Source organism: Ochlerotatus camptorhynchus, unplaced genomic scaffold (genome assembly GCF_037179485.1).
Source record: "Ochlerotatus camptorhynchus isolate MF236.1 unplaced genomic scaffold, CSIRO-AGI_Acam_v1.1 ptg000216l, whole genome shotgun sequence".
In the NCBI taxonomy this organism is placed as follows: Eukaryota; Metazoa; Arthropoda; class Insecta; order Diptera; family Culicidae; genus Ochlerotatus; species Ochlerotatus camptorhynchus.
Genome location: NW_027040706.1, coordinates 1484742 through 1708727, shown reverse-complemented (window position 1 = coordinate 1708727; position 223986 = coordinate 1484742). Strand labels below are relative to the sequence as shown.

The window sequence follows — 223986 nt, the reverse complement described above, 5'->3', positions numbered from 1 at the left end:
TCAGATTTTCGGCCAGATTTAAAAATAGGTACTAAAAATGAGCTTTTCCATATTTTAGGGAAGGTTCCGGATTCCAGTGACATATTAAAAAGCCAAAACAATGGAGCAGTGAGTTCCATTGCTAGACTTTTTAAAAATACTGGAGGAATTCCGTCAGGTCCAGGACCTTTTGAGGCGTCTAAATTCTTTAAAGCCTGCAAAATATCCTGCACTTGAAGTTGATTGACGCCAATGTCCCTTGAAAATTCTGGATGAAATGCAAAATAATCGCGGTCGCGATCTTCATCGGAAAATGTCGTATAGATTTCTTGAAAAAAAATTCCAAAAAGCTTACAATTTTTTTCCGAGGTATCCCCGACACGTTCGTCAAGATGCATTATTGATGGAAAATTGTCAGATTTTAATTTGGTTTTTACGTAATTAAAGAAGTTCTTTGGGCAGGACTTTATTTCAAGTTCAGTTTTTGAATTAAATTCTTCAAATGCATTACTGATGGCTAAATCTAGTTGATCGCATAAGTCCAGATAGATAGCCAAATTTTCACTATTATTGTGTTTTTTGTAATGTTTATGTGCTTTCTGTTTTCGATTTTTTAAGTTTTTTATTTGTCTGTTATACCAGACTGGATTTTTTGTGCTTCTGTAGCGTCTTTTTTTCTTCAAAGGTATTTCTTCCAAAATTATTCCTGATAAAATTTGGTAGAAGATGTCTACAGCAGTTTCGACATTTCCTTCATTCCTTAGAATTATTTGCCAATTGACGCTGTTTAATTTATGTTTGATTTTTTCGTAGTCTGCTAATTTGTATTCAAAGACTTCCTCGTATTCGCAGTCGTTGGGTCTTTGGTATTCGTGTACAAATAAAGAATATTCAATTGCTGTGTGAAACGCTTCGTTTTTCCACAATGGGTTTAATGATTCGGTCACACAGAAATCTTCATAAATATTCGTTAGTAAAAAGTCCAAATAGCAATTTTGTTGATTTTTGATGTGGTTAATTTGGTTCAGTCCTAAATTAGCAGTTTTGTCAAAAATGAACTGCAATGTTTCATTATCCCCAACGACTGGGAGTAAGATACATTCATTTTCAGAGTCCAGAATGAAGTCAGCATGGCGTTGATTAAAGTCTCCATAGATGTGAACTTTAACCTCAGGAGGAAGCTCAGATAGAATTTGTTCAGCACTTTGGAAGAAGGCTTCATAAGTGCTTTTATGAGCATGGTCTGGTGGAAAATACACTGAGGCGAACACGTGCGTTTCACCGGCAATGTGTGATTTCACCCAAATATGCTCAAATTCTGTAAATTTTGGTGTAAAGATAATTTCTGAGTTAAAATTGGCCGAAAGAGCTATAAGGACTCCACCGCCTGACTTCTTCTGAGTTGCATGAAAATTTCTGTCGTCTCTGAATACATTAAAAGCATTTCCAAAGATTTCTTCACTTTTCACGCTTTCGTCCCAGCTTGTTTCAGTTGCCAGAATGACCGAGAAGGATGAGCATAATAAATTTTGATAGATTTCCTTCATTTTAGCTGGGCTTTTCATGCGATTGAAATTTTGACAGTAAATCAAAATTTCAGTCGCATTCTGTTTATGTGAAGAGATTTTTGGAAGTACGTCGGTTGATAAAATATTTTCATTGGTATTATTATTTACCTCTTTCTCGTCGAAAGGAGTCATTGCTTCCGAAAATTCGGGTTGTGAAATTTGTCGGCGCTTTCCCTTATACGCTGCAGGTGTTGGATCCTCTGGTTGTTAAGATGACGCCGATAGGATTCCAAATCGTCAGATGCCGCCTGTTTTGGTACACCATGTTCTTCATGCACCTCGAAAAAGATTTTCCTAAGTTCCTCCGCTGAGGTCGGTAGTCCTTCGGATGCCAAATTAATTTTGATGCTAGTAGTGGTCATTCCTTCATGGCAAAACGATGGCTCCTTGTCATGCATATATGCCAAATAAAGGCGAACGATGTACATTATTTTTGTGTCCCGTAGTCGTGCTTTCAGGAAACGCCCGTCCCCATCAGCTGATTGCTGCGTCAAGCTTACGATGGGTGGGCGCATAGGGTCGAGTGACCATCCAGATGTTTGATTTGATGTATTTGTATTTGATTGCAATGATGACGGCGTTTCAGTCTTGTTGTTGTGTTGTACCTGCTTTTCTGTCCGGTATTGGTTGATGGTTTCACCCTTCCTGAAGTTGATGAATTTTGGGACCGAGAGGGCTGCAATTGGGTGGTCGGTGGTCAATGGCGGACCAGCAAATTGTACTTTCGCTGTGGCCAGTAGTTGCTTGTCCGATCCCTTGGCGCGGCTGTATTCATTTCCTTGGATGATGTTTTTGGTACTGCTGGTGTGGATTTGTTGTTGTTTTCGTCGTTTTCTGCTGCGTTTGGATTTTTCAGCAGCTTTTTCCTGCAACCTGCGAGTCCGTTGTTTTGCGTCAAATTTAGACCAGTCCTGCTTCCAGTGCCATTTGTTGCCTAAAAACCGCCATCCAGGAGATGAATGGTCAGTTTTTGGAGATATTGTATTTTTGTGTACTGGAGGACTTTCAGCTAACTCTTCCTCCAAGGTCTTCTGATGAGGTTCTGCAGCATTTATCTGAAGACTAGAAACAACCCCAGATACAAATTTCACTTCCTCAAGAATTTCCAGAAGTTTCGGCTCTGGATGATGATGATGAGGTGATGATTCGGCCCCTTTTATTGAAAGTGCCATGTCATTAGATAAGCTTGATAGCCGTTCGTCAAGTAATTTTGTAATTTTTTGTGACATCAACGAATTTGATTCGTTGATGCCGGTTATTGTCGCGTGCGCTTGTGAATCACACGTTTTCATATGCTGGCCGACCGCGCTGCACATGTTATTATTGTTTTTATTTATTACTGCCAACGTTTCTTTTACGTCATTTAGCAGGTGCTCAATGCTGTCGAATAATTCTGATACTAAGCAGAATTTTTTTAGGTCAGCAGCAATGCGGTGGTTCGCGTCCGTTTGAGAGTGGATTGCTTCCACAAGTTGCTCCTGTTGATGAAGCAGCTTCCTCACGTCGGCTTCCTTCCGTAAAATGTGCTGGCAGTCAGCACACATAGGCACCATGAATGCCGTGATGAAATGCTCCCGTTGTCGCTGTACTCCGACACAGGCAGCATGGTATTTTTTTTATATATGCAGGGTTAAGGTGGGTATTCGTTACCGTCTAATGTATCATTTAATAGAATAGTTATCGTATTATCATTAAAAAATATAAGATTTGCACACTCCGTACACTGATTTGAGCGATGTTTGTAATTCCGCTCATTGAGGCACCTAATTCTGCGCAGTTTTATTCATCTGAACTCAAACCCTATGCTGGTTTTAAACCCACTTGTGTAACAGTCCCTCTTATTGCGGACTACACTGTTGTAACTACATCTGACAGCATGTGGCAGTGCCATCTTTCAACCACTAGATAAAGTGCGGCGTGCACGAAACCATTGTTCTTTATGGCTCCACTCAATTAAAATTCTCTCACTTACGCAGACACAGGTAGCAAACCGGATGTTAGGAGTATGAGTGCCAGCGTAGTGAGATGGCTCACACTCAGAGATATGGATCTCAAATAATTGATTTTCACTTGTAGTTCACTGGAATTGATAATTATTGTAAATGGGGATTAAACCCACCCAGTGATCCACGTACCGTAACTGCCACTCATCCGTCGAGCGAATCGACCGCTAGTCAACCCTATGTGAAATCGAGCGCAATTTGACCCATTGATCGAATCCGAATCTTGCTGACTCCCACCAAGCCCAGTGTGGTTGAGCGTCGGCTTCTCATGGCGATTGCTCTGCAACTTTTCCTCGTCGTACGACATCGCCTTTGTCGCACCGAGCAACGTCGCAACATTCTTCGTTCAGCGGAACGGCGCCTACCGTGCTGTAGTAAGGATAGAAGAGAGTAGCATCGGAACCGTAAGTCTAGCATAGTAAGCTTCATCCTAAATACTTTAATATTAAGAGTTTGTTCTTTCCTTTTCGCATATTTTGTTTCCCGTTTGGGTCAGCTAGGCAATTCGTTGTGTTTGAGCCACTTAAACTCGACCGAGTCTCATAGCCGGACCGGAAAACGCGTCAGCAGTCTCTCTAGTTATAGAGTGGCGCTTAAGCTGCTGTGCGTTGTGTGCACAACACAAACGTTACACTTGAAAGTCTTGTAACACTTCAAGGATACTATTTTCCATTTTAATGTTTTATATAGATGATACATAACTTTAGGCGTTATCCGAAGACAACAAATCAAGAAGACTGGCAACTCTTCCATTTTCTCATATGAACGCTATGAGACAGGTACGATCGCGTCATCTGCCGCTCAAAGGTAAATGCTTCGAACAAATTTTATAGCAAAGATTACATCCTCAGACGAAGGGTTCATTTTTCTATGCGTTGCTTCCACCTTCACTCAATCGCGGCGCTACTGTTTCTGTCGCTTGAATTTTGGCAAAGTTGCCAGTCTTCTTGATTTGTTGTCTCCGCGTTATCCCAATGTAAAATTATCCATGATGGTATGCAGAGCCCCCGTAAAGCTTAGTGCATATTAGTTCATCATTTTTAATACGGGCATAATTCTTATGCAAGTGAGCGGAATTATGAACACCAACATAACTGCTGCTCCTTTTTCCGCAAGTAACTATTTCTGGAAGTAAAAGATGATTTCAAAACTTTTTGTTGATTTATGACATGAACATGGCAGAGAACAATCGTATTTAGCTGTTGAAAACCTGTTATAGAATTATTTTTTAATTGATTTACATTAATATAGTAACTCCTCCATATATGCGGTGGGTGGTACCACCCAGCGCATACATGGACTGGTTACTATATTCATGTAAATCGATGAAAAAACTTCACAAAAAAAATTTAAATAAGTTTAATCAGACCAAATTATGGCGCAGAAGATATGAAACCCACTAATCTGACCACCGTTCCACAACAACACAACTAAAACTAAATTAACTAAAACTAATTTAACTAAAGCACCACGTGCCATCAATCGGTTCTTCTCCTCACACAGCACCGAAAAAACTGTTTAATTGATAGTAGCAACAATAAATACGTAACTAACGATTTTAAATTGGCTCACTACTTGACTAGCCTATTGGTCCCAAGCAAACGATTAACGTACCCCATTCTTGTCGAAATTCTACTACTACACAATGTTTGTTTTGATTCGCTATGAAAGTTTGACAGATAAAATGAGGGGTTAGTGGATTTTCCTATGTTTCGAGGGGTGAATCGATTAGCTTGGGACCGAAGAGAGTACCAGAGCTGAGCCAAAAAGTTGAGCATGTTATTTCGGGACCTTCTAGCCTTAGAGTTACCTTTATGATAGTAGGGTATGATTAACTTTTCTTCCATATCATTTTCAAATTTCTTTTGCTGACACAATGATCATTCACTCCATACAACCCAGAGCCAAACCCAAACACTGCATGACCGAACTTGTATGCTTTATCTATTATTTCAAGAACACACCACACTCGCGTGAAAAAGCTCGACTCATCACACCACCACCGAGCAATCCGTAAAGTTTAAGGGCTCAACTAGCCACAAACCAAATTTCAGTTGTCACCGTCGGCCGCTTCGAAAGTTAACCCGTTAAAACCCGAAACACTCTTTTTATTTTCAAAAATGTTTATCTCAGAGATGCCATGGCCGATTAAATTGATTTTTTTAACAAAATTCCGGTAAGTGATTCTTAGTCGTTCTGTTGGGGGGTACTCCCCCTGACCCCTCCTCTTATATATTCTAGAATGTGTTGGCACGGGGGTGTTTTTTCAATCTGTATCATATATCTTACATGGCTTGTACATAATCTAATCACTGTAGAAACGGCTCTGGATTTTCCGGATTTTTGTACCATAGGATCGAAATGATTGCCTCTCGTGGTTATGGCAAGTGAAATATCAATCACTGGTGGTGTAGTAGTAAGAGTGATTACCTCTCACCCCAGCAGGTCTGGGTTCAATCCCAGTCGACGCCGCTGGGATGTTCTGAGGCATAACATCCCTGATCACGCCTTCCTTCGGAAGGGAAGTAAAGCCGTTGGTCCCCGGTTCATGAGTTGATGAGTCGATAGGTAGGGTCCAGGTGTGGGAGCTGCCTCCCTGATATCGTTAGCATTGGTGCTCAGCACGGAAAATAAGATCGACGGAAAACAAATCAAGGAAAAAGAAAAAAAAAATTACTTAACATCCACCACAGCCCCAATGATGTAACCTAAACTAAAAAAAAAAGAATCAAACCTCCGGCGAAGCAGCTAACGAGTCAGGTCAAAGTCAAACAGTGTGGAGACCATATTGAAGAGTCTCTGTAAACCACCGCCGAATATGCTATAATTAGTTCGCTGTATGAGCAGGCGCAGCATTGAATTATTCCGTAGGGCTCTGAGTTGAACAGAACCGTAAACACAGCTAGAAGTTGAAGCGGTTTCAGACAAAGGAGAGGCTGAATCGTCAATATACTTGCCAGTAATAGCTGGACCCCCGACCTACATCTACACTCAGGGCCGTGACGACTATGCTGAGCGCTGGCTGGAGTAAGCGCGACTGAGGCAGAGAAATCGGGAGCTTCCACAATACTATCCACGATGCGTCTCGGTGGTGATGGTGGTAGTCCAGAATCAGTAGAGGTAGCGTTTCAAAAGAACGATGTCCAGGCTGGTCACTGGCGGGAAGGGGTCGAATGCTTAGAGTAGAAAAGGGGCTTCCTCAAGGCGAGCGACAAGAGTGCGTCCCGGTATCCGGTTAGCAAAGGAGGCTCTGGGAAATCAACTGGCAGATTTAGTTTCTTTGGCACTGAAATTTGGATCAACATCAGGCTCCGAAAGCTCATAATTACAGTAGTACTTGCCTGACGTAGCAAGCTGGGAGAGCCGCAGCCCACATCTAGGCTCATGGTCAGGATGACTTGAATGAACGTAGGCAGCAATAGGCGTGACTGAGCTAGAGGAGCTCTCAAAATGCTTTTCGGTGCGTCCTGGGCAACGTTATTCTTGGAGATCGTGGAAACATCTACAGTGTGTTCCGGATGAGCAGATGGACCATTCGAGGATAACGAAGACGTATAGTTTAGTCTCGAGAGATTCGGAAGTACCTGGATGCGGGAAAACTCATCACACAACGGCGAACACGAGAAACTTGCCTGAGCAAGCGTGGTGGACTCCCTTTCCACCGCCAACCTCAAGGCCGAGACGACTATGATGAACGACGGTGGCAGTACGTAGGACTGAATTGGGGTAATTGGGAGCTTCCATGACATTCAGTGTTCGTGAATCTTCGAATTCACGAAACCGGATACTCTCCGGCCAAGAACGGCAGGAAAGTGCCGAATTACGTAGATTCTCCTTTACACCAATCTTGAACGACACGAAATTCAACGTGGATGGATCTCTCGCTCTTAGTACCAGCTTAGTCACCATTACAGCATCACTGGGATTCAATGCCAAACAGTCGCGAATGAGTGTTGCAATTTCATCGTTCGTAGTGCTGGGGTGAAATGTCGAAAGATATACCCACACTTTGTCCGAATTCTGGTCAACAGTTTTGATCGTTTCGCTAAACTAAGAAACTAAGCGATCGTTTCATCCTCTAGGTGTGTGTGTGTGTGTGTGTGTCATCCTCTATCCCTCACCCAGCCGGGAGCGTTGGACAAGTAGAACTGCGAATAATTTGATCAAATCTCATGCTCCGTAATGGTGCCCTTTATGTTGTGAAGACTAGTACCACAAACGAAGTGACAGAAACTTTGGTGACTAACCTTCTATTGCAATTTTTCAGTGTACCACATGGCAACACCACTACTACTGGATTGTACCACATGGCAACACTACTATTGGATTGAACTAGCATTTTCACCAAATGTACTAGAATATTTTGGTTCTATCATAGAGGTAACTCTAAGACCACTGGGTCCCGAAGAAAATCATTATTATTTTTGGCTCACTCAGTACCAGAACAACGGTCCCAAGCAGTCCCAAGCTATTTCACTCACCCCTGCATGTTCTGCATGAATCCACACACCCCTGATGTTATCTGTCAAACTTTCATAGCGAATCAAAACAAACATAGTGTAGTAATAGAATTTCAACTAGAATAGGATACGTTAATCGTTTGCTTGGGACCAATAGGCTACTAAAGTGGTGAGCCAATTTAAAATCGTTAGTTTCGTATTGATTGTTGGTTCTATCTCTTTCACTCTACTCAAAACTGAAATGCATAAAAAAAAATGACAAAATGATACGCACTCTTTGCACACTGTCAAAGAATCATTGTACACAACTCTGATCAACTTTGTTCAAATCAAAACAAAAAAAAAACTAACCCATCTGGTGGATGATGGCACAAGTTTCCAAGAAAATTCTATTACAGTGAACCACATTATTTAAATGGATTTCTTCGCCAGTAAGTCGTCTGTCACTTCGTTTGTGCTAGTACTTCAAAAAGGGTAACTTTTGAGGCAAGACAGGGTGTCCTCAACAAGTTAAGGGAACAGGATGCACTAGATGTCCACAACAGGTACAGCAAAACATCACATAGACGCCCTTATTCACACTAACTACTCAGGGGATAGAAGGTCAAGAAGAGCCACCACCGCCAACTAAAGCTTGAACCGGGTACCTGGGACTCCCACGATATACCCGCGGCAATGGTCAGCAGACGATGCCCTGTGCGTATTTAGTATGTAATATGTTTTATTTGGATACACAAAATGTTTGAAGCCATGCGTCATCTAAACCATAATTTGCATCACCACAAATACACTTGTCAACAATCTTCAACTGGAACGTACTCATCAAATCACTTCACCCGGGAGCGCATTCCCGATGCTTCCACGCATATTTTTCTCTCCACTCCAACCACACAACAACCAAATATCACTTTTCTTCACTTTTCTTTTTCAAGACACTCCGTGCACAAAAGCAATGCACATCGGAAAACCCTAACAATAGATCAGCGCCGTGCTCATCACCGCGTAAATAAACAGAAAAAAAAATTTTCACTCGCGATGCCACAAATTTTTGGTCCGGGAGAAACAATCAAACCACGCAGATAGCGCCAAATCTTCTGATGCTTGCAATTTTGCAAACATGAATCATGTTTTCTTTCTCGATTCTAAAACTTCTCGGAAAGCGAGAAAACCACCACTCACACACGTATAATCGTCCGGGAGGCAGAGTGCCAGCGTTAATTCGGCAAATGCAGCCGAAAACTATGAAAGAGAATGCACGCACAAAACAGAGAGCAAATTTAGATACAACCGTATCCAAAGGCGTTCAAAACTCGACTCCGCGATCGTTTCATCCTCTAGGGAGCCCTAAAAAGCGTGATGAGAGCTGTTGCCATGAAGCATAGGAAGAGGAACATATTTTCACCTTTCCTGATTGATTTATCCATCGCAGGTGCTTGAAATTGTCATACACGTGGAATATTTTGATTTCTGAATCGATTTTGCAGTGATCCAGCTGATGCTTCCACATATTTTTGATGAGAAAATTGTACCAGCGGTTATGATCCTCCAGATTAATGGTTATTTGAGCTGTACCTATATCAGTTCAGATACGTAGATAATCGAAAAATTATACCACTCCCGATAGAAATTTGCAAGTTGTGCAAGTTTTGAAAATCGTCATTGTGATGCAAGCAAACGGTTTGGATGACATTTCCTCTCAAAATCCCCTAGTGCACTGTACATTGGTGGTGCATCGAAACAGCCTATAGGCTTGTCGTTCGCACGCTTTGGAGAATTTCGAACGGAGTTAGGTGGTGGCCAGGGTAGACGCGATTCGCGACGCGTCACAACCAATTCAAGAGAATCTTATCATTTATTGTTTATTGCGTGAGTCGCATCGCGTTGTGTCTACCCTGGCCACGGCCTTAAGCCGATCGGATCGGGGTCAAGACAATGTCGAACTAGATGACAGCTTCGAATCAACTTAGGCTGCAAGGGCGAACACTGCCGAGTTCAATTTTTCAATATCCGCCTTCATTGAGTCGACAGCTTCAGGTGTCATCGAGCCCTGCTCATTGTCACGACTCATGATGTTGCGAAAATGCCCGTGAGTGAACCACTCAGCCCGTAACGTGGTTAGATCACCTTTTCGTGGTACGTTACGGGATGTAAGATCTACCACCGATTCCTAGTCCTGACTACTTCAAACTAGGGGAACAGGATTTTTCAGTAATCAAAGGAACACATCTAAGTCCTTGTTACTTTTTGTGCCTTGTTGATAGTGACAAGACTCAGTTTTGTCTACCGAGGATGATCTTGAAATAAGGAAAGAAAATGAGTTAGTTGTCTTCATCTATGTGACTCCTAATCTTCTATTCATTGTTCCCTAGTTTGAAGTGGTTAAGACTAGGGTTATGAATCATGGTAATTATCGGTGTCATACCTTAATTTTCTTGCTAAGGAATCCAATTTTGACTGCCAAAGGAGCGCGCCTTTGGAAGATGTTTCAACACAACATACAATTAGAGTCGGATCCTTCCCGAGTAGCACACTTTCAACACAATAAGTTGCAGCAACTTGTTTATGACTGAAATAAGTCGTATATAAGTTTCTACAATTGATTTGTGACAAGCGTGCTACTAGGGTTGCGATAAATGCAAGAGTGGCAACTGTAAAAAAAATCTAATACTTCATCATTCCTCAATAGTGATGGAGTAATACGACATGGACTAAACTAAGGACACGGGATATACTACAATAGATCAATTTACTGGTCGCAGTAGTGTTAGGTCCCAAACAGAGGAAAAAAAACCGCTCAGCACAGTGATCGCACATCAAAAAACGTTTTTCTCATGCATTCCTAGCTGGTCGAGAAGATTCAACTCAACCTTGGCGCAGATGATGTGTAAAATTTCACCACAGAAACCACGGCAAAAAATGCGCTTCGAATCGGAAACGATTTTCTGGCACTCTTTGCAAAACATATTAAAAAAATTGTGGCCGGTGGTGTAAATGCCACAGTTGTTGTAATGCGCCAAACGGTAGGCAAAGATAGATGCAAAAAGCTTGGTATCAGCGGAAGGTAGGGCTATTAATCTGTAGATAGCGTTTCGATCAAAACAAAATGAGCGTGCGGGTGTGGTAGTGTGTAAGGACAGACAAACAGACAGATCACTCGCAAGTTGTTCATCGAACAACATTTAACGGTCAATTTAAAAGTATCGTAGATGGTACTACCGCCACCTGTGGCGCGCATAGTTAATTCCCTTGCGTTTGACGTTTACGCAGTACCGCCATCTGTTCAGTGTACTCAACAGATGGCGGTAATGTTTTAGCGACGATGTTTTACAATGAGAAATATTCAATGAGTTATGTCTGTTTGTCTGTAGTGTAAGGTTGATCGGATACGGCACGACACAAATAGTTTTCGGGATAACAATCCTTCGTGATAATAGCACTAGGTATCACACAAAAGGCACAACTTTCACAATAATACAGTCACAGAACAAGTGAGCTCGTGGCTTCTGAACAACTTAAGCACACCGAAAACCACGAAAAAAAAACTACTGAAGACTGAAAAAACACCCCCGTGCCAACACATTCTAGAATATATAAGAAAGAGGGTGGGGGCTAGTTGTGGAGTACCACCCAGATGTAAGAACCACTCATCGGAATGATGTTAAAAAAACCAATTTAATCGGCCATGGCATCTCTGATATAATTTTGTTTTTTTAATAAAAAGTGTGTCCCGGGCTTTTAAGGACTAACAATATAAACAACCTGAGACCCCACGTTTCGTATTAACAAATGTTAGTCATGTGTGCACCAATTCTGACAATTTCAGCGCCAAATTAAAGATAGACACATTAGTAATATTCAATTAACCTAAGTATAAAATTTGAACATCACTTGAATAATTTGTACCGAGAACAATGAATTATAAAGATTAAAGCCTCGTTAATAAAGATAATAATAATAATTATTTTAATAATTCCAAAAACTTCAGCATTCATCTGCTATTTATAAAGCGCATGTCTGAACATTGTCATCAATGACGTTTGAAGATAGGCGCTACTGGCAGAGAGAAGAATTTGAATGCATAGTTAGAAGTGTCCATATATTATAACTAAACTACTCAATTTTGTAATTTCATGCAATTTATTGTACTCCATAATATAAATCAGATTATTTATTATATACAAGCGCAAAGGCAATGATATATGTAAATATTATACTGTCAAAGTTTTTTATCTTCACTAGCTTGTCTGTGAACGGATCAATATTTCTTATCAAACATGCGCAGAAATGCCTCGTCTAAAGCTTTCCAATAAAGTGAGCAGACTATAGTAGGTCACATTCGGTGCTATCATTCTAAAGTCGTTCCAACGTGATTCTGTGAGTTTCTATGTAAAATACATTTTGTGAATGAAAACCAGCTCAAACGGTATTTTTGGAAGTCTTCAAAGTGGTTTTTGATTGAAATTATCCATTGACGGTTGGAAATTGCGATCGGAAAATCATAATTTCAGCCGAATAGAAACGTTGATTTTCCCAGCTAGTGAACTTTTTCCATCCATTGATGGACTTTTCGGCCTTCGCGTATTTCGTGTACGTCGTGTGTGTGACTGTCCGTGTCCGAGGATAGACGATTGAGAAGGATTTTCATTCTAGTTGAATTCGGTATCGGTAGAAGTGCTGTGAAATCCTCCCCATTTTTTCGCTGTGGATAAGAAGTGAATTTTTGAAAAGATTTTCTATTGAAATCTGAAGGTTATTTGCGGTTCATAAAGGATTACATCCAACTAAGGTAGGAATTGTTGAATTTTTGACGATAACCGCATAAAATAAACGAAATTTAGTGAAACAAGATCTTTGCTTAGCGCAAGGAAAAGATTGACTTGCTCATGTGATGTGAAAATTCTTTCAGCCAAATGGTTGAGATTGTGTAACTCCCACAGATCGTGGAAATTTCATAGTTTATGTTAATTACAATATTGTATGGTATATTGTATTCCTTAAATGCAGCACACGTTTCAATTTCCAACCGTGTTAGTTGTGAATTTTCATTGAAAAAACTTTCCTCACGGCATTTTCCTCTGCCTCAGTAGCTTTTTAAATGGGTGGTCACGGGCGCCGCATACAGTTGTTCCAAAGCCTCACGGTATATATATATAGAAATGTACGTATGTATGTATGTACCGGAGTGAGGACGGTGACTCCTGTTTCTTCGTTGATTTTCCACCGTGTCTGGACTATGCTTCTCAAGTGTTTCCTTACTTTTCATTTCCGTCCAGCCAGCAAGGCTCCAATGGGCGGGTGTTTACAATGAAAAAGCTATCGCAACATTGGTATAGCTAGTGAAAAAGTGCTGTTAATATTCTTTGCTTTGCTTTGCATTACACTTTACAGCGGATTGGTGGTTTGCGTGTCTGGATTTGTACCCAACCGCGACGGTAATCCACCTAATTACGGTTTTCATAGGTTTCAAAGAAATTTTAACTCTGACTGCATTTATCGAACAGTTTCGCGGCATAGCTGCACTAATGCTAACCGTAGTATATGGTCGGGTGCTCGTCCAGACGACTCATGTGCCGCAAGGCACACCAAATCATAAGTGTATCGATTTTTCATCAATCTGATTATCCTTCTTTTTTTATTTTCGGGTTTAATGATGGCTCAACTTGTGCCAATCAGTAAGACCTGTACGGAAAGCTTCCCAATGTCTTTCGTATGAGGTATCATTAGAAGCATTGCTACATATTATTTACTAATCGTTTGTTCGTGTCGTGTCTTCTACGGATGACACACTCAACCTTGTTAGTGGATTCTATTCGGATTCCTAGCACGGCTATTTTAATGAGAATATTTCTTCTGAAGCTATAGAATGCTTTGAATGCTCGCCGTATCTATTATCCTGTTTCAGTAGGCTCAAACCCTATGATCTATATTCGGAACTGCTATGACAATAACGATATTTGAATTGATAAAAAAATGTTTTTCAAACGAAAATCAATGTAATGGTACATGTACCAGTCATGGCTTCATGTCCCTATTATAGCATATGAGAAATCCATATGAAGTACACTCAATTCTTTTTATCGGCATTATTTTCGCCTCTATTTTTGATCGTGTGATCTAAATTTACAACCAATTTAATGCAAATTGTTTCCAAAAATCATTAAAAAAATCTGATGAGGGCAAATTCTAAAAAAAATGCATAAAAGCAGAATTGAGTGTAATTGGAAAACACCATAATAGGAACTTATATTCATCACTATATTCATAATCTACCCTTGTATCATTGTTATTAAATATTGAGCTTCTTAAAGTTTTCTAGAGCTCGAATTCATTAGTGTAGCTTGCCAGTACTGCTTTCAAATAAGTTTTTGTTTTGCCTGTGCGAAAATATTACGCACAGGAGTCTACACCGGTGCAAAAAGCACACAAAAAATCTCATCTATTTTTCGTCAATATTAAAAATTTCGCATTGAAATAGAATATTCTTATCTATTGCAGTTAAGAAATCAGAAAACTTTTCTTTGACGAATCTACATATTTTTTTTCCAAAATCAAAGTTACCGGGGAATATTTATTTGTTTTCATTAAATATTTTAAAAAAATCGAGAAGAAATAATAACATTGACAAACTATAGATATTGAAATTAGTTTTTATGAGGACTCGGTCGTTCAACATCCTAAGAAACATGGTAAGTTTTATCAAAGTCAAATTGTGGTCTACAAGACTATGATAATACCAAAATTGTTACTTGGAATGATTACTTATCAGATTTGGTGTTTTGTTTATTTTTGGGACATTTTTGAAATCTCAAATTTGAAAACTTCGATATCGAGTGGAATTCATCAACCGTTGCGAAATTTTTGGCTGCTGACATCCAGGAATTGTTTTGCAGAATGTCAGCATACAAAGGTCAATTTTTGCTGAGATTTCCGTAAAACATTTCCGAACGGCTCGGCGGGGCCGCAATTACAAATATTCGGCATACACAACTAAGCGTGTGGTTCCCTGAATTCGAATCACATGCTACAATTCCTGTGCAGAATGTATTTCCGGGAAAACTGCTAGAAAAGTTTTCTTAAGACACCTGAATGCACTTGCAGTGCAATTGCTTTTTAAATCACTAGAAATTTCACGTGTTTTTTTTTATTTTTATTTCTTGATGTTGGAAAATTTTTACCGTCATTAAATAAATAATTTGGATTCAAAGACAGTAAATTTGGTCTAAAATTTTACTTTCAAGCTATTAACTTCTTCTACTTCTAGGTTTTTCACGCTTTTGTAGCGAACGTTTTGCCGGCTTTCAACTTTATGTTCTAGATGCACTTCCACAGTGATTAATTTGGAGCTTTCTATGAAAACCATGAAGTTGTATATTGTGTGGCAAACACAATGATACTCTATGTCCAGGGAAGTCGAGAAAATTTCCAAACCGTAAAATTTCCTCGTCCTGACTGAGAATCGAACCCACCTCCTCAAAGCCGGTAATACCGTGCCTTTACTGACTAGGGTATTTGAGGCCCATTTTAATAAATTATAAATCCATGTAGTAGAACATATTGCTTGCTACGAGAAACTCATCAAGACAAGCATTGGTGGAGTCTCATGGGGAACGAACTTGGTATAATGGTTAGCATCCATGCGTTTCACGCAATAAATATAAATATAAATATGATGCACGATGCAATTAGATGCGAGAAATGAAAGAAGATTTTTCGTAGATCGACTCGCTAGTATGAGATTTTTCGAGCATCTAGAATTGCGATTTAGACGTGACGCCTTTTGGTCCCACCGCCGGAGGCTATCTAACAGCCAATATATTGGAAACTCTCGACTTGTTCCACTACTTGCCCAGCTACCGTAAATTTGGGAGTGGTTGACCGGGTTGGCATCCATCGAGATTTGGTCGTGTTGAGAACTACCACAGAGAAACGTTCAACTAGGTTTTTAAGCTAAAGCTATCAGTACACTGTTTGTAAAAATGACAAATATTTGATGATCAGTGTTTGACCAAATGTTGCTGTTTGTCTAATCATTAGACTGACCACACGTAATCAAATATTTGGCAAAGTTTAATTTGTCGAGTATAGCTTTGATTGATGTTGTTTGCTTATTTGGAAAATGACCACAAAGGGTCAGTCAGTACATTATTTGTCGTATGCTCATTTTGATTTACCCACTTTTGAGTAAAACTGAATGTGCACAGTACAAAATATTCTTGACGAAGTTCTTGACGAAATAGTCAAGAGTTTAAACTTCAAACTTCTTAAGGAAGATCATAATATATCTATAGGACGTGCATAGGGTTTCGATGTAGTCTACAGGACTATGGAGAAGTGCATTGGTCTTCTCGCATAAGGTCATAGGATATCTAGTAAAAGTGCTAAAGATTTCTAGGAAATTATATAGCACTTATTGAGGACGTTCATAGTACTTCTTGAGGATTTCTAATGCACCTATCGGGGATACCCTTATGACTCCTCGAAGAAATTCACAGGACTTCTTGGACATGTCTAAAGGACTAATCGTAGAAGTCCATGCGCCTAAAGGACTTCTTGTGTAAATATATAGTGTACATATATAGTGTACATATAGGAATTCTCCTTTAAATTCTCGCCTTAGTCCTCAGGACATCTATCTGCAAATGACATCGGGAAATTTCTTAGGACTTCTGGAAGTAGTCTATAGGACTTATTTAGCAATTTTGTTTAGAAAATCTTCAATATCTTTTGATAGTCGAGGGATACAGATTTTATTTCTTGAGCAAAGTTGTGTATTTTGACGAATTTTAAAAGTTCTTTGAGAACAGTTTTTACGAAAAATTTGAAATAAAAAAGTTAGAGCTGGAAAACTGATTTTTATGGGTGCACCCTAACGCAGTTCAGAAACAACTTCTTCCAACAATGTGTGTCTTTATTTTTTTAAATACGAAAGTTAGTTTTTGGATTTCATGGATGGAACCCTAATGTTTGAAGGCACCAAAAGAATGATAATTTTAAGAAGAATAACTTCACTGAAAACACCAAACGCCTAAATCCTAAAACAAAAGTTCTTTGGACTTTTGTCTTGTGTCCAATCCTGGACCACTGTGCAGTGTCGTGATCGTGTGTGAACGTTTTTGATAGAGTTTATTGTGGCTTGGTGCCGGTAAATTTTGAGAAGCGTGGAGGGTGTTAGAGTTGGTCGTTTTTATTTTTTCGGTTTCTGGACCAAAATAGTGCAAATAGTGTGAATTGAATTCGTGGTGTGTGTTTCCACATAATAAGACATCTGCCATGGATTGATTTGGTGAGCTCGTTCCAGTTTGGGGAATATTCTAATACATTTATTAACATCAATGAACATCGCGTAAAAGTAGAATTTAATGAAGGCCTAAGTGCATTTTCGGAACTTTATGTCTCGGGGTTTGAAGGATCGTCGGTTGCAGTGGCTTATTTTAATGTAGGGGGCACCAATATCATAAGTGGTGTTGTTAAATGAGGGACTCGGCTGCCTTAGACCTTGTACAGACATGCAAAGTACACCGTTGTAATACCGTTGTACCATAGAGGTAAATTCAAGACCAGAAGGTCCCGAAGAAACGTGCTCAACTTTTTGGCTCAGCTCTGGTACTATCTTCGGTCCCAAGCTAATTGATGCACCCCTCGAAACATAGGAAAATCCACGAACCCCTCATTTTATCTGTCAAACTTTCATAGCTAATCAAAACAAACATAGTGGAGTACTAGAATTTCGACTAGAATGGGGTACTATAATCGATTTGCTTGGGACTAATAGGCTAGTCAAGTAGTGAGCCAATTTAAAATCATTAGTTTCCACCGGCTGGTGTTAAGGGCAGCGGTGTGATTTGAACCCACAATTCCCATTCAGTACACGGATGCATTGCCAATGATACAACGTTGAACCTATGATCTACGGAGGTATTTGGCTAATGACATTTGAGTTTCGAATCCGTTTTCCTCCCTAGTCTTTTTGCACAAGCGTTCTCTAATACACAGATAGTTAAAGGATGGATGAATTTGTTAGCTATTGTATAAAGCTCCTACAATTGAAAAATAAAATCGTTAGAACGGCAGCCTACTTAATATGTGGACTAACAATGGATTTCTAAATTCTTAAATATAGGGAACTGCCCGTCAAAGGCCCCTATCGACACCTTTAAAACCTACATATATCATAAGCATATCATCTAGTTCGAAAAGGCAATGATAATTGCAAATCAAGCTAAATTTCCAGATCCATGTTTGAAATTGCAGATCGTATATAAAACACATACTTAACAGCGTTAATGCCTAGCATCCATTATGCCTAATGTATTTATGCCTAACGTGCCTATGCCTAATGTCTGTATGCCAAACATGTTTATGCTTAATGGGGTACACTTCAGACTTTGTGTTCCTTCATACCTAATAACAGCACGGACAAAATTGCAGAAGAATGAATCACCGTTGACTTATAGGGAAATACCCGATTCGAAAGACATAATTCACAAATAGCAGAAATCTGAAGAACTCTTTTGCTATTGATTTGATAGCTATAACCCGAGTAGAAGAAAATAACATATTAATACCAAATTCAGGTTTGAACAGCATAACTGGCAACCTTACCCGAGCAGGAACGAAAATCTCGATTCCTCAAATTGGTATAGATGAGCATGACATAAGAGGTAAAATACCAAAAATACCCAATTATGCAATTGCAATACCAAAACAATACCACGCAGGTATTCTTTTGGTATCCAAATATCAATTTTTGTTTTTTTTTAACAAAAAAAATGTTATTTACAAAGTATTTTGTATACAATTTTTGGTTATTTTACCTCTTATGTCATGCTGATCAATTCCAAGTTTTGGTATTAGATCAGAATTAGTTATTCATTAGTTATTTTCTCCTGCTCGGGTAAAAGTGGTATTGACGAGCCTGACATAACCCGATCAGGAAAAAATAACTTATTAATACCAAATTCGCATCATCGTTCCATGATTGCTCTGTCAATTTTCGCTGCAAAGTTTGGCCAAATTGATTCCGCAAGATCGTTCTTCACAGATGGATCACTAATAGAGGCGTCCGCTGGTTTTGGTATTTATAACGAATTTCATAGCGCCTCTCGAATGCTTCATGCTCCTTGTTCCGTATATGTTGCGGAACTGGCGGCAATACATTATACGCTAAAGGGTGATACGGTCAAAATTTGGTCAATATCAACTTGACGTATTTCTTTCAATTTTGCATTTAAAAAACCTGAACACCCCTCATTTTGAAGGTGTGTGTGTGTAGAATGTTGCTCCTATTTTGATTTTGAAATTCACTCTTCAGTTGTCAAAATGCCGTCCAAGCAAGAAGAGCAGTGCATCAAAATTTTGCTCGCGCATCGCGAAAATCCGAGCTACTCGCACGCAAAGTTGGCAAAATCGCTAAAAGTTGCCAAATCAACCGTTACAAATGTAATTAAAGTGTTTGGGGAACGTTTGTCGACAGCCAGGAAGTCTGGATCGGGGGGAAATCGAAAACCGGAAGCCGCTGAGACGACAAAGAGAGTTGCCGGTAGTTTCAAGCGAAACCCTAACCTCTCTCTCCGAGATGCCGCAAATAAGCTGGGTGTATCGTCTACAACCGTGCATCGAGCCAAAAAACGAGCCGGACTATCGACTTACAAGAAGGTAGTGACTCCAAATCGCGATGATAAACAAAATACGACGGCCAAAGCGCGATCCCGGAGGCTGTACACGACGATGCTGACGAAGTTTGACTGCGTGGTAATGGACGACGAAACCTACGTCAAAGCCGACTACAAGCAGCTTCCGGGACAAGAGTTTTATACGGCAAAAGGAAGGGGAAAGGTAGCAGATGTTTTCAAGCACATGAAACTGTCAAAGTTCGCAAAGAAATATCTGGTTTGGCAAGCCATCTGTACCTGTGGCTTGAAAAGCAGCATTTTCATAGCTTCCGGGACTGTCAACCAAGAAATTTACGTGAAAGAGTGTTTGAATAAACGTCTGCTGCCTTTCCTGAAGAAACACGGTTGTTCCGTACTGTTTTGGCCGGATTTGGCATCTTGCCATTACAGTAAAAAGGCCATGGAGTGGTACGCCACCAACAACGTGCAGGTGGTTCCCAAGGACAAGAACCCTCCCAACACGCCAGAGCTCCGCCCAATTGAGAAATACTGGGCTATTGTCAAGCGGAACCTAAAGAAGACCAAAAAAACTGCTAAGGGCGAGCAGCAGTTCAAGGCAAACTGGCTTTCTGCGGCGAAGAAGGTGGACAAGGTGGCTGTACAAAATCTGATGGCAGGGGTCAAGCGTAAGGCCCGGCAATTCGGATTTGGAAAAGCGGAAGCCTAACTGAATATTTTTCCTGAATTTTATACTAATTGAACTTGAAAAAGAAATTTAATTTGATTTTTTAAATAAACGATTTCACCGATTTACACGCGTTTTCCCTTGACCAAATTTTGACCGTATCACCCTTTAGAAACGATCGCCTCACTTGCACCAGATCATTATTTTATTTTTACGGATAGTCTCAGTTCTGTCGAGGCTATTCGCTCCATGAGGCCTGTAAAGCACTCCTCGTATTTCTCATGAAAATACGAGAGCTTCTAAGTGCTTTATCTTTAAGATCTTTTGTCATCACCTTTGCATGGGTCCCATCTCATTGCTCGATTCCGGGCAATGAGAAGGCGGACTCGCTTGCAAAGGTGGGCGCTATGGAAGGCGATATTTACGATCGACAAATCGCCTACGACGAATTTTTCTTCATTTATCGTCAACAGTCCCTCGCCAGCTGGCAAAATAAATGGAGTGAAGGGAGTTTGGGACGATGGTTATATTCAATCATCCCTAAGGTGTCGAAGTGTCCTTGGTTCAAGGGGTTGGATGTGGGTCGAGACTTCATTCGTATGATGTCTCGCCTCATGTCCAATCACTACTCGTTAAACGCTCACTTGTTCCGTGTTGAGCTGAGGGACAGTAATCTCTGTGAATGTGGACAAGGTTACCAGGACGCAGATCACATTATTTGGTCATGTGCTGAGCACCGTGGAGTCAGATCCGAGTTGTACGATTCCCTTCGGGCTCGAGGTAGACAACCTAATGTTCCAGTTCGGGATATTTTGGCTAGACGCGATCTGGAGTTTATGCAACTCATATATGTTTTCTTGAAGAATATTAACCATAGATTGTAAGTTTGATTAACCTTGTGTTTAGTTTGTGTTTTGTATGTGTGTGTGTATTTTTTTTTTGTAGATTTGTTTCTGTAATAATTGTATAATTACAGAGTTGATATAACGTCGATAGGATTAAGTATATGTTTTAGAAATAGTGAAATTTTTTAATCATAAATCATATTCCAAATCTCCTTTTCCCTCTCCCAATCCAAACAATTGTCATCCACTAACCTCGAGAAGACCGCGAGTAATCGGTTCCAATCCTTTAATTTTAGATTTAAGACATTTATAATGTATAAAGAAAATGATAACTTGGCTCTGTAAAGTTTATTCGATTGAGCCTGTACAAATAAAGTAATTAACAAAAAAAAAATACCAAATTCTGGTATGAAAATAGCTTAAATGACAACCTAAACATGGTATTAGTGAGGCTGACATAAGAGGTAAAATACCAAAAATAATACCTCCAAATGTATTATTTTTTGGTATTTTACCTTTTATGTCAGGCTCATCCATACCAATTTGAGGTATCGAGATATTCAGCTTAGTATTTTGGTATCAGATCAGAATAAGGTATTCATTAGTTCTTTTCTCTTGCTTTGATTACGTTTTGTTACTTTGATATTTATTTGATATTTTACAAAATATTTCGGTAGCTGTATAATACTAAAACACGGTTTTATACCACAAGCATACCAAAATAAGATATCATACCAGATTAAGAAATTCATATGTTATCGGTGAGTTTTCGGTTCTTGCTCGGGTTATTGGCTTTGTGGTCGTGGTTCGATTTCCGCTCCAGCCGGTGGAACTTATCGCAACCAGGGAATTTCCCTACTGGTTTACGTTGTTTATGTTGAGTGTTGTCCGTTGTCTAGTGTTGAATGTTTAGTTTTTGCAACCTCTGGTTGAAGACGGTGTCAATTGTATTTTTATGTCGATACCATATTTAGGTTTCCTGTTATGCTGTTATCAACCTGAATTTGGTATTCATAAGTTATTTTCTCCTGCTCCAGTGTTTATGCTGCTAGTTTTTGTGAATTCTATTAAGCAAGCGAATCAAGATTCAGCTTATCTCGGAAGAGGTTCCGGATAGAGCATTGATAATTGTAAATCAATTATAATGCCCAGAAAATGGTCCGAACCAAGGACAGTAGCGTTAGTGGGAATAGCAATACATCAACGCTGTTTTATTATGACTGCTACACCAAACCACAATATATTTATAAAACTAACAGATGTCCCCAAAACACTAAGAATATGGCATTAAACGTACAGCAATCTTATTTCGCGTAAATCAGTCACAGGTTTGGGGACCAATTACTACAAAACAACTTGAGAACACAATAAACAGGAAAGATCAACTCATAACATGTAGAATATCCTGGCTGCTACCTCCACATATTGTGCAATCGGTGAAATTATGGGACACTTGACAATCATCCATCATTCTGTTTTAATTTGTATGAAACGTGGACATTTGCCAACCCCCTCTGCAGCCACTAAAGTACCCACGTGGTATATGGACACTTTAGGGGGAGGAGGGAGGTTGGCAAATGTCCATGAATCATACAAATTAAAAAAACATATATATATATACTTGTCACACAGGGGGAGGGGAGTCTAATACCTCTCCAAACTGTCCCCAATTATATTCCAGACAATAACTCAAAGGATCATAAGAAAGTCAAATACATATAGCCAAATTGTTCTACCCAAGAAACTCGTGTTGTATAGTGTAATAGCTCTTTCATCCTGCTGTGTTTGGCATGTGTGCTTACAAGGAAATCCTTTTTTCTTTATTATACTTGAATTGTTTAGGTATCACAATCTAGGTTGCTCACCAGGATTTTGCCCTAGAGCATTTAAAGGTTAATAAGCAAACGACCTAGCTCGACCCTCTCCGATTTGGACGAAACTTTTCACATGTCTTCAGTATGGGAGATAATGTATTTTCACAGGACAAGATACTATTTTGAATCAAGTCTTATCTTTTTAAAGGGCGTGTGCATTTTATTTTAAATATATTTTTCAAAAAATCATAACCTAAATATCGTAGATATTTTGAAATTGTGTCTAAGAGAATTAAATGAGCTTCGTAGAAAAAATATGTGTGGAACATTCAGAAGCAAAACATAACTTCAATAGGGTCTCCGCACTATTTGACTTTGACCTGACTCGCCAGGTGCTTCCCCGGAGGTTTAGTTCGTTTTTTTCTAGATCAGTTTAGTTTGTCTAATAATGTTCCTTTTATTACGAGACAACATAAATAAGTTATGTTTAGATTTAGTACTTTTCATGTTTATTTAAGGTTACATCATTGGGGTCAATGACGCCTGTTGATGTTTAGTCAAAAATAAATAAATAACTGTCAAATAAGTTCAGTTTTTTATTGGAATTGCGTGTATTTAAATTTTTTTTTTGCTGAAAAGGCATTCTAGATTCCTGAACTTTGTCTCAAGCGTCATTTAAATTAGAAGAGCCATTTTCGTTGAGATTTATTAATAAATACAGAATGCGGCTTTTTTAAATTAGTCATAAAAATATGCGAAAAAAAATAACCGAATTCCAGCACAAATTTGATGTTATTCATAGCGAACAAATATGCAATGTTTCATGTAATTCTGAGCGGTAAAACATAAAATTCTTTTAATTTTCGGAATTATGTGGATTTTCTCAGTTCTCTTAATAACCAACAGTGGAAGTGTTCAAAAAAATAAAAGTTGAGAGTAGGCGTTAAGTTCCAGTTAGAACGATTGCTAAAGAAAAATAATCTGGATTTCTGAAAAATTTTGCCTGCTCTAAACTCGGTGTTCACAGCTCCGATAAAACTACATAGTGCCAGTTCAGTTCCTGATTGCAGCCAAATAAGCACCAATTTAGGGAAGATGATTGCATGATTCCTAGAAAAGTCTATTGGAGAATACGCCGCAGGCTTTTGGAAGTGACTAGAATTAGTCAAAATATACTATGTCACTCAATTGTAACAATTAATTAGTATTACAGTACCATATAACTGATTTGTTTTATCCTTTTCTCTTTTCAGATTGCTGTCTCACTAACAGAACGTTGTGGAATAAACTCTGATTTATCAAAAGAAAAGGATAATAGTGTGGCTGTGTCAGGGCTAGTGAAAGTGCTAATTTTGATTTCCACGAAGCGGAAACAAGTGCTAAGTGTGGTGTGGCTACAATACCAATAATTCGTTCCATAATTGGTGCACTAATCAGATCGAACCAAGCAACAGAACAGAAAGCATAAGAACCGTTCTGGCGTTGTTACGTGCGTGAAAACCGACCTTCTATTCAAGGGTGAATTAGTTGTAGAAATTACCTAGATTTCAAGGTTTTAGTTAACATTGTTCGTCTTTCTTTTTCCGTTTCACATGTTCATCTCATTTCCTGGAAAACTTTGACTAGTCAGATTCAGATTGGCTCAATACCGAACGCATACAACCCTTTTTGTGTTGCTAAATAGTCACCTTCATTCTATGCCCTCATCACTATCTCTTCCTTGAGATCGATAGTAACCGGAAGTAGAAAAATACACACAAAAATACATCAGCTACATCAGCAACAACTACGACAAAAAGCTAGTTGAAGCACACGAAATATCGGTTAGATTAAAAGTAAAGAGAACGAGTAGCGAAACCTCAGTAAAAAGGCAACTGCTCATCCAGAGCGTGGTGAAGTTGATTTCAAACTTTTCTTCTCGTTCAATATTAGCGCCATATCTGACGCTGGGTGCGGGCGAATCTGCGCCCCGCCAAAGGTAATTTTCCACATTACATGCACATCTCTTCTTGATTCTACTGTTATGCGTTTTCTACATTTTCTGTTACATCATTTACATATTCACTATCTAGAGTTTTCTTCTCTTTATGCCTTCAAGCTACAAGCTATTATCATTAAGGATACTCCGGTGTCGCAACCTTTGTGCTCTTAATTGCTCTATTCTTTTATTCTCAATATAAGAAGTACCCTTTTTATAAAGTATCACCCACACAGCACATAACCTCATGAGCAAAAATGGCACAGAGCGTAACACAATAAGACACAATAAAAATCATTTGTCTCATGATTCGCTTTCAAAGCCTGTAGCATGGTTTTCATAGCTTAAAGAAAAAAATAATGGAAAAGCAACAATGAAAATGGAAATCTGCTCCACATTGCATGTGTCCTTTAATCTGATTGGTAGCAAGCTGGGTTAAAATTTAAATGCATTCTCGCGGTTAATCTGATCCAACATATTTATTTCTTTTCATTCTCGTGTTTTTTGCTTAAATACTATTTTAATTTTAATTTAATGCTATGTTTGACTAACGCAACGACATTTCTTTACTTTTGAAAATAAAATTAGCACTTACCTTAGATAGAGGAAACACCTAGCACAATAGAGCTTTTTGACGTTAAATCGTCTTTTTCTATCTAGCACACGAAGATGAATGGACTCATTGTTTTCCCACTAATCTATTTCCCTCTAGCTCGCACTACATAGGGAAAATTTTGGCTTCGGCAATACCTTAACCTATTATCGTCAGGGGGTAAACAAAGTTCTAGAGTACTCAAATTTGGCCAATAGCCCAATTACCACCTGACGATGATAGGTTAAGGTATTGCCGAAGTCAACATTTCCCCTACTTCGATTTAGATGGTTCAGTAGTGTGTGCCAAAATCTAGTAGACTGGCCTACAAAAATAAAAGTTCTAATTTTCCTCTAGATTTGTGTCTTTAGGCGAGAAAACCATTTTCTGAATAAATAAATAAATTAATTAATTAATTAATTAATTAATTAATTAATTAATTAATGAATTAATTAATTAATTAATTAATACATAAATAAAAAGAAAAAAAAACATAAATTAAAATATATAAACTTTAAACAAAAATCACCAGCCCGAAACATTCGAGAACAGTTATCTCACCTAATGACACGTGTCTGGAAAATATGAACTTCTATTTTTTAGTGGTAATCTAGTTGATACGTTGCATAAGCTGCCTATATTTTGTTGCAATATTCAAACAAAATGTACATACATATAAGTAAGATAATTAATATCTCCATAATACTAACATGAATCGTGATGCTGTCTTGAGTCAAAGTTGCTCTTTATAGTTTAAGCTACGTGTGCTGAAATTCTGAGCTTAATCGCGTTTGCTGAACTAGTTCTATGCATGAAAGAGTGAAGGAATATTATTTCTCTATACATTTCAACCAATATCCCCATATAAATTTTAAATCAAAGCAGTTGAAATTTTCACGGAGTGATTTTCTCACCTAATGGCACAAATATGGGGATTGGGCTGTTGAAAAAATTATTAAAAAATCTCCCATATAAATTTAGGCCAGTCTAACTCTATAGTCTCAAAGTTGTATTTAGGAAGACAGCAATATTTGTGCTTAAACCTTTCTTTTTAGGTAATTGGTGTCTTCGTGAAAGTTTTTCCATTTTTTCAGCCAGTATTTTGAAATTGACAATAGGGTGGTCCTTGTTATTGGTGAGTTCCAAAGCCAAAGAATTAATATTGAAGAGGAAAACAAAATTTAACCCTTTTACAAACGTCTTTTGCTTTACGCTTTATCGTAACTAGAACTAGAATTTGGTCCACGTGCAATTTTTTTGACTTATGACCATTTCGATTGAAATCGAATGGCTTATCACGAAAACTAACAAGAAACGTCTAAACTATAGGGGAGAGTGGACAAACTTAATCCCCTGTTTTGATTCTGGATATATATTTGCGAAAAAATTATGAATGCCTTCCCAGAACTGCGTTTTTTTTCTGAGAGATGTCTAAAAACGCATTTTGAAAAATTTGAAGAGACTTCATTCCACTTTGATGACTTGCAGTATTTGTAAGATGTGGGACTCAGGGACATTTCATAGGATTATTTCAAAATTCTCTCGAGCCTCTGACATGACCAAAAGTACGTTTTTCTTAAATAAGCCAGAAAAAGCAGTTTTGAGAGCAAGGGCGCGTTAATACCCTTTTTATGATTTTTATTTGATTAATAATTTTTACACACATTCCGTGATCAAATGTGTGATAATTGTGAGGTTTCAGGTATCCTCAAACAGAATTTTATTTTTCCACCAACCCAAGAAGTTATTATGAATTTTCAAGGTGGTAAAAATAAAGTCTAATGGAGAGCATTTCCAGCTCAAATCGTTAAAAAAAAATGTCAATTTTGTCTCGACCCCTTCTGATTTGAATGAAACATTGCTCACGTGTTCGCTGCTACTAATGGTTGCATTTTTCATTTAAATATGATTTTTTCCTCCAGAGTAACTTTTGAAAAGGGCGTATAAAAAAATGGATTAATTTTTTGCAAAAAACCATAACTTGAAAACAATTGATCTGATGAAAATGGCATATGAGAAAAAGTTTTAGGTAATTAAATTATCTTTGCGGAAAAATTACATTGAAAGAAAAAACTTCGTAAATTAGTATTTAAAAAACGTAAAACGATGATTATCTCAAAACATCCCCCCTTCGATCTTTATAATTTTTTTTTCAAGAAAATTGATGGAATACCCTTAAATTTCGTGAAAAGTGTATGCTGGTAACTTTCTTAAAAAGAAATCTATAATTTTTTAAACTTTTGTTGATTTTTACAAGTTGATGAAAATGCATATTTTTTAGTAAAATAATAATTTATTTGGATTTTACGCATAATTTTCGATAACTTTGCATATAGAAACTTTTTTCCTAAGTCCAGCCGTTCTCAAGTTAATGCGAATTAAAAAAATATAATTATAACAATTTGCAAAATTTAAGGCCATTTTCAAATGTTCGTCGAGATGTCCAGCAACGAGATTTTTTTTCATGATTGTATATTAAAAAACAAACAATTCATTCTCAGATATGGTAGCTGTCAGACTTACCGTTTCTATCTAGAGGCAGCGGAAGAGAAGCACGTTGATGTGGTCAAATGAAAGATTTGTTGAGATAAGAAACAGTATATATTTATTATTTTATTTTACAACTCATATTATTTGAATACATTGAATAATTTGGGTGTATCGTTTGAATTAGAGAATATTTTTACTGCAATTTGGTTGTTTGAAACTGGAATATAGCAATGATATTTTCGAGTTCCAGGAATTGGTTTCACTTTCTTAAAAATTGGATCAAATTCCGTGTCAGCCTTTTTGTATTCTTCCGTACAAACATAACAAAATGACATTTTTGTTTGAAGTATATCTGTTGACACCGAATTCATCCATGATTCTTTGTACAGGCCAAGATTTCGGTAATACGGATAATACTTGTGTCTTTTCTTCTCGAGTGCATTCCGGATCTGCGTATTTTTCCTTTAGTTGGCTCATCATTTCATCGTAATCCTTAGCCTTGGCGTTGAGGATTCCTTGGTCATCATCTTCCGAAAGATCGAATATGTGTCGCTTAACCCCATCCATGATTTCTTTGATTTTCTGTTGAGGATAACACGCGCTTCTCAGCCTCTTTGTCGTAATCGGTGATACATGGATACCCATGATGCCTTGGTTGAATGTCTCAATATTATGGGACAAACTGATTCTATTAACAACAGAATCTGCTGAAGTCGATGAAGCCTGAGACGTAACCGATGGGATGATATTCACAATGGGTTCACTCTCTATATCTATGGGTGCTGTTGAGCGTACACCACTGGTAGAAGGTTGTTCCAGATCTTGCTGCATTCCGTCATTCGAAGGCGTTTTCTTTGATGGCAAACGGTAAACTTGAAGACGACATCTACTACAAATTTTCAAAGGACTATCCAGAGGTATTTTACAGCCAAAACATTTTAATTTTTCTATTACTCCATCTGACAAGTTTCTTGTATCTGAACAACACTTTTTTGATTTAGGTAGAGGTTTACAACACTTGAAATTGTTATCCATCGTAAAAAACTACTTGCTTTTTAACTTGAAACGCTAAGAGAGATGAACTGAATGGAACAGGTGAAGAACGTTCCAATATATATATATATATATATATATATATATATATATATATATATATATATATATATATATTATACCTATATTATACCTATCTTCATTAGGTAGGGGAATTTACGTATTCTCTGCAACCTAAGCAGCGACCGTCTTTCTATAGCCTTTTTCTCTAAGGAACGCACACATATGCAGTATTGGTTTATTTACAATCCTTTGCTGCCAGCTGCTCTAACAATTTCAGTCGAAAGAATTATCAAAAACTGTTTTGAAACGCTTTTACAATGCTCCAATCTTCTCTAGTGAGAGCGACTATTGTGGGCAACCTCTTTTTATTCGGCAACCTTTCTATTTGAGCTGCGTGTTAAACAGCTGTGTTTTCATCGGCAACTCGAAATCAGCAGCATTTTGTAGTGCGTGTGTTTCATTTCAAGAAAACCTTGCTAGATTGCTTTTTCTCAGTGGTAAACATATAATCAAATTGAAGCTGAAAGCCTAATGAATAGTTTTAATGCATTCAGCGAAGTGTTTTCTTAAGAAAATCCAGTGAAATTACCGTGTCAATTTGGGTTGCAATATATTCCTGAAAATCACTGGAATTTTTGGCTCGGCATTTTCATCGAACTAGTATCATCAGCGAACATGGATATCTTTGAATCTGTTTGCTTGTTTGCATAAAATAAAGAAAAAATCAATTATGGTTTCAAGCATAAGCCTTAGAACAATTTTTTGGGACAAACATTCGAAAGGGGCACAATTTCGTTTTGAGGTTTACGACGGTCGTGCAAAATAAAACTCATTGTTTTGGCACTTGTTTGGAAGGTCTTTTAGAGCCAGACTCTCCCTCAAAAAAATCACAAAAATTGGGCAACACATATTTTCGAAAAATTGTAGGCAAAGGTTTGTTTCGGGTTTGATATATTATAACATTTGTAACAACTTTGGGGCCGAATAAAGAGAAAAATTCAATAGTGAAGGGGTTTTTATTTCTGGGCATGATTTCGTTTATCCTGAAGATGATTTTAGGAGTATCAGACTCTTGATATGTCATCAAAGCTGGCAAAAGTTAAAGTAGTGTCCCATACGCATGTAATCATTCACAAATGTCAAAAACGCATTTATTTACTCTAAACAATCATAAATGGAGCCGAATATGACGGACGTATCGGTCAAATTTTGAACCTCTTGCATTTATTGTGGAAAACCAATATATTCTGGTAATATCTAGGTACAAACATGTGGTTTTTTATGTTCTTCACACCATTATGGGGTATTTAAAGATTTGTTTTAAAAAATGGCATATTCTGAAAGAAACGAAAAAATACTATCAAGTGATTATTAGACAGATGTAAAATTTTAAATTTTCGTTCCACGGTTCCAAATTGGGTTCTGATTAGGCTCCCAAAATTTGAACTCTTTTAGTGAGAAACTGACTTGGCACAAACCATTTCAAGTTTATATGGGAATTACTATGGGAAAACTTATGTATTTGTTGATATCTATCTAAATTCGCCAGATCACTCTGCTTTAAAAAATGATAACTGTGCTTGTAGTTAATTTTCTCAGCTACAACTGTGTTCAAAACCGCTTTTCAGTCAAATGTAAGGAACAAAAGTTATAATTGATTCAAGTCACAGATGCAACTGATTGATGATTATGCAACTGTTCAGCAGACAACATATTGGTGTTTCTGGCGCATAGAATAAGAGCACAAAAATTATGGCTACTATGTCACTCTGCAGAATACAGTGTTGTCCACACAACAGCTGCTTGATCATGCCATAAGATTATCAATCTCTCAAACAATTAATGATTACTTAATTTGACATTTGGCTGAAAAACGATATTCCGCAAAGTTGTAGCTTAGAAAATTTTCCATAACATTTCAACAGTGCAATATGGAAAATGGTTAGAAGACAATAAACAAAAAGTTAAGTTTTCCCATAGTAATTCCCATATGAACTTCAAATGGTTTGTGCCAAGTCAGTTTCTTACCAAATGAGTTTAAATTTTAGGAGGCTAATCAGGACCGTTTGAGCAATGTGAAGCAAAAATTTCAAATTTTGTATGAATCTAGTGATTATTGATTGTTTTTTTAAATTATATTCTAAATTATTTTTACATCAATGAATGTTTTTCCAATTTCATTTTTTTAAACAAGTACTGAGGATCCAAGAGTCAATTCGTTAGTAATATGTTTAACGGAAATTAAAGCATTTGCACTATTTTTTAGTTTTGTGACCGAACTTCAGTTTTTTTTTTATTTAGGGTTACTTTGATAATGCTCGATGAATGTAGAAAAAATGGGTGAAACTTAAACAATTTAGTTCTTTAAATATGAAACTTTGAATGAGTATATAATCAGAAAACATCATAAGCAATAAGAATACAACATTGAATTTGTGATGGCTATATCGGAAATACTTTTTCTAAGTGATGGTTTGAGTGTTTTTTTCAATCAGGCGAAAAACACATAAATTGATTTTTAATATGTTTGTAAAATATTTAACACATACTATATAAAAACTATATACGATATCAACGGAAATACCCAAAGCTGCAATATGGATCCAATGTTTCTAATTTGGAAAAAAGCGCAGCGAGTAAATTTAATCTTTACATTATACTATCAAAGTTACCCGCTTTATCAAAGATACCCCAATTTACGGTACTAATCAGGGCTGGAAAACACCTCAGAGCGTTAGCAAAGCAACTTTATGCATGCATCTCACAACACTCGACAAAGAGTGTGTGGTTCTCTCATTTACAGCATAACAGTCTTTTTGCTGGGTTTCCCATTTGCAACCCTACGGCAAGATGGATTACTGGATTTATTTGTAATCTCATTGTTTCAATTAATAATAATACAGTAAATATTTAAATCAGTAAACGAGAAGTTTTTTTTTAAATGTTTGATTTTTTTTTTAAATAATTGAATTTTGTTTGAATCGGAGTCGGAGTCGGAGTCGGAGTCGGAGTCAGATGAGTTGGAGTCGCTCGATTTTCATCGGACCCCTGGCTCTAAGTATTACCTTTTTAATTACAGGCTGATTCGGAATAACTATCACTTTTAAAAATTGTCATAACGATTGATAGCTTGCATGATTTTTTGATATCAATATATTCCAATACTATATATATAACCTTCAACTTAGCATGCTTTATTTCAAATCCCTCATATTTGTAAAATCGGTTACAGTTATTCTGAAACACCCTGTATTTGATAAAGATCGGCACAATGCCTGATGGTATACAGGTTTTTAAAAAGTAGATTAGGATTACCCCCAATACTATGTTCAGACCATAGCTGATATTAGGTAATATAGACTGCATTGCAATGCGCACTCATAACACACATTTTCTCTGCAAATCATAATGACGTTCGATACTAGCTGTCATTGACCGTAGTATTTTTCCAACAAGCGTTTTCCGTTTATTTACTTTTTACACATAAATTTCTAACAAATAAAATGTCTTATGCTCTCCTGAAACTTTTTACGATTTTTTAAAAACTTGTAAATAATATTGTTTGTGTAAAATTGAACGATTTTCGTTACAAAATTCACATCTCACTCGACGAAAAAATGTGCTTCATTTTGAAAAAAAAAAACAAAAAAGTGATTAATTTCTCATATGCCACCCTCCAGTTCGATTCAAAACCTCAAAATGGGAGATTTCGGTGAATTAGTATAAGAAATTATCGATTTTCACTTACATTGGTTGCAGTTGTTCAAATGTTAAAAAAAAACGTGATTGTCATGACAATGATCAACGAGTCTGTGTTTGCTGTGATGATATAAGCGTTGTTGTTAAATTTATAATATTATGCCAATTATGCAAAGGGAGGATCAGGTGAAAATATCATATGCAAAATGGTCACCGCCTTTGCATAATTGGCGGTGAACATTTTTCACATGATATTTTCACCTTTCACCGAGGGGGGGGGGGCCTTTGAATAATCGGAGGTGTCTATTTTTCATATGATATTTTCACCTTGGTCCCCCTTTGCATAAATGGAGGTGACACTTTGGCATTTGATATTTTTACCATGGTCCTCCCTTTGCATAATTGGAGATGACAATTTGTCATATGATATTTTCACCTTAGTTCTCCCTCCGCAGAATAGGAGGTGCAAATGTTTCATATGATAGTTTCACTTTGGTCCTCCCTTTGCATAATTGGAGGTGAAAGGTGACGTAACTTACTTAATGTATGTGTTTCCATTTCCTCACCGTGTTTGGCTTCCCAAAAATCAAGAAACAGCTAATGCTTCATCTTGGAAATTCATGGGAATCGGAAAATATTTGTGTCTTTTATGTCACCAAAAAGCTCCATCAGAATGTTATTTCTTAACTTTCTGAAGTTTATTTAATCTTTCCTTAGAAGTTTCTTAAAGCTTTCCCCTAGAATTTTCTTCTACCTTTGCCCGTAAGTCATTTCCCAATTCCTCCTGGTAAGTTATTTCGATTTTCCTCGGGAGCCTCTTCTGGCTTTGCTCGAAAGGTTCATCTGTCTCCCGCCATTTTTTTTTCAACTTCCCCTGGAATATTGTGCTAACTTTCCCTTGAAATGGTTTTCATGAAGGATTAATATAAAAGGTTGGATGTATTATAAGAAAATTTTTAATATCAATTTGGAAAATTTCAGTCATTTGTTTTTGTTATTTAATACTTTAATTTTATAATGGCAGGGAAATTATATTTACAATGCTTATCTTTAGTTGAAATAAGCTTAAATCATTCATAAAAAAAATCAAATTACAGTAGGTATCAAAAGCAACGATTGGGCGCAATGTTACAGCATCTCTAAATAGCATTGTTTTTTGTCTCATTTTTCTGTGTGTATCTTCTTCTTCTAACTTCTCGTACATAATCCTGAAACTTTAAAGTGGAAACCCTCCAGGCAATGACTTTCTCCTTTTTTCTCTTTCTACCTTTCTCCTTTAGCAGGATCCACAAGCCGGCACACTGTCTTTCGCAAGCTTCAAAAGTAGCTTCACCAGCAATGTTAATTTCCTGAAGCGACGGTAAGTGTCTGTAAGTCCTTCCTTGTCTTCGTCCTGCATAAATTCTCCTTAGACTAAGACTACACGCATTCAACCCTCCCCCCTTTAATTAACCCTTCCCCCATCCGTTGATCTCCCACGATTCACAAATTACACGTCATACCATCGGCATGCAGTTTAAGTTATCGTTTCAGTTTTCTACGAGCTTTGACATCTCAAATTTCCAACACCACTCTTGCATTTCCTTATCCGAGAAGAAGTGCCTCACGTAAGGGCTGGTCAATTTGATTTTAGAATTGTAAATACAAAATTTGGCTTGAAAAAGATAATATAAAATTGATACAATACAGGGCACAGCTCTTCCAAGCACGACTTCGACTGTTACTATCAAGTATGGTTTTGGTTTTGCTTAAAGCGATTGAATCAATCGCATACGTACTAATTTTCAAATGCATTTTCTATATTTTCATGTATTGCTCAAATTTTAAACCCCAACATGATCGATGTGATGTGAAACGTGTAATCTGATAATATTGATCCACCATTTTCTATCCAACCCTTCTATTCCGTTTGCACTATGTTATTCTATAGTGAATTTTTACCTGGTAGATTCAGCTCGGGAGACTTGTCTTCTGAGTGTGATGATGTCGATCCCAAAGATTTACCACCAGCAGCACGACCACAACCTCCTTTACAACAGCAACCGATGCCCGGTGGTCCGCCCAATATTCCTCCTCCACCGGCACCGGGAGCGTCTGTCTCACCAGGACCGGTTCCTGGATCGGCTCCCCCAACCGGGGGGCCTGAACTGTCACTGAGTTTCGGAAAAGGACCCACCCAACGTGGAACTAGCGCACCATCTAGTCCAGCAAAATCGCGAGAAAGCCTGTTACAACGTGTTCAAAGCTTGACCGGCGCAGCACGTGATCAGGGTGCTTCCATTATTGGTAAGTGTGAATTTAGTAAACGATAAGATCATTAAACGCATGCACTTTTCCGAGTAAGAAATGGGTAGGAACGTTCCAATATTTCCGATCTTTTTCTTTCGATATTCGATAGTTTGATATCGATATATTAGTTACAATATTATTGTAAAAATTTAAATCCGATATCTCAAAATATTGAATGCATATTACATTTTTTTTCAATCCACTACCCAAGTTTAGTTCTGCAAGATTATGGGGATTATGGGGATAAAAACGTAAAAATGTATCAAAATTCAACAACTCCTGTTCGCGCAGAAGCAACTTGATCAAATATATTGGCTCTAATCGCATATCAGTCAGTGAAAGGAGGACATTTGATTTGAGGTTTGGAGATAAAGGAGGACAATGTTCCCTTTTCTTAACATTAAAGGATGACAATGAGTTTTTATCAAACGTGCGCTATCACAAAACAAATGATTTCCAAAGGTTCAATTGAGATTGTTAATAGGTAGTAGTCGTTATCAATTCAATTCATCTTCTCGTTATACTTTTAAAATATGCTTCAAACTAGCCTTCATTGTTGATACTTGGAAATGTCTAGTTTATCTGTTTTGCATGTAAACTACAGCCTCAAAACCATCCCAAATTTTATCATGTACAGAAATCAGGATACATCAGGATTGAAACCAATATGAAAAAGGAACTTATAAGCTACTTATTAATTTTACCATTGATTCAGCATAGCATTTTAAACCGAAACCTAAAATCCCATAGAACCAGAATGTCGAAATCAAACACATGTTGGATTCAATCTAAAGTGTTCCATTTGGTGAATTTCCACTTACATTTTAAAGATTGTAAATTTTCAAATAAACCTGGTCTTGCACCAAAATTATTTCTGACCGACAAGTAATCCATTTGGACAAACACCTTCTCGAAAATTGATCCATCAATTAGTATAAGATATTTTCGAAATGTCAACATTAGTGAAAATTCCCCAATCGATTTACAGTCTAAGGCTGTGTTCCATTTGGAAAATTTTCACTTGAATTTGACTCTTCGTAAATAAATTATAATGTTCAAAAATCCTTCTGTTGTTGATCGTCCGATTTTTGAGAAATAGTTTGTAAAAAATGATTCATAGTATGTCAGAAATAAGTCTGGTAGAATGGAAGGTTTATTTGAAAATTTTCCATCTGAAAAAAATTTAAGTGATAATTCACCAAATATGCCAGAGACTAAATGTAGGGCTGTTGGCAGTTGTAGTATAAGTATACTACAAGCAGTACTGCTGGTCCCACTATCGAATGGCATTTGCTAGATAAGATGAGGTTGCGACATAATTAAACAAACAAGCCCTACAACAATATGTTACTGGAAAAAATTCAAGGACTAAAACGGACGACATTTTCGGGCAAAAGGAGGATGTAGAAAAAATATTGAAAAAGGAGGACATGTTCGCCTTTAGGATACCATATGGTAACCCTAGTCCCATATGGATTTTCGTTATTTTTGAGATAACAACGCTATCCACTGTCAATTGGCATCTACTTTCATATTATGCGATAAAACTATCGATTTTTATAATTAAAAATTTGAAAACAACATGAAGTCAGTTTGTCCCATCAAGCAAAGTAGTTGCATATCAGTCCCATCCTGAAATTAAATCGTCCAGAGGCTACGTTACAGTTTTACTTTTTAAATCGCCATATTTTTCGCTGATATCCCAGCTGCATTGCTACTGATTTTAACTTGACATTTATCGATTAATTTACTATGATTTTTTTTAATATTTACATGGAAATTGCACTTCTTAACTTCAAATGCCATTTTCTCAATACCTACTTTTTCCATATGGGACTGATATGGGATTATAGGCAGTATAGTCGTTCTAACAGAAAAAAAGTTTCCGAAACCAAATAGAACTGGTTTCATCTTGGGCAGGATAGTGCAATAACTATTTTTTAAATCGTCATACCTAATACGTATTTTTACTAGAAATTTCTGAAATTTTCCCCGAGAATTCTTTTATTTTATGATATTCTCTCATTGAAAAAATACTTTGAATTTATATTTTTTTATAATATTGAAATTGAGATACAACAGATCAAATTGCCAGTTAGCATATATCGGCACAAGCTTTTTATAAGTTGACTATAACAATCTACAAAACAAAAATAAAATATCAAAGACTATCCGCAACGTCTAATGCCATTGGACACTTCATCGCCGAGAAAACGCTGACTGAACAGCTGTTTATCCTGAACGATGGATCGCACACTCGGATTGACTCAGCAGTCGATTCATCATCAGCCATAGACCTCTCGATCAGTTCAGAAATGTTAGCTCCCAAATTTATTTGGCGAACTTTCTCGGAAACACATCCCAAGTAACCAAAAGTTCCGCATTCAATTATTGAAATCACTTCCAAGTTCCATAAAGTTCAAATAATGTTCCGAGCAAACCTGCAAGTTCCATAAAGTTCAAATAAAATTCCGACAGGACTTTCAATTTCTATAAAGTTTGAATAAAGTCTTGATTGAACTTTCAAGTTCCATAAAGTTCAAATAAAGTTCCAACAGAACTTTCAAGTTCCATAAAGTGAATAAAAATCTGACAGAACTTTCAAGTTCCATAAAGTTCAAATAAAGTTCCGACAGAACTTTCAAGCCACATGAAGTAATCCGCACAAGTCTTTATTAGTAACAAAATTTAATGTACGTAAATATGAAATGATCAGTGGACCGAATAAATCATAATTCTTATATTTTTTTGTATTCGGTATGCGATCTACGATTGCTAACCACTGCACCACAAGTGTGTTGGAATACACCTTTTTAAAATTCATCAAGGTGTTGTGTTTCGTATTCAAGTCAGTCAGCGGGCACTGAAAACTCTAACAGTAGGCGGGACAACAGCTCACTTTAATATATGTCAGATGACGTAATGGTTCGTGCTGGGGCTCTCAAGTAGACGGACTGGGTTTAATTCTTCAAACAGCTCCAATTCTACTTCTAATGCTGATAAATCAATACACATTAATACCTGCCTTTAGAAATAACTTTCATAAAAGTGCGGACTAAATATAGAATTTGGCGTAGAGGACAAAAACTTTTTTTAATTTATTTTCTAAAAGTTCCGTTCAAGTTCCGCCAGAAGCTGCTTAGAATGCTCTTCAATTATGGTACCGGAACATTCAAATTCTTATAACGACTTAAAAATGAGGCTGCTTAGAATTCTATAGACTACCTTCAACCAAGCTGCTTAAGCCACAAATCTCGCGTCACTTTTCAAATAGACCAATGTAACAAATGTAAACAAATCGAGTTAAGCGATACAAACTATTGCTCTTCTGTCATTGTATGTGATACAAAAACATCCATCCAAATTTACTTTCATTTATTTAAGATAATCATTGATCAAAAATTGTCCAATGTACAGTTTGAAATGATGGATACATGATTGTTACTTCGGTCATTCGGACTGCCAACATGATTGGTGCTCATTTTCCAAAGGCGGGGCCAATCTAAAGTTAGGTACTATACTCTGAAATCTGAGAAAGGGAATCTAGTATAATGTAGACAAAACGTCCAATGTAACACTCATTGATTATGTCATTGAGAAAAATCGTCCAATGTAACATGTCCGATGTACAACTCGACTTGTCAAACCGTCCTATGTGGTTTTTTCTATGTTGTAGCATGAAATTCAAAGTAAAATTGTGATTTTACCGTTTCTTCTGAATTTTCAACGTTATTATACACTGACTACATTAAAAATAGTATTGCAAAATGTATTGTTTTTAAACAGTTAAAATAATAATCTGTCGAACTTCAACTTCGATTTTCTCAAAATGGTGGATATGTTACATTGGTCTATTTGAAAAGTGACGCGAGAAATAGCCTTTTATAATGGTCCTTTATGTTCTACTTGTTGCACTACCAGGAAAAAAGCACTTCAAAGGATTCAGAACAAAGTTCTGAAGATGATTTTGAAGTTGCCTCCCTGGTACAGTACTACCGAAGTACATATAATTTCGAATGTTGAGACTTTAGAACAAATGTCCGACAAAATAATTATTAATTTCAGGCAAAAATCGTTGCAATCTTCATTTGCAACGATTAATTCCCTTTATACTTAGATAAGATTTAGTTTTAGTTTTTAGTTTTAAGATATCAATTGCTATACTGACATGCAGGTTTAAAAATCCTGTTTAAAATACTAAAATGCCAAGGCAGGAACAATGTTAAAATACTTAGATATATATCATAACAATTAAGGCTGGTAAGTTACTGTAGTAACTGGAGAACCTAGGTTTGTTTTTCCTCTGTTCGGGACAAAACACCACTGCGACCAGTAATTTGATCTATTGTAGTATATCCCGTGTCCTTACTTTAGTGCATATCGTATTACTCCATCACTATTGAGAAATGATGAAGTATTCGGTTTTGATACAGTTGTCATTCTTGCCTTCATCGGAAGGAATCGATTCTAATTGAAAGGTCCCGCTATTTTTTACCCTTCGGAGTGTTGGAAACCCTCCAAAGGCGCGCCCCTTTGTCAGTCAAAATTATATTCCTTAGCAACAAAAATAAGCTATGACACCGATAATGACCATGCATCAAACCCTAGTCTTAACCACCTCAAACTAGGGAACAACGAATAGAAGATTAGGAATCACATAGATAAAGACTAACTAACTCATTTTTTCCTTGTTTCAAGATCATCCTCGGTGGACAAAGCCGAGTCTTGTCACTATCAACAAGGCATAAAAAGTAACAAGGACTAAGGTCTGTTCCTTTGATTACTGAAAAATCCTGTTCCCCTAGTTTGAAGTAGTCAAGACTATCGGTGGTAGATCTAACATCCCGTAACGTACCACGAAAAGGTGATCTACCCACGTTACGGGGCAGCACCAAGGTTAAAATGAAATGTAATTTATTTTGAATTTAGAACAAATAAAGAGTTAAAAACAAACAAAAAGAAATAAAAAGCGAATGATGCCAAGTGTCAATCACGGGTAGAATTCGTAGGAAAAATATCTCAAAGCCCCACTCGGCATAGGACGTAGTGTCTCTACATGTCCCGCCTCTATAGGGTATCCGATGCTCCGATAACTTCATCTATCCGTCAAGACTGCGCCACTGGAGCTGCTCAACAGAGTATGGCGTAATGGTATTTTTCCTAGCAGCTGGTGAACTATAATACAGTCGGAATTTTCTGGTTTGGCCACCACCTTAGCCCAACTAACGGATGCATTTCGATGATTTGATGTGTTTGTGATGATTTCACAAAAAAAAAACATATTCAATTACAAGCAGAAAAAGCATAACATATGTATTACGTACTAAATTTTTGTTTTTCTTTCTTCGAGAATTTCAAATGAAGCTCAAATGTTTCGAACAAATCAAGCTGAACATTCCATTAGGTCCTAAGTAACATTAAAAAACGGGGCCGGTGGTATTGTGGTAAGCAGGCCTGGGTTCAATCCCAGTCGGCGCCGCCGGGATATTCTGAGGCATAATATCTCTGATCATGCCTTCCTTCGGAAGGGAAGTAAAGCCTTTGGTCTCCGGTTCATGAGTTGATGGGTCGATAGGTAGGGTCCAGGTGTAAGAGCTGCCTCCCTGGCGTCGGTAGCATTGGTGCTCAGCACGGAAAATAAGATCGTCGGAAAACTAATCAAGGAAAAAAAAAAAGTAACATTGACAGATTCTCTTCATCGACTTTTTTTGTATCCCCACGACCATGTAAAGATATTCCCAGGGATTTTCAGTGCAAAGATCGATAGAAGAAGCTTTTATCTGGCATCTAATATGAAAAACACACCAAGAAACGGTTATGTGCTCAAGTTATCAACGAAAGAGAAAGCCGACGAGGAGAATCGATTAATATTACTTTGGACCTAATTCAATGTTCAGCTTGAAATACCAAATGTTTACATTCCTTACATATAATGCGCAGTCAAAAATGCGTTTGCTCATCCTTTGATAAAGTTTATGTTTGACTATCAGATTAAATTTGACATGAAATTTTGACATCCAGTTGCTTTTTAATTGGGTCATGGCCCAACCAGCAGAGGCCCCACTAAAAAGCAGCCCAAATATTAAAAGCCCAACCCGCGAATTTCGACTGCAGTGCCAATTCCGAAGCCAAATTCTCCAAAGTCCCATCCAGGGGTTAACTGTTGACGTTTTTTACTACACTCGTTTCGTTGTCGTGCGTGACAGTCTGTTTGTATTCGTACTCTCATGCTTTATGGGGTGTTTACATCTGTGCGGATTTACTCGATTTACTCGTGCTAGTGTACTCGCCAACTAGCACGAATTTCAATTGCTCCTGAAATTCCATGCTGGTAGACGCTGATGCCATGTTTATATTGTGCTAGTGAGCTTTTTTGCTAACAGTTAGCTCATTAGCGCTAGTGAAATAGCATAAGTTTAAACACCCCATTACCGTCGTCTCTCTCATACAACGCAAACATTCACGCAAAAAGAAAATTAACAAATAACTGTGTGATTTCGTTCTAATTCGTCAACTTGGTGAAAATTAAACCATTTATGATCAGAAATGTTATTACTAGGACATCGTTGCTTGCTATTTTCAGAATTCACACAAGCACAACATCAGCAGTTTATTATGAGAAAAACTAAAATACATCCATTCGTGACGGTCTTCAGCGACAGTGTCGTATGACAGAGCCTGTCATATGACATCTTAAATTGGTACTGTAATTTGATAGCTTGTTTTGAAAGTGTCAGAAGTAAAGGCAGTCGATTATCACAGAAAATGTGACGACTACGGTGACCGCTTATAAGACTGGTTCCATCATACATCCTGGAGAAAACGAAAATGATGAAGAAAGAAGATGATGAAAAGATAGAAGAATTAAAGGTGGAATGGATAGAGAAGAAGAAGTGAAAACAAAAGATGTAATGCAATAAGCAAGCAAACGACGAACCAGAAGCATGGCATTCGTGTCGGATTTCTTTTATCTGTAACCGATCTGTTTGAAGATGTAATGTCATTAATAAAATATTTAAAAAAAAAAACAGTTTTACCTAAATATTTGTCTACGGCAAAGTTGAAGTGATTAAAAACGTAATTTTAAACTACTCGAATGATGTGACCCATTGTTTCAATAATTTAAATCTTCCATTCAATGGCTCTTAATAAAAGCTACAACATCTCATGATTATTTTTTTTTTAATTTAGCGTCCCGCTATTTGAAATGTCAAAGAATAAGAGAAGCATATAAAACTTGACGAAATTGCTAAAAATGTTGGGAAAAAAAATTTCGCTATCGTACGTCGTGTTTTCTTATATTTCGTTAACAACAATAACCTTATTTGACGCACTATAAATATTCAAATAAACTCAATCAATAATGATGGATTGTTGAAGATTTCATTGCCGAGCACGTACTCCAGCTGCATTATAATCCTTAATTAATGAGTTTGGCCTTTCCGGAACAGCCATAGCCATGAAAGAACTATTTAATCAAATCAGTTCTTAGTTGATTCTTCAAAATAGTAATGTATTGTAAAGAAAGATGAATCAGTACACGTCTAGAGATTTCGATGTGGGGGCATAGGGTCATCACCGATTTAGTTTCTATTTGACCTTTCAGTAAATGGGATAGGCTTGCCCGACTGTCCGAAGAAATAAAATATCTTTTAGGAATTGTAACATGATAAACAACGGTTCCCATACAGCTAATGCAATTTCTAATCGAATTCCTGTTATTTTTTCCTTCCTTTCGGCTTCTTCGTTTTGGACAAAAAATAATTGGGAACACTATGAGCCTAATTTGACACAAACATCATATAACCTTGCAAAATCATGATAAAATTACATTAATAGTACCGGAACACCGTTGAAGCTTATGTTGTTCGAGTTAAAGACAATTTACTATTAATAATTGATTTTAACACGAAACCCGATAAAATCTGATAAACCAACTTTAAGCTTCTTTGTTATAACAGACGAATGTTGACTTTTTTTTTTCCTCTGTTCGGGACATAACACCACTGTGAACAGTAATTTGATCTATTGTAGTATATCCCGTGTCCTTAGTTTAGTGCATGTCGTTTTACTCCATCACTATTAAGAAATGATGAAGTATTCGGTTTTGATACAGTTGTCAATCTTGCCTTCATCGCATGGAATCGATTCTAACTGAAAGGTTCCGCTATTTATACCCTTCGGAGTGTTGAAACACCCTCCAAAGGCGCGCCCCTTTGTCAGTCAAAATTGGATTCCTTAACAACAAAAACAAGCTCTGAAACCAATAATGACCATGCATCAGAACCCTAGTCTTAACCACTTCAAACTAGGGAACAACGAATAGAAGATTAGGAATCACATACATAGATGAATACTAACTCATTTTTTCCTTGTTTCAATATCATGCTCGGTCCAGGCAACCCGAGGACTTATCACTATCAACAAGGCATAAAAAGTAACAAGGACTAAGATGTGTTCCTTTGATTACTGAAAAAAAAACTTGTTCCCCTAGTTTGAAGAAGTCAGGACTAGGAATCGGTGGTAGATCTTACATCCCGTAACGTACCACGAAAAGGTGATCTACCCACGTTACGGGGAAATGTTGACTTAGACGCTTGACAGATTTTTCGCTCATATATTGGCAAAACAAAAAGCTATCCACAAACAGTTTTTCGTAACGAATGTAAAGGTTGAGTGTTAATAAAATACTAGTGGTTGATCTTTCGTGAAATACTTATCTGAGTGCGGGTTCAATACAAAAGTCCGTCAAGTTTGGACCTACGTGAAATATGGTACCTCCACGGTACATGCTAAATGTATCGGGGGTAGCACAACGCTTCCCATCGATACTGAGGAAAATAGTGCAAGTGAAATTTAAGGGTGGGAGCTTGAAAAAGGAAAGGTGTTGATTTTTGAAGAGCAAAACGCCTACCGTGGAAGCACCATACTTGACGCAGTTAAGACAATTTCAAATTCAAACATGTTCTAAAAAATGAGAGTCTTACCAATTCAATCAATATTTTACACAGTAATAGTTCAGTAAATACAGAATGTAGGAAAAATAAATAAAACGTAAATATCTGTTAATTTCTTGATGTTATAATTAATTTCTGTTTGGTACTTTGGGTTCCTAACTTGACGCATAGAATCTGTAATGTGCCTTATTTGACGCAAGGTGTTCTTTATTTGACGCACTTAAAAAAATAGCTTAATTTCAACAAAAAACAAGTGTTTATTGAATGGTTGATGAAATATGGTAAATATACAAATCATTAAAGATCAAACAATCAATTTCATCTTCTTTGGAGCAGATTTAGGTTTATTTTCAAGACGTTTTGCTGCGGCCAATTTCTTCGCTTCTCTGGCTGCCTTTTTCTCCGCTCGAATTTGTTCTTCCTTCTGTTTGTCTGCTTCCATCCTTTCAAACCACGCTCTATACTCGTCGCTTGTAGCGACAGCAATAGGATTAGCTCGTCTACGTGAATTTGGTTTGGGCTCCATGTTTCACATAGAAAATAATAAGGGCCACTGTGAGCCTAAATTGACGCAAAACATTTTCGTTAAATAATGTGCTCTAAACATACTATATATTGCTGAATCAGCTGTTAAACGTAAAAAATACTTACAGTTTAATAGTTAGTAACGTATTATTACACAAAAACTGATTTTCTACGTGAAAACTAACAATAAACATTAAACTTGCTCCTTAGCGTTGTTGCTACGATGAGAAAAAAATGACGCATTTGACAGATGGCTTTTTCGTTTTGATTTTGATTGCTCTTATTAGCAATAAACAAAGTATGTTTTTTGTTATGAATGGGTGGCATGAGTGTAAACAAAGGACAGAAAATTACAATTTCGGTGCAATTCAAACCGAAACAGGAGTTATGATCGAATTGATTGGAAAGTGCGTCAAGTTTGGACCCGCGTCAAATATGGTGCTTCCACGGTACTTTCATAATCTAAACCGCATTTCTTGTTGTCTTCATTATGCTTCGCAGGAGCGGCCGTTTCCACCGCAGCCCGTGTTCAACCATTCAACAAAGACAAATGCTTCACACTGTTAGTGCTAGATGATCAAAATACCGACTGGTCAAAGTATTTCCGTGGCAAGCGCCTTCACGGAGACTACGATATACGGGTAGAGCAAGCGGAATTCCGAGAAATTTCTCTAACGGCCAACGCTGACGCCGGTCCTCTGGTGGCATTCAATCGCGGCAGCTCTAAACAGCCAAAATCCTATCGCCCGGATTTTATCCTCGTTCGCCAGGCACCTCGGGATGGAGCTAAGGACTATCGATCAACGCTGCTTGGATTGAAATACGGCGGTGTACCCAGTATTAATTCACTGCATTCGTTATACCAATTCCAGGTGAGCAACGATTGGTATAAATTTTAGAATCCATTTATTTTCCTGCATCACACAGACATGGTTATTAGGAAGCAACCCGAAATTAGTTTAAAAGTCTAAAGCAACCGAACAATTGTCCAAGTGCTATGAATGTTTGGCTTTTGCTTGGTAGCCTCAGGATTTTAAATTACCGCAGCGCACGCTCCGCTTCACATCTCCAATAAACGTACCCAGCACATCCCCATTCGATAACGATATACAAAACAATATTAGAAAAGCTTTGCTAAATGAACAAAACCAAAATACAAGAAGCTTTGTGCTACGATAATAAACAACCGACTGAACTGTAAATCTTGTTGGACTATTTTTCCTTTTGAGCATAATTTAGCATTGCAAATCATCACCTCAGCAAATTAATTTATCCCTTTTACAACTTCCACATGCACACAGGACAAACCATGGGTATTTGCACACCTGCTACAGCTCCAGCGTCGCCTCGGAAAGGATACATTCCCGCTGGTAGAGCAGACCTTCTTCCCGAACCCTCGTGATATGGTGAGTATTATTTGGTATATTTTTTGTTTAGGTTGGGCATCGGATATCCTTGAAGAAATTGGTATTTTGCTTGACAGATCTATTTTATTTATTACTTCAATTGTTTTTTTTTCCTTCAAAAATTATGCAACTCTTAAACACTAACGTTATTTGTACTAAAACATCATAGTTTCTGAAAGTACACAGGAGCTTCATACATTACTTTTCATATAAAAAATAATAAATATGCACATGAGGTTTGGGAAATAAATCATTAGCCGTTTACATTTTTAAAATAAATAGTATATGCTTCTTGACAATAAATATTATTAATGTTTATAAAATAGTAATTTTACAAAACAGCGATTCGATACCCATAATAGTCTTTATGGCTGGTAGAGGAGTGAATACAAATAGCATGAAAATAATTACAGCACAGAATAACTGACACCCTAGTCGTTGCTAGTCGTTCGTTCATTCTCGAGTGTTTGCTTTACACTTTCGATACATCGGTGATGGGCGCCAGTGACATTTGGCTGGAGCTCCGTCGATCAGATGTCCCCGGGTTGGAACGCACGATCCATAATCAGACTCACAGGTAGCCCATGGGTCCCAATTACATGCACCGATCGATACATTACAACTGCCAGTATGACAATGCTTGATCTTGCACGGGCAACCCTTGCGGTAGATGCCAGCCAAACCACGCTTTTCTACAATCTTCAGATCCGAGTATTTGCGCACAAAGCTGCACAGCCCAACGTGAATATCTCGCGCGGCGATCGCATACAGTTGGTTGACTTCAAGCTGCAGTCCACACATGGAATCCGTCGGTGGCGTTATGAGCTTTCCTTGCTTGAGTAGCTTTTGGGCTCGCAGAGACATCTGTGGAGGAAAGAGAAAAATATATTGAAAGCTTTTATCGTAAGCGCTATGCGCACCATCTATTGGGGTAATGTTCCTCATTATGTACCTTATACTCCTTTTTTATGGCGATCTTGTAAACGTTATTACCGTCATGCTTTCGGTTAGACTTTCTAAGAACCTGCGCCACAATGACTGAAACAAAAAAAAAAAGACGATTGTTGAAATATAACAAACTTATAAGCAAGTAATTTATGACTTAGTCAATAAATTTAACTTAAATTTACACCTGTTGCGACTAGGTGTTCCAGTAATGGTGCAATCCTAAAATGTAAATCCCATAAATAGCAATAGAAACACAACACAATAGAAACAGATTGACGTAGGTAGAGCACATACCCTACGCAAAAAAAATGAATTGTTGCTTAAATGTACACCTTGTATTTTGAGCTACAAATGGCAAAAAACGAGCTTGTTAACCCTTTCCTTCCTCACAGGTGATCCACAACTTTTCGTCAAATACAGCCTAAAATAGTTCAATTGATTTAAGCTTGTATGTGTAATCATTATTTTCATCCAAATCTATTCTTGTTGTTTCAGCATTTCAACTATTGAAAAAAAAAATTAAATTATCAAGTTAAATTTGTTCTAGCACTTTTTTTAAAATGCATTTTTCATTTAAAAATAACGCAACATCTTCTGAACGGGATACTTGTAATACAATATTGCCAAGTTTTGCGGTTCCGCATAAAAAATAATCAAAAGAAGAGCCTAACCACCTATTCGGGGAATCAGCCGTCGTTATGTGATATGGTGATGTGAACACGACGTAAATTATTCTACGAGTAATCTAGAAAGAGTTTACAAGAAACCCTCGACAAACACACACCCCGCGCCCACCCCACCGGTATGAAAGTGCGAGTAAGTTTCTGGATTTGTATGGAATCTATTTTGTCGCCGTTATCGATCGCTCCTGTGACAAAACTGATGATGTCAGCATCGTAGTAAGCATCCACACACACATCCTGTCCATGAAATTCCTGTTAGAATTCAAATCACGTGTGTCCAAGGTGATAATCAAAGGTTCCGCAGAAGGAAGAAGTGTTAGTTTGTTTACTAAAATGAACTAAGACGAATGTGTTTTGCTATAATTAACACTCCTGTTTATTCGCGAAATTCCCATCACTTGCGTAGGAAATCGATTAGGCAAGGCATTTGTGACCAGAATATATAGGTACCTTCCATCCGTAAACTTTTTTTTTGGCAATATTAACGGCTAATACTAGCGGACCGTGAGTTCCATCCCACCTGTGATTATCCGCCATGACGTGTGTGCATTTTCCGCTTTATAGGCACCGTTAAAGGTTGATTATCCTCGTTCATCACGAGAACCATGTCCATAAGCGATTAACTTGTACAGCTTTTCACTAAAATTTAGCGATATATTTAATGTACTTTGTTTTACACAAGCAAAACAAAGTACATCACATTTAATGTACTTTGTTTTGCTCGCCTGGATCATATGTTGATCTATGCTTTGAAGTTAGATGCAAGGGGACGCGGAAGTATTTTTTTTTTTTCTAAAAAATCGGAGGTAATTGTCATGTGACATAGCAAGTACATCTATATTTAACGAAAGAGGACCTTACTCGTTCTTTGGAAACTTTACATCCAGAGGTGGCAGACTCAGCGCTGCGAACCAAAGTGTGACTCTGAAGCATATTGAAAAAAAGCCCTGATTCATCAGCGTTAGAGATTTGATCAGCAGATTAATTCTCTCCTTCGAAACACATCTTTTTGAATGCTTCTACACTTCTTAAGTCACTCGTCAGCTTCTCTCCAAAATTCGTTAAATTTCTAATACCATACATTTTCTTAATATAACGAACCCATATTTTGAACTGATCCTGGAGAAATTGTCAGCAATTTCTAATTCAATAGTGAATGTACGAGCTTTCCCCCACAAGAAGACTTATGATGACAATGTCTTGTCGTGTCCGGATCACTATCAAGTCAATCATAAACAGTAAAGCATATAAATAGTAGACAATAAGTAGAATATGAATTTATATCATTAAAAATATAAACATTGTAACGTGAATAACGTGTTTTAACCATACTAATAACTTAGAATTTTGTCTTTGTGCGTATTACTCATCATTATCGGATACAAATTTATAGTCAACTCACCCTTACTCCATTTATCTCTGTCTTTCTCTCTCTCTCTTCATAACGCGATATTCTCCCAACCAGGAACAGTTTTTGTTCTCTTGATTTTCTGTACTGCCTAACTCGACAGGTTATTTACTATCGAACGAAAGACATACGAAATAAAAAGATATCTCAGTGATAATTTATGTTCTGTTGGAAACAAAACGCGCCTAAACTCATTGCAGATATCGTTCCCATAAGAATTTGGGTAGGTATTGGAGTCCGTTTGTTCCGGGATTCGACGCAAAATAGATCCAATGGACATATCACTCTCAGTAACGTTAAACCACATTTTGATGTTTAAGGCGTTTTAAATTTGATTTTTAAACAAAAATACGAACAACAGCGAAAATACTGGATGAACCCTAGTTGGGATTGTTCATTAGAACGAAAAAAAGAAGCAATCGAAAATGCCAGACAATTGGGTTCTTTAATTTTGAAAATATATCGTTTTGAATCGTTTCTAGTACATTTGGTGAAAATGCTAGTTCAATCCAGTAGTAGTACAAACGCAATGAGCTGGATTACCGAGGTGAAGCAATCACTCACACAACCACTGTACGATACACGCAAGTACACGCAAGTAGTGACGTCACTACTTGCGTTTACGTTGATTTTTTGGTTTACTAATACAACCCTATTTCACGATCTGCGCCACCTCTCTCTGTATCTCATTGGTACAAACGAAGTGACAGCACATCCCTGGCAAGACTAGTACTCCCTTTTTATGGCACAGACCTGTTGGTCCATATTAGAAGACTAGTACTCGCTGAAGCCACCACCGATGGTTGTGGTGTTAGTGTTGACAACACGTTTTTAAGCTACATTCATGTATACCGCATGGATATATCGCGTTAAAAGTTTTGAATGAAAAATAAACATTATTATAAGATAAATTAATACATTGATACATTGATACACTTTTAGGCAACTTAAACAGGGCTTATGACACAACAAAGATTTAAAAAAAATTCTTCCCGCCACTCGCGACAAACTTTCCTAACAATGAACGCATGAACAGAGCTTGCTTGCGAATATTTGCAGCAGCTGTCAAATGTTGACGTAAAATCGAACCAGAGAACCAGAATTTTTCGGCTTCACACAAAGTATATGGGAATGACATTTGTGTCATAGATGTGAGTGACAGACGGAGCGGCTCGAAAACTTTGGTGACTAACCTGCTATTTCAATTTTTCAGTGAACGGCGCCGGTGGTGTAGTGGTAAGCGTGATTACCTCTCACCCCAGCAGGCCTGGGTTCAATCCCAGTCGGCGCCGCCGGGATGTTCTGAGGCATAACATCTCTGATCACGCCTTCCTTCGGATGGGAAGTAAAGCCGTTGGTCCCCGGTTCATGAGTTGTTGGGTCGATAGGTAGGGTCCAGGTGTGGGAGCTGCCTTCCTGGCACGTCGGTAGCATTGGTGCTCAGCACGGAAAACAAGATCGACGGAAAAAACAAACCAAAGGAAAAAAAAAAAAAAAAAAAAATCAGTGTACCACATGGCAACACTACTACTGGATTGTACTAGCATTTTCACCAAATGTATTAGAATGTTTTGGTTCTATCTCTTTCACTCTACTCAAAACTGAATTGCATAAAAAAATGACACACTGTCAAAGAATCATTGTACACAAAATCAACTTTGTTCAAATCAAAACAAAAAAAAACTAACCCATCTGGTGGATGATGGCACAAGCTTCCAAGAAAATTCTATTACAGTGAACCACATTATTTTAATGGATTTCTTCGCCAGTTAGTCGTCTGTCACTTCGTTTGTGGTAGTAGTGTACATGTGGTACAATCCAGTAGTAGTGGTGTTGCCATGTGGTACACTGAAAAATTGCAATAGCAGGTTAGTCACCAAAGTTTTCGAGCCGCTCCGTCTGTCACTTCGTTTGTGCTTTCATCTCGATTTTGTAATCAAGATTTAAAGCAAAATAATAACTTCACTGTTTGACACTAAACTAACAAACTGACAGCTCGCTCCCATACAAAGTGACACAGAGGGGCGCTAATACACAGCAAAAAAAAACGTAATATCGATCAACGTAATTCAACAAGATGTATGAAATAATGATGTAATAGCAAAAAGCAGATACAATATTACATCAATGGACGTAATTTTGTTCGCAAAATCGATGTACATCGTCCAACGTAATATTACACGTCGGAATGATCTCTGTGCAGCTGTTTGGATGCAATATTCAACAACTTTTTTTTTTCTGTGTAAGGCGATTTTTGCAAATGTAATCGTGCTTATTTAAAATAGTTCCAGTGTACCAAAATTGATGAAATTTTGGGTTTGGGTTCCATTTTTAATGCAGATTATGATTATGCATTTTCCTCAATACGCTTAAAGAACCTAATTGCGAGGAAATTTGCATACAATAGAATCCTCATACTTTGGTACAAAGAGAACCTCGATATAACGTATGTAACTTTTGCTTTATTATAACGAACGTTTGGATAACCTAAAAACTAAAACTAAATATTTGCTAGGAAACTGGTTAGATCGTAAAAATATGTAAAAACTGTATATGGAAATATTCTGATTGAAATTTACTATTCTTCAAGAAAATAGAGGCAAGAAGTATTTCAGCCTACACTTCAGCCTAAGCGCCTATTTATGGCCTACCGAGCAGAAAAAAAACAGCCTACTTCCTCATAACTCGATATTGGAGAGACCATCGAGTTATAGAATAATTGACTTAAAGAATAAAAATATGTCCTTAAGTAATTTAAGAATAGGTATAATAGGGGTCTGACCTTATTAACTCATATGAATTCAAATAATGGTTCAAAATCCATTAGCGGGAGTTCTGTGTACATAAGTCTGAATAGGTACAGACTTAGATTTTTTGCCGACATTGGCACCACCGGGCTCGGTATTTATTTTTACTAAGATCTCAGCAAAATGTATGTGTGTTAGCCGATATCTCGGCAAAATTTCCGTTTGTTAACTGAATCTCGGCAAATTTTTCACTGAGATCCAGCGAAATAGGTTACCGAGCTGCTCGGTGGTTCCCTCGACAAAAAAAAATCTAGGTGTGTACCAAGGGGTAGGTCACTCCACACACCAATCTTGGGTCATATTTTTTTTTTCAGTGTGCCGATTGTACCCGTCATGGAGCAAGCTCGGTATTTCTGAAACCTTAAATGTTTTGGTTTGAAATCGCAAGGATGAATCAGTCTAGCGGCACTTCGGTTTTAAATCTATAACTGAACCGAGAAGTGAACTGCTGGTCTGAGTTCCTCTGGTATATTTAATTAGAGGATGTTCCTGAGTATACAGCCAAAAAGCACGTAATGTTGTGAACTTCAGTGACCAGCAGTGATTCCATTTTATTTACAACATTCAAATGCCTACGAGAGTGTGCCGAGGGGGGGGGGGAAAGAATGTGTCCAAGCTGTGCCGAATAGAATTGCGACACAATGTGCTGAGTGACTTACCCCTTGATGTGTACCCTATCCGAATACAGTCAATATTAATACGCAATACAATCAACCGGCAGCACTCATATTTTTATCACTGCACTGGTTTCTTTCAAATTGGCTCATTATAAATGGTAGTGCCCTTATATTTCACACTGTCGTTGTATGTCAAAATGACGTTTCACATTCTCTAAACGGTAAGAAAAAAGTATCCAAATGTTAGCTATTTTCACTCATCACGGCATTATATTGCAGGAACCCAAAAGTAGATAAAGCGCGTCAAAGTAGTTTTCATTTGCTTGTGTGCAATTCGTACGGAATTTTCCACTAGCTTTCTACCCAAAAGTAAGTTAGTTGTACCCAAAAGTAGGTAAATATAATTATACTCAACGTTGCACTGATAAAATTCCACACATTTTTATTGACGAATTTCCATGTCAAATTTCACATGAATTTCATATGACCACACATAAACAGAATCCACTTAGAAGCACACCTGAAATTTATGAGTCAAATGAGTAATATGTGTGGTTACACATGGCTTTTATGTGTACACATATTAAGTATGTGTCAGACACATACACGCAGAAAAATTGATTTTTGTTTCAGGGCCTAATGTATTTTGTTATTGATTCAAAAATATTGTATCACTATTTCAACAAAACATATTTTTGAATCAACAAAATAGTTTTTAGAATCAACAAGCAGATTATTGACTCTACAACCGGTTTGTTGATTCAAAAATATTTTTCGTTGAATTAACCGAATAACATATTTGAAACAATATCACAAATATATTAGGCCCTGAGTCAAAAATATATCCATTTGAATTTAAAAACCATTTCTCTGCGTGTAGATATCATTTGTTGTTCACATTGCAAAAATTCATGTGTGGGACACATAAAAACAATCTTTGAAATTTTATTAGTGTGGGTTCCCACACTACTACCCCTGTTGGGTGGTTTTGCTCCTCCGTTTTTGACAACATTAGAAGGAGAAAAGGAGATAAACTACCGTGTAGTGATGTCCGATTTTTATTCGAACAATCTTTTTTTTTTTTCTTTTTTTTCATATTTTATTAGCGAGATTTTTAGCTCGTTGGTTAGTTCATCTCGTCATACGATTATTCGTTTATATCATGCCAAGTAATCAACTGATTGGCCGTAATTAACATCAATCACCGTTTCGAACATGTCTTGCACACTCAGTGGTGGAAAAGTTATAGTATAGCAAACAAATCGAAAGTTATGAATCGAACAATTATAAAAATCGGACATATTCTGGAACATTTATTCATGTGGGACAATCCATAAATGAAGCAGCATGTTTAGGAACAATTTTAAACAACCCCCACCCCGCTTCCCCCTTGTAGAGTATTTTACTGTACCTAATACATGCCCGGTCACAACTTCTGAACCACCAATTTTAGGTCCCCTTCGTAGTGTTCCTATACCTATACCTTATATTGACGCTACGAGGCAGATCTAAAATTAATGAATATATTCTGCATTATTTACGCATGGTCCCAAACGAGGTCCCAAAGTATTGCATCATACGAGCATCGACTTTAAAGTGCTTACCATATTCCGCATCACAGTAGGCTGACTGTGCGTGCTCTGGCAGACAACTGCACGCTTCTGTCGTGCTTAGCTGTAGAATCACACCCAGCGTCACCAGCAGCGCAACTGTTATCATGTGGTAGAGATTCATTCTCTTGAGGACCATGCCGGACGGACACCTATGGGGAGTAGAGAAAGAAAAAAATGCAACATGTTAATCAATGTCTACTGCGGTGGTCATTTGCTGTTGTATATTACGAAACTTAATGGCAGAAAACATTCATCATCATCGTCATCTTTTTCACCACCGTATGTAAATGGTAACCCAAGGCTACAAAGATTGATTTGGCTTTTCTGAATGATCGTATTGGCATTTTGAAAATCAGGACTGATAATTAAAATACAACAGCCAGATTTGTAACTCAGTTATAGTTAATGAGACCAATTCCAAGTGATTTTTTTTTCCTTGATTTGTTTTCCGTCGATCTTGTTTTCCGTGCTGAGCACCAATGCTACCGACGCCAGGGAGGCAACTCCCACACCTGGACCCTACCTATCGACCTACCAACTCATGAACCGGGGACCAACCTCTTCCAAGTGATGTGACATGCAAATTTTCAGCCCGTGATTACTCTTTTAATTTAAAACTTATAATGGAAAATGCATAAATGATGTAGCATTTTAAGGTAATCAACCATGTAGAAAAATACGCTACAATGAGGAGGGGTCCAAAGTTGGTGCTTCATCAAACGTACACACTAAGATTATTTCACCGAAATCTCGACAGCTGAACGTTCGGTAAACAGTTCGGTGATTTTTCACAGATTTCCTGTAATTTTTCACCGAATATCTGTGAAAAATTATAGGAAATCTGTGAAAAATCACCGAACTGTTAACCGAACGTTCAGCTGTCGAGATTTCGGTAAAATTTCACAGATTTCGGTAAAATAAGCTAAGTTTTTAGACAAACGTTTAACGTTTGTTTACGTTTTATGAAGCACCAGCTTTGGTCCCCCTTGCGCTTGTAGCGTATTTTTGTACATTGCTGGTCACCCTAAAGTGCTACGTCATTTATGCATCTTCCCTAATAAACTTTATAATATGTGCACAAATAGAAAGTAGTTATGGATACAGTCACTAATAAATGCTACTACTGTGTTACCTGGTTTATAACGAATATACGTTGTATACGAGTACTCCGAATACCAAACTCGTCTAATTTTGCATAGCATTTACAATGTAAAATTAGACGAATTATACGTTGTATTTGGGGTACTCGTATACAACGTATATTCGTTATAAGTCAGGCAACACAGTAGAGTGCGCACATTATAAGTGCGATCATAGGTGCGGAAATGCTTATAATAGTGCGCTTTTACATTAAATTATGTCGGTGTCTTCGGCGCACTTATTCCTTGGTTCATAAGGAATCGCAGAAGACACCAAAACGATTCAACGTAAAAGCGCACTTTTATTAGCGATTCTGCACTTTTGAAGAGAATACAATAGAATACAATTGTGTACTAAATACAATAATATGTACACAAACATTAAATGCCTCTTCGTTGAACCCATGACCACGGCATCCCAAGTAACCAACAAGCCCGCTAATTCGCTTTTTTGCAATATAAGGCTAATATGCATCTAATATAAAGCTTAGCATGTCCTATGTTAAAAATGTGTGTACGGAAATATTGGTTCACAAAATTGTTGCATGCTATACGAAAAATTCAGCTGGTATCGTTAATTTGCAGGAGTGAGCAGTTTCACCCTAATGAAATGTTGGCACTGATATATTCTTAAAATTCTGGGATAGCATCAGCGCATCATTGAAGTTGCTGCCAGAGTCTGGGAGAAAATGTGTTGATTAAAATTAACATTGTATGATGATCACTTAATGATTTTAAGTCCTTTTTCATCAAAATATTAAGCGTACATGTCTTTCAATCGATGCGTCTTCTACCCCCTCAATTATTTACATTTACAGAATTTCGATAATTTCACCGCCAGTTTCTCTACTGTCTTTTAAGACATATTAGGGGCCATCGAGTTATAGAATTATCGAGTAGAAGAACAGTCCTATAGGAAATCTCCGTCATAGTAGCCATAAAATCAATTATTAACTATGGTCCTATCGAATTAGTACACATTGAGTTGTGGAGATTTGACTGTAGTTACATTTCGACGCATTAATTCAGCGATTTTCATATGAATTCGTGCATCTTGCTTCATAACACTTATCAAATGATCGGTGTTAAGTAAGACCGGACTAGATGAAAAAAAATTGTTTTGGAGGAAAACGAATTAAAAGTTTGCCTAGTAGCATTGTTTCTTAAGTAATGGGACAATCCGTTTGGCTGTTTCTCTTGACGTGTGCAACAGTTACCAAATCTTACAAAAGTGAAATGTAGCTGAGGATATTCTTGACCCGTTTTCATTTTTTTTTTTATTATTTTGCTACTAAGTCCCCTCTGACTCAACGCCGATATCAGGCGTCTAGTTTCCTGAGTGTAAAAATATTTTTAACCAGGCCAGCAGTAACATTCGCGTTTGTTCTGTTTTTATTTTGAATTCCAATTGCATTTCTTCTTCCACCCAACGAGAATGGCCTGTACTTTTAGATGCAGAAAAATGCACAGCATTGAGTATACACCAGCAACAAGTGTGCCAGCTGTTCAAACCTGTTGGGAAGTTTTTGCTCAAAGAGTCTTTTGTTATTTATACTGCAGCTCAGAAATTCAGGAATTACATCAAATTTTGATTTTTTTTTTGCAGAAAGGACGTTTTGTAATTCCGCAATTGTGAATTAATAATTCTAATGTGATTATCAATAAATAACTAGTAATTTATTAGTTATACCGTAGCACTACGTATCAGCTTAACAAAGTGAACATTGATTGGATTTAAATAAAATAGTAATCAAAATGAGACCATCATCAACAAACAAATATACACTGTAATACATAGTTTCCCATAAAAATATGAATCAAACAACTCCTATCAACGCTGTTGGTTAACTCTAGACATTGAGTTGCTTTCTGTTCCGCTCTCTGAAAGGGCAATAAATAGCGCAATTATAATTAATGACGAGCACTGACAGGACTTCAAGAGCAATTGTTGATGATGCAACAATAGCCATCTCTTCAATAAAACTATCAAATCGATTCACTTTTATCGATTTCTTCAAGAAAATAAACATCTCCTATGGGAAATGAGCTATATGGGCTAGTTGCATATTATTCTCTAGGTCAGACTGCACAGACTTGTAACTTGAAATAAAATGTAATGATTAAATGAAATACGGTCGTTGATTAAAACAGTGACCACGTGATACATTGCCTCTTTTACGCTACTATGTTACCCCCAATAGAGTGAGACAATTTGACCCTTCATATACTTGTGGGCAAATTATTTGTGATGTTGTGTGTTGCATTATACTTGAAGTTCAGTAGTTTAATTTTAACAACAAAATAGTTCCACTTCAAATAGGTAAACAGCACGGTACTCTCTGTATGTATTTTTATAAAATCGTTGATGGTATTGAAATTTCATTAGAGAGCGAATTGTTAAAAAACATTATTTATAAATTTTCTCTACAAACAACTAAACCAAAGCACGTGGCCTTCGTATTCGGTTTAAAGGCAAGAATTTAGAATACACACTATTTTGGTTACATAGGCATTTAAATGTTACGCAACACAAAACGATTCATTCACCAATCCATTTCACGAATAGTAGGACAATATTTATTTTCCTAATGAAGAGGCCATTCATTACTTTGGAGGAAAAGATGTAGGCTGTAGGTAAACAATCGTCACCAACGAAATTCTTCCAGCAAATTCCTTTCTAAATAACACATCACCGATTCGCGCTTCCCCCAAGAGGCACACGCTCAGCACTTAATTCCGGGCAATCCGTCCATTCATCAGCCTACCAACCAACTGGGCGCGTTCATTTGTGTGTACGAGCTGCTGAAAACAAAACCACCAGAAATATGACTCAATTAATGTCGTATTTTTATTGCGTCTTCTTGAGAGAACGGCGTGGTTCCATTTGATTTCATCGGTTAAATATAGCATGCGAGATCATACCGTGTTATACACAGCGCTACGCTAGCTGATTGTGAATCTGCTACGGTATGTACATCGCATCAACCACTGTTAAACCGAATGCATCATCATCCTATGACAAAACAAAAAGCGTAGACTATTCGGGAGCAAACTGAACAGATGAACTTGAAATTTGTTTACATTTTAAATTATACGACTCCCACAATATGAACGTAATTTCAAATGAGGATTCCTTTTAGAGTCAAAAATCATGTGTTGCTACCTGATATACCTGATTCAATCTAGGGGTCTTGTTTTTAAAAAAAAATCTAGACTTGTAGCCACATCAATTCCCAGCAGCTAGGGGTGATGCCATAAACGAAACACACATCACACCTCGCAATCATTTTCACCCAAATTTATTTGCATTTCCTGGAAACAATCCCGCTGTGTATAAACACAGTACTAAACGGAACGGTAGAGTGCAACCCTCATGTTAACGGGCCCGTGCAATGTTTGTATTATTGCTAAATTGTTCAAACAATTCGGCTTGCAAAACGTACCTAGTACCAACCAGTACTTATTAGGGAGAATGTGTTCCACATTATATTGAAAGGGCGTGCAGTTTCCTTTCCCGTTCCAGACTGTTGATCGGCGTGCTTCAAAAGTAAAAGTCCACAGAAAAATGCAAATTTAGTGTTGAGTGTATGCACCAGGGCTTGATTACGATGAGAGCAATAATTTATGGATTTTAACGAGCGAGTACCAAGCATCGAATAAAGCGTATAATGGACGCCGTATGGGACAGTGTCCGTAAATAGGTGTTCACGAAAGCTTGGAGCTTCAATTACCAAATTGGGTAAGACGCAATTTCAATGGATCATTGACATTTGGTCTAGTGGGAAAATCACAAACAAATTCCGTAATAAACCATCTGGATTTCCCCTTGTAAACACATTTCATTTGCCTGGGTAACACATATCAATGAACTGAGATTTACGACCTATTCAACACCAAAATCCATTTTATATATTATATAGAGGCTTAGAGACACCTACATTATACTTGAATATATGTTTAAAGTTTTCACATTTTCTATAGTCATTTTGATGAATAACGGAGTTATGATGAGCTCATCAAATTTGATTAAAAAAATATGTAAGGATTTGATACTTACTACCCTACAAAAATGGCGTGGAGTACACAAAAATTGTTGCTTGTTTCTTGGACCATATTTTATGATATTCTACGATCAAATTTTAGGTTAGTTAGTTTTCACACAAAGAATACATTTTTCATAATTTGACATATATCTTATAGAAAAAAGACTAAGCTTACAAATGGCGTACTTAGTTTCTAAATTTGAGCGAGGAAAACTTATAAAAAATATTTGTTTTGGAAAAAAAAAATTAAATGTTGTGGCCTAATTTAATAAAGCCACCAAAAATACTAAACATGCCGAATGAAAGCCCGAACGTATTTTTTTCGAATGGTATGCAAATATTAGGATTTATCGCAAGAATATTTAGAGATTTATTGATTTAAATCATCCAAGAATTACAAAACTTGATCTTTTCTAAAACTAAACTTCTAAAACTGTTTTGAACTTATTTTTAACATATTGAAGAACGATTTTTCTAAGTTCATTGCTAGAGCTATGGAATGAATTGCCTGTCGTAGTAAAATGTCATGCAAAAGATCTATTTAACTACAAATGAGTAAAATGTAGGCTAATTTAATGCATTATACATATTTCAAAAAATATTAATCTTAGAGACAGTTTACTCAAATCATTTAAACTTCTCTGGTCCAGAACCGTAAGATTAAATAAATGTTTGTGCGCATCCTGAAAAGTCATAGCTCATTGCACATTATAGGGCAAGTATGCCAGTTTTGGCACAAGTGCTCCGCTTTTGGTAGACGCTAGGGCCTAGGGAATTTGAAACAAGTTTCCATCATTTTATGTGCTATAACCTCGTAACAGAATCGTAAGGGCCTCACTGCGATGATCGATTCTCTTCATAGATTTTCTTTTTGGATTACTACAATACAGTGAAACGATTTTCCTAAATTATCACAATACAACGTAGTGAAAGGTTGTATTAGCACATGCTGAGGAAAGTTAATCCAGAGGAGTTATTAACAAAAGAGGAAATCGATTAAGATAATCGATCATCTTAGTCAGGCCCTTGTGATTGTGAACGCTAGATATGTTTTATCTTTGTATCAAAATAAATAATGTTGCGAATGCAACATTTACAAATTTAAGATAGGTTCAATTATTATTTTATTGTCACGTTCAAAGGAAAGAAAACATATAAATGTTCAGAATTGATTGGAAATGCTATCTAACATGACTCTTTAGTGTGATAATTTAGCCGCAGACAGTATAGAGTTCTCCAGATGCACAAAAGTGTGCGTGAGACCGCGCGCTACCTTTTTAAGTAGTTGTGATAGCGCGATAATTTTTGGTTGTTCTTCTTCTTCATTTTCATATATAGATATTGGATTTTAGTGTTCGTGAAATTGCGCTTGGAGATCTCTATATGAGCAAGTCAAACGCGCACTTTTTTGCCTGTGGGCCTGAATGTATTGGTGCAATACGTTCTCACTCGGCTTTCATTCCGCTTCGCACGATTCGTTTCTTTCGTTCACGCAATCACCCTTGTAGTGACGTCATAACGTTTGTTTCGATCGGCCCTTGCATAGGAAATTTAATATGGATTATAGAATTCATATAGGGCTTCGGCATGACAGACTATTTTCGGCAACCCAAATTGAAACGCTAATTTCACTGGATTTTCTTACGAAAACACTTTGCTGAATGCATTCGAACGATTCTTTAGGCTTTAAGGTCAATTTGATTATATTTTTCCCACTTAGAAAAAGCAATGCAGAGTTTTCTTGAAAAAAAACACGCACTACAAAATGCTGCCGATTTCGAGTTGCCGATGAAAGCACAGCTGTTTAACACGCAGCTCAAATAGAAAGTTCGCCGAATAAAAAGATGTTGCCCGCTCTCACTAGGTAAGATTGGAGCTTTGTTAAAGCGTTTCAAAACAGTTTTTGACAATTATTTCGACTGAAATTGATAGAGCAACTGGCAGCAAAAGATTTTAAACAAACCAATACTGCATATGTGTGCGTTCCTTAGAGAAAAAGGATATACAAAGATGGTCGCTGCTTAGGTTGCCGAGAATACGTAAATTCCCCTATGTTTCCAAAATTCATTGATGGCCACAATTCATTAATCTGCCACTAAATGTTGAGATAATTTATTGATTATTTAATTAACACACTGTATGCCATGAAGAAGCAACCTGTTTGTGAATTTTGCCAGTTTTCAAGTAAAGAGTTACCATAAAAAAAAAACAAATCGTCAACTGATATTTCCGGCAACTTAACAAAAGAATACAATCAAGCAAAATCATCATGCAAAAATAGCTAGGATTTCCAGTGAAAACTAGATGTATGAGCGGTCATTGCAAGACAGTCTATATTACATTATATAAGCCATAGTATGTACGGGGTATTAGATAGCATTTCCAAACAACTCTGAAAATCTTAAACTTCACGTATGAAGTAACATAGAAACACTTTGAATATAAATGTTGTCAAGTTAACCTCTGCAAGTTGTCATTACAAAAGCCCAAAACGTAAGTGATAACCAGAGCACCGATCATCCGCATGTTAATTGAATGACATGTATTTCTCAATTGAAGATCATCCATGCTTAACCATAATTTTCAGTAGACAGAAGAAGCAGATCATCCCACTGCGTCCTAGCAAGAAGTACGGTCGACTTGTTTCGCGCTCCGTTGTTTTGGAAGTTTTTTCGGTATTCGCTTGATATAATTTATCAGTTTTTTTCTCACTAAGTGACTCCTGGCATAGTTCCCGGTAAATTGATCGAAAAGTGAGTTTTTTTTAGTAGAAAGTGTCATTTTCGGAAAGATTAATCCGTGCTATTGGAAATTCGCAAACAAATTTGGGCATCATCGTTGCGTGGTCACGCATACGCGCTTACGAATACCCGCTCACGTATCATCATCATCGAGTGTGAGCACCCGTTTCTACATCTACATCGTTCATCAATCATCGTGCGCCTGTGTGCGCTGAGTACCGAGCCTCGATCAAGTGCACCACAACGAAGGTCATCCACGCAGCGCGTCTCTTCCAGCCATCTGTGTAAACGCCTACACATATAACGCTCGGTGGTAGTAGTATAGGATTATCAGATAAGTTTTTGTTTTTTCTTGTTTCTTTTCCTCCCCCATTAGTTAAATTTTCATTTTGTATTTCTGTGTTTGTAGTGTTTTCTGTGTATTGTGTCTGTGCGTTCAGTGGGAGAGCGTTTTGCGCTCCCACTAGTTGAACAAAATGGATGTTTTGTCAGAAGACGACATGGATGACCATTCATCTAAGAAAAATGATGATGTCATCCCTGGTTCGTCGTCTCAGTCTGTCAATGGGCAGGATGAGAAAAGCACCAGATTGCGGGCCTACCCGAATGACTCGACTGGCCCATGGGTTGTCTATTTTCAGCCCAAAAACAAACCCTTGAATGTTGTTCAGATATCTGATGATCTGACAAAGCGATTCTCTGCCGTGACCGAAATAACGAAGGTTAGGCACAACAAACTTCGTGTGACCGTCGCTAACCTGAAACAGGCCAATGAAATTGCTGTTTCCCAGTTTTTCACACTGGAATATAGGGTGTACATTCCAGCCTCTGATGTGGAGATCGAAGGCGTGGTCACTGAGGCGAGCCTGAACCCCGAGATACTGGAGAAGCAAGCGGTTGGCCGATTCAAGAACCCCTTGCTTCCTCCGGTAAAGATACTGGCCGTTCATAGAATGAAGTCAGTATCGCTCAGCGAGGGTAAAAGGAGTTTTACCCCCACAGACTCGTTTCGGGTGACCTTTTCTGGATCTGCCCTTCCTCAATACATCGAGCTGGGAAAACTTCGTCTTCCTGTGCGGTTGTTTGTACCTCGGGTCATGAACTGCCAGAATTGTAAGCGGTTGGGACATACGGCCTTCCACTGCGGCAACAAGGCACGCTGCTCCACATGCGGGGAGAAGCATGAGGATGGCGCCTGCGCAGCTACTGCACCAAAATGCGTGTACTGCAACGGAACTCCTCCTCATGCTCTCTCGTCGTGCCCGGCGTACAAACAGCTCGGGGACAAAATGAAACGCTCCCTTAAGGAACGTTCCAGGCGGTCTTTTGCAGAAATGCTTAAGACAGCCACGCCATCGACCAATGACAAAAATCCCTTTTCTCTTTTGTCAGATGACGAGACTGACTCTGACTTGGCTGAGGAGGGAACTTCTTTCAGTTTTCCGGAAGGTTCTGCACGGAAACGAAAGCGCATCCGTTCGCGGATTGTTGCAAATAAAGAACCCCAAATCAGCTTGCCTAAATCAAGGAGTGGTGGAAAAAAGGAGACTTCTACTCCTCCTGGATTCCGCAGAACTGACTATACCCAGGATTTTCCACCACTTCCGGGGACATCCAAAACCCCTGATGCCCCAATTTTAAGAACAGAAACCCCTTCTTCATCTGGGTTGTTCTCATTTGATGACATTGTGGACGGTATTCTCAAATACCTCAACATTTCTGATCCTCTGAGAAGCATTGTCCTCACATTGCTTCCCACTGTGAAATCCTTCTTGAAGCAATTGACTTCAAAATGGCCCCTTCTTGCAGCTATCATCTCCTTCGATGGATAATTTTCCAAACGAGGTCGGGGATTTGATCACTGTTCTACAGTGGAATTGTCGAAGTCTTATTCCGAAATTAGATTCGTTCAAGTATTTAGTCCATAACAATAATTGCGATGCATTTGCCCTCTGTGAAACATGGCTCTCTTCAGAAATTGATCTCCCTTTTTACGATTTTAACATTATTCGATTGGATCGTGAGGATTCACGTGGAGGAGGGGTACTTTTGGGGATCAAAAAGTGCCATTCCTTCTATAGAGTGAATCTTCCCGAATTCCCCGGTATTGAAGTTGTCGCATGTCAGGCTACCATTAAAGGTAAGAGCCTTTGTATTGCTTCTGTATATATTGCTCCTAGAGTCTCTGTTAATCGCAAACAACTTTTCGACATATGTGCGGTACTTCCCGCTCCATGGTTGATCATGGGAGATTTTAACTCCCACGGTACAGGCTGGGGGGAGCTGTACGATGATAACCGTTCTACTTTGATTTATGATCTCTGCGACAACTTCAACATGACAATCCTTAACAATGGAGAAGTAACACGTTTGGCTGGTCCATCCTCGAATGGTAGCAGATTAGACCTCACCTTTTGCTCCAATTCACTATCGTTGGATTGCACTTGGCATGTAATCCAGGATCCGCACGGTAGTGATCATCTGCCGATCAAAATTTCGATTGCCAGTGGGTTCAACTCGTCAGAATCCGTTAACGTCGCGTATGATCTAACCCGTAACATCGATTGGACTAAGTTCCAATCCGCGATAGACGATACAGCATCGTCAGTGGAAGAGCTTCCGCCGTTGGAGGAATATAATTTCCTCTCTAATCTCATCGTCGACAGCGCACTTCAAGCTCAAACACGACCGGTGCCGCGATCGTCTATTCGTAAGAAAACACCATCGCTCTGGTGGGATCAACAATGCACGGAGGTTTACCGTAAAAAGTCCGACGCGTTTAAACTTTTTCGGAAACGCGGAACACGCGAGCATTTCGACGCATACACATCTCTTGAACGCGAACTCAAGAGCCTCATCAAGGCCAAAAAACGGGGTTACTGGCGGCAGTTTGTAGACGGATTGTCGCGCGAAACGTCTATGAATACGCTTTGGAGTACGGCGCGAAGAATGCGTAACCGGTCTACTAACAACGAAATGCTCGGATCAATGGATTCTTAAATTCGCGCGAAAAGTGTGTCCAGATTCCGTGCCGTCGCAGTTGATTCCTCACGAAACCGCGAATTCGGTAGACGAAATCAGTCAGCCTTTTTCAATGGTCGAACTTTCACTCGCTCTCCTTTCGTGTGGCAATTCTGCCCCGGGATCTGATAGAATCAAGTTCAACTTGCTGAAAAACCTCCCAGACGTCGCTAAGAGGCGTATGTTGAACTTGTACAATCAGTTCTTGGAGCTCAATATTGTTCCCGACGATTGGAGACGAGTGAGGGTGATAGCCATTAAAAAGCCTGATAAACCCGCGTCGGATCACAATTCGTATCGGCCCATCGCGATGTTGTCGTGTATTCGGAAATTGATGGAGAAAATGATCCTTTTTCGCCTCGACAAATGGGTTGAGACGAACCACCTTCTTTCAGATACTCAATTTGGTTTCCGTAGGGGTAAGGGAACGAACGACTGTCTCGCGTTGCTTTCCTCGGAAATTCAGTTGGCTTTTGCTAAGAAAGAGCAAATGGCTTCTGTGTTCTTGGATATCAAGGGGGCTTTTGATTCAGTATCCGTTGAAGTTCTTTCAGAGAAACTCCACGCTTGTGGATTGTCTCCATTAATGAATAATTTTTTGTACAATTTGCTGTCAGAAAAACATATGAGCTTTTCTCATGGAAACTCTACAGCTTTTCGATTTAGCTACATGGGTCTCCCCCAAGGCTCATGTTTAAGCCCCCTTTTGTACAATTTCTACGTTAGAGAAATTGATGCCTGTCTTAGTGACAATTGCACGTTGAGACAACTTGCAGATGATGGCGTAGTGTCTATCACAGGGCCAAAAGAGGTTGACCTGCAAGGACCCTTACAGGATACCTTGGACAATTTGTCTACTTGGGCTATTCAGCTAGGTATCGAATTCTCCACGGAGAAAACTGAGTTGGTCGTTTTTTCTAGGAAGCATAGCCCAGCACAACCGAAGCTTCAACTTTTGGGTAAGCCGATCACTCATTCCATGTCTTTTAAATATCTCGGGGTCTGGTTCGATTCCAAATGCACCTGGAGATCCCACATTGAGTATCTGAGAAGAAAATGCCAACTAAGGATCAATTTCCTTCGATCAATTACCGGAACGTGGTGGGGAGCCCATCCACAAGATCTTCTGACGTTGTACCGGACAACGATTTTATCGGTTTTAGAGTACGGTAGTTTTTGCTTCCAGTCGGCAGCTAAAACGCACATCATCAAGCTGGAACGGATCCAGTATCGTTGTCTTCGTATCGCGTTAGGATGCATGCACTCGACTCATACTATGAGTCTCGAAGTGCTGGCGGGCATGTTGCCACTATCCGTCCGTTTTTCAGAGTTATCTCTGAGGCTCCTCACCCGTTGCGAAATAATGAACCCACTGGTGATTGCAAATTTTGAGAAGCTTCTGGAGCTAAATCCTCAAACATGTTTTATGACTTTGTACTACCTATATTTAACACAGGATGTCAGCCCTTCAAGAAATATTCCCAATCGTGTAGTCTTCTCCGATTTCGGCAATTCAGTGAATTTTGATTTATCTATGACGCAGGAAATCCGCGGAATTCCAGAGCATCATCGTACTATGATTGCTCCGTCATTATACGCTGCAAAGTTTGGCCATGTTGATTCTGCAAGAACGTTTTTCACAGATGGATCTCTAATAGAGGAGTCCGCTGGTTTTGGTGTATTTAATGAATTTCATAGCGCCTCTCGAAAACTTGAAGCTCCTTGTTCTGTGTATGTGGCTGAACTGGCAGCAATTCACTACACTTTGGAAACTATTGCTTCACTTCTTCCACACCACTACTTTATTTTTACGGATAGTCTCAGTTCTGTCGAGGCTATCCGTTCCATTAGGCCGGTAAAGCACTTCTCGTATTTTCTCTTGAAAATACGAGAACTGCTTAGTACTTTATCCGTGCGCTCTTTCATCATCACCTTCGCGTGGGTCCCTTCGCATTGCTCAATTTTGGGCAATGAGAAGGCGGATTCACTTGCGAAGGTGGGCGCTATGGAAGGCGACATTTATGATCGACAGATCGCCTATAGTGAATTTTTCTCTATTTATCGTCAGCAGTCGCTCGTTAGCTGGCAACATCAATGGAGTGAAGGGAGCTTGGGACGATGGCTACATTCAATTATCCCTAAGGTGTCGAAGTTTGCATGGTTCAAAGGGTTGGACTTGAGTCGAGACTTCATACGCGTGATGTCTCGTCTCATGTCCAATCACTATTGTCTAAACGCTCACTTGTTCCGTGTGGGGTTGGGAGACAGCAATCTCTGTGAATGTGGACAAGGTTACCAGGACGCTGATCACATCCTTTGGTCTTGTGTGGAGTATCGTGGAGTCAGATCACATTTTTATGATTCCCTTCGGGCTCGAGGTAGACAACCTAATGTTCCAGTTCGGGATATTTTGGCTAGACGCGATCTGGAGTTTATGAAACTCATATATGTTTACTTTAAGGATATTAACCTTAGATTGTAAGTTTGATTAACCTTGTGTTTAGTTTGTGTTTTGTACGTCTGGGGGGTTTTTTTTTCAATGTTTGTTTTCAAGATGAATAGAAATAATTTCATGCTTTAGGATTAATTAAATAGTTATATCGTAAACCACATTTAAAACCTCCTTCTTCCCTTTTCCCATCCAAAAAATTGTAAATCTCCACTAACCTCGAGACGACCGCGAGTACTCGGTCCAGTTCCTTTAACTTTAAATATAAGACAGTAACAATGTATAACGCAAAGGATAACTCGGCTCTGTAAAGTTTATTCGATTGAGCCTGTACAAATAAAGTAATTACAAAAAAAAAAAAAAAAAAAGAAGAAGCAGATCAAACTAATTCCTCAAACGAATTTAGTTCCATCGTTTTGGGGTGACCCGAAGTCTAGGATCCTCGAACTCGTCGACCGGCTTCCCAAGTTCGTCACCAACAATATACGGCAAGACCGCGGCCAAAGCCGCACGAAACCATCAAACGGCAGCAGAAATGAATAGAAATTGATGCAGTCACATGTAACAAATGATATAGGGGAGTATCACAGAGGGTGTTGCGTTATACGGTCTGGACGCTAGAAGAGTACCTCCTTCACTAAACTGTGTAGCAAAAAAAGCACGAAATCTGTTTGTGTAACCGTGGTTATCAAAAGAAAGCCGATCAAAGGAGATAGGACTTTTTGAAGAATTCATCTAGAGTTGATCATTACTTTTTCCATTCCTGACATTTTTCTTTTTTCCAATGAATTTGAAAATTAGCAGCACATTTCAATTCAAATTAAGTTTATGTTTGAGCGTAATACATACCACAAACTAAGTAAAATCCGAGCATAATCCAGTTGAAAACAAAAAAGGGTAGATCCTGACACCTTTGTAAAACGGCGTAGAAATACAGCACGAATAAAACCATTAGATTGATGATGAGGTTTTAGACCAAACATTTCCAAAATCAATCAGATTTACAGCATTGAATTTGAATGGTGCATCAATATGATTAATGTGTGCTATCAAAAACATCATTAGGCAAATGATTGCTTGCATCATGGATTTTGTAAGATTGCCATAGATTGTCAAAACATCAATACCGTCAAAAGGGTACGGTTCACATGTTTTCAAGCAGTAGAAAAATAATGATAAATGGGGCTCAATCAAACAGGTTCCCTGACGAGTGATCTCATACACCACACAGACACACCGCAGAATTTACATAAGCAAAAACCGCAAAAGCCTTTATCTGGCTGGTGGGTCAAAATTAAAGAGCAAACAAAAACCACTAAAAAATCGATACACATCGATGTCGTCCAAAAGTGCCAAACATACTGAGCAAACATTACCATGAAAATAGTGAAGCTGCATGAAGTTTCAGAGCGGAAGATATTTCTTACTTTATTGTCGTTACAGCTGAAAACTGGAAAAACCCACTAGCGAAATCGATTTTCTCAGGTTCTATACGTTATACATATTGTCGAAAGTAGTGAGCATTATAGCGCATCATTGTACGATTAAAGCGCACTACTTTGTATATGTATAACGTTTAGAAAGAGAGTAAGATCCATTTTCGCTAGTGGGTTTTTCCAGTTTTCAGCTGTAACAACAATGCTAAAACGACAAATCAGGACAAATCAGTTGACAATTCAAGATATTGTAAGCGTAATTTTCTTCATAAAAATATTCAACTAACCAATATATCTAGATTATCTAACAGTGTTATACAGAAGATATGCAATAGCTGCACCGTACACGAAACGAAAATTAATTATTTTATTCATGTGTTTTCTTTATACATTTTTGCCAAAACATCAGCCTTATACATTCCAGCCAGACAAACCACATAGGTCCTATAAGAATGCATAAACGGTATGTGTGACATACATTTATACATTTCATTTGATACATGATCTTCATTAACTTTTTTTACAAGGCATCTGCTTATTAGTTGACTTATACATTTTATGAATAATCAGCACTAGAAATTTGCCAAAATGTATAAGGGGATTTCTATCCGTGTACGCAAGCTCTATTATGCAGTAATCGAAATACATTTACGACTACATAAATCATAACTTTAATGGCACGGTAATTTTTACCTACAACAGCTTAACTGATAAAAATTCTAGTAATTCTTCATCAGTGCTTTTAAAATTAAAATAAGTAAACAGTTTTTGAAATGTGGGTCAAAGTTTTACCGAAGTCGAAATAATTACCGAAGTCGGTAATCATTGCTAAGTGTGTAGTCTTCTCAATCCCAAGAAGAAGCTGACTCTTTTTGGCTTACGATATTTACGATACTTACAATATTTGTTGAATTTGAATAATACAACTTAGATTAAAGTATTCCGTCAGAAGAGTTCTACATACTACTTGTGAAATATTTTCAAGCGTTTCCCAACAGACACATTTTCTGCCCCAAGGTTGGCCCAAATTAGAACTCGGGAGGCAATACGTATTCAAGTGGGTCCACTTTTGACCAGCTGACTAGTTGATGTTGATGCAGCAAATATGTGTATAAATATGATGGTATAAGTTTTGTTCAAGTCATACAAGGTCCATGTTTAGGTGGTACAACTTTTTTTTTTCTATGACGAAAAGTTTTACTGGCTGCTATACCGTTCAAGTGGGCAAGGGTACCACTTTCGAGTTTTGCGTTTCTTTCGCTCAATTGGATAGTAGGCGTTGAAGTTTATAATTACACTCTGCTTACAGCGACGCCTGCAGCTACCTGCTGCGCCATTTTCGATGTTTTGTGATGTATTTCGACACAGATTTTAAAATACATCCATCTTTCAAACTAAACAAGTCAGTCTGATAGGATGGTATGATTATCTGGTATAGATTATTGCTTTCACTTTACATTGAAAAGAAAAATGTTTGGTATATCGTTATTTCTTTAACTTGTAACTGATCCACGCTGATGCATTCAGTTATTCGCAATAATTTGCATGTTCGATAGAGAAGCTTTTAAGTGAATAGATTCTATAAATAATCATTTCTTTATTTTTATAACAGCAAAGCCTACGATTCTCAATCCACCGTCGCTGTCGTGTCTATTGGTTGTTCTATCCAATCAACAAGTATGAATAATGAATAATAATAATAATAATAATAAACCACTGGTGCACTGGCATTTGTATAATTTGCGAGGTTGGGTAATTAAAGGCCCATTCAATTAATATCGCTTTAACAGTAAACATTCATGACTAGACGGGGTGCTATCGGGCTGTTATTACCTTGAATATTCTTTTCACTTACAAGTCACGAAAGGCATGCAAAACGCCTGATATTCTGTGCCAGGAGATGTTAAGTTAGTAATTATGGTCAGCTAACATTAGTTTTTGTCACCTATGGATGAGTAAAAGTGGAATTTCCTGTAAATGATACCGCACGGCAGAATATGTCGGATTTGGGTAATAAAAATATAAAAATATGTGGTTGCATGGTTATGCATTGATAGGCATTATGTTCTATGAGAACATTGTGTTTAGAGCTGGTAAAAGCTCGTGTAAGAGTGGCGATGCCAGGAAAAGGGAAGAAGATGAAGAAAATGCATTCAATTATTGTACGGTTTCTTTCTTGAGTTAACTTTGCAAATTTTTGGTTCCTTTATTTACTGGTACCAAAACTGATATAACCCATGCTCTTTCCGTGGCGTGGGCAAACCTCTAGAACCATTACAAAAACAAAATTCTGTCAGGGGTTTAAATGAGAACATGCCGTTTGGACTAAAATTTCGAAAAATGTGCCCCCAAAATGTGGATATTAGACATAGTTTCATTCATATTGCATATTAGCTATTTTGATTTTTCAATCCGCAGTATACTTACCAAGTGCTGCTGGTTTTGGTAACTTGTCTTGGGTGGCATAATAGCCGTTTACAATAACCTCCAAAAGGTTAATTAATTCAGATGATTTATCCATATAATCCATGTTTGATAATTCATATTCAGAATTTCTTCACATACAGATTTCAGCAATGTTCTCAAAAAATTGAAATCATCTCTATTCCATGGGAGTGCCAAATAAAATATAAAATTTTGCTTTGTTTCAGACAATCACTCTTTTGCTGTTTGTAAATGGCTCACCCTTACTCGATATTCTCTGACTAAATATTCTCGATGAAAATCCAGAATACTTACACCATTTTTGTACACAAATTTCTTAAATTTACCTTCGTAGCCCGATAGGGAACTCATTGCTCCCGTGTGTAGTAGACCCCGAGTAGACGAGAATATCAAATCAATAGAAAGTATTACTATTAAAATTAAGGAAACAGAATATCAAAACTTGCTATCAGTTTGTATGAAGTAAGTAAGAAGCAAAATATATAAATATTATTTAAACATCTATGGGACTCAGTCAGATGTTGCCATATCTAAAGAATAGCAAAAATCATAGCAAATTAATTTCAAAATTTGCTATTATATCTCGTCAAGCTATTGGTATGTTGTTTGAATTAATCAATTTAATGACATATTAATAGCTTATTCTGCTTTCAGATCAAAATAAGCCCTTGAGTTCATGATAACCCTGCGAAGTCATAGAATATAAGTCCACATGTTAATATGTAGTCGACGATTTGATTGATTGACGAATAAATAAATAAATAAATCAAAATATCATAACAATAGCAAATTTTGTTTTGATAGCAGAATAAGCTTTTCACTTGTTATATCGCACAACTTACAAATAATCACTGTAAGATATTTAATTTGATATTATTTTGCTCTGATTTTACTAATACCCTCTACCCGGATTGAGTTTTCTAAGCCAAGTAACAAAAAGAGCTGAGAACAATAATTTATAAAAATATGTCTATGGTCTATGCTAAAGCTCACGTTTCATATGAATTCCATAGAATGATCAATATGAGATAATGGAAATATGAGTCCCAAATATTACTGTTGTAGATATAAATTGAAACTCATAAATTGATCAGGATTTATCCATCAAGCCTTGAGACAAATATAAAATTGTGCTTTTATATCAAATGTGAGTGAACATTTATACTTTATGGAATTCAGAGTGTAAATCAATGGATCATATCATTCGAGCAGTATAAAATGACGTTTCCTACCACTAGAACTTTATCAAGGAGCTATGAGATTATAAGATTGTTTCTTCTAGAACTCCAATAGTTTGTTACAAAATACTCGATTCGAGGTCGGTGGGATTTTTCTGAGGCATAAAAATCTCTGGTCACGTCTTCCTTCGGAAGGGGAAGTAAAGCCGTTGGTCCCGGCCCATGTGTATGTGTTTTGAATGGGTGCGATATCCTACGCAGGTGTGGAAGCTGCCTTCCTGCACATTCGATTGCTGTCAATGGATGGCAATCGATATCCGTCGGTGATTGGCACTAGATTGCGGAACAGAGACCGACGCTAAATAAAGGAAAAATACTCGATTATGAACTTTTATTAAATATTGATGAAGTATTAAATAAATTAAACAAATTAATTTAAATATTTTTATTTACCCCTGATGACGTTTTTGGATTCTACCCAGAAGTTTTATTCAGACTTCACTTTATTTTTCAATTTATTCAAGAAGTTTCATCCTACTCCTCCAGGAAGTGTTAACCGACTTCGCCAGAATTTTTTTCCAATTTGTAGCCAGCCCGGGCGATCCGTCTCTAAAAACGTGTGGCTTAAGCGCCACTCCACAAGGGAGACCACACGCCCAATGTAAATTTGCCCGGTTGAGACTCTCCTAAGGGCGAGTCCATTAAATTTCCTAGAAAGGATTTACGGATCAGGCAAGCCGGCTTTCAACTAAACGTCCAAAACGGGAAAACCCTATTATCTCCATGAAACCACAAACACGATAGTCACTCAGAGAGTCGGTGAGAGTTTACCCATACCTAAAAACCTCTACAAAAGAGAATTTATCATCATCGGCAGTCTCGTCACTTGCCACTAGACGTCACCCCGATCTGGAAGTGGACTACTCTCCCGAACATTCAAACTCTCAACATGAGGACGGGACACGAAAACTACAACGGAGAACGCGAAGTGATGTCGAATACAGTCAATTAATTAAAGTTAAGGAGATGATCATTTTACGAAAATTGATAGATTGGTTCAGTTTATCAGAATGTTTCTTTACGACTTCCTCTGACTTGCTCTAGAAGAATCTCCTGGAGGCTCATGCTGGATTTTTTTCTGAAGTGAATATGGCTTTAACCTGTAGTTTCTACGGCGTACTCTGAAAGTTTCTTCTGTATAACATCTGATGATTCTCACTATTCCCGGAAGCTACTTATGAGCTCCCCCAGAAGTTCTACCGACTTGCCCCGGAAGTGTTTGCCAACTTCCTTTGTAAGTTTCTCTAAACTTTCTCTGAAAATTTCTTCCATCTTGCCCCGGAAATTTCTTCCAACTTTTCCTGAATGTTTATATCTCGACAAAGTCGGTAAGCTTCCACGTCTTCTCAAAAAAAATTTCGACCTCTCTGGAAGTTATTTCTAATCTCTACAAAAAGATTACAACAACTTCCTCTGCTAATGTCCCTTAAGTAGTTCAACACAGAGTAGATTTCCCTGGAATGGTTTCCTGGTTGGGATAGGCAATTTTTAGTGAAAATGTATGCTTTTTATTAGCTCTTTCTCAGAAAATCGAGCCAACCTTCCTGAAATTGGAAACGTACTAATGGTGGAATTAGCGGAGATTTAATCCCAAGATGACACAAAAAAAAATCACGGTGTTTTCCCTAATCCCTTCCGAGACAGAAATCTTGGCTGCGCCACTGCTATTTCTCAGCTATGCTCAAACCAACTGAGCTGAGTTTTTGTAACCAACAATTTTGTAGTTTACTACGCTAATCACATAAAAAAATAGTTGGTTGTCAGCCGAGAAATTGCGATGGGAGGATTTCACCACCGACCGCGTTCTTCGGGGGATTGCTTTAATATCGCCAAATAATGATCCAGTTTTATTTTCAGCCCTTTCTCTTATAAGTATTGAACCTTTTATTGTGTCAGTAGTTTGCTAACAAAGGCATTTTCTTAGTCTCGTGTTTTTGTGTGATTACCAAAAGTTTTCTGCTATGTTTCTTCATTTGTAGGAGACTTAAGCCACTGCGACCAGTAACGTATGTAACTACATGTGTTATTGTATTTTTACTATTTTGAGAATTTTAATTATATTAAAAATTTAATAATACTGCAATCAAAAATATTATGAAAATATTTTTCAAACTTTGTGTTTGACCAAAAACGTAGCGTTGTCATCTATTGTTGTAAGTAAGTGAGAGTGATTATACTCATGAGTTTTCCCAACACTGCTGATTGGCACTGAAAAAAACCAAGGAACACAAACAAACAAATATTGACACTCGAATCAACACAACGAGATTGAAAACAACGAACAAAATCATCATGCAAAAATCTTGCAGATTTAGTGATTAGGCCGCTGTTGGCGAACGTGAGAAAACCGATGTTCATAATATCAGGACAGATTGACAGTGTACATACGATTAATTGACGTTCAAACAGGGCTACTGACTGCTACCGCTGTCAGCCGTGCACCGTTGGCATATTTGATTGTTTTTTCATGTTCTGCTTTCGTGGAATTAATTCAAGGCATTCTAGAAGGAATGCTTGAATCAACTGATGGCAGGGAATAAACCGTATGACGCTTGCAACAACTTACGTATCCATAGTAAGTCCATAGACATCTCTAACGGTATGATTCGATTTTAAAACTCGATGTTTTCATGCTGATTGTAAGAACGGCTTTTCATCAGCAGAAGGTGCAGGAGATAGATCGATGTTTGCCGCCGTAAGAGACCGATCCCATGCACAGCTAATATTATTAGATAATTCCCATCTAACTCGATTACCCATTGTTTCAAATACGGATCGATTGCAGATAAATTATAGTCTAATAAACCGTCGACAGGGAATGACGTGTGCCTCTAGGCAACATGTTGATCCTCAACAACTCTCTACTACATTGCACACACTAGAAATAAAACCAAACTCGTGCCACTTTTATCTATGCATACAATCTTTAAGCTTTCCATGTGTAAACTTTGCCGATGTCATGCTTATTTCCAACTGGGAAGGTAGTAAAACTTTGACACATGCTTCTAAAATCAGTTCATATTAATGATCCCCTAGCGATTGTAAATATACATCGACTGGGGAGACGGCTGGATATAGTGCCAAGTTCATCGCAGAGGAGGACAACATATCAAAAGGGCGAAACTACTTTTGTAAACAATGGCTTCAGTCTCCGATTTCTCGCGAATAAAAGCTCACATATGCAAAATAACAATACCATTCAAGTAGAGGAATGTTTTCTCTACAAGCATGTATGGTTATTTTGCAGGAGTGAGCTTTTATGTGTGAGAAATCGGCAGTTGAAGTCAGCTTCACCATAATGAAATGTAGGCATCGAATTGTATTTTAAAAGTGCTTGTGTTGTTGTCTAATTTATGCTAATTGTTGGTAGAAAATAAAATGCATACTATCACAGGCAATGATTCCCGACAACCTACCCATATCGCTATGATAATCATGGGAAACACGGCGCGCTAGGTTGTTTGTTTAAGCGCGCTCAAACAATTGTGCCTATTAAGGAGATTACCGCTTGTGCAATGATCTCATATCATCAGGGTGGAGCTCTTCAGGTGAAATGATATAAGGCGCCTGCTGAGATCATTCTGAATTGTCTACTAATTAGTCACGAGATTGTTCCACTTTTTAAAGACAATTTGTTGACTATTCAAACAACCATATTTGCCTTCAAGCAGTACATCGATCAACGATTAACAATTCATGACGATGTACATCAGTGTGAATGTCAGGCTGTAGGATTTACTACCGGTTAAAAGAGAACATCACCCCCGCGGAGGACGATCGTGACTACCTTGCGGTGTACTGTTGGAAACTCCTCTAAACGGATAAAACGTACCATGTCCAACTGCGCTGGCGGTCAGCTGACCTTTAAGATACATCAATTGCACGTACACTTGATGCTTGATTGGCAAATAAAAACTCAACAAACCGATCATGCGAAATTTCCAAGAAATGTATCCAAAGTCAGCAAATTAGTAATCATCTATAAATTTATTGTTGCTCTCTCGTGTTACCGGAAATACGATTCAAATCAAAGTTACATGGTCGAGTGCAGTATTACATTCCATCGTTTAGGTTATTTCTGTCGATCGATAATGATCTTGAATCACGTTCGTTACCCGTGAAAAATGGTATATGAAGACGGTCTTACAATGGAAATTTGCCACTACTAATCTTCGTATGTGGGATCTGTTGTATCTCCCTCTATGCATATTCAGATCAAAACATACAAGATAGTTATTTATTGCACTCCTTCTTGAAGACCGCAACACACGAAGTAGCAGCCACAGACGATCTAGCCATTCAATTGAGTTCTCCAATGCCTGGAATCGTGACAATAATCGTTCTGCTAATACATTTCTTCTTATGTAGGTATGTATAACGCTAAAAGCAGTGACGATGAACAATCTTTCTTGCAGAACGAGAGACGGACTGCCACTGCTCTTATCCGTCGTGTGCAGTTTTCAGTTTCCATGTGATTGGCCGGGATTGGCTTATCTAAAGTGGTTTTTCTAGATAACAACTATTTAAGCGTGAATGTACAGTACAGAAATATCTGTTTGAATGAAGTTTGAAGAATGTTTTTTATATGCAATAGGTCTGTCCGTGATGATGTTCCTTCTGAGCTTTCGCTTTTAAAGGAACGTTGAATGTGTGTTAGAAATAGTTTGTTCAAACTGTAACATAATACATGGAAAACAAGCATATGAAATCATTCAAGATGTTATAATGATGATAAGTACTTGTAGGTTACAATAAGAGGTTGTAAAGTATGTGTTCGACTCATAAAACCTGTAAATTTCGCTTTCTGATAATCACAATCAGCGATTATCAATTTTCACTCGCTCATTCAGCGATCACATAATCGCTGATTGTGACTCTTACAAAGCAAAATGGTACAGGTTTTAAGTTTCAAACACATACTTTGCAATATCTTTTTGTGTCTTACAAGTAAAACATGTGATCATAACATCTTTTGTTTTAATTATTCCGAAAACCGTGTTTTATGTGGCATGAGCATTTGCAACCTTGAATAAAATAACTGATAGGGTAAACACTGCTATAAAGGGTGATACGGTCAAAATTTGGTCAAGGGAAAACGCGTGTAAATCGGTGAAATCGTTTATTTAAAAAATCAAGTTAAATTTCTTTTTCAAGTTCAATTAGTATAAAATTCAGGAAAAATATTCAGTTAGGCTTCCGCTTTTCCAAATCCGAATTGCCGGGCCTTACGCTTGACCCCTGTTATCAGATTTTGTACAGCCACCTTGTCCACCTTCTTCGCCGCAGAAAGCCAGTTTGCCTTGAACTGCTGCTCGCCCTTAGCAGTTTTTTTGGTCTTCTTTAGGTTCCGCTTGACAATAGCCCAGTATTTCTCAATTGGGCGGAGCTCTGGCGTGTTGGGAGGGTTCTTGTCCTTGGGAACCACCTGCACGTTGTTGGCGGCGTACCACTCCATGGCCTTTTTACCGTAATGGCAAGATGCCAAATCCGGCCAAAACAGTACGGAACAACCGTGTTTCTTCAGGAAAGGCAGCAGACGTTTATTCAAACACTCTTTCACGTAAATTTCTTGGTTGACAGTCCCGGAAGCTATGAAAATGCTGCTTTTCAAGCCACAGGTACAGATGGCTTGCCAAACCAGATATTTCTTTGCGAACTTTGACAGTTTCATGTGCTTGAAAACATCTGCTACCTTTCCCCTTCCTTTTGCCGTAAAAAACTCCTGTCCCGGAAGCTGCTTGTAGTCGGCTTTGACGTAGGTTTCGTCGTCCATTACCACGCAGTCAAACTTCGTCAGCATCGTCGTGTACAGCCTCCGGGATCGCGCTTTGGCCGTCGTATTTTGTTTATCATCGCGATTTGGAGTCACTACCTTCTTGTAAGTCGATAGTCCGGCTCGTTTTTTGGCTCGATGCACGGTTGTAGACGATACACCCAGCTTATTTGCGGCATCTCGGAGAGAGAGGTTAGGGTTTCGCTTGAAACTACCGGCAACTCTCTTTGTCGTCTCAGCGGCTTCCGGTTTTCGATTTTCCCCCGATCCAGACTTCCTGGCTGTCGACAAACGTTCCCCAAACACTTTAATTACATTTGTAACGGTTGATTTGGCAACTTTTAGCGATTTTGCCAACTTTGCGTGCGAGTAGCTCGGATTTTCGCGATGCGCGAGCAAAATTTTGATACGCTGCTCTTCTTGCTTCGACGGCATTTTGACAACTGAAGAGTGAATTCCAAAATCAAAATAGGAGCAACATTCTACACACACACACCTTCAAAATGAGGGGTGTTCAGGTTTTTTAAATGCAAAATTGAAAGAAATACGTCAAGTTGATATTGACCAAATTTTGACCGTATCACCCTTTAGTTGCGGTACCTTAGAAGCGTTAGTTACTTATAGTTGTGTATGAAGACTCCATACACAGCTATAGGAACCTAAGGCCGGGCGCCCACTGGTGTGGCGGTGATGTGGCGTCATATAACATGTCACTACACTTGTATGACCAACTATTAGCATGAGCATTATTTGTATGATAAATTATGAGCACATCCATGGTCACACTTGTATGGTTTATGGATTTGCTCATAATTTATTAAACAAATAATGCTCATGTTCATAGATTTCCATGCAACTGTATCCGTGGCATAATGTCGTGTGGCGTGGGGCGAACGTCAACATGATGTTTTGACGTGCTTGCAGGTGCCGCACCTCCGTCCCAACAGTGGGATCCTGGCCTAAAGCTTCTAACGTACCGCAACTATACACTTGTAAGCAATGATGTTTGCAAAGATGGGCTTTTGTATACAGCTTTTCATGAAATGGTTCGATTTATAATGTAAACTTATATGATATGTGCCACTCTATTTATGTGCATCATATTGAACAGAAATTTACATTACTTTTTTAGAACTGTGTAGGAGCATAAGTCGTAAGTACAATATACACAAAAAGTTACGTTTAATCATCTAACAGAATCACTGAATGTTCTTAATGCTGAAAAATTTAATTCTAAGACGCATTAAGCCAGTCGGTAAAGGCGCAGTTACAAATCAATACCATGCTATAGCTGGCTGGGTTCGATTCCCGGTCCGGTCTAGGAATTTTTCGGGTTGGAAATTTTCTAGACTTCCCTGGGCATAGAGTATGATTGTACTTGCCACACAAGCCACATCGAAAGCTCTCATTTAATAACTTTCGAAGTGCATCTGGATCTAGAACACTTAATTGAGAGCACGCATGAGATAAGAAATAAACTTGAAATGTGAGGAATAAGAAGTAATGCATAAGCCATATTTTGAGGGTGTGCAATAATTAGATACAAAGTGTGCAATAATAGAATGTAAAAGCAAATTGAGCACTGAGGCACATTCAAATTTGTTATTACACGGAATGTATTTACGAATATAAATTGCTGGTGAGCTCTAGAAATGTTTCATAAATAACATTCAAAGGTATCTGAGGAATTCTTACTTCAAAAACGTTTTCAACCTCTTAATAACGCAGAATAACAAAAAGCACGTTCTTAGGTTACAGCAATTTGCACATAACGCTATTCAACCTTCGCTGAGATCGCTGAATTCTGTGATGAATACAAATTTTGGATATTCAAAAATATAAGTAAAACGATTGAAGCTTTATTAAATCATTAATCATGACCGTAAATTTATAAAAAATAAATACATCAAGACAACACTTGGATCTTTTAAAAAAATAGATTTGGAGCCATGACTGGCAAATGTCATTTTCAATTAAAGATCTCACACGATATTTACAGAGATACTTCTGTCGCTATCATCGGATGAGAAAACGATGATAGACATTTTCTTCAAAATCTCATCGATTTTTTTGTCATGACGCTCAAAGCGGAGCGTTCGATTCTTGGTTCGATTTTTGCATTTTTCGTAAGTGACGAAGACGTAAACTACCCTATATAAATATAAATGAAAACTAGATGACACATGAAATCAATATGACAAATATTTGCGATAAACATAGCAAAGATTGTACACAGTGACACTAAAGCAACCCTCGCAACACTACATGGTAGTATGACGTACATCAAAAGCAGTTCTGTGCTATCAACGCTTTTTTTTTTTTGTATCACACATATCGGTTAGCCTTACCGCCATCGGGAAGAAACTCATATTGCTAAATGCAAACCGTTCGACATACCCCTTCAACCCTTATATCCAATAACGACTTTGCGAGCTGAGAATCGCCTTGTCAGTCGGTTTAAAAGACGACTAGATGAATCTATCGTCCATAGGTAGACAGACGCATATAATAAATACCTACCAGTCTTTAAAAGCGCTTCCGTTGCATCCTTGAGCTGCGCGTAGGAAGAAACATTCCAACCTTGAATAAAGCGAACCCGCTTATGAACGTCGCGTTGTTTTGAATTACATTCGTTCCAACAGGAAGTTTTTTTGTTAGTAACGTCACCAAGCGAGAGGTGACATTGGCTAGGCGACAGATATACTCGGTAAACAATGTTATCACATTTTGCATTGTAACGTTTTTGGGTTATCATTCGAACGGTTTGCACTTTTGCTTGTTGAAAACACATATGAATGCATGGAATGTGAGATTTGTCTGAGGGTTTTCATCAATAACCGTCTTTGTCAAACCAAGAATTTTTTGAATGGATGTTAAATATATATTAATATAGAGCATTGCCAGGCTAAATGACATATTAAAATCGAATTTTAGACTCGATCAGACTCGACGTGTTGCGAAAATATCATGCTTGAAATGATTCACCTACAAGTATTGTTGGTTGCAACTAAAACTGGACTGTTCTAAAAATGCAAAAAGTGAGTTAAAAGTGCACGTTTGCATCAAATCGTTTTGTTGTCTTCGGAGCACTTATTTCTTGCTTCATAAGCGTTCATTTGACGTAAACGTGTACTTTTATCACACTTTTTCATAAATGAAAACGCGCTAATTTGTCCAGTTTTGTGAGAAATGCGCAATATTGTCATTAAAAATATAACTGCGCAATAATCATAAATGAGATTAAATTTTGTGGTAAAAAAGCATTGCTTTAAATTTTTGCAATATTCATTGCTCTTAGTATTTATTTTTCTATTATGCGATAGAAAACTACTTAAACATGCTATCAATTGGCGTTTGACTGGTTTACAAGAGTATAATGTCACAGGAGCTCAAAGAAATGATTTTTTCCAACATCTTTACATGGCAACAAACCATTACAAACAACAATTGTTCAAACTCGATGACATTAAGATTTTTAAATGGAATCGATTTGATGAATTCCCTAATAAAATTTGTATGGTTATTTTGCTTAACGACGTGTTCAGGGTATCATCAAAACCATTTGTGGAATAGTTCTATCATTTGAGTTATCGAGTTATAGCACGAAAATGGCACTTCTGATCGAAATGACGTCTGAGACAAAGATGTTTAGAAAAGTAAATTCTTTCTGGGAAAGATATACAAGGTAATCTTGTTTAGTAATTTTGAGTAAAAATTCAAAAAAAGTTTTAAAAAATGAATAGGGAAAATGGATGTAATGTCGGCCTAAATGCCCCTAATTTGGGCCCATACATAAATTCAGCAATCGACTAAATTTTCAATAGCGACCAAAAATAGCCATTAGTACCGTCCCAATGACGCGTTCATCTAGATAAAAATGATAAATAGCAGATTTTTAGCGATGGGCCTAATCTTAGATCCATAGACCAACATTAGAGCCATTTCCCCTATCTCAAAAAGTATATCTTCAATATTTATAATTTATTTTTTAAATAAAGCTCATGAACAATTCAAACTTTAAGAATATTTAAAACTATGGACACTTGTAAATTGATAGAACTAACTAAACTAACTGTTCGAGCACCACACTAACACTCGAGCACCAAGTCGACAATTTTCAAAATATAATTTATCCATGTTTCTAAAGCGTTGGAAAAGTTCCTTCTTCCATTTTTCGATAACCTGTTGAGCACGCTACCTGTCATAGCACCATAAATTCAGGATTGATATTAGTTTAACACAATTTTCCGTAGGTCAATACTTTTTCAATAGTAATATTAAAAAGTGGACCATGGGACATTCTATTCGATATTTTTATAAGCATTCAGCTTAAAATATGAAAGGAGAAACCGATCAATCTTAACATGCTAAAATGTATAAGCCGAAAATTGAATTACCCATTGAACCCGTCACTGTTTGAGAATATCAATCAAACTAGGACTACAACGAAGATAAGTTGTAAACAAAATCCGTAAAAAAGATATGATTTAATAAAAAAAAGGGTAATCTATCATGTGTGTCATGTCCTTCTTTCAAACTTAACAAAGTAAAACAAACTAAAACATATCCTTTAAAGGACTGGTATCATGTTAGATTTAGTTAATCTTATGACGTTTTGAACAATGCATTTTTGGGTTTTTTTAACGCATCGGTACAGTACATATTTGACTATTTCAAGGTTTTAGACCTTTTAATATCCTTTTGAAGATACTATTTACAATTGCCATTCAGCATAAGCAATCGGCATTCAATAGGTTGTAGTTGCGAACAAGTTTAATTGGGTAGCACTCGGCGAAAATCAAAATTTTTCATTTTATCCATTTTTCAGAAAAAATGAAGTACAGAATTGACTGCAAATTAGGCCAAAACAATTGGAAATTGTTGTGTTTTCTTCACAACCTTTTCCATGGATGCTAAAGCTACTAGGGTCATGCAACAAGTTTTAAAAATATTGTACGATGTGTACAAAAAGTGCTTAAAACCTGTTTTGTCACACTGCCAATAATTTATAAGACGACCAAAATTTATAAGGCGATCAAAATCTTAGATCATAAAAGTACCTAAGAGATTTTAATTTGTATATGTGAAGTTAACTTCTTGAGAAGGACATGAAATACATTATTAAAGAACCTTTTTTAATTATAAAATATTTTTTAATGGATTTGTAAAGAAAAACATTTTTACAACTTATTTTCGATACAGCCCTCATATATGTAAAAGGCAAGTTAATATGCTTTGGAACAAGCTGAAAACATCAAACATCCGTTAAAACTTACGGAAGATATTCCAAAAATAGTAAAAAGGGTGTTTTAGGTTTGATGCTCGAAGAGTTAACAAGTATTTGAGCAACGTAGTCAATAAGTTGTCAGACTGTTGTCACTATGAACACTATTCTGAACGTTATAGAGAGAATATTTCAAATCCAATGAGTAATCTACAACAGGTGCCTTCCCAATACCTAGCAGACAGCTACTAAAATATCTTATTTCCTTTCAACTAACGTCATAGCAAAAATCTACTATAATCGGCAACATTGACTATAATGTATGTATTTTCCTCTCGCTCTATAGTAGATGAAGGAAAATAGAAAACAGACGCTCACTTCCAGTTTACTCAATAATCATTTCTCGTTTGGGATTTCTAGTATTTCGCTTCCTCCTTTCCCCAATCGTATTCCCAGCCATACGTGACATATAGACAGCGGTGGTGCTTGTTGTGGTCTGTTTAAGCCCACTCGACTCACCCGTTGGCGGCATCATCCTCTCATAATAAAATAGAAGCAAAAAGATTGGAAAATAAACAAGCTATAAAACGATGAGCAAATAGTCATGCCACCACCACCAAGAGGGAATGCACAGGAAAAAGAATGTTCACCGCTGGTGAACCTCTTATCGCATTTCGTACCTACTATGTGCTTGCAGTCCGCCCTCAAGTTTATATCACTTGTCAATGATAAGTCACACACATTTTAGGATTTTTAAATTCATCACTTATGCATTTGATAAGACTAGAAAACGCACAGCATGATGCAAATTTTCACCGATAGTTTTATGGCTTAAACGGCTTGTTCCACTTTATAGACAAATATGGGATTAAATCTTCTTCTTCTTGGCTTATATTTACGTCCCAGTGGGAATGTTATGCTGCTCTTTGAGCACTTCCATAATTGTTTCTAAGCATGTACCATTCATACTTCGTATATTGTGTCGCATAATAATATAAACATAATCTATGCCGAGGGAAGTCGAAAAAATTTCCAACCTCAAAATTTCCTCGATCGATCCGGGAATCGAACCCGCCACCACCCGCATGATCTTGCTTTGAAGATGTGCAATTTACTGACTGAGCTAAGCGGAATCCCAACAACGAGATTAAATATTACTTCTAAAAATATCAATGGATCAGAGAATTTTCACCAGAATTTAAATTTATTATGCATTCCCATCGCGGACTACAACACCAACTCGGGCTGAGAAGGTAAACCGGCACAAGTGAGGTAGCGAGATTTCCTCTAGGACCGTGACATAAATCAAAATAGCTTGAAATATCAACTGATGTTTGGTGTTGTTAATGAACCAGATTTTCATTCAATATGTGAAACGAATGCAGACTGTGAAAAACAGGTTGGACATGTGTATCAATAACGGGAGCTTCAGAAACAAAGACATCGATTTATTAATAAAAGAGAACATCGTATAAAAATTGTATATAGGGGAAATGGCTCTACTGTTGGCCTATGGATCTAAGATTGGGCCCATCGCTGAAAATCTGCTATTGATCAATTTTATCTAGATGAACGTGTCATTGGGACGGTTCTAATGGATATTTTTGGACGCTATTGAAAATTTAGTCGATTGCGCCCATAAAGCAAATTGAGGGCATTAAGGCCGACATAACATGCGTTTCCCCTAGGTAGATCGATGCACCAATGTCACACCTGAATTAATGTACCTGGTGAGATCTAACCCTTCGTACTTATATAAATTTTGATAAAAATACTCATATTATGTGCTATGATAGATGAATTCTCATTCAGTGTTCTGTCCGGAGATGAACTAGCGCACACCATAGTAACTGTGCAAAAACCTGGCCAATATTATTTACTGCTGTTTTGAGTGATATGATCAATGGAAACAATGTAAAAAATAGTTATTGATTTTGAGTCAAATTGAAAAAAAAACACAACAACACAAATATTGATGAAGATTTGCCCTAAACTGATGTGAAAATACGGGTTTCAAAAGACTCACAAACGCCAACGCGGAAGAATCCGGATGAGTTCTGACCACTAATGTGTTCATGCCAACTTGAAGATTAATTATTTTATGATTAAATCACGCAGAACAACTTTTTTACAAAGAAAAAGTACAAAAATACTCACATTTTATATTTTTTTATAAAATAAACTAAAACATTAAAATAGTGTGACCATTATCTATCAACTAGTTGACATTGAATACAAGGAACTTATTTTCTAAGAAATATTGACCACTGATCATTTTGTTTACGTCTGTTAAGGAAATGATTAGATTTTGAAAAAATATAGCATAATTTAATGCCAATGTTTAAATACTTCCCAAAACGTTTAAACATCATTTAACGAATTTCAACCGTTGCCCCTTTGTGCATATATTCCAGTATACAACAAAAATAAAACAACTTAGAAAACCTTACAAAAAGTTTCGGAAAAACTCAAAAACTCAAACTTTATGCGTAAGTTTATTCGGATATAATTTCACCGTTGAGTTTGCTTTATATTTTGGCGGTAATCATTGTTATTACTGTTGTTTTTGCATCAGTGAAGGGAAAATTAACACTACATGCATAATAGCGAAGACAACATATCCGGAGTGATTTGAGATTTGGGAGTAATTGCATTTGTAAACAAACACGTCAATCGCCAATTTCTAGCGAATAAACGCTCAATCTTAAAAACTAATAACACTATGAGGTAGAGGATTGATTCGTCTGTCATTTGGTATATTTTGTTTATGAGATTGAGGTTTTATTCAAGAGAAATCGGAAATTAACGTATTTGTTTACAAATGTAATTACGCCCAAATCTCAAATCACTCCGGATATCAAGAAGACTGGCTAAGTTTAAAATAATACACATTGTTAGAATATTGAATACAACACACTAGAAACAATCATGTAAATTTAGGTGCTCTGAGATTGACATATACGAGACTCAATTAATACATAACATTGAGTCATAACAGAAGCAAAATTGAGCTCAATCAAACTTACTTTACGTCGTGTAACGGACTTGTCAGTCTCGGACCATTGAATTTTACATGACATGTTTGTTTCGTCCCATCCTTTAGTCAAAAATGGATTTCATCACATGTAAAATTAGTTATTTCCTTTATCAGCCTATAGGATAAGTGGCCTAATTTTCAACCTAGTATTAATTTCCGACATTTTTGCGCAAGAATATTTTTCATCTGATGTAAGTTTACAACAATGTAGTGATTATTTTAGTTTGTTTGAGAGTAGAAAATTAATACTATTTATTAATTATAAGTGCACAACAATTTTAATAAAATTTGATATGTGTTTGTCATGCTGAGTAATTAACATTTGAAAAGGGTGTATTTATAAAGAAAATTGTGAATATCGCGTGATCTTAAGGAGATATCAATTAATTCGGCAAAAATGAGAATTTAGCAAGTTCTAAAAGTTACATGAAGACTAATTTCACGAGAAATTTGTAACATACGATCTAAAGCTAAAAAAACTACATTTTTCAAGTACACCCTAGTTCATTTCTGCACTATATGTTTCTTTCAAAGTTGCTTGAAATTAACTGAGCTAATTTTTTTTTTTATTTTCAAAAATTATCAAGTTAGTTTTTGAAAATCAATCATTTACAATCACCAAAAGAAGGGACTTTTCAAGCACAAAAACTTTACCAAAGACACTAAACGTCTAAATATTACAGATTAAGCTATAGGACTACTATTTCTGCTAAATTCCAATCCTGGACCACTGTGCATTGGCTGAAAATCTATATAATAAAACAAACTCAATTAACTGTTAATTAGTTGCGTAAAGGTATAATAAACGTCCAACAATATTTGCTGTTTATGCTATTTTTTAATGGGTGAAGCTCAGCGAATTAACATGAAATTAGATAAAACTTTTTCAATATGATTGTCTTAAAATAATGATGATGCTCAGTAATGATGTTGATTAGATTAATGATACATTGAAGATGCACAGGGCAGCTCGTAAATCCATGCACAATCAATTACCAATTTCACGGTCACTGTATGTTTAATTGAATTCTCAGCTTTCCGTTTTGCCGCTTGTCGGATGTGTGGCATGACGCCTTATGCCACCGACCAATACACACGCGCATATGCTCAAAGTGAGGCGCCGCAGGAGAAGGAAAACCCATAAAACGCTCCGATAACAAAACAACATTACGCTCTGGCTCAACATTGAAGCTCTTACCTCCTTCAGTGTGTCTGTTGCTTCGACTTGACTTGGCGCTGAACTCACGTCGTCCTTCGATCTTTTGCGGCACGCTGATAATAAAAAAAGCCGCAAGTAATCCTCGAAAGTCACGTTCACTTGGAATCACTCAACCCTTGGGAACTGCCACTCAGGATCAACTCGTTTATCACTTTAAACACTTTGCACAGATATGACCCTTGTCGGCGTCGGTTACCTCTTCTCAAAGCCTTGTTTCGGTTTACGCCTACTAAATATGTTTTCGCAAATATTTTTTTCACTATGAATAAAATAAATTCACTTTCCTACACCATCGTCCCACTATACTGACTACCAGGCTAAATAAATTGGAAACGAATAATTCACACTGAATGAGCGTTTCTCACGCCCTTCTTTCAACGTTCGCGTACAAAAATTCACAACCAATCGGTACGGCGTTCGAATCTCAACTGGTTCAGTTGAACGAGTTCGCGCAAATATGAGGAGGGAGCACTTTTCAAAATACACCACAAACGCTCTTCACCACGCCAGCGTGCTCACTCACAAGCGTGCACGAGAGCAATTTTTTGATCGTTGCACTCCCGCTACGCTACTACTGCCGCTGCTGTCTGCCAATCAACACCTCTTCCGAATCCCAGTACCAGCAGACTTTGATCAAAAATCCGTGTTCTTCGTTCTACTCCTCCCGGCTTACCGTCAGTTCAGCGCAGCGATCACCAAAGAAATACAAAAAAGGTTATAAAAAAAGTTATAAAATTTTACGTCGCACGGTCTGTGAAAACTGTAGTGAATGTCTCTGATGTTCACCTTCGACTTAAGGGCAGTCTCTTGAGACGGAAAATATGTGAATTGATGTTAAATAAATTTTTTCGTCTTAAATGCGGTTACGATAACTGCACAGCCGACGATGTTCAAGAGGGAAAACTGGTGATCGCGCAATTTAGCCATCATCGCACCACACCCGCCGCAGCAACCACAGTACACACGGAACGAAAATGACACGTAAAAACCATTGATTTTCATATGAAAATGCGTTATTGGATAATGCTAAAATATGTATCTTTTATTTATGAAAATCATTGACCCATTACTTTCGTTAGATTTTTCAAAGCGATATCTTCATATCCAATGAAATCTAAAGTATTTCACCAATGGCGATTACGTGAAGTTTTGATTCTGTGCACATAGCTGAGAAGCGTACGCACGTCGTCAGCTGACATCAATAGTGGCTTATCGGACTAATTTAAACGTTGCGCTTAACCGTTTCGCGACTGACGATACATGTATGTCTCATAATACTTCCGTGCCAAAAATTGGACAATTGGATCTTTACTCATGCCTCCAATTTAGTATTCTTTATACCTACCTCGTTATACAATATGTACAGTATGTATCACATCTCAATATTATGCGACAATCTCGATCGCCAGCCATTATACTCCTAACGGACAGACGGTTAAGACTTGAAACACCAACGAACTTGAACCTTATTTAAAATATGTTTTAGGTTAAATTACGCTCCTCCAGATTCAAGATGAGCTTACTGAAGTACTATAATATGCTCATTTTCACCTTTCATATTGCAGTATCACAATTAAAACTCGTTTATTAATCTAATATTCAAAGCAAGAGAGCTAATATTGGTATTCAACAGAAAGAATTTCTGTAGAAACGACAACCTGCTGAAATGACAGCTTCACGATAAGATGCTTCCTTTCCTACGCTTCCACAAAAGTGTATGCAAAATTAAAAGCTTCAAAAAATGAACACAGCATGATCAAATAATAATCCTTTGCTTAATATTTGCCGTGTGATAAAATTGAAAAATATAAACATTTTCAGCTATTTTGATTTTTTTTTTTTTTGTTTAAGAATAGGGCACAGTAGTCCAGAAGTTGTATTTACGTGGAATAAATTGTTTGGAATGCAGATGGAGGCAAATGAACCGCGAATTGCACCAGCTGCTCTAAGAACCACCCATCTTCCATACCGCAAAAAAACGGGCGTCTATGGTGGACTGGGAACTTCGTAACTGAAGCGTAACTGCAAAATTCATCAGCGTAAAAATCACCGATTAGTTTTCAGATTCAAAAATTAATTGTTTTATATTTTGGAGTTATTCACTGTTATTACTGTTGTTTTGCATCAGCGGATGGGAAACTATTATCACAACCAAGGTTGCAAAGACTCATTTCAGCTAAAACAATGTTTTTCTAAATTATGAAATAATTAGATACCATGATCAAATTTTGAATTGGTAGGATACAAGAAGAGGTTGCAAAGAATGTGTTTGACATATTAAACCTGTTTATTTCACTTCATGAGAGTCACAGTCAGCGATTTTTCACAAACTCACTCACTCACTCAGCGATCAGCAAATCGCTGATTGTGACTCATAGAAAGCAAAATTTACAGGTTTTATGTTTCCAACGCATACTTTGTAACCTCTTCTTGTAAGTTACAAGTAAAACATGCCATCATACCATCTTTTGGTTTTATTATTCCGAAAAACATTATTTTAGCTGAAATGAGTCTTTGCAACCTTGATCACAACATGCATAGCATGCTATCAATTGACGTTTGAGCTGTTTCTATTTATTTCAAGCAGGAATGTTTTTTTTTGGCGTAGTGAGTGTGAGTGCGTGAAAATGCATGAGAATCTCAAGCGTGATATTTGTTAGCCAGATTCGTTCACGAGTTTATTCTCTACCGGAGGCTCAATGAATGCGATTTGAGAATGATTTACCGAACACTGTAATCGTAACAATGTCAGACGACAGCCCGGTGAAAATGGTTCTCGATATCCTAGCAGCACACTTGTCGCTGAAAAATTGCGGTTACTTGTATGTAACTTATTTCAGTCACAATCAAGTTGTAGCAACTTATTATGATGAACGTGCATTTCTTGGGTAATGGACCGACTGGAACAAGACACAAAGGTGCGCAATGGGCAGGTGCATTGACCAGGTGGAAGGTGACTTGTGGAGCCTTCATAGACTACGAGGCTGGCGACGTGCAGCCATGGATCGAGTGAAATGGTGACTTCAACAATCTGCAACCAAATTGTTTGCCCTGTAGTTGAAAGTAAACAGTGTCGTCAGAAATGTTTTTTTTTTATTATTACTTATTGTAGCTATTCTTTACATGTTCAACACCTTAGGGTGGTTCTCACGTTAAATTAATTAAACTGTTCACGAATTTAACTGGTTTAGTACCTCAGGGTGACCCCTGATTACACATTGATTTTTCGTAAATAATTTGTTCAAAGCAAAAAGGGATAGCATCTTGGTCTCTTCGGCAGAAATGTGCGCCACAAAAATATCTACACCCAACCAGGGGATGTAAGATTCGCATGCAATTATGTGGGATTCATCATCGGAGGATGTTAGTGGAGACCGCATTAACGGAGGATGCGATATACCGAGCTACGGTCCAATGCAAGAAAATGGAGAAAGAAAAATGTGGAGTGTATTAGTGAGTGAAATTAATCATAACGAAAAAAAACCGGACTTTGGGGTTCGAACCACGAACGTTGCGATTCAGGATAAGGATAGGCTAAAAAGAAACAAGAAGCTCTTATTTCCTCGCATAGTCGACTTCGTTTGCTTTTTCTGCTGGAAAGAATCGAAGAAAGTGTGTGCGTCGTTCTACCATGTTATACATAAAAATAACGGCAAATGCTTGCTTGTGTATGTAAAAGCATATACAATTATCCAGTTTTTGAATTGTGGAACTGTTCGGTAAAATTTAAAAAATCTGTGAAAAATTCAAAGTTGAGAAAATGTGTCACGAAAATTTACAGACTCCTTTAAATAATGAAAAATAAAAATTTTCGATTTTTTCGAATCTTTACGAATAACGTTCATTTGAATTTTAACCAAGTTTTTCAGCAGTTCAAAAACCCAGTAACAAATATCCTGTAAAAAATCTAAGTGTGTATACAGAACACGGAATTAAAAAAGATCATCGTCTGCAAGGTCAACTTCTAACATTCGCTGCGATGTTCATGAACAGAGGATGATAGGAAATGGAACTAACATTGTTGTAATATTTGTTTGGTCTGCTCGTAAAAGTGCCAAACAATTTATTCCTCCTAAACACCACTGTGTAGTAGGATGGCCCAAAATAATAATTTGTCTGCAAACCTGGAGGCTCACTCCGAAAATTAAATCTAAAGGTGTTACAAAAAACCTTTTGTACGGCGGTAACTCTGAAAATTTGATTTGGAGGTAGCAGCGACTAGATTCGAGACTGGGGCCTAAGCTATTTGAGAAAAATTGGTCAAGCAATATGAGAAAAAAAACCTTTAAAACTTTGCATTTCAGTTTGATTAAATGTGTTGGCCCCAAGGAACGTAATACAGAGCTGCAGATAATGACTGAATATCTTCCGACAGTGATTGCTGCACAAGAGAAAAATCTCACTCGGGTAGAGATTTCGAACAAATGACATCGTGCTAAGCATAAATCGTCTATCCGGCCTGAACCCACTTCTAGCTTCTTTCAGTTCTAGTAAAAAGGAACTGGACTCGCTATCTTTTATTATACAGTATCATAAAAATGTCTATGAATAAACGCAGATTAACAAATAAAAAAATAATAAACCATGCCACATGGCATTCGAACAATTGGAAACAAAATTGTAGCCTCTGGTTAAAAGGATGCAAAAGAAGGAGCGATTATCGAAAACATAACAGCCCAACACAACCTTACCACTCCAAACTCTGGGAAATACAAGCGACTGAATCCTAGAAGTGGTGCTATAACTTCGTAATTGATCTTACGATCGCATCATCTGAGATCGACTTAAAATTGCAGTGGCGCGTGAACGCAAATAACCGTACCAATGATCATTTCCCTGTGGTCGATTGCAGGAGGAGGGTTTATTTGCACTTTTGATCTACAATTAATTTTTAAAAGAATTCTACAGACAGCTATTTTCCATCGAGAAATACAGTAATAGCGGCTTGCACGAAACTCACTGGAAATCGCTTCCGAAGATCGCCTCTATTCACTGTATCGGAATAGAGCTTAGGACGCTTTGTGTCCCAACTTCGAATGGTGAAATATAAAGTCAGAATGGATAAACTCATCACACGATGGTGCAAGCGAATGAGGAAGGGATTGCAAATCAATTAGTATTGTTTTGTTGGATACCAGGACACGTGTAAATGCTGCTTTTAATCACAAAATCTTTGTAGAACATATAAAAAAAACTACAGCCTATTATCATAAACTAAATGTAGAAATTTGTTCATGTTAAAAGTATGCAGCGCTAAATTTATTCTTAAAAGATGTTTTATTTAAAGCAAAAATTGTCAATGTTTCTTGCTGTGTCCATCTTGACCTACTTTCCCCTAACATAAGTAACCATTGTCAAGCATGTGGGAAAGCTGTAGTTTCTAGTTGGATTAGCGACTTTCGATGTCATTAGGGACATTTGAGACATATTAAGACCAGTGATGCCAGCGATAAATGTCGCTTTGATTTTGAGTCGTATACATAAAAGAGCATATGAAGTTCAACGACAGAAATGCGGTATCAGATCAACAATAGGTGATATTTTGAGACTTGATGAAAGAGAAGTGAAGTAACATATTCCTTCGTGGGGTGAATGACCCTCAATTATTTGATAGGTTTCTAGGGCAAAATTAAAATATTTGATTTTTTTTTTATGTACAACAAAATCTGAGTTTCTTATTTCATGTAAATGTTTCATTTAAAAACACTTAAATCAATAGGTAGCGAGAGTAATTCTATTTTGCTGTCGCATGTTATATTTAAAAAAATACTTTCTATGCATTTGACATTTTATCATTTAGTGTTCCTTATGTAAATAGGCTAAGAAACACGATGCAGAAAGAGGCGTTAAAAATATTCAAGCGTAATCTTGACAACATTGCACAAAACGATTTCAGGTTTAGATTTCTTGCCAAATTTTCATTTTTCCGGAGATATAAATAATAGAAAAAAATGCTTTCTTGAAATCTATGAAAAACAGAAAATATTCCTCTGAACCGATGGCACAAAACATATGATTTTTTAAAGTTGGTCTGAAATACGTAGGTATCTCCACCAAATTTGAGCAAAGTACAATTTCATTTTACTTGGACTCTTGGCGCGGATTGATCCATATGTAAAGCATGCTAAAGTATGCCTACACTTAAAATTTTTCCAAAGAAGCTCTCCGCGACGGTACCTAGAACCGTGTGTCACATTCAGGAAGGAAAAACTTTTCAACTTAACAGTTAATCGAGCCAGAATGATGGACATCATTTGCATCGTCTGGGCGAGTCTGCGACGGCCAGCAGCCTCTGGAAATTATTTATAGTGACTACGGCGTGTCCAATGATCGGCATCCTTCATCGTAGCTTCCTGCGTCGAACGCACGTTCAGATTTCACGGGGAATATGAAGAAGGTATTTTCATCGTGAGGAAACCGCGATGAGCATAAATAGTACGAAAGCATGTGCAGGGCATGCAACATAAATCAATTTGCGAGAGTTGAGGTACCATGGCTCTTGACAGGATAGGAACACCACCAGCCAGAGCAAAAGTGTGAGCATATTTTCATTCCGGTAGAAGACCAGAGCATGAATGAATGAATGAACAAGTTCGGTATATATGAAGAAGAGAAACTGTTGATGGCATACGACGAGACGGATTCAGTCAATTATTGTCGTTAGCAGGCGGCGAGGTAGGATGGGTGAGGTGTAGTGTACGTTTTAATTAAAACTGGCACAATCAACAGACGAAATGAGAGGAAAATCAGAAACATAAAAAATTACATGTGTTGACTTGGTCAGTTATGCAGTTCAAAGGTGAATTATGGTAAGATTAACTGCAAATAATCTCCTTATCAGCTCCATTATAAGCTCAGTCGGCAAAGGTGTGGCAAACTATGGTGGACGGTTAGAAGAATTCCTCACTATAAAAGTAGGGTATAGGACATAGTGTAATATACAAAATGGGTTACTTGCCTGTGACCTACACTATCCGATACATGTTCCACTCAATTCCTTAGAAGAGCTTTCGTCTGCTCTCAATTTAGTATTGTTTGAGTGCTATCTATGCCAACCAATTCATGAATGTGTATTAGAGTAATGCAAAACTTTAAATTATTGCTCCACAGTGCAAAAACGGTTTTATATCGATAACTGATCATCCTCTCAAAATTGTATATCATTTAAAGTGACAAACTGACTGTTTTCTTGGCATTTTTGCGCTTCTGTAGCCAGAGTTTTGCAGACTCTGAACAAGTTAGGTATTTTCTTGACATTTCGGGATATAGAGTACCATTGTGTGGCAACAATATACAAATTCATGAAGATTGGTATATAGAGCTCTCAATTAATAGCTGTGGAAGTGCACCTACAAACTTAGATTTTTTTGCCGAGATGGGCACCACCGAGTAGCTCGGCATTTTATTTTGCTGAATCTCAGTGAAAAACTTGCGGAGATACAGCAAAATTTTTGTTTGTTAGCTGAGATGTCTGCACAATTCCGGTTTGTTAGCTGAATCTCGGCAAGGTTTTACCTGAGATCCAGCAAAACAAAATACCGAGCTGCTCGGTGGTGCCCATCACGGCAAAAAAATCTAAGTTTGTAGGTGCACTTCCACAGCTATTAATTGAGAGCTCTATATACCAATCTTCATGAATTTGTATATTGTTGCCACACAATGGTACTCTATATCCCGAAATGTCAAGAAAATACCTAACTCGATAGATTTTCTAGACCGGACCGGAAATCCAGGCTTGAATAGTGTACCGAGGACTTCGCGTGATAAATTTCGTAACGGTTCACTGAAATTAATATTTTATTCGTGAATCCTATGTTAATTGATAAATGTTCAAGAAATAACTTGGTGAAGAAATTATAGTTATTTGCACGAACCATGCTTCATAAAACTGTGGAAAATCATATTGGTTTACGAAAACCGCGGTTAACAAAACCGCGTGGTTCAGCAAGGATTTCTTAAACACGGATTCGGTTAAATGTTTTAATTTCTTCAACGGGGCTTTCTCGAAAAAATCACACATTTATGTGAACCGCGATAAAAACTGTCCGGTGCAGCCTCGGTTCACTACAAAAGTCTGCCCACCAGTGCCAGTGGCAAGAAATAAATGCGATGCTGTTTTTGTCCACTGTGAGTGGCTGCACCCTATCAGATCTCAACAATTAAAATACAAAAACCCAAGTAATCAATCTACCGTCGGCAAGTGCCTTTTTCTTATGCAGTACCGGTTTGCTTTCAAAAACGTCCAAGGAAAAAATATAGGGTTATGTTTCACTAAATTGCAATTCATCAGAAGCAGAGCTGTAAAACCTCGACCTTTGAACTTCAAATGATGCTATGGCATTTGACGGTGACAATGCAGTCAGTGACGAACATTTGCATGTTTTGTTTTCAGTTAAGTTTCAAACAAAATTAAAAAATTAAGATAAATGAATCCATAGAGCCGTCAAAGCTAACATGTATCTATGTTCTCAGCTATAGAAATTACAAAAAAAAACGAGAATGGACAAAATTGGATGAATCTTTCTCACAGACAAAAAATGAATGAAATTTTGTTGAAGGTTTAAGTCAATTCTTCCAGTGACAATGTCAACAAAATTTTTGTCGATATCGCGTCAAATCTGTCAGTGACAATGACAAAACTCAGCACGATTAGAAATATTTTTACAGCGGCACCGGTGGTGTAGTGGTAAGCGTGATTACCTGTCACCCCAGCAGGTCTGGATTCAATCCCAGTCGGCGCCGCCGGGATGTGCATTTTGTTTCAAGTAGCAGTTTAGCAGTAATACAGATTAAAACATTTTGCCTTAAAGGATGATTAATTCAGTTATATTGATGTAAAACTAGTATTACATATGAAATGCTGTTATTCAATACAGATCAAACCAATTTTTCACAATTTAGAAAATTTACAATAGTAGTAGCTTTAACCATGCAAAGTTAATGTACCAAAACCTGGACGGCCACTTCAGCCAACCCAGGGGAGGGCCTGGATGCAACCACCCATGTGAGTCTAAAGTATCGCACAAGCTGACAAGTGCACCGGGAAGGACGGTAGGTGCATAGATCTGGGGTTGGTCCCTAGGTACATCAACTTAGCGTAAAGCACGGGATATGCACTGAACAATTACTGAACAATTACAATTACAATTCAACTGTGTTTTTACAGAATGTTTCCGGTGAATAAAAATGTCTTGATATTACTCTCTTGAAACTTCTTTTATAATCTATTTTTGAGTAATGGCAACACGGAAATTTTTGAGTACAGGTATACCTCGATATAACGTAACTGTCACCTTTGACTTCGACCGTTGATTTGCGGCAAACGATCATTTAATCAAGCAAAGTAACAACACCCTCGGACAGCTAAGACAATCCCCCATCTATTGGTAATGTTGATTTGTATGATTGAATTTATATTTGCGAGATATCGATGATTGAAGTCAAAAATAACAGTTACATTATATCGAAGTATACCTGTAATAGCAACACAGAAAATAAGAAATGTACTTGAAAATTCTCTGTAAAGAACTTCATGGAATAGGTCTTCTGCCAAAAATGGACCAATCAACAGAATATTGAATTTCTATAATAATTACTGTGCCTAAAGCTGCATTCAGAAAAAATATTGACTGCAAGAGTTTTTGCTCGTAGAGCTTACGAAAAATGTATGTATTACATACATTTTTCGTAACCTCTACGGGCTAAAACGCTTGCAGCAGTGTCTGTTTTTATCATTTACGCAAAGAGTAGCGCTTCAACCCAGTGTAGATGAATTGCATTTTTTTTCAATTCTTCGCTGTTACGAGCGAAATTAACAAATGAGCTCACTATACATCAACGAATACGCGTTTGCTGATATTCACCAGTGCTTGATTATCCAACCCAAAATTTGCAAAATCAGAAACGATCCTCAAAACCTAAATAATCAAATTTAGTTTGGACAAAGTGATTGTTTTGAATATTGTCGACCCCAGAGCCTAGAAACTCGATGTTATCATCATTTCAGCTTGAGGTGATAATTTGCCATCGATTTGTGTGTAAAACCCAACACGACACGTTCTTCAGCGCTATATTTGTGTAAAATGAAAATAATCATTTTGCATTTGATCCTCAAAATCATCAAATAATATTGACAAGAACAGAGGCGATAATGAACATCCAGCCAAGAATGAAGAAACACGAATGTTGACTTCGATACTCAGAGGTTGCCTTGATCAAAAGAATGTCAAAATTCAAATTCATGCAGGTAGTTAGTCTATCTGCTAAGATTATTTTCATTTTCAGCTAAATTGAGTGTAGTACAAATGATTTTTATCAGCACTGGTATGTATGATTGACGCAATAAATAAATTCCCGAAAACAAAGCTTGCCCCAGGGAGGAATTCAAAAATATAATCACCTGTGGCCATTTCGAGCGCCAAACGTTCAGACACAAAAATTATCGAACTTTGTTATGTGGAGTTGAGCCATAACAGGAAAACTGATAATTAGGATCCAAAATTGAACTTAATTTCTGATCTACTAAAAATAAATTAGGTTTAAAACTTATGGAATTTGTTATGCCATAGACAAATATTCACCTTGGAGACGGGTCTGGTGTAGTGGTTATCATTCAAACCTTTCACACCTAAGTTACGAGTTCAAATATCATCCCCGGACTAGTCACGAATGACCCAAGAGTGTTAAAGTGACTATAATTAAAAATAAAATATATATTATATAGGGGAAATGACGGCTCCGGCATGCCAGACTATTTTCGGCAACCCAAATTGAAACACTATTTTCACTGGATTTTCTTACGAAAATACTTCGCAGAATGCATGCAAACGATTCTTCATGCTTTCAGCTTCAATTTGACTATATTTTTACCACTGAGAAAATGCAATCTAGCAAGGTTTTCTTGAAATGAAACACACGCACTACAAATTGTAGCTGATTTCGAGTTGCCGATAATAGAACAGCAGATTTACATGCAGTTCAAATGGAACGGTTGCCGAAGAAAAACTGGTTGCCGACAATACTCGCTCTCACTAGAGAAGATTGGAGCTTTGTAAAAGCGTTTTAAAACAGTTTTTGACAATTCTTTCGACTGAAATTGTTAGAGCAGCTGGCAGCAATAGATTGTAAACAAACCAATACTGCATATGTGTGCGTTCCTTAGAGAAAAAGGCTATAGAAAGAAGGTCGCTGCTTAGGTTGCCGAGAATACGTAAATTCCCCTACTCACCTCGACAAATTAACGAATAAGACATCAAATATTACTTCCATTTTCGTTTGAAGACTATTAAGTTGTTGGCTATTATGAGGGAAATAGAAATTGTGATTTTTTTAAGGTGTTCTGTGACTCAATACCTCTTTAAGGTCAATAGTGCTATAACTGATGTAAGAACTCAGCACTCACCAACTACCTACTCGAAGATCAAACATACAGCACCCGGTTCACTCAGGCGACAAGAGCAAGCTCCAGAACACCCAGGGTCGGCTAGCTACCGGGCTATCAGAAGGTTTTGCGATACAAAAACGAAGAACTTTCACTTATCTGTCAATGTATTTATTCGCCTCTTTCTGCACAGATACAAATTCTGAATTTTAACAGTGATGTAAACATTGATTCACGTAAACTTGTATTTCATTTCACGCAACCGAGCAACTTGTAAACAATGGTGTTTACAACAATGGGCTTGTGTATACAATATTTGCTACATTGCATGAAGTGTCTCAGAACTTTTCATGATATATAATGTAAACTTATATGATATGTGACGCTCCATTTATGTGCATCATACTAAACAGAAATTTACACTAATGTTTCGAACTGTGTGTATTATGTGCGTGTTATTCTGTGTTCATAATTTCGTGTAATATGTGTCGTGTAGCCTAATCGCGTTGTTCACTGTACCGGTACATACTGCTGCTGTCGTTGATGGTGAATCGGGATGGCCGACACAGTGACTCCTGTCCTACTGTGCGGCCGGAACTCTCGCCAGATTGGCGAAGTAAGCGGATGCCGAGCCAGCGGGCGTTTCTGGACGGTGGGATGGCAGGCGTCGTCCTTCGTTGGCATGATCGGCCGACCTTGGTCAAGCCGAGAAGAGAAAACTTCTTTGGGATTATGGCCTATGTTTGGCCAGATAATAGTGTTTGGTCCTTGACAATTAGGGTCGGAAACTGTTTCCAATTTCACGAGCCGGCCGTGTGCTGACGGATGACCTTTTTAAGGTCCAACATAAAAGAGGTCCTATCGGACGAATACGTAATAGATTTACGGTTTTTGGTGCAGGGTATTTAGTTACCTGAACGTTAAATTTCCCTAGCGTACACTAGCTGCTGCAGGGGGGTCCTGGTTCTCGTTCAAAAACACCAACCACTGCACTTAGCTAATTAAAATGCGTCTTAGCACACGGACGCCTGATATTAAAAGATGCCAATTTTGGGCAATGGCCGTTCTTTCTCCCAATTTTCCTTCATGCCGTCATCCTAGTTTTATATGGTTGTTTGTAGTTCTATGGTGGACATAACGAAACGGCACAAAATTTTCACAGCGGTACAGAACCCTTTCACTTCTGTAGTATACTGCTGTTCTTGCACAAGAAAAGTGAAGGTTCTGAAAATATAACATAAATGACAAAAACATATGAACTTGTGACCAAACGGTTACAGTGCCTTGAATATCGAGTAAAGAAGAGATTACCAAACATAAGGAATTTATTAATTACTTTTGTAATTTACTATTCAAAAGGAATAAATCGTCTATGAGCATGAACATGCACATGAGCATGAGCATGATTGACCGCCCACGGTTGCTACTCTGTTGTTGCCAGGCCAGCTGTAATTACACAGAGAACCAATAGACGATGCTTGGGACTAGCAATCATCTTCAATGTGTAAAAACTGGTGATCTCAAATTAGGCAATACCTGCGCCAGCCGCGCCTGAACGCAGGTCAAGAATGGAATGGGTAGGAATGTGTTGACGTGACACTCGCTTTGATGGATGCCGAGGAGTCATCTGCACTTCCACGAGGAATCACAGGGATGTTGGGTTTGCAGAAGGGTTCGTTTTGGAAAACGATAAGCTGAATTGATGTCCTAACGATCATATAACGCGAAGGAGCTTGGGATTGATCCCACGATCTTCTGCTCAGTAAGCAAAAACGTTTGCCACTAGGCAAACGAGCTCCTTTTTAATCATCGAGTTGCTGTTATTACCATGTAGTCATGCTAACAAATAAAACGATTGACGAATCTTGAATGTGGATGGGCTTGAGATTAGACTCATGATGTTCTGCTCAGTAAGCAAAAACGGTTGCTCTAAGGCCACTGAGCCCCTCATATCACATTATACCGTTACTCAAGTTGTTATAACTATTCAAACCCGGCACCGACGACAACGAAAAGTTTTACAAAATACACGATAAAAAAGCGATCTTACCATACATTTTTAATATGAAAGGACCTGGGACCGTGTTTTTCTGGTCAGTAAGCCGCAGGATTATCTTCAAATCCTAAAACTAAAAGCTACGAAAGAGTACTTAGGCCTTCATTAAGTTCCACTTTCACGCGACGTTCAATGTTTCGATTTGTTCTTTACGCATGTTTCAGGCAATCATAACAAGCTATGACTGACGTGACGATTCTTTAAGCCCTGGTTAAACAAGCTATTAAAATGAAATTACGTTCTCGAATTTCACTTGGTATGTAATGAACAACAGAAATATGCGATAATTCATATAGTTTTAGCGGCTGATGGTTGATTTTAAATATACTAACGGTACTGTCTACAACGACTACGACGGCGATTACCTCAGTGACTACGACGGCAAATACAACAGCGAATTTGTAACTTACCATTTGTCTAGGATATAAGACCTTTGCCCGGCACCTCCACTTGAGCTTCATGTTTGCTATCTGTCACTGTATGCCACCTTTGTTGTAATACTTCCTTCAACGAAAACAAATTTTCTTGCATTGCCATGGTCATCTGGGAGCAGGTTCGCGTCTAGTGCTTTCCCCAGGAACCGTTCACGGCCACCAGCTACTGCTTGCTCACAATCTCCGACACTGGCGAGATACCAGGAGACGAGCACTTTTGCAAGTCGTAATCTCGCTGATTCACGGCAACATCGAATCACCACCAAAACTTTCGACGGACACATTATCAGCACTTTCCCCGGCTAATTTACCAACCGGACTCTCGATAGAACTACACGCCGAAAGCGTGACATCCAAACACGGTGAACCCTCCCGTGAGGCAAGGAAAATCACAAACACACTTACACACCGCTAATTACAAAAACCACACCCGTACAAAGAAACGGATCCTATAAACGTCACTCTCGCAAAAATTCGAAAAGAACTCGATTAGCAATTTTTTTATACGGAATTTTCACTGAAAATCAACCGGGAATGCACGAATTTACCACACACAACTGAGACACACGTTCAAAAGCACTTTTGGTTCACTTTCGGTATCAATTTCGATCGAAAACACTTATTTTTTACAAAAATAGTTACACCGACCGTGCCGAGCTCTTTAACGCACCTTCTATACAAAAGGAATAAATCGTCTAAAAAAATACATTTTATACGATTTAAGTATCCATCATGTGTTGAAATTCATTTTCATTTTAAATAAATCTATAGTCATTTACGATTAAATGTCTAGGCTTTATTATGATGATAATAGTCACCAGATTTCCGAATCAAGTAAATTTATTTTTCGTATTTAAGCATAACAATAGCTACGATTATTATGAAATAGATAATTTTTCATAATATAACTTATCTAATTTTATTAGCCCAATTGCACCACAGACGACACGTTACACTAATTTAAAATTGTCATTACATAATTTCTTACAGCTCGCCTGGCAACGGTATCCGTGTGTTCTGAAAGCTGGCCACTGTCACGGTGGCAAGGCAACGGCTAAACTTGACAATCCCGGGGCTCTACAGGACGCCGCTGGACTGCTGTACGGTACCGGTCTATCCGATAGCACTTCCTACTGCAGCCTAGAACCGTACATCGATGCCAAGTTCGATGTGCACATTCAAAAGATTGGCACCAGTTACAAGGCATTCATGTAAGCCCATTACACGAATAATGTCCCACCGTATGTAAAAGTTTGAATGTTATGGTTTATTGTACAGGAGAAAATCCATTTCTGGAAATTGGAAAACCAATCAGGGCTCAGCGATGCTCGAACAAATTCCCATGACTGAGAAGTACAAGTCATGGATCGATGAGGTAAGTGCATTTAGTTTGCTATTTTCTGTTGGTTGGACAATATAAATTATTTGGTTGTACTACGGCCTGCTCCATACATAAATAATCCACTCAAAGAAAAGTAATTGAAAATTAATGACATTGGCGGTTTTATACAATCAACCGACGGAAGCCGCTTATGCACATTTAGGTGGCCACATACCTTGAACAGTATGGGCTTGGTAGTTATGAATCTGAGAATTATGGACATGTTTCGTTTTGCGCGTTTACTCAAAAACTGCGGCCATAGGCGTAGCCAGAGGGGGAATGGCGTTCGGTAAAATGGCATTCGGCCAAATTTTCCATAGTATTTTTTTTTGCACACCTCCCTAGCTCAAAACCTGGCTACGCCCTTGACTGCGGCTCTTATCCCAATCATGTACATATGTATCTACTGGCAAAAGCGGATAATGTTTAAGCTTCTTTTGGTGGTACCCGTTTTGCAGGTGCCTAGCTACTCAAAATTTAATTAATTAACGATTTTCCCCATACTGGAAAAACATGACTACCACGGAGGGGGTTGCCATCTGTGAGGAAATATCTAGACTAGCAGCTTTGAAAATGGTTTATTTGAATGTTGGCCCACAAATTGGTTAAACATTCATACCTACATATACCGTAATGAACCGATTATTTTTTTATCTAGTTCGTTTATTTGTAAGGCCCAATCGCGTAAGCTTTACGGAGCCGATAATTCATTGTTCTTTGTTTTTAACTTAATTCTATGTCCAGTAGGAGTTTAGCCGAATACTTGTGGCTTACCCGAGGTTGGAGGGGTACATTTTCGAAGGATAGGAAAAGGGGAGGAGTTTGAGGGTAGGGTTTCGTTGTCTCATCAGAGCGATGTCGCCAGTGTGAACGGTAGTGTGATTCTAGATTCGTCTGGAGTTCGATCGGCTATGGTGACCAGTGGGCGACGATGATACTCATCGAGACGGGGGACAAGACAAACAAAAACTAATAAAGAGATACAAAAGACAAACGAATTAAATTCTTATGCTAGACATTTGCAGAAACATATAAATCGACTGCATATAGTAGAGATCACGGGTACCCAACACGTCTCTGATAGGGATATAGGGTTGTCTTCCTTGGGTCTCGAGGGTATTCAAAAATCGCTCTCTGGCGGCGTCATTATCCGTACATTGCCAAACTGCGTGATCGATGTAATCGTAACCGTTTCCACACCGACAGATGTTGCTGTCCACGATGTTTATTCTATTGAGATGCGCATCTAGCGAGTAGTGGTTGGACATAAGTCTACTCATCACGCGAATGAAGTCACGACTTAAGCCCAAGCCTTTAAACCGCACATTAGGATAGGTGTATTTGGAATAAGGTGTTTCTTAGATCACAGAAACCATTTCTACAATATTTGACGAGAAATCAAAAATCCGCTTCGGGTTGATAACTGTGACTCGCTTGCGTGAATACGCGCTTTAAACACGTACAATGGGAACGGCAAAAATTTCGTAGAGCATGTGAACTTATTGGTTTCAACTGTTGTAAACGAGAATTGGAAGAACACAGCAGATACTGACTTGATTAACTTTTTTGTTGAAATAATCCACAGGCTACCATCTCCAAAGTCTTCCAATCAATATCAAAGATTGTCTCACGCAATGTTGTGTAATCAGCACGATGAAATTCTAAGCTTTGCAGGGACATCCACATCCTCGAATACTGTAGGGAGCAGCAGTTGAACGGTAACCTCAAGGGCAAGATGATTACAATCGGTCGATCAATGGTTTAGCATCATTAGAAACAATACTTTCACGTATGATATTGTCATTAGCTAGCACAAAATCAGGAATACGAGTACATATTTCTATTGCCAGAGGGATTGATTTGCGTTAAGCCATGCAGACTGAATCCATATTATAAAATTGAGCTAGATGCCGAGAGGTACGATTGCTGGACATCATTTCCAATTTCGATAGAATTGCTCCAATAGAGCTAACGTGATCAGGTATAGACATTGGAAACAGCGATAAATCGACAGACTACATATATCAGACATTAATTTTATACCCGTGTTCGTGCCTTAGCTATACATTTTCTGATATCACGGGGAAATTTCAAGGAAACTTCTATGGCCATTCATGTTGATTTGTTGGTGTTGGAACTCGCATCTGAATAAACACGGTGTCTGTTGAGCACGCTATTTTTGAAGAATGCCAAAGGACAACTACTGGGGCAATGCATTAAAAGGAAAACAAACATTCCAAAAGACTTAGAAATCAACTTAGAATTCCAAATTACTCCCACAGATCAATCGCGGAAGTTGTCATCACTTTTACGTGTATAACATTGTGCATTCTGCGTTGGCGTTCATGAGTAAGAGCAGGTAACACAGACGAGTTCGTGGTCAGTCATCGACATTAATTCTTCTACCGGCCGTTTATCAATCACTTTTCACACACGGCAAGCACCAAATAACAGTTTAAACCCGCGAAAACAGCGTAAAACATAAACAATACAGTGGTGATGTTAGGAATCATTCACCACTCCTCATCCCGCAGGCATGTCATCATTGATAGATTATATACGTACGACTGAAAACGCCAGCAAACGCATGTGATCAGAGAATGTATTTAAAGTGAAACAAGACACCATTGGAATATTATTATTATTATTGCGGATCTGGTGGTCTGGCAACGACGAAACAGATGACTCAATCAATGACGCATTATCTGGTTTGCGCCTATTGGAATCAATTTCACTCAAATTAGGAACTTGGCATATTTTTAATAAGGTTTTTCCTATGCTGGTATACATGCACTGAACCATTCGCAGAAATAGTTTCGTACTAGTTATCATGGTGATTTTATTTTCATTACTGTAACAGAGAAAATTTATATCTATGACTGTAACCAGTTAATTTTTGTTTGCTAATCTGGTTAAGATGTTATGTTTAATTATCTTAAAGATAAAGCGTCCAGCTAAAAGCTTTGTAGAGGTGGGACCATCATAATCATCATCAACAATAACACAGAACAAACCACAACATTAGGGACTGGTGTACACGAAAGTACGTAATTGTATTAAAACGATGACGAAGTTTCAGTAAGTGCACTCGAGAACATGAGGCGGAAATTAAAATCAGATATGAAAACAACAAATTCTTAGAATAAAGCTTGACGAAGCTAAGCAACGGATGCATTAGTCCACCCACGAAGATTTATATCACGTGTGGTGGCTAGCTGCTTCCGAACAACTGCAAACAGTTCATTGGACGGTTTATATTAAAGAACGACACAGCTAGCTCGTATATTCCCATCTATCCATTCATATGTCATTGGCTGATCTTTCTCGTGCCCTCTTACATGAGACATGCTTAGCTAAGTGAGACTCTGTGAGACTGTATGGTCATCGGACGAAGTTAATCATTAATCGGTCATTATATGCAACACTATCTCCGATCGACTTCTATAGAAGCTGATCGCAGCAGGAATATAAATAATTTCTTTTTATTGATATTTAAACATGTTTTGATTTTTATTTCGTCAGATGCTATAAACTGCTCCTTTCACACTCTGCATCTCCCGTAGGTCTCGGAATTGTTTGGTGGCATGGAGGTTTGCGGCATTGCGGTGATCGTTTCCAAGGAAGGAAAAGAGTTTATCATAAGCGCATCCGATTCTACCTTCCCTTTGATGGGTGATACTCAAGAGGAGGATCGCCGACACATTGCTGATCTAGTTGTCGGACGAATGCAGGTACTTTGGAATATAAAAGTATGCCGAAAAAGCTTGAAGTGTACTGTAACCGTTTGTGTTTATTACAGAACGTATGCCGCCCGTCGATGATGACAAAAGCCACTTCACGCACTTCTATCTCATCGCGTGGGGGTAGTCCTACTGAGGAAACCCCTCCAGTTCCAATCGGAATAAGACCGGCCCCAGTTGGAGGTGGTCCTCCACCTATCCCTGAGCGCACAACACCGGGCGTTGGCTCAATAGGTCGCCACGGTAGCATCAGTAGCCAATCTGGAGAGCCCCCTGAGCAGCCTTCTGAAAAGGCTCCGGCTTTGAACAGTTTAGGAAGACGAGATTCGCAAGGTATGTATTCGCTCAAATTAAAAAATATATATTATTGATTACTCGACCTTCTCCGATTTGCATGAAACTTTGCATAATTGATAGTTTTGGGCAATCATTTAAATTTGTGGCCATTTTGAACCAAGCATTTTGTGTGCAGTGATCGTCAATTTTAAATAAATCGTAGCACGAAAATCGATATGTCGTCTGGGACAAAGTTGTAGAGAAAAATAAAGTCTTTCTGTAGCTACAATATACACGGTAAATTTTACTTTGCAACTTTGAGAAAAAATCCAAAAAATTTGCATTTTTCATGAGTTTTTTAAAAAAAGTGCAAACATATTGATCAAGGACATATTTTGTTATTTAAATGTTTTACACATTCTTTCCAAAATTACTAAAAAAAAATACCGTGTATATTTTTTCCAAGAAAGAATTTATTTTTTCTTACAACTTTGTCTCAGACGTCCCTCCCGTCGGACATGGGGGTTGACGTTACTAAAGTGAAGGATTATACTGCCCATAAAAGCATAACAGTCCTATATGGATTTTTGTCAGAAATGAGTTATCCATTAGAATTGATTGTAAACTACCGACATTTTACACTGTCTACTAAAAGTCACAATAGTTCAGAAAATATCGTGAAAAGTACCAAACTACCGTTTTTCTTGGTTTGCTGTTTTTTTTTCAGATGTAACTGATATTCTTTTATGAGCAGTATACTGCCTAGAATTACATATCAGTCCCATATGGGGTATAGTCAATTTTGAGATAACAACGCTATCCACAATTCTTCAAATCTACTTTCTTATTATGTGATAAAACTACAAACTGATTCAGTTGAGTATTAGTACAACACACTGAAGAAGTCTGCACATTGTAGACGAAATACGCGTGTCTGTCAGGGAAAAGCAAATAAGGTAGTGGAATTAAATGGAAATTACTAATCCTTCTCTCTCTCTTGAAGCTTCGGTTGTGCTGGGCTATGCTTCCTAGAAAAAACGACCAACTCAGTTTTCGCCGTGGAGAATTCGATACCTAGCTAAATAGCCCAAGTAGACACATTGTCTAAGGTATCCTGTAAGAGTCCTTGCAGGTCGACCCCTTTGGGCCCTGTGATAGACACTACGCCATCATCTGCAATTTGTTGCAACGTACAGTTCGACAGTGAGCATGCATAAGGGCCTATACGCGATGATCGATTCTCTTCGTCGATTTTCTCTTTTGTTAATAACTCGCTAGATTTAACGTTTCTCGGTGCGTTTGCTGTTGCTTTTGATAGCCAATACAACCTGTTACTACTCTGCATTGAACAAATTCTAGAAAATTGTTTCGCTTAGCTGTAGCAATGCAAAGAGAAAATCGATGAAGAGAATCGATCATCGCGTATTCGCCCTTATGCATGCTCACTGTCGAGTTGTTTCTAAGACAATCGTCAATTTCGTTGACGTAAATCAGTCCTTCGCATAATCCCAATCGCGTTGGCTTCTCCGACTTCGGCAATTCTGTTCAATTTGATTTGTCTATTAAGCGGGAGATTCGTGAGATCCCATAGCATCATCTCTCCATGATTGCTCCGTCAATTTACACTGCAAAGTTTGACCAATTTGATTCCGCTAGATCGTTCTTCACAGATGGATCATTAATAGAGGCGTCCGCTGGTTTTCTCATTCCTCGATTACGGGCAATGATATTGCGGACTCACTTGCTAAGGTGGGCGCTATGGAAGGCGATTTTTACGAGCCTACGATGAATTTTTATTCATTTATCGTCAACAGTCGCTCACCAGCTGGTAAAATGAATGGAGTTAATGGAGTTTAGGACGATGGCTATATTCGATCATCCCTATGGTGTCAGAATCCTTGGTTCAAAGGGTTGGAAGTAGACCGAGACTTCTTACGTGTGATGTATCGCCTCATGTCCAATCACTTTTAGGAATAGTGAAATTTTGGTATCATATATCATATTTCAAATCTCTTTCTCCCTCTCCCCATCCATAAAATTGTAAATCCCCAATAACAACGAGAAGGCCGCGGGTATGCAGTTCAATTCCTTTAACATTAGATTTAAGACAACAATAACGTATAACGCAAATGATGACTTGGCTCTGTAAAATTTATTCGATTCAGCCTGTAAAAATAAATTAATTTACAAAAAACAATCTTCCATAGTGGAAAGTATCACTTATATAACACTTCAGTAGCTCCGTAACATGTAGATAAGCTTTTCGTGATACGTTACCAATTGGTTTACCAAATCACTAGATATTGAAAATAAGACGAGAGGTCCGCTTAGGAACATATGCACAACATTAGAATAACGTGATGTTAGAAAGAATGTTTGAGAATTTATTATTTTTGCATACCTGTATCTATTAAATCTTTCAAGGTGGTAAGCTCCAACCGGTATTATCCTCGGATTAATTCCCGATCATGCTGCTTTGATGTCGACAATCAATACGACCCTAAGCAAACATTTTGCAGAGCATCCAAATAGGGACAGTATTAAAAGTTAATCCGAGTTGTAGCTTACCACCATTATAGTTTGAACTAATGCTGTGTACCATCAGTGGGGGTGACATTGAACCAAAAAACATATATCAACATTTTAGCATTCCCTTTTTTATTGAATTTAAAAAATTTGCTGATGGTTCATTTAAAAACAGCTACTTAGCTTTTGAATACATAGTTAAAATGCAATCTTTCTCTAATATGTATGTATAATCGTTTCGAGACAGTTCAAAATTTGAACCGCACAAGATAACAAACGGTGAATTAAACAAGTAAAACTGAAAATGTGTTTCCGAATGCGGGGATACTTAACATTCTAAAACTTTTTTGTCGATATTGGCAAAACGTTGGTACCAGCAAGGCCCTTGTTGAAAAACTCAATATTATGCGTCCTGGAAAAATGTTGCTCACCACTATCCTGAGATGACGCTGAAGTTATTGATGTAGTCGATGATATTTCCTCAAGTCCATGTCGTGATGTAAAGGGTGTACCGTTTAAAATCCGCACAAACAAAATTCATTCTCAAAATTCGAGTTTTTATCCGATTATCACCAAATTTTCAGGGAGTAAAAAGATACAATTAAAGTTAGTTTCGGCATCATCCATTAAATTTATTTCGCCCTTATATGCGAATGCGCGATCCTTGGCCTTAACCCCAGCCATAAGGTTCTGCACGACCCCAGAATCGACAGTTTTTTGCATAGTAACCCTCCTTTCTTCATTTCTTCTACATTCTTCACCACTTTAGGTCGTTTTAGAAGGTGCTTCTTCATAATGGCCTAGTATTTTTCTATTGGGCGCAGTTCCGATGTGTTTGGGGGGTTCAGATCTTTCGGCATGAAATCGACATCATTCGCCTTATACTACTCTAGCACGTCCCTCGTGTAGTGGCATGATGACAAACCGGGTAAAAATACGTCGGACCGTCGTGAGCCTTCAGGAGAGGGAGAAACCGTTTTTAGAAACATTTTTTTCAAATACACCTGTCCATTCATGGTGCTTGCGGTAACGAACGGTGTACTGCGCTTTCCGCAAGTACAAATCGCTTGCCAAATTAAGAACTTCTTGGCGAACTTGGTTCTCGGGAACATCACACTTAACCTTGGCAGTCACATACAGGTTTCCTGGAATCTGGTTGAAGTCCGCCTTCACATACGTCTCGTCATCCATTACGCAGCAGTGTGGTTTCATTAACTTCTGGTCGTACAACTTCCCGGCACGGCTTTTTGCGACCGTATTATGTTTCTCGTCACGGTTTGGGGACTTCTGAACCTAAAAACTACGTAGTCCAGCACGAGTTTTGGTATTCTGCACGAAAGTCTTGCTCACATGCAACTTTTTAGCCATACCTCGAACTGAGGCGTTCGGTTTCCGTTTAAAGGACCCAACCCAAGTAGCATTTCAAGTTTTATCAAGGTTTTAAAGCATTCTATAAGTCTACATAATCCTCATAAAACCAAAATTGTTACTTGGGAACCACGCGTTTGTGTTCGTTCTCGTTGACCTGATGGCATTTTTCCGGATCTTCGCTTCCGATCAACAGTCAGACGTTTTTCTGACCGTTTTATGATACTTGACACCGTGGAATTCACGATTCCCAACTTTTTTTTCCGATGGCACGATGCGGCAGATTCTTATTCTCAAAGTACTCATGCAAAACATTTTCGCGCACGCACTGTTCTTTCATCGCCATTTTGAAAACTTTTTCGCACCTGATGAAATCAATTCACAGAGTGTAAACAATACATATTAAACTTAGTTTACATAAAATTTCAATTATTTTACCCAACGGATCAAAAGTTAGAGCAATTTGAGTGTGTGCGGATTTTAAACGGTACACCCTTTAGTTGGCTGTGGTCCGTGATATGCATGACTGATACAGATGTATCCAAATTATGTTTGCTACTGGCTACAGGACAACTGACGACTTTTTATTCTTCGTCACAGATTCTTCATTCGCTTATGCAGGCCATTTTGAACATTATCCGTGCTAAATCAATACAAAAGTTTTAACTGTAATTTTGTACACATTTTAAACATAAAACCAACTTCAAAATTAACCAAATAGCGACTGGATCAAAAATTGGATCCAAATCTATACCCCAGTTGAAATTTACATACAGTGTACCTGTACATCGTTGAACGTGGGATCTGATCGCATTATATTAACTTTCAATGCATACACAGCAAAAAAATAATTTTGATATCACGTCAAAGTGGATGCACTACAATCATGTCGAAAATATGGTGTAATATTACTTGCTAAAAAGGACAAAATTATCATTAATACAATGCATGAACTGACATTACGCTGCTTTTACTGCATTTGTTTATTTATGTGGTCATAAAAATTACATGAAATTTTCGACATGATTGTAGTGCATCCACTTTGATGTGATATCAAAATTATTTTTTTGCTGTGTACATTATATTAATAAATTTTCATTATTAATCGCAAAACATTTTTCTGTTCAACTCTCATTTCAGCATCGCAATCTAGTTCTGTATCAGGAGTTTCTTCTGCTTCAGCAGTTCGTTCTGCTGCCAGCAAAGGTGCTGCAGTGCCTGGACAGGCATCGGTCGCGGACGAAGCTGAGGATACAATGAAAAATCTCCGTAAAACATTTGCTGGGATATTTGGAGACATGTAGGATTTAGCTAAAAAGAAGAAACCACAACGTGGAGGAGAAAGCACAACTGGCAGTGCTACCGGTAGCGTACTGAGTACCCGTGAAAATTCGATTGATACCGTAATTCATCGTCCAATCGGCACAATCGCATTGGAAAAGGATTCATCGTTGAGCAATGGCACGGCCGGTCAACTGCAGCAAAACATAACATCTGTTAGCAATAGTGTAAATAACAGCAGTAACAACAATAGAGTAGACAGTGTTTCTTCTTTTGATAAAAATTCTACATTGAAAAATCATGCCTCCGCGACCGGATCATCATCTACAACGGACACGTCCAGTGCACAAGAAACGAAACATGTGGCATACGATCCTGCAATCAACGAGCGGATCAATCCATTCGATAAAGATAAGATAGCAGCTAGTCGAGCAGCTACAGCAGCTCCAGCCATTTGTTCTTCATTCTCTTCTAGTACATTTACTACTATAACAACAACATCTGGCACTACAGGCGGATACAGTAGCTACGTCTCCTCGACAACGTTGCCTTCGTCATCTGTAAGTCAGCCACCAACAGAAAAGGCTTCAGCATCTTCTTCCTCTTATTCCAGTACTTCTAACATAACCACTAGCGATAAGGGAGATGATAACGCGAAAGATCGTTACAACATACAGCAAGGTATCAGGGATCAATCACAAGCTGGTCGCATCGGTCCACAAACGAATGCAACTGCGGACGCGGCGAATATACCGACCACCTCATCATACTCCAGTGAAAGCAAGAAACAGGAATTCGGTCGCACAAAGCGATCATCGTCTGATGCGGAACTCATCTTCGGCGATAAAGGACCAGATTTCTACAAGCCTCGCTTCAGCGTGGCTGATATGGGGCGAGACTTGAAACAAAGCAGTGATTCATTGTCAGATGCGGAGGCCATCTTCGGCACTAGCGCAGTTAGTGGTCCCCCGTCAGCGTCATCTACGACTGGGGGAAGTGCGGCTCCAACGGCTTTTAATCGGTATACGTCGTACGGTAGCCGTGACAGTTCAAGCTTCAATAGCAGTGTGTCAGATTCAGACTACATATATGGGAAAAAGGACGAACGCAGTTCATTTACTAAAAGCTTATCAGTTTCTTCAGAAAAAGCAGATGTTGACGTGACTGAACGATTCCGAAGCTTTCCCAGGTCGTACGACCCTCCGAAAAGCGCTTCATCTGTGGCCAGCTCTGCCAGCGGGAAGTGGAATAATAAATTCGAAGAAGATGATTTTGACCTTAAATGAATATTGCAAAACCAGTTACGCTAGTAGGTTAGCAATTAATTTCTACTTAGAATATTTCCATGATACTTGAGTTATGTACTACTAACTGATGCATGTGTTGAAATTATTGCTAACTGACTGTCGTTCTTACTAATTGTGTAACATAATCATAAAAGCGACTATACTTATAATTAATTTGAAATGCAAAATCATGTCCATGCGTTGCAGAAAGGTTCTCAAACATGCAGCTAGTCATAACCACTATACAATTGATTGATTAAATTAGTACATATATGACATGTAAGCAAAAGAACTAAGCAAAGGAAAAAACTAGCCTCTGATGTTTCCTGGTTTCATAGTTATATTCTCAAACTTCAGATTTTTTTCATGGGAGAGTTATTGCTTTTGCAAAAAATTAAACTTAACCGCCAATGTATTATGTATCATGAATCAAAACTCACCCACGCAAAACAACCTTTTATTCAATGGTAAGTAAAAATTTCCATTTCAAAAAGGTGATACAGGTTTGTGCAAGTGAGTTTTGAGCCCTTATTGGAAAAAAAAACCTGAAGAATTATTAAAACTTCGTTTGATGTTTACTCTCAAAATGCATTGGGATTGCTCTGAACAAAAAATACAAGAAAGAACTCGATGTAAGATCGCCAAAGTTCAAATAACATAGAATGAATGTGCATATCATATTTTTGTTCTGCATTTTGCATAAGTTGGACATCGAAAGCTATGCTCTGTTCGAAAACTTTTTATTGTGAGACAAATATCAACAATTAATCGTATTTTTATATTAAAAGTATTACTACTGTTGCTTAACTGTTTAAAACGATATCAAATTATTCACAGCAAAATTAACAAACTATTAATTATAAAATACGAGCTGATTGGAACCGTAAATGCAATAATTCAATAGAAGAAACAAATTAACACCTTCAAGTAAAATGAGCCAAGGGGATATGTATGCTCTATTTTGGCTAAAAATAAGTTTTTTCTATGGTGTTACGCGTGAAGAATTTGTTTGAACTTCGAAAAAAAATTAACTTTTCTGGCAGCAGTTCTGCCTAGCTACCGAACTTCAAGGCCACTGTTGAAAAGGTTCCTTCGTCTCTGTGCTCGTTCCGACTTTTTTAACTTGTGAAAAATGACGGGTGAAACAGCGTAGCGGCGCCGGTGATGTAGTGGTAAGCGTGACTGCCTCTCACTCCAAAAGGCCTGGGTTCAATTCCAGTCGGCGCCGTCGGGATTCTCTGAGGCATAAACATACCTGATCACGAAGGAAGAAAAGCTGTTGGTCCCCGGTCCAAGTGGCAAGCGTATTACCAAAATTTGTAAATCTTTACCTGTTGGTTTCTGTAACAGACAGACAGTAGAAGCTTAACCTAATGCCTCCTATCCGCCGTGATGGAACTGCCAGCTCACGTGTAGCTTCCGGGGATGAGCATTTCTTGTCTTAATCGTTGGATACTTCTCAGACACTGTTTGAGCCGCACCTCCACGATGAACAGACTCTGGGGTTGGTAAAGCATTTCCTCTATCGCTGTACTAGTCCGTATTCGCGTTGCACCTTGTTCTGTTGCTGCTACTGGTCTTTTGTAATCGTATGGCTCGAGGAGGCGTGAGGTAGGGACTTGTGATGCCCAGAGCTTTGTACCGTGCATCTTCTAGATTGTTTGTTCACCATTTGTAGCCGAAATTCGGTAATGGATGAATTCTATTGGGGTGAATCGATCAATGCAAATAGGACCTTTTGACATGTTCCTCTAGATTTGCCCCACTTTGTGGTTTGGCTCTATAGCCTTCTCTGAATGTCCAAGTGGTGGCTCCAAGCATAACTGCAAGAACAATCATATGTACACGGCTTACTGCACTTATGCTAGGAGCGACCCATCATAGTTGGTTGCACTTGGGTATTCAGAAAAGTCTATGGAATCGTGTTAATCGTGTATGTGGCCCTGTACAATTATGAACATTTTGTCTATAGACAGTTTGCGTTAAGATATTATTTCCCCATGTTGTTTAAGCTTTATTTAACGCAAAATTTACAATCTATTTATGTAGACAATATTTTGAAAACCGGAAAAAAATTCGTTCATTTAAAGTCAATAATTCGGACCTAGGTTGTACCTATTCGTACCCAGATGCGAGATTGTACTAAATACGACTCAGCCCAACATGGTTATGTGCTGCGTACAAAAAAAAATTGCACCACACACATAGGTACATTGTCAGCTTCCTTTCAACAGTCAAAGTAATGGTAAAATTATTGAAAGCAGAATAAACTGATTGTACTGATATTCTCACCTCACGTTTAGGAAAGTAGTTAATTGCACGAACTAATTTAGTGATATTACCATAAAAATTAGTATGAAATAGCGAAGGAACAATTCTGTGCTGAACAAATAAATAGCTGCAGCCACATATGGGACATGAGAAGAAGTCGGCTTATATCAAATCAATTAACTGATAAAAATTTGAATAATTATGATACAATATACACTATTATTAACTAAATGTTGTTAGAGTATTATATTACAGTTAACGAGTTTGAATTGATGAGCAGGGAAAATGTTATTCTCAGCATTTATTTATCCAACGCTTCTTTATCCAAATCATCGGCAAAATACATGTTGCAAATCTTAGCCCTTAATTTGTTGGAATTAACTCTTAGCAATGATTTAAACAATTGGAAAGAAACGTAACATAGTGCTATCAATCAATTCAATCTCAATTAAAAGCATTAAAATATCGTATGATGACAATATTACTAAGATAGTTGATATTTACATATTAAACAAATAAGAGTCCTAAGAAAGGCATGTTATTGGAAGTTACTGGAACGTCCTATTTACCCCCTGAGCATTCTGATTATCAGCTAAATATTTGACTGGATACATCTTCATTCTATTTGCAAGAAATAAACACATGCAAATACTCATCCTAGATACACATGTACGGAATGTCACGAATAAATTGTTGTCCACCTACAAATTGTTGTTAACCGTACAAGTGTTATCGTTGTGATGTAAATCTATTTAAACAATCTATTGCTAAAGGTGTTGAGCGTCAAGTATGCACGTGCACAAATTATCACCAACTGTTCATTATCCCTATGTTATCAAACTGTAAGCATCGTAATAGTGACCACCGAGACCCAAAACTATGCTTTATCGAGAAACAGAATTAACAGAAACAACAACGAAATTATGTAAGCAAATGCTGCAATACTATCCCTTATTCGTTTATGTTCGTGCGATTAGCCAATTTACACCATCTTCAGGAAACTCTCCACCACCTACTGATTACATCAATATGTTGGACATATTATCGCTAGTAATATACTTAAATACTGTTGTAAGTGTATGGATAATGAATCATAAACAGACAAATGAAAATAAACAGTAAAATATGTTTGAAAAGATTATTAAATGTGTACAACAACCTATACTAATTAACAATGGGTAACTAAAAATAAAAATTCACCAACAAAATAGCAAGAATTTACCACTACATGGTGCAAGACAAAAGCGAAAAGCATCATGCAAATAAACTATGAGAGATATGCAACTGCGACATACATTAATAAAATGAGTTGAAAATTTCAAATCAAACAAGAGAGTATTAGAATGCAGTGGAATAGAAAAGAATGCACCATGTCTCCATTAACGTTTTGCCGTAGGCTATAGTAGGGTAGAGAACTACTTCGGCCTAATCGCCCATTTTGGGCCTATCGAGCAGAAAACTTCAAATAAATCGATACGATTGGAACGATAAGATTCGATTGGTACGATACTTTAGTTAATAAGCTACGGAACGAAGTCAATGAGAACGCGTGATATGAAGGTTTGCATCCATTATTCCCAAAAACAAAAAAAGGGCTCCGACCGAATCAATTGTTATCTTCATCCCATAGGCCGAAGTGAATTCATTGGCGTTTCAATGCGTTAGGCCGAGTTAAGAATCCGTAGGCCGAGTTTGGCGTCAAGAAGCAGTGTTAGACTTTTGACAATATCTCAACGATTGGTTTCTCTTTATCAAATCTTACGGTACATACGGAAGGGTAAATAAATTTTTAAGCCATCAATAATAATAACATTCCGTTTGATGCTAAACTGCGCTAGATTAAGAAAGACTAAGTACGAGTTGTGATAACAGGCCGGAAATGGGGTAGTTAACACTACCTACTGAGCTGAAATTTGATCCAGTTCAACCCTTTCCCCACATGGTCATGTACACTAAAGTAGACACCTGCGATAAAAATAATCCCTTGGATTTTTAAAAGCACAGGCCAATCAAAATAAAGTTTGATTATTTTGAATGTAATAAATCACTACATATTACAAAAATATCATATCATGAGCCTGAGCGAAAAACAATTCTATGGGATTATTTTCAGCGCAGGAGTCTACGTTGCACAGTGGGGTGCAGGTCGGTCGTAATTCGATTTATTTATGTGACCTATTTTCATGTTTTGCTTCAAATTAGAAAAGTATATTCTCCATGGAATCATTCTCCAAAGTTTCATTACTATCGATTGAATAGTGCGCTGGTAATTTAAAGGTAAATTTGAAATTTTTTGAATTTAAAATCTAATTTTTGGTTGCATCTTAACAACTTTATTGTGTTGCAATTCAGAACCATTTTGCCGCGGATACACTTGCATGGCAATCTATGAACATGAGCATTATTTGTATAATCAAATATGAGCAAATCCAAAAACTATACATGTGTGACCATACATGTGCTCATAATTTAGTATACAAATAATAATGCTCATGCTCATAGTTGGTCATACAAGTGTATCCACGACATTAGTGTTTTAACTTATTTTGTCATAATCATGATGTAATAAAATCAATAATGAGAACCAACCGTGACTATCAACATGTTTAGTTGGACTATACTGCCTATAATTGCATATCAGTGCCATATGGATTTTCGTCAATTTTGAGATAACAACGCTATCCCCTATAAATTGGCATTTACTTTCATATTATATGTGATAAAATTACGGGCTATGATCATGAAACATATGAAAACAACATCAAGTCAAGCAAAATAATCGCATATCAGTACCATCCTGAAATTTAATCGCCCATAGTTCAAGTTAAAGTTCAGCTTTTCGAATTGCCATATTTTTCACTGATATAACAAAACAAGCAAGCCTAATTGCAACTGATTTTAGCTTTTTTAGGATTTTTAAAATTCTTGCTAGGAAATTTCACGGCCATTTTCTCAATACCTACTTTTTTCATATGGGACTGATGCGATTATAGGCAGTATAAAGAATAATATATTTCCTACTACAACCTATTTTGTTTATTTTTTAATGTTGCGATATCCATTTCATAGGTTTAATGTGCTGCAACTTGAACGCGAATCATTGCGTATCAATGAAAACCTATTTATTCTCTTGATAGATTTTTTTCTCATCCTCCATTGGCGTATACTGGCCAATTAGAGTTCTGCATAAATGTGGGCAAGCTTGTTATCTTTTGTGATTTCTGTTGGTATCCCATTATTCTCGAAAAATTCACAGATGTTTCATATATACACTCATATACACAATTTATTATTAAGATAACAGCACATAATTGCCTTTTTAACTTTTATAATATCACTAGCTGAGTGTGCCCGGCCATGCTCGGGATTCAATATTAGCTTGAGTTTATGCGCCAATAAAAAAGCATGATATATTGTAACCCCCACTTATCTAAGGGGCTACCCCCTATGACCTGCACATGCCAAATTTGGTTCCATTTGCTTGATTAGTTCTCGAGTTATGCAGAAATTTCTGTGTCATTTGTATGGGAGCCCCCCTTTACAGAGGGGGAGGGGTCTCGAACCATCATAAGAACCTTTCCCTGCCCCAAAAACCACTGCATACAAATATTCACACCGATCGGTTCAGTAGTTTCCGAGTCTATAAGGGTCAGACAGACAGACAGAAATTCAGATAGATAGATGGATAGATTTACCTAATTAAAAAGGAAATACTAAATACATATAATAGGGGAAATGAATGTAATGTCGGCCTTAATGAAATAAGAACTTTGAAGACAGATTTTGGTTATTTAAACAGAAAATTATTTGACTATTGTAAGTTTTTGGACCAGTCTAATGGAATTATTTTAAGACTATAAATTTTCACTGAATACTTGTTATATGATAGGCCAAACACATTTCAACCCTAATATGTTAGGAAAATAATTCCGACCGACTATGGACATCCTCACTGTGCCTTGGTTTCTCGAAATCCTGAGCAGGTAAATTTCCACAAAGTTTCGTCTAGACGGATGATAATGTTGACATTTGAGTCAGATTGTAGAACGTATATATTATAAAGAGCAATTCGTATATCACTTTTTTTTAGCCAACATGTTTCATTACTTCATTATTATCGACTTCTTAACAACTTTTTGGGTTTTCAACCAAAATGTATTTTCACAGCTCAAATCTGTGAATAAGTTAATTATTGTATTGTTACTGTATTTATTGATTTTTTGTTCAGTTTGATTTTTAGTTTGAAACTCAGTTGCGGGAAGGACCTAACAAGTTTTGTTTACAAAAGTTGAGAGGTGCTTTTCAAATGTTCCACGAGATATATAAGTGTGAAAATAAAAACTCTGTGTTGCTTGACTACCCCAAAAATTTTTCGATCACAAAATGTGTGTAAAGATTAATGTTCAAATAAATATCATAGAAAGGAATTAAGTGTTCCCTAGTTTTTAAAACTGCGTTTCCTGGCTTATTTCAGAAAAGCGTACTTTTAGGAATATCAGAGGCTCGAGAGATCTAGAAAAAAGTCACATGACGCACGTACGCTCAAAATATTACAAAAGATTAAATTGTATGCATTTAATGGTTAATCGAAATGTATACATTGTTACGATTGAAATTTTCGTGATTATCGGAGTGATATTCGGCCAGTGTATACTAAAATTTCGTTTTCCAGTTCGTATTTATTTTGTTGTTGCTATTATTTCGCGTTGGTGTCGTGCGATTAGTGTTTTATATAAATACAATTACAATTATAACTGTTTGGCTATTTCGTAAAGTTTATTCGATTGAGCCTGTACACATAAAGTAATTGACAAAAAAAGGAGCAGAATGTAGGTACATAATTCAGTGCCAACATTTAAAAGGGGCGTAATTGCTTTTGTAAACAATGGCTTTAGCCGCCAATTTCTCGCGAATGAAATCTTACCTCTCCACTCGCCCCTTTGAAATGTTGGCACTGAATTGATTAATATCTCCATAATACTAACTTGAATCGTGATGCTGTCTTCAGCAAAGTTGTTCCTTATAGTTTAAGTAACGTGTGCTGAAATTGTGAGCCTAATCGAGTTTGCTGAACCAGTGAAATATTATTTCTCCATACATTTCAACCAATATCCCCATATAAATTTTAAATCAAAAGCGCCAGCTCGTGTTACATCCGAATGAGCTGTAATTTTCAGAGAGTGGTTTTCTCACCTAATATCACAAATCCAGGGGTTGGCCCGTTTGTAAAAATTAAAGGGTTGTGTCCTAGACACAAACGCATTATGACGTAGAACCACGCAAAATTGATGTTTGTCATGCATTTTTGACTATTTTACTTATTATAATGAATGGGGCAGGGCAGAACGTATCTTTTGTGCAGAATATGGAAAAAAGGATGGACTTTGTATCACAGACAAACAGACATAACACTAGCAAGTTGTTCATCGAACAAGCATTTAACGGACAATATAAAAGTATCGTAATTGGTAGTACCGCCACCTGCGGCGCGCATAGTCAATTCCCTTGCGTATGACGTTTACACACTACCGCCATCTGTTCAGCGTACTACCCAGCACAGTGTGCTCAACAGATGGCGGTAATGTTTTAGCGACCATGTTTTACAGTGAGAATTATTCAATGTGTTATGTCTGTTTGTCTGTGTTTGTATGTTAATCTAATTGCATATATAGAAGTACCAGATATGTTTTACAGTCAGTTGTTGGTAATTTACCAACATAATATCATCGGATGTATGTCTCATCTTAAGCAATTGTTTTAAAAAATTTGGCTTTTGTTTTTACTTACAATTGTAGTTTACTTAAAATTTATTCCCGGAAAAAAGTGATCGGCAAATCCATGTCTTTTTTGAGTTGACGTTATAGACGGTAATATATAGAGGGATATTTTGCATATTCAAGTCTCATTTCTCATTATGTGACAGATGATCACGCCGTGATCCACCTTCATCCGCTGCATGACCAAGTGCCACGCCGTCCGAAGCGGTAATGAGCAGAGGCACGGCAGCAGCGTTGTTTTATTTCTTTTCAGGTTTAAGCAGAACGATGTGCAACCGCACCTGACAGGATTTTCCGCCGTTTTTTTATGAATGGGGTGGGCAGAAAGTTTATTTTGTGCAGAATATGTAAAAAATGGTGGACTTTGGATGTTAATCTCATTGCATATATAGAGGTACCAGATATGTTTTACAGTTAGTTGTTGGTAATTCATCGAATATATGTCTCGTTTTAAGCATTTTTTTTTTAATTTTGTCCTAGTGCCACGTCGTCCGAAGCGGTAATGAGCAGAGGCAGAAAAGCAGCGCTGTTTTATATCTTTTCAGGCTCAAGCAGAATGATGTGCAAGCAAGTGGTACTCGTTTATGATGACTGGGTTTGAGAAAAACGTTTAGTTCATAAAAACAATGATAAAATTATCATTTGCGCATTTTTCAAAAGTTTTTTGAATAAAAATTGGAAAAGCATTTATTTCAACAGATTCTTCAAGTAATATCCTATCGATTGGCGTATATGGATTTTAATTTTATTTATAAATGACAAAGTTACAAGCGTTCAAAGCCTAACACTATTTTACAACACATATTTTTTGATTTGTACCCCAGTATAGTCGACAAAGACGTAGTTCTACGTCAAAATGATAAAAAAGTCCCCCATATAAATGTGGGCCAGTCAAATCTAGACGCGTCGAGCTCAGATGATCCGACAGTTCGAGAAAAGAGTTTCTAAGTGTGTCATTCAGCGAGGAATCATCGCGTATTATCGACGCTTCGGGATCCTACACCGTCGAAAGGAACCCATGTGTTCTAGAGCGGTGGGCCAGAAAACGATGGAACAATCCAAAGGCACTGCATGTATACTCGAGCGGTTGGCTAAGTTCCGCGGGAGCTGTGTAATATCTGCTGCCTCTGTGAGATTGTCTCAATTGTAGACTGTATGAGTACGGATAAAATGTGAGAGTTGTGAGAAAGGACCAGGATTAGAAATAGGAGAATAGGATTACGACAGGTCACGAGAAAAGGAAGGAAGAATAAACGTGTTCATCAGTATTCAGTGAAGAATTTTACTAATTATTTCATAAAGAAAGATTCACTTGTAACAGTATCGGTTTTCAAATCAGTTGATGCACACGTAAGAAAGCGCGGCAAAGACGTGTACAACACGGGCATTTCTGAACGCGTCTGCATTACCACGGTGTTTCCTCTATGATGGTACCGCTGCGGCCATTTGTAGACTCTACAAGGAATCACCTTAAGGTCGGCCAATATTAAGATTTATACACATTTCGGAATGGAGAAACAACAAAGATTTGGTCTAAAATTTGCTAGGTATATTTGCGCTTTTCACTTTTTCAATTAATGACATTCCCAACTTCGTTTTACCCACAATGTCCACTGATGCATAATCCATGGTGACATCCTGTTCCACAAGCACTTTCTCAATGCCGTTCCAAGCTATCATGATGCCATTATCAGTACAGTGTTGTCTTTTAGGTCTAACTGTTTCGAAACCAAAAGTCTTTGCCATGTTAGCAACGGTTTTGAAAATAGTATCGTTACTGGCAACTCCTCCCGAGACTACGAGGAATCTTGCATCATTCGGCTGTACTAGTTGCTCTTTTTCACAAAACCGTATCGCTCGTTGTGTTCGCTGTGAAATATGACGTGCCGCTGCATTCAGGAAACCAGCGCAAAGATCCGGATAGTCAGGTATAACAGCATCTGGTGCAAGATCTGTAAGTAATCTTTTGATTATATTTAAGTCTTATGCCCTTATGCTATGTTTAGACTAAAGAGTTATAACATGCAATATGGCTATTTTGATGATAATTATTACATGCTAGAAAGGCTGCAGTGCGAACAAGCCATTAAACACTGGCCAGACTGGAGAATTATAACATGTTATAAACGCTACTTCAAGTTTTAAGTTACAACCCACATTTATTTATCAGGTAGTGGTACAGCGCTTTTGTTACGTAATACCATAGAGGTAACTCTAAGACTAGAAGGTCCCGAAATAACGTGCTCAACTTTTTGGCTCAGCTCTGGTACTTTTTTCGGTCCCAAGCTAATCGATTCACCCCTTGAAATATAGGAAAAACCGATAACCCCTCATTTTATCTGTCAAAATTTCATAGCGAATCAAAACAAACATAGTGTAGTACTGGAATTTATACAAGAATGGGGTACGTTAATCGATTTGCTTGGGACCAATAGGCTAGTCAAGCAGTGAGCCAATTTAAAATCGTTAGTTTCGTATTGATTGTTGGTAATACAATCTTATTTCGCTCCTACACGGACAGAAAATTGTTTGCATTGAACCAAAAAAAACTTTAGTTGTATTTAAACAAACAATTCCGGTTGAAATTATATTGCATTTTGTTGTTTCAATAATACATATTCATATAAATTCAAAATAGGATTCTGTTTTGTTTTAATAAGCCACTTTTCAACTGCAACTATTGTAAAAATAACAATATTCTATTATTAAGCCAACAATAGTTAATTTTAATTTAGCATTTATTTGCTGTGTCCATTCCCCGGACCATGAATGCAAAAATAACTACCAACCATTCCCTTGTTTTCACCCGGACAAAAATGTAAACAATAACTAAACTTGTGAATTTCGGGAAATAAGTGCAAAATTTCCGAAAATCTTGAGACTTGAGGTAAGTAAGTATGCTGAAGTTCGAGCTGCAGTTGCTAAATATAATCAATTTTCTGTTTTTTCCTTGATTTTTTTTCCGTCGATCGTGTTTTCCGTACTGAGTACCAATGCTCCCGACGCCAGGAAAGCAGCTCCCACACCTGGACCCTACATATCGACCCATCAACTAATTAACCGGGGACCAACGGCTTTACTTCCCTTCCGAAGGATGATCAGTGAAAAAGAAAACAAAACATAAAAAAAATTACCATATTATTTCCGGAGTGATGTGAGATTTGGGCGTAATTGCATTTGTAAACAAACACGTCAATCACCGATTTCTCGCGAATAAAAGCTCAATCTAGAAAATTAATAACACTATGAGGTAGAGGAATGATTCCTCTATCATTTGGTATAGTTTGTTTGTGAGATTGAGCGTTTATTCAAGAGAAATCAGTAATTGACGTGTTTGTTTTCAAAAGCATTACGCCAAAATCTCAAATCACTTCGAATTTTTGAATCAATAAACATATTTTTATTTCTACTCATGATGATTGAATCAACAAGAAATCTCTTTTAAAAACAAACATATTTTTGTTGTTGACAGGGTAGAAGGATCTAAAATCTTTCGAAAACTTTCTATTTTGTTTATGGACAGCTTCTAGAAAAATCTTAACAAACAATAAAAGCTGAATATGAGCTTATTCAGGTAAAAATATAATAAAACAAAGCTTTTAATCCACTCAAATTGTTTGCTGGAATATTTCATAAACAAAGATTTCTTTTATTTTTAAATGCAGACCTATCCGTTAATATGAGCCCATAAAGTTACAATTTTAGACATGATTGTAGGAATAATAACTTGTATACGAAAACTATAGTTTTATGATTAATAAAAATATGAAAAGAATAACTAAAAATGAATATTAAAAATTAGTTTTCGGATTATTAAGTCTAACCATAACCAACATTTTTGAAAAGAGTAATTTTGAGTTCTTCATTATTGATTATGTTGCACTATTACTGAAATTGTTAAACAATTGTTTTTACTACCTACTACGAAATGTTTTCTACTTGAAAATGTAAAATGCAAACTTTCTATTGTTGCAAACATAAATATTTCAAGTTTAAAAATTTCAATGGCGAAATATCTTTGTTGAAACGTGGTTATGACAACTATCTGATCCACCTCCAGAGTATACTTGACCGCCAGACTAAATAGACACGAAAGAGACGAAACCCTGATTAAATAGGTGACCTTTATGAAATCGTATGGGACGAAACTCTTGAAAATGTAGTTACAGAACGAACCTACGAGACTCGTATCTCAAGATACCACAAGTATGATGCGAATCGAATGATTTTAAAACTCTTTTACCTTCCGATTCAACTCCCATCAGCTAAAATGCCCTCTGCCATTATCACACGATCAAGATCCTAACGGCTCAAAAGTATAATTATAACACGAAAGTAATTTCCAGACATGTCATTTGAACTATAAACTTAAACGATCAATGGTCGATAGGTTCCAAAGGCCATGCCTCCTTCTGGGACTGGGTCACACTGGATACGGTGGCGTGCAGTGAATACTGTTAATTGAATTAATGTTAATATCGTATGTTCATAAAAATCCACACAAAATCCCTGACGTTGGAAAAATAAACAACTGAACTATCGCTAGGTATGTTTTACGTATTTCTGAAGTATTTTTAAATATTTTCAGATATCTACAATAGTTATGTCGAGAGAAATGCCTAGATTCGTCAAAGTCAAGAATTAGATGTTCTTGGTAATCGTGTCGTATACCTCTCGTCGTATTCATACCCGTCTTCCAGTCGTTCCGCCTATAGTGAACTATTCCGAATATAGCGACTATAGTTCCACCTCCTCGTTACCGGATCATCGTACCTAATGTCCTAGCGTTGGCTGGAGTAGCAGATTTCGGCGTTAACAAGTAAATTATGTGTTTGGCACGATACTTTAGTTCAAAAACTACCAAACGGTGGTGTTGAGTACTTGGCACTGATGAAGTCTGCAAGTAGTAGACGAAATACGCGTATCTATCAAAAGATAAGCAATTATAACGGAATTTAAAGGAAATAAACCAACCCACTCAAAGCTGTTCATACCAAACGAAGTCAATAAGAACGCGTGATATGAATGTTTGCACCGATTATTCTCAAAAACAAAAGAAGCGCTCCGATCGAATCAATTTTTATCTTCATCCGATAGGCCGAAGTGTATACAGTACTTGATTGCTAACTGGGCGTTCTTTAGCTGAGCTGCTTTTTAACTGGGCGTTCGTTAACTGGGCTGTAGCCCATTAAAAAAGTAGTTATATGGCAAAAATAGAAGTCACATGTAGTTTGACATTCCGTTGTCATAATTAGTGAGGGGAATTCGAATGGAATATAAAGTGTTACCAACCGGTGGAAAGTAACGGCTTTAAATTGGCTCACTACTTGACTAGCCTATTGGTCCCAAGCAAATCGATTAACGTACCCCATTCCAGTCGAAATTCTAGTACTACACTATGTTTGTTTTGATTCGCTATGAAAGGTGGACTGATAAAATGAGGGGCTCGTGGATTTTCCTATGTTTCGAGGGGTGCATCGATTAGCTTGGGACCGAAGATAGTACCAGAGCTGAGTCAAAAAGTTGAGCACGTTTCTTCGGGGCCTTCCTGTCTTAGAGTTACCTCTATGGTGTTACCAGTGTTACCGTGGAGGCACCATATTCGAAGCTATTCCTAAATCGACGCACGCAATAATATTCGACTATTTTCAATTATTATTTTTGAAATGTTATTTCTGCAAATATTATGCCGCGGATACACGTGGATGACAAACTATGAGCATGAGCATTATCTGTATAATAAATTATGAGTGCATCCATGGTAACACTTGTATAGTTTGTGTATAGTAGTTGCTCATAATTATTGTAGAAATAATGTTTATGCTTATAGTAGGTCATACAAGTGTATCTGCGGCATTAGTTCCTGTGTTCTAGGGATGATAGTGTAACAAAGTTTTTTTTTAAATGTCTTGTTAAAATCTAAATGCGATCAAAAATAGACGAATGGCTCATCAATAGTAACGCGTCAAATATGGTGCTGGCACGGTAATAGAAATAAATTTGAAATTATTTTCATTTTGCACTGAAATCAAGACTTGGAAGTGTTTTCAGCCGGAGCCCTAAGCCACTAAACTTTACACTGTTTCAATTCAATGCGCGTGAAAAAAAATTTAGTTAAAAAAGCGATATATTTTAGAAATAAGTAAGAATAGAGAAATACTATATTCTACAAAATTGTGTATTGCTGCTTTTTGCATATCATATAATATGACACACAAAAATTGTATAACAACCACACAAAAATACGATTTAAGTAACTTAAACGAGCACATAGAAAGTTAGCAAACTTTCTAGTAATAATATGTTCTACAACTTCGCTCAAGACACCAATGCATTATATTGTCATTTAAAAAAAAAACATTTCCATCTAACTTGTAGGGGTAATCAAAAACGAATAGCGTCAAAAGTTAAATCTTTCAGTTTCAATCAACTCAAAGACCTTTGAAGAAGACACCACAAAATAAAGTTTTTCCCTCATATCTCAAACGATCCTTTTTTTGTTTTAGACCACTGTGCGCACGAAGCTTCTTCCAGAATGACATAAAGACTATGGGTTGGCGACCGATTCAGCAATTTAACAATCGAACGAACCAAGCATGCATCAACTCGATCTACATTCCTAGTTGAACACTCAGTCGGTTAACAACGTCCCGGTCTCAGTCGCGCGGCATCTAGTTTTTTTCGGTGTTTTTTTCCGCCCGAGCGGTTTTTTCACCCCCCCCCCCCATTGGGTGCCCCAAGTGACCAGTGTGCAACAGAGGAAGTGGAATTCCATGGGCCGAGCCCCTTGGAGTTGCCATCCAGCTTTAGTTCACCCCGGTAATCCATCCGGTCGTCAAGCCATCATCGTGCCGACCCACCAACACCAATCATCACCACCAGCAGCAGCAAACGGACCATCTAGCTGCAACGGCTGATAGGTTGTTTACAACCGGCATAAGTATTAGACAATACATTTTGCAAGTCCATTGCCTCCCTATTGTAGTTAAATTTTGCCTCGTGGCGCGTGACTCTGTCTCTCACCCCTGGTAGGGGAGTATGGGTCATAGTGAGACAACTTTTTGCAAGTAGATATAAGTTTTTTTTTTGTTTCGATTTTTTTTTCTTTTTGATTTGTTCGTACGTCGGGCAAAAAATTTAATTACTAGTAATTAAAATTAATTAATTAGTGAAGGTTTAAATTTTTTTTTTCCTTCTTAAGTGGTTGCGCACCGCTTTTGCGCAACACTTATGGCATCTTCCGATGCCTACGTTACGCGAACCAGATACTATGAACCGTCTTCGAAAGGACCATGGGTTGTCTTTTTTCGGCCCAAAAATAAACCTTTGAAAACTCTCGACATAACGAGAGATTTGCTGCGTAAGTATCCGGGAATCTTGGTACACAAAGAAAGATTCAACAAACTGCGTGTAGAAGCACCGACTTATGATGTGGCAAATAAAATTGCTGAACACGAGCTTTTTAGTGTTGAGTATAACATCTACATCCCTTCTCGAGATGTGGAGATAGAAGGCGTGGTCTCCGACGCGAGTCTGACTGTCGAGGACTTGAAACATGCCTCGGGAACTTTTAAAAACTCGACATTCGCTACCGCGCTAGTGAAGATACTGGATGTAAGGCAACTGCATTCAGCATCTTTGCTAGACGGTAAAAAAGTTTATCAACATTCAGACTCGTTCCGGGTGACTTTCGCAGGTTCAGTTCTCCCAAACTTTGTTAAAATTGATGGTGCTTTTTTTCCGGTGCGGCTGTTTGTACAGAGGGTATATAATTGTACCAACTGCAAAAGGCTGGGACACTCGGCCAGCCATTGCGGCAACAAAACTCGTTGTGGCAAATGTGGTGAAAACCACAAAGAGGATTCTTGCCACAAAGAATCAGTAAAATGCGCTTATTGTGGCGAGAATCCTCACCCCTTGCAGGAGTGCCCGATGTACAAACAGCACTCCGATAAAGTGCAGCGTTCAATCTCTGGACGCTCCAAGCAGACATATGCTCAAATGTTGAAGGCTGCATCAGCCGTCCAAGATGCAAACCAATTTTCGATTTTGTCAGCTGAAGAATCGGACTCTGACTCATCGGATGAAGGTGATTCTACGGTGGTACACGCACCTTCAAAAATGGACGGATCCTCAAAAAGAAAATGCCCCTCCCCGAAAGTGCGCCGTAAGAAAACTAAAGTCACCTCCAGAAGATTGCCAAATTCCCAGGGTAATGGGGATGAAAAAACAAAACCGAAGGCTCCTGCTGATCCAATCCCTGGATGCAGCAAGAATTTTCCGCCATTGCCCAACAAAGATAAAAAAAATAAAAAAGCTGCTCCTCAAACTTCTCAAAAGAAATCCAAGTCCGAACGAAACATGTTCAACATACAAGACCCTCTAAGAAGCTTTTTTTCTGCCTTGCTTCCAACGTTAGAATCATATCTTAAGCAATTGACTGTTTCATGGCCCCTCCTTGCATCAATCATATCTTTCGATGGATAATTCGTCGAACGAGGTTGAAGATATGATCACTGTGCTACAGTGGAACTGCCGTAGTCTAGTGCCTAAACTAGACTCGTTCAAATTTTTACTTCACAATTCTGATTGTGATATATTTGCTCTCTGTGAAACATGGCTTTCTTCCGATAAAGAACTCAACTTCCACGATTTTAACATTATTCGCCTGGATAGAGACGATTCTTATGGAGGAGTACTTTTAGGGATCAAAAAGTGCTACCCTTTCTACAAAATTTCCCTTCCTGCTCTATCAGGCGTCGAAATCGTCGCTTGCCAAATAAATGTGAAGAACAAAGACCTTTGCATAGCTTCAGTTTATGTTCCACCAAGAACCTCCATTAGCCGTAGTCAACTCTGGAATCTAGTTTCGATTCTTCCATCCCCAGTATTAATTCTGGGTGATATGAACTCCCATGGTACTGGGTGGGGCGATCTATATGACGACAATAGAGCGGCTATTTTTTACGATTTATGTGACGATTTCAATTTGACTATTTTGAACACTGGTGAAGCGACACGTATAGCAAAACCTCCGGCTCGAGAAAGCCGACTCGACCTATCTTTGTGTTCAAGATCGCTATCATTGGATTGTCAGTGGAAGGTTATCAATGATCCCCATGGTAGCGATCATTTGCCAATCATCATTTCAATAAAGTGTGGCCCTCACTCTGCAGAACCATCTCGGGTTCCATTTGATCTTACAAGGAACATCGACTGGCAGAAATATGCAACGGCGGTGACAATCGGTGTCGAATCAATAGATGCGCTTCCACCATTGGAAGAATATCGATTCCTAGCCGATTTGATTTACAAAAGCTCACTGGAAGCACAAAAAAGAAAAGTTCCAAGTGCACCCTTTAAAAGGAGACCAGCCACACCTGGTTGGGACGAAGAATGCACAAAATTGTATGTAGAAAAATCTGATGCTTTCAAAGCTTTTCGTAGACACAAAACCTCCACTTACTTCGAGGAATATTCAAAGCTTGAGACAAAGCTGAAACAATTAATCAAAGCAAAAAAACGCGGTTATTGGCGCAATTTCGTCGAGGGACTCTCACGAGAAACCTCAATGAACACCTTGTGGAGGGTGGCTCGCAACATGCGTAACCGCTCATCTTTCAATGAGAGTGAAGAATACTCCAGCCGATGGATATTCGATTTCGCTAAAAAGGTCTGTCCGGACTCAGTTCCAGCAAAAAATATTCTTCGAGAAGCGTCTCCTAGCGGCGGCTCTCTGGACAGACCATTCTCAATGCTGGATTTCTCTATGGCTCTTCTTTCATCGAACAACTCCTCACCGGGAAGCGATATGATTAAATTCAATCTTCTGAAAAATCTCCCAGATATCGCTAAAAGACGCTTGCTAGATTTATTCAATTCCTTGCTAGAAAACAACATTGTACCGCCTGAATGGAGACAGGTCAAAGTAATAGCCATTAAAAAACCTGGCAAATCAGCGTCTGACCATAACTCATACCGTCCGATTGCTATGCTTTCGTGCATTAGGAAATTGTTGGAGAAAATGATCCTTCGGAGACTCGATCACTGGGTCGAATCAAATAACTTGCTATCAAATACACAGTTTGGGTTCCGCAAGAGCAAAGGAACAAACGATTGTCTAGCGCTGCTTTCCACAGATATTCAACTGGCCTTTGCGCACAAGGAGCAATTGGCTTCAGTATTCTTGGACATTAAGGGGGCTTTTGATTCAGTTTCCATTGAAATTCTGTCAGACAATCTGCACAGATGTGGACTTTCTGGAATTTTAAATAATTTCTTGTACAATTTATTGTCAGAAAAGCAAATGAACTTTTCTCTTGGAAAACTGACAACTTCCAGAATTAGTTACATGGGCCTGCCCCAAGGCTCATGTCTCAGCCCTCTTCTTTATAACTTTTATGTCAAAGATATCGACAACTGTTTGGCAGAACAATGCACGCTAAGACAACTTGCAGATGACGGTGTGGTTTCCGTAAGAGGTCCACATGCCGTGGACTTGCAAGGACCATTGCAAAATTCCTTAGATAACTTGTCTTCTTGGGCTAGGAATCTAGGGATCGAATTCTCGCCGCAGAAAACTGAACTGGTAGTGTTTACTCGAAAGCGGTACCCAGCCCAAATTCAGCTTAATCTTTTGGGCAGAAACATTACCCAATCATTGTCTTTCAAGTACCTTGGGGTCTGGTTTGATTCAAAGTGCACTTGGAATGCCCATATTACGTATTTGAAGCAAAAATGTCAGCAGAGGATCAACTTTCTCCGTTCAATTTGCGGCACATGGTGGGGTGCTCAACCGGGAGACCTCATAACGCTTTATAAAACAACAATTCTCTCTGTTCTAGAGTACGGCTCTTTCTGCTTTCTCTCGGCAAGAAAAAGTCACCTAATAAAATTGGAACGAATTCAATATCGTTGTCTGCGTATTGCTCTAGGCTGTATGCACTCAACGCATAACATGAGTCTCGAGGTTCTGGCAGGAGTAACACCCCTCCAGAACCGTTTCTGGGAGCTCTCTCTCAGAATACTAATCAAATGCGGAGTGACGAACACACATATAATTGCTAATTTTGAAGAAATTCTTGGGCTGAACACACAATCTCGATTTATGAGAATCTACCACCACTACATATCATCAGATATGTGTCTTCCTTGTTATACTCCAGACCGTGTTCACTTCACCAATCGCAGTTCCTCAATTGAATATGATCTGACCATGAAACAAGCAACTCATGGGATTCCCGATCAACTTCGACCTATTATTATTCCGCGTATTTTTACTGAAAAGTACCAACAAGTCAATTGCATGAAAAGATATTTTACAGACGGGTCCCGTCTCAATGGATCCACTGGCTTCGGTGTCTTCAATGAAAACTCTAGCGCCTTCCGCAAACTTCAGGAACCTTGTTCCGTTTTTGTTGCTGAGCTGGCAGCAATCAACTTCGCATTGGGGATGATTTCCAACATGCCCGCAGACCATTACTTCATCTTCACGGATAGTCTCAGTTCGATTGAGGCTATTCGGTCGATGAAACAAGGTAGGCACTCATCTTATTTCCTATCAAAGGTAAGGGAGCAGATGTGTGTGCTGGTCGAAAGATCATATATGATTACCTTTGTATGGGTCCCCTCACATTGCTCAATCCCAGGCAATGAGAAGGCGGACTCTCTCGCAAAGGTGGGCGCGCAGGAAGGCGAATTGTATGACAGGCAAATTTCACACGATGAATTTTACCATTTAGTGCGTCAGAGTACCTTTTCGAGTTGGCAAACCGATTGGGACACTGGAAATCTTGGACGGTGGTTACATTCAATTATTCCTAATGTTTCTTCGAGAGCGTGGTTTAAAGGCTTGGGCTTAAGTCGTGACTTCATTCGCGTGATGAGTAGACTTATGTCCAACCACTACTCGCTAGATGCTCATCTCAATAGAATAAACCTCGTGGACAACAACATCTGTCGGTGTGGAAACGGTTACGATGACATCGAACACGCAGTTTGGCAATGTACGGATAATGACGCCGCCAGAGAGCGACTTTTGAATACCCTCGAGGCCCAAGGAAGACAACCCTATGTTCCTATCAGAGACGTGTTGGCAACCCGCGATCTCTGCTATATGCAGTCCGTTTATGTTTTTCTTCAAATGTCTAGTATAAGAATTTAATTCCTTTTGTCTTTTGTCTCTCTTTATTAGTTTTTGTTTGTCTTGTCCCCCCGTCTCGATGAGTCTCATCGTCGCCCACTGGTCACCATAGCCGGTCGAACTCCGGACGAAGCCAGAACAGCACTACCGTTCATACTGGCGACAACGCTCTGATGAGACAACAGAGCGTTGTCCCCAAGCTCCTCCCCTGATCCTATCCTTCGAAAATGTACCCTTCTAAGCTCGAGTAAGCCGAGAGTAATCGGCCCAACTCCTACTAGACATAGAATTAAGTGAATTTTGTTACACACAGTGAACAATGAATTATCGGCTCCGTAAAGCTAACGCGATTGAGCCTTCCAAATAAACGAACTAGATAAAAAAAAAAAAAAACTCGATCTACAATAAAATATAAAGTTCACGGGGTGTAATGATAAAAAAAATCTTTTTTAATAAAATAACAAAAATGTTCAAAGAGGGTCTTTTTTTCTGAGTGTGTATCGAAATTCCCGAATTTGTTACTACTGATTGAATATTCAAGGATTATCTGTACAAATTCGGGCTTGATCGACTGGGTTTGTCGGCAGCTTGAGCAATTTTAGTAAATATCTTCTTTTTTGAAAACCTTTTATCAAACTGCTATATTTTTAAGAACAAAATGAGACAATTTTGTTTACATAAAAATGGCTGTTTGTTGACAATAATATTGCTGTAAAATTCTCATTGCACATTTCTTGTGGCTCAAAAAAAAATAAGGAGTATCGTCAAATGTTATTTCCACCAGTTAAAACAGAGGATGAAAAGATATTACGAGTGAACAGAAAAATATTTATTGTTGATGGCAATATAGTTGCTACTACCTTATAAAGGGTTAAGACAGAAAGTCTTTAATATTCCTACTTCGAATCACATACACCGGTACGCTCCACAATCGATCAGCACTGTCGCCACCAATGGGCTGCTAAGCCAGCATTTTTCGGTTGGCTGCTATTTTTCACTCAAACACTTACAATCTACACAAATAGGTTGGGCCCGAGTTTTCAAGACCTTCGCAAGCATTGACAATACTTCCAAAGCTGTCTTTGTTTCCCTGACGTGGACGTAGTTACCTGGTTCAAGAAGTAGAAGTAAAAGTATCTTCGCTCTTGCCTCCGCTTCGGCTTTACAGAGCATCGACTACAGGAAAGCTTGAACAACTTCCAATTTTCTTGTCCAAAGATGCATTCGATTCCGAGAAGGCTTGAATCGACAATGCAACTTACCAGCTGCGCTTGAGGATTCGGCTGAATTTGAAGTCATCTTTTCGCCTGATTAAATTCTCCATCTTCCTAATATAACGTTCACGTATAGTAACATAACGGTTGCCGATTGAAAAAAACGTTATTGCCAAGAATTTAATATCTTTGAACTCCTAATACGTCTATTTCGAATTTTTTATCCCGTTTGCAATTATATTTAGTTTGTTGTATGATATTTTCTAGTACGTCTTATTGTGTTTTGGACCCAATTGTCAAATTAACGAATATACTTAATCTTATTTACCAAACTGCCTTTTAACTTACCTAATTTTTTTTCCTGCTGCAATATATGTCTGGTGGCCGTATTTTTCAATCCAGCAAAACTAAATTGACAATCTCGATAATGCGACAATGGTAGTGGGAAGTCGTACTTTTTAGTATCATTACTGAACTTGGCAGCTTGTTCAATTGCCCGTCCTCCGGAAAGCCAAGCGTAATCAGGTAAATTTCTTAGTTTCAATCTTCGAGCAATTTTGTCAAACGCTTCACCTGGAGCATCATCCAAGGTTTCACCGAGTAAATAAAACTGACGTGTGCTTTTCACCAAAGTTAACAGAGAATGACCTCCACTTATCAGAATACATATAAACGGAAATGTGACTTTGTTCGTCATTCTGGCCATTAGAGCATGTGCTTCCATATGATGGATTGGTATCATTGGTTTCTGGTACTTTCTAGCCAAATATTTAGCATAACGCAATCCTACTAGTAAGCTCAGAGGTAACCCTATAAAAAATAAGTTTCCCTTATAATTACGTCATTGTTGTAAAAACTGAATTCAATATACCTGGTCTGTTTGTAACTGCAATAGCATCTATTTGTGAGCAGTCCATATTAGCATCTTGAAATGTTTGTTGTACAACATTATCTATATGCATCCGATGGAAATCTTGGGCAACAGGTGGTATAATGCCACCGAATCTAAGTAAAATAAAAAATGAATATCCAAAGTAATACAATGACATAATTGTTCGATTTAAAAAAATAAATTAAAAAGCATGTAGATAGAAGCAGACATATAAAATACAAGCGGCAGTCCCCTACTCGACCTTGCAATGTTCCGAATAAGGCCAGAATCATATCAGAAATGCCTAGCTCGAAACGTAAAAAAGACTGAACGTCAATTTCTGATGAATGTAAACTAAATAAACCGTCTAATAGCGCAGACCTACACAGTTACAGAAATAAGTTATCACTTTAATTAAATTCATTGCAATCTGGGGTACAAAATGCGAGACGGTGGAACAAAATGGCCGCACAGGTCGACAGTGCAATAAAAATCTACAATTGTTCTACTTAACAGTCGTCTTACATCAAACCAATATCGAGATAGAGCTGATTCATTGCGTCCAGATTCTAACTGGATCATGTTTTAAGTAACTGGAAAGCCTATATATAACCTGGGATATATAACCATATGCTTACTTTAGGTGGCTATTCTGTTGTGAGTATATGCACTCGCCTAGAACATGGCCATTGCTGCTCACTATTGCAGCGCCACTATCGTCGCAACTCGTTTCTATACCCAGAATATAAGGTCGAACTGGTGCACTAGTGCATCTTCGTCTGAAAAAAAAAACATAAGGAAAAAGTTTAATGTTAACAGAATACATAATAAGCTACACTGAGGGAAGTGAGACTTGTGGGATAATTTCCCGAGCAAAGTCGGTTAACAAAAGCAAATCGATATTAAAGTTTGCAGTTCATATCATAATGAAAACTCATTTTGGTTTCAACTGTCGCGACATAAGTCTAATTAAATATTATAGTGTTTTCATTATGCTGTCAAGATTTTTTAAATGAAAGCAACTTTACTTGAAGTTCTGCTCCTTGACGTCTTATTTAAAATTAAATTTAAGTTCATCTGTTTTTGAACTAACGATTATTGTTTATTTGTTTTGCTTAATATATTTTAGGTCATTCGTTACTTGCCCTGGGTGAGATTTGAGCCAAGTCTTTAAGCGTGAGAAGCATGGACCGTATTCAGTTAAACATTTTGAAAGCAAAATCAGTAATCAAAGCAGTTTTTTTTTTTTTTTTTTATTATAGTTACTTTAACACTCTTGGGTTATTCGTGACTTGTCCGGGGGTGAGATTTAAACTCGTGACTTTGGCGTGAGAGGTATGGATGTTAACCACTACGCCGGGGTCGCCCCCGATGCAGTGTTATTTTTTCAATAACTTTAAACACTACTTGTTAATAAATCAACTCTTTATTTTAAGTATTTATACAGTTCTTGTCACTTCAAAAAACAAACTTTTCTTCTAGTGCCAAGCGCAGTGACAGCTAACGGAGTATAACCAACAATCAATACGAAACTAACGATTTTAAATTGGCTCACTACTTGACTAGGTAACTCTAAGACTAGAAGGTCCCGAAGAAACGAGCTCAACTTTTTGGCTCAGCTCTGGTACTCTCTTCGGTCCCAAGCTAATCGATTCACCCCTCGAAACATAGGAAAATCCACTAACCCCTAATTTTATCTGTCATACTTTCATAGCGAATCAAAACAAACATTGTGTAGTAGTAGAATTTCGACTAGAATGGGGTACATTAATCGTTTGCTTGGGACCAATAGGCTAGTCAAGTAGTGAGCCAATTTCAAATCGTTAGTTTCGTATTGATTGTTGGTTGTACTACCGTTGTACCAACAATCAATACGAAACTAACGATTTTGGCTCGAAAACTTTGGTGACGCACCTGCTATTGCAATTTTTCAGTGTACCACATGGCAACACCACTACTACTGGATTGTACCACATGGCAACACTACTAATGGATTGTACCACATGGCAACACTAAATATGTACTAGAATGTTTTGGTTCTATTTCTTTCACTCTACTCTAAACTGAAATGCATAAAAAAATGACAAAATGATACACTCTTTGCACACTGTCTAAGATCATATTGCACACAAAATCAACTATGTTCAAATCAAAACAAAAATACTAGCCCATCTGGTGGCTGATGGCACAAGCTTCTAAGAAAATTCTATTACAGCGAACCACATTATTTTAATTGATTTCTTCGCCAGTTAGTCGTCTGTCACTTCGTTTGTGGTTTAATCATGGTTGATTAGATTGTAGATTATCTTTTTTTTAATATTTTTTAATCATTTTTGATTCTATTTTAAAAATTTTTGATTGAATTTTATTCTTTTTTTTTATTATATATCAGTATTGAAAAAGAATAAAATTTAATACTGGAAGGATTATTTCGATTTTAATCATGCATAACTACTGCCGAAGTAATCATGGCTCGGACTCAATAAAGTGAAGCGGGAAACTGCATACTTTTTAACACAAACGAAGTGACAGACGGAGCGGCTCGAAAATTTTGGTGACGCACCTGCTATTGCAATTTTTCAGTGTACCACATGGCAACACCACTACTACTGGATTGTACCACATGGCAACACTACTACTAGATTGAACTAGCATTTTCACCAAATGTACTAGAATGTTTTGGTTCTATCTCTTTCACTCTACTCAAAACTGAAATGCATAAAAAAATGACAAAATGATACGCACTCTTTGCACACTGTCAAAGAATCTTTGTACACAAAATCAACTTTGTTCAAATCAAAACAAAAAAACTAACCCATCTGGTGGATGATGGCATAAGCTTCCAAGAAAATTCTATTACAGTGAACCACATTATTTAAATGGATTTCTTCGCCAGTTAGTCGTCTGTCACTTCGTTTGTGCTTTTTAAGCTTTTTTGATTTAATTTATCTTTGAGTGTTCCTCATTTAATTGGTAAACTATGGTTTACTCTAAAGAGTCTAAATTTATAAAGAGGCGACATGTCAAAATTGGAACAATCGGTTGTCCGTTAAAGTCATTAGAAAAGTCATTCCAATCGAGCAGAAGACCTGTCAAATGGATAAGATGACGTCTCTTTTTAAATTCAGGCTCTTTAGTTTACTCATTAATGGGTAAATGGGAGGTCTGTCAATAAATGTGTGTTTTTACCCATTTTCTTAAATTGCGTTTACCGTAAAATTGGTAAAAGATACCTTTAACGGACAACCGATTGTTCCAATTTTGACATGTCGCCTCTTTATAAATTTAGACTCTTTAGAGTAAACCATAGTTTACCAATTAAATGAGGAACACGCAAAGATAAATAATCGATTAGTAGTTAATCGAGTAATTAAAAGATGGGACATCTCTGATTTTGGTGTGATTGTTTTGATAAAAATGAGCGCAAAATTTCATCTCTACCGAGGGGGCAGCAAAATCACAAAATTACTTTGAATACGGGGGGTATTCATTGGATGAAAGAGACCGTGAAAGAGGACACTAAAATAGAAAGTTTTTCTTCCGACAGTTTCATCTTAGTATTCATCTTTGGATTAATATCAGATGCTTATTTTTTAGAAAGAGAGGATTAATTTTTAATCATTCGATATGATTAAACTGAGTTTAATGTCAAATTGATTAAATTTCAAGCAAAATGGAAATAGTTCAATTTATCAGTGAAGGGCACTTTTAGCGGAAATGGGTATTTTTGTACCCATTAATGGGTTTTCGCGAAAAACCGTGTACGCAAACGTTACACGCTAACTTCTGCTTACTCACCAGGTGAGTCTATCGTACTCACTTTCGTCCGATGTATCGAGTTGTCAAAAATTGAGTAAACGAGAAATGTCAAACTGAGTAAAAGCCACTCAGTCAGCAAAATCCTGGACTTGGAAAAAATGCCAGTCATTTCGGAGGTAACCTCATAGAAAATGTTACTTAAAACCGGCTGAAATGCCTTCAGGTAAGTACGAATTGTTTAGGGAAACGGTGTTGAACCATTTTCTGCTCCGGCAGAATGAATCCGGAGCAGGCAATTTCCATTTCCTTGAATAAAAATCAAAACAAAAACCCTCCCCGCAACTGAAAATACCGGCGGGTGGATTTGACTCAGTCTACGTGAGAACGTCGTTTACTCAAAAGTGAGTCAACATAAGACTACTCAATTTTGAGTAGCCCTACCTGCCGCTGAGATGAGTACATTCGACTCAATTTTGAGTTGACCAGAATAAGCGTTTATACACCATGGATTTTGCTGGCTTTTACTCAGTTTGACATTTCTCGTTTACTCAATTTTTGACAACTCGATACATCGGACGGAAGTGAGTACGATCGACTCACCTGGTGAGTAAGCAGAAGTTAGCGTGTAGACTGTGCGTGAAACAAGACGGCCTATATACTATATCTCTTCATTCCACAGAAAATTTTCCTAAAATACTGTCAATTTTTGCTAGAAAAGACTTTTCAACGGTGCCATCAACACCAATAGGATGAATCAATGGATTCGGCGATTACGTGCAGACATATAACTATCGCGAAAAGATAAAAATTACCTGATTAGTGAAACAGTGGAAATTATTTGCTTTTCTTTCAATACTTTTAACATAATTTTAGTATTAAATAACATGGAACTATTTTGGAATTCACAATAACCAACAACCTATTAACAGTTCTTCACTCAAGTTGCTAGTAGTTTCAATCTTGGTCTTGACGTGATGGCGTTTTTTGTTTACATCTTTTCTACACTCTAATTCTTGATCACTCATTTTAAGCGTGAAAACAACTCTATATGAACATTTTTTTCTTTTTCCTCCCTTTTTATGGCACAGACCTGTTGGTTCATATTAGTACGTCCTTTTTTGTCATCGACTTCTGGGTTCTGCGGAGTCGACCAATTTTATTTTGCAAGCCTGCTTGAAAATTTTCTTAAGTTTAAAATTGATTTGCTCTTTCTCAGTTGATTCCCGCCAAAAGCTCTGAGCCAGGAGTGCTCGAGCCCCCATGACTCTATCAAAGTTTGTTTACATACATGTTTCGCCAAAGTATCCCGCATAAGCGCGAACCATAAATTGACCTTACCGATAATGGTTATAAATTGTGTATAATCCCTGCTAAACTTCAACTGAAATGGTTATGGAACTTTACATGAACGTTTAATGATAAAGTTTTAACCTTAAGTATTATAGTTTTTTGGAAGTGGACCTTACAAATAATGGGTTGTTAAGAACCATTACCATTCAAAATTCTTGTTTTCTCCATACATTTTCGGAAAGAAAACTATACTAAAACCTTTTAACTTATGGTTTGAGAACATTAATGGTAATGGTTATGGTAACCAGTAAGGTCCATGAATGGTTTTGTAACATCGATCAACTTTATGTGGAATATATCGCGAATTGGTTGCCTGTAAATTACTGATTACCAATTCACGATATATTTCACGTAAAGTTGAGTGATAATACAAAACCATTATTGGACCTTACTGACTACCATAACCATAACCATTAATGTTCTCAAACCATAAGTAAAAACGTTCTAATATAGTTCTCTTTCCAAAAATGTATGGAGAAAACAAGAATTTGGAATGGTAATGGTTCTTAACAACCCATGATTTGTAAGGTCCGCTTCCAAAAAACCATAACACATAAGGTTAAAACTTTATCACACAAACGTTCATGTAAAGTTCAATAACCATTTCAGTTGAAGTTTAGCAGGGATTATAAACAATGTATAACCATTATCGGTAAGGTCATGTGATGGTTCGCGTTTATGCGGGATGTTTTACTGTAATTGAAAACTCAGCTGCCTCATAAAAACTATGCTGGTTTTTATACTTTCATCACTAAGCCTGTTGGATTTTATCTTTGAGCTTAAAATTAAGAATGTGTTATGAAAAAGTATAGAACATTTTTATGAGATTACAATGCTTGACGGTAGATAAGAACAGTAACTGCATTTGCTGCTTCTGAATGTTTGGCTCCCGCTTGACAGTTCACACTGGCTCCCAAGTGACAAGCACCTTGAGTGAGAAGGGGGGCGACCCCGGCGTAGTGGTTAGCATCCATACCTCTCACGCTAAAGTCACGAGTTCAAATCTCACCCCCGGACAAGTCACGAATGACCCAAGAGCGTTAAAGTGACTATAATATAAAAAAAAAAAAAAAAACCTTGAGTGAGTCCGCAGCACTCAGATCGACTTTCTCTTCCTGCAAAAATATTTCCTGGATGTGTTTGACGTTTCGGATGCTATACACGCTATTTCAAAACTTCCCAAATTTGGGTAGAATCCACCCAGATCTGTCAAAATTGAACCTACCCAAAAATGGGTAAACTATGTTGTGAGTGACTAGTTGACAAATTAACAACGTCGATCGGATTCATGTCGACCAGACTTAATTCTAGATAAACATTTCAAAAGGTCCTATCTGACATTTGTAAAAAAATCGAGTTTAATCATTAACAACCATTCTTAGTTAAAATCATAATTCCAAACTATAGTTAAGATTGTGTATACACTATTGTTTCATTTCGGCTAGCAGTTAAATTCCATCAAACTTTTGTTCCGTTACATCACAACTGGCGATTCTATATAACATTCCCCAGAATGAGTATGCCATATGTATTAGATTGACTATTTTAGTTTATTATAGTCACTCCTGGAATCTTCTTTCGCGTATATAATAAGAAGAGAAAAGCTTCTTAATGGAACAAGGGGTTTTCCCTTTGAAAATATAAGAAAAGGAAATAATTAATTCTTTAGATATACGATAAAAAAGGGAATATTCCCTTCTTTGAATATATAACAGAGAACATAATTAATTCGTTAAATATATGATAAAGAAGGAAATATTCCCTTCTTTGAAAATATAACAAAAGGAAATATTAATTCTTTAAATATACGATAAAGAAGGGAATATTCACTTCTTTTTATATATAAGGAAAATCTATAATCAATAGTTTTTCGCAAGGGATTCGGGGTAATGCCCATTCGGGATATTAACGTGTGGAATAATGTTATAAATTTGTAATCGGTAGTTCAATGTTCCATGCACAGATTTTTTAATCCATCACGAGAAATTCTTTAACTCAGGTCGAACAATTCTTCGATAAGGTTTAACAGTTTCCGACTGGTTGAATTGGATTGCATAATAGACCCTTTGACTTTTTAAATGATGAACGAAGTGCTCGAAAACTTGAAGGTTGTCATTTTCTAAAGAGCTATAAAATGGTTTGGAATTGATAAATACATAGTTCCATAAAAGTAAACGTACCTAGTGTATCATCAATAGTAAAGTGAAACTAGTCAGAGAGTTTTATCATGAAAAATATATTAAATCAAATGTATAAAATTTATCGAGAAAATTGGTATTCAGAAGATATATTATTCATTGTGCAAGATACTTGCGGACCTGTTTATTTATGGACGCCTGTTCTGTAATATAAAACTGAACTATAATATCAAATGACAAAAAAAGGTGATAAATTACTAATTTCATCATCTTTTCTGGGGAATGGTACATTCTGGGAAGTGCTTTTCTGGGGAAGTGCTTTTCTGGGGAATGTTATAGAATCCAACTGGCATCACTAGTATACATCTATCAATATGTAAAGATACAGACAAGCCCTGGGACCTGGTTGCAGTTAAGCAAGGTTATGCCAATGCCCAGGGTGTTAGCTGTAGACCAAAACTAAGATGGCATCCAAATTCTCCCTAATCAAAACCTTCGACAAAAAAATCTTACAGATTTATTATCCTTTATTGAATAAGCAATACCACTTAGATATCATATGGGAAAATATATTTAAAAGTAGCCAAATCTGGTATTAACATGATCGCATGATTACATTTGTTGTGGGTTGGTGCTGTTATATTTTAACTTGCTCACTCGCTCGGGTGCGAGTTCGTGAACTCAGCGAGCGTGGTTTGTACAAATCATTACTGGAATAACGCTGAGCTTTGATTATGCCATTGTTATTGTTGCCTGGGGACCCCTTCTCCTCGCCAATCGGTTTAACATCCGAAATATCGACAGTGAGGATCGCTAAAAGAAAATGAGAGAAGGGATTAGCATAGAAGTTTGTAAATATAACACAGAAACCCCATACCCGTACTGTTGTTATGCAAGATAGGCCCTTTCGGTTTGGGCAGTCCCAATCTTTTTGTTTTTGATGTACGTATAGACGTCTTAGCATTTTCCTTTGCAAGCTCAACGACACCGGTGGCTGGCTGAGTTGCGGAGTGACCATCTGTAATTACACAAAAATATAAGGCACTAATGAGAATATTGTCCAGTTTGTTTCTAAGCGAAAAAAAAAAACGACGATAGAGCAAAGAGTTCGCGAATCACGATGAGATGGAATCAATGCATTATGCATTGCAGCATAACCCCGAGCAATTAGCTTCCCATTATGCTGATGCAAAGGCAATGAAGAGAAATCTCTCGTGCGGAGCTGGACCTCGTTACGCACACAGTGGTACAGGTACATGAACGTGGAGAATGAGATAACATCCATTTCATTTACTTAACCAGAACAAATGTTTCTTGTGTAAAATATAGTGGCAGCAAAATAAAGCTCTGTACACTTAGAGTTGTGACAGGAGATGGATCGTAGGAGAACAACGACAAGGAATCAAAAGAGAAGATACAAGTACATGAGGAAGGAATGGTATAAACGGATGTGATGACCCCGGAGTCTGAGTATTACATATAGTATGATTGTGCTTGCCACACAATTATACTAATACAGAAAATTTCATTTAATGGTACAGGCATCAAAAGCTCTCCGTAACGTTGATCGATTCTCTTTAGCTTCATCGACTTTCTCTTTAGCTAATAACTTGCTTATCGAAGCGAGTGTGTTTGAAGTATTAGATGCTAGATCATAGTTTCTTTCAACGAACTGTGTGTTGAAAAAGCTGGAAATGTCTTTCAATGGCCGTGGGGATGCAAAGAGAAAATCGACGAAGAGAATCCGTCAATGTAACTTACGACCAAATCAATTGTTCGGTTTGAATTCTTTTGAAATTGTACTCTCAACATTAGATTCCCTTGGTATTTTGCACGAATACGGAAATCCTCTTGACAACCGTCATTGATATTTCCGCAGAGCTACTTAAAAAATATTTGAAACCACACAATTGTTTGTTGTTTAGACTTTATCATTTTAATAAACACAATTGATTTGGAGGATTCTATAACATCCCCCAGAAAACCATTCCCCAGAAAACCATTCCCCAGAAAACCATTCCCCAGAAAAGCATTCCCCAAAATGTGCCATTCCCCAGAAAAAATGATGAAATTAGTAATTTATCACTTTTTTTTTGGTCATTTGATATTATACTTCAGTTTTATATTACAGAACAGGCGTCCATAAATAAACAGGTCCGCAAGTATCTTGCACACTGAATAATACATCTTCTGAATACCAATTTTCTCGATAAATTTTACACATTTGATTTAATATATTTTTCATGAGAGTCGAGTTTCGAACGCCTTTGGATACGGTTGTGTTTTAAGTTTGTTCTCTGTTTTGTGCGTGCATTCGCTTTAATAGTTTTCGGCTGCATTTGCCGGATTAGCGCTGGCACTCTGCCTCCCGGACGGTTATACGTGTGTTAGTGGTGGTTTTCTCGCTTTCCGAGAAGTTTTAGAATCGAGAAAGAAAACATGATTCATAATGTTTGCAAAATTGCAAGCATCAGAAGATTTGGCGCTATCTGCGTGGATTGATTTTTTCTCCCGGACCAGAAATTTGTGGCATCGCGAGTGAAAATTTAAATTTCAGTTTATTTACGCGGTGATGAGAACGGCGCTGTTCTATTGTTAGGGTTTTGAAATGTGCATTGCTTTTGTGCACGGAATGACTTGAAAAAGAAAAGTGATATTTGGTTGTTGTGTGGTTGGAGTCGCTGGAGGAGGAATTGTTTAGGGATGACTAGAGAAAAATATACGTGGAAGCATCGGGAATGCGCTCCCGGGTGAAGTGATTTGGTGAGTACGTTCCAGTTGAAGATTGTTGACAAGTGTATTTGTGGTGATGCAAATTATGGTTTAGATGACGCATGGCTTCAAACATTTTGTGTATCCAAATAAAACATATTACATACTAAATACGCACAGGGCATCGTCTGCTGACCATTGCCGCGGGTATATCGTGGGAGTCCCAGGTACCCGGTTCAAGCTTTAGTTGGCGGCGGTGGCTCTTCTTGACCTTCTACCCCCTGAGTAGTTAGTGTGAATAAGGGCGTATATGTGATGTTTTGCTGTACCTGTTGTGGACATCTAGTGCATCCTGTTCCCTTAACTTGTTGAGGACACCCTGTCTTGCCTCAAAAGTTACCCTTTTTGAAGTACTAGTCTTAACAACATAAAGGACACCATTACGGAGCATGAGATTTGATCAAATTATTCGCAGTTCTACTTGTCCAACGCCCCCGGCTGGGTGAGGGATAGAGGATGACACACACACACACATTTGATTTAATATATTTTTCATGATAAAACTCTCTGATTAGTTTCACTTTACTATTGATGATACACTTTTATATACTTATATACTTTTATGGAACTATGTATTTATCAATTCCAAACCATTTTATAGCTCTTTAGAAAATGACAACCTTCAAGTTTTCGAGCACTTCGTTCATCATTTAAAAAGTCAAAGGGTCTATTATCCAATCCAATTCAACCAGTCGGAAACTGTTAAACCTTATCGAAGAATTGTTCGACCTGAGTTAAAGAATTTCTCGTGATGGATTAAAAAATCGGTGCATGGAACGTTGAACTACCGATTACAAATTTATAACATTATTCCACACGTTATTATCCCGAATGGGCATTACCCCGAATCCCTTGCGAAAAACTATTGATTATAGATTTTTCTTATATATAAAAAGAAAGGAATATTCCCTTCTTTATCGTTTATCCAAAGAATTAATTATTTCCTTTTGTTATATTTTCAAAGAAGGGAATATTCCCTTCTTTATCATATGTTTAACGAATTAATGATGTTCTCTTTTATATATTCAAAGGGAATATTCCCTTTTTTATCGTATATCTAAAGAATTAATTATTTCCTTTTCTTATATTTTCAAAGAAGGGAAAACCCTTTGATCCATTAAGGTTCAATTTACTTTGATGCTTTTTGGAAAATTTCAAACGCAGTTTTTTTTCCGACGCATTGTTTCAAATTGCAAAAAGCTCGCACTATTCGATTATTTTTGATATTTTACACAAAATGAAGCGAGCTTTTTGCAATCTAAAATAATGCGTCGAAAAAAACAGCTTTTGAATTTAAAAAAAAAGCATCAAAGTAAATTGAGCCTTAAGAAGTTATTCTCTTCTTTTTATATACACGAAAGAAGATTCCAGGAGTGACTATAATAAACAAAAATAGTCAATCTAATACATGGCATACTTTTCTGGGGAATGGTGCGTTCTGGGGGATGAGATTCTGGGGAATGGTTTTCTGGGGAATGTTACAGAATCGATTTGGAGTTTTAGTCAAAACTCTGTATGCAAATCATTCACATCTAGTTCTATTTTGATTGGATTGATGTATCATTATAACGCTGATTTTTAAATTATATTCATACATTTGATTTGATTCTGTCAAAATATGTATTGAATGACGATCTTCTTAAAATCATCTGATTATAAGCATGGGGCTTGGGTGAGTCAAAAATAATTCAGTAGGCGGCGGGTGTTTTGGTTCAGTGTAACGCATTGATATTAGATTTTAGGGTCTGACACATATGGCATAATGGATACTTGGCATAACGGAAATTTGGTATAATTGCTTTTATACGACATATTTTTAGAACCAACACGCAGAAAAATTGATTTTTGTTCCAGGGCCTAATGTATTTTATTACCCTGCGCTTCGGTCAGAGAGCGTATAGGGCGTCGTTGTGCCAATTTGGTCGTGGCACATTTCGAGTATGAGAGAGTAATTGCAGTTAGATCAAAAGTGCCTGAGAAAAATGCAAGTACTTTCGCAGATTACCCGAAGTTGCGATAGTGAAGGTATGATCACAGAAAAGCAGACATAACACTCTTAAAACGTTCATCAAAATCGTTTTTAACGGTCAATTTAAATGTTTCTTAGTTGGTAGTACTGCCATTTGTGGTGCACATGATCAATTCCCTAGCGTTTGACGTTTACACACTACAACCAACAATCAATACGAAACTAACGATTTTAAATTGGCTCACTACTTGACTAGCCTATTGGTCCCAAGCAAACGATTAACGTATCCCATTCTAGTCGAAATTCTAGTACTACGCAATGTTTGTTTTGATTCTCTATGAAAGTTTGACAGATAAAATGAGGGGTTATTGGTTTTTCCTATGTTTCGAGGGGTGAATCGATTAGCTTGGGACCGAAGAGAGTACCAGAGCTAAGCCAAAAAGTTGAGCACGTTATTTCGGGACCTTCTAGTCTTAGAGTTACCTCTATGCTACAACCATCTGTTGAGTGTATTGCCCATCAAAGTATATACGTCAGGGGTTTACAATTATAAATTTTCAATGTGTTGTGTCTGCTTGTCTGTGAAATAACATTGAGGTAACGTTAGGATAAATTCAAAACATTGAGAAATATTACGCATCACTTTCAGAAATACTTCACTACGCAACCGATGAACCATTCTGACGGCCATATTAGTACCCAAGTAACCATATAGTCGCAATATAGCTTGTATATTCTTACTTTGCTTGAGTATGGTTAGTTGGGGAATCTGATGAAGCTGTCACTTCTTGAAACTGATCCTTTCGTATTTCTTTCATTGTCCTTTCGCAAACGGAGCGCTCGATGGACCAGTGACTTTGGACGTGAGCCTCGTCCCAGATCACCATGGCAATTCAATAACATATGGTGGACATCAAACCGACCAAAAAAGGCGGAATCATATTAGAACCAACCAACCAAGGACGGTCTACGGAAGGAAATTGCCGGTGAAGCACGGAATGAAATACGAAGCGTTAGAGAAAAAGTCCAAGGGATTCCAAAAGAAGCAAATAACGACGGCGGAAGAGCAAAATATGGTGAGAGCTTTCCATTTATTAAAAAAAAAAAAAATATCAAAATTACACTAAATACATGCCAGGGTTGAAAAGAATATTTTCGAACCTGGAAGTGTGTATGTAAAGGGCGAACACGAAATTATTGCGACACATTCAACAGGGCATAACTTTTTTACCATTGGGTAAAAATCAACCAAATTTTGCACACTTTCTCATTGATGCGTATTGTGTACATGCTGTCAAACTAGAAGTCGTGTTTTTCGATTCAACGAAAATGGAGGTGGACCAACGCGAGTTGAGAGAACAAATTCTTTCCAAACACCTGGAATTTCCTGACCTGTCGCACCGGCAGTTGGGAAAAATGTTGAACATTCAGTCTCCAGAGTGTTGAAGCGGTTCCAGGAGCGGTTGACGTTGGACCACGGCAAAGGAGCTGGAAGAAAACCGGGACCGGAGAACAAAAAGACGGAGGGAAAGGTGAAGCGGATGATTAAAGCAAATCCCAACAAATCCCCAAAGCCGTGATTTGGCTAAAAAGATCGGCATGTCGCAGAGCTACGTCCAGAATGCAAAGAAGAGAGCTGGACTACATACATACAAGATACAGAACTTCCCAAACCGCGATGAGCGGCAACAATCGACGGCTAAAACTCGGGCACGGAAGCTCTACGAGAAGATGCTGACAAAATATGGCTGCTGTGTGATGGACGACGAAACGTATATAAAAGTCGAATTTAAGCAAATTCCGTGGTTGGAGTTTTTCACCGGCAAGAGCAAGTTCGATGTGGACGACAAATTTAAGAAGAAGAAAATGTCGAAGTTCGCCTCCAAATATCTAATTTGGCAGGCCATTTGCTCTTGCGGACTGAGGAGTGAGCCTTTGGTGACAAAGGGCACAGTAAATGGCGAGATCTACAAATCTGAGTGCCTCGAAAAGCGCCTTTTGCCGCTCTTGCAGCAGCACGACGAAGCTCCGCTATTTTGGCCAGATTTGGCATCATGCCACTATTCTAAAAGTGTCCTGGAGTGGTATGAGGCCAATTCTGTCCATTTTGTTCCAAAGGACATGAATCCGCCAAACTGTCCGGAGCTGGGCCCGGTGGAGCAGTACTGGGCAATAATGAAGCGGGAACTTCGGAAGAGCAAGAAGACAGTCAAAGACGAGAAGGACATGTTAAGAAAATGGAAAAAAAAAACTGAGTAACTGGTACCGGATGACACTGTAAAGACTTTGATGGAGGGCATCAAGCGAAAATGCGTTCAATTTTACACTCAAGGCTCCATCGATTAACTTTTCTTTTGATTTTTGAAGTAAATATATGTATAAAACTACCCTAAAATTTTGGTTTGATTCTAAACATTATAAGAAAATTGGCATGACATTTTCGGTGTCGCAATAAATTCGTGTTCGCCCTTTATCACCAATATCCATTTGATAACGGTGATGCATACATGCGGGGTTTATTGTGAGTGAAAGTAACCTCGGAATGGGCGTGACTCTCCAGACATTCTGAAATGGGTTGCTGGATCTGCAATAGAGCTATCACCTTCTAACTCCCGGACTAAAGCTGTCTACAATGACCATAAATGCGACATTGTAGAGAGAGTTCTTCCATAATAACACTGCCGGCCAGTGGGGGTTAGAGGGAATACACAACACACACACACAGGGCCTAATGTATTTTATTATTGATTCAAAAATATTGTATCGCTATTTCAACAAAACATATTTATGAATGGTTTTTAAAATCAACAAACAGATTATTGACTCTACAACCGGTTTGTTGAGTCAAAAATATTTTACTTTGAATCAACCGAATAGTATATTTGATATTTGAAAAATGGACTTTTTTTCCTAAGACCACAACTTTTGAAAAAAATAATTTGAAAAAAAAATCGGAATACGTATTTCTAACCCAAATTTTATTACTAATCAGGATTTTTGTTCGATTTATGTTCCAGGATCACATGGAAAGGAGTATTTTCTCTCGCCGTTTACCAGCTTCCGCGCGAGGACGCCCGCGCGACCTGATGCACCGGCCACGGGGAGACGCCAATCGAGTTCAAAAAAATACAAATTGTAGTTCGAAGGATGACTAATAAATGGGTTATAACATATTTGCCCTCCCTGAGTGTTTTATTGCTTATTATTTATTACCCCCTTAAGTTTAAGTTTCATGTCGGTTTGTCGGTGGTTCCGCTTCCGCTGTCATTGTGCTTGAGCCTTAAGGACAAGGTTGATAGAATCCACAAATGGCCTTTGTCATGGCTGATTTATCGTGTAAAATCAGCCATGATGGTGGCCATTTGTTGATTCCATCAATCTTGTCCTTAAGTGTTAACGTTTCAACTACATAGGGGTAAGAGGGGCATAGTGAATAGGTGGGGCATAGTGAGCATCCCGTGCACCAGCTTGGACTTCCGCCCGTTCGGAACAAATTGGTTGGTGGTAGGATCAATGATGATATTGAACCTACTACCAGTTGATTTGTTTCATGCAGCTAGAGATCCAGGGCTAAACTGCGGGATGCTCACTATGCCCCACCTGTTCACTATGCACCTCCTCCCCCTAGTTGACGTATTAATAAAAAAATGCTAACAATGTTTAAACATGCTTGTCTTGGATAAAATGGAAAACAGAATTTGTTAGATCCGGTTAACTGCCGTTATACGCATAAGAGTCCCACGGTGCATAAGGATTGCATAGAACATGGGACAGTTATGCGTACAACGGCAGTAAAGATCACTTCAAAATTACGTGCAAATCCATTCCAATTATAGTGGAAACCACGGAACATAACGGTATTTTCCAGTAAATATCATTTCTAAATCACGTAAAAATTACATGATAACAGCTTCCAACTTAAGTGGAAATCACGTTATATTTACGTTACTGTTCAAGTTGACCGCTAAATAGGAATATTTTTGGCTACATGGTATTAACGTAAATGTTACGTGAAAAGTAGTAGGGACGAAAGCTACCTATGTTTTCACGTAGATCGGACGTGCATATTTTTTGGAATGTAACGCATCGTAACAAATGTATTATTAATTTGTGCACGGTGAAGTCATTGATATTATAAATGTTTTCTGATCGATAGAACGGAAACTCTACTATCTGTTCTAAAGAATGAAACAAATGTGAAACTTAAGATAGGGTCAATTAGAGGACCACTATGCCCAAAAACCAGTACACCAGTAAAATGTTGCTAGAAACAGCTAATCCCGCCAATTGGCTCTTATGGATGGGACAAGATAGTTTTGGTATTATTTTTTTTATTTTTGGTTGTTTTCTCAAGAAAGTAGGAAACTTTTCGTGTACTATGTAAAGTGTTGGTACTTGACAACCAATTCCAATGTATAACTCAGTATACTGTCCATAAAAGCATAACCGTTCCATATGATTTGTCAGAAATTATTAATTCATTAGAATCGACTGTAAACTACCGGCATTTTACATTGTGCAATAAAAGTTACATGTTTGGTTTAGAAATCATTGTGAAAAATACCAAAACTAGGTAGCCCTATCCATAAGAGCGTGTGTAGAAATAAATTTTCAATAGTGTTTTTTCGACTTGCTGTTTTTCCAGATGGGACAGATATGCTTTTATGGGCAGTATAGGCACTCAATTGTCTTGCATGCATTATTATACTAACCTACCTGTTTTAGACAACGGTTTGGATGAAATGCATTCATCAAAATCGACGTTCGATTCCGAAGTAGTGTCTTCAGGTGATCGCAAATGCTTTCTTCTGATGGATTTTTGATTTGGTTTTCCTTTCTCGATTCCCGTTGTTACATCATGTTTCACGCTGTGGTCACTATCAATTGATATGGCACGCATTTTCAACAGCTTTGAGGATTCAGAATCGACATTGTCAGGATTGCCACTCAGTTTAAATGTCGCTGGCGTTGAGCAGTTCAAAGGCTCCAACACTTCCACCGTCATTGTTTCGTCGTTTTCAATCTCGGGAAATATGTCTCGGGCACTAGTTTCCTTTGGACGAGTTGCTTCTAAATCTAGTGAATATAGCTGATCGTTTGATCGTATGAAATCGTCTGGAACCAAAATGTTATTTGTTCTCTGCTTCAAAAAATTCAGTAGTTTTTCGTTGATGGCATAAACCTGACCATCTTCTGGCAAGTACAACAAGTCCGCTTCCTCATCATAACTGGAATTGAGTTTTGCTTTCTGTCTGACAGGAGACGAAATGATTGGCCCGGAACTGATCCTGTTACCATCGCAGACAAACTCTAGCTCAATACCCTGATCATCTTCACTGGCATTTCCATTTTCAGTTATCAGCCTTTTTGCCAGAACCATTGCTTGCTCTCGCTTTTTCTTTTCATCTCGTTCGATTTGTCTGCGCACTTTCATGAGCTTCCGAGCTTCGTTGAAGTTCGATGCAATCTTTGGTTTTTTCACCTTGTTCTTTGCAACATCCAGTCCCTGCTGGATTTTGTCAAGAGTAGTTTCATCCCCGCACAGTCGTTTTTCGCCAATCAATAATTCCAAATCCATGTTATCTCCGTTGGTTAGCATCTGGTCTACAACTACTGGTTGGGTAGCTAAAGTCACTAAATCATCCGGATTTGCCTGGTGAAAATTGTGAGGAACCGTTGTCAATATGTCATCGTCCATGCTTGATGTTTCTTCTTCCAGTGTATGTTGTTCATTGGCTTTAATGACCTTAGCCAGCTCAGTCGGTTCTAGCACAATAACGCCCTCCTCTAGTTGATCGATTGACTCACTAGTGGACAATGCTTCATCTCTTTTATCTTCCATTTCTGAGCAAGGTAGCGGGACTTCATCATGACACATTTCTCCGTTCTTTCCCAATTTGGAAGGTTTTTCGAAAGAAAATGCAAAAACGTCCATACTGGTGACTGTTTTACGATCAGCTTCTTTAGGAGATTTATGGTTATGCTTTTTAGTTTTTTTCGACACTTTGGAGATTTCTCTAGATTTTGCTTTGTCGGGGGATTTGGCTAAAGCTTTTGTTATTTTCTCCATCTTTTTTGGATCGTCATGCAGTTGTTCCTCATCAAATCCTTCAAAGCTGGAATCCAACGAATCATTCAATTTATCTTGATTATCTTGTGTGCCTCCTCCAGCACGTTTGTCAGAACCTTGTGAATCTTTCACAGAATCATTTACTGATTCTCCAGACCGGACCGTAGAGCCTCCAGTAGGCTTTGCAGTTTTACCGTTCTCAGCTCCATCATTAGAATCTCTGTCGGTGGAGCGTCGCCGTTTCGAAGATTTTTCGTGTGCACTGTAATGGTCATCATCATCCTTTCTCTTTTCATGACTCCTTCGGGAACTTCCATTGTTTGAGTTGCTATTTCCATTTTCGTGTTTGCGATCTCGATGGTCCGATTTACGGCTACTGCTACTGCTGCTATACTTTGAAGAACCGTGTGATCTTCTATCATCCCTCGAAGACGACGAACGCTGACGGTGCGATGAGGAATACTTACGTTCGCACTCACGTTCACGACCACGATGTCGATCTTTTTTCGATTCCTTATCAGTGTTGTGTTGCTGAACAGCAGCCAAACTGACGACTTCCACCTGTGATGCGTCCATTTTATCAACATCCGGAGCCGACTCGGTGCTATGTTCATCGTTTAGAGGCGTTTTCGCAGAATCACAGTTTTCCAACTGATCACTGGCGTTCAGAACTCTTTGTTCCAGTGTAGAATCTTCACAAATTCTTAATGATCGCTCCGAGTGCGACGAATTTTCCTCATATCTAGCTGGTGCTACCGGGGACGTCGTGTATTGACGGTGTTCATCCGAATCATTTAGTGTCATTTCTTTAGCAGTACCTATGCCGTAAAACAAAAGATATGTGTTAACTATATATTTAATCCATTATTCTTCTGAACCTTACCTTCTTCGACACCAGAATGTTGCCTTTCAGGGGACCTCTCTTTGACATACCCTTCCATCTCTACAGCAACATACCTGGTGCGTTCAGTTCCCTTAAAATCGTATGCTTCTTGTCTCAAATCGAAGTTAGATTTTTGCGGTCCTAATTCACAACTCACACCGGCATCGTCATCAATACTATCCACCAGTTCACCCTCTTCTTCGTTTGAATTCTCATGGAAGTTCGGCATTTGAGCCTCTTCCGTAATGTCCAGTCGAGGATCTGTCAGAATGTCTGATTGTTGTTCTTGTTGTTGTTGCTGCTGTTGTTGGGCAACACCCTCCGAACTTGTAATTATAGACAGACGACTGTTGCTAGACACCTGCGACAGCTGGGAATCATTCTGGCCTATTTCCGGACTTGTCTTCATGGGAATACAAACTGCATCCTCTGTATGTGTCGGCTGCTCATCGACACCATTCATTTCATTTTGCTCAACAGGAATAGACCCGCTTGCACCGGTGGGCCCTTCATTTGATTCATTTTCGACCGATTCCTGCGATGTTAGGCCGCTGATGGCCGAAGCATTCGAGTCGTTGCTTTCATGCTTCGTTTGACTGGGTGGGCGCGTTTCCAGTGGTTCAAAAGCTGGCGATTCAAAGTCATCAATATGTTCTTTAGACTCGTTCAGTTCTTCATGTGCATTATGTTCCATTGTAGGATGTAAGTCCGACGAGGTGCTAGAGGATTTCTTGTCAGAATCAGGACTTACGGCTTCCAAATCTTCTGGTAAAAAGTCTGTTTGTACGTCTAATCCACCACTACCATTGACAATTGGTTTGGGTTTTTCAATACCTAAGTAGTTGTACACTATCTCTTCAACTTTCGGATGAAACACTGTCGATATCTTCGGATTTACAACTTGATCTACGATGCGCTCCACACCGGTTTCCAGAAACCCGGATCTGCAATGGATAGTAGGAAAATGATAGACTTTTAAAATAAGTATCTTAACTCTTTCTCTGCATGGGCAAGCGCATAAAATCCACAGCTAACAGCATTTAGCGCTTCCTAGAATCAAGCAGAAAAGTTTACCAACGGGTTCTATAAAAAAGCTGTCCTCTTCTCAATTGTTGCTGCAGATAAGAAGGGAAAGTTCCAGCGTAGCTCTTTGATCTTGAGTTGTGTCAAGATTGTTGATCTAAATCATATGCATCGGAATTCACATAAACATTGCCCATAAAACGCAAGAAGATGGTGATTCAATACACAGTAATCGCAACAAAAAACACTTTTTATGAATATTAAGTACGCATTTTTAAAAGAAAACGGGACTACTCATAAAATGACTAAAATTTTACACAATTATGAGTAATTGCTAGTACAAAAATGAATACAAGTTATGCATTTATGAGTAACAGATATTCATAAAAGGTGTAAACAATACACACAATTTAAGGTGTAGACCCATTTTAGCAGAATATGCATACTTTATATTAAAAATGTAGTCCTTTTTAGTCATTTTTGCGTATTTTGCGGCTTCCGTGTAATTTTTCTGAGGTATGGCAAAAAAAACTGGTACAATTACCCTATACTCTATCTTCAAACATTTTTTTATACCCAACAGGTAGCTATGCACGTAACATTTACTGTTAATTGCTTTGTTTTGAGAATCCCCTACAAAATGGCCAAGAAAAAAAAAGAATACTTACTCTATAATGTTTCTTCTGAGCTTCTCCCGTAGTTGATTCTTATGACGAATATTGTCGATCCATTTCTGCTGCGAGAGGAATTTGCTCACCGAACTTTCCACCCGCTGCCGGAGGTTCTGGTATGCCGGCTTGGTATCGACGTCTGCTAGACACTCCTTTCGGAATTGATCGAAGAGTCCTTGAGATTTTACCTCATGTACGATCGCATCGATGAAGCTGGGATCATCGGCAAGATTTTCCATTTTGATTCTCTACGATTATTTTGCGTATTACAGCTTTTGACACTCCAAAAAGAAAAACGGAAGTGATTTTCAACACTAACTTTAAAAACTTATAAAGTTGATCATTTCACAGATCAGACGCTAATAAAAAACGGGTTTTAGCATTTTTTTTTTCCACAAAATAAGAATTTTTAACAACAGTTTCTTTTTCACCGATTCAATCGAAATTGAAACCGAAACAAATAAAAGCGTATTGATCAGTTCACGAAAATTTGCCGCACTCTTCTCTCACCCGTAAGTTTTGACAGTTTTGGGTGGTTTGTTTTGGCTCCCATTCGTTGCTATCTCTTTTACTCAGAAGCAAAATGATAGGGAGCAAAAAGTGAGGTTAGGGACCGTGCACTGATCTATATGTTTTTGATTCGACTGATTGATGAGGTCCAGCTAGAATTGGGCGATCGCGAATGTTTTCGCAAGAAAATCAAGGATGATTTTTGAAAAGAACGTATACGTATACACGCTAGTTTCAGGCTCCTCATTTTTGAGTCAAAAACGCTCCAGTCCAGCCAAAAGGGAAGTTACTCAAAAATGAGTAAACATGATTATACATAAAATTTGAGTAAACGTGCCAATGGAGGAAACTGGGTAACGGTTACTCAGATGATGGCACTTATCAACTGAGTAGACCTTATCCATTTCGATAGAAACGAATTAATGCCCCATGAATGCTTTATATATAAATTATTTCGTCCAGAAAGAATACAAAACAAAACAAAAACATTGTGAAATGATAATTAAGTATTTATTGATACCAACACCAACTAGCTTTCGCCATCCAAGCAAACTAACGATTTTAGATTGGTTCACACTGGACTAGCCTATATCACATTAACGTACCAGAGCTGAGCCAAAAAGTTTAGCACGTTTTTTGGGACCTTCTGGTCTTAGAGTTACCTTTATGCTATTACGTAGCTGCTTCACTTCTGGAAACTAATTTTAGACTCACTGTGCAAAAATCGCCTGTTCACAACTTCAAAGCGCCATGTATCCAGAATCTGAGTAGATTCCACTCATCGGAGCAAAACCAGTTTACTCATTTTTTTACAACTCCATACAGCATGCAACAATGAGTGCGATCTACACGGTAAGTGTTGGATTTTTTGGGTTCGGACCTCCTCAAAGAAACGCAATGGATTGCGTTGTGCCGTGATTCTTGAAGCTAGATAATATATTTCATTAATTAGAGAAAGTAAAATAGAATTCATCCCACTTACAATTTGGTCTACCTTATATTGGCACAAATCCAACAAATTCTGCTCTGCATGTGCGCGGTTTAGTGTCGATCTAGTAGTTATTTAAATCAAATTTAATTATAGCTATTCGATAAACAATTTACGAACTTACAATCAGATTACAGCAGTGTAACCTATCCGAAAGTGCACTCAACCTTAGTGAAATCCAAGAAGAGTCAAGGACTCAAGATTATTCTAACCCTAAATTACAAATAGGTTAAGTAAATCTTTAACAATTTTAAACTTACGTATACGAATGACCAGATTTATCTAGGTCTAGATTGGTCCCTCCGTGGGTGAAAAATTATCAGTTCGAAATAAACTTAAAAATCTATACTAGAAGTATAACGAAATAACCACATTTCAATCTTCCTTCTTCGGTATGGCTGGATTGTTCCCTTTTTCCTCTACCTTTTGTTCATATTGCTGTTGCTTGACGTTTATGATCACGCTGACGTTTACTGACCGTGGACACAGGCGGACTCCGATTGGGGGCATCGCAAGAGGCCTTAAGGCCTCAACCATTAATGGGTACTTTCAAGTTAGCGTCAATGTCTTCGGTAACACGCTCTCGATGTCAATTATACAAGATCTGGCCCAACCGGCTGATTGGTATAAATGAAATGTGGAAAATGTTTAGTGGGTTCGTATTTCATCGCAATGTTTATATTTTTATACGAAACAGCTGTTTTCTGTGACGACACGTCTGCTATTCGCAGTATGGAATGCTGTGCTGCCGTGACATCGTGATTCGCTTGCGCAGCAATATTTACAACATTTTTGCTTCTAACACCAGCAAGCTGCATGTTGTTCTATACCAATGAGCTGGATTACCGAGGTGGAGCAGTCGGTTAAGTTGTGTGAGTAAAACCCCTGTATGATACATGCAATTAGTGACGTCACTACTTGCGTTTAGGTTGATTTTTTGGATTACTAATCAACCATATTTCACGATCTGCTTCATCTCTCTCTGTACCTCATTGGTTCTATACAAGTTCTATTCTACACACAAAAAATTATCGTTAGTAAAATTGAAAAATCCATTGGTAGAATTAAAAGTTTCCGTTGGTTCTTTTTGGTAGAAAGTCTTTAGCTTTCAAAACAAAAGTCAGCTAACTGTTAATTCGAAAGTAACTCGTTTTTTACTTTTAAAAGTAGAAACTTTCAAATCGAATTGTAGAACTGTCAATATGAAAACCTATTTTTTTTAAATAGACTTATGAAAGGATTTAATTTAAAAGATGGGCAGTTTTATCGCAATGATTTATGTTTTCATTTCAAATATGAATTCTTTTTAATTCAGTTGCTTTTTACTTTGAAAGAAATAAAGCATAGAAATATTTAATTTGATATATTTTAGTTTATTTATATGATGCTGACTGAAAGGGCACGGCATTATGGAACTTCAAAGCATGGGAAGCGTATTACGCAAATATACAGTTGGCTGAACAGCTGGTGATGGTGATGGTGGGAGTAGCCTTCCTTTCCGGCAATTCTGACGAGGCTGCTGAAAATCAAAACACATCAATTAGGAAAATCGGACCCAAGCAAACTCTTCGAAAATTTCATCATCTTACCTCCAAATCCCGCAGCTGGAGGATCCTTCCAATCCTTCCACTTCATAGCGTCACCACGAATGTCTCCATCTTATTATTTGTATCTTACAGAAGAGAAACAAGCGCACCGGTGGATGAAAATGTGGAAAAGTTCAAGAAACTGCTGCTGCTCATGCTAATTCTCACAGCTGTTTTTGTTTTGTTTGTTTGTTTCGCATGTCCAATTTGGCGGGAAACACAGGTCCAGTACTGTCAAACACATCGCAAGGAAGAGATTTTTTGACAATTTTACAACTTTTATTCTAAAAAATAGACTTTTAAAATTACAAGCCGAAAGTGAAAGAAACACTTTTAAATCAAAAAAAATATTTTACATTTGAAAAATTTCATAGTTGAAACTACGAAATTTGGGAAACTTTTAATTTGATCATGCATTATTCTTAAAGCAACAATTTTTGTTTTTTGTGTGATTGACATCGCAATGCAACCAGAAGTGAAAATCTCAACACGGTAACCGCAAAATACCCAATAATAACTACAAAGTAAGCATTTTCGAGGGAGACTGCACTCAGAAAAAAATTTAAACTAACTAGTATAAAAGTCACACTAAAACGCTATTCGCCTGGTTGACCCCAGGCTTCAATTAGTTGCCAACAAAACGAGCCTAGTATAAACTTGAAATATAAGGAGCATAGTATATCTTTTGAATATACATGCGTAGTTTAATGCTGGTTTATCCCAGAAACGATTTCCACGCCCCCAGATTTGTTTTCGATCTGCCAGAAGGATAAATATGGTAATAACACCGACAGATTGAAAATGTAACTTAGTTAAGAGGGCCATTTCTTTGCAAAGGTGGGAAGGGCATTTTTGTACTAGTCACATTTTCAATATGTCGATGTTATTAACTACTGATTAACCAATTAAACAATTATATTTTTTGCATTTATTTTGGTGCAAAACATAACTAAACTTGTTACATTTTATTCTTTCTTTCTCCTGTTCTCCATCTATTTTATGTCGAATCCTAGACAATCCTAGAATATTGTACAATGAAGTGTTGATTATGAAGTAATTAGTTTTTTTTTATGTTTCAACTAAATGGTCTACTAGTGAATCTATCAATAAACAGTGAAATTACTACTAATTTTTAACAAATTTTTTTCTTAGTTGCTATGACTTTATCATATTTGAAATAACTTTTGCTTAAGAAATGTCGCGGGAAGATGATTAAGCCTGTGGAAGTGTTTTAACAGCTTTAGATAGATGTGCGCAAAGATCATTGACTCGCGTTACACGACTGTACTTAAGAATCTTGTAAACAAAAACATCAAAAAAATCAAGCGTTTTCTTCGCTCTACTGGGCACTTTTACATTTAGTACTTTGTAAATCTTCAATAGTAAATCTAACGCTTGGAAAAAGTCTGGTCCGCATGCGATTGTGCTCCTATCTAAAATAACATAGTACATTCCTTCCGCAAAGGCAAGCGTATCACAATAAATGAACGGTGCACTTGAGGTATCGATTTCATCATTAGGTGCTTCCTGCTTCCATCTCACGAACACTGAAGCAAAATCTTCCAAGGGCGGCAGGTTCGTAGGATCTGCTTTTCTGACGTTACCCTGGTGTGTAAGCTCTGCCATAATTTTTAGTAGCGCCTGTATTCCAACTGAAAATAACATAAACTGAAATGAATTAAATAATTATTTTCAATCACAATGAACGCACCACAAGCAATTTCGTCGTAAAAATGGTTCAGCATGAGGCACAAAGGTACGATGGTTGAAAATGGTTGGGTGGCATCTTTATCCGGATACATCAGTTCGAAGTCGCAATGAACCTGAAGAAAAATTGCAGTAATTAAAACAAAACATTTTGAATAATGGCATCATGCAATCAATCTTACATTTCAGGAGTAACCCTTGAAAACGGCACAACAGATTTCGTTAGCAACAGCCCTTTCCACACGAATCAAAGTACGCCCACGCAAAACGATGCCATTATCGGAAAGGGAAGAATTACCCCAACCGGACGATGTTGATGGTTTGTGTTGGCGTGCTTCGGTTCTCGTGTAAAGGGCCTTACAATTTGTGTTTACAAAGTTTTTATGCCGTTTTCAAATGTTACGCCTGATTTGTTTCTATAATTCACGATGCACCTTTCAAAAGGCCCTATAGCTTGATCGATTCTCTTCACTGACTTTCTCTTTTGGTAACCACTCGTACGCAAACAGAATCCATGCTATTTTTGCAACACAGCAGAATGATAGCAGAAGCTATTATCTTCAGCTTAGAACTTTGAACATAACAGGGAATGCTTATTAAGTTGAGTTATTATGGAAAGAGAAAGTCTATGAAGAGAATCGATCAATGCAGATAGGACATTCTAAAATGTTTATTTTGAATTTCAATAGAGCTTGAGAGAAATTATTGAATTATTGAAATATTATTGAATTATTGAATGACCCATATTCTTGTTTACGACAAATGCGATTTCGAATATAAACCCTTATAAAAATAACCAACAAACAATAACACAAATTAAAGAGCTATTCGACATATGTTTTGGTTGAAATCCCGAACACGTTGTTAAGCAAAATAATCATAAAAAATTATTAAGGAATCTGTTGGTATTCTTATTTGTGACAGTTAAATTGAACCGAATTTGTTCTAAAGGTACATTTGAGCGGAGGTAAACAAGAAAACGAGTGAAAATCATGACCAAATGAAGGAATACAAAGATTCTAATGATGCTTTACTACAATTTTAGGTGCTACTATAATAAAGAATATAATTACCGATTGTCCATCATGAAGCAATAAGTGAGGGAACTGATCTAACATCTCTGCATAGCGTATACTCCGTTTACGTAGTCCATCACGGTACTGAAAAGTAGCTCTCATCAGTTGTTCTACGATTGAATACTCAGTATTCTCATCCAGTTCCAAAAGTTCATCAATCGTATCAGCGTTCTCGCGGGTTAAATTTTGCACATTGTTCCGTTTCCTTTTTACAGATGATGGCGCTTGAGCTTGTTTGTTACGAATCCAAAAATGAATGTAGCCTGTATGTTCTCCTGAAGCCTCTCCATTATGCTCCCAGAAAAAGTCAGCCTGAAAAAGCAACATAAATACATATAACTTTACTAAAATTATATATAGTTATATTTAGTTTGGTTTTGGACATTGCAAAGTCAATAGTATCAATTTGAAATAAAATTTATGTGTACTTTTATCACACTTTTAAGGAGTATACGAAAACATTAATTAATTTATCTTTATTAGGGAGGCTTTCAGCCTGGGGCTGGTTCGCCTCCAACGAATACGAAAACATGTGTGACAGTTCTAATTGCTGTGAAATACGTAAAACACAGGATTTTCAAACATTACCTCGACTGGCTTATCCTCAGCGTTACATGTCAGGCAATCAAAAGCTTCAATGATACTCTGTGCAAGTTTTTTCTTCACGGCAGTTGTAATAGATCTAGAAACATATACAGAAATGGATCAATTTGATAATATCACTTTTATTAAAATATTTACCTTCCAGCATTTACTTCCTTCAAAAAGAAATGATCACATAGTGTTCGATTAATTAGAAGTTTCTCCTTTTTCAGCAGTGAAACACCTTCTGCTAATTTTCCACGTAACAGCTTCTGACATTGGGGACTTGATTCGAGTACGTTTATTACCGAATCCTTGTTGATATTTTCATCCAACTGAATTGGATTACTGTTGTTTAATGATGTTTGAATGGTCTTAAAAAACAAATTCAGATTTTCTATTATGATAAGGTATTTAAATTTTGAACAAATTATAAATTTACCTCCGATTTTATTTCAGATTCATGAAAAGTTTGTTGAAGTTTCTGAATCCTGAGCCAAGAGCCAAGTTTCATCTGCAGATTTGACATGACCATTTCCTGCGACAACATCATGAACGTTTCAATTGTAGTTACATCGTTATCTGTAAAAAGAAATTCATTACAATAATTGCTGGTTAATTTATCGAATTAGATAACTAAAAATTATAAGTTTTGTAACGATATTGTGAATGATGAATTACGTACCAATAGATCGTACACTAATTACTTAAATGTTAATGGAAGGAGAGACGGTCAGTGATTTTATTATGCACTATGGAACATTTGTTAGATTCATTCATAAAAATACTACGAAGGGAAGCAAAATATTTAAAAAAAATCACATTATCAGTGATAACCTCAGTTACAATAAAACTCAACAGTTACCATAAAGCATAAAAGTATCGAAAAAAGGAGGATATTGAAAAAAAAATCACTTCTGTAAAGGGCCACCCACATTAGATACGTTTGCGTTGCGTTGATGTAAATTTGACAGTTAAACAATAGATTTAGCTGTCACTTTGCCGCAACGCGTTAAATCTAAATCTAATGTGGGTGGCCCTTAACTGGGAGGTAGAAAATAAATGTGTTGCTGTAACCAGATTTTTGTTAGCTGCAGGGGACGCCACAAAGCGACAGTTGGAGAATGATTACCATGCATTATTTGTACTCATTAGTTTTATATTGTAAGCAAAACATGCATACTGTCATACATCAGCCGGCTCCAAATTACAGAATAATCTAATTTAAATTTCGACTTACCGATAAACTTCCGTTAAACATTTTTGTAGACTTCATTTGATTTCAGCTTTTAAATTTCATTCGACTATGATGGATAATCTGGATGATGGATAATATGGCGCTCTAGTGTTTAGTAATTATTTGAAATCATCATAATATTGTAAAGCAATGTAACAATCTTCTGAACCATAAGGAATCCAAATACTGTATGTTTTCCTTTTGTAGACTCTTTCTTCAGGTAGCAGCAAATCATTCTCAGTATTTTTAACATGATAGCTGTTGAACTTTTCAGAAAACCCAACGGTAATAAGACAATTAACTACGAAATATAATTTTAAGTCCACATAGTAGATGTTGCTTATGACTGCGTACTGTAGTGAATTGTTAATATCGTCATATTTGATGACAGCACGTGACTTAAAATGAATTCCATCAATCATTACGTGTTTAATATTATGAAGGTAGGCTGGAAAATTTTCCAGTGGTACATTATGTGGCACATTGTCTTTGGTCACAATACTGTCCGATATTATATCCACACGTTGGCAGAAGGATCTGGATACTATCGCTGAGAGTTGCTTCATAGAGGTAACTCTAAGACAAGTAGGTCTCGAAGAAACGTGCTCAACTTTTTGGCTCACCTCTGGTACTATCTTCGGTCCCAAGCTTGTCGAATCACCCCTCGAAACATAGGAAAAACCAATAACCCCTCATTTTATCTGTCAAACTTTCATAGCGAATCAAAACAAACATTGCGTAGTACTAGAATTTCGACTAGAATAGGGTACGTTAATCGTTTGCTTGGACCAATAGGCTACTAAAGTGGTGAGCCAATTTAAAATCGTTAGTTTCGTATTGATTGTTGGTTGCTTTAAGTTTAAACGCTTTGTTAAACTTAGAGGAACATTTATGAAGTTTTGAGCATTTTTCATTTGGTTTTTAGGAAGTTTATTTAGGGCTTCAAAACGCATGCAACTATAATCGTTTGGAACCGAAGTAGCTCTAGCGTTATATGCATAATGAGAAATATGATGTAGCTTGTTTATTGGTGCAATTCCTGGAAATAATTCTTTAAATTGTTCTTGCAATGCATTTGTGTTGAACTCCAATCCATCAATCATGTCATGAGTAGCCATGTTTGAAAAACATACGTAACAAACTTTCTGAAGTATTATAATCAGATTCATCTCATTATTCTGTTCAGGTATCAGTCCGTTGACTATGAAAGGGAAAACTCTTAGTAAAACCCATGTTTGAGCCGCTGTTTGCTTAAGCTTGCTTCCTTTTTCTGTTAGTTTTTGAATGGAAAAGTTACCACAAGGTTTATCTTGAGTTTCTACTGGTCCATAATCAAAGTTTTTTAAGCGGTCGTTAAATATATTGCAGTCGAAGTACTTGTTGGTCTTCACAAATGTTCGTAACACAAGTTTGATTACTTGAGGTACGACTCCTTCAAGTAAATCATGCATAGGGTCAAAGTTTTGATTTTTTGTAATTCTAAAGTATTCCAGTTCGTGCAACGCACAATCTCTCACCACGCCGCGTTCGCTTATCGCCTGTATAATAATTATATAAAAATAAATTAATTAATATTGAATGGTGGTACACATTGTAGAGTTATAATAACATGCAAGAAATAACAGGACTTTTACAGAATACCTAAGCCGGGTTTTAATTGAACTATGAGATTTGTTCATTTGCACTAGAAAACCTAGACATACACGAAACGAAACGAAAATTTCGCTTATACATTTTTGCCAAAACATCAGTCGTATACTTTACAAACCACATAGTTCTTATAAGAATGCATAAAAGGTATGTGCGATCATTTATACATTTCATTTGGCATATGATCTTCATTAACTTTTTTGCAAGGCGTCAGTTATTAGTTGACTTATACATTTGATGAATAATCAGCAATAGAAATTTGCCAAAAGGTAAGGGGCTAGGTAAGGGGATTTCTATCCATTTATGTATCAATGTTTGAAAACTAAAATCTAAAACCACTTAGATTGCGTCATTTCAACCATTCACCCATGAAATAAATTGATAATAGATAAAATTGGATTAATTTTAATTATTTTTTACATTGAACTGATTGAGATGTATACGTTAGTATGATATTGTTGAATTGTTGTAAAAACAAAACTAGCGATGTAATTTTAATTCACTAAAGCTAAGAGTTTACCTTAATTTTAGAACGTTGTCTGCCTGTTTGTGCTGCTTCTATTTGCTGGTTTTGAATGTTTTCCAAATCTAGTTGATGTGATGCTTCGGTTCTTTGTTCAAATACTGCTCCAACATTGCCATTTTTCAAATCAGTTTTAGTTATGTAGCATTGTCTACAAAAGTATGACGCGCTTGGACTTAATAAGCCAAATATCTCATGGACTGCTAATGTGTCCCCAGCAAAGGAGCATAGAATCGCTTTCATAACATATTCTGCATTACCAAATTTAAGCCTTAATCCAGATTCCAACGATTTTAAATCATTGATCAGTGTTTTTAAAACTTCGTGGTATCCATGTTTCTTTAGAATTTTAGAATTAATAGATAGCACTAAGTAATTTGTGTTGTAAGTAGAATCTCGACATCGATCAAAGTTTTGGATTTTGATGTAAAAATGTGCGATTTTATGCTTACCTGCTCTAGAACTTAAATTGTTCACGATTTCTATTTCGTCAGCATTCAATGTTAGACGAAGCGCGTTTGGACTGTGATGAAAATAAGGATGATTTTTAAATTCTGTCCCATCCTTGAATGAGCATATGTAGCCTTCAGGTGACACATCTTCTTTTTCCACTAGTTCCATTGCATCTGGGTTTCTCATTATCAATGATAGAAGCTCACAAACAGAGATATATTGATATGTATCTTTTACTGTCTTCACTATTTCTTTTCTAACAACTCCAGTTCTTTTGAGAATTTTTTTATACTGCTTGATTCTTTTTTCCTCAAGAATAATTTCAGTTGGCTCAGGAATTTTACATTTCATTTTCATTGCCATGTATGCAATATGAGTATTCATATCTTTGATATTTGTGAAAACATTTCCCACAGTGAAACTGTTTATTATGTTCACCAAGCATTCCTGATCAATCATATTCCGTGCAGTCTGTATGACATGTTTAATTTTGTTCCACAGATAGCTTTCAATTTTGTTTATAAGATTATTGGTGCATGAAATGACGTTCTGTATAAATTTCTCTGGAATCGATACATTGCAACGCATTTCAGAAATGTAATTACTTGTGAAGTTTAGAATTTCCTCCAGGTTGGTAGTATTCTGGAAAATAACCATGTTGGTTATACCATCTAGATTTTCGAAAAAAACATTTGTCATATTAGGTGGCTCGTGTTGTTCTGGTTCCTTATGAGGTTCTACATTATTATCTGCATCAATAGCACCATAGTAATGAAGTGAGTGATTTTCCAGCAAATGGCTTTGAAAGTTTTTGAACATAAAGAACTGTGCATTGCATCGATGTGTTTCATTTACATTTTCCAAACACGTGAATGGTAAAGCATTTCTTCTAGATAAACGTAACCCATGGACATTTTTCAAATGCTTTTTTAACTCATGTATTCCTCCTTCAACTGTATTGATTCCTGGTGTACAAATGTGACAGGCATACCCTTAAAAAATAGTAAGTTTATGTATGGTTAACTTTGAACCAACTGAAAATCTTATTAATGTATGGTAACAAGGCAAAAGGTTTGAGTAGGTATTTTTTCGTATTTTTGTAACGTCACACATAGAAACAGGGAGAGGGTTTTGGAAAAAGTTATTGCAATACTATACAGCTGATGAATGCATACTAATACATACTAAAACAGGTAAGGGAGCAATCCATTAAGTTCATCACGCTCTTAGAAGGGAGGGGGTGTACAAATGTGTGACAACAATGCATTAGGTAAAGGATAAACGTGACGAAAGAGGGGAGAGTGTTGCTTTTCTTTAAATTTGAATGACGCGAACTGAATTCATGCTCCTCAATGCCAAAAATACACAAAAATAGAAGTCAGAAGTTGTTTTATAAAGACATTCATCCTTCCAGTGACTCATATCGTAATGATTTGAATTCTAACCATTGAAGAACGTTGACTCGAAAACATTCGGAATCTGAATCACGAGTTGTATAAAAGTTGTTGAAAAATTAATAGTGTGAGGCTTATAAAACAAGGCAGCCTACATTGGGCTGGGCATGTTACTCGTATACCGTAAGAGTAACACGTAAAAACAATCAGCAGAGAACCTTAGATACGTCAGCTCCATCAAGGCTACGCACAGGTTGGCTTTTTACTGTTGAGAAGAACTTAAGGACACTCTACGGTCAGGGCGAAAGCTATTATCGATTGATGTTAGAATACGTCCAATGTTCATTTGTCGATCGAAGAATCGATTAACTTGATTCGCTTTCTACCGCGACCTGAGCTGTGTGTTTGCAATATTGATGAATGCAATCAAAAGTTCAAAGCTTGAATTTTTTATTGCAAATCCACCGCTGTAGAAAGCGAATAAACTTAATCGATTCTTTGATCAACAAAACGGACATTGGCCTTATTCTAAAATCAATCAAGTTTAATTCCATGACCGGGTTCAGTGCAGGATTCTCTATTCTGCTTGGTCCAAAACAACGATGCCCCATCAATTAGGCTGGATATTCGATAATCGGCTAAATAAATTTTCACATTCAGGAGAAATAATTTGTAAGAATTATTGTTCATTTGATCATCATAGGGGTTAATGCCAGGTAAGTATGATTATTGTTCATTTGGTGAACATCATAACGAAACTTATAGCGAATTTGTTTATTATCCAGTTCCAACCTGGATCGGGTATCAAGATAGGGTCTGCTTGTTTACTAGCAAACATTACTTTGATCGGGTCGAGGTTCGCACTGACAAAAAGTTTGGGTTCGCACTGGGTTGGAACTGGTTCCAACCTGGGAATAAACAAATTCACTATTAAGTTGCATGACCTCCAATGACATACTTACCCACTAACCTAGCAGCAACCTCCTCGCCAAGCTCTTGGGGTAATCTTTCCATGCTGGAATATTCAAAGATAAATAATCAACAAAGATCGATTTCTTTCCTAATCCTACTTAAATTTGATTAAAAAGTAGACTTACCTTGATACGTCAGCAGACAACTATGTAACCGAAGAGAAATTTCTCCGGAACATACGGGATCGTCCAGGTAAAGGAACCGAGAGAGGGACCGATCGGCTGGCTTAGTTGGAGGCAGATAAACCAGACAAAATCTGGAATCCACTCTTGAGGGTTACCTGTAATAAAAAGACATAAGGTATAATGGAATATTATAAAAAAAATCAATTTACCTACTGTAATTTCAGGTTAAAAATTGTCACCGAGAAACAAAACACTGCTTGCTGGCAAACTGAAATGATCGAAATGACAGCGCGCATGGAGGGGTGCTGATTATGTTTACGACGAATACACTGGAAAAATTTCTCTCGTACAAATCGGGCTTAGTTTAAAGTATATGGTGAAGATAGTATACTTTTTAAACTATGCTGGTTGTAAATCTCGCGAATGACAAAAATGATTAAATTTTAAACTATGTACGACTCGCAGTATTTCTGAGTGTGGGACTGCCGGACTACCCATTAAATGAGTAAAAATATTACCCATTTATGAGTAATTATTCAAAAATGAATACTTACTACTTGTTTTTGTAGTTGTAATTACTCATAAATGGGTAAAATTTTACTCATTTAATGGGTAGTCCCAGTTTCCCTCGAAAATGCTTCCTTTGTAGTCATTATTGGGTATTTTGCGGTTACCGTGAATAGAATATTGTGATAGAGTGACGTTTCACTCAGCAAAGTAACAATATTTTTGCTTCTAATACCAGCAAGTGCCTGTTGGCTCGGACCTTAAATCATTGATATTTATATACCTTCAAAGTTCAAACAACATCCTTTATCACAGTTTTATCTCGTTATTCCGTTGAAGAAGGTAAAGGTGATTTTGGTTATCAGTCAATGTTGTATAAAGGCTATACAGTCGTCTTGTTTTTTATGTGTCGTGCGTGCCTCCGTTCTAAATTTCTGTGATGGGAGTCTTGCAAAAGATTGCTTTGCTATTGACCCTTGGCACTGTAACCTTTGCAATTCGGTAATTTTCCTCGTGCTTTCGCGTTCATTTAGCATAGTTTCATTACAACGGTGTAACAAAAAGATTATAAACACAGATGAACGTTTCTTCTTATTAACTTTTAGGTGGCATTACATCGGTCGACTCTATCGGACCAGAAGAAATTTCGCGAATCGCGAGTTGATTGTTATCACCGGTGCAACTTCGGGCATTGGGTTGGCCGTGGTCAGTGAACTAGTATCACAAGCCTGCCATTTGGTGCTGGGTTGTCGGAACCAAGCAGCCGGCCTTAAACTTCGCGAGGATTTGAAGGATCAATTTGGCAGCGATATTGTTGTGGATATTTTTGACTTGGATCTGAACTGCTTGAAGAGCGTCGCTGCGTTCGTGAAGCAAGTGAATGCCTTGCAAAAACCTATATACGCTCTGGTGAATAACGCCGGAGTATTCTATGCACCACCTGCGTTAACTGTGGATGGGCTTGAACAAACTTTCCAGGTGACTGGTCTTTTTATATTTTTATTTGTAGATGTTAGGTAATTTCATACAATGATTACTATTTTTTTAGGTGAATTTCTTGAGCCACTATCTCATAACGGTTTTGCTATTACCCAGACTGAAACAATTTCCTGGCAACAGTCGGGTCATAAACGTGTCCTCTAAGGCACATCAAGCCGTGGAAAGATTTCCAGATTTGGAGTTACATCGAGACTTTGAAGATCTACCTAGCAATCGGTTCAGAGCGTATCAGTACAGTAAATTTAGCTTGGTGCTTTTTGCGCACAAACTCTCATCGATATTGGCGGATTCAACCGTGTCCATTCACTGTGTAGATCCCGGAAACGTTGAGACGAACATCTACAGGAATTTTCCACCCTTGGCGAATAAGGCATTGTTTTACTTACAAAAGCCACTGAGAATACTGTTGATTAAAACATCTCGCGAAGGAGCTCAAGGAATTCTGTACGCGATACTTTCCGAGGAAGTTCCCAGATTCTACATCACGAAGCATTACTTCAACGCAAACGAGAGCCACGAGGTAAATCCTCGAATCTACAATCCCATTTTAGGAGATACGCTATGGACATTGAGTCGCCAATTGTGCCGCGGACATCTGCTCGAAATGAGCTAGTTCCTAAAGTATGGACAGACGATGTTAGAGGACTGCGCAAAGAATTGATCAATTTTCGTTTCATGTCGATGACTAAGCCTTCCGAACTGGCCCGCTGCCTTGTAAACATTTGCGATATCAGTGATCTTGGAGGAAAGGAATCCAACATACTCACTCAGGATGAAAAAATTTCCGAAAAATGGATTGCCATCGGAAGTGGGCTCACTCCAATTGATTGCTACATTGAACTGTTCCTAATGCAAATGTTACTCAACGAAAAAAGTAAATGCACCATCACCACGGCGAGTGGCCAGCAAATCAGTTGTGTTCTTAAATTATTAAGAATTGAAAATTCCGATCTTTTTTTCACTAAATCCCCTGGAGAAATGCTAGCCCTGGCAAAAAACTACAAAGATAACGGCGTAAAAATGTTCCCCAAATATCCATTGTACGCACATAGATACTTTAACCGTGCCGCTAAATGTCTGCTCTGCTGTGCTCCGCTGGAAGATCTGGACCCCGCACAGGAAGGAGTAGACACTATCAGTGAAATGCAAACATTGCTGGAGGTCCTGTACCTCAACATTTCCGCTTGCCTTCTTAAGCAAAACCGCTACGAAGAAGTGCTCCATATTCTAGAGTATGTTGACCGTCAGGAAAAACCCTCGGAGAAAGCAGTCTACCGGAAAGCACTTGCACAGTTTCACGTGAAGCAGTTTCCGGAAGCAATCAAAACCTTGGAAAAAATTGATTACATCTCTAGCAAGGATTGTGTGGTGTTGCACCAACAGATCAAGAGTAGCTGGCAACAGGAGGATAACAAATACAACTGTATGGTTAAGAAAATGTTCGGTTAACTCATAGAATTGCAAGCATTTGTATCGTAAGAAATAAACAAAATAGGTTAGATACATATAACGTTGTAAAAATCATGTTTCTCTTAGAACTTAGGATACAATAATTAAAACTAACAGTTTCATATATGGCACAGAAGATCGATTAGTGTTACTTCCTTGTCGTTATTACATTTTTGTAAAGTATGACGACAGGTTATTCACCTTTGCCGGTTGGCTTTTATCACTAGTCGAGGGTCGCTTCCGTTTGAGACTGCTGCCTGCACCGGTATTGCTTGCGTTGACGCCGAATGCGTTCAATTTAACTGTTTGCATTTCCAGTTTATTAAGCTCAATTTGCAGTTTTCTTGCGGCATGATAGTCGAGATGTTCCTGCATACTCGCTGTTGGAATTCTTTTGTTGCATTCGGCACATTTTGTAACTGCATCCTCCGTAGAGGTATTCGTCGCAGTAGTTGTAGCAAGAAACTTGTCGATTGATGGAACTTTGGTTTTGGTCACTTGTCGAGAAGCTGGTTGATGTGGTTTGGATTTCACTGCTGCAGCTGCAGGAGAAGAGAACTTAGTTTTTATTTCGGTTCGGAATTCATCCCGTTGTTGCTGGCTCAGCTGAAGGGCAAAGTGGAAGTCAAGATGGGACTGTAGTTCGTTTTCAGGTACATCGTTACCACATTCAGGGCAAGGTTTCTTAATCGGTTCCGGTAGACATAAAGGACGGTTAAACTCGGCATATGTCCGACGGTAATCCAAAACGGATGGCCCACTACTTGAAGATGGTCCTTTCACTACCTGCAACGAAATAGAAGTAATAAGAATTTCCGTTATCCCAAGCTGCGATTGCTTAACATACAAAAAAGGGCACAAATATAGGGTATTTTCGATGAAATCTGAGTTCAGAACCTAAATGTGCATCACAATGTGGGTGCTATCCAGTTGAATATATTTTGCCTACACAGCATCTGAAATCTGTTCGCAGATTGAGTTCGGATGTTACTCAGTTCTGTCCGAAATAAGATCCAACCAAGTTTCGTCTAATGCTCAGGAAGTCGAAAAGTTTCTGCCACGGTAGTTGTTGGAAATACATCCTTCTGAAACTGCCGAAATCATCTTATAAAGACTTTTGACATACGTTTATGGCAAGCGCAGGTAGTACAAACATCGATTCGGAAAATGATGGTAAAAGTGCGCCAAAGACTTTCCGTTGTAAACAACATTTTGGTACTCAAGTATTTTGACGTAGAACTACGTCTTTATCGACTATACTGGGGTGCAAATCAAAACATTCTTCTTCTTCCTCGCATTTTAAGCTTATTGCGTATATGGCATATTAGCTTATTGCGTGCTCTCAACTTAGTGTTCTAGATGCACTTCCACAGTTATTAATTGAGAGCTTTCGATGCCTGTACCATTTTTTGCATTTGTATAATTGTGTGCCAAGTACAATCATACTATATGCCCAGGGAAGTCGAATCTAAGGTAAAATCTGATTGTCTTGGATTTTTGATAATTTTTCCCAATATTTTAAAAAAAATAAAAACGTGCCTGAAAAAAAATATTCTCGGGGCGGTAAACTTCCCCTTAAGTGTACCAAAACGACGCATCTAAATCTCAATCCTAAGATGCCCTTAAAATCTCACGCTAGCGAATCGTCATCAAAAAATCATTGTTCCAAATCACACATCTAAATCGTCTCGCATCGCGTTCCATCTTTTTGCAAGACATCTACAGAATCATCAACCTTTCATCCATCTACGCATCGCGACCGTATCTAACGACGGCAAATCAAAATCATCCCTGTATTTTCGATAGAGTCACCTCCCTCGTATACCATGTACAAGACGCTGCTAAGACCTGTAGTTCTCTAAGGGAACGAGTCGGTGAGGACCTGCAAGCACTGAAAATTTGTGAACGACGCGTGCTTAGAGGAACGCAACGAGCTAGGTGGTTAGACCAAGTGGAGGAAGATCTAGGAAGTATGACATGCTCGAGAAACTAGAGACAAACAACCATGAACCGAGTTAGTTGGCGCAACATTATGCAGCAGGTGAAATCTTGAGGGACGGTGGACCAGTAAAAGTTAGTTAAGTAATGTAAGTATTTCAATCTAGTGGTTTCTAATTAGTGGTATAATTCTAATTTAAAATGGCAAATATAGAGTTTTCCAACATTTAACAAGTTCAAGTTCTTGTGATAAGCACCAAGAAATTTAGCTAGGTACAAAGAACGTCAGCAAAGTTATAGCAAATTTTCAACAATTTCAATAATAAATTTCACGCTTCTTGTACGCACTCATTCTGCAGAGTAATTTTAGTTCTAGCCGAATTGCACACGGAACACACGAAAACAAAATTTCCCGTTTGAAGTTTCACATTGTTTTTCCAAATAGCAACGTTGGATTATGTTCGATCAGGTTATGTATGAGCACACCCATATGTTCACCGAAAGGATTTGTTACCATTTCCCAACTGACGATGCGGCGACGTGTTATGGTTGTTGGTAAATTATGTTTTAGAAGATGGGGTTGGTCTTAATTAACTTAAAAAAAAAAAAAAACTTTAAAAGATTTTATCTATGATGAGCAAAAGGGGATGCATGTAATCAATAGTGACCTACCTCCTGGTTTATGGATTCAACTGATTTCACCTCCAAAGATGTTAATTTGCTTATTTTTTCGCCAGGGTTTTCATCATCTTTAGGACGCTCTAAGATGCTTTCTCCATATTTGAGCGGACTTTGGGGGCACGCATATTTTGCCACTTGGACCTTTTCGATTGGTTGAGTATCATACAGATAAGGTTCGGAAAGATCTTCAACAAGCTTAGCTTCCAGCGCAGCAATTGTTGGGTCATCTTCCGATATGTTGTGCAGCAATACGGAGCTACATTCGTTGACCTTCTCGACAGCGGAGTTGTGATTAGAACTTTTAATAAACATGGTTTGGCTTGGCTTTTTCTTCGGACTACTTTCTACGGAATCGGTCTGAACGCTTTGCTGTTGATTTTCAGTAGCACAAGTGACTTCATTGGGATCACTTGGTCCATCTTGTGCTTCTTCTTTCTTCGCAACAAATAGTTCAATCTTTTCGATCTCTTTGGACGATTCACCTTCCTTGGCTTTGTTGGCAATATTTGAAAACATTTCCTTCCCGATAAACTTGATAGGGTCGTTCTGAACTCTTTGCTGTTGATTCTCAACAGAACAAGTGACTTCTTTGGGCTCACTTGGGCCATCTTTTTCTCTGAAGAAATGCTTTAAGTCCCTCTTCTCTGGCTCTTTCTTCGCTGAAATTGGTTCAACCTTTTCGAACTCTTTGGACGATTCACCTTCCTTGGCTTTGTTGGCAATATTCGAAAACATTTCCTTCAATCCGCTCTTCTTTCCGGTTGCATTATCCTCGAATTTCCCAGAGCTTATTCCGAGAAACTTAATAGGATTGTTTAACGCGCCGGAACTGTCCGGTTTGAGGAACACATCGGTATTTCGTTTGATGGCTTCTAAAGCATCGGCAGCGATCCGGTCAGCATTGTACCCTACCAAGGGAACACTTCTCGTGCTGGACACATCATTCTGGCCAAATTGCTGAGCATAGCTCACTGTCATTTGTTTGGCAATTCGGTTGTTCTCGTCCATGTCCTTCTCCAACCTTTCTTGTATTTCATTGGCCAACTCACCCAGCCAGTGCTTGAGAGTAGCGATACCACTAATTGCATTTTTACCCGGAAATCTCTTGCAGCAGCCAATACTCTTCGAATTGAATTTTGGAGTCACTGCTTCCAGATCGATGCCTTTTGCCATCAGGTACATCCATGATCCTATTCGTTCGTCAAAGTGATTCTGGAGAACCTTTTCTGAAAACTTAGCCAGCTCACTCATGGTTTGAATTTTCAAAATTTCACACACTTGGTCCCCCAGTTTACTACCAAGACCTTTAACTTTCTTTATCGATAGCGTTTCGTACATTTTTGAGATGCACTTTAAAGGTAAAATGGTTTGTTTGTTAGGCTTATGAAAACCGGCGGTTAACTTAGCCAGAATCTTGTTATGGGAAATGCCAGCAGAACATTCGTAGCCGGTTTTTTCCTTTACCGCTGCGCGAATCTCATTCACTATAGAAGCTCCTATTAGCAGCTTAATGTCACTTTTCTTATATGCGACTCTGTCTTCCTCACTGTCTAATTCTTGAGAGCATATTTTACCTTCCAAATCCCCGGAAATTTTCTGCACAAATTCGCCAACACTATCGTATCCAACTGCAAAGGTGTTCGCCAGCTTATCAGGAAGCAGATGGAATTTACCTTCGTTCATATCACGCAACCGAGCCAACACCCGTTCCGTGATGTCCAGGTAGGCTTCGTCCACACTCGCTCGCTCCAGAAGTGGAGTGAATGTCTGTAAAACGGCGGCCACTTCCTTGCCGGCGTCCCGATATTTGGAAATATCTGCTTTGCCACGAACCTGTGGCACCTGCGGTAGCACAATGTCTGGACAATGCTGTTTCGCCTCATCTCCACGCATGTGCCGGGTCACACCTTTAGCACGGGCCGGATAGTTAACGGCGATTATACTGAATAGGAAATATTTTCCGATAATTATGACCAAGTAACATTTTCAAGAGTGTTTGCTTACCCTCCACCTTGCCACGGATTGTATTGTACAACCGCAATGGGTTTCCCACGTATTTCGGGATTTAACTTTTCTTCCACCTGACAGTAGAAACAATCCATATCAACCTGTGGGATAAACAGATTAGGCGTTATCATCGGATAAATATTATACCACTTACCAGAACAACTACGCGGTCATATTTATTGTTGATATTGATAAACTGCTTTGAGGACATTATCTCACATACGAAAGTTAGTTTCAAAGAAATAACGATTCTCGTTACGAATTCCACATTAAAAACAACATGGAGCTGATCATCGACAATTATTTTCTGCCGTTTTTGCGCCTATTCTTTAAAAGTATGTCAAGCTAATGCAAAGTTTAGGTCCTAAGTAACACTGATCGATTTTCTTCGTCGACTTTCTCTTTCGTCAATAACTTATTCACAGAACCGTTTCTTGATGTGTTTGTCGTATTGGATGCTAGATAAAAGCTTCTTTTATCGGTTTATGTGCTTAAAATACCTGAGAATGTCTTTACATGACCGTGGGGATACAAAGAGAAAGTCGACGAAGAGAATCTGTCAATGTTACTTAGGACCTAATGCAATGTTCAGCTTGATGTGTTGGTCGTATATTCCCTCAATTAGATTTCTACAGGTTTGACAGAAGAGGGTATTTGTTGGTATTAGTAACATACTCAGAGGGAGAGATGGGCGGAGAGAATGTTTTAAGCCAAATGAACTGTCAAAATGCCAATCGAACATTCCAATTAGAATTTTTCCGAGGATTTCTTATTCTTACTAGAATAAATTTGAGAGTATTGCAATCGAACAGAAATTCAATCACCTTTATGTTTTGTGTGCTTCTCAAATTCAACTAGATTTTGGAATCAAAAACAATATTCTAACTCTATTGATTAATTGATCTTCGTTGGTTAATGAATGGCACCAAGAAAAGTGCAAAATATTGCGATGCAATCAATTATTATTTTGCACGTAAATCGAATCAAAAATAAAAGTCATTTGAAATGCTAGCTTCTAGCAAGGGTTGCAAGATAATTTAGGAACAAATCCCTGCCGCCGAATAGTATTTTGTTTTCTCCGCCTATCTCTCCCTGTGAGTATTTCTAGGTATTAGTAGCGAAAAAGTGATAATGACGAAAAACTACTGAAAATTCAAGATAAACATTTCAAAAGGGTCAATCTGCATTCATCGAATTCAGTTGCAAACACATTCCTTGATTCGTGTGCCATTCTGGATGCTAGATGAGAACCTCCTTTATCAAACTATGTGGCAGAAAAAGTGCAAAATCTGTTTTTATGAAGCTGTGGCCACAGACAAACAGACATAACACTCGCAAGTTGTTCATCGAACAAGCATTTGACGGTCAATTTAAAAGTATCGTAGTTGGTAGTACCGCCACCTGTGGCGCGCATAGTCAGTTCTCTTGCGTTTGACGTTTACACACTACCGCCATCTGTTCAGTGTACTACCCAACACAGTGTACTCAACAGATGGCGGTAATGTTTTAGCGACGATGTTTTACAATGAGGAATATTCAATGTGTTATGTCTGTTTGTCTGTGCTGTGGCTATCAAAAGAGAAAGCAGATGAAGAGATCAAAGTCACTTACACCCCTTTCCTTCTAACCTCACTTCTAACCCTAAAAAAAATCAGCTTCTACAAATTGTTACTCCTGATTTCCGAGATGTATTTGTGTACTTGTAATAATTAACGCATAACATTTGAAAAGATCCTATCCCCGTTGATCGATACTCTTCATCGACTTTCTCTTTGGTTTACCACGGCAACATAAACGAATTTCTCGCTAAGGTCGCAGCACAGTTCGACAGAAGATAATGGTAGCTTGCGCCTGAAACAACACACTGAATTGAAAATTCATTTTCAGTCGGGTTATTCGCGAAGGAGAAAATCTATGAAGAAAATCGATCAACCACAATCGGGTAGAGGAGAATTTCCCCTACCTGTTCATTATGTTGGTTTGTCTTCGCGGACTTCGGTTCGGGAGAAAATGGCCTTACAAGGTTTGTTTACAAAATGGAGTTAAGGCCATTTCAATTGTTGGTCTTGACTTTCTTCTCTGACGTTTGCGAAATGCTTAAGTCCAGGGGAAACATGTCAGAAGGGTATAACTCGAAACGCAAACAATGACACACCCACAGAATCTGACTACACCAGACTATAGATAGTATAGATTCCATAGATAAGCGTAGCCAAACGAGCATGACGTCAGCGTGGTGTTGTTTGAGGGAGAAGTATTGTAATATTATGAGGACAAAGCGCTTTCCACACTCCACATTCCGATTTATTTCACGGACAACGCAAGAAGAAAAGATAAAGCAAACTATTCCTCGATTCATTGTTGCAAAGATTTGCTTTGCACTTCATTTTGAACTTTTACGCACGAAGCAAAACAAAACTGCACAACGAAGAGCTCTATGATGGCATGAACTTTTTTCACGGATGCCAGTAAGATCATTTATTATTCATGGTAGCCAAAACAACTTTTTGTGTCTCCGCTTATCTATGGAATCTATTGTATCTATATATACACCAGACAAACAGCACAACAAATATTGCTCTGTCAAATGATTTAGTTTGTTTGAGTCAATGAGCTGGATTACCAAGGTGAAGCAATCGGTTAAGTTGTGTGAGTAAAACCCCTGTACGATACAAGCAATTAGTGACGTCACTACTTGCGTTTACGTTGATTTTTTGGTTTACTAATCAACAATATTTCACAATCTGCTTCACCTCTCTCTGTTACTCAGGTATCTCATTGAGTTTGAATGGGTGTGTTACGTGTGTTATCATTCGGAAGAAACCGACGATCCCAGTAATTGTTTACGTTTTAAGTTAGATCCTTCTGACATGTTTCCCCTGAAAATCACTTAGTGTGAGTGCAATAATGGGATTAGCTGCCTGGATACCATCAATGACGTCTATATAAGGTCTGGGCCAAAGGGCTTATTGGTGTTAGTGAAATGTGCAAATGGTTAGTGGTGTTCGTATTATATTGCAATGTTTATTTTTTTACACGAAACAGCTGTTTCTATCTGTTCTCAGTATGTTGGCAGTGACGTACACTGAAGTCTTTTTTTACACGGTTTTTTTTACGCGGTTTTTTTTTACACGGTTTTTTTTACACGGTTTTCCACGATTTACACGGTACGTTTTTAACGATTTCTCGACAACGATACAACCTATCGACTTGATTCCAATCACATTATCCGTTTCAAGCTATTTGTAATCGAATGGCATACTTAAAAAAAAAATCACAATTTTTGGTGTAAATACAGAAATTTTTAAAATATGTCTATATGGACTATATTATGCTTTAATTACAAATGGCATCAAAATCCGATTTTTTAAAAACATTTAAGCATGCGAAAAATCAAAATCTCGTAGGTTTTTTTTACACGGTTTTTTTTACACGGACCGTATCCCCCGTGTAAAAAAAGACCTGAGTGTATATCTATCTGTTCGCAGATGTTCAGCAATGTTTACAACATTTTTGCTTCTAACACCAGCAAGCTGCCTGTTGGCCCAGACCTTATATAAAGTCATTGGGATACCATAACCTCAACCATAACGTATTTTGGCGTATGAGTGCAAGAATGTGGGCAGGTCTTAGACATAATGACGTCATATGGCAAACGTCAGAGAGCACGTGACTGTTAATGTCAAATTAGGTCAAAATCGAAAAAAGCTTTGTTTACAAATTGTAGTGCCTCCATTCTCCATACGCCGCGCTTTGGTTGTGAAGCACTTTCTTCTGTGCGTTAATACCTTCAATTATTTTCGTTTCGATACGTGAATTCCTCCCACAAATGATAAGAGTGCTTAGACAGCTTCAAGTTCTTGCGAGAAAAGCGTTCAGCAAAAAGTATCTCCTGCTAACCAACGTCGGGATCTCTATCAGTTTATCAGGGGTCGGTGACATAATTGAACAGCATTACGAAATCTATACCAACAGTTTGGAATGCTGGGATCGAATTCGAACGAGGCAAATGTCCATCTCCGGCATGACTGTCGGTATTTTTTGCCACAACTGGTACAATTTTATGGACCGAAGGTTTCCCGGCCGAACGCTGGGTATCGTACTGAAGAAGGTACTGATTGATCAAACCGTGGCGTCACCTATAGTGATATTTTTGTTTTTTGCCACGCTGAGTGTACTGCGGAAAGCTTCTCTGGACGAAACGATTCAAGAGATGAAGGATAAATTCATACGGCTGTACACGGCCGAGTGGGTCGTATGGCCACCAGCGCAGTTGTTCAATTTCTATCTCCTACCCACCAAATATCGCGTTCTGTACGATAACACTATATCGCTAGGGTACGATGTTTACACCAGTTATGTTATAAATGAAAAAATTGAACACGGTGAAGCTTGTAGTTGACCAAGGCGCTAGGATCATTCGGATGTTTTAGGGTATTGAAACTAATTCAGCAAAAATGTAGAAAATTATAGGTTTCAAATTATGAAATTCTTATTGTTAATAGACAAATTACACGTTACAATTCAACAGTCGAGCAATACCTTAATGGACAATTTTCTGATAATTTATAAACAGAAGATCACAAGAATACGATGGTTTCAGTTAAGCACATTGCTGTTGTGTTCTGTTGAGTTGTTTTAAACTTCGTTCTGTATGTTCTCAAGAAGTAAAACGAAATGAGAAATAAAACTATAAAGTTCAAATTAATCAATCCGGTGCCGAATTAATGAAAGAAATCCATTTCATTTGAAGGAGTTACATGTCAGTAGTTTATAATTGATTCAGCTAGGTATTAAGATTTTTATGGAGCACAATTTCTTTTGCATACATTGTAAGCTTACTTATAAAAGTTAAGTATTTCAGAGTCTGATATAGATATTTGACGAAAATTAGTTAGCGATTGGCCATACATCTCATGCCAAAGTAACGAGTTCAAATCTTATCCCCGGAAAAGTAATGAATGACCTACGTGACTAATAATATATATAAATATATATATATATGTATCGATTGTAAATTATCTTAGTATTATAATTTGCATTGAAAGCTATTTGTATTGATCAGACAATATCGTAAAAACTACAATACATCGTTGTCCCATGCATAAGAGCCCATGGAGAAATAAATCTTCAATAGTTTTTTTCTAGATGGGACTTATGTGCTATTTTAGCCAGCTGCTTCTTACAAAATAAAATCGCAGTGAATTCGATTTGGTTTTAAATTTTAAATCTAATTAATTTAAATTTCATTTTTTGACTATGTTTGTTTTTCATTTCTTATCTGGCTACCTATTTTTTGCACGGCTACGAACAAAAACCACCTTTACTGTTTTGACGAGAGAAGAAAATTTTACTGCAGCCTTACCTTTGAAAAAGCTTTTCGCTGTGTGCTTAGATATTTCTTACTATTTTGTGGCAATTTATTAGAAAACAATTTTTTCATCCATGATAGATAGGGGAATGTAAGGTAAGATGGGCATATGGAACAAGGGAACATCGTCTATAAACCACATCTTTTGACAATTGAACTAGGGTAAAAATGTATACCCTACCCGTGTCTCCTTGAGATCGTCATTGTGCACGGTCCATACAAATTTAAAAAAATTTGTATGAAAAAAATTGTCTATGCAGGGGAAGGGGGGGGGGGTCAAGAATCCCAAAAAAAAACTGTCTACGTAGTTAATGAACAGCCCCTTAATGGCTCAAGGGGGTTTTCCATCTTTGAAAATATAACAATAGGAAATAATTAATTCTTTGGATATACGATAAAGAAGGGAATATTCCCTTCTTTTAATATATAAAAGAGAAAATAATCAATTCGTTAAATATATGATAAAAAAGGGAATATTCCCTTCTTTGAAAATATAACAAAAGGAAATAATTAATTATTGGATGAACGATAAAGAAGGGAATATTCCTTTCTTTGAATATAGAAAAAGAAAATAATTTATTCTTTGGATGTATGATAAAGAAGGGAAAGGAATATTCCCTTCTTTTAATATATAAGGTCTAGACTCAGGTCGAACAATTCTTTGATAAGGTTTAACAGTTTCCGACTGGTATTGCATATTGAATTGGATTGCATATTAGACCCTTGGACTTTTTAAATGGTAAACGAAGTGCTCGAAAACTTGAAGGTTGTCATTTTCTAAAGAGCTTTAAAATGGTTTGGAATTGATAAATACATAGTTCCATAAAAGTAAACGTAGTGTATCATCAATTTAGTAAAGTGAAACTAATCAGAGAGTTTAATCACAGACAACAGACATAACACTTTGAAAAAGTTTTTCTTGAAAACATAGTATCTCAAAACATAGGACCTCAGTAACGACATCTCTCGGGCTTCTCGCGTAAAATAAGCTTGCTCGCTTGCAAGCTTCAAAATTCCAATAAAAAATTATCATTTGTATTCAGTATAAATTCCAAAACGAAATTTCCTTCTAAAAATGTACCCTTCTTTTGACCCCTTGCTGTTCTTTCATTTGTCTTAATTTCGGGGTAATGGCCATTCGGGGTAGTAGGGCATTCGGGGTAATGGCCATTCGGGGTAGTAGGACATTCGGGGTAGTGGCATTCGGGGTAATGGCGTTCGGGGTTATGGCGTTCGGGGTAGTGTCACAGAATCGTTTCAAACACATCGTCGGTACATGAGCGTGTCGGTGATCATCTCTTTTTGCCAGTGGTGGCGGTGGGAGATATCCTTCACCATCCCTCTCAAACGGGGGAGTTTGGTAAAGAGAGATAATCAAACCGATTTGTACCTTCATTCATAAAAGTTGTCCTAGCTCGCTTTCTACTCTCTATATATATGAGGGGGTTAGAAGGAAAGGGGTGTAAGTGACTTTGATCGATTCTCTTCATCAACTTTCTCTTTCGTTAATAATTAACCTACAAGCACATTCCTTGATTTGTGTGCCATTCTGGATGCTAGATGAGAACCTCCTTTATCAAACTATGTGGCAAAATAGCGCAAAATCTGTTTATAAAGCTGTGCCTATCAAAAGAGAAAGTCTATGAAGAGAATCGATCAAAGCCACTTACACCCCTTTCCTTCTAACCCCTTCAATTGCTACTGCTAAGGGAAGCAATTTTCTGAAATTTGTAAAATAAAGTGCTGTAACAGGTTGTATTGGCCATCAAAAGCAACAACAAACGCACCGAGAAATGTTAATTCAAGCGAGTTATTAACAAAAGAGAAAATCGACAAATAGAATCGATCATCGCGTTTACGCCCTTATGCATGCTCACTGTCGAGTTGTTATATAATTTTCGGCAGAAAGATTATTTATGACTACAATAAATTGATGTTGCCCCATAGGGCTGATCATCTTGCGCAGAAATAATTGTAAGAATATTCAAAGTCTTCATTGAACATTTTTTCGCAGTTTAACAATTTTGTATAATTGTTCTTTGAAGCATATGCTTGAGCATATAGCATTATAGGCCAATCCTTGAATCTTCTGTAAGATTATAGAAAGAATTATTTTCTTATCAAAATAGTGGAATTTTATTCGTGCTTCGTTAGGGTCATCTTGCTCCACTTTCCGATACCTACACTCAAAAAATAAATCACATTTCCAATGGAAAATATCCATTCGAATTTCACATAATTTTCATGTGATCTCTTAATTGAGAATCGCAATACAAGATCACATGAACCTTATGTGTCCAATGAAATTTATGTGATTTATCACATAGAATTCATGTGATCATATGAATTTTATGTGAATTTCAGATAAAAATCATTAATTTTGTTATTGGAAAAATATCATGTCCGTTTCCAATAGAAACTATATGAAAACTTTTTTGGGTGTACGTATATCGACTACAATGTACAATACACAAAAAAGCATAACAGTCCCATTCTTCGTTACAATCGATGTAAATATTTACATTATTTGACAAATCTCAGGTAATCATGACAGCAGTTGGTCTCTTTTCTTCATTCATATTGTTTTCAATAATCAAACGTCATGACTACCTGGGTTTTGTCAAAAAAGGTAAATATTTACGTTTTTTGTACCAAAGAGTATGGATGTTAATGGAAAACTAATAATTAGTTGTACATTCTAATTGATTGTAATGTATACACTAATAAAATTCCACACATTTTTATTGACGAATTTCCATGTGAAATTCCACATGATTTTCATATGACCACACATAAACAGAATCCAACCAGAAGCTCATATGAAATTCATGAGTCAAATGAATTGTATGTGTGGCATGGCTTTTATGTATACACATATTAAGTATGTGTGCGACACATAGATATCATTTGTTGATCACATTGCAAAAATTCATGTGTGGGACACATAAAAACAATTTTTGAAATTTTATCAGTGTACTGAAATTTTACAATATGTACACTGCCGTTATACCCATAAGAGTCCCACGGTACATAAGGATTGCATAGAACATGGGACAGTTATGCGTATAACGGCAGTACATGCTTTGCTCAGCAAATATCGTAAAAAATACCAAATCAATGTTGTCTCGTCCATAAGCTTCCATGGAGTCATGGCTTGCTGTTTTTCCAGATGGGACTGATATGCTTTTATGAGCAGTGTAGTCTTCATGCCAACCAATGCATGAAATTGTATATTGTATGGCAAGCGCAATGACAGTGCATTACACAAATTTTGAGACCTCGAATTTTACAACCTTATTCCTTATATTCTCGAACTTACAAAAAAAAATTGTATTATCGTTCATTACTAAATATTTACGAAAAGGTTTTACGGTTTCTGAACGTTGCGTGCTTCGAACTAACTTTTGTAGGCTACATGAAATAAAACATATACGAAAATATGTATTGAACCACAAGCTGATACAAATTAATGGCGATAATTGGCCCGCTTCCTCCAGTTTTACTACATACTAATAAATGTCCGACACTACCATAAGAATTGCATAAAACAGTGAAATTTTTTTGAAATTTGCCTTGCCCTTAATGTAATGTTACTAATAGTTTGTTCACATGATTATTACGGTATCACTGCACAGTCAGCCCACAATCATGGATGTCGGTCCGGCGTGTTAATCAAATGGAACTGTTGCATAACTGTGAGATGCCTGTATAACGCAATAGAATACAATTATTTACCTAAAACATTCCGTCGTACCGTCCAATGGGGATGAGAACCACGGCAAAGATCAACATGTTCCGCAATGCCAGCTTCCAATCGTTCGGCACAACATAGGGCAAAAGCACCGTGGTGAGACGATGAATTTCGTGTGACACACAGACGAATATGAACGAAGTTATCAGTACATTCAATGTTGGAAATCCCGGAAGAAGCACAAGCACACCATTACGATCCGCAGCTAGCCAGATATGATATTGACAGATAAACAGCTCCAATGAAATTCGCCCGAACCAGGCGAAGAATGTTGAATAGCGCGTTCGAAGAATACCGGAAATATTACGAAGCAGTATGTAGCCAACAATTGGGATAAAAACCACGTACGAATGGATCTCTTCGCAATCCTGCTTGTTCCGGCAGAAAAAGCTCCATGTCGTGTAAAATCCGATTCCGGCGAACGCTGCTAGCGTTGATGTTAACGAAATACGCCTGGAGAACAAATTTCCATGGTTGTTGTCGTCAAAGAAGTAATACCTTTGAGCGATGTGAAAAATGGCAGCGAAAATCATTCCATACGTGATTGTATACCGATCCAGCTTCCATCGGTACCACCATTCGTGGATGTCATCGTCCGTCGTTACGAACAAAGCTTTCCATGGTCGAGTGACGAAGATTCGCTCGAAAAACACCTCGCTCATATATAGCACCGTTATAACGCTCAACATGCAAACGAATTTCAACACCACGTACAAGTACTGGTACGCATTGTTTTCCGAGCTCAAAGCAGTGATTCTAGGTGGAATCGACAGCAGGAAGTAAACCATACAATACCAAAACGAAAGCAACGGTACGAAGAAATAGAACTGGTACGGTCGATTCATACATAGACAGAGAACCACTGTCAGGAAGTTAATCTTAAACATGACATGTAGAAATCGAACTATTCCACTGTTTCCTGTCTGCCAACAGTAGGTGAAGTGGCCGTATCCGGAGAGAAACAGATATCCGCTTATAAGCACCTTTATATGCATGTAGATTGGCAGAACGTGCGATGCACCCGTCATGTAGTATATCAATATGACCAACTGCATCCATCCTTTCAATTCGTCGGTCTGATCGCGGTGCAGCACCTTGGTAAATTTGCTGTCCTCAGTGAAGAATAAGCCCAACACGAATACATAACCAACCGGAATCCAGAAGCTGAACTCCGAATAGTACTTGTTTTCCTTCATGAAGAAATTGGTACGATCACAAAGATAAAAATAGGCCATGATGATGGCCAGCGACGCTAGTGCCATAATCGGTGACTGCGAATCTGCTGCCGATGGCGCTGTGGTGGCACCGCTTTGGCCCAGTGGCATGTAAATGTTGACACCCCGCAACTTCAACAACCAACGACGAACGATCATGGCTCCCGCGATTGTCAAGCTGTAATGAATGAAAACATTAATGATAAGTAGAGTTTTAATTGTTATCAAAAAAGTAAAGATTCTGGGGCCAGACCCAGAGTCACAGAGATTTATATGTATCGAACTAGTTCAATGTTTAATTATATAAAAACATGTCCAAAATTTTCAACGAAAGTTAGCAAAACATCCTTACTTTTACTTTTGCTGGTCGAATATCTTTCAACATTTGACATGCTGTAGTATATTGCGCCAAGTAACTCGCTTCCTGGCTGCTTATCTTCATGATGTGAATCAGATGAAAGACTTGGGTGTGATCTAGGATTCGCATTGCATATGTTGTCGATAAGGCGTCAAGAACTTTAGGGTTCATTTTTAGGATAGCTAAAAACATCACCGATATCTACTGTCTAAAATCTCTAATCTATTGTTCGCTTGTCCGAACGACGCTTGAGTATTGTTCAGCAGTTTGGAACCCAAACTACAACAACGGTGCCGAAAATCTGTTCAACGTCGCTTTCTTCGTTTTGAGTTGCCGTGATCCGTTTCGATTACCCAGTTACGAAAGCCGTTATCAACTTATCGACCTAGAACTTCTCCGGACTAGAAGAGGCACAAGCAGAGTCCTAACCGTGGCCGATATCCTGCAAGGCAGGACAGATTGTGAGGCTTTCCTGAGGCAAATTGACCTGAATGTTCAACCCCGACCGCTTCGTAACAACCTTATGCTAAGACTGCCTCTACGTCGCACAAATTATGGAGCATACGGTGCAATTTGCGGACTGCAGAGTATTCAACAGAGTTCCATCTGTCTTCGACTTTCATCTCTCCCGTGATGCGCTTTGTGGAAAGTTTTCTTCTGTTTTTCGCCGGCAGGAGTAACTGACTATAAGATATATGTTTTTTGGACGTAGGATTACGTCTCTCGGTAACATATTGGGGGTGCAATTTCTAAAAAGCAAAATAGACCGCGCTACGAAAAGTGGTCAGGTTTTTCAGGTAAAACTAACGATTTTAAATTGGCTCACTAATTGACTAGCCTATTGGTCCCAAGCAAATCGACTAACGTAGCCCATTCTAGTATAAATTCTAGTACTACACTATTTGCGAATTCGTTTATTAACTGGGTTGGAACCAGTTCCAACCCAGTGCGAAACCGAACTTTTTGTCAGTGTGAACCACAACCTGAGCTAAGTTTTAAAAACAAACGATCAAACTGACGTTTGTCAGAAAACAAGCAGACCCAATCTTGATACCCGATCCAGGTTGGAACTGAATAATAAACGAATTCGCTATATGTTTGTTTTGATTCGCTATGAAAGTTTGACAGATAAAATGAGGGGTTAGTGGATTTTTCTATGCTTCGAGGGGTGAATCGATTAGCTTGGGACCGAAGATAGTACCAGAGCTGAGCCAAAAAGTTGAGCTCGTTTCTTCGGGACCTTCTGGTCTTAGAGTTACACAACACTAAGTTCATTCGACATTACTCGTATTCATCGGACGTGTGCTCTTTCTGCTCTGCTTAACTTGGTGAAATATTGTAGCGAAAATGAGTGTAGTTCGTAAAAACACACTTGTTGTTGACTTCAGTGTCCTTCCAGTTCGTCCCAATGCGGGAAAAGTGCAAAAAATCTTCGAGAACAATATAAGGCTTCAATATTCGGACATTAGATGCATTCAGTTTCATAACGTCCGAAATTGTGTTTTTATTGAGATGATAGACAATGAAGTGGCCTTGCGCTATGAAAAGGCGCACAACTATAAACACGCGATTCTCTGTGCGAAGAGTGAGTTCAAAATCCCGATATATGTGGATTGTGAAGCAGTGACCGTTCGAGTGCATGACCTTCCTCTGGCATGGCCACAAGCCACTGTTATGAACCACATGGCAAAGTACGGGACAGTGATTTCCAGTCGACATGAGAAATGGAAGCACTACTTCCCAGAATTCCTGAGCGGTGTTCGAGTTTTGCGAATGCGACTCGAAAGCACCATTCCATCGTACATCACGGTCGACAACGAAACAACGTTGGTAACGTACGACAAGCAACCAAAAACGTGCCGCTATTGTGGCCGAGCAGCACATCCCAAACAGAAATGTTTGGATGTAGCCACATCGAACAATAGCACCGCTCCAGCAGCTCCACCAACCGAGGGGGTATTCAGTCTCGCTTATTTCCCGTCGATTGATATCGAACAAAAGCAGCCAACGACATCGGGTCAATCATCTCCTGCTTTCACCGGGTTCTCAGCAGAAGAACAACAGCGAAAAACCGAGGATCATCACACTTCAAACGTTGAAAGCAACGACGAAAATTCTAGCACCAGCTCATCAAACGCAACAAAGGATCAAATTGAAAATAAACAAACGCCGGCTGTCGAAACACAAGGAGAACGAAAAAAAAAGAAAGTTCGTGCTGATCAGTGCACCCAGAAGACTAGTCAGCAAACAGATCGTTTAGATGAAAATAATGCAACTTATCAAATAGGGAATAATACGTTTTATTTGAAAAATAAAAGCGGGAAGGGTTCTAATTGTTAATAATGCTCATCGGCACAAGCAATGCCTAATAGGCGAGGGGGCCTTATAAATAAACGCAAAAAAAAACACTAAGTTGAGGGGGTTTTGATCGATTTTCTTCATCGACTTTCTCTTTTGATAATCACGGCTTTACCAACTGGTTTCACACTATTTCTGCTACATAGTTTGATAAAGGAGGGTATCACGATGGGGGACTTGACAATCGGGTAGCGATTTCGAGCCAATTTACTGTCAAATTCGAGCCAGTTGCTGATTGGTCAATTTGAAAGTAGCAATCGTGGAATAAAAAGGACAGAGAGATCACATCATTGGCAGTGATGCCGGAATCAATGTTGAAGACAATGGCGTTGTTTATATTTGAGAAAGGAAAGTTGGAAAATAGGGTCCACGGCGTGCTTTAAGAGATGGACATTCTTGTTTGTGAATGGTGTTTTTATTGTGTTAAGCAAAAATGATGTACAAGGTGCTAAACTGCGGTAGAACCTCCGAATCAAATCAAAATTAAAATATAAAAATCATTTTACAATCCTGCATCATTAGTCAACTCCGTCAAACACAATGCACTAATTTTTGACGGGCATTCATCAAAAACATTAAGAAGAGTGAGAAGCTCGATTGTCAAGTCCCGTCCCGGGTACAAACGAACGATTTTAAATTGAGCACGATTCTTCGGGACCGTCTGGTCTTAGAGTTACCTCTATGGTAGGATTGGGCGATCTTGGATCGATCTTTGCAAGATCGATGTTTTTCATCCTGATATCCGATTTTTGGATCGATTCTTTGTCCACGAAAAGATCGAAAAAATCGATTTTTTCTTACGATCTTTTCGATCTTTAAAAATAAATAGTCGTTCAATTTTTTAAGTGTAGTTACATCCAGAAAACGATTTACTCTCACCTCTTATTATGTGGTAAATTTAACGAACATAACGACAACATCAGCATCGCTCCCTATTTAATTAGCTGGATTAGGGTAGAGAACTACTTCGGCCTAAGCGCCCATTTTGAGCCTATCAAACAGAAAACATCAAATAAATCCATGATTTCGGCGTTAACAGGTAAACTATGCGATACTGGTACAAATGCTTCCGAACGAAGTCAATAACGCGTGCTATGAATGTTTGCACCCAATATTCTGAAATACAGATGAAGCGCTCCGACCGAATCAATATTTATCTTCATTCGATAGGCCGAAGTGAATTCATTGGCCTTTCAATGGCGTTTCAATGCGTTAGACCGAGTTTGGCATCAAAAAGCAGTGTTATTCTTTTAACAATATCTCAACAACTTGTTTCACTTTATCAAATCTTACGGTACGTGCTCATTGCTCCTTGCGGACACATTTTGTCTACCTGGAGAAACCGAATGATACATTTTGATTGATTAATCATTAATGATTCAAAACTACACAAAAATGGTAAAAAATGTATTACTGAACTGAATTGGCACACGCACGTGACGTGAGCAAATGTGACGTTTATTTTCTCTTTGTTTTCGTTTGGTCGTTTCAAAGAAAAATTTCTAGCCGGTGATTTAATTGAATTGAATGGAAATAATTTCCAACGCACCAAAGCAAATCGATTTATCAAAGATCGATTCTTTGGTACCGATTTAATCAGCGGATCGATTCTAGAGCCAAATATAAGATCGATGTGTCAAGATCGATCTTTCTCTGAAGATCACCCAATCCTACTCTATGGTATAACCACAAACGAGGTGACAGACGACTAACTGGCGAAAAAATCGAGGGGGACGACTCTATCTGCGATGCAGAAAAGATTGTGTTTTGTTGTGGCTAGCTGCACGCACGCTGAGTAGATTGAAGGAAGATTTATGTCGATTTTGAAGATTTCCTGCAAAAAGATGAAGCACGATGCAAGTAGATGCGAGAAATGAAAGATGATTTTTCGAAGATTGATTCGCTAGTGTGAGATTTTTTGAGCATCTAGAATTGAGATTTAGATGTGTCGCCCCCCTCGGAAAAAATCAATTAAAATAATGTGGTTCGCTGTAATAGAATTTTCTTAAAAGCTTGTGCCATCATCAACCAAATGGGCTAGTATTTTTGTTTTGATTTGAAAAAAAGTTGATTTTGTGTGCAATGATCTTTGACAGTGCAAAGAGTGTATCATTTTGTCATTTTTTTATGCATTTCAGTTTTGAGTAGAGTGAAAGAGATAGAACCAAAACTTTAGTGTTTCCATGTGGTTTAATCCAGTAGTAGCGTAGTAGTGTTGCCATAAGGTACAATGAAAAATTGCAATAGCAGGTTCGTCACAAAAGTTTTCGAGCCGCTCCGACTGTCACTTCGTTTGTGCTATAACCAAAACAAACATAGTGTAGTACTAGAATTTCGACTATAATGGTGTACGCTTATAGATATACTTGGGACCAATAGACTAGTCAAGTAGTGAGTCAATTTAAAATCGTTAGTTTCCACCGGTTGGTATAACTATCGCTATACGAATGTGCAAACGATCCCTACCTGCGCGCTGCAATGCCGGACCCTCGATAAGTCGGAAAGAATTCTGGTACTTCCCAAGAAATTAAGAGGCTTCCCTAATACAATTGTTATGGTTATTTTGCTTAACGTGTTCGGGGTATCATCCAAACCATTTGTGGAATAGTTCAATCGTTGGGGTTATCGTTCGTTTATGGTATTTTTTATTAGAGTTAGAGTTCCATATTCCAAGTTTCCTGTTGTTCATGCCCGTTGCGAACGTTTTGTGAAAAATCGCTATTGTTTTCTAGAGTCCTTCATGTTTTTGTTACTGTTACTGTGTTTGCCTGTCCTTTTGTAATGTATGTTTGTAGCACCACTACTACCAGGGTGCCCATTCAAATCCAATTTTTTCAATTCCCGGTTTTTTCCCGGTTATTTAAAAAAAAACCAACCCTAACATCACCCCTGCCCTTAACAGCCGGTTAGGGTTGATGCATATATTAGGTCACGCTCTAAGGAGGGAGGGGGGTCTATAATTTTGTGACAAGCAATGCATTAGGTATCGGAAAAACGTGAGGGAGAGGAGGGTATATTTGTTTTTTTTTGCGATTTAGCGTGACATAATTAATGCATGGGTCCTTAGCGATATTCATATATAGTTTGTTCAGCATTTGTTGCTCTACAATACGTTTACCTTGTGGAAAAAATATGAAATGAGATTTACATAAACATTTCGATGATCTAGCTCTCCAAAATCTCATGGAATCAAGAATTCGTATAAAACAAAAAGTCTCGCTGCAAAAAAATAGCCTACATCAAGCTGAACATTGCATTAGGTCCTAAGTAACATTGATCGATTCTCTTCGTCGACTTTCTCTTTCGTTAATAACTCGAGCCCATAACCGTTCCTTGTTGTGTTCGTCGTATTAGATGCTAGATAAAAGCTTATTTGATTGATGTGTGTGCAGAAAATACCTGGGAATGTCTTAAGATGGCCGTTGGGATACAAAGAGAAAGTCGACGAAGAGAATCTGTCAATGTTACTTGAGACCTACTGCAATGTTCAGCTTGAAATGTTGTTTTGTTATGTTGGAAAAAGCATATCGAGTGAGCATGCATAAGGGCGAATACGCGATGATCGATTCTCTTCATCGATTTTCTCTTTGCATTGCTACAACTAAGCGAAACAATTTTCTAGAATTTGTTCAATGCAGAGTAGTAACAGGTTGTATTGGCTATCAAAGCAACAGCAAACGCACCGAGAAACGTTAAATCTAGCAAGTTATTAACAAAAGAGAAAATCGACGAAGAGAATCGATCATCGCGTATAGGCCCTTATGCATGCTCACTAGAGTGATGCAAAATTTGAAATTTTCGCTCCACAATACTTAAACGATTCCAAATCTGATCCTGACTAACCTCTCAAAATTTGAACCCATTTGGTGAGAAACTGAGATGGCACAAACCATTTGAAGTTTGTATGGGAATTACTATGGTAAAACCAAGATTTTTGTTCATGTCTATTTAATAATTCACCATATCGGTTTGCTTCAAAAACTTTCAATTGTACTTGTAGAAAATTTTTCCAGCTACAACTTTGCTGAATACCATTTTTTGATTAAATGCAAGGATCGAAAGTTATCAATTGTTCAATGCGCTGATGTCTTATGATCATGCTCAATCAACTGATCAGCAGGCAGCATTGGTGTTTCTGGGGCGTTGAATAGGACACAAAAATCATGGCTACTATGTCACACTGCAAAATACAGTGTTGCCTACAGAGCAGCTGCTTGATCATGTCATAAGTTTACCAATCTCTTAAATAATTAATAACTTTTTCATGTCTCGTTTTACAAAGAAACGATCTTGAGCAAAGTTGTAGCTGAGAAAATTTTCTGTAAGAATTGCTATCGAACTGTTTCGCAGCTCAATATGGAAAGAGACTAGAAGGCAAGGAACAAAAAGTTGAGATTTCCCATAGTAATTTACATGTAAACTTTAAATGGTTTGTGCGAAGTCTGTTTCTCCAAATGAGTTGTAACTTTTGGAGGCTAATCAGGACCCGATTTGAAATCATTTAAGCACTGTGGAGCAAAAAAGTCAAATTTTGCATCAGTTTAATGCTCACTGTCGATATATCAATACAAGAGACCTGAGCAGGAGTAACGCAGTATCAAAAGTTCTTCAAACCTTGTTGGAGTTTGAATCTTGAAATTATATAAGCCATGTAACATTTTGTGGAATACAAAGATATGTTACCAAAATACTTATCATACTTCAAATTTTCCTGGAGATATTTTACAGGTTAATCAAAATCTTGTTCGATGCACACTCAGAATTTTTGAGCATTTGTGCATCACGGAGATTCATAACATAATTTAAAATGTTTAAAAATAACATTGTTGGACTATCCAAATCATACCGGAAATCTTATCTTGAAGTTCTGCAGCCTCACAAAGAGATACGATGATTTGACTTAATGATATAATGAGCATAAACGGAGTGACAGACGGAGCGGCTCGAAAACTTTGGTGACGCACCTGCTATTGAAATTTTTCAGTGTACCACATGGCAACACCACTACTACTGGATTGTACCACATGGCAACACTACTAATGGATTGTACCCAGGCCAGTGACAAGACCTATACTAACAGCAGCGTTTGACAGTAGGCAGCATGTCCCGGGCTCAAATCGTTTATTTTGCTGTGCTGGGCCCGCTGTCACGGTATAACATGTTGCCTACGCGCCTGCCACTGGGCTGATTGTACCACATGGCTCTTTCACTCTACTCTAAACTGAAATGCATAAAAAAATGACAAAATGATACACTCTTTGCACACTGTCAAAGATCATATTGCACACAAAATCAACTATGTTCAAATCAAAACAAAAATACTAGCCCATCTGGTGGCTGATGGCACAAGCTTCTAAGAAAATTCTATTACAGCGAACCACATTATTTTAATTGATTTCTTCGCCAGTTAGTCGTCTGTCACTTCGTTTGTGCAATGAGTAAACCTTCGTGAAACACCATGATGCAATTGGTTTGGTTTATTGGGCTTTCTAAAATTTCTAGAGTTCAGCTGTTTTTTTTTTAAATTATAGTCACATTAACACTCTTGGATCATTCGTGCCATATCCGGGTAAGATTTGAACTCAAGACTTTAGCGTGAGAAATATGGATTAAGATCTTTGTGTTTTACAGACTACACAGGCTGTATATTTTATGTAATGTTTTACAGATGTCATAATTTTTAGTTTGTTGATTGTGTCCGGTGTGGCTTCGTAATAAGATATATCCACTCAGGCTTAATACTAGAACTACTTCACTCGGAAAATCGTAGCAAAAGAATTCAAACACTTTTTTCCCAATGACACCAAAATAAATTCTTAAAATTTACTCTGCAAGCTATAGTGGTTGGAAAAACGGCAAAATCGTCGTTTGCCCCGTGCGCGAACAGATTGCGAGTGAAAGAAAAGTATAGAGTTGTTGTAATTTTTAGGATTTTCGATACTTTACCACAGTGAAAGACATAATATGAAAGTTGTAAACAGATGATTATAATGATGTATGCGATATAACTTGAATGATTCCAAGAATATTGCAAAACTTTATTATATGATTCTTCAAGACCAAATTATGACCTGCAAGACTATGATAAAACCAAAATTGTTACTTGGGATGAGCATATCTTGATAGATCTGGAATTAGGGCGAAACAGCTTTTGTAAACAATGACTTCTCTCGATGATTTCTCGAAACTCAAGGCACGCCCCCGCCAACCAAAATTACCAACGGGAAGGGGAAGTCTTCCTCTACTGGATGGTGACGTTGATTTGAGTAGGCGAGCCTTGGCTTTCTAGATTTCATCGAGAGAAGTCATTGTTTACAAAAGCTGTTACGCCCTAATTCCAGCTCTATCTAGATATATGATCTTTCCCGTGCGATCTGGGTTTTCCCGCATTTTTCCCGGCAAATCCGAATTCCCGGTTTTCCCGGTTGGATGGACATCCTGTACTACTAACTCCGAGTCAACCGCGGGTAAACAGTTTGCAAAATCCGTTATTTGATTTGTCTTCCCATTTCACGCACTGTACGGGCATAATGGAGCATGTTTGCATCATCGTCGGCCAGCCAAATTATGTTGGGGAAACGGTTCACGGAGTAGCAGGATGTGGCCGATCTGGACTCTACTCTTCGGCAGTGACTCACCACCAACTAGTCAAATGGTCATCGATAAACCAAGCTCACTTAAACAACCAAAATTCACGTTTTACACCACAGTTTGAACTCCAGTTTATTGCACTTACTTGGAAAAAAATACAATTTGCTTTACGATCTTCACTTCTTGAGCTACTGATAAGGAATGTAACTGTGTGTTCTGCGAGATGAGCTGATTGGTTCCCATATGAAGGAGAAGCATACAGCATAACACAATAGAAGAAGAAAACCACACATATAAATACAGGTGCTATTCGCGCATAGCGTTCATTCACTGCCAGACTGTTGTGCAGTCCAGTCGACGTTTTTCTTTCGCTCCTTTCGTTCGTTTGATTGCGTTGTTCTGTTTTATCTCGCGTTGAATGGAGACGCTGCCGCTGACCCAGCCATGGGTAAAAAAAATCGCGCGGTGGTGCGAGTGCCGGCAATCCCGGGAAACGGTCTAGACCTGAAGTCAACAGTGACAGTGCGACAGCCGCGAAGAAGCTTCTCGACAACAATTGGTTCTCCGTTGTGAAGGACGGTGCAGAACCGGTGACGGAAACAACAGGACCGCCAAAGAAGGACAGAATGCCGGTCTTCTACGTGAAGGGCTTCCCTCCCGGACTGCGGGAAAAAATAAACTTCTTCATCACGCAAGGCGTCCGGTGCACCATCCAGCTGTGCACGGAAGGATACAAACTTTTGGTTCCGGCATTGAAGTATTACAAGGCGGTACAGACCATACTGGACCAATCACAAGTGGAGTACTTCTCCCACAACATCGAGGCTGTTAAGCCGTTCAAGTTGGTCCTGCGCGGACTATACGACATGGACACAGGCGTCCTCTTGGAAGAGCTGGTGGCTAATGAACTGAAGCCGGTCCGAATTCACAAGATGGCCCGCCACAAAAAGGTCGTCAAGTACCGCGGCCAGCTATACCTGGTTAACCTTGAGAAGAACTCAACAACTTTGATGGACCTCCAGGGCATCCGCGTCCTGTTCAACATAGTGGTGAAGTGGGAGCGGTACAAGCCGGTCAGTCGTGGAGTCACCCAATGCTCGAACTGCCTGCTGTTCGGGCATGGAACGAAGAATTGCCATTTGTTCAGCATCAAGTGTGGCAAACAACACAAAATCGACGCCTGCGACAGACTCGATGAAGCCGATCCCATTTGCGCCAACTGCGGTGCTGCTCACAAAGGTCCAAGCAAGGCCTGCCCGAAGCGCGCCGAGTACATCGAGATCCCGAAGAATGATCAGAACTTCCCACCGGTTCCACGACGACCGATTCCAGTGATGCCACCGCTGCCACTCAATCAACGATTGGCTGCTGCTCGTACCGCTGCTACTGCTACTCAAGGTCAAACTGCCGGAGCCCCCTGCAAACTCAGGTCAACAGACGACTGCTGCTCTACAGCCGCAGGATCTCCCCACAGCCCCTGGGCTAAACTGGCGTCAGGATGGACCGTCCCTACCGCAGCCCGAAATCAACGATGGTTCTTGGTTCACCGCAGCGGAACTAATGATCATCTTCCTTAAGATGCACGACATTGCCAACACCATCAGAAACAAAACCGACCAGCTCCAAGCTGTGGCTACCTTCATGCTCAGTTATGGACCGTGAGCTCATCACAATCGCAAACTGGAACGCTTGCTCGCTCAAGAGCAAAATTATAGAATTCATCGACTTTCTCAACGAACATAGCATCGACATCGCTATCATCACCGAAACTCATATGAAACCGGAGATGAACGTATTTATTCCTGGATTCCACCTCGTGAGGCTGGATCGGACAAGCTCTGGAGGTGGTGGAGTGGCCATCGCTACCAGGAACAACATCTACTGCCGGCTGCTACCCAGTTTCCAGCTGCAAATGGTTGAAGCATTGGGAGTGGAAGTCTTCACACCCGTCGGCCCCGTCACCATATTGCGGTCTACTGTTATCTTGACAATATCCCTCCGCAGTAGGCCGCAATGATGGTGATGGGGCCGACGGGTGTGAAGACTTCCACTCCCAATGCCGTACAAAATTCATCATCGCTGGCGACCTGAACGCCAAACATCAAGCTTGGGGCAGCCAAAGGCGGAATCAAAACGGCACCATCCTGAACGACGACTTGCTAGAGGCTCACTACACCATCCTGGCGCCGGACACTCCCACCCGGCTGAGTCGGTCCGGCGTGCACTCCATCATCGACATCTTCGTCAGCAACATGGGAGACAACATCAACACCAGGAGCTGAGTTCGGATCACTATCCGGTGGTGGCCGAAGTGGGCTCATCCGTCGACCGATTCCAAGCTTCCCGACCCAACTATCATCGTGTCAGCTGGGATCAGTTCCAACACTGTGTCGACTCCACTGTCGACTACGGCGTCCTTCCGGAGACGCCCGAAGACGTTGACCGGTGTCTGCATTCCATCGAGGAGGTGATATCCCGGGCCAGGGAACAACACGTGCCAGTATCCAGACAGGTGAGCAATACTCTGAACCTTGACGGATATACCAAAGACCTTATAAGACTCCGTAACACCATCCGAAGGCAGTACCAACGCTCTGGTCTACCTGTCCTTAAGACCCACTGTAATCGCATAACAAAAACCACCCAAGCCAGGATGGTGGACCTCAGAAACCAGGACTTTGCTAAGAGGATTCGCTCTCTCCCAGATTGTGCAAAGCCCTTTTGGAAACTAACCAAAATTCTTAAAAATAAGCCAAGACCCATTCCACCACTGACTCCACTGGATTGCTACGGCAACCCAGTGGTTCATCTGATAACTCCTGAAGAGAAGGCTGCCGCGATAGGTCAATACTTCGTCAGCTCCCATAATCTCGGACAAAACATCGCCAGCCCTCACGAAGCTGAGGTTGCTGAAAACGCAACCAACCTCCATCAGATTCCCAATATTTTTTCCGAGGAATCCGAGATTACGGCTGACGAACTGTTGGCCTGTATCAAATCATCTAAAAACATGAAGGCCCCAGGTTTCGACAACATCCTGAATCTGGAACTCAAACACTTGAGTTCCAGATTCTACAACCATTTGGCACTGATTTTTAACATGTGCCTCCGACTTGGCTACTTCCCCTCGTGCTGGAAGTCAGCTAAAGTCATACCCATCCGGAAACCTGGGAAGGAACCGTCCTATTCTTCAAGTTATCGACCAATCAGCCTTCTCTCAGGGTTATCAAAACTGTTCGAAAGAGCAGTCTACCGCCGGCTTTTAACATCTGCCGAAGAAAACAACTTGTTACTTGAGGAACAGTTTGGTTTTTGGAAAGGTCGTTCGACCGTCCACCAGCTGACTCGAGTAACAAACATTCTCAGACGGAACAAGTCTGTTCCGAAAACATCTGCTATGGCGTTGTTGGACGTTGAAAAAGCGTTCGACAATGTCTGGCATGATGATCTGGTGTTCAAATTACAGCACTACGGTCTTCCAATCTTCCTAGTGAAGATAATTAACAACTATCTATCCAACAGGACGTTCCACGTCTCTCTGAATGGCTTCACATCGGATGCTTTCAACATCGGTGCTGGGGTTCCACAAGGAAGCATCCTTGGCCCCATTCTATTCAACCTGTTCACCTCCGATATGCTGGCTCTCCCTGATGGTGGATCGTTGTCTCTGTTCGCAGATGACACATCCATCGTCTACAAGGGTAGGGTCATCGGAGCTTTGACTGCCAAACTTTAGAGAGGCCTGGACGTCCTGTCGGAATATTTCAACAGCTGGTAGATCCGTATCAACGCGGCAAAGACCCAGGTCATCAACTTTCCACACTCTAAATCTCCCAGACTTGTTCCGTCGGCGAATAATAAGATCTGCCTCAACGGCACAGTGGTGGAATGGTCGAAAGAGTTAGTCTACCTCGGCTTAACACTAGACAGCAAGCTGATTTTCAGGGAGCACGTTGATAAAACCAAAACCAAGTGTAACATCTTGATAAGATCACTGTATCCACTGATCAACAGGAGGTCTACTCTATCCCTGAAAAATAAGCTTGATGTCTACAAACAAATCATCCTTCCCGTAATAGAATACGTGAGGCCAATCAGGGAGAGTATTGCCAAATGCCATCACCGTAAACTCCAAAGGATCCAGAACAAGATCTTTAGGATGGTCCTAAACAGTCCCCCGCGGACTAGAAATTCTGAGATCCACCTCCTGGCTGGAATTCAGACATTAGAAGAACGGAGAGTATTCATCCTGGAAAGGTTCAGAGACACCTGTCTGAGATCAAATCATCAGATCATACGTGATCTAGCACATTAGGTAAGTTATACTCGTAGTTAGGTAGGTTTTCACTTTTTTCAATTCAAACAAAACACACCCCCAATAGGGGTATTCTGTAAGCTAGTTGAAAAACGTAAATATTAAATTAGAATATCAAATTAAACAAAGATGAATAGCCAGATAGGCTAATCAATTAAAATGTTAAATCAATGTTCTATTATAATCAACAGAAATAAACATAATTTTAATACTACGCATAGCGTTCATCGTTTATTGTTCATTCAGTTTTGTACATTATACAGTCCACATCGAACAATAAAACTTTGATAGTGAAATCGTGCTTTTTACTGTACAGACAGCAGCCCAACCAACAGTCCTTTTCAGGACTATGAAGTTGTCCAACCAAAGACTGAGCTATCGAACCTGGGCGTACTCCTGTTTGGCATTCCCATAGGGGGAATTGGCCGTCAAGCTGGGAACCTCCAAGTCGAGGTTTGCCCACACCATCTCCCGTGTCCGTGATCGGACATCAATCGTTAGTCCGTTTTCGTTGCCTCCCAAGTAACAATCTCGGTTTTATAAGGGTTCTGTATACCATGATTTAGACTTGCAGCATGCTTTAAAACCGCCATAAAACTTGCAATGTTACTTGGGCTGGGTCTATGCCGATTTTTCCCATCTCACCGGATAACCAAATAGTGGTAAAAGGTGTAGTGCATTTTAATTCGAGCGCCCAACATAGTTAACAACTTTGAATCTTATTCTTTATTAAAATTCTTCAATGCACGACGTGTAAATATTTACATTATTGAAAAATCTCGGATAATGGTGACATTTTGATCTTTGAAAACAGCGTGAATGAAAAAAAGGCCTACTGACTGCACCTACCTAGATTACCTTTGTTTTGCCAAAAAAAAAAAAAACTTTACGCTTTAAAGTCTCAAAATATTGAAAACTGTTGATGATGATGATGGTCCCACCTTTTACCTCTACAAAGCTTTGAGCTGCACGATTTATCTTTAAGATAATTAAGTATAACATTTTAACCCGGTTAGCAAACAGAAACGAACTGGTTACAAATACAGATATAAATTCCCTCTAGCGTTCACATTTGCTTCACAGCAATAAAAATGTGTAAAAGTTAGGCGTTAACCTTTTAGTTCGCCTTTTTGTCCACCTAAAATATTCATAAGTATTACAAGCGATTAAGTCAGTTGCCCTACAGCTGTCTACAGCAGCAGTCGATTTTTTATTTCGTTGTGAACCACACGATAGCCTGTTTTCGAGACTCGCTATTATATAGTTGCTCTTTGTTCGTTGCTAGCAGTTCAGTGCCTTTTGTTGCTACGGTGCAAGATGTGTGAAGTAAAAAACACCATCAAGTTTAGCTTCAGCCATTGTGATGCCAAACCAAACATCGGAGAGATAGTAAATTTCGCCAAAGCACTCGACGCGGATCCGGCTGAAATGGAAGCTGTTTATCGCATTGGTGAGGAAAGGGGAGTCTTCATGAAGTTCAAATCAGAGGAAGCGATGCTCCATGCTCTGACATTCAATTCGGAGGATTTAATCTTCCATTATGCGAATGGAACGACGGCAAAGGTACGCATGTCGCATGCTGGTGAATTCATTCAATATGTGCGTGTGTATGACTTGCCACCAGAGGTACCCGACAACGAGCTGGATAAAGTGCTGGGGAAATATGGGAAAATTAAACGCATCATCCGGGAGAAATTTCCAACTGATCTGTGTTTTGAGGTGTATACAGGGATACGCGGTGTATATATGGATGTGAAGAAGGAAATCCCCACGTCATTACATTTCTTCAATCGCAAAGGAAACATTTTTTATGATGGCAACAAAGACAAATGTTTTCTGTGCAAGGCGGACGGACACCGGAAGCTTTCCTGTCCCAAGCGGAAGGCTCGGAAGGAACCGGAGAAGCAACTGAAGGAAAAAGGAAAGCAAAGTGAAAGAAAACAACACAGCAGCAGTACGTATGCTGGTGTAGTGGTGGAAGGTGCGTCGTTTGTCATTAGCGATCAGGAAACGGATACGGGGTTGGAGATGTTGAATGCAGATAACGAAATGGACGTGACTACCCCGACGACCGACGAGAGTAGCGGAGAGCATGCAACGGGAAACGATGTCCAGAAACAGCAGCAGCGATCACGATTCGGGTTCAATGAAAATGAGGAACAAATTCGGGAAAGAAAGAAGTTGCGTGCACGGGAGAAGATCGCTTTGTCGCCGCTTCGATCGCCACCCAGAAAAATGATATGATAAAATATATTTGTACATATTTTTCTTTTGTATTTTGAGTACCATAATTGGTATTCTATGTTACTCGGCTCCGCTAAGTTATTTTTATAACATTTGAGCCTGCCAAATAAACGAAATGAAAAAAAAAAAAATACAAGCGATTAAGAGTTAATCCTATCTCTCTATATCCGTAATATGCGCGCGAGGCTCAAACCTTTATAGACTACTTTTCTTAAACTACTACTATTAAATCAAATATCAAAAATCCATCATCACCATCGTGGCGAACAAAATAGTTTTTGCAGTGCTACAATAATTATTAAAAAAGTCGTTATGACAGCTATCCATACAAAATAATCCGTTAGAGTTAACTTCGTCAAGATACATAATTTGTCAATTCATTAAAAAAAATCACTGGATAACTGTAAAAAAAAAACAGTTTTAACGTATGAAGTAGTATTGTGTCTAGGCATCGAATTGGAAACATTTACTTCTTTAAAACACAATGAATTCTGTGAAGCACATGTCAGGAAAGTGGTGTTCTTATTTCATACGCGTTTCTAGTATAATATCTATGAAAATCACTTCCTCTTTCAATTCGATCACACAAAGTGGAGTGATTCCTCTAGCAGAAGGTATAGCTGGTTTGCGAAATCGACTTTTTGTTCACGAGAAATCTGTGATTGAAGCGGTTGCAAACAAAAACAGTTATGCCCAAGCCTCATCACAGTCCAAAAATTCAATTAAGAGTAAGAAGTTTGATTGTTGAAGATTAACGTGAGACATGTTTTAGTCAATTCAAGCATTACATTTTTTATAGATAGTAATACGGACATTAATACAAAAATATGCTGTACTCACCAAACTCCAAGAGTAGCGTAGGTAACCACTTGAATGATCGTGTATGGTTCAGCGCTGCTGCAGCACGTTCCATCGTTGTAATTCATGTAGTCATTACAGTACATGTTGAGCAGAATCTGTATGTCGTGTTTCAGCGCTAATATTCCGAGCTTATTACCATCTACGAACTCATCCACCAGTCCAGATGCAATCATCTTCGAAGAAGACCAAATCTTCGCATCCGAATAGCTTAATATGTCGTAAACCACCTGATTTATGCGATCGATATCATTGTTTTGGACATTCTTCCACTCGTCGTTAATGCGGTCGTGATCGATGGGGTCCTGCAGCTTCCAAATTACTTTGGATTTTTTCGCCACCAAACTGTCTATAGGTTTTACCATTCTGGTCAGATTCTTTTCGAATGCTTTCTGCACTTCTTTAGTTACATTCCCATTGTGGAAGGTTGGATAGGTGCAGCTGGCCACAATCAAACTGGGAGGGTCTTCCTCATGTTGCCATTTAATGAACTCGTCGATCATGGTTTTTGAAACCTCATTAGCATAGATGTAGTTGATCTGCAATCGTAGCTTGTAATCCACAAATTGCAAGTTTTCTGTTTTACCCAGCGTCGACTGAATCGAGGCATTGTCTGCATCACGGGGCTTTAAGTGGTTTATCATCTCCAGGTACAAAGTTCGTATTCGAACGTCGCCAATGAACACAAAGTGGTTCTGGTTACCCCAGAAAGCCAAATAACGGAAACATTTTCTCGAATCACTGCAATGAATGCAAAATTGTAGTTTATTTCGGCCATTTTAAATAGGTTGTTATTCTCGGCTTACGTTTCTGTATATTTATGCAGCATACATCCGAACGGTTGCCACTCCTTATCGCCCTTGAATCGGCCATCGCTTAGAAGCCACTTGCAAGAATCACTACCTACAAGCAATTCACCGGATATTATCGAAATGGAGTTGATATTTAGGCCTTTTTTAATTTCTGCTTACCATATCGTAGATGTAATAAGCCGTGATAGATTGTAAACCCAACTACCATCAAGAACGCTAGCTTCTTGGCGTTGATGGCATTTAAATTCTGGATAAACTGTTCCGCTTTGGATATTTTCACTTCACCTCCCATTGCGAAAGGCTTTTAAACGGATTCACCGGCTATTTCTGTTCAAATCTGACATGAAAAACGAAATTTCTTAAATTACCTAAATCACGAAAAGAAAATCAGTCCGCTGATTGCTGCCGAATCAAAACATTCGATGCAATAATTTGTGCATCACGCAAGTGTCAAATTTTGCGTGCACGGCACGGAGGATCCTCGTCTCGAGACGCCGGTCGGTGCATTGAGTGCACTGCAAAAAAAGAAATCGATCAACGTATAATTTATTCAATATAGTAAATAATAATTATTTAATAATTAAATTTATGAATTATTCAGCTGACGTATTAAATATTGATGTGATTGCAAAAATCAGATGGATGTAAATTTGTTCCCAAAAACTGTGTTCCTATCTACATCGAGAAAGAATGACTTCCCTTATAAACGGGTACCATACACAAACGGTATATTAGGACATTTTTTACTTATGGTTTGAGAACTTTAATGGTAATGGTTATGGTAGTCAGTAGATAATTGTATTATCGGTCAACTTTACGTGGAATATATTGCGGATTTGTTAATCATTAATTTACAGGCAATCAATTCGCGATGTATTCCACATAAAGTTGATCAATGTTACAAAACCATCCCGGGACCTTACTGACTACCATAACCATTACCATTAAAGTTATAAAATCATAAATATAAAAGTTCTAATATAATTCCTTTTGGTATGGTAATGGTTCTTAACAACAACTTAACAAGTTCACTTAAAAAAAAAACACAATACAAAAGGTTAAAGCTTTATCCCACAAACGTTCATGTTAAGTTCCATAACCATTTCAGCTAAACTTTAGCAGGGATTATACACAATGTTTAACCATTTTTGATAAGGTCAAGTAATGGTTCGCATTTATGCGGGATACTGCATAAAGTTGGGATCGAGGTTCGGATGATATCCCGAATTGTTAGTTAGGTGCCGCTCATAAACTTGTATGACCTACTATGAACATGAACATTATGTGTATAATAATTATGAGCACTATACAACAACCATATACAAACTATGAATGTGCTCATGATTTATTATACAAATAATGCTCATGCTCATAGTTTGTTATCCAAATTAAAAAGCCTGAATTTATAAAGAGGCGACATGACAAAATTGGAACAATCGATTATCTGTCAAAGTCATAGGAAAAGTCATTATAATCGAGCAAAAGACCTGTCAAATGGATAAGATGTCGTCTCTTTATAAATTCAGGCTCTTTAATCCAAATGTATCCGCGGCATTTATATGATTATGCGGGCTGTGTGCAGCAGTTTCGACAGTTTCAGCAACTTTTGTTACTGTGCATTCCTTTATTTATCTTTCGTAATGAAGTTTGCCACATGGAGCAAAGTTGAAAACAGCTTTTTTCTTTGTCATCTCTGAAGTCAGTTCAGGTCTCGGCGTTCCGTCGTCCATAGAGATTACTAAAGTATGATTGTGTCAGTGATTTGTTTTCATCAGGAAAATTTTCCGCTATGAAATTTTTTTCCCGATGAAAACAATTTCCGTATACGTATACGTGACGTAGTGTGTGTACGATAAACGTCAGCAATCTATATTCAGTCTCAATTCCAGTCGTTCCGGATTATCGTTTTATGTTCGGAATCTTTAGTTTGTCATCATCCGTCGGTCGGTTTGGTTCGTACTTTATTTGTGTCGTTCGTACAGTTCTAGACTGCTGGTGAATTGTAGGCGCTAATGCAGTGTATTTATCTACTACTAGAGCACCACTTACCATCAAACTGGTGAATCTTACTCTACCATCACTCTTGCAAAACAGGCATATTTTACATGTGGATATCTATTTACCTACATAAATGCATACACATTTTTCCATGTTGTGCAGTGCAAATTTTACGATTTAGCATAAAAATAGTGCAGCACATTATCTAGTAAAACTTCAGAACAACTAATTTTTATGATCATTGAATTACAGCATTAATTGTATCGATTTGTGTTTTGTGATGTACCGAGAAGAAAATATTGTAGGTGAACGAAAAACTACATACGTCAAATGTGTGCTCAATCAATAAAGTAGTTGGTAATAATTATAAAAAAGGAAGATTGTTAAATTATGCAGATTTGCTCTGTTGTTCAGCTGGAAGACTCAGAACTCTCAGCTTCTGGCGGAGGCGTATAAAAGCATGTACTGTCGTCGCTTTAGCTGATATGATTAGGTAAGTACATATCAACGCACTGCATTGCATTCAAGTAGTAGTTAACCCACTGAAATGGAATGTTGGTGGAATTAAATCATTTGAACATAGATATGGTAGTCCCAATCAAAAACAAATGGAAGACGGAACCAGGGAAGTATTCTGTGAGGCAATAGAATGTGGAACAGTTTAGACCAAAAATAAATCAATTCATCTGCGATGCGATCTTTATGGCACATATTTCAATTTACAATATTATTCCATTCATTCTCTAAACATGATGAGACAGTTAAAAAAAATGAATATTTCACTTGTCATGTTAAGATTTAAATCGGGTTCTGAATTTTTCTCCGGGGACTCCCGAAAAACAACATGACCACCAATAAATAATCTATTGAGTGGTCGTGCGATTGTATTTGTTGCATGACGGGTTTTAAGTTACCGGTTCCAGGCACGTTCTGGCTACTTGCTTCGGAAATTTTGTGCCTATATAAAGCGCAGTCAATTGATCTAAACATATTTTGTAATACAAATGCGATTCCTATTGCATAAACTACAGCGTTTCGCAAATGATACGTCGCAAGATGCATCTTTGTAGAGGGACATGGGGCAGTTTGGCCACCATAAGAAAATAATCACTTATGGTAGCAAATTCAGTGAAAAATTCGAATGATTTTCAATGAACTGAATAATTTGATGCCACATATAACTTAGGGCCCATGCATTAATTATGTCACGCTTAATCGAGCAAAAAAAATTAACCCTTCCCCCCTTATCGTGACGTTTTTCCTATACCTAATGCATTGCTTGTCATAAAATCTTAGCCCCCCCCCCTCCCCCCTTAGAGCGTGACATAATATATGCATCAACCCTTATGCATACAAATATAATATAAAAAGTAAACTTTTGACTTGTCTGGATTAACAAAATGTTTTTTTTTTATCGAAATACATTGAGGTAAAATAAAGGCCGGATTTGCCCCGAGCCTTCCGGTTAAGGTGCCCTGGAGAATCCTTTATTACTTTAATTTATCATTTTTTGTAATAATTGAACAGGTTTAGTTCAGATATAATTTTATGCGAAATAAACTTGTTGAGTGCAGATTCAAACTGCATACAACGATGCAACCATTCAATCATAGCAAGCATTATAATCAGCATAAATAAATTATCTTCAGTCGTTGTTCATTACTCCATCAAACCAGTTGGTTTTACTCTTATTTGCGCCTTTACAACAGGTTATGGGCCTGCGCGAATAATTTTGCATAAGCCGAAACTTCTTGAGGAATGCACGGAAGCCGATTCAATCTGCAAAAGCTGAATTGGAATTCCAACTATTCAAGGTGGCGCTTCAACTTGGAACTACTCTTGGTTCGGGAAGACCTGTGGCGTTACGTGGTACCAAGTGAAAAACCGGACGCGGAAGCAGTTGCCGTCTGGAACGAGATGTCAAAGCCAGGGCGACCATCGGACTGCTCATCGAAGACAACCAGCACGCGTTGATCCGTTTGTCGAAGACAGCGAAGGAAGCATGGATGTCACTCCAGAACCATAATCAGAAGGTAAGCCTCACGTCAAAGGTCTCGTTGCTGAAGCAAATCTGCGACAAGCGTTATACGAAAGGAGAGGACATGACCGAACACGTTTTTGCTATGGAGGAACTATTCAGTAGCCTTGCGAATGCCGGACAGCAATTGGAGAAAAATCTCATGGTCGCCATGATCCTGAGAATCCTGCCAAGCACGTTCGGCACCCTGGCTACCGCTTTGGAGAGCCGGTCGGACGAGGACCTGACCCTGGAACTTGTCAAGCGGAAACTCCTGGATGAAGCCGCGAAACGGCAATGCTCCGGGACGGATTCGGCGATGAAAGTTGGACAGGGCATCAGGAAGAAGAAAACGCTTATCTGCCACTATTGCAAAAAGGCAGACCACAGTGTCGACAATTCAATTCATACCGTTTGATCGTTCAACCCTTGCACATCGTGAGCCCCCTAGCTTCACTACCAACAACAGAGAGAACTAAGTTGAAGTTTCGATTCAGTGTTTTAGAGTATTAATAAAGACGCAGTTCAGATTGGACGTATTTTGATTTTAATTCGACACAAATCAACCGAAAACCAATCCATTGAGCTATTTTTATAAACATTTGGTCCTTCGAACCGGATATTGATGGTTTTTATGTTGGTTTGGGCCGAAATTCAGTGAAAAAAGTGTACTTTTCCGCAAATTTGCACCGTGTGCAAATAATTCGGCACTCTGCCATTCGACGCTTCGTACCCGCGGTCCTACCGTTGTGTGTGTGCGAGTGCGAATCATGTTGTGACGTGTCCGGAGCACGAAACAAAAATAAAATTGGATGCTGCCGTGCAGCAAGTACTTTTTTCGTGGAAGTTGCTCGTAGCAACTAATCAAAAGCACAAAATTGCTAGTGGAAGCTGTTAGAGGCTCGAAGAAATCGGGCATTAGATGCTGCCAAGCAGCAAGTGCATGTTTTCGCGTTGAAGTTGAACAAAAGCTCTAGGACGTTGGATGCTGCCGTGCAGCAAGTGCAAGTGTTTAAGCTGCTTGTAGCAGTCGAACATAAACCAGAACTTTGGATGCTGCCGTGCAGCAAGTGCTCGTATAGAAGCTGCTTGTAGCAGCTAAGTGGAATTGAAGAAACTTTACCCTACATGAGTGGAAAAAACCCCAGCGATGTTACCCCAAAAGTGTTGCGAAACATAACCCCGAAGAATTTGTTGGATGCTCTGCTTGGATCGGTGTCGAATTGTCAACCTGCGGGAACAGTGGCACAACAGAAAGCAGCGCAAGCAAAACGATTAGAGCAGCAAAAAATGGAGCAGAATCTCGATAGGTTGTTGGATCGGCGCGATCTGTTGAAGGTGAAGCTATTCCAGATTGCAGAAGAGCTAGAAGAAGAGTCGAATCTCGAGTCGAATAATATTCACTGGCTGAATTTGCAGATGGAAAATATACGTCGGTGTTACGATGACAACGAGAAGATACATTTTGAAATTTGTGATATCGTCGCTCGGGAGCATCGAAAGGAGTACACGGAGGAGTATTTCCGTTATAATAAATACCACAACAAGTTGTTCGTGAAGATCCAGACTGCAATTTCGAAGCTGAAGAATGATGAAGACAAAGCGAAGCAAGAAGCGCAGAAACTCCCAGTAGCATCGCTCGTACCACAGCAACCGATTGTGGTGAATGCTGCTGCCCCGCATTTGCAAGTACCGTTGCCGACTTTCGATGGAAACCTCGAGAACTGGTACTCGTTCAAATGCATGTTCCAGACTATCATGGACAGGTATCCGAACGAGTCTCCTGCGATCAAGCTTTATCATCTGAAAAACTCGCTTATTGGAAGTGCTTCCGATAAAATTGACCAGGATGTGATCAATAATAATGATTACATGGCAGCATGGAAGGTGCTCGAACACGCATATGAAGATGAAAGGCTGATCATCGATACGCACATCGATGCTTTGGAGATGTTGCCAAGAATGACACGTGAACACGGAGAAGAGTTACGAAAGTTGATCGAAAGCTGCTCGAAACACGTCGATGCACTGAAGAATCTTCAACTGCCCGTGGCAGGACTAGGAGAGATGATCCTTATCAACACAATTGCCAAGCGTTTGGATAAGGTCACGCGTACGCTGTGGGAGTCGCAGCTAGACCAAGATGAACGACCGTCGTTCAGCGAGATGATGGATTTCCTTCGTGAACGATGCCGAATACTACAGAAAGTAAAGGGTTATCCGGAGCACCGGGTGCAACCAAATATAGTGAAGCAAAAGGGAAAACTGGAATCGAGGAACTTATCAGCGAAGAACTTCGTTCAAGTAGTCAAGGAATGCTGTCCCTGTTGCAGCAGTGATCATGCAATCTACAAATGTGAAGAATTCAAGAAGTTGAGTGTTGCTGATCGTTACAACAGAGTGAAGATATGTGGCTTATGTTTTAACTGCCTTCGTCGCGGTCATCGTACGGCGGATTGTAAGTGTGAGCAATCATGCAAGACGTGTCGGAGAAAGCACCATAGTCTCCTCCACGAAGACATCACAAATGCCAGGAAAGATTCGCCTATCCAAGTTTCAGCTACCGCTACAACTAGTAGCAATGGGCAATCTACTGTTCAAACCCAAGGATCTGTGAACTGTGCCCAATTACAAACCATGAAGAAACAAGTGCTGCTATCAACCGCAAACGTTCTGGTATGTGGATCAGGAGGTTTCAAACAGGCGTGTCGTGCACTCCTGGATTCGGGATCCGACTCCAACATCATGTCTGAAAAGTTCGCTAGGAGTTTGAATATAGCTTGGGAGAGGATCGATCTACCTATTACTGGCTTGAACAATGCTGAGACTCAGGTCAGGTATAAGCTGCGGACGAAGATTATTTCTCGTGTAAACCAGTTCGAAGCTGTTTTGGACTTCCTGGTGGTTCCCAAGGTAACCGCTAATCTGCCGATGGTTGAAGTCGATATACGCACATGGCCGATTCCTGCTGGACTTTCATTGGCTGACCCATCTTTCCACGTACCTGATGAAGTTCAGCTGATTATTGGTGCCGAGCTATTTTACGATCTGCTCAAGGAAGGAAGGATGAAGATAAACAACGAATGCCCTACTTTGGTGGAAACTCAACTTGGATGGATCGTTAGTGGCTCAGTGTACACCAGCAGCAACAAGCGTCAACGTACCGTTTGCCATCTAGCGGTAACCAATGAAGATTTAAATCAAACCTTGACGAAGTTTTGGGAACTCGAAGCTTGTGGTGACGCGTCTTCACTCACTGCAGAAGAACATGCTGTTGAAACGCATTTCGAACGAACAGTATCACGGGATGACGACGGTAGGTACACCGTTAGACTTCCATTCAACAATAAAAAGGATCAACTTGGCGACTCCCATGAAACTGCTCATCGGCGATTCAAGAAGCTATTACGTACATTCATCGACGATACGAAGAGGATCCGCTATACAGCATTCATGTCGGAGTATCTGACATTGGGTCATATGGTGGAAGTGGCGGACAATCCTTGTGATGGATATTTTCTACCGCACCACGCGGTATACAAAGAAGCAAGCTCGACGACGAAACTCCGTGTAGTTTTTGACGCTTCGGCGAAGACAACGTCTGGTCTGTCGCTGAACGACACGTTAAATGTAGGTCCCACCGTACAAAGCGATCTGGTATCGATTATACTACGCTTTTGCTCCCATCAAGTGGTACTAACAGCGGATGTTCCGAAAATGTACCGCCAGGTAGGAGTTCACAAGGATGACTGGAGGTATCAAAGAACGTTGTGGCTAGACGAACAAAACCAAATCACGACGTTTGAACTGACAACTGTTACTTACGGTTGCTCCAGTGCACCGTATCTTGCAACACGGGTACTTGTTCAACTAGCCAAGGATGAGGAACACGATCTACCGCTTGCGGCGAAAGTAGTGGTAGAAGATAGCTATGTTGATGATTTTCTTACTGGAGGAAGAACAGCGGATGAAGTGATCGAGATTTACCGGCAGCTATCGGAAATGCTGAAGCGAGGAGGTTTCGGTGTTCATAAGTTTTGTTCTAATGATCAGACTGTGCTCAACAATATTCCGGAAGAGCTTCAGGAGACCCGAATGGATTTTGAAAATGCGGCTATAAACAACACGATCAAGACATTAGGAATCATTTGGAATCCGAACCAGGATTATTTCGGCTTCTACGTGAAGGCATTGGATTCCAGGAACAGTTCTCCACCAACGAAGCGAAACGTTCTTTCTGATATTGGCCATCTGTTTGATCCGTTGGGTTTTTCTTGGGCCGATTATCACAACGGCGAAGCTGGTCATGCAAGATCTATGGCGCCTAGGTGTGGCATGGGATGAAGAACTGCCACAGGAGCAGATGGAGGATTGGATGAACTTCCGGCAGCAACTTCCCGTGGTGAACAAAATGAAGAAGAAGCGATGCGTGATCTCTGACACGGGCAACGGCGTAGAACTCCATGGATTCTCGGACGCTTCTAACAAGGCGTACGGTGCAGTACTTTACACCAGATGCGTTTTCCCTGATGGAACAATCAATATTGAATTGGTTTGCAGCAAGTCGCGGGTCGCTCCGCTGAAACCATCCACTATTCCACGATTGGAATTGTGCGGAGCTTTACTCCTGGCTCACCTCGTGACGAAGACGATCGCAGCTATGAAGATCTCGTTCAAAAGTGTGACACTTTGGTGCGACTCGCAAGTGGTTTTGTGTTGGTTGAAAAAGTCACCGCTTGCTATGAATCAGTTTGTTTCCAACCGTGTAGCAACTATCATCGAGTTGACGCAAGATTACGACTGGCAGTATGTGCGATCTGAAAACAACCCCGCCGATTTGATTTCGCGAGGTCTGTTGCCTGAAGCACTCGAGGAGCATGTTTTGTGGTGGAAAGGATCACCGATCCTGCGAGAACCAGAACCTCGTACAGATGAGTACGATGGTACCATCGAGATACCTGAACTACGGATAAGCACGGTCAGCGTAGTGAAGAATGTACCACCGATCAATTTCAACAGAATAAGCAATTTTAGACGTTTGCAAAGGGCATGGGTGTACGTATTGCGGTTCATTGCGAACACTCGTACGAAGACTAGGAATCTCTCAGAACCAACAGTTCAGGAAATGGATGAAGCACTTCGTACTGTTGTGAAACTGGTTCAACAAGAAGCATTTGGCGATCTTTTCAAGGTTTTATCCAGTGGTTCACAGAAGCGGAACAACTATAGCGGACTATCCCCATTTGTAGATTCGGATGGCTTGATCAGAGTTGGAGGACGGCTCAAGTATTCATCGATTCCGTACGACGGTAAACACCAGATCCTACTACCAGATAAGCATCAAGTTACTCGTACCCTGGTAAGGAAGCTCCACGAAGAACATTTGCACGTTGGGCAACGCGGTCTGCTGTCGATTGTACGTGAAAGATTTTGGCCGGTTAATGCGAAATCATTGATCAAGAAGACTATTGTTACCTGTTACGCGTGCTGTAGAAACAATCCTCGACCGTCAAGTCAGTATATGGGAGATCTGCCAGATTATCGCATCACACCGTCACCAGTGTTTGCGAACACAGGAGTGGACTATGCTGGTCCAGTTATACTTAAAGAAGCTGGGCGAAAGACTGTTCAGTACAAAGCGTACATTGCAGTGTTCATCTGTTTGGCAACTAAAGCCATTCATCTTGAGTTGGTTTCTAACCTAACAACAGACAACTTCGTTGCTGCCTTGCAACGATTTATAAGCAGACGTGGCATGGTTAGCAACATTTATTCCGACAATGGAACCACATTTGTTGGAGCAAACCACGAACTGGCAGCCCTGCGTACACTTTTCGAAGATCAAGGCCACCAGAGAAAACTGAACGATTTCTGCATTACCAAGAGTATTCAATGGCATTTTATTCCCCCACGAAGTCCCCATTTCGGTGGTATCTGGGAAGCGGGCGTTAAATCGGCGAAGCATCACTTGAAGCGTGTGGTTGGCGAGACCAAGTTAACTTACGAAGAAATGTCTACATTCCTGGCACAGACAGAGGCTATTTTGAACAGTCGACCGCTCATTCCAGTATCCGATGATCCAAACGACGTCGAAGTTTTGACACCCTCACATTTCCTTATCGGGCGATCTGCTGTATGTCTTCCGGAACCATCCTACGACCAAGAAAAAATCGGCCGACTTAGCCGTTGGCAACACATACAGCTAATGAAGGAGCACTTTTGGAAGCGTTGGTCGGGAGAATATTTGCATCATCTTCAATCACGCCCAAAATGGCATAACGGCATCACCAAATTTGAGGTTGGATCACTTGTGGTACTTAAGGACGACAACGCACCACCCCATCAGTGGCGTATCGGCCGCATCCAATCTACCCACCCAGGGAAGGATGGGATTGTACGAGTAGTGACTGTGAAAACATCGACGGGAGAGTATCGGCGAGCTATTACCAAAGTTTGCCTTCTTCCTTTGGTTGATCCTGTGGAATCAACGGGGGGAGAATGATCGTTCAACCCTTGCACATCGTGAGCCCCCTAGCTTCACTACCAACAACAGAGAGAACTAAGTTGAAGTTTCGATTCAGTGTTTTAGAGTATTAATAAAGACGCAGTTCAGATTGGACGTATTTTGATTTTAATTCGACACAAATCAACCGAAAACCAATCCATTGAGCTATTTTTATAAACACCGTTAAAAACCTCCTAAATAAAGAAAAAAAAATCATCCGGGACAACGAAAAGGAAACGAAGCCAGGAGAGCAGGGAAAGCCTTCACCAAAAAACGATGGAAATTTCGTATTGTTCGCGTTTCCGGCCGGAAGACGCGAGGATGAAAATAGAGATGAAGACAACCATTGGATTGTGGCCTCGGACGTGAGCAGTCATACCGTCGCGAGCCGTGATTTTTTCCCGGAGCTGCACGAAAGTGAGCAATCGTCAAAGCAGAAGGTCCCGGAGTGATCCAGTGCTACGATGACGAGGGTGAGCAAACCGAGATGAAGCTGAGCAAGGCACTGTCTACTCGGCTGTATACACCCACGCTGTTCCGTCACTAGCGCAAAAACACGCAACTGTTATTTTCGACATCAACGGTTGCCGGGTGATGCGGAGTCAGCAAACAGTCGCCATGGCAACGCTCAAACAAGGTTTGTACTACTTGAAGCAGTCGAACGAAGTAATCCTGCTGGCAGGCAGGAACCACAAGAAAGGCTGCAAACATAAGTGGCACAGGAAATTCGGTCACAGAAATCTCAATGCGATAACCCGAATGGAGAAGGACGGCTTGATCAAGGATTAAAGAGAATCGTCGAATATGTCGAAGCGGACAATACTCAGTTCGGCCGCAAACCCAAAGTCGTGCGGCCTGATCAAGGAGGAGAATATAGCAGCGAGAAACTGCGTTCGTTCTACCGTCAAAAAGGCATCAAGGCACAATACATGGTGGCGTACAGTCCACAGCAAAACGGAGTGGCGGAGCGACGAAACCGTTATCTCATCGAAATGGGTAGGTGCCTGCTGTTCTATTCTGGATTGCATCATTGTTATTGGGCGGAAACATTGAATACGGCAATGTATTTGCAAAACATATCGACATCAAGATCCGTTACAGTCACGCCGTACGAACTATGGAACGACCGATATCCAGACGTTGGTCATCTGAATTTTTTTGGTACCAGTGCCTGGGTACACATCCCGAAGCAAAAGAGGAAGAAGCTCAACCCTACAGCTCAGAAGCTGATCTTTGTCGGATATTCCCAGGACCACAAGGCGTATTGGTTCATGGATAAAGCAACCCGGAAAATCTACATCCAGGACGCAACGTTTGTCGAGGTCGGACCAGAAAAGCCGATCGAAAATTTTCAGGAGGAGAATGTGGTATATAGAGTGGAATATTAATTAATGTGGTACATAGAGTTATCATTTTTATTCATTAATGTTCCACTCTATATACCACAGAGAACACGGTCGAATATCATTCGGCACTGAACCTACCGTAGCAGATATGCACGACAGTGTAGAAGAAGAAGAAGACGAAGAAAAAGAAGAAGAAGAAGATGACGGTGGTGATGGCTACGATACTGCTGTTGGGAGCAAGCCAGACGACGTCGACGACGACGACGACAACGACGCTGATCAAACGAATCAATCCATAGAAAGCGACGGCGATATCAATGTGAACATCGAATCACCAATTGAACTGAGACGATCCACGAGAGTCACCAAGGGAATCCTGCCGAAACGTTACTCAGAGGTCACGGGCGTCACCAGTACTGCCGATGAACCCAGGAGCTATACCGATGCAATCCAATGTGCAGGTGCAGAAGCGTGCTGAGATAGCTCAAGGCAAACAAGGACTTTTCCATACATCTGGGATCAAGAAATGAAGGCTTGGAATGTTTTGTCGACGCAGACTGGGCTGGAGATGAAAGAGACGAAAAGTCTAACTCTGGTTTCCTGATCAAATTCGGTGGAGAGCACCCACAAGCGGTCCTGCGTTGCACTTTATTCAACAGAAGCTGAGCTTATGCCCTTGGCTCAGGGATACCAGGAGCTGTTATGGATACGGAAGCTGATGAAGGATATCAACGAGGAACCATCTTATCCAATCGTTGTGTGGGAGGACAAACAATTCTGCATCAAGATGCATCCGATCGCATGGAAAGGAGGTCGAAACACATTGACACGAAGCTTCCGTTTACCAGAGATCTACGTCTACAAGGGATACAAGCGATTTGAGTTCTAACGACGTTTCATCACTACCTGAAAAAAAACGCAATAGGCTCTGCCCGCGAACGGTTGGTTTTGTTTTCGCTGGCGCAGATTTCATCTGTTTTTCGCATATTTTTTTAATTGTACCAAATCAAACAAATATTAGTTTTCGCGTGTGGATAAGTGTAAATTAAGATCTATCACGTCTTAAGAAGTTTTTTTAGTGATATTGTAATTAACGTGAAAAATCTGGGACAAGAATTTGTTTCGAGAAGCTGTGTTGCTGTGGTGTCGCGTCGGTTGGTTTTTCATTTCGTTTGTTTTTGGTGCTTTGCCTCCCTCCCAAGAAGAGTTTTACCGGGTATTTTTTTTTTCTTTTCTTGGTGCTGGCGTTCTGCCTTCCGGAGGATGCACGCGAATGAGGTGTCAAGCAAAAATTCGGTGCAAATGAAAAACTTTGAATGTGATTCAAAATGTCGTGTTGGGTTGTAAAAACAACGCGGAAGATTTTTTCGATTACCGCGAGTAAACAAACCGGTCCTTTTTTGGAGGCAGAATTTGGTGAGATCCATCTGATTTATAATCAATCATAAATGCATATTTCCATATATTACTAAATACGCGCCAGATTTCGAAACATCACATTTTGAAATCTGGAAGTGTGTTAACAGTACCATTATTCATATGATAACGGTAGTGTTTACATGCGGGGCTTATTGTATGTGAAAGTAACCTCGGAATGGACGTGAATTACCAGGCATTCTGAAATGGGTTGCTGAATCTGCAGTAGAGCTATCGCTTTCTAACTCCCGGATTAAACTTGCTTCAAATTATAACATCAAGGATTGTTGTAAGCAAATTTCTTCCATAATACCACTGCCGGCCAGTGGGGGTTAGATTGAATACACACATACACACACACAACGACGTTTCATCACTACCTAAAGCCCCACGTTGCCGAAAGTATTTGCAGTCGATGATATGTTATAATGCCTTTAGATTTGAAGACATACTTCCTGATCGATTAAGTTAGTAATCATCACACATTCGATAAAATCTTCCGGTACCATCGGATCCTTGGCCTCCTGAAAGTGACTGCCTATCGGTGCAAATTTATCCGATTTGTCTTATGGAAATTGGTTGCATGGATCTGAGCGGTAGCCACAAATCGATTTTCTAAGGACAGTGCATCGACACACTTTCCATTTTCGAAAAAAAAACTGCTCATCTGTGCAATTTAATCTGGTGTAGAAATTAAAGCAGCTAACAATCTCCCGTTTTTTTTTTCCTTGATTTGTTTTCCGTGCCAATGCTACCGACGCCACACCTGAACCCTACCTATCGACCCATCAACTCATGAATCGGGGACCAACGGCTTTACTTTCCTCCGAAGGAAGGCGTGATCAGAGATATTATGCGTCAGAACATCCCGGCGGCGCCGACTGGGATTGAACCCAGGTCTGCTGGGGTGAGAGGTAATCACGTTTACCACTACACCACCGGCGCCGCTGTAACAACTTCCCGATGTTCTGTGGAAAATGACTGTGTGCATCCGAGCGACAGTCACATATGGATTTGCTGAGAATTTTGCATAGTACATCGTCTCCCTACCCTTTGTATCTTTGATCAATTCATCTGGTACCGCCTTAATCTGCAGTTGCTTAGCGTCTTAAGGCCCAAGCGCAATGACAGCGGAAGCGGAACGGCAGCGACAGCGGAAAAGCCCGATCTGTGTAAGCGTATTTGTCGGATTGAAAGCTAGTTAGTATCAAATCGACTTCGGTTAGACATCTTGATGTAATTTGATGTCTGCATTAAACTCGATTTTTTTATTTTGTAACTTAGAACCTTATGCAATGTTTGGCTTGTATTATCATAATTTTAAGTCTAAGATAAAATTGTAAAATAAAACAAGAAATAAGCATTTTAATAATTATAATGTAAATATTGGACATTTTTTTAATATAAAAGAAATCAAATCACAGTGGCGTGCCGACTCAAAGTCGTCGTCGGCGGCGGCGTGTAAAAAAGTGCCGGCGGTGATCGCGGTGGCACGGCGCGACGGCGCACAGGACTACTTGGGAAGTTTACCTAGGTTCTGAGTCTTACATAATGTTTCGAGAGGAAAATTCTTCGAGATAAGAATAACAACAAAATTAGGATTTTAAAATTTCGAAAAATCTTGAATCTCAGGGGGGGTTGGCAATTATCCACAGCTCATATAAATTTAAAAAAAAATGTGTTTGGACAATTGTCTACGCAGAGGAAGAGGGCTGCAAGAATCCCAAAAAACTGTCTACGTAGTTGATGAACAGCCCTCCCCGTAACGTGGGTAGATCACCTTTTCGTGGTACGTTACGGGATGTAAGATCTACCACCGATTCCTAGTCCTGACTACTTCAAACTAGGGCAACAGGATTTTTCGGTAATCAAAGGAACGCATCTTAGTCCTTGTTACTTTTTATGCACTATACTACAATACACTCAGGTCTATTTTTTAACCGGGGGATATGTACTGTGTAAAAAAACCGATGAGATTTTGGTTTTTTACATGCTTAAATGTTTTTAAAAAATCGGATTTTGATGCCATTTTTAATTATAGCATGCTATGGTTTATATAGACATATTTTAAAAATTTCTGCATTTTACACATTTACACCAAAATTTGTGATTTTTTTAAGTATGCCATTCGATTACCTATAGCTTGAAAAGGAAAATTTGATTGAAATCAAGTCGATAGGTTGTATCGTTGTCGAGAAATCGTTAAAAACGGAACGTGTAAATCGCGAAAAACCGTGTAAAAAAAGACCAGTGTAGATCAAACTACTGGTCGTAGTGGTGTTAGGTTCCAGACAGAGGAAAAAAATGAACAGTCTCACATACATTTTTATTAAAGTAGTATTACTGTTAGAAAAATTAACTTTTTTGTAATCACAAGTAATACGTTTATGTTTTGGGCAAAGTTGTAGAACTATGAAACGACCGACCCGAGTAGACCAGACCCGACAGTGATTTTTAGTACATTAGTACTTCAGTACCTTCATGATTGATCCAATAACGTTGATTTTGGCTGCCAGAAATTGCCAAATTGCAAAATTTGTGAAATTTTGTTTTAAAATCACTTCACAAAGCAAATGAAGCGATTTACACTATTGCTGTCTTCAGAAAAGTTTTGTATTTTCATGATATTGAAAACTTTGTTGAACATATCGAACCGATAACTTAAGTTTTATGATACAAAAAAGTAAAAAAAAACTGATTATAAGCTGGTCTTCACAAAAATCCATTTCAATCTCGCTAGGCTTACGACGTAGAAACTTAGTGTCGTCAACTTTGCCGAAGACAGCAACCTAATATCTTGTGATTACAAAAAATAGCTTTTTTAAGTGTAATACCACCTTTAATAATAAAAAAAATATTTGCATAATTCAAAAGATGCAGAATAACATTTCAAGAAACTTCTTCCAGGACACCTAAACGTTCAAACACCTGAAAAGGTGATAAAAGGCTTTTGACCGCCTTTTGTTCAGAACAGTCCCACTGTGCAATAGTGTGAATTGTAATGCTCTTTGAATTCTGCCGCAAACAATTTTATCAAATTTTTCACAGACTATAATAACAATGTCATCAGCGAATCCAATTATTTCAAATCCTTGTTTAAAGAAAGATCTGCAACAACTAGAGGCCACAAAAGAGATGAAAGAACTCTTCCTTGAGGACAGCCTTTTGCAGCTATTACCTTTACTGCAGAATCTCCGAGATCAGTTGATAGTTTTTTTTTTATAGTATTTCTACAACTCAGTCTATCATATACTTATTAAAGTCACGATTTATCATTGACGAGAAAGACGTATTGTCAAAAGCATCTTCGATATCAAGAAATGTTTTTTTTTTTCTATTTTAGTAAAAAGAGTATGAAGAGCTGTTATTTTGCCTGACTGATAGGCAAATTGATCTCTACACACTTTATGTAAATGTAAATTTAGGTGCTTGAGTCCAAATAGATGCGAAATTCAGCTCAATCAAACGTACATTCAAGCTGTTCAGTCTCGGAGCACTTAATTTTACATTACATGTTTGTTTACGTCTCATCCTTTATGTCAAAGATGGATTCCGTCACGTATAAGTTTAGGTATTTCTAAGTGTGAAGATGATGGCTTATTATTATTTTTTTCGATTAACTTCAAAACTGTTGATGAGACCCCGCATAAACGATAACCATAAGGAGTGCCTAACAACCTATTCGGGTTATCATCTTAACAATATGTGGTACGGTAGCACGATTTGTGGTATCGTTAATGTATGGTGCTCGTTTATTAGGGACTATTTAGTCCAAACGATTTTGGTTAAGTTTTATTATTTTTTTTTTTTTTTTTTGTTATGAACACCACTCTGAGCTGCACAGTAAAAAAATAATTATAATATCACATTAAAGTGGATGCACTTCAATCAACTGATGGAACGATTTAAAATTGGCTCACTACTTGGCTAGACTATTGGTCCCAAGAAAATCGATTAACGTATCCCATTATAGTCGAAATTCTAGTACTACACTATGTTTGTTTTGATTTGCTATGAAAGTTTGACAGATAAAGATTGGAACGCGCAAAAATTGGTCGACAAAAAAATCGTTTCCTTCAGTCAAAATTCATATCACAAAAATCTTCTGCATACTGCAGTTTCCGGAAGCGTCTAACTACAGTCGTCGAAAGGGAAGGCAATTTTTTTGAATAAATTTACTTACAACTTCCATATGTTGCGAAAGAAAATAAATCGCACAAAATTCATTGCTAGAATAACTAACTGGTAGATTTTTTTCTCAAATATGCCATTTACTGCAAAAATTCGTCACGCACCCTGTATTTAAAGGAAAAAATGTTCGTTTATTCTTTTGGTTTGCCAAATCCGAACTACCGTGCCTTCCGTTTAACTCCTTCCATTAAAATTTTGCACAGTGGTCTCATCGACCTTATACGCCGCTGAACGCCAGTTAGATTTAAACTGCTGCTCGTTTTCCATGGATTTATTAGTTTTTTTTTAGATTCCGTTTGACCAAGACCTAATACCGTTCGATAGGGCTGAGTTCTGGGCTGTTGGGAGGGTTGTGATCTTTGGGTACCACAACCACGCTGTTCGCATCGTACCACTCGATTGCTTTTTTCCCATAGTGGCAGCTCGCCAAGTCCGGCCAGAACAGCACAGGTCAATTATGTTGCTTTAGGAATGGTAGCATCCGCTTTTCCAGGCACTCCTGTACGTAGATATCTTGATTGATGGTTCCCGTAGTAATGAAAATGCCGCTTTTTAAACCATAGCATATGGCCTGCCAGACGAGATATTTTTTCGGGAACTTCGATAGTTTGATGGTTTTGAAAATTTCAGCTACCTTCCCTTTTCTTGATGCGGTATAAAACTCCTGTCCCGGCTGCTTGAAATCCGCCTTCACATAAGTTTCGTCGTCCATGACGACACAGTCGAACTTTGCGAGCAGATTCGTATACACCTTCCGAGACCGCTGCTTTGCCGACGTGTTTTGTTTGTAATCTCGGTTCGCCACCTTCACTTTCTTAAACTTCGACAACTCGGTTCGTTTCTTGGACCGCTGCACAGTAGTATGGGAGACATTGAGCTTGCCAGCGATGTCCCGGATGGAGAGGTTAGGATTCCGCTTATATTTCACCGCCACCTTCTTCGTCGTCGCTGCCACGCCCGGATTACGATTGCCGCCGCTTCCAGGCTTCCTGGCGGTCGCCAGACGCTCCCCGAACACTTTTAAAACGTTTGTCACGGTCGATTTGGCCACATCCAGTAATTTTGCCAACTTGGCGTGTGTCAGAACGTCGGATTTTCTTGCCGCGCGAGCAAAATTTTGACACGCTGCTCCTCTTGCTTGGTCGTCAATTTGAAAACTGGAGAGCAAACGGTGAAAACTCATCATAGCAACAATTGTATATACACTAGACTGATGCAAAATTTGAAATTTTCGCTCCACAGTGCTTAAACGGCTCCAAATTGGGTCCTGCTTAGCCTCCTCAAATTTGAACTACTTTAGTAAAAAACTGACTTGGCACAAACCATTTCAAGTTTATATAGGAATTACTATGGGAAAACTTATGTTTTTGTTCATATCTATCTAACAATTCACCACATCACTATGCTTTTAAAAATGATAGCAGTGATTGTAGCAAATTTTCTCAGCTACAACTTTGTTGAAAACCATTTTTCAATCAAATGTAAGGAACAAAAGTTATTAATGATTCAAGTCACTGATGTCTTATTCAACTGTTCAGCAGGCAACATTGGTGTGTTTGGTGCGAAGAATAGAGCACAAATATCATGGCTACTATGTCACACTGCAAGATACAGTGTTGCCCACAGAACAGCTGCTTGATCATGCCATGAGATTATTAATCTCTTAAACAATTAATAACAATTTAATTTGACATTTGACTGAAAAACGCTTTTTTGCAAAGTTGAAGCTTATAAAATTTCCCGTAAGGATAGTTATAGAAATTTTCGAAAAAGCAATATGGAAAATGGGCAGAAGACAATGAACAAAAAGTTTGGCTTTC

General features: G+C 38.4%; 10 protein-coding genes across 11 annotated transcripts; 4 read left to right on the top strand and 6 right to left on the bottom strand.

Moving 5' to 3' along the window:
• Positions 1 to 12581: 12581 nt before the first annotated feature.
• On the top strand, positions 12582 to 117098 carry Syn (synapsin). Its single transcript, XM_065224860.1, has 12 exons — positions 12582 to 12796; positions 24220 to 24484; positions 24597 to 24944; positions 34062 to 34141; positions 34712 to 35067; positions 45054 to 45424; positions 45854 to 45958; positions 102660 to 102880; positions 102948 to 103044; positions 106614 to 106781; positions 106850 to 107123; positions 112101 to 117098. Exons 5-12 carry the CDS (start codon positions 34827 to 34829, stop codon positions 112262 to 112264), a joined length of 1641 nt encoding a protein of 546 aa, XP_065080932.1. The 5' UTR covers positions 12582 to 12796; positions 24220 to 24484; positions 24597 to 24944; positions 34062 to 34141; positions 34712 to 34826; the 3' UTR covers positions 112265 to 117098.
• Timp (Tissue inhibitor of metalloproteases) lies at positions 46041 to 88225 on the bottom strand. Its single transcript, XM_065224892.1, has 4 exons — positions 87779 to 88225; positions 54026 to 54183; positions 46911 to 46996; positions 46041 to 46822 (listed from the first exon to the last, which is right to left on the bottom strand). The coding sequence occupies exons 2-4, from the start codon at positions 54168 to 54170 to the stop codon at positions 46412 to 46414; spliced, it is 642 nt and encodes a 213-aa protein (XP_065080964.1). The 5' UTR covers positions 54171 to 54183; positions 87779 to 88225; the 3' UTR covers positions 46041 to 46411.
• A 6010-nt stretch (positions 117099 to 123108) lies between the features above and the next one.
• Positions 123109 to 140492, bottom strand: Tcs4 (Threonyl-carbamoyl synthesis 4). The gene is made up of 5 exons (XM_065224817.1): positions 140374 to 140492; positions 136441 to 136581; positions 135803 to 135936; positions 135280 to 135741; positions 123109 to 123527 (listed from the first exon to the last, which is right to left on the bottom strand). Exons 1-5 carry the CDS (start codon positions 140445 to 140447, stop codon positions 123109 to 123111), a joined length of 1230 nt encoding a protein of 409 aa, XP_065080889.1. The 5' UTR covers positions 140448 to 140492.
• Positions 140493 to 143604: 3112 nt separating this feature from the next.
• On the bottom strand, positions 143605 to 156903 carry LOC135703590 (biorientation of chromosomes in cell division protein 1-like 1). Of its 2 annotated transcripts, XM_065224849.1 has the most exons (5): positions 156435 to 156903; positions 154744 to 155687; positions 152507 to 154678; positions 143927 to 144067; positions 143605 to 143862 (listed from the first exon to the last, which is right to left on the bottom strand). In XM_065224849.1, exons 1-5 carry the CDS (start codon positions 156674 to 156676, stop codon positions 143687 to 143689), a joined length of 3675 nt encoding a protein of 1224 aa, XP_065080921.1. In that variant the 5' UTR covers positions 156677 to 156903; the 3' UTR covers positions 143605 to 143686. The 2 variants fall into 2 exon arrangements, with proteins under 2 accessions (XP_065080921.1, XP_065080922.1); XM_065224850.1 differs by lacking the exon at positions 143605 to 143862 and having other exon boundaries at positions 143942 to 144067; positions 152503 to 154678.
• Positions 156904 to 160733: 3830 nt separating this feature from the next.
• LOC135703626 (uncharacterized) lies at positions 160734 to 169157 on the bottom strand. The gene is made up of 7 exons (XM_065224904.1): positions 169106 to 169157; positions 163329 to 163468; positions 163046 to 163260; positions 162893 to 162986; positions 162302 to 162616; positions 161233 to 161344; positions 160734 to 161173 (listed from the first exon to the last, which is right to left on the bottom strand). Exons 1-7 carry the CDS (start codon positions 169155 to 169157, stop codon positions 160734 to 160736), a joined length of 1368 nt encoding a protein of 455 aa, XP_065080976.1.
• Positions 169158 to 170135: 978 nt separating this feature from the next.
• On the top strand, positions 170136 to 171459 carry LOC135703585 (retinol dehydrogenase 12-like). Its single transcript, XM_065224832.1, has 3 exons — positions 170136 to 170248; positions 170353 to 170725; positions 170796 to 171459. The coding sequence occupies exons 1-3, from the start codon at positions 170187 to 170189 to the stop codon at positions 171357 to 171359; spliced, it is 999 nt and encodes a 332-aa protein (XP_065080904.1). The 5' UTR covers positions 170136 to 170186; the 3' UTR covers positions 171360 to 171459.
• Positions 171428 to 172195, top strand: Bdbt (Bride of doubletime). Its single transcript, XM_065224903.1, has one exon. It carries the CDS (start codon positions 171428 to 171430, stop codon positions 172193 to 172195), a length of 768 nt encoding a protein of 255 aa, XP_065080975.1.
• DNApol-eta (DNA polymerase eta) lies at positions 172192 to 177306 on the bottom strand. Its single transcript, XM_065224831.1, has 4 exons — positions 176976 to 177306; positions 176819 to 176922; positions 174806 to 176756; positions 172192 to 172981 (listed from the first exon to the last, which is right to left on the bottom strand). Exons 1-4 carry the CDS (start codon positions 177030 to 177032, stop codon positions 172361 to 172363), a joined length of 2733 nt encoding a protein of 910 aa, XP_065080903.1. The 5' UTR covers positions 177033 to 177306; the 3' UTR covers positions 172192 to 172360.
• A 3247-nt stretch (positions 177307 to 180553) lies between these two features.
• Positions 180554 to 182586, top strand: LOC135703569 (mpv17-like protein 2). Its single transcript, XM_065224816.1, has one exon. It carries the CDS (start codon positions 180651 to 180653, stop codon positions 181221 to 181223), a length of 573 nt encoding a protein of 190 aa, XP_065080888.1. The 5' UTR covers positions 180554 to 180650; the 3' UTR covers positions 181224 to 182586.
• Positions 182587 to 182778: 192 nt separating this feature from the next.
• Positions 182779 to 205094, bottom strand: LOC135703592 (N-acetylneuraminate 9-O-acetyltransferase). Its single transcript, XM_065224852.1, has 4 exons — positions 204853 to 205094; positions 204688 to 204784; positions 203864 to 204622; positions 182779 to 187335 (listed from the first exon to the last, which is right to left on the bottom strand). The coding sequence occupies exons 1-4, from the start codon at positions 204983 to 204985 to the stop codon at positions 185928 to 185930; spliced, it is 2397 nt and encodes a 798-aa protein (XP_065080924.1). The 5' UTR covers positions 204986 to 205094; the 3' UTR covers positions 182779 to 185927.
• Positions 205095 to 223986: the final 18892 nt, after the last annotated feature.

Coding starts and splice junctions, on each gene's coding strand:
- Syn (XM_065224860.1), top strand. CDS start 34,827: ATGCCCGGTGGTCCGCCCAATATTCCTCCTCCACCGGCACCGGGAGCG. Junction 45,425..45,853: donor ATTCGTTATACCAATTCCAG/GTGAGCAACGAT, acceptor ACATGCACACAG/GACAAACCATGGGTATTTGC. Junction 45,959..102,659: donor TCCCGAACCCTCGTGATATG/GTGAGTATTATT, acceptor AATTTCTTACAG/CTCGCCTGGCAACGGTATCC.
- LOC135703592 (XM_065224852.1), bottom strand. CDS start 204,985: ATGGGAGGTGAAGTGAAAATATCCAAAGCGGAACAGTTTATCCAGAAT. Junction 204,623..204,687: donor CTGCATAAATATACAGAAAC/GTAAGCCGAGAA, acceptor CATTCATTGCAG/TGATTCGAGAAAATGTTTCC. Junction 187,336..203,863: donor TACGCTACTCTTGGAGTTTG/GTGAGTACAGCA, acceptor CATTCATTACAG/CTTGACAATCGCGGGAGCCA.
- LOC135703569 (XM_065224816.1), top strand. CDS start 180,651: ATGATAAGAGTGCTTAGACAGCTTCAAGTTCTTGCGAGAAAAGCGTTC.
- LOC135703585 (XM_065224832.1), top strand. CDS start 170,187: ATGGGAGTCTTGCAAAAGATTGCTTTGCTATTGACCCTTGGCACTGTA. Junction 170,249..170,352: donor ACTGTAACCTTTGCAATTCG/GTAATTTTCCTC, acceptor ATTAACTTTTAG/GTGGCATTACATCGGTCGAC. Junction 170,726..170,795: donor GGCTTGAACAAACTTTCCAG/GTGACTGGTCTT, acceptor CTATTTTTTTAG/GTGAATTTCTTGAGCCACTA.
- LOC135703590 (XM_065224849.1), bottom strand. CDS start 156,676: ATGGAAAATCTTGCCGATGATCCCAGCTTCATCGATGCGATCGTACAT. Junction 155,688..156,434: donor CTCAGAAGAAACATTATAGA/GTAAGTATTCTT, acceptor TATCCATTGCAG/ATCCGGGTTTCTGGAAACCG. Junction 144,068..152,506: donor CAAACCGTTGTCTAAAACAG/GTAGGTTAGTAT, acceptor GTGTAATTACAG/ATGGTCACTCCGCAACTCAG.
- Timp (XM_065224892.1), bottom strand. CDS start 54,170: ATGGTCCTCAAGAGAATGAATCTCTACCACATGATAACAGTTGCGCTG. Junction 46,997..54,025: donor CTACTGTGATGCGGAATATG/GTAAGCACTTTA, acceptor TTTTTGTTTCAG/TCATTGTGGCGCAGGTTCTT. Junction 46,823..46,910: donor CCATAAAAAAGGAGTATAAG/GTACATAATGAG, acceptor TTTCCTCCACAG/ATGTCTCTGCGAGCCCAAAA.
- DNApol-eta (XM_065224831.1), bottom strand. CDS start 177,032: ATGTCCTCAAAGCAGTTTATCAATATCAACAATAAATATGACCGCGTA. Junction 176,757..176,818: donor AATCCGTGGCAAGGTGGAGG/GTAAGCAAACAC, acceptor TTTCCTATTCAG/TATAATCGCCGTTAACTATC. Junction 172,982..174,805: donor TTGAATCCATAAACCAGGAG/GTAGGTCACTAT, acceptor ATTTCGTTGCAG/GTAGTGAAAGGACCATCTTC.
- LOC135703626 (XM_065224904.1), bottom strand. CDS start 169,157: ATGGAAAGATTACCCCAAGAGCTTGGCGAGGAGGTTGCTGCTAGGTTA. Junction 163,469..169,105: donor GGTTGCTGCTAGGTTAGTGG/GTAAGTATGTCA, acceptor TTCTTTTTACAG/ATAACGATGTAACTACAATT. Junction 161,345..162,301: donor TGCTTCATGATGGACAATCG/GTAATTATATTC, acceptor ATTTTTCTTCAG/GTTCATTGCGACTTCGAACT.
- Tcs4 (XM_065224817.1), bottom strand. CDS start 140,447: ATGTTATTTAATACTAAAATTATGTTAAAAGTATTGAAAGAAAAGCAA. Junction 136,582..140,373: donor TCCACTGTTTCACTAATCAG/GTAATTTTTATC, acceptor TTTTTTTTTCAG/ACGAAGATGCACTAGTGCAC. Junction 135,742..135,802: donor TGCAGTTACAAACAGACCAG/GTATATTGAATT, acceptor TATTTTTTATAG/GGTTACCTCTGAGCTTACTA.
- Bdbt (XM_065224903.1), top strand. CDS start 171,428: ATGACTAAGCCTTCCGAACTGGCCCGCTGCCTTGTAAACATTTGCGAT.